The 256,584-nt window shown below is 56.8% G+C and overlaps 2 protein-coding genes and 1 long non-coding RNA gene across 29 annotated transcripts; 2 read left to right on the plus strand and 1 right to left on the minus strand.

Moving 5' to 3' along the window:
* The first annotated feature begins 4,527 nt into the window (after positions 1-4,527).
* Positions 4,528-174,583, plus strand: NFATC1 (nuclear factor of activated T cells 1). 11 transcript variants are annotated; one of them, XM_073213265.1, is made up of 12 exons: positions 4,535-4,997; positions 18,976-20,062; positions 33,704-33,863; positions 48,934-49,136; positions 50,795-50,967; positions 52,379-52,519; positions 59,268-59,323; positions 62,530-62,662; positions 73,908-74,290; positions 74,393-74,588; positions 90,565-90,672; positions 100,223-101,995. In XM_073213265.1, the coding sequence occupies exons 1-12, from the start codon at positions 4,871-4,873 to the stop codon at positions 100,270-100,272; spliced, it is 2,817 nt and encodes a 938-aa protein (XP_073069366.1). In that variant the 5' UTR covers positions 4,535-4,870; the 3' UTR covers positions 100,273-101,995. The 11 variants fall into 11 exon arrangements, with proteins under 11 accessions (XP_073069365.1, XP_036863313.2, XP_036863314.2 ...); XM_073213264.1 differs by having other exon boundaries at positions 4,528-4,997; positions 73,908-74,588; XM_073213267.1 differs by lacking the exon at positions 4,535-4,997 and adding an exon at positions 8,864-9,087 and having other exon boundaries at positions 73,908-74,588.
* A 16,199-nt stretch (positions 174,584-190,782) lies between these two features.
* On the plus strand, positions 190,783-242,739 carry CTDP1 (CTD phosphatase subunit 1). Of its 17 annotated transcripts, none has more exons than XM_073213261.1 (14): positions 191,005-191,512; positions 203,463-203,546; positions 204,100-204,193; positions 205,204-205,332; positions 207,512-207,662; positions 210,328-210,418; positions 212,112-212,278; positions 213,153-214,124; positions 215,864-216,005; positions 216,704-216,907; positions 222,429-222,591; positions 230,500-230,681; positions 231,780-231,991; positions 232,495-232,634. In XM_073213261.1, exons 1-14 carry the CDS (start codon positions 191,247-191,249, stop codon positions 232,518-232,520), a joined length of 2,883 nt encoding a protein of 960 aa, XP_073069362.1. In that variant the 5' UTR covers positions 191,005-191,246; the 3' UTR covers positions 232,521-232,634. The 17 variants fall into 17 exon arrangements, 15 of the variants coding, with proteins under 15 accessions (XP_036863329.2, XP_036863327.2, XP_073069363.1 ...); XR_005058331.2 differs by lacking the exons at positions 231,780-231,991; positions 232,495-232,634 and adding exons at positions 233,324-233,569; positions 236,520-236,655 and having other exon boundaries at positions 191,009-191,512; XM_037007434.2 differs by lacking the exons at positions 191,005-191,512; positions 232,495-232,634 and adding an exon at positions 190,783-190,971 and having other exon boundaries at positions 231,780-232,425.
* LOC140843467 (uncharacterized) lies at positions 198,826-207,500 on the minus strand. The gene is made up of 3 exons (XR_012121289.1): positions 207,139-207,500; positions 201,139-201,236; positions 198,826-198,958 (listed from the first exon to the last, which is right to left on the minus strand). It is a non-coding gene; the product is annotated as an uncharacterized lncRNA (long non-coding RNA).
* Positions 242,740-256,584: the final 13,845 nt, after the last annotated feature.

The raw sequence follows: 256,584 nt of genomic DNA on the forward strand, positions 1-256,584 counted from the left end.
ACGGCCTGTAAAAATGAAAGCACTTTCGGGTCAGAAAAGGAGAGTAAGAACAGCCTCCCTGTCTAGGGCTGGGATAAAGATGGCTCACCTGGGTTGCTGTTTAACAGATTTAGGTAGACCAACTATTTTAAGGAAAAAGTTATAATATTGTCATTCAAAGCTATTATTTGCATTATTTTGCAAGAGCAAAACATTGTGAGTTCGTAGGCGCAACCCCAAACCTTCCCAGAAACAAAAGATGTAATCTATTTTCCACTGGCCAGGCTGGTGACAAGCGGATGCCACAGGGCTAGGAAGTGGCTTCTGAGCCCCACCCCAGCTTTACCCTGGACGTGGAGAGCAGCCATCGGGAAGGTCCCTCCCTGACGGGTGCTGCGCACAGCGGGGAAGCTGAGGCCCTAAGGTCACAACCTCCCACCCTGGCTCGTGCGCCTGCGCCTAATTCCTCACACATGAAGTAGGCTGGTGCCTCCCGGCCCGTGGGGCATTGTGACAACCCGCAGGTGCCGAGCACAATCAGCTCAACCCCACCGCGCTTGCCGAGGGAAGCCGCTGCGAGAGCGGGGCGCCTTTGCTGCCGAGCGGCTGTGCCTGGCGGCCGGACCCCCAGGGAGGGTGCCCAGCCTCTGCACCTCCGCTGCTGTCCTCGCCATAGTGATGGCCGCTATCTGCCTCAGAAGCCAGCCCCTGCCGTCCTAGCAGAGCAGGAAAGTGTCCTTTCTGGCCCTGTTGTTTGCTGTTTGTCCTCTAGCCATGGCTCCTGTATGAGCTAGGATCCCATCAGTTCTGACAGAATCCCAAAGCCCGAATCAAATGAGCCTGCGCAAAGCAGAAGGTGCTGCCTCACCCAGGTGAAAAGCTGGGGGTGGGCTTTGGGGTCCCACTGGGTCAGAGGCCCGAGCTCCGCTTTCCTCTGCCGCAGCCGCCGCCCTGGAGCTGTGGTGCCCTGCCTGATGCCCACTGTCCTGCGGAAGGCAGCTTGTGTCCCCAGGCTGCAGGAGACCCCTGGCCTGAGGCCCGCCGGCTCAGCGGCTGACATGGGGCGCAGGCCAGGCCACTGGGTCCCTGAGCAAAGCCCTCGAATGGGCAACTGCTGTGTTAGGCAAGAGTGGCCCGGGTGTGGCACCCTTGGCCCTCGCTGGCCTGGAAGTGAGCTTCCTGGTGGAGGTGGCACACGGGTGTCCGCTGCACCCCTGCAGGCCCTTCGGGGGGACTGGGCAGGACCCTCCTGGACCGTGGGCCCTCGAGCAAAGGAGACCTCGTGGTTGCTGCAGCGTGGTGTCCTCGAAGGAATAAAGACCACCTGCCATTTGTGTTGGTTCCACGGTGCTGAAATAAATCGCCATACCAGGGTCTTAAACCAACAGGTCATTCTCACATTCCAGAGGCCAGAAGTCCAAGATCAAGGCATCAGAAGGCCCGTGCCCCACCCCCAGCCCCCATGGCTGGAGGGCACCCTCCTCCCTGCCTCTTCCAGCTTCGGTAGGTGGGCAACAGTCCTTGGTGTTCTTGGCTTGCAGGCACGTGGCTCTGCCTTCTGCCCTGGTCATCGCCCCACGCTGTCCTTTGTCCTCTCCTGCCTTATGAAGCACTAGCAGATCAGGCCAGGGCCACCCTAGTGACCGCCGCTGGCCCACCCGCATCTGCCACAGGTGTGCAGGGTAAAGGTCATCAGGTGCCTCATGCAGTTTGGTCTTGAGCCTGACGTCCTGGGCAGGTGTCCAGGTGGGGGTGGGGGGAGGTGACCGGTGACTGAGGCTCTAGACTTGAGGGTGCCTGGAATGGGTGCACAGGGTGAGACTGGGCATGGAGGCCAACAAGAAAGGGCTTTGTGGTGCTCCAGGGAAGGGGTGGGTCAGAAACACATGCCACCCCTAGACACAGTGTAGAATCCCTGAGCCCCAAATGTACAGATCTCTGAGAACACCCCAAACTTAAAAGGCAAGTCTGACAGCGATGACTCAGGTGTATGGCCAAAGGGAGCCGCTTCTTTCTCAGTCCCAGCCGCAGCTGTGAGGTTTACTTGCACAGGCTTTTAAAATTTTTCAGCAGATTAAGGTAAAATAACTTCTCCATAACTGATTTTTTTATGTGATGCCAGCCTCCACACTCGGGTAAAGGCTGATTTCCCCAGGCAGGCGTCCTTCCCGCTCAGCCCAGGCTTCCTGTGGGCAGAAGGCGCTATCAGACGGAGGCACACACACCTGCCGTTGGTTTAGAGGCATCGGACGCCCAGCGCGCTCCTGAGTGGGACAAGGGCAAAGTGCCCACAGCTGGCTCAGAACGTGGCCCAAGAAAAGTCAGGTACTCGGGCTTGATCGCAGGTGTCGGACATGCCTTTGATAAGCGAGGAATGGAACTGGACGTGGGACTGGCTAGCACCTGCCCAGGGACCCTGCCAGTGCGTGGGCGAAGCCCACAAGAGGGAGGGTAGCCCCAGGCAAGAGGGGGCCCGGCGTGTCCCCAGCAGGGCTGCTGGGCAGGAGGACAGAGCACCCGCCCTCAGCGCAGCTCCAGTCGGGCCAGCGGGCCCTCGGGCCCTCCTGGCCTGTCCCCAGCGCCCACATCACAGGTTGGCGTCTCCATGGCAGTTGTGCTCAAACACAAAAGCCCAGGCAACAGTGACCACCCCATCTAGAAGGTCTGGGCAGGGTGGATGGCTACCGAGTGCGCTCCGGCAGAAAGGATTTGGCATCCAAAGGGACTTGGAAAATGGTAAGGTTCTCCGGGTGTATTTGCCCCAATAATCCAGAGAAACAACAGTAATCTAAAAATAGTCTTGTTTTCTGTCCTAAGCTCCTTTTAACTTCGTTAGTCATCACCAATTCTTAAAATAAAATCCGTGTAACGTCTCTCCTAGTAGCAGCTATAAACACACCTCGAGAGGAGGCCGGAGGACCGGGCGGCGGAGGGGCGCTGGGGGGGCCGCGGGGGCGCGGCCGCGCTGCGCCCGCCTCCGGAACTCCCCGCGCCTGGCGCGCCGCCACCGTGGTCCCGGCAACGGCATTAAACACAGGGAAACAGACGGGGATCCCGTCACCCGGGCGGGGAATAAGGAGAGCATTGAGAGCGGGCAGGAAAAGAGCTTTTCTGGGTGGAGCAAAAATTATTTATTAAAGAGGAGGAGGGGGGCGCCGGGGAGGAGGAGCGACGGCGGCCGCGGCCCCGCAGAGACCTCGCCCCGCGCCGGCCGCGGGGGTCCGCAGGGCGCGGGAGGGGCGCGGCCATCATCTCAGGGCAGCCAGACCGCCCCTCGCCCCCCAAGCCCGCCGCACTCGCTGCTCCGCGCCTACGTGCGTGTCGGGCGGGGGCGGCGCCGAGGAGCGGCTGCGGCGGGAGAGAAGCGCTCCGCGCAGAGGGCTGGCGCCCGGGTGGGGGCCCGGGACGGCCGGCCGACGAGCCGCTTGCCGGGAGGGGCGCGTGCGGCGCGGCCCCGCGCCCCCTGGCGGCCGCCGGCGCGGGATTCCTCCCCCTCGTCCCCCTCGGGCCGCCCGCCACGGAGTCCCCCCCGGGGCCCCTCCCTGCGCCTGGGGCGCCGAGGCACGTGCCAGGCCCGGCTCTGGGCGTGGGAGCAGATTTGCAGGCGGCCACACCGCCTGGGAAACCTGGGCGGAGGGAGGGTTTCGCTCCTGCTTGCGACGCCGCCGTGGGCCCTGCTGTGCCTTAGTGTCGCGCCCTTGAGGCCGCCCGTCCCTTCCCCGGTCCGGGACGCGGAGACACCTGGGGCACCCCCACCCCCAGCGTGCTGCAGGCCGCCCGGGTCCGCGCTGCGGGCGCGCCTTTTGCTTCAGGTTTTTTCGACCCACAGAAGGGCGTCGTGAAACAAATTCATAACTTTTATTCGCCAGACGCATCAGCGCCCCAGCGCCGCGGCCCCTTCAAGCAGCGCCCAGACGAGCACCGTCAGTCCTGGACGCCCAGCCGGAGGGGAGGCCGCGGCGTGGAGAGGAGGGTGCAGGGGAGCCCCGCTCCCCGGGGAGCTCCAGCCCCACCCCCGCCGGGGGGGGGGACCCCGGAGGCGCGCCTGCGCAGCGCCCCTGCCCCGCTGCGCCCCCGGCTCTCCCCGACCTCCCCCCGCTGGGCCTCTTGGATATTTACGGAATAAAAATGACAGTAACTCCGCGTCCCGGGACCGCCGTGCAATCTGTTAGTAATTTAGCGGGATGGGAATTTCCTTTCTCGGGCCTGCCAGTGGAAGCGCTTTTCCAAATTCCCACAGCGGGGGAAGCCTGCGCTTTTACATAATGACTTCGGCAGGGCTCTCTCCCGCCTCCGCCGCCCCTCCCTGGAGCCGAGGGGGCCCTGGGACGCCCGCATCCCGGCCAGACTGCTGGCCGTGCGCCCCCGGCAGCCCCCCGTGCGCCCCGCGGGCCTGGCGCGCGGCGGCCGTGCGCGGGGCGGGGCGGCGCTCGGCGACTTGTCCTCCGGGCCCCGCGCCGGCTCGGGCGGGCGGGGGCGTGATGTCACGGCAGGGAGGGGGCGCGGGAGCGGCCGGGCCGGCGGGGAGGCGGGGGAGGTGTTTTCCAGCTTTAAAAAGGCAGGAGGCGCAGCTCGGCCCTGCGTCAGAGCCAGACTTGGAGAGTCAGAACTTGCCGGCACAGTCACCGCCAGGTCGGGGCGCCGGCGCGGGGACAGGGGCGCGGGCACACCCTCCGAGCCCCACCGCCGCCACCCCGCTTGGGTGCCCGGGCCGCGGCCGGTCGCCCCGCGCACACACGCCCCCAAAGACATTTCCACGGGGCGCGCGGCGCTGAGCCCGGGCCGGCGCGCGTCCGCGGGGAGAGGTCTGCCTCCGGGACACCCGGCCGGGGCGGCGGCGCCCGCCCCGCTCCTCCCGCCGCGCCCGCTCCTCCTCCTCCCCGCCGCGTGGATGCCAAGTACCCGTTTTCCAGTCCCTTCCAAGTTTCCGCTCGGCCCTCCGGCTGCAGTCTGCGGGATCGGAGAAACTTTGGGGCCCGCGCCGCCCGCCCGCGGCACCATGAAGTCTGCGGAGGAAGGTAAGCCGGCGCGCCCGCCCCTCCCCCCGCGGCCCCCGCCCCGCCCGCGCCCCCAGCCGCGCGCCCGCGGGGTCCCGGTCCCGGGGAGGCGAGCAGGCCGGGCCGCGGTCTGCGCGGCGGGAGGGGGCGCGGGAGGCCCCGGAGCGCGGCGGGCGCGCTGCACAGCTTGGGAAGCGGTGTCCCCCTGGTGTTTCCCCGGAGCAGCCCTGATTCCGAGCGCGCCCTCTTGCCAATAGGTGTCTCCCCTCCTCCAGCGCCGAGCGCGCGGTCGGCCTTCGGCGGTGCAGCCTCGCGGTGGATCCCGGCTGCAGAAACTCGGGTCAAACGCGGGCGGTTTGGGCACGGGCGAGGTCAGGGCGGTCAGGACCACAAAGGACACGCTGGGATGAAGTGAGCTTTCTTCGGGAACGAAGGGTGGCCCGGTTCTTCCCCAGTGGGGCAAAGCCACCCCGCGGCTTCGAACACCGGCCACGTAACGTGAGGTGTGGGGGTTCTGCGCCCCGCCGCGGGTCTAGGTGGTGGCGATTCTCTCCGGGTGCCGGCTCCGCACTCCGCCTCCAGGTTGTTGAGCTTGCTGTTGTTGCTGTTGAGGATTACATGTAGTGATCAAGTGCGGTGCCCCAACACAGCCCCTAATTTGAGCTATTTTGCATTTTTACACGCGTGAGGGTCCCAACCTTAGGAAATGGTTGACAGTTTGAAAAGGGGCCCCTGGTTTTAGCCGCTTGTTCGTAGTCGACAACGACGGCGTAAGTGCCTCCCTCGAGCCCGGTGGTGGGTGATGATGGCTGGGCACCCACCGGCGGCTCCCGCCGCACCGATAGACCCCTCCGCCTCCCCCTCAGAAAAGCCCGGCCTTGCCCAAAGCATCCGGGAACTCCGGCCGGCCGGCCCCGGGGTGACTGCAGGTGCTCTCAGAGAGGGGGGACTGGCAGTCTAGTGAAGGATTAGGGTGGCAGATGCATGGCGGAAACTGGGAGACGCCTTTCCAAATGCCTTCTCAGTACTGAGGTGTTTAAATCATCCTAAAAAACCTCACAGGGCTGCCAATACAAAATTATCCCTCCAAAGTTTATAAGGGCAGATGTCCTGACGAGCACCGGGAACCACATGCCGGGGTCTACACATTCTCATAAACACGACGGCCCCACCTGCCTTAGAACTGCAGTTTTCAAAGACTGCCAGCCCCAAGAACTTGTCCTGAACACGGGTGACCATAAGAGCGTACACTCAATATAAGGTTAGGTTTTCAGTGTTGTGATGTTATTTTCTGGTGTTTTGTTGTTTAAATGTAATCAGGTAATGATTTCAGGATGAGCTCTTGCTATTAGGAAAGCTTAAAAAATTTTTGTTGAGGTTTTTGATTTTAAATCTTTGGGCACATTTTGAAAGTTTTGCCCAGGTAGTTCTTATCTTTGCCTCTTAAAGATGAGGGTTTTTCAAAGTTTTAGATTCCTTTATTTGAACAGTCAGTGGTCTGTCCTGCAGTAAAGAATCTTTCTCTTACAAGAGGAAAAATCATCTGTGGGGGCCGGGGGTGGCTGTGTTTCATGTTTCCTCCTTAACATAGTTTGAAAGTCAGCTTCCAGGTGCGGCGCCTCTTTGACTCAACGGTGTGAGTGTGTTTTATAAGGGCTGCAAAACTGGCTGACGGGAGCGTGTGATGGGCCCTTCATGGGGACAGGCTGAGGGCCAGGAGAGCAGCTCCCCGCAGGTGGAGGCCGGCCTGCCCTGTGTGGGGATGGGGGAGCTCTGTTCCCTCCCCGCAGGAGGACTGGGCCATTCGCTGCCCGTCTGCGTCTGAGCAACTCCCCAGCCCTCCCTCCAGTTTAACGAGCATCTGGGTTTGAGCTCAGCAAGTGCTGGTGTTTCTGAAGCCCTAGGCGTGTCGCTGCGGAGAAAGCAGAGCCGCACAGGCCTTGTAGGTTGCTGCCCGCCCACCCATCCCGAGGTTGCTCCACACAGAATGCCCCTGGGCTCCCTAGAACAGAACAAAGCTCGCCCTGTTCCCCTGCCACTTAGCTTCGTGGCGTGGTTTCCTAATCCAGGTTAGAAAAGGCCCCGGCCCCCAGGCCCGCCCCCGTCACAGCCCAGGCTGGGTTCTGCGCCCCGTGAGCACCCGCAGTCTCCGAGAGGAAGCGCCAAGCTAAACATTTCCATCAGGACAGGAGTGTCTGCTGAATTGGCGAATAGCTCCGAAGCGTCACAAGATGCAAGGCACTGGGGGGAGGCGGGAGCTGGTAGGAGAAGCATTTAAAAACTAGCCCCGCATCTGCTACCTGGGCTCAGGATCTGAGGAGGGGAGACAGCAGACCAGTTCAAGACAGAGCAGGCCTGACCGCTGGCTCCCGCAGGCCAGGCAACCTGGGGGGCACCCGGGCTCCCAGAAGTGTGACCCCACCTTGTCTGCGACTGTGGAGCAGAAAGTTTTAGTCTAAACAGATGGTAAAGGCTGTTATTTGTGTGTAAATTTTTAGTGGGGATGAGAAGGTGGCTGAAGTTAAAAAACAAAACCGAAAAGAGAAAATGAAGTGTTGAGGCTTCTCAAGAGAAAACAGAACTTCCATTTGCCTGAAGGTCAGCAAAAAACAGCAGACTAAAACAAAACAACCCCAACTTACCTCTCAAAGTGAGAACTATTATTAGAAACTAAATCAGGCCAAAGTGAACCATAGTTTTAATCACTAGGGAAAACGAGCCATTTGAAAAGGGTCCTGGGAGGGATGCGTTTGGTGTGGGGGGTGGGGGTGGGGCACTGAGGGCTCGTGATTCCCCGGTTAATCTGCTTCTGGAAAAAGCAATACCCTCGGGCCTATGGGCACTGCAGGGCAGGGGGGAGGACACAGTCTGGGAGCAGCAGAGTCGCCGGAATCCTTCCCCTCCGGACTCTGCAGTCGTGTGGCTCCCAGCCACTTAGGGAGCCGTGGCCGCCTCCGTGCTCTTGATCTTGCAGGTGGTGGTGCCGAGGCCCCGGGGAAGTCAGAACAGCTGGCAAAGGGTGCAAAGGGTGGTGCTCAGGCCTGTCCGGGTGCTGCGCCTGCAGCGAGCGTCCCGCCCCTGTGCCCAGGCCTTGGCTTTGAACCCCCTCTTCCTTCTGGGCCCCCTCGGCCTTTGAGAGCTTGGCAGCTGCTCATGGAATGATGGGCAGGTTAGTTGTGGATGCACAGGAGTGGGTTCCTGGGTTTTAGGAAGCTGGGGACCAGAGGGATTAGAGGCAAGGGTTACCGGTTGGGTTCCGGCCTGTAAGTGAAGCCCAAGTTCTGGCACTTCGGCCGACCTCTTCAGCCACAGGCGGGGGGCTGGACTATTCTCCCCCGTGTTCCCCGCTCCAAGGGGCAGAGCTTTTCTGCAGGAGGGAGAGGAAGCGCCTGCGGAAAGCACCCCCCTGGTTCCATCTGTGCCCCAGGCCCGGGGCCCCAGGCAGGACGCGCCAAGTCCTCGCTGCAGGGAGGCCCCGGAGTTTGAAAGCTTTTCAAAAACGTCCAGACGCCTTCGGCAGGCTTAGAGCAGCGTCCCCGGCTCCCCACCACCCTGCCCCTCGGGCAGCGCGCCGGCAGCCCCGCTGCGCCCCGGGCACCCAGCAGGGGTCCCAAGCGCCTGCTGCCACCCCGGCCTCCGCCTCCGCCCGCTGGGCTCGCGCCGCAGGGGGCTGCGCCCCGTGTCCCGGACCCCCCGGTGTCCCCCGGCAGGGCGGACCCCGGACCCGCGGCGTCCCTCCCGGACCCCCGGCGCAGGCGGGGGCGGCTGGCGCGCAGACCGGCCCGCAGAGTTTATTTAAGACTCGGAAGCGGGCCGCCGGCCGGGCCTGTTTGTGTCAACCCGGAAACGACGGGGGCGGGGCGGGGGCGGCGCGGGGGAGTCACGTTACCCGACGACGCGCGGCGGGCAGGGCGCGGGGCGCTGCCGGGCCGGGCGGCGCGACCACAGGTGCCCGCGGCGGGGCCCCGACTCCGACCCCGGCCCCGGCCCCACCGCGGACCCCGGGCCCCAGCCCGTCCCGACATGACGGGGCTGGAGGACCAGGAGTTCGACTTCGATTTTCTCTTCGAGTTTAACCAGAGCGGAGAGGGCGCCGCCGCGGCCGCCCCAGGTGGGTCCGCGCGGGGCCGGGAGGGGGCGCGGGTTCCAGGGGCGCAGGGCCCGGGGTTGCGGGGTCCGGGGGCGCAAGGGTCAGGGTTCCGGGGTGCAGGGGCGGGGAGGGGGAGGAGGGGTGCTGGGGTCTGAGGTGCAGGGCCCTCTGGTGTGGGGCCTGCGGGCGTGCTGCCCCTGCCCGCCTCTCGGTGCCCCCCTGCCCGCCCCTCGCCCTGACAATCCGCAAGGTCAAGGGCGGCGCCCACAGCCCCCCCACTGGCTGCATCCTGTGCCCCGGCCGTTTCAGGCCAAAAGAAAACAGGTCAAGCCTAATGGCAGGTGGGGGGTGGCGGGGAGGCCACCTGTGGGGCCGATGGGTCTCAGGCCCCCGTGTGCCAAAGGCTGGCGTGGTAAGTGCCAGGCCTCCTGCTGGCCACACCTGTTGGGGTCCTTTCCTCAGAGCTTTCCCACTGGAGGGGCTCCTCCGTCGGGGTCCAGGGCTGGGCACGGCCCCCAGGTCGGGTGACCCCTGGCCATGGGCAGAGGACGGGTCAGGCAGCCCCTCCGGATCCGTTCCTGGCCCCCCGCTCTGCATCGGCGCCCTGATGCCTCCCAGGCAGTGTGAAAGTGGAACTAGTGGTCTACGGGCAGTGGGAGCTTTTTCTTTCATTTTCTCCTCTGTAAAACTAAAGGTTCCAGTGAAACAAACAACAAATAAGCACCCTTCCAGCCCCCAGAGTGGACGCTCTTGAGTAAGAGTACCAGCTGTTGAATGGCCCCTGCCAGCCTGGGAACGGACACCCAGGAGTCTCTGCCACCAGCCCCAACTCTTTCCCCCGTCGGCCTCCTCTGCCGACTTCGTTTTTCTCTGCGTTCCTGCCCACGTGGCACTGAAGTGAGGAAGCTGAGCCGGTGCCCTTGGCACACATGCACCGGCCGCCTTTTCTGCATAATATTTTCCATGCCATGTACCACTCTTAAAAACCATGACGTCCTATTCATTTCTGAAAAATAAATGTTCCAACCAGGTGGAGGCTGCCTGATCCTCTCACCTGCCCCCCTGAATGTCTTTCTCACCTTCCCATCTTCTAGACCCTGGGCCCCTGGGAGCCGGGGAGGCGAGGGGGTGGGCGGCAGCTGCCCGGAGACTCTGGGGGAAGGCTGCCGGGCCACCCCACATTCTTGCTGGGGTCTGGCTGCCCCGGCACTGAGGGCAGATCCTGGGGGCTCGACTGACTATGCGTTCAGCACGCATCGTTAGGGAGGGGGCCTAACTCCCGACCTCTCTGTGAGAAAAATGTCCTGGACAGGGGCGTCCACCCTCCTGCGCTGTGCTGGGCCGTGGCACATCCTGTCTCGGGTGCTCTGGTGGAGGTGCTCCGTGGCTTTGGGACTTGGGGAGCTCCCAGAGTGGGGCAGGCCTCGCCCCCACCCCCCAGCCTTCCTTTGCAACCTGTGTGGTGAAGGCTGCCCTTTGAGCATGTGTCCCCCACTCGGCCTCCCAAGGGGCGGCACTGGGGACCAGCACCTGGGCCAGCTTTGGGGGAAGGGAAGCCCAAGGCAGCTGGTGGGAGCCCTGGGCGGAAACGCCAGGCAGAAGTGGAAAGGGCTCCTTTCCTCTTATCACACGTTAGAAAGAAGTTTCTAGAAAACATTCCTTTTATATATATTTTTGTGAAAGACACTTATGCTTGCTTTCTTTTTCATTAAGACTATGTTTTAGAGCAGTTTTAGGCTCACAGCAGAATGGAGGGGACGGTACAGAGATGTCCCTGCACCTCCTGCCCCACCCGCACAGCCTCCCCCACTAGCGGCACAGCCACCAGATGGGGCGTTTGTGACTATTGATGGACCTGCAGGGACACGTCTTGGTCACCCTAGCCGAGGCTGGGAAGGGCCTGCCCTGCAGGGGCCTGGTGGACGCACAGAGCCTACAGATCTGACTGTAGCCCCACACTAGGGTCAGTCTGGTGTGGACACATGGATGATGACACGTAGCCCCACCAGTGCCACACACAGTGGTTTCCGTGCCCTTGAAGTCCTTGGTGCTCCGCCTGTTCCTCCCCACCCAGCCCCCCTGGGGCTGCTGGTCTCACTGCCGCCATAGCTGTGCCTTTTTCCAGAATGTCACACAGTTGGAATCACGCATATGTAGGGTCTCAGGCTGGCTTCTTGCACACAGTGTGCATTTGAGGTTCCTCCAGCTCTTCCGGGGGCCTGACAGCTCGTTTCTTTGTAGTGCTGAAGAATGTTCCCGTCGGGATGGACCCGCGCCCGTTTACCCATCCTCCAGGAAGGACATTTGGTTGCTTCCAAGTTTTGGCAACTATGAATCGAGTCCTTTCTTGTTCTTGTTAAGTCTTACATTACATTATAGTTAATAATTGTTAAATTATTACATTGTTATATTAGGTCGTTACATTACCTTCTGTAGCCTGTAATGGGAGATAGAAATGGCTTCCCATTATTTCCGGAATGAGCCTGGGTATGAGTAACTGAGTGGCGGGTCCTGAGGTGGAGTGAGAGGTGGTGCATAGACGGTACTGACGGGTGGGCGCGCTGTCCGCGGGATGTCGGCCGGCACGGCTTGCCGCTGACCCGGTTCCCTCTAGTCGAGAGCAGTGTCCGGGCCTGCAGGGGTCAGGTGAGCCTCCGTCTGGCCTGCTGCTCGGCCGCCTGTGCTCCTGCTGGGTCTGTGGCACTCACAGGGCTCCTGTCCCCCCGGCCGGTGCCTTATTTCCCGAGTGCTCAGCAGGTGCAAACAGACAGTAACCATTTGTTGAGAAAAAAGATAATATTAAAACACTGTGCCTGGGACTATGCGGGAGTACTGTTTGCCCTGCCAGGACCTCCTCACCCTCCTGTGTCCCCAGGAGAGGCCGGGAGGCAGGCTTCCTTCTCTGGAGAGGAGGCAGAGGCCGGAGAGGCCTGTCCTTTCTGGGTGTCAGGAAATAGCTGCTGGGCTGTCAGCTGCAGGCAGGCGGGGCCCACCTTCCCGCGGCCGCCTGCCCGGGGCTCCTGTTTTCCAAGTTACTTTGGCCCAAAGCTGCCGTGGCAACTGGGGAGGAGACCGGCTGGGCCTCTGGGTCAGAGCCGACGTCTCCCCAGCTACTGGGCTGCCTCGCAGCCTCCGTGCTGGCGGTCTGCTGGCGGGCATTGTGGGTGGCATGTCTGCATGTCTGCATGTCTGCATGTCTTTGGAGGAATTTGCATTAGGTTGGTGGCCAGAGTGGTGATGGTGCCAGTGAGGGGCCTCAGGAGGCCCTCCTGTGTGTCCTGGGGCAGGAGGCCCTGCCCCGTGAAGGCTCCTGCAAGCACGGAGGCCCAGGGGCGCCAACACGCAGCATGCGGTTGGCACCCTTGGCACTTGTCCACCCAAGCAGTCCCCCTTCCTCTGTGTGTGGCCAGAATCTGAGAGGTGTTTCCATCCAGGCCAGTTATTTGTGTGGGAGGCTATTTTAATTCCACATTACGATTGTCGGAGGGAGATCACAGCTAGTAACAGACAGATGCTTTTAATTCCTTAAAACGGGAGAAGGTGACACCTGAGATACAAGGTGTGGGCGCCAGGCACCCCGATGTGCTGGGGGTCCAGCCACACCGCTGTGGTTCATTCTGCAGTGCTTGCCGTCGCCGCCTGCCTCTGTGCCCTCTCTTCCTGGCACCACCGCCCTGCGAGGCTGTCTCTGTCCGTCACCCTTGGGCCAGCCCATCTGTGGCCACCCATGGGCAGTGTGGCTGCGCCCAGGAACAGCGTCCAACAGCAGGGCCGGGCATGGAGCGCAGCTGGTGTGCCTTGTTTCCATTACCTGCAAAATCGCAATGTGGCTGGATGGGTGCCACCCATCACCCTGTGGAGAAGAGGTCTGGCCGGGCATTGGGGAGGACGGGACCTGGCTGCCAGACTTGTTCCAGTCCTATTTTGAGCCTCACATCCTGGGGTTCAACCCCAGCAAATGCTGAAGGGCCGTCTTGAGTGTGAAAGTTGAGGGCCCAGGCGGCAGGTGGCGGCCCGGTCTGTGGGCGTTGCGTCCTGCCCTGCAGAGCAAGGGCAGTGCGGGGGTCCGAACAATGCTGAGATGCTGTCGGCCTTCATGGAAGGACACAGATGTACCTTCTTGGTGGTGGTTCAGAAATAATAAAATTGTTTGGTTCTGGAAAATTATTTCTCAGGATGTAATGGAATGCTTTGACAATCGGCTCATTGAACGTGCAGAGAACTGCATTTGCAGTGGACGCTGGGCCAGCCTAGGGCAGGGCGTGTCCTGTGCTAGACACCCCCCCCCCAATGCCCGTCCATCGACGTGTCCGCAGGGAGCCTTGTGCAGCCTCTGGCTGGCGGGTGGCGGACGCTGCAGATTGGAGCCGTCAGGGATGCACAGCTCAAGTGTTCAGCGGTCAAGCCACCTTTATTACATTTTACTGCATTGACCGTTTTGGGTAGGCTCTTCGTATTTGCCTGCACTTGCGTTGCTATAATGTGCTCACCCTCACTGTGATGTAATGAATGCTGCCTGGCTAGCAGCCACGTTCTGCAGACACGGCAGCAAGTGACTCTAATGGGTGTTGACTATTTAGTGGCTCCTGACATGACATGAATCGGCCTGAATGTCTCAGGATTGTTAGGAAAGTTACTGGAAATACTTTCATTTCATGTGCTACAGTCCTTCGAGTAGTTAAATAATTCAGGTTTCAGTATGGTTTAGGAGGGCAATAAAACCCAACAGTGGAAGCTGGGAGGGAGGGAGAGAAACGAGGTACACACACTGCCCTGGCAGGGGGGCAGGACCCAGGGCGTGTGGGGGGCAGGCTGGGGCTCCCCTCTCGGGCACCCGCGGGGGACCCTTTGTTCTGCAGGAGGCAGTTAGCCGTCCTGGCCCCGCCTTCTCGTGGAATGTTCATAATGAAATCCTGGCATTTAAGGCTTTCATTTTGTAATTTGTTTAATTAAGGAAAAGTCATGCCTAGGTGAGTTGTCTTCTGTTTTGTAATAAAGGCTTTATATTTTTTCTTTTTCTCATTGAATCATGATTATTGACAGCCTTTGGTTTAAATGAAGACTGCGTCTGAGCATGTTCCGGGAGTTGGTGGGCCCCTGCCCCCTTCCCAGCCTCCATGGGCCGAGGCGGGGCTCTAGTGCCCACACGCACCCCATTCAATCTAGAGCGTCAGAGACTCTGGTGCCGACACTTGTCAGACCCGCCTCCCTCTGCTGCCCCTCCTCCCACCTGCCCTTTCATCTGCGACCTTCTAATGGTGGCGCTCAAGGCCTCCAGTGTCCTGAGCAGCTGGGGTCTCAGGCCCTGGGTGCAGGCAGCCAGTAGGGACGCCCCCAGACCTGCTCTACTGATCGCTAGGACTGTTCTTTAATTCTCAGTGACTGTCCTGCCAGTGAAGGGTGGTTCCACTGTGGGGTCTGGTGCAGCTATTAAAGTCAGAGGTACTGTTCTCTGAATGGGCAGGGTGTGGGGTCTGGGCCCCCTAGTGCGCGGGAACTGGTCCATGAGGAGAGTGGCTCTAGTGGGATTTTATATTTAGGAAGTTTCATATTCCTCTGCTACCTACTGCCTGCTGCATCTTCTACTGGACTTTGTGATTTCCTTTTAAAATGCAAATTCATTCTTCAGTGTGTGCTGGAGGGTCCATGTGCCTCTTTCCCACGGAGGCTCTGAAGCCATGCAGGAAGCCATTCACTGCATCCTCAGGCAAGCCCTGAGGGACCTCTTCCGTCTGGGAGGGTCTGACCATGCAGGCTTGCATCTGGCACCCTGGAGCACCCGCCCAGGAAGGGGAGGGGATCAGAGACCCCCCGAGTGGCACTCAGTGCCTGCTCATGGCCCGGGAGGGTGTGTGCAGATGAGCAAAGGCCAGCACAGGTGCGGGCTGTGGGGGTGGGGCACTGAGGTCGGTCATGGGGGTGCGGGTGTGGCTGGGGCGGGCAGCCAGTGGGAGAAGCTGCCTGAGACACCTCAGCCTCCCAGTGGAGCCCAGGAGGTTCTGTGGTGGCTAGTGAGCCAGGTGCTGGCGTGCAGGGTGCATGCATCTCCGGATCGCATGCTTTTTCGACTGTGTCAAACATAATGAAGCTGCTTCTGGAAGTCTCATTACTGAAATTCTGCCCTATAAATATATAATGCAGTTTCACACTCCCTTTATTTATTCATATTCTGCTTATTGATGGTCTGGTGACGGTAGTAATAGTAATCATGCAGTAATGGGTGGTGGTGGGCATGCCCCCTTTCCATCCTTGCTTTTGGGTATACTGGTTGACATCTGACTTCTTCTGAAGCCACAGAGGTGCTGTCACCCAGCATGACTGGGGACACCGAGCTTCCTGTTTTAAGTAGCAGTTCTGGCTGGAATGTTTGGACAGTGTTGGGCCAGCAGTGAAAAGGAGGGCATGCGAGTGGAAGCGCATGCAGACCTGTGTGTGTGATGGGCACACATGTATGCAGCAAGTATATATTAGCTTTAACACATACGTGGGTGGAAGTAAACATGTTTTAATCTCTTTCAGAGGCCTGTGGGAAGAAATAGAGTAGCGTTTAGTCTCCTGTGGGCACTGAGAGATTAAGACCCCTTATGGGTCCTAGGGATTCAAATCCTGCAGAGGCAGCAAGCCCGCTCCTGAAGCTGTGCCCTTGGGCGCCTGCCTTCCTCTGGGGGACTGTCCTGCCCCACCGGCTGCTGGCTGCCCCTGCACAGCTCCCCACCTCCCCCTCAAGCTTTCTGCAGGCTTCCTCCAGCCCTGGGGACCCACCCACTGCAGGCGGGCCGCATGCACACCCATCCCAGGATTTTGCTGTTGGGCAGGGCCTCAGTAACTCCTGCGCCACCCATGGAAGTGCCTCGCTGGCTACTGACTACTGGTTTGGCTTTCGGAGACTGGCCTGATTGTTAAACCTCCAGTGGTGGTGGTGGTGTGCAAAGTGGTAGTGAGTGAGGGCGTCGGTGGGCGGGGCCCTGGGAGGCCAAGGCCGTGCCCTCCCTGCGGCCTGGCACTGGGACCGTGAGCTGGGCAGGCACATGGTTGGCTGGGCGACACGGGCGCCAGGCCTGGTCTCCCAACAGTGGGAGGGGCCCCAGCTGCTCGTCAGCTTCTGTTCCCCAGAGGCCGACTGTCCCTTCTGCTCTCAGGACTTAGTCTCCCCTGGGGCTTTTTGGTATCCTGCACAGGTTTTGAGCATCTGGGACCCTGACACTCTCTGGAGGTGCCCTCACAATGCCTGGGGTCAAGGGCGGGCAGGCCTGTGTGCTGTCCCCAGGCTACCTTCACGGAGCCTGCAAGAAGGAAGGAAGGAAGGCGAACAACATTTTTATGGGGGTTCAGAACAGTAGAAGCAGGGCCTTGTTGGTTGCTGCTTGAGGAGGCGGTGACAGTGGCTTCCCACCCACGGGGCTGCTAGACGCTCTGTTGGTGAATATAGTGGAGTCTGTGCCAGCCCCTTGAGACCCTGGGTTTCCTGGGCTTGATCCATGGGGGGTTCTGGGCCATGGCTCAGCCGAACACGGCATCTTGAGGGCGGTGTCTGCACTGCAGAGGGTGTAGGATTTCCACGTGTGTGTTTCCATTATTTAGAGACCTTAAAACACTCATCTATAGGCGCACAATGATAAGGTTCCAGGGTGGTGCAGAAAGCCTACAAATAGGAAACCTGGAAGTGTGGCTTTTCTGTTAAAAATTACCAATCACATGAGTAATAATTTAAAAAAATACTTCATTGAAGTTATAATTAACACATAGTGATTCTTACATGCAGCTGTGCATCAATGTCAGTAACTTTTTTTATTCAGGTATCATTGATATACACTCTTATGAAGGTTTCACATGGAAACACAATGTGGTTACTACATTCACCCATATTATCGGGCCCCCCTCCCATTCCCCAGTGCAGTCACTGTCCATCAGTGCAGTAAGATGCCAGAATCCCTATTTGCCTCCTCCGTGCTGCACTGCCTTCCCCATGATCCCCCCACACCAAGTGTGCCAATCATAACACCCCTCGATCCCCTTCTCCCTCCCTCCCCACCCACCCTCCCCCAACCCTCCCCTTTGGTAACCACTAGTTCCTTCTTGGAGTCTGTGAGTCTGCTGCTGTTTTATTCCTTCAGTTTTTCTTTGTTCTTATACTCCACAAATGAGGGAAATCATTTGGTACTTGTCTCTCTCCGCCTGGCTTATTTCACTGAGCATAATATCCTCTAGCTCCATCCGTGTTGTTGCAAATGGTAGGATTTGTTTCTTTCTTATGGCTGAATAATATTCCATTGTGTATATGTACCGCATCTTCTTTATCCATTCATCTACTGATGGACACTTAGGTTGCTTCCATTTCTTGGCTATTGTAAACAGTGCTGTGATAAACACAGGGGTGCATCTGTCTTTTTGAATCTGAGAAGTTGTATTCTTTGGGTAAATTCCTAGGAGTGGAATTCCTGGGTCAAATGGTAAGTCTATTTTGAGTTTTTTGAGGAACCTCCATACTGCTTTCCACAATGGCTGAACTAATTTACATTCCCACCAGCAGTGTAGGAGGGTTCCCCTTTCTCCACAACCTCGCCAACATTTGTTGTTGTTTGTCTTCTGGATGGTGGCGATCCTTACTGGTGTGAGGTGATATTTCATTGTGGTTTTAATTTGCATTTCTCTGATGATTAGCGATGTGAAGCATCTTTTCATGTGCCTGTTGGTCATCTGAATTTCTTCTTTGGAGAACTGCCTGTTCAGCTCCTCTGCCCATTTTTTAATTGGATTATTTGCTTTCTGTTTGTTGAGGTGCATGAGCTCTTTATATATTTTGGATGCCAACCCTTTGTCGGATCTGTCATTTATGAATATATTCTCCCATACTGTAGGATGCCTTTTTGTTCTATTGATGGTGTCCTTTGCTGTACAGAAGCTTTTCAGCTTGATATAGCCCCACTTGTTCATTTTTGCTTTTGTTCCCTTGCCCGGGGAGATATGTTCATGAAGAAGTCACTCATGTTTATGTCCATGAGATTTTTGCCTCTGTTTTATTCTAAGAGTTTTGTGGTTTCATGATTTACATTCAGGCCTTTGATCCATTTCGAGTTTACTTTTGTGTGTGGTGTTAGGCAATAATCCAGTTCATTCTCTTGCATGCAGCTGTCCAGTTTTGCCAACACCAGCTGTTAAAGAGGCTGTCATTTCCCCATTGTATATCTATGGCTCCTTTATCGTATATTAATTGAACGTATATGCTTGGGTTTATATCTGGGCTCTCTAGTCTGTTCCATTGGTCTATGGGTCTGTTCTTGTGCCAGTACCAAATTGTCTGATTACTGTGGCTTTGTAATCACCTGCTATTTTAAAGAGGGATTTTTGGCCATGAGCCACCACCAGAATTTCCATGAGAGACGCCGAGAATCTAGGTGTTCGTCCTTGAGGTGTTTCTTTGTGGCTGGTGCTTAGGGTGCCTGACGGTGATCAGCCTGTGGAATCTCTCTGATACAGGTTCCTGTATCTAAGATCCACCTTTCCATCTGTGTTAGAAATTGAGGACCTCGTGTGAGCTGGGCACAGGCCTCGCTCTGAGGGCAGCCACGAGGCAGGTGGCCAGTGGGGATGGGGATTTTGGGGTGGCTGGGGAGGCAGTTTTTGAGTAAGAATGGAAGGCAGCCGCTTGTGGCTCCGAGGGGCAGAGGCTACCAGCGGGACACCCTGGGCAGGCGCTTGGCTGAAGGGGAGGGTGCTGAGGCTGGCTGGGGTGGGGAGGGAGGGAGGGTGGCAGTGCAGGGGACGGGCCGTCGGACCAGGGCTTGGGGCTGCTGGGAGCCTCAGGAGGCTGCTGCAGAGGGGAGCTGGGCACTGGGCCTGGGGCAGACCACCCGATGGAGGGTCTGTGCTTGGATGACCGCCCTCACTCCGTCGTCTTCTTCCTTCCAGAGCACTGTGGCTATGCACCCAGCGTCGCTCCCGGGCTGCCTCTCAGCACCGCACACCCCTCACTGCCGGCTCCGTGCCTCGACCTGCAGTCCTCGGCCCCAGGCATCTCTGCTATGGCGGCAGCCAGTCACCCCCCGGGGTACGGAGGCACTGTGGATGGCGGCTACTTCCTCCCATCTGGCCACAGCAGGCCCAGCGGAGCGCCTGCCCTGGAGAGCCCCCGCATTGAGATCACCTCGTACCTGGGGCTGCAGCACAGCCCTGGCCCCTTCCTGCATGACGTGGATGTGGAGGACGCTCTGCCCAGCTCCAGGCGGCCCCCGTCCACTGCCACCTTGACGCTGCCCCCCCTGGAGGCCTACCGCGACCCCTCGTGCCTGAGCCCGGCCAGCAGCCTGTCCTCACGCAGCTGCAACTCCGAAGCCTCGTCCTACGAGTCCGGCTTCTCCTACCCGTACGCGTCCCCGCAGACCTCCCCATGGCAGTCCCCCTGTGTGTCCCCCAGGACCACGGACCCAGAGGAGGGCTTTCCCCGGGGCCTGGGTGCCTGCAGCCTGCTCGGGTCCCCGAGGCACTCACCCTCCACGTCGCCCCGAACCAGCATCACAGAGGAGAGCTGGCTGGGGGCCCGTGCCTCCCGGCCCTCGTCCCCCTGCAACAAGAGGAAGCATGGCCTCAATGGCCGGCAGCCGCCCGGCTCCCCCCACCCCTCGCCCACACCGTCCCCTCACGGCTCACCACGGGTCAGTGTCACTGACGACACCTGGCTGGGCAACACCACGCAGTACACCAGCTCAGCCATCGTGGCCGCCATCAACGCGCTGAGCACAGACAGCAGCCTGGACCTGGGCGACGGCGTCCCTATCAAGGCCCGCAAGACCGCCCTGGACCACTCGCCCTCGGTGGCCCTCAAGGTGGAGCCGACCAGCGAGGACCTGGGGGCTACGCCGCCCTCGCCTGACTTCCTGCCCGAGGAGTTCCCGTCCTTTCAGCAGGTCCGCAAGGGTGCCTTCTGCGACCAGTACCTGTCGGTGCCCCAGCACCCATACCAGTGGGCCAGGCCCAGGTCCCCGACATCCTATGCCAGGTGAGCTGGGGTGAGGCGTGCAGAGCCCACAGGCCAGGCCTGCATGGCTGCAGCATCTCAGGCCTGGTGGTCACAGTCCAGCAGGCAGGGCTGGGCCCTTCTGCGTGTCTGGGACACACCTGCCTGGCCCTGTGCGGCTCTGGGCTTGGCCACCAGCCCTTCTTGTCCCTTGCTCCAAAGGCCACCCCATCTTGGCCTTCAGTCACGTGGTGTCACCTGTGTGACTGTGTCCACATTTCCCTTCCTGTAAGGATGCAGTCCTTTTGGACAAGGGCGTTCTGAAGATGTCATCCCCACATTAATCACATCTTTAAGGCCCCATCTCCAAACAGGTCTTACTCTGGGTGCTGGGAGGTAGGGCCTTAGCATATGCGTTCTGGGGGCATGAGTTGGCCCATAACCTGGGTTTTTGAACATGTGCGCTCAGCTTCTTTGTTTTTCTCTCAAACCGAGCAGTCCCTCTCCTGTTTGCGTCTCTGCCTTCTGCTCACCCACTGCCTCCCTCCCCCCTAATTGCCATCCCTGCATCTGTGCAGATGGAGCCTCCGCTCCGCAGCTCCCCAGGGCGGCAAATCCCTGTGCCCCCAGCCGGCTCTGCTGGTGCCGGAGAGCAGCGCCGCCTCCTCCCCAGGGTGCGTGTCCGCACCCGGGCGGTCTGGTGATGGCAAGCTCAGCGTGCTCCAGCTCCTCGTCTGGGGATGTTGGTTTTTCTTCTTAAAGTGTGCAGGGTGCTGGCACTCCGTTGGGTCCACTTACCCAGCACAGGGGTTTTATTTTTAACTAAACAGCTTTCCCAGCAAGTGGGCCGCTAATGACCCCTGGCAGAGTGCTTTCTGTTCCAGGGTTTTTATCAGGCGTAAAAATGTCCCCACGTGTCTCCCCATGCCCGGTGCTGGCTCCGTGGACGCAGGGCTGTAGCCGCCTCCGCAAGAGGCACGCATGCGTCTGCATGTAGTTCTTGATTCGGGGGTGGGGGCTTGTTTTCCTGTTCTCTTCTTGTTCATTCTGGAGGCAGGACCGGAAGGAGGCCCCCCCGGCCCCCGGCAGTGTGCCCGTAAGATGGGATGGCACGTTCACCTGCTGGCTCGACAGGGTTCTCTCTGCGCAGAGCCCGCCTCTCCCCACATCTGAGGCACGTGGAGTTCTTTCGCCTGCAAGTGGATGATTTAGGTCTCAGTGCTGAATGAACCCGACTAAGCCTTTTTTGGAAGTTTGTGGCAAAGAAACAAAATGAGAGTCAGTTTTTAAACCAGTCAGATGGTGGATACCACCTTTCTGCACCTAGAATAGGAGCCATTCAAGATTTAGAATGGGAACTGCCCACTTCTTTCAATACTACAAAGTTCAAAAAGCTGGTACGGCCCTGTTTGTCAGACACTGGGAATTAAAAAAATCCATTCAGAGGCATTTAAACATTTTAAGAACTGTCTCTGCCTATGTCTATCTTTATAACTTTTACACATTTTTATATAAAGCTTATGTGAATACACGAGAATGTGTCTGCAGCACACAAACAATATACCATTCACGACCTGCAGCCCCGTGGATGTGCAGGTCGTAGTTGCCCGTAGTGGGACGTCCCTGAACTCCTGACGTCGAGGGAGACACGAGTCGTCCATGTCCCTGCAGGCTGGAAGGCGGCTGCAGCGGGAGGGTTTTGAGGGCTTGATGGAGCTGTAGGTAGTTTCCAGGGCTGCTGAGATGGCAGCGCAGCCATGGCCCGAACAACGGAAGTCCTTCCTCATGCCTGGCGCTGGGCCTGGCTCCCGTCCGCACTGGCCTCCCGCCTCCCGTCTGTCTCTGGGACCTTATTTCCCCTGTTTACAAGGACGCGGGCCACCGGGTCTGGGCCTGCCCAGTAGCCTCACTTCATTCAGCCCCTGCTGTGATCCCAGATCCGGACTGTCGCACTCTGAGTCCGGGGCGATGAGTTTGAGGGACGCAGTTCAGCCTGTACTGCCCACACCTGCATCCGTGGTTCTGGCGGGCCGCCTGGGCACTCGGAATGCCACCGGCCTGGCCTCGCTAGGGCATGTCTGTGGCACCTGTGCGGCCCATGACCGGGCTCTGTCTCTCACTCACGGGTGCACTTGCGTCTGTGAGCTAAGAGGACACGCAAAGCAAGTGAAGTGCACCAGGCAACCCTCGGTGGGTGCGAAGTGAGCCTCTCCCACCGTCAGTTCCACATGAAGTGTTTCCTGGCCCCTTACAGTGTGTTTCCATGTGTTCTGACAGCTGCCCTCGAGGACCACGGAGGCCACGATGGAGATGGGAGGCCAGGCAGTGGGCTGCGAGCAGGGTGGCTGTGGGACATGCTTCCCCCACCCCAGCTCGTGCTGTGCCGAGGAAGTGCATGCTGGTGCTGGCAGCAGGGTCTCCCCAGGGAGCTGAAGTGCTAGGTTTTTAGTGTTCTCTGAGGTCCAGAGGGAGAATTTATCACAGCGAAGCTTCCCCCTTCCCCTGGCGTGCTTTTAACTCTGTCCTGCAGTGAAAGGAACCTTGTAAAGAAAGGTGTGCTGGGCTGGTCTTTGCCAAGGGGTCTGGGTGTCGGGGGATCACTTCCCACTCGGCTGTTCCATCCGCACGGCACTGAGGGCTGTGAATAGCCCCCTGGAGCCCCTGGCGGTCACGGTGGTGCTCGGTTCCTGCCCAAGTCGAAGCGGCTGTGCTGGCGAGCTCGCAGCACGGTGTGACGGGACATCATGGTCTGAGAGCTCAGGCCCACCTTGGACCATGTGGAGTGACGCTCCATTCTCAATGCTTGGGAGACTCACAGAAATCGCAGGGATGTGCTAAAGGCCCAGAGAAATCAGAGTTTTAAACACTGTACTCTGGGGAGAGCCAGGCCGTGAGCCCTGTGGGAAGGAAAGGGCTCTCCCCCTTCCTGGCCTGTTTGTAGGGTCACCACCACCGCACAGGCCAGCCTGCTGCACCGCAGGCATCACAGGTGCACGCAGGGTCGTCCTGGGGCTGCTGGGTGGGTGGCGGCTTTAGAGGCTCCATGCTGACCCACAGGAGCTATGGTTAAGTGACTTGCTTTATTCCGTCCCTTGCCCAGATGTGGGGCACCCGTCGCAGGCCGAGGGCAACCTCTTTGCGGGTGGACTTTGCTGCCAGGCAAGGGAGGGCCCTTGCGCTGCCTGCACTGGGCGTGTGTCCAAGTTTGCCTTCGGAAAGCCCGCAGCACACGGGCACAGAGGCTGCGAAGGAACAGACTTTGGGGGGAGGAGCATCTCGGGGGGTCTTCTTCCGCGCTGACAGCGCCCTCGCCAGTCCTGTACATGAGATTTTGCACTTTTGATTTGAGTTCTTAAAAAGAGGGTGTTGTAAGAGGTGAGGTAGCTTGATAGCAGTTCTACTGACATGGTTCAGGGGCAGCCATGTGTTCAATTTAGTGTATTTCAGACATTGTTTCTTTTACGTTTTTGGCTGTGGTATTGAGGATTTTTATAATATCCATAACTTAGTCTCTAGGTAGTGCTAGGTTCCAAAAGTCTAAAAAACTGCTCATCCCACCCTGATTGCATTTTATAAGTTATCTGAATATTTCAGAGTTTATCCTGATTTGGGCAGAAAAAAACCCATGGGCTGGTAGGAACTGGGATGCGTCCTCCCTGGGGGTCTCCCCGCTGTCCCACCTGGGGTGGCCCTGGCCCTCAGCTGGTCTGTGTGCAGGCAATTGCGTGTGGCCAGCCTGTGGGGGCGTTGGGCATGTTGCAAATGGGTGATTTTTCTTTTTGTGACCCAGCAGGAGGAGCGTGACATCTGCAGGTCCCAAAAGAAAGCTTGCTGATCATGGGCTCCAGTGAAGGTGACCGGTGGTGCTGTGGGGCCGCAGATGGGGCTCCGCCCAGCCCCCTGTGTGGATAGGAGCAAGCTTGGGCCACTTGTTCAGGTCCCCAGTAAATAATGGGTAGAGCTGGGACCCTCCCCTGAGATGAGCTGCCCCTGAGCTGCCCTCCCTGAGTCCCTGCTCCCAGGTCTGCAGCGGAGGCCTCCGTAGGCATTAGGGAGATGCCTGCTGCCTGGCATCAACATACAGGTCCTGTTGCTGGGATGCTGAGCACACTTCTGGGGATGGGTCTCCAACAGGCTGGGGGACTGGCTTTGGCCACAACCCCTTCTACAGGCTTCTGCAGGTCAGCCAGTTGTGAAGGGGCTGGGTGTCCAGGGCTGGGGCATAGAGAATAGTGGCGTCCGTGTGCTGGTGGGGCAGGGAGTGGAGCTTTGACCAGGTTTTGGAGGGGCCGCATCTATGCTGTGTGCTGCTGAGGCACAGGGGCGTGGGGGCAGAGCTTTGACTGGCTATTTGAGACCCTGCGTCTACACCATGTGCTGTGTGGGTTCTGGCTTTTGGAGCACACAGCTGGCACTTTGGGGCACTGACTCCCGACTTGACAAATTAGCCTGACCTCAGCTGAGGCCGTGGATGTGTGGCAGAGGGGGAGAGGCTTGGGGGCTGGCCTCCGGCCTCGTGCTGTTTCCCGAGGTGTGTGGGGAGGGCTTGGGCCAGGTTCTCTGATGTGATTCTCTGAATGTCTGTTATCAGCCACGAAAGGGAGAAAGAGGAACTCAAGCGCTTCTGTGTTCCTGGACAGGATAAAATAATTTGAATCGGTGGCTTTACACCCAGATTTTAAGTGAAGCCATTGAGATCTGAAATATTGGCTAATCTGATAGAAAAATCCAAAGACTGAGAGGGTCACCTGCCACAATACCAACGGGCCCCAGGCATGGCCCTGCTCGGGCCCACCTGTGTGCGCGCGCGTGGCGGGGCTGCCCTCGGGCTTCTCACCTCATCCGGGAGGTTGGGAGGAAGTGTCCAGTGGTGACACACACCCGTGACCACAGGCAAAACAACTGATTTCTGCTCAGCCGTTGTCCTGGGGCAGAGCCGCCAGTTCCTTGGGCCGAGAGCGCCTGCAGCTGAACCAGCCGTGGGAAGTGGGCTAACAGACCTCCTGGGAGACTGAAGTTTTATCAGGGGATGGAACTGCCCACATTTAGGAGTAGCCTTCCATGCAAATTAATGGGACTTGTTTGCCAATGTTTCTTGGGTTCTTGAGCAAAAACCTATTATTATATGTCATGATGAGGTTTGCTCTGTTTTAAGTGCTTCTAAAATGTCTTCTGGAAGCTGAGGTTTGGCACACAGTATTAAATTAAGCTGGTTTTCCATAAAGAAAGCAACGTGCATTAGATCTCCTGTCCCGTACGGGAGGGTCTGTGCTCCGAGTGTCCCCACAGGGGACCCGGGAGGAGGGGGCTCCGAGGCCGCACGCCTGCTGCACTTGGCTCAGCGCTACGAGGACTCGGGGTTCAGGGTGCCCCAGGCCCCCTGCAGACTTGGCTCACTGCACAGGCAGGCGTCCCGCTAGGCCCTAGCTGTGAGGAACAGGGTCTCACTTTATTGAGGGGCTGTGTCTCACCGGGAGCAGTCACACCTGCTTGGAGCTCAGACACGGTGGCCGCTCTGCGTTTCCGGTGTTCAGCATTAGCGGCCCCATTATGGATAGCCGCGTATATTGATAAGGGCACAGCTCAGTTCTGTTTGTGGGCCAAGTGGGCTCAGTGCAGTCGAGCCCCGGGGGGCCCTCGGTCCACATGCGAGAGCCCAGTTTCTCCCAGGAGTCACTGTCTGCAGGTGGACGTGGCCCACTGAGGTTGCCCCGCTGTCTCCCAGGCCCAGAGTGAGGCAGGGTACGTCGGGTCCCTCCCCAGGGCCCTGGGCACAGGGCGAAGGAGCTCATTGCTGTGGGAGGCAGAGTGCGAGGCCAAATGGGGAAACTGAGGCATGTGGAAATTTCTAGACACAAAATAAAAGAGCAAGAAGCCAAAGGGCCCCGGCTCCCCGTCCTTGATGGCGTGGGATCGCCGGAGGGCTCCAGGCTTCAGGCCACGTGGGTCAGGCCAAGGCTCACCAGGCAGGTGGCGTGCACAGCGACCAGGGGTGGTGGAGGTTGTCTCATCGCAGGCCGGTGTTTCGGAGAGAAGTGGTGAGGCTCTGGCAGAAGTGTGGGGCTGCTCCCTGCGGCCTGGGCCACCCCTGTGGCTGAGGATGGGGGCTTAGCCCCAGGCCTGCCTCGTTTGGACGCCTCCCCGCAGACAACGGCTGTGTTGGTCACATCCCAAACCACTGCCCGGGGAGTTCCGGGTGCTCCCCGCGGCCCCGTGCTGGCCCTGAGAGGGTGGAGTGGCCCTCAGGACCTGCCCGCCGACCGGCCTGGCCTCCCTGGGCGGCTCGTTGGGGCCCCGGTGGACCTGCCTTAGCTTGGTGATTCCGAGATGCTTGGTTTTTCTAAGCGGACCGGCGGGCATGACCTGCACATCCTCATTCTTCAGCTTCATCTGCGTGGTGACCGGCCAGCCCGTGGGCAGTGATGAGAGGGCATGGGGCTCACGGAGCCAGCTTGGTGCCACGGATGGGCAGGGCAGCGGGAGGTGGGCTTCCCAGCAGGCCTTCCCCCCACTCCCGGGAAGCCCTTGAAGCAGCCTGGCCCTGAGGGGTGGAGGGGTCCCCGCAGTCACAGGCTCACCAGCCAGCAGCAGGAGCCCCAGAGGGGTTTTTCTCCATGTGAGTCTGATTTCTGGACAAGAGCACCCCCTCCCCGTCTCGCTGAGCCCCCCCTCTTTTACCCTACAAACTCTTTTACCCCTTTTGCGTAGGGCTCACTTTTCCAGAGGGCAGAGGACGGGTTGAGGCTCCGTGTACGCGCTGGCAGAGGCCATGGAGGAGACCCCCAGGGAGTCGGCTCTCCAGGCAGGGGCCAGGCCCGGGGCTGCCCGGGGTCGTGGGGGCCAGGCCCACCCTGTCCTCCACTTGTCTGACGCGCAAGAACTGTGGGGTTGCAGGCCTCGAGGGCAGGGCCTGAGCCTGTCCATGGAACAGGGGCTGTGGAGGTGGGACAGGCGCTGGCTTTTCGGGAGGGTCTGCAGAGTAGGAATAAGAGCAGGGAGGGATCCCCACGGAGGCCCCACAGCCCGGCTGGTGGACCTGCCGGAAGGAGCAAGTTCTCATGAAATTGCTGAATCTGTCATTAGAAAAAGCCCTCCACGGTGGCCTTGATGTTCTGAGTCCAAGGTTCCAGCTTTGTGACTGAGCTGAATTCCGGCAGAGCCCCCGGCGGCCCTCGCTCGGCCCCCTCTGCCCCAGCACCAGGCAGAGACCAGTCAGGAGGTGGCGGCCTCTCTGCGGACAGGGCCTCCTGGAGGGGGTTGTTCTCCAGAGCCCGAGGCTGGGGGGTGGGGACCGCCAGCCACAGGCCCCTCCTCCTTGAGCCTGCGGCGTGGCCCCACCTGCCTCCTTGCGCTTTACTGCCAGCTCTCCCTCACCTCCCCCGCCCTGCACAAAAGCACCTTCTCTGCTTGCAGGGGGCCAGGAGGCCTCGTGGGGGCGCTGTCCTCCCTGTGGTTGGCACCTGTCCCTGAGTCCCTCTCAGCGTGGGCAGGGCCAGCAGGCTGCACTCTGAGGCTTCCCCAGCCCCCCGGGTGAGAGCTCCTGTCCGAGGTCTCCCCACTCCTGCTGTGGTCTCTCCACTTTGCTGAGGTCCCCCAACTCCTGTCCAAGATTCTTCTCAGAAATGAAAGGCCGGAGGGGCTGCAGGTGACAGCCTCGCCCCGTGGGGAGGTGGGAGGGTGGCCCCAGCCTTGGGGAGTGAACCCCACAAGTGATGGCAGGGGCAACACGCAGATGGGAGGGGATGCCTCAGGCCCTTTGACCCCTGTGGGCTGTTGGCAAAGAAACCCAGCTCCTCACGGCTGGGCCTCCTGCCCCCGGGGCACCCTGGGCCACCCTGCAGAAGGTTGGCCTCTTCTGTGTGGGAAGGACCTTAGCCTGGGGCGCAGGTCAGAGGGCTCGGCTGCGCGTGGGTGGTCCCCGAAGGGCGAGCTGTGTGGTCTCAGCTCAGCCTCTGCCCGCGGGAGCTTTGCGGGGCCCTGAGGCCCTGCTTACATGGCTAAGAACTGCCCTGCTAGCCTTTCCTAAGATCACAGGGGGAAACCGAGGCGGCCAAACAATCAGGAGGCCTTTGGCTCAAAACCCTGAGAAAATGGGTTGTGTTAAAATGCCGATAGTAGGATTTCCCTTAGACTTGCTCTGCTGGTCTGTCCTTTGGAGGGACTTGAGTCCTGCCCAGTCCCGAGTCTGCGGCCTTCCCTCTTAAATGCAGGCGCCTCGCAGAAGCCCCCTCGGTCTTCCTCTAAGTGATGGGTGCGTCTGGGCTCAGCCCTGAAGGGCCTTCACTCACACCGTTTAAACAGAACCGCTGCGCCTCTGCGCTTCTACCACGAGGGAGAACTTCACACCCAAAGGGGTCATTCTGAGGGTTTGTGACTGGCTGGCTGGTGCTGGGGGTGTGCGGTGGAAACCGGTTTTCTGATGTTCTGTGGGTGCAGCCTTTCTAAGGAAGAGGCTCCGGGGCTGCAGCACGCGTGGCTCAGGGAGACTCGCCAGACTGGCTGCCTCCCGTTGAGGAGCAGGAGAAATTGAAACATGAACATGTGCACTATTTTTCGGTTGTACAAGGACTAACCTCCACTGTGGAGTGAAAAGCACACACTGCAGACAGTCCTCGGCCTGGAGCCACAGGGGCCGCCTCGCACACGCCTTCTGGTCTCACCCGTAAAGGCTTCTGGTCTTCTGCCCTGTTACACGGAGCTTTAAACACAGTCGGGATTAGAGAGGCCAGCCCGGTGGGTGTCTGGGTTCGTCCCGGACTTGAGACGGATCAGGCTCACCGATCCCCCGGCCCAGCTGCATCGCTCAGCACGGCCCAGACACCCCTTATCTGCAAACGTTCAGTGTGTCCTTCAAAGGCAGGGCCTCATTCTTAGAACTATGATGCCATCAGATTTCACATTAGATGCTAACGAGCAACTTAAGTACTTGTTCCGTGTCCCCAAGGGTCTCCCTGGCCCTTCGCGTCTTCAGGGCTGGGAGCAGGCTCCTCGCTGCTGGTGGGTGACTCCCTGGCCGGTCGGTGTCCCCCTGCCGGGGCTGGCTGCTGCTGGTTGCCTCCGCGGTGGCATGTGGCATGCTCTTCCGACCCTGTTCCGTTTCTTTCTCGAACTAGGGCTGAGTCTGGGGACGTATTGTGATCCTGGCTAGGTGCAGTGCGCCCGTGCAGGCATCTGATGTCTCCCTCTGTGCCATCAGTGGTCACTGATGAAAGGGCTTAAAAGCAACGCACAGTTTAAATTGGGGACGGGGTGGGAAGGCCGGCCCAGCCTGAGCCTGGGCACCCCTTTAGGCCTGGGGCAGGGCCTGACCTGAGGAGCCGCTTATCCAGAGACTTCCGACCGCAGAGCCCTGCTGTTGGTGGGTCGTCATCATGGCGATGACCTTGGTTTTGAGTTGGGGGTGAGTGTCCAGCCGATCCCTGGTGCCTCGTGCTGTGGCTTCCTAGGCTGCCAGGTCATGGGCTCCCGGCACCAGTTGCAGACGAGTGTAGCAGCCACGCAGGCTTGGCCTCGCCCTCGGGGATGCTGCCAGGGCCGTGCTGAGGACTGCCGCAGGTCAGCGCTTGGCCGGCGGCAAGGGGCCTCCTGTAAGGCAGGGACAGCTGTGACTGACACTGTCATGGGCACCTCTTGTCATGGGCACCTCTGTGTGACTGGGCTGTTCTGAGACCCTCACGCTTTAGAAAGACTGGGCCTTCCCAGGCGGGCTTGTAGCTACGGGGAGGCAGGCAGCCGGATGGATGGAGCGCCCCTGTCGCCCACCAGCATCCTGGTGCCGCGTGGGGCCCTTGGCGGTCGGCGCGGAAGAGCCGCGTTACTCCCGGACTTTGGGCCGGTGTGTAGGTGTGCACTGAGCGTTTAAAAAATGCTTCACTTTTCCTGTGTGGAGGAGACACAAAGGTTTGGTGAAAAATGAAAGGCTTTTCTCACGGGAAATGACGGTCACCACGGCCCTGAGAGCAGAGTGATTCAGATCAGGGCTCCGGGGGCGTCTTGTTCCACTGGGAGGCCTCGCCCTGCACAGCAGGGAAACTTGCTCCCTGATGTCACACAAGGCGTCCCCAGTGTGCCCGGCAGGCTCAGCTGTGTCCCCGGCAGTCGGCAGGGTGGGGGCCTGCCGCCTGTGACCCCGGATGGTCCTACCCGCAGCGCGCTGTGGGGGGCTCGGTGTCAAGTGTCACCCGCCCCACCTCACCAGCGGGAGCAGTGTCCCTACACCGGGAGTGGCAGTGACGGTGCCATAGAGCGGTGGAAGCAGAGCACAGAGCCGCAGGGCCCACGTGTGGCAGCGGCCCCGGGCCTCCTGGGGTCGTGGTGCCAGCAGACTCAGTTCCTAGGAACCAGGCACAACGACAGGCAATTGAAAGACTTTTTATTTTGCAAAAGTTCCAGAGTCACAGGAAGTTGTCGAGAAATCCGCATCCCCTTCGGCCCGTGTCCCCGACACCAGTCCCGTAACAGCCACCGGCCACCTGGGCCATGACGCCAGCGTGTGCAGCTCTGGGGAAGGTGCGCTCGCGCTGAGGCCTCACCCCAGGTAACGCCGGACGGAGGAGCCTGGTGTTGTCGTCGTCGTCCCCGTACAAGCGGACAGCCCCCTAAGAATTCAGGAGAAGGAGGTAGTCTGGGAGCTGCTCAGGCTCCTGCCTGGAATAGCCACCTCAGCAACAGCCAGAGGCTGGCCTTCATGGCACAGACCTCCCAGGTCCCCTGCACCAGGCTGGGCCATGGACGCTGGCCTGCGGTCTCCGGGGCCAGGTTCAAGTGGAGGCACCAGTTCTGCGGCAGAGACGGGTCACGTCCGTGTCCTCTGCATGAGCATCGTCCTGTTTTGTATTTGATGAATTTGCCCCTTCACACGGTGTTTCCCAGGCCCCTGTCCCACTGTTGGTTGGGGTCATTAGATGGGACTTCACAAACGAGCGAACCAGACAAGCCAGTGGCAGCGAGCGCTGTTTGCCATGGCTGAAGGTGTCAAGGACAGTGGCCACCCCTCCGGAGTGGCCTTTGCAGCCTGAAGGAGCAGGCGCTCTGATGGGTGGGTGTGGGCCTGGGACCCCCGCTGTCTTTGGTAAAATGTCTTTGGTAAGAAATCGGGACCTGTGGAGGCCCTGGGGGCACCCCTGGTGATTTAGAAGTATTTCCTATTTTACTGTTAATGCACAGTGGGTTGCCACACACTTGGGGTTGGAGCGTTGCGTGAGGACCAGCCTCAGAGGCCCCTTCGGTGTGTGCTACCAGCAAGGATTAACCACATCAGTGCATGCTGGTGGGCTCAGCAGCACGTGCACGGTGGCCCCCCCAGCCCCCCTGGAGGCGTCTGGAGGTGTGTCAGGAGCTGCTGTGCCGGGCCTGCTGAGGAAATGGCAGGAAGGCGCCTGTGCACACACCTGGGAGCTCACCCCCTGCCGCTGATAGTAGCCCTGAGTGACCCAGAAGTCTAGCCGTGGAGAACTAGTCAATACTGAGATGAGTGCTGTGGCCAAATCATTCTTGAAGTTAAAATGCTCAAAACGTGATGTTTAATTTTTAAAAGCCAGGGCATCTTTTAGATATTTTATATTGTTGAATATATCCCTTATTAATAAAAATACAGATATACACCCAATTATGGAACTGATTTCTCAGTATATATGGGTGTGTGTGTGACAGTAATTCCATATAGGGTCTGTTCATACAAATCAAGTGGACCCCAGATAGGACTCTTAACACCAGTTTTCTTGTTTGCACTGAGTGTGACTTTTTAAAAAAATGAATTAAGTTGAAGGTGAGCGTGGAGTTTGAAATCACCTATTACATTCAGCAGGCAAAGCCCAGCAGCTGCACGAGGCCACAGGGGGCTCGCCCCACCGCAGAGCATCTCCCTCCCTGCGGCCGCCCACTCTGTGCCTTTCCCAGACTTGGGTCTTTTCTCTGAATCAGAGACAATTTAGCATGTTTTGTGGAGCTGCCAAATTCTTGCTGAAAATCTCCGACCCAAAGCAGTAATCTTAATCGCCCATCTCGGCAGTATTCTGTGAACTCTTCTAACTTCAAACCCCACACACCGTGCAGCCCTCTCTGCCGGTGACCCGAGAGCAGATCGTCACCAGCAAAGCGTCCTGGGGCTCTGAGTGCAGCCCGGGCCCGTGCCCGCCTGCCCCTCGGTCCCTGCTCCTCTCCGATCGCTCTCCCCTTGTTCTGATTCCTGGGAGTCAGATGACCTGGCCCTTCTTTCGGTGTTTGTTTCCTTTTCTATCTATAACAGGTGAGTCTTTACGTAGGTCAGCAGTGTGTGTAAGGAAAACACAAAATAAGAACAGTGTATCGGGCATCCTGAGCGGAGGTGTGCTCTGCCGGCCCAGTGGTGCTGGCACTCGCCGAAGCACAGCTTCCTGCTGCCATCCCTGTGAAACGGACTTGTCTGGAGGATCTGTCCCGGCCCTTGTGCCCCTTCCCAAGGAGCCGCTTTCCCCCCTTGTGCCCTCGCCTGGCCATGTTCCCAGAAACTGAGGCTGATCACCTCGTCTAGGAAAGGCCTCAGCGTCACGGTGCCTCTCGGTCCGGAAGCTCTCCAACTGCTGTGAACGCAGCATCGCTGCGCCAGCCCCCGGCCCAGCCGCGTGCCTTCTGCCTTCCTGTTGTTCTGGGGCAGGTGCAGAGCCTCACGCGTGTTTATCCCAGTCGTGGTCAGTGTCGGTTTGAGCTTCTCTGAGGTCTTGCGCAGCCAGAAGCATAGCTGGCCCAGCCCTCACGGTGTTGACATTGAGGTACACTGTGCAGCCCATGGTGCCCCCTGCCCAGGTGCCAGAATGGGCGCCTGACACGGGCTCCCCTGCAGACAGGCACCCGGGTGGCCCAGGCCAGCTCCTGTGGGGACATGTTGGCGGGCACGCGCACTGGGGCTTTCTATGCCGAGCCTTTGTCTTTGAGAGGGCAGGACCCTGTAGCGTGTTCTGTGGGGGAGAGCAGGGCCTTCGGACGCTCAGAGGCCTGGCCTCCCCGTGGCCCAGTCATGATTCCCTGTCTGACGTAGGCTATTAACACGTGCCCCAGCGGCGGGAGGAGGGTGCTGCCCGTTGTGCGCCGAGGATGGGCCCTGGCAGCCGGCACACAGCTCCCTTCCCCGGCCAGCACCGAAATAGTCAGCTGCCCCCAAGCTCTTCCTGAATTTGACCAGAGCTCTCCGCCCGCCCTCGGTAGGCAGGTTCTTTTCCAGGCCTTGCATGGATCCTGGGATTGAGGGGTGGGGGGTCTGCAGACATGTCCATTCCACTGTTTCCAAAGGGCCAGTTGTGTTCCAGCTGGTCAGGCCCTGCGGCAGGTCTATTTAGCAGGGCAGGGAGCTTATCTTACCTCTTTGCTTCTAAGATGTTCTGTTAGTTCTGGAACCTGCTTTATTAGGGAGGTAAATAATTTAGGGAGGCCCGTCATGCAGGAAGGAAAATATTTTAAGGTCGTACGTAGAAAACGTTTCCATCTTAACTGAGTGCTTAGGGTGAGAACCTGACTGGCCTCTGGCCACAGGCCTCAGCAAATAGCCGTCAGCCTCACAAGGCTTAATGCCAGGACATACCCTTACTGATGGGAATCTTGAATGAAGGACAGTGAAGGATGGGCATCACATCACGCCCACACAGTGAGGGGGGGCTCTGGCGTGTGAGGCTCCCCAGGAATGCTCAATGCTGTGCCGTGCCGTTTCAGCCCCTCGCTGCCGGCCCTCGACTGGCAGCTGCCGTCGCACTCGGGACCCTACGAGCTGAGGATTGAAGTGCAGCCCAAGTCCCACCACAGAGCCCACTACGAGACAGAGGGGAGCCGCGGGGCCGTGAAGGCGTCGGCCGGAGGACACCCCAGCGTGCAGGTAGGGGGTCGGCTCCGGCGCAGGGTACGCCCCACAGGCCGCTGATCACCGAGGCAGGCCCAGGGCCACCTCGCAGGAATGTCACCGTGTTTTCTTCTCTCCCTTTAAACTTGTCATCTCCCAACCAGCTTAGCTAAATATCTTGTGCACCTATAGTTACATAAACATCCTGGCTTTCTCCATGATACATGTAGTAGCTGGAACCAGGATAGTGTGTTGCTCTTATTTCTGCATCTCAGCTCTGCCGTCATCATTGAACCTGGTGTAAAGTCGGAGCCTCTCTCGGTGAAACCGCCCTGGGGGAGCAGGCGTCCAGCACACAGGCCCTGGGGGCGGCCGGGCAGGCCTGCCTCGGCTCCTGCGACACTGTGGGGCATCCCGCACTGGCCATAGCCGTCGGCTGGAGCAGCCTCTGTAGGTGACCTTGTCACTGTGTCTGTGGACACTGACCGTTTGTTCCGTATCTTCCTGAGCAGCTGTATTTGACTCAGAGAAGAGAGGAAAGGGGGAAAGGAAAGGTCAAGGAGACTGCTTGGCCCCTCAGGGCTCCGTCTCACTTCCTGGGGGTGGTGGTGGGCAGGTGGGCAGGGGGCTGTCTTCTGTTCCCCTGGGAAGACGTGGCCCTGGTGTCATAGTTTGTAAGGGGTCCTGGAGCAGAACATACAAAAGAAGATAAATGGAACCTTGAAATAAAAGTTTTATTTTGGGAGACCTTTTCTGAGGCAAATCTGTAGAAATAAGTTTTCTCAGGAAAGGGACAAGCCTTACGTCCAGTCACAATGCTCACCCTCCAGAAACTTGAGCCTGGAGGAACTCCAGCTGGAGCCACTGAGGCAGGCCCGCCGTCCCTGAACCGTGGTCCTCTGGCGGGCCCACAGCCGCCTCCTTGCAGTGCTCCGGCTCCGAGGATGGAGCACGAGGCTGCCCGTTCAGGGCTCCGGCTGTGCACAGAAGCGAAACCGAGGGCTACGCTGGGATGGTGAGCTGCAGGCACCCCAGCCCAGTGCTCAGGGTCCAGCCAGGCCAGCCTGGCTGCAGGCCTGCGGCCCCCTCTGCCCCTCTGTCCACCTTCGCTCAGCGCTGCCCCCATCCCAGCAGCTCACAAGCCTTGAACCAGCTTCCTCGGGCTGCTTTCTGAGCTGTTACCGGCTGGGATCCTTCCAAGGGTCCTCTTCCACCCTCTGCTTCCAGGACTGGTCTTGGCCAGTCAGTGGTGGGCTCAGCACAGGTCCCCTTGGCCGGTATTCAAGGTTCACTCAGATGCCGGTTCCACGGGGCTGTGTTGGCTTCCACGCTGGTCTTAAGGGCCTGAGCCTGGGTCTTTGGAGCAGTGGTTCTCAAGGTCCGGTCCCCTGATCCGCGGCGCCAGCCTCTCCTGGGAACCTGTCAGAAGTGCAGGGCTCTGGCCCACCGCACGCCTGAGCCCGGAGCTCTGGCTGGGACCCTGCGGCCTGGTCCCATGTGCCCCGGCATGGCACCCACTGTGGGGCCCGGGGGGGGGCTGGCATCTTCTGCCCAAGGACCAGGAGGGGCCCTCTAGCCCACCGGGGACCGCGGACACTGGGGGCTGCTGCCTCACAACACTTGGGGGGAAGTAAGGGTTGCCAGGCTTTAGACAACGCATTCACCCACTGGTGGCCAGGGAACCCCGACCAGGAGAGGAAGCATCTGCCAAACTTGCTCCTGCTCCCCACGGGCAATGAGGGAGCCCCAGACTGGCTGTGTGTGGGTGTCAGCCCCCAGTCGGGTCTCTTAAGTCCGCCCAGGCCCCTCTGATGTGACCTGCTGGGGAGGAATTGCTCGCCTGCCCCCGAGCTCAAGGCCAAGCAGTGTTGACAAAGATTGCTTCTCCCCGGTCTGGGCACACACAGCGACACTGGGAGACCCAACCCTGTCGTTTAGGGAATGATGGAGGCCCGAAGGGGTGCTCAGCAGGGCACCCGTGTTTTTATTTTATTCCATTTAGATAAATAAAAAGCTCTCCAGGGCAAGAGCCGCAGAGACAAAGGCTGTCTGCCAACGTGGCAATCAGCAACCTGAGCTTTTGGGGAGGAGCCGGGGGCTGCAGCCCTTGAGCCTCGGCTCATGGACGGTGTTAGGGGGGGTGTTTGTGGCCGAGCGCTTGGCACCAATTGATACCTGTGTGGTCAGCTGTTTGACTCGAGCAGTCAGGAGCCTTGCCAGTGCACAGCGGCCAGCCTGACATTTTAAGTTGCCACCTTAATGAATGCCTGCATCAGCCGTGCTCTGTAGCCACAGGCATTTAACTCCCACCTTGACCACAGTTTTCACTGAACGAAGAGCATTGTTTTTGAGTGGAAAAGACACTACAACAGGAGGAAACACAGCTGTTAAAGAACGGGGGGCGGAAATAAAGCAGCAGAAATCATGGCTGAATGCCCCGTTTCTTGTCAATTATATCAGCGAGGGCCGCACCTGTGGGGGAGAGTGCCACATGCCACCATGAACACCTTTATGGTGGAGACGCATGGCCTGGGCAGGCAGTGCCCTGGTGCAGGTGTGTCTGCTTCCGCGCATGCACCCAGGAGCCGTCATGGCCGTGCGGGGCCTCCGCGTCATGGCACAGGGTGTTGTGCATCGTAGTGTGCCGGCGGGGAGCAGAGATGTTCTGGGGGAGTGATGAAACCTGAGACAGCAGTTAAAATGCCCCTAAAATGTCTCTTTAGAAAGTGATTTCAAATTAAGTGATGGCAGAATGGGAGAGGTGGGTTATGGTTTGAACAGAATGAACACCCCCAGCCTCACCCTGGAAACGCCGAAGGAAGCAGGGCCCCATGAGTGGCGCCGGGGTCCCTAGCATTCCCCTGTGAGAAATGAGTGTCGGAGCTTTCTGGTGCCCCTGAGGTGGTGAGTTCGTCTGCACATCTGAGGTGGGCAGTGAAAAAGGAGGTGTTTGGGGGCTTGTTTTCGCTTTTAGGGACCGGACCACAGATGGGATAAAAATAGAATTTGCTCATAGTTATGAAGCAAATGAAAATAGAAAACTCTCTCAGTTGCCGAGAAAGCTCAGTAACCACAAAGTTTTATTCTGTGCCACGGTTATTTTCGACAATCCTCTGACACCAGGGCCCATGCCCACGCCCACGCCTCCCCTTTCAGAGCTGCTCGCATCCCCAGCAGCCATGGCCAGGCCGTGGAGCAGCCGACGTGGGGCACGGCCCCTCCCAGTAGCTGCGTGGGGTCAGGCGGCCAGAGCAGAGCCGTGTGTCGGTTCTGGGGGAAGTCAGAGCCGCCACCACTCAGACCTCGGTGTGGCTGGTGTGGGCAGAGCCCACGCACTTGGCTGGATGAAGACATGCCGTCCCCCCCAGCACAGCCGGTTCTGGGACGTGCCCTGCATTTCCTGAAGTTTGTCCATAAAGCCAAAGCTGGTGATCCCCTGAGGAATGGGGCCCCCACCACCAGTGCCACAGAGGGAGGGCTGGTCTTTTCGGGGCTTCACTGACCATGGGAGGGTCTGCCCTGCCCTGCCCCTGGGCTCAGCATCCAGGAGACAGCAAAATGCAAAACCTGTTTTCCAGGCAGACCGAAGTCTCGGCTAGGAAGGGGCTGGCCCTCGTTTTTATTCGGGGACATATGTGCACGTGGCTTGCCCAGCGTCGTTCAGCGGCCACGGTGGGAGAAAGCCAGACCCCTTCCGCCGTGCGGGTCCTTCCCTGGACTGGCCAGGGTCCGCGCAGCCCTGGGGCTTGTCCGGCCGGTCCTGGCTAGGACCGCGGCTGCTGTGACCACCCCTTTGGGTGCCCCCTGCCCCCCTTGCCTCGCCGGCTGGGGCTGGGTGGGGTGGCGGCTGCCCCTCCACGAGGCCCCTGGCTCTGTGGGTGGGGTGCTGCAGCCGGCCTCTGCCGGCCTTGTTCTGTTGAGACCAGCACAGAAAGGACGTGGGCTCCCCTGGCTTCCGCGCTGAGGTCAAGCCCTCCTGGGGCTCTCGGCCCCAGCTGGTCAGCATCTGCTTGCAGACAGGGGCTCGGGCAGGCAGCCCCCACCCTGGGGATGGGGAGGTCGTGTCATGGCCACAGTGGGCCAAGCCCCTCGGTGTCCCGGGTGTCTGGGGCCCCTACCCCCGTGTCCCACCCCCCTCCCCAACTTACGGCCACCTGCCTGGCCATGTGTGGGGTCACGGGCATCGGTGGGTTCTGAGGTGTCCACCTGTGGGTTCCGGGGAACTGGGGGCTTCCCCCGTGCCTGCCCCAGGAAGGCATCATTGGCAGGCCCACGTGGGCTCTTATGACTGGGGGCGTGTCCGTCCTGGGAGGAGCCCTGCGTCCCCGCCGTGAGGGAGCCTGGGGCTCCGTGCACCCCAGTTTCCGAGTCTGCACGGTTTCTTCGGTTTCCTGCCCTGTTTCTCGGATGCCCTGTGCACACCGCGTCCTGCCCCTGCACCAGCGCAGGCTCTGTCCCAGAGCCGTGTCCGAGGACACATGGCAGGGAACATCCCTGTGCTGGCCACTCTGTGGGGGCCCAGGAGCGATCTCAGAGTGTGCTGACCTCTGACCCAGGGGTCAGGGGGTTAAGCTCTGTTTACCAAGCTACCAGAATAGCTAGGCTATCCCACAGGAGGCCGGTTTGTGTGAATAATTAACAGGCCACTGAAACATGAAACTCGGCGTCCATTCCCTCTGTGGTTCCATCTCGCGAGGAGGCGCGGCCCCGTCAGCAGGGCCCGGGCAGCCGGTCTGGGCAATGGAGGGACTGATGTGGAGGCACCGGCCAGGCGGCAGGGGCTGGGGGGCCGGATGTGCAGGGGCCCCGGCCAGGCGCGGGGCAGGGACCGTGCTCTGCCCGCCGCTCGGGCTGACCTCCCTGGGGCAGCTGGCTGTGGGCTCACCTTTGCCCCCTCTGACCGTGGCAGGCCTTTCCTGCCACAGGCATTGGAGAGCTGCCTCCACAGTGAAAAGCCAGGAGCAGTACTGTATTCAGATCATGGAATTCAGCACCCAGAGCAGCTGGGGGCCAGCACTCGGGCTGGTCTGCGGGGCATCTCCGCTCTCATCACGGCCTCGGGCCTTCCCGCGCGGTGACCTGTCAGAAGCAGGGGTCTCCGACTCCAGAGACAAAATGTGCCTGGCCTCACAAAACCCAGAGAAGTAAGTGTCCCTAATAACTGCTGTTTGGTGGCAAACCTGCTTGGCCCAAGTTGGAGCCGAGCGTGGAATGCCCCTGGGGGCAGCAGCCTGCCCCCGCCCAGGGCCCTGCGCTGGGTGCCTACGCACCCACGGGGAGGGCACCTGCGTGCCATGTCCCCGCCTGGTGGACTCTGTGCACCGTGGCTTCTGTGCAAACTGGACCCCACAGATGGGAAGCAGCGTGAGGCTGACCCAAGGGGGCCCATTCGTTGCGCCCAGACACAGGGGTCTGGGCGACAGGGTGGGTGCTGGGCCCATCTGCCCGAGCCCCCTCCTGCTGCTTGTTTTCAAGGGCTGCTCTGTCCTTAGTGGGGCTCCAGGCTGGAGGGATGCTGGCATCCTGCACTGCAGTTACGTAACAGTCCCTGTGTGGCTGGGCTGGGGCACCCCGGGTGCCCCGTCGTGAGCTCCCAGTGGGGGCAGCAGTCTCGCAGGCTGGCTTGCCACCAGTGTCACCTCTTCCCCTTCAGGAGAACACTGGGCTCTTGTCTGGAGAGAGCGCTGAGCTCTGCGTCAGCACAGATGGCCAGAGTGGCCGGCTGTGCAGAGGCGAACGCACAATCGCGCCTTGACTGGCGCAGGTGGCCGACCCCTTGGCAGCACTTGGCACAGGGCCAGGGTGGGGCTGGACACAGATGAAGTCTCATTGTGTAGGCACATGGAGGCCCGGCCTGCATTGCCCATGTGCCAGCACGGGCAGCCCTGTGGGGCCTCCCCTTCTGTCACTGACCACAGATGCTGAGGGCCAGTCACTTCCAGGAGGCTCCCCTCCACCCAGCCCCATATGCCCAGGAAGCGGGCACACTCCCAACCCACCGCAATGTGTTTACACTGAGGATGACCAGGCCCCACCTTGTCAGGCCTTGGGGAGCTGTTGGAGGAGTTTCAGGAGCAGAGCATGATCACCTCCAACCTGGGTGGGGACTTCTAGTGGAGGGTAGGTCAGGGCACAAGCTTTGCCTTTTGCCCTCTGGTGCCCTCCTGTCCTGCACACCTGCAGTGTGGAGGTCCGAATGTGGGCTGGGCAGGTAGCAGCTGCATGCCATTGGGGCCCCTCACCTCTGCAGCAGACCCCCACGAAGTCCTCTCTGCCAGGTCTCTCATGCAGGCCTGGAACTGGTGTCCAAAGAGCTGGGGCCTCTCGATGTGTTCCTGGAGGTCACCCCAGTGCCCGGCCAGCTCTGCAGGAATGAGGCGACCCTGCTAGGCCAGGCAGGGATCCAGGCATGCCCACAGGTACCACGCCCACCACGCCGTGCGACGGGCTTCCTCTGCAGACGGGTGGTGGTGAAGTGGGCCGTTTCTCCACGGTGGCAGGGCGCCAGCTCTCAGGATCGCTCTGGGTCCTGGGATCGTCTGAGGGTGTTTCTCACCAGAGTTGTGTTCGACATTCCCCAGTGGTTTCTAAGACTTACGTGCTCCATTTCTCGATTATTTTTTCCCCTCAGCAGATAGTCAGGGCTTCTCAGCATGTTTTTAATTAGAAATGCTAAATGTAGTGTTTCCATGCAAACATGCTTTGATCCAAAACTAATGTAATTTCTTTTCTCTGGGTGCCTCCGCACTCCTGGCACCAAGTCAGTGGGTCTCTTGCACCCACTGGCCTTGAGGTCCAGAACAGGCATCCGTGGGCGCGAGCAGTGCTGGCCTGAGAGCTGGGCCCAGGGGTTGGGGCTGGTGCCGGCATGGGGTCATGTGCGCCGCAAGCCAGGTCAGCTCCCTGCGCTCCAAATGAGCACAGAGACCCTTTGGGGGCGTTGCAGGGCAGTACCCACGTCCCCTCCTTGGGCAGAGTGGCAGCCTGCTCCTGTGCGTTGTGTGGAGTGCACGGCAGCCTGCGGCTCGGCCAGTCCATGGTAAGGAGCACCACGATGTCCTGTGGCCAGCTGCCCCTAGGAAGGGGATTCTGCCCTTCCCTTGCCCTGGGGGTCTCAGGTGGACCTCAGCCATCCCCAACATGCAGCAGGTGTTCAAGGGGGCGCCTCCCAGCCCCTGTTCCAGTCGGCTGCCAAGCCAGGGACCAGAGAGAAAGCTTGACGTGACGCGACGCTCTGGAGAGGGGCCTGTGGAAATGCAGCCCTGGGTGGAACTGTCCCGTGGTCAGGACCTGGCATCCGACTTGCAGGTGGGCGCCCCGAGTCCATCCCCTTGCGGGACTGCAGAGCAAAGCATGCACACACCTTGCCTGGACTTTAAGCCTTTACCCAATGGGGTGTGTGACCTCTCTGCTCCAGTCATCTAGTCTCTGCACCTCTAGCACGGGGGCCTGGAGCTTCATGGGAAAAGGAGAGAATCTGGGCGACAGGCGGGTGCACACAAGCCACCCTGCCAGCCTCCAGACACAGCACAAGTCCTGTGAAGTCGGCTTCACCAGGCCCAAGGGGAACGTCCATCTGGGCTCCTTCAGCCAGGGGCTTGAGCATCTGACCGGCTGCGCAGGCGAGGTGTCCATGAGACTCTCCCAGGGCGTGAAAACCGTCAGCTGAGGCCTGATGCCAGGCGCAGCCACGGATCTGCCCACCTCTCCTCTCAAACTCCCGTCCTGGCCCAGAAACCTTGCCCAGCACCAGGACAGCCCGAAGTGGGTGCGGCTGGAGCTGGGACAGGCGACCGTTGCTCTGGCGCCTCCCAATGGTCACGTCCACGGAGCGCAGGGAAGAGAGGGGCCTCCAGACATCGTCCCACCCCCTCTGGGGGTGTCCTGTGCCGGCCAGGGGAACAGGTGCCAGGCGGGAAAGGGGAGCACCTGCCCTCGAGGGTGGTGGCTCGGACATGGGGTCTCGTCCATGTGCCCAGATGTGCGTCCGCTCTGGAATGAAACGAAACACGGGTGATTGGTCCTTACTGGCTTTGAAGAAGCTCCGCTGTCAGTGGAGGCACGTCTGAGAAGTGAGAAGGCGTCGCCACAGCAGCTGCTCGCAGCGGAGCCCACCCTTTGTGGGCATGTGAGGATGCGCCCCTCGTTCAGGCCTCCCGCACACTGCAGAACAGAGCGCACAGGCTTCCGGGCAGCCATGCTCACCATCAGCCCTCCCGCAGTGTCGTCCCCGCGGCCGCCTCTCAGCAGCCCCGCCGAGGACCCTGGCACCTGGGCCCCGAGGCTCGGCCACAGGCCGCTGCGAGCACCCGCCCTCTTGTGTGGGTTGCAGTTGCAGCTCGACGTGGGCTGGTCAGGGGCGGTTTCTCCGGGAGCACCGGGGCTCGAGCAGCTGTGGGGTTTGTGTGCACAGCCCCGAGGCCTGAGGCTGGCTGGAGCTCCTCCTCTGCACGGGCCACCCCAGGACAGGTACTGGGACGTGGCAGGAGACAGGCCGCAATCTCAGCCCCCTGCCGGGCACAGGCCTTGTAGAGCCAGCGATGCTGTGGCTGCGGGTGGGCCTTGGGGACCGGCTCCCCTGGGGACAGCTGGCTGCGCCTCCAGCGTTTCCCCAAGGCCTTGGACTCAGGATCGACCTCGGGCAGTCCCGCGACCCCTCTCTGGCCCGCTGCCTCAGGAGACACGCTCGCCCTCCGCCAGGGCACAGCCACTTCCGGAAGGAGGTTCGACCTGCCTGAAGCTGTCAGCTGTCCCCTGCTGGGCTCAGGCCAGGGCCAACCCTTGTCTGTGGCTCGGGCCTTCGTGGCCTCGCTGCGGACAGCCGAGGGGTTGGTCAGTGCCCACCTTGCAGGAACCTTCCAGTCTTCCGAGAGGTGGGGTAGACCCACATCTGGACGAATGGCGTGGCCCTCTCTGGATCCCCCCACACTGGCCCCTAAGAAGCAGACCTTTCAGGTGCAAGGTGATGCCCGGAGCTGCTGTGCCTCCCACTCAGCACGACCAAGCAGGAGAACTCGCCGAGCTGGGCACGGTCCTCGTCTCTTCCCTCGGAGGACAGTACAGTCCCACCGTCAACAATGTCAGAAAGCCTGTGTTGAGCTGATCTCCTTTGTCCTTAAATTTGGTGTATTGGAGAGCCTTCCAGGGTAAAAGGGGTGAATTTTGTGCCATGGACGCTTGCCAGACCGACATGGTTTGGTGTCAGCTGCAGGGAGGCCCGGGTCTCTGCTCCAGGGAGAGTTTCAGGCTCTGCGTTCCAGTTCCAGGGTGTCTGCTGGCGTCTCGGGGGCTGTGAGGGGGCGAGGCCTGCAGTTGGGTGACGGTAGCTTTGGCTGGACCGTATCACCTCATCCTTCCCACCTGGCTCTCCTGTCCTGGCCGTGCAGCAGTGACCCTCCACGCCACCCAAGGAGAGGACACACCACACCGGCCTGCACGTACATGCTCACCCCGCACACACCTGCACTCAGACGTGTACCCATGCTTCAACACCAGCTCTGCACGTGTGTGGGGCGCACACATCCACCCTCAGGCACATGCACACCCAGGAGCAGCCTCAGGAGGAAGTTGGCACGTTGCTGCTCATCTGGCGGCTTTACTTAACCACTGTCATGAGCCAGGGAGACTGACACACTCGCCTGCTCGCAGGCCCCTGCACGCTCACCTGTAGGCAGGCTCCGTGCACATCGTCTGTGAATAGGCCCTGTGCACCCCCACTTCCCAGCAGGTGGAGAAGCCACATCCCCCAGGTGAGGTTCTGCCTGCCCTATTTTCAGCAGGCGCCCCAGAGAACCCCAGCAGAGTAAAGTGGTGGCCTCAGGGCAAGGAAAGTGAAGACACTGTGGCCCCGTGTGGTTCTCTTGTGGTTCAGGGGGTTTTCCTCCAGACACCAGCTCCATTTCCTACGCCTTCATCTTATCTTTCAGTCTAGTTTTTCCACTCTCCTTGGTAAAGGTCTCTGGGGCCAGTAGACCAGTGTCTCAATGACTTTGTGCGGCCAGTGTGTATGCTTTGATGACCACATGGTGTCAGCCGGCAGGACAGCTGATCTGCAGACCCCTTCCCCGTGGACCCGGGCTATAAACGCAGGGAGCAGCCCCTGCAACTCACCAGCCCACCCCAGGGCTGTGCCTGAGCAGGGGCCAGGGCTAGAGAGTGCGGCTGGGCGCAGCAGGCCCTTCGCATGGAGCAGGAGCGCCTCTGAGAGCTGCGGGCCTTACCCCCAGGGCCCGTCCTCACTGGGCCATGAGGAGGGGGGTCGGGCTCAGCCATCAGGGCGAGAGCAGGCCAGGGAGTTGGCACTGAGGATTTGGGGCTGTCAGTGTAACGTGATGGTGCTCGTACAACACTCTTCAGTTAGTCTGGCAGCAGGAAAATTTGGCTTAAAAAATAGGAAAACAGTTGTGAACTGGATTTTCCCTCCCTCCTTTGGGCGGTGTGTAAAGATGCAAATTTTAATCTGTGTGAAGTGCATGATCCCCCTTTAAACTGATGGTTCTGCAGGAGGATTCCCTTTTCTCTTGCCTAGTTTACCAGTGTACCATTTTTCAGAGTGGCTAGTGGAGAAGCATTTCCCTCAGTTAACGTGCTCTGTGTTCGTGCTGGGTCCCGACCCTCCGGTGGGGCGGCCGCGGGCACCCCCTCCCCTGCCGCGTGCTGGGGAAGCGCCGAGGCAAGCACAGGAGCTAAAACCAGGACTCCGGGGCTCCTGCAGCCTGGAAATGGAAAGATGGATACATTTTGTTTAGTGTAGGTTGAGGCAAACAGAAGGCATTGTTATGACAGGTAATTTTATAAATATTATTTTGGCAGATACTGTAATGTGCCAGAGGCAGGGAAGCCGTGCAGTGCAATGTGTGAAATATTTAAATTAGTTTTCTTAAAATGAACTTCGTGCTTTAAATAATAGATGTTTACCTCCCAGGTCAAAACTTAAATATTACCATTTTCACTGAAATGGCATCTTTTCAAAAGGATTCCATCGTACCCACAGTCTGCTGCCATCTACATACCACCAGAGAAGTGCCCCAGTCCTGGGGACCTCAGGGTGTCATTTCAAGGCATCACAGGGCCCATGTGCCGCGCTGCTGGGCCATCTCCTGACACCGCGGAGCATGTCCTGGCCACTTGAGAGAAGCTTTTGGTCAAAGACTCATTTACAAATTGCATTAGATCTCACAAAATGGAATACTGAGCAGAAAAATTGGTAATCAATCTCTGGTTTTATTTTTACATTTACTGTTGTAAAAATATAGGTTTGAGTCCCATACGGAGTGCGTTAGGAAGCTCATTTAATTGGCAGAAGACTGGACGCCCACTCCCCCACAAGCAGATGAGAAGCCAGGTGTCCCAGACAGGCGGGTCTTGGTTTTCCACCCTCGCCAGACCCCACTGCAGTAGAGACACTCGTGTGTTCATATCCAAAAACTTTTCAGGTCGAACAGGAGAGGCACTGCACCTGCAGAATGAAGCAGTATTAGCAGGAAACACCTGGAAAGGAGCGTCCGGCGCGGGGCCGGCTCGTGCTGGTGTTTCTGTGCTGACGATGGGCTCCAAGGTGAGGGGGTCCGCGCCAGCCTGCACGTGCCCAGCGCGGGCGGGCAGGATGGAGGAGGGCTGAGGGGGTTCGTGTTCCTCGGTGATCTGTCAGTCCCACCACAGCAGCGCTGACCACGGGCCACCCGGCGTCTGCCGCGGGCACCTCCGGATTCCTCCATGGAAACAGGCTCCTGCCAGCTGCAGCCTTGGGTGCTCGCCCTTCCCTTGCATGCACACGCCTGTGAGACACCTGTGGGTCAGGGCGGAAGCTTCATCACGTCACTGTGAAAGGACCATCTGAAGATGGTCACGTCCACAGATGCCTGGGACTGTGTCTCATAGAGAGAAAGATGAAGGTGGGATGCCCAGCACAGGGTCTCCCACTGCCAGCCGGGAAGGAAGCTCTTCCCCACAAAATGCGGTGCTCCGGGGCGTCCAGAGGGCCTCTCTGCAAACGTGTGTGTGTCAGTGTGATGAACGTCTGTGTGGGTGTGAGGAGTGTGCGTGCTGAGTGAGTGTGGACAGCCCCAGCGTTCAGGCATGGGAGCTCTTCACCCTGCACGGAGCTCTGCCACCACTGCGACCAAACCTCAGGCCGACAGCAGGACCCCGGCGACCGCTCTGTGCTGTGGCTGTGGGCTGTTAGACCTCAACTAGAGCTCTGGGTTCTCACCTGGAGGCATTTGCACACGCCGGGTACCAGGAAGGCGCCCCGGGCTGCATGTCCCAGGCTGCTGGAGATCCATCCACTTGAAGCTGAAGTCATTCATTTCTGGGGCTGTGAACGTGAGGCAGGCAGCCTGGTCTTGGAGGTGTGGTTTCTTGTGTCCGTGTTGTGACATCGAGCCAGCGGTGTTGGCCACGGAGGCAGTGGCACTGATGTGTTGTGGTCCCACGTGTCCGTGGCCCTGCCCACAGCCCTCTGCCACCCCACCTGGGCTCCGCTTGCTCGTTGTCTGCAAATCTCCTGAACAATCGTCATCCTGTGGGACTTCTCTTCTGAGACCCAAAATTTGTAAATGACTCCATGTCTGGTAAATGAGATCAAAACAGTAGGTGGGTCTCATCACCTTGGTTTTGAGTAATGGGTTACTGCCTGTTTGAGCCACACTTCAGCAGCTGGCGTTTGCTTCTCTGCCTTAACACGATCTGTATGTTGGGCCCCTTTTTAAATCTTAAATATAACACTGCGGATGTTCATGTTGAACCATCTAAGTCGGTTGAGGGTGCAAGTGGGAATGTCCCTAGAAGGGATGGATTCGGGAAGGCGGAGCCTCCTGCTGCAGGCAAGCTTCGGAGCTCGGTGCCAGGTGCAGGCCCAGCCTCGCTGTCCCCCCACGCTTGGGACACCCCTTCCGAGGCCCCTGGGCAGCACATTCGCCTTTGTGAGTGCAGGCCCGGCTGTTTTCCTGCTGTTGGGCAACAGTGGGGAGGGGGCAGCTCACGTCTGTTGGGAGCAAGGGCCTGCGGGACCTTCCATGTCCCCGGGATGAGTGCCGGCCAGCAGCTGGCTTGGGCCCGGGAGGGTCACGGAGCTCCCTCCTCACAGTGAGCAGCCTGCTTGCACTGGACTGGATGCTGGAGGCCACGCTCTGCCCTGGACAGGCGGCATGCTCACCAGCGCCTGCCACGCTGGGGTCCTGCCACACTGGCTGCAGTGCCGGTTTCTGTACCCCGTTTCTGAAGCTCATTACTTAGTTTGGCACACTGACCTGTGGGCCTCGTGGCATCGTGCTGAAGGCTGGCCAGTGCGTGGCCACAGGGGCCGTCTCACTTCCCTCTTTCCGTGTGGAGGGCTCATGTTGACACCATCCCAGTGGGCTTCCCATTCTCTCTGTGACACCTGGGAATGGTTTTAGCTCCACCATCCCCAGAGGCCTCCTGCAGTGGGCGGCTCACCTCCCTCGGCCTCCCCGGGACCCCTGTGTCCTGCCTCCCTCTGCCCTGGCAGTGCCATGCTGCCCAGGGTAGCCTGGGCTCCCTTCCTGGCCCCACTCCTCTGTCCCAGTTGCTCTGTGGCACCTCCCTGGCATCTTTCCAGGCAGGGCTGGGGCCCCCAGGGCAACCTTCTTGAGAGCAAGGCGGAGCTGCGGCCCCCGCCAGCCGCCTCATCTAGCCGCGCCCTGGGGACGCCTACTGGGTGGTGGACCCGCTGGTGGGTGGACAGTGAGAACGTCCCCTCCTTGGAGTCCTGTGCAGCCTGGCCTCTGGGCTGGTTCAGAAGCATCGATGGTGTCCCGATCCTGAGCCCGGGGAGTGAGACTTGGCGATGGGGTCATGTGAGACTAAGAATCAGCCGCAGGGGAAGTGAGCTGGGCCAGCAGCAAGGGGTCTTCCCAGTGTGGCGCTCGGCAGCCTCCACTCGCTCGCATGCCATTCCTTGAGGAGCTGGGTGGGCATCAAGGCCGTGGGGCCGGGGGCCAGGCCTCTGGCCGAGTCGTGTCCGCCTCTGGGGACAGTGCTGCAACAGGACGTGGCTGTGCCACAGTCTGGATGGTGGTAAAGGTTGACATGCTTGAACATACTTGAGCTGCTAACGGTGACTTACCTGTGAGGAGGCCTGATGCAGAAGGGGCCGGGGGTGGCTGGGGGCCCCACGCCTCAGCTCCGGGCAGGGTTGCTGACCCTCTGAGGTGCGGGAGTGGAGCCTGGCCCTCCAGCCCCAGGGACGCAGGGCTGTGTGTCTGGGTCGCCAAAGCCTCACTGGCGTTTGGGCTTTGTGTCCAGTGCACATGCCACCTTTTCAAGGACTGGGCGCCCGGCCAGCAGCACATACGAACATGACCTACGTTGTGTGACACTGGTCATGGATGGGGCACAGACCTCACACCTGGGGGCTTCCTGCACCCAGTCTGGGTATGTGCCAGTGGGCGCCAGAGCAGCATTCAGCTACCACCTGCCTCTGAAGCAGTGAGGCCCTGAGCCAGGTAGAAAAGGGCTGATTTTGTTTATGTGCTGTCTGTCCACAAGTATCCTGTGTGCCGAGTAGGACTGGATCCAAATGAGGCTGGACCCTGTCCCACAGAGCACATGCCGGACCTTATTGGGGTGGGGGGCGCTGAGGCCGATGGCTGCATGTTCCCAGCTTTCTGACCTCCAGCTGCCACTCGCCTGGGCAGCAGAGGTGTCCTCACGAGATGCTGGTGACAGGCTGGGGAACGTGCTGGGTCCAGGGTCTGGGGAAGAGACAGTGGCTGGCGGGAAGGGAGGGCCGTCCTCCACCTGCCCCTCCCGGGAAATGAGCTCTGCTGGTCACAGCTGGACACCGGGCCCGGCGGCATCTGCATGCGCGCAGGTGTGTGTGCAGGGGTCCACGGGCAGCAGGAGCGCTTGGAGCTGACACCTCGCCAGGTGCCCTGGGACCTCCAGGGCAACGCAGCATTTTCGGACGGCTCGCTCTGTGGCACCAATATTCACAACAGAGAAAGAGGAGGGCGGGGCGCAGGGGCTCAGCGCCGAGCACCTGTCACAGGTTCACTTTTGAATTAGCCCGTGCTTATGAAAATTTAATTGATTCCAAGCAGCCTGCACTTGGGTGCTTAGCGGGAATTTCTTGTTCTCTCGCCAGCTGCATGGCTACTTGGAGGCCGAGCCGCTCACGCTGCAGCTGTTCATCGGGACAGCGGACGACCGCCTGCTGAGACCTCACGCCTTCTACCAGGTCCACCGGATCACGGGGAAGACTGTGTCCACCACCAGTCACGAAGCTATCCTGTCCAACACCAAAGTCCTGGAAATTCCACTCCTGCCGGAAAATAACATGCGAGCAATGTAAGTGGGGGTGGGGAGCTTTCAGCCGCTGGCCCGGTGTTCCCGAGCCTCCCCACTTTCAAAGGGCCCCCGCGGCCCAGGGCTCTCTGGCTTAACACCTAAGTAAACTGCAAATGTTTATGGCAACAGGTTTGTTTCCTCCCAGGGTTTCAGCCACTGTGCCTGTTGCCACTTAAAATAAACACTCAATTCCACAGCTGTCCCCACCCGCCCGTGCCTGCATTCAGCTCCTGAACACGACAGTGTTTGTTTCCGATTTAGCAGTTGGTTGAAATGCAAACGGTGACAAACCAGGGTGTCACCGAGGAAGTGCCAGACGCTGCCGACTGGCCAGCTCTGAGCTGCAAAGTCCCGTCTGACCTATCAGTTTAGAGCTGATGCATTGGCCGAAGAAAGATGCAGAGCTGCCCCACGAGCTTGCCTTCTGCTGGGCTTTGGGGGACAGACAGGCACACACTGGAAAAGTGCATCAGGGTGTGCTGGTTACTGACATGGGGGTCGTGAGGCGCTGGGCCCCTGGAGGTGGGCAAGACGTCTCTGAGGAGGCGTCACTGAGCTGAGTGCCAAGTGAGAGGAGGGGCTGGCAAGCCGAGGCGGGGAGTGTGGGGCGTCCGCGGGGAGGGGCAGAGCCAGGGGCGAGCGAGAGGCGCTGAGGCGGGCAGCACGGCATGTGGGACTCGGATCAGGCACTCGTGACCGTTAAACCCTCTGAGTCAAGAACAAACAGAAAGTTCCCTTCCCGTGTTTGCTTTGCATGGATTCGGGAATACATACGCACCTCTGGATTGGGGGTGCGTACGTACCTCTGGATTGGGGTGTACGTACCTCTGGATTGGGGGGTGCATGTGTACCTCTGGACTGGGGGTGCATACATACCTCTGGATTAGGGGCTGTGTGTGTACCTTTGGATTGGGTGCACACACACCTCTGGACTGGGGTTACGTACGCACCCCTGCATGTGGATTTATTCCAGTCCTTAGATTTGCTGCTCAGTTGCCCAAGGCCAGGGTGCCCGGGGCGGCTGGAGAGCCCATGGGTTCCTTCAGAAGCTGGGACCTCTGCGCCACCACCTCCATCCCACTGCATGGGCTCGGGCGTGAGCGCAGCCCGGGTGCCCCAGGCCGGCCTTCCCATTGGCTTCAGTGTCAGCGCTGCTTCCCGGCTGTGCTGGCGGGTAGCGGTGTGCACAGCAGGGCGCTCGTGGGCCTTGTCCTCTGGGCTGCCCAAGGGAGGCACGGAGCTGCTTTTTCTGTGTGCAACGTCTAGCCGGGGCCCGGTGTGAAAGAAATCACTAATCTAAGGGCAATCGCATGAAGCCCTAAGAAATCTGGGATCCTCGGTGGAGGGATGGCAGTGCTGCCAAGCCCTACATGAAGGGACTTTGGGAGGCGCCGCAGGATGCCCGTGGCAGGACGAGTGCTGGCCCTGCACCGGGCAGGCACGCCCGGCACACCCAGGGCGCAGCTTCTGGAACCCTGAGCATCCGACGCGTCCCACCAGGCTGCTCAAGGCCAGGCATGGGGCCTGGAGCCCACAGTGTGGGCAGGCTGCCTGTGGCTGCCTCAGCCCCACTGCCCCTGCCCCGTCTGGCCCCAGCGAGCCCCTGCAGTGCCATGTCCGGGGCCCGCGGCTGAGACGCTGTGGGTTTCCGTTGTCAGCATCGACTGTGCCGGGATCCTGAAGCTGCGGAACTCAGACATCGAGCTGCGCAAGGGGGAGACGGACATCGGGAGGAAGAACACGCGCGTGCGGCTGGTGTTCAGAGTGCACATCCCGCAGCCCGGCGGCCGCGTGCTGTCGCTCCAGGCGGCCTCGAACCCCATCGAGTGCTGTGAGTGGCCCCCCACCACGCTCCCGGGCCACCTTTTCTTTGCTGTCGGCCGTGTAGCGGTGACCTGCATTTTCCCATCCAGGCCATACGTGTCCCTTGCAGTCATGGGAAGAGGGCGATTCCTCCGTCAAGGCAGCCAGGCCCCACGCATGTGGACTGTGCTGCTCCTGTGGCACAGGGTCTGCCACAGTGCCTGGCACCTACGGGGCAATGAAAACACATGGTCACATTTGACCTGACCTCACATTTCAGGAGCCCTGGGGCAGAGGAATGCTTGTGATGGAACAAACCGAGTTCTAGGCTGACTTCGGCCCAAGTCCTCTCTCCCTGGCCATCGCTTCTGCTTGTGTGTGTGGTCCCGCCTGGGGAGCTCCCCTGCTTCCTGCCTTGTGCCAGCCACACGTGCGGCCAGCATTCCCTGGTCGCAGCCCCACTAATGCCTGTCAGCACATGGAGTCACTGGTGAAGCTCTGTGGACACCGTGTCCCCTGCCTCCCATGGCTGCTCTCCCTGCCCAGGCCGCCTTTGCCCGGCTCGCTGTCCTGCCGGCCCCTCAGGGTGTCCCCACGCCTCAGCACGGACCTCTCTGTGGCACGGTCTCTTCCATGTGAGATGGGTGGGAGGACCCTCCTGGGATCCTCCCTCGCAGGTCAGGTGATTACACGAGGACATGCCGGCCGCTACGTCTTCTGCTGCGCGGAGTCCCCTGCCTGCTGGGCTGCTTCCATGTCCTTCTGTCCCGCTGCTCCCTGACTGCCCCATTTCTGCAGCCGTGGCTCTCTGCGTCGTATTCCGCGGTGTCCCGCTGCCTCTGGGCTCCTGGGCCAAATCCAACCTCCGTCGGGCCTCCACACCCCAGCTGTTCCTGCCTGGCAGGTGTTGCTCTCCCGGGGTCCCCTCACCTGCCTCGCCTCTGCCCACCCCAGCCTGGGTCACCTCCTGGCCTGTGCCCCGGCCCCACACCCAGGGTCTCACTGTCGCTCCTGGGGTTCTGTCCCCACCGTGGTGGGCAGGGGGCCCTGCTGTGAGCGGTGGTGGCTCCTTTGCTGGAGCAGGTGCCTCTGTCCTCCATGCAGAGCGTGCCCGCAGCGCCCCATCAGTGGACTCCCTGCAGGCGTCATGGGGCCTTTGGCCACCCGGGAGGGTGTGCACGTCACCCACACAAGTGCCCGTGCTGACCCACGTGTGCACACGCCAGCGCAGACTGGGTTGCTCATGTGTCTGCATGGCTCCTCTGACCTGACTCGTGCACACGCGGCCTGTGCACCCCCCAGCTTTGCCCTGTTCATGCTTCATGACTTTCCCACAGGTCACCGAGGACCCCTGAGGGGGCCCCTCCGGGTGGGCCGGCCACACTATGGGGGTGCGGCCGGGAGCCTGTTGCTCACATTGATTTCCTGGCCCCACGCAGCCCAGCGGTCAGCCCAGGAGCTGCCCCTTGTGGAGAAGCAGAGCGCAGCCAGCTGCCCCGTCCTCGGCGGGAAGAAGATGGTCCTGTCTGGCCACAACTTCCTGCAGGACTCCAAGGTCATTTTTGTGGAGAAAGCGCCAGGTATGGTGTTTGTAGTCAGACCGGCAGTGAGGTTCCTGTTTGGGGCGCAGGTGGGACCTGGCTCCTGGAGGCAGAGCGTGGCCCGCCCCTCCTGTGCTGGGTGTGGGGCTGCTGTGGGAGCAGACATGTGTCTCCGAGTGTGGGGCCCGTCCTTACACATGCCAGTTCTTGTGCAAGGGCTGCGGTTGTGGGGACGCCACCACAGAAGGCACGCTCATTCTGGCCGTGTGGTGGGCAGTGCCCTGCCCCCTCCCCTGGCGGTGTGGCCGCCTTCTTCTGGGGCTTCGGCTAGCTCTCACCCCGGGGCCCCCATGCAGGCTGCATCCGGGAAGCACACACACCGTCTGCATAGACCAGTCTCATTTCTCAGAACCACAGACTTCCCAGCAAGGCAGGCATCCAGGCAGAGCTTCCACAGTAGCCGGGTGGAACCTCCACGACACAGAGATCTTTACACACCTGCTTTGCATCCTTCAGGTCCCATTCTTGGTACCCAAGCCAGCAAGCAGGCGCAGGGTCGCTCAGGACCCAGGGTGTATGGGCAGATCTCTGTGTGTGCAGACCTGAGTGTGTGCATGTAGACGTGTGTGTGCGCGCGCGCTGAGGTAGATGCATGTGTGTGTGGCACACCCGGCTCGGGTGCCTGCCCTGTGTTGCAGAGAAGCCCCTTGGCGCCCCCAGGAACAGCGAGCTGCCACCCCCTCAGGCTGGGGAGCAGGGCACCTGCAGTGCCAGGCCACTGGCCTTCCTCTCCAGATCCCTTGGCACGATGTTCCCATGCCGGGGCTAATCACCAAACACCGTGAGGCATTCAGCCTCCATAATGGGATCTTGATTTTGTGCCGATTGCAGGAAACTTAAGTACTTCAAGCAAAATGGGCTTTAAAGTCTTGCCTGTTGACTTGGCCTGCCTATGTAATCATGTGCATAGTTGGAAAATATGCTTGAAATTACGGTGAAAACCCAACCAAGTGTAATGATAAGGAGAGGAGTTTGTGTTACTGAAATGCTCTCCTTTGAAGGAGGTCAATTTTGAAGTAATTTAACCTTCTGAGCTTTAACCTCATGTGCGTCCTGGAGGAGGGCTGCAACGGCCCTCAGCTGCCGAGCCCCAGGACATCCGTGATTGCAGCGGGCCAGGGTGGTGGCCCCCTTGGCCCGAGGAGTCGGGCAGCTGGCTCCGCTTTTCCGAGGCCAGCGGGGCACCTGCCATGTGCTCAGCTGTCTCGGGCACCTCGGAGCACCTCCTGCAGGCGGGTTCCCCGTGTCCCCACTATTGGGCTCATCTTCATTTTGTGGCCTTCTCTGGGGCCCCATGTGGCTGAGCACCTGCCATTCGCCCCTTGCTCCTGCAGCACCTCAGTGTGGGCACACAGGAGAGGTGGTGATGGGGCACCCCACAAATGCATCCTGCCTGTGACAGGCGAGATGAGAGCATCGCGGGCATGCACTACGTGCCCGTGGCGATGTCATGCTTGTGTCTCAGTGAGGTTGTGTGCATATTCACACCCTACACGCAAGTCATATGTTTCGAAAGGGGAGCAGATGTCCCCAGGTCCGTCTGTCTGCTTCTCAGCCAAGGCTGTACCCACGCACCTCATGATGTGCCCCGACGCGCTCTGTGACTGGGGCTAGGCTTCTCCTAGTTGATTCTGGAGAGAACATTGAGGTCAGTTTAGATGAAACACAGTTGTCTAGGCTTCATGGGGCTGCGAGGTTCTGTCTGCACGGCTGCAGGGTTGCATCAAGGCTGGAATGCGGGGTTCCTTCAGGAGGCCCTCAGCGTGGGCGGTGAGCCCCCCAGAAGCTCTGTCATCACCCCGGAGTCCCAGGCCCAAGGCCGCTGAGCTTCCCCAGTCCCTGGCCAGGTCCCAGCCTGCCTGGATTCGGGGGTCCACCGCCTGGCTCACTGGGACCACCGGGATGACTGCCCACCTCAGGCTGCATGCCAGACCTTCCCTTTCAAGACCTCACCAGGTGCCCGAATGCTTTGCTAAGGCCCCAAGCCCAGCACGGCCCCCCCTTGCCTGTGACCGGCCCCAGTGGTGCCCTGTGTCTCTGCCTGTCTCTGGGTCTGTGCTGGCTCGCCCCTTTTTGCCACCCCCCACCCCAGGCCCTCACTATTTCTCAGCCCCGTGCCCTTGGCCTCCTGAAGGAACCCCGCATTCCAGCCTTGATGCAACCCTGCAGCCGTGCAGACGAGGCTGTCACTGTCACCTGTCTTTGCAAGAACCAGACATGCCCACAGGCAGTGCTCAACAGATGCCCCTTGAATGAAAGTAAAGACCTGGGAAAGGTGTGGCTTGGCAGGCATTTGCACAAATGGAAGGAAAGACGTGTCCATGGATTCGTAGTTTCTTTAAAATGGAAGCAGGAGTTGCTTCCTTGCGAAACAGGGCTTCCTACCCACCCTGGGAAGCCAGAGCCCAGACTCTGGGCTGATGCAGACCCTTCTCAGCCTGCCCTCAGGAGGAGCAGAGCCGCGGTCTTCCAGAGCCGTCCCAGGTGTGGGGTGGCGTTCGGCTCCTGATGCGCCTTTACCAGGGGTCTCTGAGCTCTGCCCGGCACCCCACGGAGCTGACCACAGCTTTAGAGCCCTTAGATCCCTCAAGTATACGGTGCGTGGGGCAGTGTGAGGGTCCCTGGCTGTGCTGGGGGCGGGCAGATACCCGAGGTCCTGCTCTGGCGCAGCCACAGCAGGGGCAGAGCCAGCATGGGTCGTGTTTGACTCGCCTGTCACCCACCTGACACGTGCGGAGACTTGGAGCCCGGCCAGCGCGCACGGCACGTCTCCAGGACTGGTGCCGGCCATGCCACGTGGAGGCCCTGGCTCCCGCCATGGCTGTGGGGCAGCTGGCCCGTTTCCGTGGGTGCTGGTCCCTGAAGGATTTCTGGGAATTTGCAGAAAAGGGCTTCAGCTGGGTCTCAGGGCTGCTCACACACGCTCCTCTCAGAGTCCAGGCGTTGGTGTGGGGAGGGGGTGCGCCGTGCGCGTGGGCCTGCGGTCACCTGCTTGCCGTGCCGGCCGGGGTAGCCGAGTCCCTGAACACCACCCGCCTGGGGGTGCCGGGCCTGCCGCCTGTGGCGCGCTGGTGAGCCATGCTTGCTGCTCTGCTCTCAGGTGGGCTTTTACCTGAATTGAATGATTTTGCACAATTCTAAGTCACCCGCACTTTGAGCAGCCTTGGGAGATCAGTGGCGGCAGGGGAGCCAGCCGCCCAGACCCCCCAGCACCCCCTGTGCCCCCAGCCTGCAAGCCCATGAGGTGCTGACGGAAGGTGGTCCCGCACCCAGCACAGGTGGCGTGGGGAGAGTGGGCACCCAGGTCCCGCACGCGCAGCCCCAGCCCGACAGCCTCCACGCCTCGTGCAGCGGGGCCCAGCCGGACCCCCACCCTTCCCGGAGCAGGGGCACGGAGCCCCCTTGCCACCCTCTTCCCAGGACTGAGCAGCGCTGCCCTGTGCTCGTGTCAGCACTCACTCCACTTGGCTTTACGGAGCTGTGACCCACGGGCCACACCCACAGGCAGCCAGAGGCTTTGGGGAAGTCAGTGAGCAGCTGTCACCGCTGGCTGGCGAGCGCTGTCAGCACCCAAGAGCACCTGCCAGCTGCCACCCTGCTCCCCCCAGCCTGAGCCCCCAGCTGCCCTGTGCTCACGGCTCTGCCTTTGCTGGACCTTCGTGGACACATCGGGTGCCTATGCTGTCACAGTGGCGCCTTGCACATGGCACAGCATCATTGAGGCCACGCTGGAGCGCATCACGGCGCCATGCCCACTGAGTTCAGGCTCCATTCAGGGCCTACGTGGACCACGCTGGTCTGCACATGGCTCGTGCCCACTCTGCGTGGTGGGCCAGTGGACATCCATGTACTCCGTGGGCATGCGTTCCTCTCTCCGGGACTGGGGGCTGGGCTTGCCAGATCACGTGGAGATGCCACGGGGGCCCCAGGGGGAGCACAGTACAGGGATGATTTCCTCTTGTTTCCGGAGTGTCTTCTGCGGGAGGGGGCTGCCCATGGGTGCAGCAAGGGGGGAGGAAGGATGGGAGAGGCAGTCGGGAGCCCCACCCCACTGACCAGCTCCCCCAAGACCATCAGTACACACACTCCTGACCCTTCCACCAGGGTGGATTCCCAAGCAAGGCCCCCGGTGCCTCCTGGGACGGGGGAGGCAGGCACCCCCCCGCACCACTCACGTACCCCCCAGTAGACACAGCCTCTGACGGGGTAGTGCTGCCCACACCCACTCCGGCCTTGGTGTTTCCCAGGACCCTGCCTGCTGGCCAGAAGCACAGTGGGTGCTCAGCGGGTGCCCATGAGCAGGCGTGCAGTCCCGCTCCCACAGCCGGCAGAAGACCCAGGAGGCCGGTGTTTGCTTGGCAAAGCGCCTGGGTACCTGTCCCCAGAGCAGGTGTCGTGCCGCCCTCCTGTGGTAGAGAGCATGTCACAGGCATTGAGGGCTAGCGCCTCCTCCCGCCCTCTGGGGCTCTGGAGACAAGGGTCTCCCGCCTCAGGGAGCCTGGGGCCTGCACATGGGACCCCGCTGTGCCCCAGCAGCCCTGGTGTGGTGGCCCCGCAGTGACGCCCAGGCGCAGGCGCACCAGCCCCGAGGCCGCCTGGTGGGTGTGGTGGGGAAGCCTTTCCGCTGACTCATGCTGCAGGGAATTCCCTAATGACTAGGAGTATTTTTACTTCTGGGCTTGTGAGCAGTTTCCCAGGAGAAGCCCAGGAGCTCTTGATAAGGCTGGAACACAAAGGCCCATCCAGGCCATTTCCCTTCCCAGCAGAAGCTGACATTCTGCACCACACCCAGCCAGGCCCGCCACTGGGCTGGCCTCTGCAGGATGCGGCGCCTGGCCGGGTGGCAGCACAGCGGCCGCCGTCCCCAGCTCCCCGACATTGGCAGTGAGGGGGCTGCAGCTGGTGCGTGCAGGCATGGAGCCAATTTTGCGGTTTCCTAACTCACAGTGCGAGCCCCACAGCTGCCCAGCCCTGGCACCCTGGGCACTGCTGTGTGTCTCATAAGCCTTTGGAAGAGCCCCTACCAGAAGCGAGCACCAGCGCCTGCTCCCCTGGGCTGTGGGTCACACCAGATGGGGGACCTGGGACGCCGGCCTCCGAAGCAACCCGTGCACTGTGGGGGCTCCAAGGGCAGGACCTTTATGGGGTGTCTTACATGTCTGCACCCCACCTGTGGGAGCACATCTGTGCAGCCCTCCTGGAGGACAGCGGAGGATGCCGGGTCCCCTCGGATGCCGGGTCCCCTCGTAGCCAGCGTGATGCAGTGGGAGGCCCAGGGGGACCTGAACAGGCAGGCTGAGCAGTAGCCAGGTTTTCTCCCAATTATAGAACCTAAAGCTGTGTTTTGGGGGCCGTAGACATGGGCTTTGTCGTGAGAAATACTAGAAGTTGATCTTGACGGGCGTGAGAGGCTTGGCTACACACAGAGCGACTCTGGTTTCCGCACCCCAGGGAGGTGTGGGGGCAGCTGCGCCCCCTTGTGAAGGTGCCTGAAATCCACCTTTCATCAGCACGTGTGGTCGAGCTACGTACGGGTGCTTCTGTCGCCGAGTCTTGAGCTCATGGGACCCCAGAAGCTGTGCAGTTGCTGGGGCTCCCGGTGCCTCTGAGGGCTGCAGAGTGACGTGTCCCTAGAGGAGGGATGCGCTTTGTCGCCGAGGGGGCGCACTCCTGGAGGCTGGCACGGTCCGGGCGCTGACGCTGCTCCTGTCCACTGTGACTCACATTTCCTCCCTGTCGCCACCCTCCACCCTGGCCTGGCCAGCACTGTGAGGGAGAAAAAGGAGATTTTGTCTAATACATTTATAATTTAGGATTTGTAACACACACACACACACACACTGAAAGCAGAGCATAAGCAAAACCAGTGTATAGTGGCTGTAATTGTGAGTTTGGGGAGCTGACAACACGGGGAGGGGGTGAGGCCTCTGGGAGGCGACATCTTAATTCAAAAAATTCAAAATAACCCCAAAACCAGCGCCTGGCAGCGTGCTGCTGGAGAGGGGCTCAGACTCGGGACGCGTCGGGGAGCCCCCACAGAGCCGTCTGGACCACGGCCCCCGCGGCCCGGCCTGCAGAGCAGTGAACCCTTTCAGGCACCCAGAGCCATTTCGCTTCTTTAAGCGTGCGGGCGCGGCGGGGGAAGGGTCAGAGCGCCCCGTGTTTTGCATTTCTGTATCCTGATGTGGCGAGAAGTAGGCAAGGGAGGGATTTTCTTATTTACCCTGCGGCTGCCCTGAGCGCTGGCTCCTTAGAGTGGCCCTGCTCCCAGGTGGCGGGCTCTGCAGGCTGAGGCCGTTAGGCTGGCGCCCGCGTGTGTGCCCGAGGCAGCAGCTGGTGGCCGCCGGCCGTCCCGGGTCTGAGGGCAGCTCACTTTCTTCGGCGGTCACCCGTGTTTGTCTTGGGCTCACACTCCCTTGAAAAAGTGGGGTGTCCCTCCTGTGACCATGGCCTGAGGACACGGGCCGGGGGTAGCTTCCTGGGCTCCCTGCTACCCGGCTCCTCCTGCCAAGCAGCGGTCTTTGGGTTCACCAGGCCCTCTGCACCCCGGTTTGTGTTTGACTCAGTGTCTCTCATCTGGCTAGACTTCCCACTCGTGTGAGTTAATAACCAGGATGGCCCAGCCAGGAGGGGAGGCGTTGGTCCCGGGTCCTGCCTGGACCAAGGCACATGGTTTTGGGGGCCCAGCCAAGCACACACAGTAACAGAATGTCACCCTTCCTTCCAGACGGTCACCACATCTGGGAGATGGAGGCAAAAACCGACCGTGACCTGTGCAAGCCAGTAAGTACCCACTGACATGCTGTCGGGTGACAGATTGGGTGCCCATGGGGGTGGTTCCTGGGCTGCCAGGTAACAGATTGGGGTGCACGGGGGGTGGAGGGGTCCTCACCTGAGGCACATGGCTGCTTGTTGGTTACAACAAGGAGTAAACAGAAAGAAACAGGAGAAGTTGTAAAACACTTCCTGAAGCAGTGATTTTAGGATGCATGATGGGATAGAGATAGGACAGCAGTGGAGGGGGGACAGTGGATGGGGACAGTGTGGAGACAGCATGTGGGGACTGCACATGAGGACAGTGTTGCTGACCCCTGTGCACCCGGGCCCACCCTGCGCTCACAGGCAGCTCTGTCAGGATGTAAGCCACCCTCCACGCTCTAACCCTTGGCCAGCGGCCTCTCTGAAAGGTGTCAGCTGCAAAGGTTCCCCCGGCCCCCAGGATGAGACCCCTGGTCGCAGGTGGCTCCTCCTCCGTGTGTCGCCACTCTGTGAGGCCTCCGCTCGCAGGATGTGGCTGCCGGGCCTTCACCCGGGCCCGGCCACACAGGCCTGTAGCTGCGGCTGGCTCATGGCCTGAGGTTCCTTCTTTGAACAGTTGCCTATTTTTGTTGTTGTTGTTATTTTGTTACATTAATCTACAATTACATGAAGAACAGTATGTTTACTAGGCTCCCCCCTTTACCAAGTCCCCCCCACACCCCATTACAGTCACTGTCCGTCAGCGTAGTAAGATGCTATAGAGTCACTACTTGTGCACTACTTGCACAGCCCTCCCTGTGCCCCCCCACATTATACATGCTAATCATAAGGCCCCCTTTCTTTTTCCCCGCCCTTATCCCTTCCTTCCCAGAACAGTTGCCTATTTTAAAGGAAGCTTAACAGTTAGTAGTTTTGTTTTAAAAGAAATGCAATAATATGTGTGAATCATACGCTTTAAGTGACGATTTCACCCTTACCTCTTAAATGGGGTTACACTTTTTTCTAATTATAAGAGAATGTTGTTGTAATTATTGTTGAAATGTGGAAAATACAAACACAACAAAGCATAAAAACAGAAACAGCTGGTATAATACCACCACTTCGATGTACCCACTGTCCACATTTGGGGTATTTCTTTGTCTGACAGGTGTGAATGTGCATGTATGTGCATTCACACACATGTACACGGTGTATCATACACATTTTTTAAACAAATTGGGGTTGTGCTGTGTGCGTGGTTTCTGTTCTGTCTTGGGCGTTTGGACTGGATTTTTGTAGGCCAGTCGCATGGGTGCATTGAGTGCCGCCCGGAGCCCTTCTCCCGCCCCTCCTTTCACTGCATTCAAGCCTTCCCACGACGACAGCATCTCGCACATTTGTCTGTTTGGCAGTTGAGGCATATCAGCCTGTGCCCACATCGAAACACGACCCTGCAGTCACTTAGAATTCACACGCACAGGCCTCACGGAGTAGAACCTGCCCCGAGGCTGCAGCGCCCACCTGACACACCTGCCCTGCCCCTCTGGCACGTCACAGGCGCTCCTCACCACCACCCTGCTCCCCACTTGGGTTTCAGATCTCGGCTCAAGCACAACCTCTTCTTTTCGTCTCCTAATTTCTTCTGTAGAGGTTAGACCTCTTCGACTGCTGACTCGGTAGCAGCCCGACATCACCGAGCACGGGCTCTGTGCCATGTGCCAGTCTCACCTACATCGTCTTGCACACACCTGAACCCTCAGGGAACAACCCGAGGGGCTGCTTCTCTTTGTCTTCCCTGGACAAATGGTGAAACTGAGGCCCAGCGGGTATCTGGCAGGGGGAAGCCCACCCTGTCCAGCCTGAGCCCTGCTCCGCCACGGGTGCTGCTGTGGGCGCAGCACCACGTGGGGGTGTGGCAACATGCACGTGAGCTCCCCGCCCCGTCACCTGTGTGCTGTGGGCTCCACACCGGCAGGGTGGTATTTGATAAGGGGACAGCACAGGCAGGGGGAGAAGTGTGCCTATCGTTTCTGCAAATGAGACAAAACCATTAAAACAACAAGAGGAGTGCCTGGAGGAAAAGCGGACGACCCGGAGGCGGCGCCCACACAGGCCCGTGGCCCTGCCGCCCGCAGCCCCCACCACCTGTGCGCTCGGCCCTCCATCTGTAAGCAGAAGAGGCTGGGCCTGAATTCTCTTCAGTTGTTTATTAGAATTTCATTATTAGCACAATTCAATCATTTTGTTAAGTTGGATAAAAAGCTACAGTTTAACAGAGGCACACAGTGGGTTTTTCTTGTACACTGTACATGTCATTGCCCTGTTACAATTCATTACATCGTTGACTGAAATCAGGACAAAAAACTGAAGGGACTTTTTGGTCGTGAAGTTCTGCCCAGCCCCCAGAGGCCAGTGCGGTTCTGCCTCGTCCAGGTGTTGGCACCGGGCAGGGGGTGTCCACCGGCATCGGCTGAGTGCACGCAGTCGGGACTCATAGCCTGTCCCTTCTCCCACGGTGCCCTGCTATGCAACGGCAAACTGTTTATATTTCTGTACTTGAAGGATTACAATTTTTGTGAAAACATTGCTGATTTGTGTTTTAGAATTTGGAAGGTAACACAAGTACCGTAAGACACCCCACTCTGCTCTATCTGCCTTTGCCCAGCACCCCCCAGTCTGCTGAGTGGCCAGCTCCCTGTGTGCTCAGGTTGAGGGGATCTGGGGTCAGTGATGGGGGCTGTGGCCCGTTGTCACAGGGCCTGTCCCCAGAGACATGTCCCCAAGGAAGCATGGGCCTGGGTCTCCACTGCCAGCTTCCTGTGCCGGTTCCACGGCTCCATCCTCACCTCAGCCAACAGGGGGCTTCTTTTCGGGGTTCACAAGGTCACTGATCCTTAGGTTTAGCATGGTCAGCCTTTGGGGGGTCTTCTGGAGCAGCCTTCCTGTCTCTTCTCTGGCACGCAGGCTTCTGCCGGCTGAGGCGGGCATCCCGGGTGGAGCCCTGGCTGGCCTCCCGCACTCACCGCCTCAGGCCCCCTCTCGGCTCAGGTGTGCCGGAAGTCAGCACCCTCTTCCCCAGCCCTCATGTGACTGACGGGCCGGCCTGCACACGTCTGGGGGCGGCTTCGCGAGGCAGCCTGACAGCTAGGCACCGCGCCCTGTCCTGTGTGCTGCATGGTTAGAGCCCTCTTGGTGTGAGCTGCTCTGCGCTCCTGTGGTGCGAAGGTCCCCTGCCGTCTGCTTTCTCCTAGAACTCGCTGGTGGTGGAGATCCCGCCTTTTCGCAACCAGAGAATAACCAGCCCCGTCCAAGTCAGTTTCTACGTCTGCAACGGGAAGAGGAAGAGAAGCCAGTACCAGCACTTCACCTACCTTCCTGCCAACGGTAACGCTCTCTTCCTAACCCTAAGCCCTGACTGTGAGCCAGTGGGGTACTTTTTCTAAAAGATGCAGGAACCAGGAGACGCTGTTGCTGCAAAACTGTATGGTTGCGTTGTACACGATGCTGTGCTGTCACCTGTAAGCAAGACCGTGTCACCGATTTCTCAAGTTCTTAGTGTATTCTCCTTCACTGTGTCGGGGGTGGGGCTGCATCGGGGATCATTACTGACCGCTGTGCTGGCTGCTTGCGAGCGAGTGACAGCCAAAGGGGGAGAAAGCGCTGCTCTTCTGCACCCGGAAGCCGAGGGGTCTTGGTGTGCGCTGGAAGTCTGTAGACGCTGAAGGTGCAAAAGCAGATAGTTGCAGTCACTTCGCAGGTGCCTTTAGAAACCCTTGCTATTGAGCCTCAAGGCCGGTGCCCGGTGTGGCCGTTCACTGATATCAATGAATTCTGTGCTCATGCGCATTATATCCCACACGGTGTTCGTCAGTGAGGAATCGCATCTCCCTGTGCCTCAAGCCTCAGGCCCGAGTACCCTTTTGCTCCTCCAGAAAGTATCCTTGTTCAGATTTCTGTTCACACATTTTGAGGATGGATTCTTATGACTTAAAAAAGATAAGTTTACTTTATCAACTTCTTAGGGTGTTTTCTTAAAGAAAATACCATCGTTTGTTCTGTTCACCCCTAAACCAGCATATGCATGAGCGGCGCTGTGCGCCCCTGAAGGGCTGCAGTCGTCATCCCAGGTTTGACTGTATTTCATGTGAGCTCAGCTGTGCTAACAATCTGTTTATACTGTAGCTTTGCTCTGAGAACTTGAGGGATGTATATGATTTAAGAGGAAAGTTGTACACTAGACATGCATTACAAAAGCAGCCTTGTTATCTTAGTAAAATCATGATTTTTTGAAGGTCCCATTTTTCTCTTAAGGGTAAATCATTTACCGTACGTGAGATCCTAGAAAGCATGGAATATCTGAGTTGCTGTCAAGCACAATGGCTGTTTTCCAGGCAAACATTGGTCGTGCCTTTCAAGCCCTGAATGATAGGATTGTGTCGTAAAACTGCCCCATCAATAGAGTGTACAGCTAGGGCTGCAGAGACAGCGTGCACCTGTCCGCAGCCACGGTGGGAAGCGTGGGGAGTGTGGTTTGTCCACGCGTCCTGTGACCCTTCCAGATGATCGGTGTCTGTATGTACTGTGGGCACTTCGTGAATCCTGTCCATTCCCTCAGTGTAGCTTACGAAGGGAAAACATATTATGTTTATCAGAAAACATAATGATTGTGACTTAATTAAACTTCAAGCATGGTTGACCAAAAATTTAATGTTTTAGAGAAAACTTAGGCCTTATAAAGAAAAGTTGCTTTTCAAAGCAGTTTAGAAACAAGCCCTGACTTTCATGTCTCTGCCACCCACAAATTCACGAGGCATCAAGCCGTCTGCACTCAGCCGCGTTGGGCCGCGGCCTCAGCCTGACCCACACGCCCGGCCTGGAGGTGCGCCCTGGAGCCCCAGCACGTGCTCCTGAGATCACAGGGCGTGAGGGCACCTGACCTGGCCCCGCCTGCACAGGCGATCTGTGCCCAGACCCCCAATCTGCCCCGACTCCCTACATTTGCCCAGATCCCCCACATCGGTCCAGACACCCACAACTGCCTAGAACCTCCAAATCTGCCCAGAACCCCCATCAGCTCAGCTCCCATCTGCCCAGACCCCCATACCACCCAGCCCCCCCAACATCTGCTGAGACCCCTTACATCTGCCAAGACCCCATATATTTACTCAGAATCACCAATATGCCTAGACCCCCTACATCGGCCCAGCTGCACCCCTACATTTGCCCAGATTCCCTACGTCTGCCCAGAACCCCCAAATCTGCTCAGACTCCATATATTTTCCCAGAACCACCAATCTGCCAAGGACTCCTCCATCTGCCCAGACCCCCATCTCCATGCCGTAAACAATATACCCCTGGCCTCTGACCCCAGCTGGCACCCTGCTCCACCCACAGAGCCGTCGTCCGCCTGTCAAGCAGTGACCGTCAGCCTCTCTTTGGGGCCCGTCTGCTGTCATCGCTGCTCTCCTAGGAATTTCCCAGCTCCACTGAGCCGAGGCACCAAGCTGCCTGCCCCAGAGGCGCCTAGCCCTGGTGTCCTGGGGTGGCATGTCCTGGGCAGGGGTTGCGATCTGGCCCCAGGCCCCAGACTGTGAGCTCCCAGAGAGCAGGGACCACGGCCAGCGTCTGACCCCATGTTGCATCAAGCCTTCCTCTGTGGTTTCGAACATGAATAAATGAAAGTGAAAAACCAGAAGGCACGCCCCCGGTCTTGGTCTGGTGTCTGCCCGCCACCTCCTCTGCCTTCCCCAGCTTTGGGGCCGAGGGTCAGTAGGCTGCAGCCGCGAGCAGGTGCTCAGTGCCAGTGCACTCTGTTGGGGGGCTGCCTGGGGAGGCTCCGCTCCACGCTTCATTGCCAGGCACCCCCAGGGTAGACGATGGGGCCAGCAAGCCTTCCTGTGTGTGACCAGGGCAGCCTGCCATGCGTTATTCCCAGCCCGGGTGGTGAGGCTGGCCTCGCTGCCCCAGGGGTGCAGACCGTGGGCTCCAGCGGGCCAACAGCCCAGTACTCGGGGCCCTGCTCCAATCTGCCAGGGCAGTGCCTTGATGGGTCACAAAGCATGCCGTTGAGACACACAAAACAGTGGAGATGTGTTTATACCCTGCCCATTCTCATGTACAGATAGGTAAAATCAAGTCCCATTTGGGTTTTCCTTCGAAACCGGGTGTGAGCCAAGGTGGGAATGGCACTTCTCACCAGGCGCGTTTCTGTCACAGACACGTGGCCCCGGGAGGCCCACACCCCAGGACGGCCATGTCACGCAGACCCTCACGTGGGGTGGGGCGCCTACCACCCTGGGACAGGCCCCGGGGCCCTTCGGGTTGGGAGTGAGAGGCCTGAGACAGCCCACCCGCCAACGGGCTGCTGGTCCACCCCAGGAAGGGCGGTTGGCCTGACGTCCCCCCACCCAGCCGCTTATTCAGTGGAGAAAGTTTCCACTTGATGGTGAGTGCGCCGCACACCGGAAATTCCCCACACGCAGCCCCTCCTACATCCCCTGGATGGCAGCCCAGGGCAGGGCGGTGAGCAGGCCAGCTCTGTCCTGCAAGAACACACGTGTCTGCAGCCAGAGCGCTTAGGTTCCCCACGTGTCGCTGTTTACTGTGCCCGAATGCAGCCCTCTGGGAGCACAGCCTCCTGCCTTCCAGCCGTCGGGAGCAGAGGGTGCTGGTGCCTCTCAGGAGTCAGACGCTTTGCCGGGACAGCTACAGTCCTGGGAGGCTGTTCCCACACTGCAGCTCAGATCAGAGGTAGAAAAGGGCCTGAGCTGTGGGGGGCGGCTGCCCGGGTTTGGGGGCTCACATGCCAGGAAGCTGCCCTGGTGCCCAGAACACGCAGGAGGGCTGTGCACTCAGAAGGGGAGAGAACTTCTAGGTCATGCTATCAAAATTGCATCCCCAGGCGATGTCTTGAAACAAGAGAGCCCGTCTCTTCACCTGAGATGTTTTTAGTCAGTTTCCCAGAAATGCTGGTGGTGGGGCCTGTGTCCCCGCTGCCCAGGCCACGGAGGAAGGGTCCTGGAGCTTCAGCAGGGTCGGCGGAGGCATGCAGCCCCCAGCCGTTGTCAGGGGTCCCTTGAGGACCAGAGCCCCCTGCCCGGGGCCCCGTGTGTCCTTCGCAGTCCTGGGGAAGTCACATAGGGGCGACAGCTCAGCTTGCAGCAGCCTCTCGGATGAAACCAGCTTTGGTTGGCGGGAAGGAACGCGCATCATCCACTGGAAGGGGTCACCGGCTGGGTGCCCAAGATGGCTGCAGGCTAGAGGTCAGCTGTCTGCAGAAGGAGCTTCACGGAGAGGAGCCGACCGCCATCTGCCGTGGCCAGATGACAGCCCACGACTGGAAGGCTGCAACACTGGGTCTGTGGCCAGACTGGCTACACGCCACCACCTGCAGAGGCGGGAAGCAGTGTGGCCGCTGTTCACATTAAGCCCACAAATGGGCAGCTGGCCAGACCAGTGTGAGAGCAGGTGCGGCCAGAGCAGAGGGGTCAGCGTGGGCTCCTGACAGCAGCAGGGAGTGGCCGCCACCCCCTGACAAGCAGCTCCGAGCATCTGCAGGCACCAGGCTCGCCATGGCTGGGTGGCCTTGGTCCGACCCGGCAGCAGGGGGCTTGCGGGCAGGCTGTCCAGCCCCCTGGGCCCACCTTCACCACGAACGTCCAGTTTGCCTGTCGGGCTCTCTGGCTTACAGCTCTTCAGAGCCTGCTGGGCTTAAATTCAGTCCCAAAGTAGGCAGACACAGTGTGATGGGGCGACCGGTCTCTCCAGGGGCCTCCCCTGCCTCTGGGCCCCCACCCAGCTGCCTGTGGCCCCTTGGCCAGGTGGGTGGCCTCGTCTGGGCATCAGCTGCAGTGTCCCACCTCCCAGGGACAGCAGCGAGCCCAGGTCGGGCAGAGTGTGCTGTGGCCACAGGTCCTGGGGACACCGTTCCCGTGCTGCGGCCTTATATTCTCCTTACCTGGGTTGCGCGGGCGCACGAGCGTGGGCCTCCAGCCCTCTGCCCTGGCAGGGCCAGTGGTGCGTGCCAAGGCGGAGCCAAGCCACTGTGCCCACCTGTTCCCCGGCCAGTGCTGAAGCCCCGTGGGCTGAGGCCTGAGCCGCTCCTCACTGCAGGTCACCTGCCAGCTTCAAACCGAGAAGAGCGTGCAGATGTGCCCGACCCCGACCGCGGAGGTTAGGACATGCCAGGTGCCCAGGCCACCACCCTGAACCTCTCTCTCTCAGGCGCAGTGCAGCCGAGTGCTAGTATGGCAGGAGGAGGCTGTGGGCATTCTGGGATGCCCTTCCCGAGTTGGCTCAGCCGTGTGGCCGCGTGGCAGGAGGAGCGTGTCGGCAGTGGGGGTGCCCGTGCGTGGCTGTGAGCACCAGCCTCCTGCAGGATGCACTGACATCCCCCCTCATGAGGCCCTCCCAACCCGAGGGAGGCTGCTTCGTCACATTCCTGCTTTTACTGGCTCTGTCTTGCTGTTCTGGCCAGAGAACAAGGGAGAACATCTGTCCACATCTGGAGCTGCAGTGACGGAGATGCTGTGAATCAGCTGCCCGCATGCGGCAGGGTGCTGGGTCCCACTGGCCACGGGAGCTGGGCTGCCCAGGCAGTCTGCAGGTGCTGGGGTATGGTAGGAATCTGGGCAGGGTTTGGGAGCTGTGCCTGTGGCTTGCGAGGGCTGGCTTCCCAAACAGGTGCCCTGTCAGCTTCTGTGGCACCGGGTCTGAACACGGTGTCGTCCGGCATTCACGGCCTCTGCCGCGGGAGTGCGAGTCTATCTGCCCTGGCCTTCCATCAGGTGTGCGCTTTGCTCCAGTGATGTCAGAAGAGCTCAGACTGAAGGGGAGCCTGGGAGGCACTTGCTCTGAGACCCACCCAGCAGTGACCCCACGCACAACCAGACCAGGGCACTCACCTGAGCTCCTGGCCACAGACCACGTGGGATGGGCGTGGGAAGAGATGAGACGAGGGATGGGGCTCAGGTCTGGATGGTGGGGACAGAGTGTGGCCAGGCCAGAGATGGGGCTGTGACAGCTCGGGACCAGGGGAAGCCAACCCATCAGCTCCTGTGAGTCCCCACGGGGACCGAGGCCACGGGCTACCAAGGAGAAAAGGAGATGTGTCAGGAGTGGGGCGCACATGCAGAAGAGCGGGCAGGCCCAGGCGGCACTCAGTGGGCCGGTGTGGTCCTCATGGCTCCTGGTGGCTGAGGCCCCAGTCGTGAGCACAGCTGTTGGGAAGCAAACGGCATTGGCTACCGGGTGAGAGCATGGATGCGGTGTTGGTTCAGCATGTGTGGTCTGTTCTGACCTGAGATGCCCATGAGCCAGCACCGGGGACAGCAGCCCCCCGAGCCAAATGGGCAGGCCGGGGCTGTGTGGCCAAAGCCACAGGGCTGGTGCAGACGTGGTGCCACTCACTCCTCAACCATCTGTACTGGATCTGCCCCATGGGTTGGGCCAGGCCCCCACCTGTCCCAGCACAGGGCCACAGTCGGGTTCCCCCTGTCCCAGCATGGGGCGGGTCCCCTCCTGTCCTGGCATGGGGCCACGGTCAGGTTCCCCCTCCCAGCACAGGGCCACAGGTCGGGTTCCCCTCCCAGCACGGGGCCCACGGTTCGGGTCAGGCCCCTCCTGCATCCATTCACCCTGACCAGCTGCAGGATTGCACTTGACTCTGGGGAAGGGATGTGCCCTTGTCTCTCAGACAGCAGTTCAGATGGTCCCACTTACCACTTTTCCTTTCTCATTATTTAAAAAAAGCCATGCCCTGCAGTTATCTCTGCTGGGCCTTTACAGTGATGGCAAAGCTGGGGCTTTAGTGTCACACATGAGCAGGAGACAGTCTGGTCTTTGTTTTCTAGGGTTTAGAACAAAACGTCTTTCATCCAGGCCTGTGGAAGGTGCCTGGGAAGCAGTGTGCACGGAGGCAGGTCCCCTAGACACTTGTGCATACAAAAGAAGGGAGTGATCTGGGACCAACTTCCCTGTTACATCCCCTGGTCTGTCCCAACCTGGTGACTCAATGTGGCTGCACATGCAGAAAGGGGCCCCACCAGGCCATGGCACAGAGCGGCACTGCCAGGCCTCGAGCAGCTGCACCATCCAGTGCCAGAGGTTGACGTTCGAGATCAGGGCGCCGGACTGGAGTCTCGGGAGGAATCTTCTCTGGCTGCAGACACTTGCTTTGCGCTGTCCCCACACAATGGATAGAGAGGGAGGGCCCCCTCTGAGACCACAGCCCCATCGACCAGGCCCCGGAGGGTCTCGCCAGTGTGACCTTAATTACCTACTAAGGCCCCATCTCCACCACACAGTCTCGCTGGAGTCAGGGCTTCAGCCCAAGTTTGGGGGCACAGTTCCGTCAGGAGCAGTACCCCTGGCTTGTCCAGCTCTGACCCTTCCAGCAGGGTCCATGTCCCCACTCCACACTGACACCCACCTGTCCTGTCCACCTTCTGGGAAGGTGTTCTCTGTCCTTGCGCAGGGGGACTGGACCCAGGAGCACATGGACAGGAAGCCCTGGGGTGACAGGCTGGGTGGGCATCTCACCCTGAGCAAGGGTGGGCATTCGCCCTCCCATTCTCTGACATGCCCATGGTCCCCCTGTGCACAGGAGGAATGAGTCTGCATGCTCAGGAAGGTGCATTTAAAAGAAAATAGATGAAAATGCCTGAGTGTTTATACCGTGGCCTCGGAGTCGGCGGGCACTTCCGGTGTCTAGTCATCAGTTGGAATCTGGGTGCAGTGCAGAGTCCTACCCGGGCAACAAACAGCAGGGAACCTGAGCCCCAGGAACACAGTTTAGCATTCCATGTTTATTTAACGTGCCCCATAGTTTTCGGAAGAGAACAGTTGCATTCGTGATGCACTGGTACTCAGTGGACCCCAGAGTCCCCGGGTTAGAGGTCAGCCCAAACTGCATCTCAGAATTGAATGACTTGGCCGTGCCCCTCAGTACGAGGATGAGATCGCCTCAGCCATGCAGGACACGGAGAAGCCATGGGAGGGTGGATGGTGAGAGACAGCAGTGGCGTCTACCTGTCTGCTTTGGGAGGATGGTTGTGGACATTCACGGAACACACAGAAATGGTGCCTGGGCACCAGCCCACAGGCCCTGGGAAGGCCAACGCCCCCGCCCATGGGCTCTGGCCACCCAGCTGAGTGGATCTCGGGCCCGGGGTCCTGAGGGCCTCGGTCGGGGTCCTCATCCTGTTACGGGCCCAGCTGGGTCACCGTCTGCCAAGTTGTCCTCTGTTCAGCCACTCGCGGCCGCTTGCATGTGACACAGACTCCCCGGGGTCGGCTGTTGGCCCGCGGCCAGGACATCCCAGGCCCTGGAGCTTGGCTGGGTGTGCGCCCACTCGATTCAGGGACGTGCTGGCAAAGTTTCCGTGGGCGTGTTAACGGGGAGCCATCTGACCCCAGTGCCCCGAGACTGCAGACCAGGCTCCTGTCTGCCTCCTGGTCGCTTGTGAGACGCCACCCAGACCAGGGAGCCCAGGCGCCCGGCGGGCACTGGCTGTGGGGATGTGGGAAGGTAGCTGACGCTGCCCCAGCCCCTCCCGACCTAGCAGGGCGAGAGGCTCCAGGGGGTCTCTGCTCCCAGAACAGAAGCCGTCTGGGCTTGGCCCACCCCCCGCGAGCTGCTCGGGGTAGGTGCCCCTTTGCCAGACCCCGGGTTTCCAGGCAAGGCCAGAAATGTTTTGAAGGCTCTTTGGCTTAGAGAGCTGTTGCAGGGGCTGTGGGCTGGGGGGTTCTTGGGGAGAGGCTGCCCCCCTCTCATGCTGTGCACCTGCAGCCATGCCAGGGCCGTGCAGGGCAGCTGAGGCCTCACAGACCCCACACACCGCCTCCAGGTGGCAGTCCCCACGCCATGTGAAGCCCCTCCCGCGGGAACTCGCTGCCTGGCCTTGACAGCGGCCCCGTCTTGCGCGGTGTTGCTCCCTGTGGCAAACACAGACCATAACCTCATCAGGGATGTGCTTTCTGGGTGCTGTGGTGCGGCCTCCTGTCACTGCACCTCCTGCCCAGACCAGCGTGGTGATGGCAGGGAAGATGGCCGCGTGTGACGTCACACCGAGCGTCAGGCCTGAGGAAACCGCCCTCCACATGGGCACAGCTGTTTTGACGCCGAGAGGCTGGGCGCCCCAGCCCAGGCCATGCAAGCCGCGCCATGCTCTTTCCTGGCTAGGAGGACACGGGAGAGCCTCGTGGTGGCACCGACCCACAGAGGGTGCCCATCTCCTTGGAAGCCCACAGGAGAAGCGCCGTCTGGATGTGGGCACGCGGCCATGTGTGCGGGCCTCTCGGCCGCCAGAGGGGCCCCGGGAGCGGCAGGCGCGGGGTCTCGGTTTTCAGGGTGGCCTTGGTTTCTCCGACTTACCACAGCTCCTAGGGGCCCAGCTGCTCCCAGCCTCGCTCTTCACCTGCGTTCAGAGTGTGTTTGCTGGCCGCCCACCCTGTGCAGAACCATTAGGGCCTCTCCCTGCTATCACTTCTCAGCCACCTTGTGTCCTGCGTAGCCCCCGGAGCAGACAGGGTGGGGAGCACCGAGTTCACTCCTGGTGGGAGCCGTCAGGATGTCCCGCAAGGGCCTGGAAGACAGGGAAGGAAGCAGGCCGCCTCGGGGGTGCGAGGCTGCTGCCCCTGGACACACAGGGAGTGACGCCTGAGCAGAGAGGCCCAGCCGGGACCAGGCCTGGCCCGGCTCCCCCATGTGGCAGGGCGGTGGGCCCGACCCTTGGGAGGCAAGCTGCTCGGGGCCCTCAAGGCATTTTGCCAAGGCCTTGCCAGGAGTGCAGGGGGCCAGGTGGTCACCAGTGGCAGACACTGGCCCAGCAGCTCTCGCGTGCCCTCGGAGGCACCCAGCTCGGCCTCCCTGGGTTGCCGGCTCTGCCAGCCCTGCTCGTGCTGCACCGTCCCTGCGTGCCAGGTAAACCACACTCGCTGGTGTGGCGGCCGGCTGCATTTGGGGTTTGCATCTAAATGCTGCAGAGCGCACGGCCCTGGGGTTTTGGGGAACTCAGGGGACACTTTATGAAGGAGGCACGTCAGCCTTGGGCCTGGCTGGAAGCCCAGTGCATGGAGAGAGAATCCCAGCAGGGTTTTAATTCGACCTGCCTGGCACACACACACTCCTTAAGATCATGAACTCTGAGAATTCCAGAAGTTAGAATTTAACCTCTGCTGTTCTAGATGCCAGCCTTTTACAGTAGTGTTTTTACACCGGGTCACAGCTCTTTCGGCTGTTTGCTGTCACAGCTGCATGCCCACGGTGGTGACGCCTGTCTGCCCTGAGGGTGGGGGCTCTGTGGGGCCACTCCGTCCCATCTGTCACTTCTGGACATAGGCTGAGGTGACTCTGCACGGGTGTCTGGTTGGAGCCCGGCCCGCGGAGCCATCCACACCGGAGGCTCCCAGTGGCAGGGAAGAGTTCTTCCAGCCCACAGTCTGCGCTCGGGGTGGACTCCGGCGTGAAGCTCGCTTGCAGCTCTGCTTTGCATTAAACATGAGGACGTTCATCTTGATCCTGGCAGCCCCAGCGTCCAGCTTCAGCCCGTCTGTGCACGTGGAACTTGAGGCTGGGGAGGCTGCACCACAGGAGCGTGGACCCAGCAGCGGCCTCTCAGGGGGGCTGCCAGTCTGGGTAGGGGCTCGCCGGCAGGAACGCCGTTCTGACTCTATGGCAGCCACGTGAAGAGGTGTGGGTGTGACCAGGAGGGTCTGGCAAGCACTTAGGGCCGTGCTGGCCCCTCCAAAGCAGCGTGGGGCCCCTGCTGCTCTCAGCAGTCGCTCTCAGGCACCCCGACCTTCACGATGTCTCTGCAGTGGGCGTAAGAGGCATGGAGGCAGTGAGAAAGTGGGGCCCAGGAAGCGAACAGCAGCCGCTGGGGGTGCTGGGCCGCGGCCCAGAGAGACCCCCAGGTCCCCTCCGTGCTTTCTCCTGGAGCCTCTCTGCAGAGGCTGCGGCTCTGGCACCTGGTCTGGCCCGGGGCCTGGCGGAGGGTCAGAAGGGACCCCCGGCCCTGTCTGCACTCCGCTTCCCAGCTGCTCTGTGCATATCAGCTCTTCAGAGCGGTGGACTGGGGGTGGCCTGGAGGTGGGCGGGCGCTGCTTTTGTTCCCATGCGGTGCCTCCGCGGGGAGCCAGGCCTTCCTGCTGCAGGAGAGTGTGCCTTCTCCTGATGGCTACGGGCTCTCTGCAGTGCAGACGGTCCCACGCCTCCCTACTGGCATCCGGCTGCGTGTGTGCTCACCGAGCACGTGGACATGCATCCGTTAGGGCGTCAGTAGCAGGACAAAAGTGGTAGCACATCCACGGTGAAGTTCTTGCTTTGATTCCTACACACCCAGGGCCCTGGTCCAGAGCTCCACTGCAGTGCGCAGATGCATGTTTATAGCCCGTCGGAGCTGGGGCGCAGGCCAACGAAAACAGCGCTCAGCACCGGAACCAGCCGCAGCTTTCTGGGGCCCGTGACTCACACCCTTCCCTTAACTGGGTGGGAGAACCAGGTGGGAGGCTCCCAGGGACTCAGTCTGAAAAGACGCTGTTTGTTTTCAGAGGGCGTCCTAGCCACAGGCTGTCCTCCGTCGCGCCCATGGGCAGCTTGTGTTTATCTCACTTCGTTTCCTCCTCGCAGTTCCAATCATAAAGACGGAGCCCACAGATGAGTTTGAACCTGCCCTGACCTGTGGACCGGCCAGCCAGGGCCTCAGCCCACTCGTGAAGCCACGCTACAGCCAGCAGCTGGCCGTGCCACCTGCCCCGGGCTCCTGCCTGGTGGCCGGCTTCCCACCCTGTCCACAGAGAAGCACCGTGATGTCCCCACTGCCCTGTGCCAGCCCGGAGCTCCACGACCTCTCCTCTGCTGCCTACAGCAAGGACCTGGCCAGCCCAGGCTGTGGCCACCTCGGACTTCAGCGGCCAACCGGAGGGATCCTCACAGCTCAGGAGGCGCCGAGACCTGTGGGCGTGCACCCTGGCTCCCCCCAGCAGCCGCCCCCTGCCCTTCTGCAGCCACAGGTGAGTCCCCAGCCGAGCAGCAGTGTGGGCCGCCGGCCGGCGCTCTCTCCCGACAGCCCCCCTCCAACACCACCTGGTGCCCAGGAGCTGACCTGCTTGCAGTCTTGCAGCCCGGCCCGTCCGTCCGTGCTGGGCCGCCCGCAGCAGCAAGTGCCGGAGGTCTCAAGGAGCGAGTCTGCAGCTGCCCGGCCACTGCCGCTGCCCGAGGTGCGTGAGGACAGTACTCATAGCCTGGCCCCCATGCCCGTAATGGTCAAGCGAGAGCCTCAAGACTTGGACCAGCTGTACCTGGACGACGGTAAGTGCCCGCACCTCGTCTGTGCTCACCTGGCCCGTGTGCACGAGTGTGTTGAGGAGGGGGTGCCCTGTTGTGCACATCCGTGCGGGAGGCCCTTCCTGCTGCTGCGGGTGGGCGGCATCGGCCACCAGCCAGCTGCAGGCCGCATAGCGTCGTCCCATCCCTTCAGCCGGATGCCGGCGGCCGCAGACCTCAGGGAACACTGCGGGCAGTTCCCGCTGAACCTTGGGATGCCTCCGTTTGCTGGGCAGCAGCAGCTGGTACCGTGGTAGGCCCCACTGGTGGGCCGCCCCAAGTGGGACTTGGGGCCACACTTTCTGTTTCTTAGCGTCAAAGAGCTTCTGTATTTGAGCAGTTTTGAGATGACAGCTTGTATGAGTGGCTGTGTAAAAATAGGTCAGCATCAAGGCGTGGTCAGGAGCCTGGTGCGAGGACCACAGGAACAGGCGGCCCCACGCGGGGGCTGGAATCCCAGCATGCGGGCTCTCAGCAGAAACGCTGCCGAATGGGGACGCCGGGGCTGTTTGGCCCAAGGAAAGGCCATGGAGACATCCCGTCTCTCTGCGGCGTGCAGTGTGTCCGTGCGGGTAGCTCCTGTGGACAGAGGTTCTCTTCCTCCCACTGAGAGGGGTCAGGGTATGTGTGCCCACCGGACGCCTCTGCCCAGGAGTTGGCTGCGGAATGCAAAGGGCGTCATCTGGTGGAGGCCCCACCCCCCACAGGAGAGCAGGTCGAGGGCCTGCCGCTCTGTCTGGGAGGCTGAAGGGCACCAAGTCCACAGGCGCTTAGAATTTCAGCCCAGGCCTAGCTCCCCTACAGTCGTGCGGTGGCGGAAGCACAGCCCAGATGCCACCAGCTTCTGGGAGGGCCTGGGGCGTGGTTCCCTAGAGCCAAGAACCCACTCTGGGAGGGGTGATGGTAACTGCGGCCAGCCCCGCAGTCAGCCCTGAGTTGGGCCTTCCCAGTTCTGAGGGAACTCCGTGTAGGCGCCAACGGGAGCCCCGTGGGTGGGGGCGGTGCGAGGGGTCCCAGGTGTCACTTGGAGGGCGGGGCCACAACGCCCAGCGCATCTGTAAAGCTGGGACCGTGGGAGCCAGTGCCAGCCTCCAGCCCCTGCCAGCCTCCATTTCACATGCTATGTGGTTGAGGTTTTTGAAAATTAACTTGTCAGACGAGGATGTCAAAACCGCTCATTCTGTGTGGAGGAAGGTTCTGGAGACTGTGTGTCGCTTGGTGAGCGGGGAATGCGGTCTGGCCCGGCGGGCACGTGGCAGCAGGCGTTGGGGGAGGGCTCCAGGCCCAGGGGGTCCCCGTAGCTGGGCAGCCCCTGACTGTCAGGCTCGTGGCCTCGGTTTTGGTCTCTCAGCCCGGTTGTTCCCCAGCTTTTGTGTGTATTTTGTTTACCATCATTACGTCTTAGGAGGTGGGGAGCACCTGGGAAGCCTGGCCAGGTGCAGGTCGCCCGCCTAGGCAGCAGGCAGCCGCGTGTGTGGGGAGGGCCTGGCTGGGACGTGGGGACTCACAGGTGCCTTTCCTGTAGGCCAGCTTCGGAGTTGGCAGCCTTTCCCAGGGAGGTGCATGGGAGAAAAGATGGAAACGACAGATGAAGTCAGAAATTAGATGCCATTAGTTTCCAGTGACCTTGACACGAACACACACACACTTTGTCAGTCTGCACAATGGGGAGAAGGGCGGGGGTCACACCCTGGGCTCCCCTGGTCTGGGGATCTGGATGCTGGACTGCAGGGCGCTCCGTGGAAGCTGTGGGCGGCAAGGCTTTGTGGGGTGTGGGCGGCCCTGGTCCTGGAGGCACGCTGGAGGCTGTGCCCAGGCTCTGACCTGCTTCCGCTCCTGGAAGGTCTCTGTGTGTGCATGTGCAGCCACCAGGCTGGGAGGGACCCTGCGTGGAACACACCAGCCTTCCAGGGACTGAGCGGCGAGCTCCCTGCTCAGTGGCTCAGGACACAGGGGTGGGCATGTGCCAGAGACCCCGTCCGCACGGTGATAAACTAGAGCACAAAGCACAGTGCAGTGGCTTCCCACCCAGGCACCCCGCCATCCATCTGTGCGGTGGCAGCAGGGCATGGGGCCCCGTGCTGCTGTTGGTCAGGGTTTTGTTTGCGTGCTTCCTCCAAACGACCAGAGGTCATCACGGGGTGACGTGGGTGCCCCAGACTTGTTCGTAATCTGAGGATGCCGGGCCATGAGGACTTAGAATTTATTTCATATGTGTACTGGTGTTTTCTTTGGGTTCTTTGTTTTCCAGGAATATATATAGAAAAACCCATTGGTAGGATCCGTCCAATTCTGAGGGCCCAGGGCCTGTGGGGACACACGTGGCGAGGCTGCAGCAGGTAGAGGCGGCCGCGGGTGGCTCACGCCTGAGCCTCCTGCCTGACCCACCTCGGGCCGCGCGTGGCTGGAGGCAGGCTCAGCATGCTGCACGTTTCTGTTGTCCCCGGCGATTTCAGCCCGAGAGGACTTGCCTCGAATGCATCCCGACTCTTTTAAAGGATTTCCTTGTTTTTCAGTTCCTGCTCTTAGGTTTCATTTCAAAAGTACTCAGCCCATAAATAAATTCAATTATAATTTACTCTTTGGTTCAACAACACTCGTAAGATTTAAGCTCTCAATTTAGACTTCTCAGTCAGGCAGCACCACAAGGGCACACGTTTAAAAGATTGCTTGTATGGGTCTTGTGTTATTTTAAGTGTGGATGTAAAAAACATGCCATGGAAGCGGCGTGTGAGCCATTTCTCCGGTAGGATTTCTACAAACTGCCTGCAGTGAGCTGCGGGCTGCATTCTCCTCCCGGCGACCGGCCACCCTTTGATTCACTTCCACGTAAATGTGGGCAGGTGATGTGTCGTGTGATGCGCTCCGTCCATATGTGTTTGCCGGGAAGCCATTCTGAACATTTCTGGAGGGCTTAGCCCCGCATCTGTGCGGAGGCACCGTCCTGGCGGAGCGACTTGCTGAAATGGAGCACCACCGCCTTTGAGCTCCGAAGCCGCACTCCCCCTGTGCAGGCTTGTCTGCCACTGTGGCCCCCCAGCCGTTGTCACCTGGATGGCCCTGTGGCCTCCACAACAATCAGCCCCTTCAGACCCCTCCCGGAGCCTCGGTTCCCAGAAGCCCAGATGTAATTAAAACAACAAGCAGGTGGACCGGCGGCCAGCACCGTGTCTGTCCCGAGTCTGGGCTGTGAGCTGCTCCCCTCTACCTCCCCTTTCCTGAGCTTAAGCTACTCTGGGAGAGAACAGAAAGCTTTCCTCATGGAAAGTTTTACTAACCTGGCACAGTGCCCGGGTCTGAGGCCTTCCCCATTCCTAATGATGATTGAAGGAGTCTGTATTTTGGCGATCAAACACACCAGGTTGTTAATATTGTGAACGTAGGCTATATGTGATGGATACAAGAATGAATTCAGTCATGCAAGTAATTCATTAGGGTCAGTCCTTAATGCACTTGGACGTCTGTGTGGGAGTCTCAAGGCATAAAAATCACACCACACACCACCCAGAGACACGGACTGCTGTCAGCCCGGTAGACCAGCAGGCTTTGTAAAGAGGTTCCCTGGAGACTCTAGGGGGGGATCTCCCGACACAGAGGTGAGTTTATCCAGTTCCAAGCCAGAAGCAACTGCCCTGGGGAACAGGGCCTCTAATCACTCACTTCCTAAGTGCTGAGTGCTTTTCTAAACCCGTGTGTGCATGCAAGCGGGACGTCAGGGTCTGCACACACAGACATGGGCCAAGCTCCCTGGGGTGCTGTCCCGGTCAGAGATGCGCAGATAAACCTGAGTGTCAGCCAGGAGCCGCTGAAGCCTGTTGTCTCTGGGGCCCCCGTGTAGGCGGTGACAGAGCGCCGTGTTTCTGCTGCGTCTCCCATGGGAACCTGTTGCTGTGGACTCCGGGGCAGCCGCAGTTAGGAGCCTGCCCCTTCATAAGGAGTGGACGGCAGGGTGACTCGGAGGTGCCCGCTGAGTAAGGCCCCCTCTAAATAGGATGTGGACACACGCACCACTGCCAGGCTTGGCTCTGGGACTTTCTGGGTTGGGACATTAGAGTATCTTCTTCTCTCCTGCAGGGAGGGGGTTGCTCGGCTCACATGACGCTGGGGCTTCGGTGCGACTGAGCTTCTGGGCACGATGCTCAGTTGCCTGGTGTTTGAGTCGCAGCATATTTCTAATTGAAGTTCATTCTACAGCCCAGTCGTTCCTGTGCTTGTGGGGAGCTCAGTGGTGTCGTTTCTCACTGAAGTAAACCTGCCCCGCACCCCCATCATGGGTCCCATTTCCTTTTTTAAATGGAGAGTTGTTTGAAACTACTAATCTGAGGGAAAGAAATATGGGCAGGGCACAAAGAAAGGTTTCCTGGAGCTCAGCCGTTCACACTGAAGGTCTGCTTAGTGCCCCAAACGCTCACGACCAGCAGAAGCGGAGGGACCGGGAGCGGAGGCTCGGACGTGTGATACCCAATCTTCCTCACAGGCGATCTCCAAACGGTAGTAAAGCGCCAGAGTGTGAGCGCCTTGTGGTCGCGATGCTGGCTTCTCCTTGTGCGGAGCGAACTGTTTTCCTCCCGCAAAGGGGCGAACAGCTCTCCAGAAGTGGTGTGAGTGGCTTCTGCCTCCGTTTCAGAGAGAGTCGTGCAGCGCTGAGCTGGGCCCTGCGCCTTCCCTTCCCTGAGGCGCGTGGGAGCTCTCTTACTCGGGCAGTAGCACGCTTTACAGACGCTTTCAGGTCTGTGGGGAGCGGATGGGGCACCACTGTGCTGCGTCACCAGAGCAGGAGGCCGTAAAGCGAGGTGTGTCAGAGCACAATAGCCGCATTCAAAAGCCTGGCTGGTGATAGACCGTCAGGGCTCGGTGTCCTTCGGGGACGGTGGTGGCCAGGGCAGTGGCGGCTCTGTCTGCATCTGCTGAACAACTGTGTTTTCCCAGGAGCAGCCAGGGCTTGCAACTCGAGCCAGGCTCTTGGTTCCCCTGCCCCTGGGGCTCCAGGCACAGAGCCAGCTGGGCACAGACACGTTTATATGCTTTTCCTGATACGAAAGCATATGCTCATGTATGGATTCCTGAGGAATAGGGAACAACCAGCTCACAGATGTCCATCGGGCCCAGGCAGAGAACGCAGACAAGTGAAATTGTAGTAATTATCTCCCCATCAGAGTTGAAAATGTGTTTCCCAAGCCAACACGGCACATCACTGCCAACAAGCAGAAAGCCCAGGTAACGTTAGCGGTCAGTCCTGGACGCACAGCCCAGGGCATTCCAACGTGCCTTCTCATGAATGTCCTCTCGGTTTACCTAGTCAACCTTAGATGGTCCTGTGGCCGAGACTGCCGTTGTTGACCCCACCTCACAGAGAAGGAAACCGAGGCGCAGGGAGATGTGTTTGACGCGCTCACAATCACGTTAATGTTGGTGGAGCCGGGAGCACGCGTGGGCTGCCGCCTCTGCAGCGGCTCCGTCTCTCCACTCTGCCAGGGCTTAGTCCTGTACTGAGCACTTCCCCGCTGTGGACAGGATGACCAGAGGTTACTTCTCAGAAGTCTAGGTTCAAGCATGAGTTGCCTTGCAAGCTGGCAAGCCAAAGAGGAGTGAGTATATTTTTTTCTTCATCAGAGAATTTCTGGTTACTAAGAGCACTTTTTGATACCTCAAGAAGGGCTGGTGGACAGGCAGGACTTCCAAATGATGGAGAGAGGGCCTCAGTGAGTTAGCACTCCCAAAAACAGACCAAAAAAATACGGACAAATCTGTCAAATCAATCATTTCAGAATCTGGAAATTAACCAAAGAGGCGGAACAAACTGAAAAGCATTTATTTAAAAAAAAGGTTGGACTTTGGTAAAAACAGCAGGATCTGTGGTGTTTTGACCTGGGGCTCTGCCCTTCCCCCTCCCCAGCTCTGTGGGACATGGACGTGAAAAGCTCGCCCCATCATAGTAGAGGAGATTCGCCTCCGTAGGGCTCTGTTAAAAAACCCCATCCCCAAAATGCAGTCAGTATTTTGGCTGGTCGTGAGGCTCCCTGGAAAAGCTGCATTCCCGGGGCATGATAAAAAACGACACATGGCTGGAATCATGCCCATTGGAGCTGCTCACGGCTGTGATCTCAACACCACCAAACAGGAGGCTAGCCACACTAGACAACCACAGAGGAGTTTGAGAAGCCGATATATTCCTGGGGAGCTGCACTCAGGCGTGTGGATGCTCGGAAAGACCCAGGAAAAGCGAGGACCCGATCATTCATGTCTGGCTGACCTGGAGACCACACACAAGCAAAACTGCAAGCCCAGGCTGACTTGTGAGCCACCTGCAACTCAAAGGTGGGCCTTGATGCACAGGTCTCCTCAACAAAGGCCAGAGACTCAATGGCTCAAGTGACCATTGAACTAGGCTAACCTGAAGGTGCCCCCTAGGAAGCCTGGCTTAAAAATAAAAAGAATTATTTTTAAAAAAGGGCCAGAGAACTTAGTGGCCACACATTGTAGAGAATACAGAATCTGCAGAATTAGTCTAGGAAAGTCACTAATCAAATAAACAGCAAATGGTTGGGGGTGGGGGTGGGAAGAGCCGAGTAATAACAACAAATCCTATTGGGGGAGGGGTCTGGTTCCAGAGTTGTTACAATATATTATCTATATTGTCCATTTTCAACCAAAAAGCTGTGATACACACAAAAGAACACTAACATGTCCCAAAGCGAGGGATAAAACAACCCACGGGCAATCGACAGTGCCCCTGAGAGGGCTTGGGTGTTGGACTCAGTAGCAAAGGCTTTAAATCAGCTACTATAGATATATTCAACATATCTAAAACTAAAACAAAATATCTGAAAACTAAAGGAAACTATTTAAAAAATTAAAGTATGGCAACTGTCTCACCAAATAGAGAATATAAATAATGAAATAGAAAAAAATTTTTTTAAAGAATCAGATAGCAAGTCTGGAGTTGTAAAGTGTAGTGACTGAAGCGAACGATTCACTAGAGGGGCTGAACCGCAGATTGGAGCTGGCAGAAGAAAAGAATCACCAAACTTGAAGAAAGGTCAATAGATTCTCCAGTCCACAGAATAGAGAGAAAAGACAAGAAAGAAAAACAAACGTGGGACACCATAGAGCATAAAAAGTACGCATAGCGGGAACCTAGAAAGAGAGGAGAGAGGAGCCGAAAAACTATTTGATGGAATAATGGCCAAAATCTTCCCAAATGTGTTGGAAAACATTATTGAACACATCCAAATGGTCAACAAATTCCAAGTAGGATAAATTCAAAGATTCACACGTGGACACATCTTAGCAAAACTGTCAAAAGTCAGAAAGACAATCCTTCAAGCAGCAAAAGAAAAACAAGTCTTCAGACCCTTGGAAGCCTCAGTAAGATTCACTGCTGACTTCTCATTAGCAAAGGTGGAGGCCAGACGGCGGTGGGATAGTGTGTTCAAAGTGCTGAAGGGAAGACTGTTGCCCAGAAGTACATGTCTAGCAAAAATAGCCTTAAAGATGAAGGAGAAATAAATCTATTCCCAGATAAGCAAAGATGTGGAGGCCGCGTTACCACCAAGACGATAATCATAGGGAGTCCTTCCGATTGGTGGTAGGTAGCACTACCACATAAAGAAGTGCTAGTAAGAATAATTTCACAGGTAAATAAATCAACAAAAAACCCAGCAGAAGCAGATTTTGAAACTCTTCAGATTTAAATGAAAATACAGTAAGGCAGTGATTACAAAACAATGTGTAATAGACAAAGATGTCATCTGTGTGACAATAACAGCAAAAAGAAATGGGTAGGGAAGGAAGCCTTACCAGAGCGAAGTTCCTGTGTATTACTAGAAATAAGTTAGTGTTAATCTGAAATAGATTGTTTTAAGTTAAGGTGCATAATAAAACCTCTAGAGGAACCAGTTAAGGAAATAACTTTAAAATATATATAGTAAATAAAACAAGACCAAAAGCAGCATTTAAATGATATACTAGGGAATGTATATTTAACACAAAAGAAGTCAGTAATAAAAGATTATAGGTTCAACAAGAACAAATAGCAAAGTGACAAATCAAATCCTACCATATCAAAATTCCATTAAATGTAAATGAATTAAATGCTCCAGTAAATAGATGGAGGTCATCAAACTGGATTGGGAAGAATAAAAACAAAACGGCAAGATCTAGCTATATGCTGTCTACAAACGGCGTATTTTAAAGACACAAATAGGTTGAAAGTAAAGGGATGGAAAAGCTGTATCATGCAAATAGTGACCCAAAGAGATTTGGAGTAGCTATACTAATATCAGACCAATGGATGTAAGGCCAAAGAAAATGTTAGTAGGCACAAAAAGATAAATTTTATAATGAGTAAAATATAAATTGAGCAGGAAGATACAATAATTATAAATATATTTGCATCTAGCAACAGAGCCCCATAATACATGATATTAAAACCAGCAGAATTGAAGGGATACATTGAAAGATAATTAAGAATAACCGCAGGAAACTTCAATATTACATTCTCAGTAACGTGTAGAATGACAGACCGGAACATGAGCAAGGATACAAAACAACTGAACAATGCTGTCGACCATCTTGACGGAAAAGACATCCATAGAACACTCCGCAGAATGGAACCTTCTCCGGGACAGGCTTCCTCCTAGGCCAAGAAACAAGACTTACTTTAAATTTTGAAGTATTAATTCTAATCTCAGTAGAGTTAATGGAATTAATCTATAAATTCAGTGCAACCCCTGCCAAAATTCTAGCAATTTTTTTCCAGAAACATGACAAATGACAAAATGCATCTAAAATTTATATGGAATGTCAAACATCCAGAACAGCCGAAACAAGTTTGAAAACAAAGAACAATTAATTGGAAGACACAGTTCCAAGTTTCAAAACTTAGTGTAAAGCTACAGTAATAAAAACATGGTGGGATTGGTATAAGACAAATAGGTCGATGGAACAGAAATCAGAATCCAGAAATAGATCCTTCACTTATGGTGAATAGGTTCTTAACAAAAGTCATTTAAAAGCAAGGCCATTTAACTGGGCAAAGGACAGCCTTGTTAACAAACAGTCCCAAAATGTTTAGATACCCACATGCAAAAAATACAAGCTTATACACTTACACTGCACACAAAAATTTATTCAAAATTGACATGAAACTAAATGTAAGAACTATAACAATAAGGCTTTTGGAAGAATTACATGTGAGAAAATCTTGAAGGCCTTGGATTCAGCAAAGATATTTTAGATATGATACCAGAAACAGTCTATAAAATAAAGTAACCAATCAATTAGACCTCATAAAAATTCAGAATTTTTCTGCTTCAAAAAATATTAAGAAAATGAAAAGACAAGCAACAGACTGCAGGGATGTATTTGAAAACACACCTGATACAGGGCTTCTAGCCAGCATATACAAAGAACACTCATATCTCAATAATAATAAACAGCCTAGTCAAAAACTGGGTAATAAATTTAGATAGGTGTTTCTCAAAAGATGTATAAATGGCTGATAAGCACATGGAAAGATAGTCGTCATTAGTCACTAGGGGATGGATACAAATGAATCACAGAGATGCCATTTCATACCTGTCAGAGTGACTATAGTAAATGAGAGAAAAGAGCAAAGTTTGGAGAAGATACGGAGAAGCTGGAACCCTTATACATTACTAGTAGGGATGTGAAGTGACACAGCCGCTTGGGCCATGTCTCAAGAGCTGAACTTCCATTTACCATACGGCCCGTCAGTTTTGCCCAAAGGCGTCTACCTGAGAGAAATGAACTTAGGTCCACACACAGACTTGGGCACAAATGTTCTTAGCAGCATGCTGTGTAACATCCAAACACTGGAGCCAACCTCGGTGTCCAGCAGCCGGGGAACAGGCGGGAAGAGCGTGCTGTAGCCACGGTGGGATGTTGCTTGGACATGGAGAGTGAAAGGCCGATGTGCTAGGCAGTGGGCCTTGTAAACATCATGTGACGCCAGAAAAGCCAGACACAAAGGACTGCATTACTATATGGTTCTACGTATGTGAAAACGTCTAGAGGCAGTAGCTAGCCTGGCAGGCGAATGTTTCTGACGGTGGGCCCGGGCTCTGCAGCTCACGGACCTTCCCTTCAGAAGAGTCTGGGGTTCAGTCCAAGGCTGACCATGGCTCCCAGCCCGGGAGAGGGTCATGTACTGTTCTTTTAGGGAGTGTTAGGACTCTTTTCAGGGAGTGTTAGGAGAAAATTCTCATTGTTTTGATTGTAGAATTTCCTGCAGGGAGAGCAGATGTGTGCGACTCCGCACTGCTTGCTGTCCAGCTGGATTTAAGGTCTTTGCAACTGAGAGGTGATAATGCAATCCTCTTCACTCGTGGAATCCACGCCGGTGTCTGCCGACACTAGCGTAGGCTGGGCCCAGGGAGTCCTGAGTCCTTTCACCGTGTTCCTGTTGGATTTTGAAACAAGGCCCCTCTTTCCTTCCAGATTGTACCGTGGACACTCGCACATAGTAAAACATAGTAAAGAACAAAGAAAGTCTATTCCCTCTAAAACATCCGCCCTAATCAGGCCCAGGGGCCCAACTAATCAAAGCCTGATACTTAGGACAATAGGCCAAGTCAGCCAGGCCACCCCCTCCCAGAGGCACCGCTATCTCTCCAGAGCCCAGGGCCGGGCAGGCAGCGCAGGATGCAGTCATCTAGGGCCAGGTGGGTGTTATCAGGGCCCTGGCCCTCCCCTCTCCCACCCAAGGGGACTCGGCCCTATCAGGCCCTCACAGCTGCTGTCATTTGAGATAGGGCAGGAAGTGGGTCCTGGAAGACAGTGCAAGCCCCCAGCCCCCAGCAGCCTCTAGAAATGCCTGTGATTTAGCCCGAGGCCCTGGCTCCCATCCGAGCCCTTGCACGACAGAAAAGGGAAAAAGCGTGGCAGGGAGGCTGTCTGGCCACACAGACGTGGGGCCAGGGGTGGGGGAGCCTTGGCGTCACTGTGGGGCCTCGGCTGGCTGGCTGTGTGAACCTGGCGGCTGGGCCCACGGCCTCCTTGCTGCCCTGCCAAGGTGGGACCCACACATGGGCAGTGCCCTTGGTCTGCGGGGACACCCCGGCTCCTGGCCGCCACCCTGCCTTCTGCCTGTCAGGCAGGCTGGTCTGTGCCTGGGTGCTGTGTGCCCTTGTGGTTGATGTTCCTGGGGCCTGGGGCTTGGGCCCAAGCAGAAGCCAGGTGGGAAAACCCAGGGCCCGTCTCCGAGCCAACATTTCAGTGCAAAGCGCCTCAGAGGGTGGACGAGGACTGTATGGACGTCAGCCGGGGCGTGGAGCTGTGTGAACTGACTGTTTCTGCACCGTGCTCCTCCCCGGGTGCGGGGCAGGGCCCAGGCCTCCCGCCCCTCTGCGGGTTTGGGCTGGAATGGGTTTTCGGAAAGGAGCCCAGATTAGAGTTCCACCATTCGCGACCGAGCTGGCATCTGCCAGTGTTCAGGGCGAGAAGCGGCTGTGAAGACATTTCCTCTCAGGGCCATCCCCGCCGAGCGTATCTGGAGGGACGTGCGCCTGTGTCCCAGGCACGGCCATGGTCCCCGGTGGGGCGGCCGCGCTGCCTGTGCCTTGGGCCGGCTCCCTGCTTCGCGTCAGGCTTAGAATCGCCCTCGTACACCCTCTGTGTCCAGTTTTTTTCCACAGTGGCTGTTGCCAGCAAGCCATAAACTACCGTGTATCACTCAGATTTAAGATCCTTAACTTTAAAACAAATTAAACTCTTGTTGACATTGTAATAAAAATCAGAATGGAACTGAGTGGCTCAGTAGAAGCAAAGTTCAATTATTTCTGTGGATTTAAGATTGTTTTCTGGGATTCCCAGACTCCCAGGGCAGTGAAGCTATTTCCTCTTGGCAGAAAGCTGGAGAGAAAAAAGGTGGTGGGTGGATGAAGGGAGGTGGCCGCCCTGGGCTGGCCCTGCAGGAAGCTGCCGCCTGTCACCCGGGTGCGCGCCCTGGCTCCAGCAGGAGCCCCTGCGGCCACACTTGAAAAGGCACCAAAGGGCCGCTTGTCTGCGGGGGCAGGGCGGCGGTGTGCTGGCGTTACTGTGTGTGAATCTAAGAGAAGAGCTAGAAAACTCAGGCAAATCGTGTCGATGGGGTTCCTGTGGGGCATCAGGAGTCGCATGGAAGCTGGAATCTGTCCTTCAGAACTCGTCCAAAACCTGGAAAATGCCTGGCCTGCCCGCCCCCTTATCTCTCATCGCCACACTAACTGTGATATTTGATGGTCTTTACAATCTCTTTCCCTCACTGGGGTGGAAACGGTGGTTTCCACTGGATCAAATGCCAGCTTTCCATCCTGCGCGCAGCTTCCTGCCGTGATAAAGCAGAACTGAAGTAATGCAGAAGCGTGGGGATGGAGGCGGGTGACCCATCCTTGTGGAGGGTTCTCAGGGCGTGGCCGGCCTCTGGAGGGGGGACCTGGCCTGGCCTAGGGGCTGGCACAGCCTCCCGCCCTCCCCGCACCGGCTGCCCCCTCTCTTCTGCTTCCTGGCTCTCTGCTTTCAAGGGCAGGTTGGCAGTGGGTTCGTGACCTCTGGCCCCTGAAAGAGCTGATGCCCGCCCCTGTGACTAAGTCTACAGAGCCAAGTCTACAGAGCCAGGCATGGAGTGCATGGATGCCCTGGGGTGCTGAGGGGCGCTGAGACCTGGGGGCGGGGGTGCCAGGTGGGCTTGTCAGTGAACCTGGCTCAGCAGATGGTGGCGCAGCCACGGAATGCCTACAAACGCAGGACCCTCCGCGAGGTTTTCCACAGAGCCCGCGTGTCACCACTGAGTGTCAGGAGTGGCGGGGCAGCCCTGCCCAGTGGGAGCCTTTGCGGCGGCTGGGCCCACCCTGGCACACTGGGGCCGCCACCCTGCCAGGCCGGCCAGCTTGGAGCGCTCCATTGCATCTGACCATGCCCTTGTATGAGAACGCACTAAGTCTCTGACGGTGGGTGGAGAAGCCGGGGGGCTTGGCAGAGGGGGCTGGACCCTGACCCTGCACCTGAGCTGTACTGGCAGCCCTATGACCTCCTCTGGGATTGTCTTCACCCCCTTCCTTCACGGGAGGGGCCCCAGACCTGTCGCTGAGCTCAGTGTGGGATGCCACTGAAGCTCCAGCACTAGCTGACCACCGACAACGCACCAGCCTCCCATCTGATTTAACATTTACTGTGAACAAATACTTTTAAATAGCCATTCCATACACATTGTCATTTTTTGAGGACATACTTTAAGGCTTCTGAAGAAGCCAAATGTAGATAAACAGAAGGAATTAATGTTGAGTTTTCCAAATGGATAGCTCATCGCCCCCTGAAAGGAAGAAACCCAGCAGACCCACAGCAGAGCTGTTCTGACAGCAGTGCCGCCCCGACGCCGTGGGCCGGGCGCATCAGGTCTGCTCGGCCCCCTGCCTTGCTGGAACTCACGGAAGGGGCTGACTGAGCTGCCGGAAGACACCTCAGCCAAGACTTACCTGCAGGTTCCCTACTTTGCTCTGGCGTCATGGGACCATCGCCGCACGTGCAGAGCGCAGCCCTGGGCCCTGGAGAAGCTGCCGTGCAGTGGGGGAGAAAATATCCAGATGTGAGCCCTGCTTGGCATTGAACCGTCCCAGTGGCAGGGCAGCTCAACCTGCAGTCAGTCTCTGGCTGGCTGGGGGTTCGCGATGCTCCCACCTGGGAATCTGGGTGGCTCCAGATCGTTGCAGGGAGGACTCCAGGGGAGGGAAGGTGGGAGCTGAATCTTCAAGGCTGTCTCTTCCGGGCCTCACTGGCTCCTCGGGCTCACTCAGGGACACCTTTAATAAGGTGTGAAGCCTCCGAAGGACGTGGCACACTCCAGGCTTGGGCTCCACATCTGGAAGTTGGGAGCCATTGGCCAACAGAATTCTTCCAGAAGGTAGCTTCGGACCCTTCTCTGAGCATGCGTCCCTGGCCCCACCGTGGTTCCAGGTCCACAGCCCACGCGTGTCCTTTGTACGTTCAGGAAGGAACCCAGAGGTTTGTTCTGCCTGCTCGTCCAGGTGAGGCCGGGAGGTGGCCTCTGGGCCGTGGCCATTCAGCCAGCTGCTCGTCGCCGTGATCCCAGGGGCAGGCTGCTCTCCCGCCAAGCCGGTGGGTGTGTGCGTGCAGCCCTGCTGGTCTGACTGAGGGTGAAGGAGAGCTCCAGCCATGCAGTTACAAGAACCCTGATGACCCTTTATGCCACATGCACCTTGCATGGCACCTGGTACACTTTGATGAATCACTCATCATGTGCAACGTTGGAACAGCGTCTATGAAGAGTGATACTTGGATGGTCAATATGAAAATTCAATCTTGTTTTTTCCCCCTCTCCAGAGTCAGGAAGCCCTAAAGGTCATGGACCCTTGTCTCATTTGCCCATTTTTTGCTGATTCTTTGCCTCCCATGCCTTGTTTCCACATTAGGAGTTGTTAAGAGTAACTTGCCAGCTGGGACAGTGCACATGCTTTTCTTCATGCTTTTTGTGACTTTTCCATCCAGATCTTTATAAAATAATGAGGTTCTGCTGTTGGTCAATTCCGTCAACAACCGTAGGCACCGTTTGACCCTCAGGGTGGGCTCAGCCTCGTGGGGTGGAGAGCAGTCCGGACTGTTCAGAGTCGTGTGGCCAGAGCGGTGGTTCACCAGGGGCCTCCGAGCCGAGGGGGCTGCAGGTGGCCTTCCCTGAAGTGGCAGGGGGCAGCCAAAGGCACGATGTAGGCCTCCTGGGCAGCAGCCAGGCTGGGGCCCCCCGAGAGGTCCCGGAGCCCCTGGACACAGCTGGCGTGGGGCCTCCTCAAGGGGGCACATGGCTCCTCAGCACCGGCAGCTCACACCCTCCTATTTCCATCCTGGAAATGCATGCTCTGGCCGCGGAGTGGGGGAGGCGTTGGTGAATCCCCAAGGCCAGCAGCAGGGGGGACGGCGCTGAGGCCACCCGGACAAGGACAAGCCAGGGAGAAGTGGGTGGCTGTGGCCATGTCAGGACCACGTGGGTATTGGCAGGCTTCAGGGCCCGACTGGGAGGAGGCGAGAAGTGCAGCAGCCTGCCAGGGGCGGCTGTGCGGGTTGAGCCGTGGCGGCCGACCCATCGAGTGAGGCCTGGGCACATGGGGGGCAGGGGGGAGGAGAGAGGCAGCGCTCACCCGTCCATGGCAGCCGACGAGATACTGGGGGTGAAGCCAGGGGACGGGTGTGCACACACAGGGCGTTCTGTTGGAACCGAACTGCAGGGTGGCTCTCTGAGGCTGAAACAATGAAAAGCGCTTGGTGCCATGAATCTGTGCTCGCTGCCTCTCGGGCCCCTCCCACCACGGCAAGTCTGACTTCGTAGCTGGTTTACAGAAGAGCTAACCCAACCGAGGCCGCCCCTTGGGCATGGTGCCCAGGCCCTGAAAGCTCGGTCTACTCCCGGGGTTTTCCCAGCAGCCGGCCAGGGAGGAAAACTGCTTTTTTGGCTGGGAATTGGGTGGCCAGGCAGCGACCCAGGCTTCTGGCTGTGCCTTTAGCCTGCGTTGCGGGCGGGACCGCTTCAGGCCTCGGACCTCCCTCCCGCGTCCTCTGCTGTGACTTAGAGGTTCCCGTCTCTCTCAGGCTGTCCACACCTGAAGCTAGAGAGGTGGGGCCACGCCCTTCCACTGAGAAACAGAGCGTCCGGGCCTTGAGGCCTGTGGGCTGCGGGGAGGAGGAGGCTGTGGGCGGGCGCTGACTGAGGCAGCTCTGGGTGCTGGGCCAGGGAGAGGCCCAGGATCGCAGCTCTTGTCACGCGCCTCAGTTTCTGCACCTGTGGAAGGGAGGTGGCTTTGTGGGAATTCAGTCTGAGAAGCACAGAATTCCATGAATGATATTTTAAATAGTGCTTTAAAAACAGTATAGTTTGCAAACATTAATGATAAAAACAAACAGCTCTTTGTATTGTTTTAATTCCTTCCAAATACCCAAAACCCTGGGCTGCCAGGTCAGCGCCCTCAGCTCGCAGCAGCCGGGCACGCCAGTTTCTCTCTGGGCCACGCTTGCTGCCAGCAGGAGAGTGCAGGACTGCCCAGGAGACCACCATGTGGCCCAGGTAAGGGCACCATGCCACACCAGGCCCTGTGTGGTGACGGGCAGAGGGTGGCTTGCACCTTTCCCTCAAGCAGCAGGTTGGCCTCTGTGCCAGCTGGGGATGTTGGGTACCCAGGCGGGGATCTGTCTTCTTGGGGACCTGCCCTGGGAGCGGTGCCCCCACCCCGCAGGCCCTGTCTGCACCTGCCCCTGCAACGCCCATGTCACCCACAACATGGAACTTGGAGGCTTTCCCCAAGCCTCCAACAAATGTGACCTGAGTATTATGTTTACAATTTTTAAAAAACTAGTGCACAATTTCCTAAAGTTTGAATGACAGTTGAGAATATTTGAAGGGGAGAAAGCATGCTTCCCTGTCCACGTACCATCGCGTGGCTTTCTGTGGAGCATCACTGCGGAAATGTCTCTGAGGGCGTATCTCCCGAGGCACTGAGCAGGCCTCGCTCCTGCTGCCCCTGGGCACGCCCAGCAGCTGGGCCCTCAATGCGTGCAGGAGGAGTCGCATCCCTGCTGTCTGGTCGAAGTGCTGCACCTCGGTGGGCTGGCTTGGGTGAGGACGTGCACCTGCCCAGCTCAGGGGACCCTGGCTGCGGCCCCACCGACAGCCCGGGGAGTGGGGGCAGGCCCCACGGCGCAAGTGTGTGGAGTGGTGGGGGCCAGGTGCAGCAAGGCAGGACCTCACATCTGCTGCCTGGTGCCCCTCCCAGTGGATGGCAGAGAGGTCCTGGCCCAGAGAGCGGGCAGACAGGAGGGTGAGCCGGCCAGTGCCCACCTTCTTGCCGAAGATGGTGTTGGTTTTTAATTGCAACCACTTCAAACCGCCAGAGTAGGACAAACAGTGCGATGGGTGCCCGGGTTCAGTACTCAGGGTGGGCCGAGATGTTTAGAGATCAGGTCCCGGGCTTCACACACGTTTATCCCCATGCCCCTCAGATGCACACATCTGCGTAAGTGACCATCTGCTCATATGATAAGAGCGTGACGTTTACACCTATCAGTCACTGATTCCCCGGTGAGGCCAGGATTTTGCGAGCTCACGCAGTGATGTCACTTCTCGTGAACCTGGAACAGTGGGTTTGAGCCACCTTCTCTGCTTCCATCATGAGCAGCAAACCAGCGGGTGGGTCTGGGGGCACCTGGCCTGTGCCAGGCTGCCGGGGGCTGGCTGGTGCCGACCGCTGACTCTGGGCTGGTCATTTTGACCGTCACAGACTCCAGGCTTGGAGCGCCAGTGTTTGGCCATGACTGTCCCCTCTGCTGTCCTACAAAGAAGGAGGAGCCCCTGCTAATGCTTTACTGTGAGTCCTCTGACCTCACGCCAGAGACACTTCCAGTTCCACAGAGGCTGACACTGGGGTGGGGGGAGGGGGAGGCATTCTAACTAGCCTGCAGCGGCCACATTCGGGGTCTGTTTATGTGCTTTTTCTTTCAATTAAAGGGGTTTTAAACAATTTTTATTTTTCTAATCCCATGAATTCTGTTTGAATAGGAATTTCATAATTTGGGGGAATCACTTTCCTAGCAGCCCAAAGAGAGCCCTGGAGAAGCGCTAGCTGGTGGTTTGACTGTCCCAGTGAGTAATCGCAGAAAGCGAGTCGGCACGGATAAGTAACGGGCCGGGTACTGTAGAGAGCACACGCCCGGCCAGGCACCAGCAGGCGGCACGGGGGACAAGCCCGTGGAGCCTCCCGTTACATGCCCACTCCCTGTGGACGCTGGGGTTTCCACACGGGGCGTCTGCATTATTTGGAGTATTCAGGCTAAATAAGGAAGCAGGGTCTGAAGGCAGGAAAATTATTCTGTTTTAATGGTGTAGCCATGCTCATCAGCGCCGGCCCCACATGCCATTGGGAGGGTCATGTTTTATTGAAACCGTGACTTGTCATTCAGCTGCTCCACTGTCCCATTCTCTCCTTCCAAAAATAGCAGGCCCCGTGGCAGTGGCTTATTTTGATTAAAAAGATAAAAATAAGTGAAGGCTGAAATAGGACACCCGAGGTAACACAAGGACTTACTTTTTAATGAAACTTGAGAAACTGCATTATTTTCTACTGCTTCACAATGCATCTTTTAAAAAAGTCAGAAAAGTAAAAAAAGGATTTAGTGGTATTGCAACTCTGCATTTTCAGAATTACTGTGGCTGCGGCAGTGTCCGCAAAAGCCCGCGTCGCCGTAGCCCCACCAGCGCGGCCTCTCATGTGCAGGGGCATCGGGGCAGCGGCCAGGTGGCCCCTGTGGGACTGGGTGGACACAGCCTGTGTGTGTGGAGGGCAGCGACAGGTGCCCACATGGGAGGTGGAGACCTTCACTGCAGTCTTTCTAACAAATTAAAGAACCTGCATGAGAGACACCACGTCCTTGCCCTCAGGGCCGGCGCCCAGTCCCCTCCGCGCTGGGCACTTCGCCTGTGCCCTGCTTCCCGTTTTCTGGTCTCTAGATGGCGACTTTCATCGTGCTGTTTACGAGTACTTGGCTCACATCTGCTGTGATGCTTAAATAAGGACTGAATGAGCCTAGACGTGTTGGTCCAATGGAAACGTGAAAGCGGGTGCTCAGCAGGTCCCTGAAACCATGGAGCCAGGGGGCACACGTCTGTCACACTTCCTGCAAGGAAGTCACAGCACCAAAGAGCTGCGTGTTCGTCGGGATCTGCAGCCACCGTCAGATGGCTTCTTACCCAAGAACCGCCGGCACGGTGAAGGCCTGGTGCCGCAACGCGGTGTGGGGACGCCCTGGAGGCTGGCTCTTCAGGCATAGATTTGGCCCAAGATGTTCCTGGTTCCGCTTGCGCCTCTAAATCACTGCCCTCTCGGGTTGCAATACCAACTTTAGCTAAGGGTGTATTTTTTGGAAAAGTTAGCAAGTACACTGAAGTTACTCTTCATCGTAGGAATGGGAGTGAATGTGCTGCCTGTTTTCTTTGCTCCTCAGGGAGCTATTTTGGCTTTCCCTTAAAAATAAAATCGGTTTTGAGGAGTCGTGCTCCATAAAGAATATCCATGTCTCTGTTCCTCGGAGGAAGATGGAGCCCTCAGGCAGCACCTGGGTCTGTGTGGCTGCCTGCTCGCCATTGGCAATGACTTTGGTCGTGAGCTCTGAGAGAGTCCATGGGGCCTGATGCTACAGGGCTGGGGCGCCGGCCACGTGCGGAACCGACCACCAGGGGGTCCTTACGCACTTCCTTGTTTCCCACTGGCCTTTGTTTAAAGGGCAGCAGCGGCTTCAGAGAAGTACCGGTCTTCATGGACCAGCAACCTTGCAGAGTGTCATAAAACCAGGAGTGAAAGATGACGGGGCCCCTCCCAGGCTGGCTGCTCTGCTAAGTAGTGGTAGTTAATTGTTGAATTTTAAAAATTCATAGTACAATTGGTTTGCTTATTGGTACTAATGTAGCTGTTGAAAAAGAGAAAGATGCTTTAAAATATATTTTATGTAATTAAGCGAATAGGTACCTGAATCAGCAAATAAGTTTTTTAAAAACCTGACACAAAATTATAATTTGCAAACTACCATCTTAATTAAACATTTTTTAAAACAAGGATTAAATAATGTGACTGGCCAACATTGCTGGACCAGGCTTCTTATTCTGTAAACCCAAATCCACTTCCTAAGAAACCATGGTCAGCGTTGTATGAACACCTGTCTAGAAAACCCTAGTTCCGCCCCCCCCCCGCCCCCCGTTCCCTCCTTCACCACACCCAGCAGGCAAGGCCCACGGCTCCTGTGGGTTCCTGCGGGGAGAGGGATGGAGCTGCCCCACGGCCCCTGGGCTAGCGGGGCCAGGCAGGGGCCGCTGTCACGTCAAGCCAACCTTTTCCCTTGTTTTCTCTGCCGACCCTCTGGGCTGCGTCTGATGAGAGCAGCAAGGCTGGTGATTCTCTGTGACAGAAATGAAAAGACAGCTGATGTTTCTGTTATCCTAAAATAAACCTATACAGGCATTTTTTTCTGGTAATAAAAGGGATACATTTGTATTGTAAGAAATAGAGAAACTGAAAGCATAGGTACGAACCCCTGTCCCTTCACCACCGTTCTGTGTCTTATGGGACCATGTGTCCCGGGGCTGAGCCCAGGCTTTGCATTAACTTCAGGCCAGTATGACTGTCACTCCCGCGCTCTGTAATTCATTCTTTTCTCTACAGTCAGTAAACTGAAAGTTCACCAGGAGGAGTGAGGAGCCCGCACACACCTTTCTCTTGTCAGGGCAGGCTGAATGGAGGTTCCCCGCACACGGACCCTCCCTCGAGGACCGTTCCCCAAGTAAGCCAGGGCCCAGGTGGGGCTGCTGCCCCCCACCCGCCAGCCTCGGGGAGCCCCTGGCTGGCTATACCACACTCCCACAAACAGTGGGTGGCCCCACCCCGCCCTGCTGTCTGCCCAGTGTGTGAGGATGGTACCTCCCCCACCCTCAGAGTCCTTCTTCACCATGAGGCCCACCTCGCAGGCATCAGGGGGCAGCTCCATGAGGCTCACACACAATTTAGAATCCTGGGCACACAGGACTCAACTCTGGGAAGAGCTGAAGTCCCCACCTGTTCTCACAGATTAGACCCTCAGGGGCAGCCAGGGGCAGGAGCCCAGAGGCCAGCGGCACAGGCCAGACCTGCCCTCCCCCTGCGCTTCCCAAGCACCCCCAGCTGCTCAGGGCCCGTAAAGGAAGCTTACAGACCTCCTCATGGAGGCTTGGGTGACGTGGCATGAACGCAGGGAGGATTTGGGCCTGAGCAGAGTCGGAAAATCACAGGATCCTCGGGAGCTGTTGGCCAGAGCTGGTCCACTGCCATTCGAGAAAGCGCAGGGCTGCCCCTGCTGCCCAGGCAGACAGGAGGTCAGGCCGCCCTGAAAACCACCCCCGGGCCTCTGGGGCTTCTGATGCCTCTCGGGTTGCTTTCCTCCCATTATTTACTTGTATTTAGCTCTGATCACATGTGTCTGTTACTTCGCCAGATTTGAGGCCCACGCTGGATGTTGGGACCGGGGTCCCTGCCTCCGTTTCTTCCCAGCGCAGGCGAAGCCGTGGCCACCTCCTGAAAGTCCCTGGTCTGAGTCACGCACAGACGCACAGGCCATCACGGCTTCCCTGGTGGGAAGCCGCACACTGTTGGGAAGCCTGGGGCTGGCGAGGTGAGGGGGCCCAGGAGCACCCCCCCCCACAGCCCTGAGGCGCTGCCTTGAGGCCACCAGCCAGAGCCCGGCCAGGGGGTCGCTGCCAAGCACATCCGGGCACGGAGGTGAAGCTGGCGTAGGAACCGCGAGACTCGGCCCAGGTCTGGAGCGCTTGCCGTACCCGCCCAGACCCCCAAGCAGGGCTGCCTGCCGGGATCTGGGGTGGGGCCCCACAGAGCCAGGCGGCAGTGTCCTCTGGCTGAGTGGCTGCTGTGGGGGGAGCTGGCTCACTGCGCTGTTCGCCTTAGTGCCAACGGGCTGCTGACACATGGCCTGGCTCTCACCACGCATGGGGAGCAGGCAACTCCAGGCCTGGGGACCCCTTGGTCACTTGTCTCTTCTCCTTTTTTAGAAAATGGTTTTTCAAGCTAGTATAAGAGAAATGACTGGAACAGAGTTCCTTTTAGCTTAACAGAATTCCGTGTTGTGGGTGGGTGTGCTGATGTTTCAGAAAAGCTACAGAGAAGGAAAGGGATCGCCTTGCCCCCCGCTCTTCCTCATGCCAGGGACAGCCTGTGCTGAGCATGAGCTGGGGGACGAGTGGTGGCAGAGCCGGGCAGGCAGGGTGCAGTGGGCGGGCGGGCAGAGCTGTCGGGACTGGTGCGCCACATCTGCCCACCTTCATTCACAGCATCAGCCAGGAGGCCCCGGGGCCAAGCGCATGGCCCTCCCATGACCTTCCTCTCTAGTGCTTGCAAACAGCAACGCCTGTCCACCCGTGGATCTGCCGGTGGGGCCACATGTGCCCAGTGGAGGACACTTGCCACGGCTGTGCCTCGGCTCCCTCACGTGTAAGCACCTGGGCCACAGCCACCCTTTCTACTTGCTGACCCTTCAGTTCCTCAGAGGGCAGATGCGAGGATCAAGAACATATGCACAGGTGCTCAGCCACCACGAGGGGCTGCACGCACGTCGTGTAAACAAGGAGTTCGCTCATTCCTCACATTTGACTTAAGAGCCCAAACTGCTCTGAAACCAAGTATTCAGAAACAGGGGAAGTGTTGCCAGAAAGGTGGGCGTCAATGGGACAAACCATATGAAAGAGCATTCCTGCTGCCGTGGCCCCTCTCGTCTGCGTGGTCTGTGCCACCATACAGGAGCCCTCCGGTGAGACCCAAGTCACGGCAAGGGACATTTCCCTGGGCACGAGCCTGATGCCCGCCCTGCTCGAGACGGGATGGGGAAGGAGGAACTCGCTGTGTGGAAGCATAATGCTTTGCTTTCGGAAAGGACGTTCCACCTGAGACCTCCGTGGCCTCAGCAGGAGCTGGCGTTCATGGAGAGCCTGAGTGCGGGTGAGGCCCGGCCTCTACCTCGTGCATTTCGGTCTTTCATGGAAAAAATACCAGTGTCCTCCCTCAATTCCGGACATGTACACAGCGGTGCATTTGGGGGCGCGTGAGGCACACGCTTATCCTGCATGCATCCCAGGTTAAAACAAGAGTTCAAATGGCCACATGAGTTTTAGGAAAAAACAATAGTTTCCACCTTAGGAGCATTTTAGAGAAAAATGAGATGTGAGGGGAAAACCCCTCTTATTAAACCAAACTGTGGTGTAACAGCTTCACCACATCCTCCTGCAGGGACTGGATCACGCCAGGGCAGGTTCCTCTTTCAGGGCCCTGCATGGGTCACATGTCACCTGCAGTTAACATGCTGTGTGAAGAAGAGAACCTCGTGTCAGTGGAAAAGCTGAATAAGAGGATGGAAATGATCAGCGGAGAGAAGCCATTGCGGGAACTGTGGGCGTCTCAGCACGGCCACATCAGAGGCAGCCGCCCCCAGACGCACAGCCCCGTGGGCCGGACTCGCACCGTGACCTCCTGTGACAGCAGCTGGAAGGCCGGGGCCTGGGTCAGGGCCCCCCTCGGCCCAGCCACTGAGACCTGGTCGCCCAGCCGGCCCTGTGGTGGGCCCTCCCTCCCCCTCTGATGGGCAGAGGGGCACAGACTACATCTGGAGGGGCGGCACCCAGCTTCCCGCCCAGCATGGACTGGGTCCAAGTGCCCCACCACGGGCAGCCGGTCCCCCCTGCACCCAGCTGTGGCCGGACCCCGTGGGGGCTCGAGCCGTGGGTCTGAACAGCAGCAGTCGGATGGGAGCCGCTGCTCCAGTGCGTGGGCTCAGGGCAAACCGGCCCGCCCGGCAGCTTCAGGGCCACACACCGGGCCCCTCCAGACGGGAGCCATACGCACACTGGCGGCAGGCTCGCCGAGGGACTTCCGCCCGCCCACTGTGCCGCTCAGCTGCCTGGGACAGGGGAAGCCCGCTGCCGAGGCCTCTTCCCCTTTCATCCTGCGCAGATGCTGTTTTCCTGAGGGCCGTGTCACTGCACATTGAGAACAGGCCTCTTCTTTGCCTGCAGCTGCCCGCCCGCCCATCTGCACACCCTCAGCCTCAAGCAGGGCCCACTTTCCCCCACACCACTGACAGTGCCCCTCACATTACCCCTCGTAATTACCCTCAGGTCCCCGATGCCCCTCATTACTGCCCCCCAGACCCGTTCTATACACCCTGTTGCTGACCCTACAGAATCAGCTGTGGGACATGATTGTCCTTGGAACAGAATAAAAGGATTGTGGCCTGAGCGGACCCACGGGAAAGCCCACGTCTCCCCACGGGGCCTCCCTGCCTCCTCCCTGACGTGTCTGCTCAGGCTCCTGGCCGATCCGCACCTGGCCCAGCAGCCCAGACACCGCCGTCCACGCCTGCTGCTTATCCGCCCAGGACCGGGGTCCCTCGGGAGAGAACGACTGGCGACCGCAAAGGCAACTCATAAACTGTCAGGCGTGGTGGGAATACCCAGCGAGGTTCAAGCGCCAGCCCTGTCCACTCCTCCTGCGGGGCCCGTCCTCCGCCCCATCTGCCTCCCCATGACGGCACCCCGGAGAAATGGGATCATTCCACACTTGTCACTGCTCTGTGATGGGGCAGCGTTCTGCAGAGTATGCGCTGGGCACATGGCTCTTAGGCCAGAGGAGTGAGAGGCGAGGAAGAGGAGCTCTGTGTCCCTTCTGCTCCCGGACCAAGCGAAACGCAGCACCCGGGGCCTCAGGATGGAGGAGGCCTGCGGCCCGGGGACACGTGTGGCCTGGGCCACCTTGCCCTGCCTCCTGAGGTGCCCGGGCCAAACACTTCGCAGCTCCAACTGCTCTGGCCACGCAGTCGTCCGGAGCATCACAGCTGCCTATAGCTGTGGGTGGCCCGTGACACTGGGGACAAGTGCTTCCTGAGAGCTGGTTGGAGCACCCGGGCCTCTTACAGCCTCTCTGCTGCTAAAACAAGTCACCGTGCCAGGGTGAGCGCCATCTGCCGAGAACCTGTGGCTGCCTGTCGGTCTGGATGTGCCATTTATAGGCAGGTATCCTGGAGCCCTCCCTGGCCTGCCCTGTGCTCCGGGTGTTTGCAGCGCATCGTACCCTGCAGGCAGCCTGGCCTCAGTGGCAGGTGGGCTCAGGCCACAGCTGGAAGGCCATCTCCCTTGGGCTGTGCCACGCAGCACCTCTGGGAACAGCCTGTGGCCTGGGGCGTGCAGTCCGGGTTCCTGAGTGCAAAGCCCATGAGCTCTGTTATCAGCTCCCATGACACAATTCCTGGTTCCCCCAGCTGAGCTTTATTATTGTTATTCTTAAAAATAGTCGGGGTGGGGGGGATGTTGAAAGGGAATTTAGGGAAGGGTGGGGTGATGACATGTGTGCCGGCCAACCTCCCCAGGAAGCCCCCCTTGGACGGGCCGGGGCCTTTGCAGAGGCACGTGGGGTTTGTCTGGGCAGTTCCATGACGCGAGTGCGTGGCCCCCACCTCCAGGCCCGGCCAGGAAAGCCGTGGTGACAGGCTCCCCTGCGACATTTCCCCCGTCCGGGTGCCCATCAGGAGGGAGGGACGCTGTGCACCCGCTCAGATGGCCTCCCCCAGTTTGGCTCATTTCCTCTCTGGCTGCCAAAAATCACAGGCCGAGAGTGGACACGGACAAGGCAACAAAGTGAAGGAAAGGCCCCAAACCCGGTGCTGGCCCTCCACTCCAGCCTACCAAGGCCTGTCCAGCAACAAGGCCGGGGGAGGACACAGCCAGTGCACGCAGCTCCCAGAGGCACCCCGTCGGCTGCCACACAGCTCCGCACACCCTCTGGAGAGACGCATTCACAGCCCCGGCCCTCCTCTCGGGGCGCGCTATGGGAAGGCCAGTGCATAGCGGTGCTCAGGGCTGCGGCCTTAGTGCCCCTGGACCACAGCGGGAAGCAGGAAGGAATGTGGCACCTCCGGGACGCGCCCCTCACAGCTGCACGTGACCTACTCAGCGTGGCTGATGGACTTCTGGCTGTTTACATACAGTTTTGCACAGGGCAGTGTCTCCCTAATACATTCTCTATTTTGTTTTCTTGCAGTAAATGAAATAATAAGAAACGACCTCTCCAGCACCAGCATCCATTCATAGTTGGTGACGTTGGAACTCACTCAGAGGCTGCGTGGTGTCAATCCACAGGCAGCTGTCGAGCTTCCCTGCAAAGACTCCGACAAGGTGAACTGGGCTCAGCCCTGCACCCTGAGAATGCCCACACCCTGAGGACCCACGTCAGAAGTGGCTCCAGCGGGAAGGAAGGACCCCCCAACCCGTCTCCGAGGAAGAGGCATCTCCAGGGGCAGATGGAAGGTGGCAGGGTGGGATGGGGCAGGAGGTGACCTCAGGGCAGCGGCCCACGTGGCGGCTGGGCCCCTTGGGCACCCCTGGATTCCAGAACTGGAAGTGCCTTACTTAAGCAGCGCCCACCTCAGGACAGCGCGGAATTGAGCACCGAGCTTGCTACCGGGGGAGTGTTCACAGGAGCAACGACTATAAAAACATTTCATTGTGAGACTTTATCCTGCATACAAACTGGGAGAATGCTGGCAAGCTCGGCGTTGCAGGAAAACCTAATGCGTGGGTTCTGTCTACTTCTTCACCTTTTCCTGGGCTGTGACATACAATTCTGCTGCCTTATTCGGAGTGTTTTGAGATCTTCCAGTTTGTCATCTCAGCTCTTTCCCAATCTCCTCCCCCTGCTGTGTTACTGAAACCGTAGGATTGTCAATCGTGGCATGGTGGGATTGCTAGGATTTTGTTTTTAATCTGGCTTCCAAATTAGCACAAGTAGGGTGACTAGCACAAGGTAGGTTACTGGATGAAAGAAATCTCTGTCCCAGGACAGACCCCGCACTTGCATGTCTGTACATAGGTAGGCCTGTGTGTGTCTGTCCACCAGCACAGCAGTGGGACCGTCCTGTCTGCCCAGCAAGGGCCTCCACAGTAACAATAACAAGGTCTGTTTTGGAAAATGCATCCAAGACTCCAAAGCTGGCTTCTCAGCCACTGCCACAGGGACCGATCTGCCCTGGAGGGCTGTGTGTTCTCAGCCCTACAGTTAACAGAGCACTTTAGGAAGCCAGGAGAGGGGATGCAAATACCTGTGTGCCACCAAATGGCAGGATTGGAAAGTGACTGTAAGTAATGCGACAGGACTGTAATATACTGGTTCAGCTGTAAGATCGGTTCACAGAAGCCTTAGAACTCGCTTCGTCCAAGAAAACGATTACCAAAAAGAATGTTTTGATATGCAGCAACTATAGAGTGTTTTCGGATTAGTTACTATTAGCAGGTAGGTTAGTGTGAGCTTTTCTCCTGCATTTTGTACAAAGAACAACTTGTTACGCGTTATTACTCGCAGTGACCTATTGTTCCACATAACCAGAAAGCATGGTTTACTCACAACCTGTCTAAGCTGGTCATGGTGCCTTAGGAGTCCGTGCCCCCTCGTGGAGCAGGCCTGAACTGCGCCTGCACGGCTGTCTGGGACGCAAGGCGGGCAGCAGTGCCACGTGGTGAAGCTCCCCCACAGAAACAGTTCTTTCCGAAATGCTCTTCTGTATGATTATGTCTTCTTAAAAAATTCACGGGAAGAACCAACTGTGTAAGCCACATCTGCAGCCTTTGCACATGACTGAAGAGTGAGAGCTCGTGGCTGCGCATGGCCTGTAGGGCCAGAGCCTGCCCAGCGCTCAGCCACGAGCCGCATGGTGTGCTCCCGAGGGGACTGTCACATGGAGAGCAGACCTGCCCCTTGGGTCAGTGTCTCTGTAGTTAGGAAAGAGCCAATAAAGCGGTATTTTTTTTTTTTGCTGGATCTTAGTCTGAGTGATCCATTACATGTGTGGAAAATGCTCCGTGTTTGCGCATTTTCTGCAGGTACGTGAACCTCTCTTGGCTGTAGGGAGTGTTTCATGTCACAGAGCCCGGTGGGTGTGGTCGACCTCTTTGGAGGGAAGCCTGCCACAGGAGAGCGGACGTGGGTGGGGCCCCCAGATGCTCCAGCACAGCCCCCCAGAAGTGCTCGTCCAGCTGTGTGGAGAGGGAGCTCACACAGGCCAAATACTTCTGTCCAGAGAAACAACCCGGGCGAGGCCTTGGCCACACACAGACGCTCAGGCAGTTTGGCCATCGTCTGAGCAAGGCACTGTGTGTGAACCCAGCTGTTCTCTGCCGCCTCTTTCTGCGTGCTTCCTAAGGCCGCCCCCTGCTCCCCACCCAAGTCTTCTGCTTCAAGCTCAGGTAGGAAAATATTATCCAGCTGTTCATAAATCAAACATAGAACCTGGAGCTTGTCCACTAATTACTCTTCTGAATTCAGAAACAATATGTTGCTTTTGGGACTTCAGAAAACACAAGAATTTCTTCTGCTGAGAGGCTTGCAGTTATTGAGAATCCTACTCGTGTTAAGCAGGTGGCGAGCATGCATGCCTCCAGGTTTCCACACTGACAGAGCTTAGAGGACCCCAGGGTGTCCGGGGAGCACTGGGAGGGGCACAGAAAAGGTGGTGTCGGGGGAGATGGCGGTGGTAGCTGTGGGAGGGGGAGGACTCGGCTGCTGATGACTGTGAGGAGCTGGCCCCCAGGCCCAGCTGATGTCCCATCAGGCCCTGTCAGACTTGGAAAGCTAGACCCAAGGGGACCCAAGCGCCCACCGGACGCAGCAGAAGTCAGGAGCCCCACCCACTACCCCTGAAGGACATACAAGAAGCTATTAGCACCAAAGTGAGTTTTAATAAATCCATCCCATTCCTAAGAACAAATGTTATATTCAGATAAAGCAATATAAGTTTATAAAGCAACAGGTTTCTGCAGAAGAGGTCATGTTTCTGCATGACCCCTGCTTCCTCAACTTTCGTTTCTTTTAGACGTATTTTGAGTAATAAGGAAAACACACCCACAGGCTTGTTTCTAGCACGAGAGTGACAGGTTTGCCTTCCCAGCCATGGACCGGAGCTGAGGCTCCCTTTCCTAGGAGGCTGAGAGGCGTGGGCTCAGCAGGAGCTGCCCCTCTGCGGTGCCAGTCACGCCGGGGTGGCTTACCTGAGATTCCCAGGCCGCTCTGCTGCCCAGGGGCACGGAGGAGCCTGGGGCGGGCTCGGCCCAGCACCGTGCAGAGAGGGACGGGCCGTGGCTCTGACTCCGGTTCACCCCAGTGCCCCTGGTGCCCGTGGTTCCAGCCCTTCCCAAGTCTGAGGCCCCATTTGGAAAAGGTCTCAGCATCCAGTTTCTCATAAGTGCAGCTGTAGCAAAGCCCAGTGGTGGGCACGTGCCTCCCTCTCCAGGGCCCTCCTGACCCGAGCAGCCGGAGCCACCAGCTGGTCGGACTGGCCCACAGCCCCAGCCTGTCGCCCCTGGGACATGAGCACCCACACTTGCATCAAGGAGGAACCTCATAATAACCTGCTAACCTAATTTGAAGTCACATACGGTGAAGCACATCACATAATTCTTCATGCCAAAAAACTGAGTTAGCAGTAAGATGACTAAGTGTTCCTTTATGCCCAAGCAAAGGCCCATCTCATGCCTGCCCCTGACCACCTAGTATGGTCAGCCTGCCCTGGGCTTCTGCCAGGACATGGGGCTCTCGCCCCAAGGACCTGAGTCATTCAGATGGTGCCAACAGAGCTCCGGATCACACATTTTTGTTTTACTTAATACACACAAATTAAATAGTGACGATTCTAGAGGAGGCCACTGCAGGCGCCTCACACCATTTCCCTGCTGGTGTGGCACTGGGCATCCGTGCCTCCCTGTAAGGCAGAGCCACTCCGGCTCCTGGCAAAGCAGCAGGCAGGAAGCTGAGCGGCCTCCACGGCCGCTCTGGCCAGGTGCTGGGGCACAGGGCTGCGGCTCCGCGGAGGGGAGTTCGATGTCAGCGCACCTGTCTCTGCGGCCGCGCCTCTTTCCTCCGTGAGCAGGAAAAGCACTGATGGGTCTCTTTTGGGGGAAGTACGGGTCACGCCTGGAGGAGGGGGGTTGGGCATCTCCCACTGTCCTGGGCCGTTCCCACAGCTGTCGCCACGTGCTGTCCCATTCCAGAGCCTGACCACCCCAACCCCCATCACCCCCTCTGTTCTTCCCATCAAGAATCTGCCACTGTCAACAGATGCCTCTCTGGAAAAAGTGCATTTTCTGGACTTTCCAGTTCATTTCTGCAGAGCCTGCTGCCCAAAGCCCAGGGGCTCTCCCCCCTGCTGTGCCCAGCGCAGGCCCTCCAGGAAGAGCAGGGCCCTGGTCCGCGTCGGGAGCCCACTGGCAAGGGCCCCTCCCCATGAGGCTGTCACCCCCAGGAGGCAGCTGGAGAGCTGGATGAGGACAAGGGACACTTACCCTTAGCAGCCAGCCACCCCTGGGGGAGGGCATCTCTGTGTTTCCCTGGGACACGGAGGCGTGGACTGTCCCCCTTCTCAGCCCTGCACGCTTGGGTATGGCCCAGGCCTATACCCTGAGCTATGTCCACAAAGCAGGTATGGGGGGCAGAGAGTTTTTGCCTGTGACCTTTGGACTGAGCCCCCCTTCTGCAGAGAAACTGAGAGAATTACTCCTTTGCTCATTGGAGTTGTAATGTCCACACTTAACAAGTGCCACCTTCGTGTCCAGTGGGCTCTAGGAGATACACATCAGCAATAAGACCCCCATTTCCAGGAAATGAGCCGTTAACATCCACACCCAATAAAGGAGCCCACCAGGGTGTCTGGTGAGGTGGGGGCGGTGCCGAGCAGGGATGGGGAATCGGGGCTGTACCCTGGGCAGGTGGTTGGCAGGCAGCTTGAAGGGCAGCAGTCAAGCCATCCTTGAAGGAAGGGGTAGGACAGTCCCGAGGGCAGGAGCATGGGTGCTGCGGAACAGAGAAGGCCCAGGAGGGGAGGGGGCTGCCGGAGGAGGGAAGCCCGTCTTATTTCCCACAAGGCGCTAAGCCCCTTGAAGGTGTTGTGAGCCTCAGTGGACACACGTGGTGGCTGTGGTCAGGGCAGAGAGCCCAGCTTCAATCAGGTCCTCCTGGGTGTGCCCCTTGACACCTGACTGCTGTGTCGTAAGGGGCCCCAGGCCACTGAGGAGGCCACTGTGTTCCCTCAAAGACCAGGCTGAGGTCCAGCCGGCGGCCAGCATGAGCCCCAGGCACATGGGAGGACGAGGGAGAACGGGGCAGCAGGCACATGTCCCAGCCCCAGCCTCTGAGCTGCCTGCTGACTCCAGGGGAGGCTGCACGGCCCTGGGCGCCACTGAGAGCAGGTGGTTAGTGGGCACCATTGGGAGAGTGATGGTAATTCGTAAAAGAAAAAATAAATAGTAACAGTGAAAATAAGAACCCAGGTCACAGAGGCCAGGATGGTTTCGAAGGTGAAAAGGGGTTAGATTTGGGACATTTCAGAGGCAGAGCCCCCAGGAGGGAGTCCTGGGGGGCCACAGAGCAGACATCCGGGGCGTGGCTGTGGCTGGGACCCTCTGCAGGCCGTTCTGGGCCCGAGTCCCAGTTGGGCTGCACAGACTTCCTTGGAACCACACTGTGTATAGACTCCAGCCACCCATCTCCTGTCCAGGGCCCTCGTCCAGCCAGTGGCAGGGACCGTGGGGGCCCTCGTCCAGCCAGTGGCAGGGACCGTGGGGGCCCCCATCCAGCCAGCAGTGGGGACTGTGGGGGCCCCCGTCTAGCCAGCAGCAGGGACCATGACTTTTCCTGCACATCTAACTCCATTTGGCAACTGTTTCCCCAGGGACCCAACTGACAGGACACCAATGTCCCCAGTATAAAATAGAGACATAATTCCATTCCAAATCTAATGTTCTTCTGGCATGTTATGGACTTCACATCTGTGTCCCTCAGAATTCCTGCGTGGAAACCCTGATCCCCACGTGTTGGTGCTTGGAGCAGGGCCTTTGGGAGGTGAGCCCACGTCGTGGGAGTGGAGCCCTCACAAGAAGGGACAGCAGAGCCAGGCGTGTGCTCTCTGCTCCCCCTGTGAGGACACAGAAAGGCCGCCATCTGTAAGCTGGAAGGAGGTCCTTCCAAGGAGTCCACCATCTGGCACCGTGACCCTGGATTCCAGGCCCCAGGCTGAGAAATAACTGTCTGCCTTCCCCCACACCTGTGGTCACCTGCCCAGCAGTCTGAGCCAGGACAGCGTTCCTGCCACTCTCTGGGCGGGGGCTGGCAGTGGTTTCCTCTCTTCTCACACTATGTCTGGGTGGGTCTGTGTGGTCCTGTCCTCCTGGCACAGGTTGGAAGTGCCCCTCCGCTTTGGGTGTCCAGAGAGTCTCTGGTCAGTGGGTATCATGGATTTCATCAGGAAAGTCCTCCGGACTGCAGCTTTCTTTGTGGGAGGATTTTGAACCACAAAGTCAGTTTCTTTAATAGATACAGTGTCATTCAGGTCGTTTGTTTTTTGGCTGAGCTTTGCTAGTTTATATATTCCAAGGAATTTGTTCATTTCATCTAAGTTATAGAATTTATTGGCATAAAGTTGCTCATGATATGCCTTTATTACCCTCTTCATATGTGTAGAACCCTTAGTGATATCCTCATTCCTGGCCGTGGTCATTTGTGTTTTCTTGTGTTTCCTGACCAATCTGGCTAGAGTTTTATCATTTTATTGATCTTTTCAAAGAAACAACTTTTTATTTTATTGATAAAATCTGATTTCTTCTGCTCACTTTGAGTTTCACTTGCTTTTGTCATTCAGTTTCTTAAGATGGAAGTCGAGGTCTTTTTTCTTTCCTAAGAGAGGCTATCGATTTCCCTCTACATACTGTGGTAGCTGCACCCCACAGATTTTATGTTATGTTTTCATTTCATTCTATTCAAAATCCTGTCTCATTTCCATTTGACTTTTTTGACCCACTGAAAAGTGTGTCATTTAGTTTTCAAATATTTGGAGATTTTCCAGATTTCTAACTTAATTCCACTGTTACTTAGCATGCTTTGTATGATTTTAGTTTTTATATTCATGGGGTTCTGTTTGATGGTCCAGAACATGGGCTATCTTGGTAAATGCTCATGAGCACTTGATAAAAATGTGTATTCTGTGCTGTCGGGGGGTGCCTCTGTGAATCCCGGTCCGGTCAGGTGGATCGATGATGATCAGGCCTTCTAGGTCCTTGCTGATCCTCTGTCCACTAGTTATGTCCATTGGTTAGGACAGGTGTGCTGAGATCTCTGGACTATTTGGCTTGTAGATTTGTTTCTCTCTTCTGGGAGCCCCATCAGCTTGTGCTGCATGTATTTAAATGTGTTTAGGTTAGTTAGAACTGTTCTGTGCTCCAAATTAATTGACCAATTTCCCATTATGAAATTACCCTCTTTGTCCCTAGTATTACTCTTTGCTCTAAAACCTACCTGGTCTGATATTAATCTTTGATTAGTATTAGCATGTATACATTGGCTTATTTGTTAATTTTTAGCCCTTCTATGATTTCTATATGAATTGAGTTTCTTGTTTGCATACAGTCTGGTCTCACTTTTTTATACAGTCTCGTCATCTCTCCTTTATTCCTGGAGTGCTTTAGACCGTGGCATTTAATGGAATCATCTGTAAGAATGGATTTAGATCTACTGTCTTGCTGTGTGTTTTCTCTCTGGCCCATCTACTCCTCTATTCCCATTTCCTGTCTTTGGAATTCAATTGGGTATTTGTTATGATCCCATTTGTTTCCTTTGTTCACTTACTAGCCACAGCTCTTCACTGTGTTACTCTCCTGGTTGTTTAGGTAACATCTTTAACAGCTTCCAGCGGCATGCTACCCCGCGGCAGGCGTGTAAGAGCCCCCAGCCGTGCTCCCCCTTCCCACCCCGGCCTCTGTGCCCATATCGCCCACCATCTTCCGTCTGTGTCACCAGTCCCACAACACATTGTTATTATTTCACCTTAAAGAGTGAATTATCTCCCAAAGAGGTTTAAATGATAACCGATTATAAATGTTTCATCTTTCCCTACGCGTGTCCTGGTGCTATAGCCATTGTTTAGCACAGATCGAGGTTTCCATCTGGCGGCCCCTTCCTGCAGGACTTCCTTTGCAGAGCAGGTCCGGTGGTGGCGAGTTTTTCCAGCCATGTATGTGTGGGAAAGCTTTTATTTTGTCTGCTTTTTAACTTTTTGTTTTAAAATAATTATAGGTGCACAAGAAGTTGCAAAAAACAATGTACAGAGAGGTCTCGTTGACCCTTCACCACACTTCCCCCCGAAGCAGGAAATGGCACTGGTACAACTTACAGAACCTATTCAGATTTCTGTAGTTTTACATGCACGTTTGTGTGTTTGTACACAACACATGTGTATGTGCACACACATGTATGTGTGTGAGTACATGCATGTGTGTAGTTCTACACATTGTCTCCTCATGTGTGCATTCATGAAACCACCACCACAATCAAGAGACAGACTATTCTGTCACAAGCTTCGCTATGTACCCCTTACAGCCACACACACCATTCCTGCCCTGACTGGCAGCCCTGCAGCCATTAATTTGTTTTCCATATCCACACCTCTGTTATCATAAGTGGAATCGTACAATATGTGGCCTTTGTAAACAGCCTTGTAAGTCTCCAAATATCAGGGGAGATTCTCCCACCGTTATCCTACTTTTCCAAAACCGTCATAGCTATCTAGGGTCTGTTTTCCCCATGAATATTTTAGAATAAACTTGTCTATGTCTACAAGAAGCCTTGCTGAGGTGTTGATAGGAATTGTGTTAAACCTGGAGGTCAGTTTGGGGAGAACTGTCATGTTCGCTGTGGTCAATCTTCCAATACACTAATGTGCTGTCTCTTCAGTTAGTGAGGCATTTTTGTGTTTCTTTCATCTGCATTTTTTATATTCAGTATGCAGATGCTGTATGTGTTTTATTAGGTTTATACCTTAGTATTTAATTTTCTTTGCACCAATTTGACTTTAGATTTGAGCTTTTAGATTTCCTTGTGTTCACTGCTAGTATGCAGAACTGTGATCCATTTTTGTGTGTTGACCTTTATCCTGTGACCTTGCAGAATTCATTTTTTCTAGTTTTGTTGTTGATTCTTTTGTATTTTCTATGTAGATAACCATGTCATTGCAAATAGGGACAATTTATGTCTTCCTTTCCAGTATATATGCCATTTTTGTCTCTTCCTTCTTTACGGTGCTGGTGAGAACTGCATCGCTATATTGAGCCAGAGTGGGGAGAGCGGCCGTCCGTGTCTGGTTTCTGACCTTAGGGCGAAGCTTTCAGTCTTTCCCTATTAAGCATGATGTGAGCAGTAGGGTTTTATAGATGTTCTTTATCAAGTTAAGGAAGTTCCCCCTTATCCCGACTTTGCTGAGAGTTTTTATCGTGTACAAGTGTCAGATTTTATGAAATGCTCTTTTCCATGAATTAATATGATTATATGTTTTTCTTCTTCAGCCTGTTGCTATGCTGGGTTATACCCATTTTCATTTTTGAAAGATTTTTTTATGCTATCGAATTCTCAGTTTGCATTTTAATTTTTTTTCTTTAGATGTTGCTTCACCGTCATCTGGCTTGCATCATTTTTGATAAGAATCCCGCTGTCCTTCCATATATAATGTTTGTTTTTTCCCCAACTGCTTTTAAGATCTTACTCTTTATCACTAGTTTTAAGCAATTTGATTATGTAATTTGGTACAATTTTCTTCATGTCTCTTGTGTTTGGGGTTTGTTGAGCTTCATGGATCTGTGAGTATATAGTGTTCATCAAATGTGGAAAATTTCAGCCAGGACCCTTTCCGTTCTTTGCCCCCCTTCAGTGCTCCAGCTGCGTATGTATTAGGCTGCATGAAGCTGCCCGCAGCTCACTGGGATCTGTTTCTTCAGACTCTTCTTTCTGTGTTTAATTTTACATATTTTCTAGTGCTATATTTACATCTTTTCCAAGTTTACTAATATTTCTCTGCAGTTAATCTAGCATTAATCTAGTCTCTGCTGCTAAGGTAGTCTATTTTTCAACTCCAATAGGTAGCTTCCAGTTCTAGAAGTTTGGTTTGGGTATTTTTTGGTATCTTCCATGTGCAATCTTTCCTCTGACTTCTTGAACATATGGAGAATAATTATGGTAATTGTGCTAATATCCTAATTTGCCAATTCTATCATCTGTTCAGATTTTAGCTGATTTTAATGGGTTGATTTTCCATCTTCTCATGGGCTGTACTCTCCACTTCTTCGCATGCCTTCTAATTTTTGATCAGATGTTAGACATTGTGAATTGTGCCTCATTGAGTGTTGGATATATTTTTGCATGCTTACAGATGTTTGAGCTTTTATGGGATGCCTTAAGTCATTTGTAAAGTTTCGATCTGTTCTGGTCTTCCCAGCTTTTAGCTCTGTTTGGTCAGAACCAGAGAAATGACCGACCTCAGGGTGAATCTTCCCACCATTAAGGCAAAACCCTCTGAGCACACGACCTGACGCCCTGTGAACTGCGAGGTCTCCCACTCTGGGCCTTGTGTGAGGTCCAAGTCCCACTCCCACTTCTGGGTGGTTCTTTACCAGGCCTTGAGGGAACCTCCTCCTGCGTGTGTCGATCTATTCTCAGCTGAATACTCTGCCTCCGGAGACCTCTCCTCTGTGGCAACAACCTTGACTACTCCAGCCACCTGCGCCACCCCAGACTCCCAGCTGCGTCTCCTCCACTCTGGCGTCCATCCCCAGGCTCTACCTAGGTCCACCTGCCTGCCCAGGGCTGGGAAACCCTCTCCAGGCCGAGATCCGGGGCCGTCACTGGGCTTGCTCAGGGATCCCGTCCTTCACTGTCTAATAGCTACCACATGTTGCTCTTATTTTTCCCACTTACTACTTGTTTCAGTGGGCGGGTAGACCTAGTGCCTGTTGGTCCATGTTGGCTGAAAGCACAAATTCTGATGCTTGATTTTTTCAAAGCCTCTTTCAAGGGCCGACTTTTAGTCAGAGCAGCAGTCTCCCACCTCTCCCTTCATTTCACATCATGTAACAATAATGCTATTCACATGAAAACTGCATGTCTAGCCACGAGTGTGGCTTGCGATCACTAGATTTGCCTTGGGGCCCATATAATTTTAATCAGAAGGGAAAGCGTCAAACAGAGGCTGAAAAACAGCTTTAGCTGCCAAATATGCTTTTTTACCTGGAGGAAGAACAAAAGGATCCATGGTTCTTATAAAAGCAACAGAGAAGCAAAGTTGTGTCTGTTCAGGTGGTGTGGGAACACTTCCCGCATGGCCTCGGCGTCACATTGTCACTGTGACGGGAAGTCTGCTTAGCTCCTCAGTGCATCGTCCACTACCCGCCCTGCTGCACAGAGCTGTCCTCGCCGGGAACGGGCTCCGAGACGTGCCAGGCTGGTGGCCACCGCCTCTCAAAGGTCAGGCTCTTCATATGGACTGCACTGTCAGTGTCACCCCACATGACACAAACTCAGAGACTAACCGTGAACGTTGGCACATCTAGTTCTACACACAGAAAATGAAGACCGCTGAATTTTGTGAGTGTTTCTCCCTTTTGTGATTTCATGAACTCTACCTGGAAAACATATTAACTGGGACAACCTTAATTTGGAATTTGGAATGATTGGCCATTAATGTCCTTTGGCCAGTTCAAGTTTGCTTTTCAACTTCTGAGTGAGAAAAGGGTTTGCCAAGCAATTTAATCACTTAAAACAAGAATGCAAGTGCTATTCTTCTGGGAACAGTTTCAAGGACTTTAGGAACACTCATTGTTTGCATGCAAATAAGGCTACTAATTATGAGATCTTTTCCTATTCATTGAAGTAGGCCAGCAGGACTTCAACTTGGAAATATACTATTAGCAATTAGTTCCTGTAACTATATGTACTTGAAAGGAATAATGCAAAACTTAAAAAGTATACCCCTACTCCAAACTCTTCATAATTTAGACCCCACTTAATCTAGATAATAACAGTTCATAGCTCAGGCACACAGTTCAGCTACGGTTTGCAAAGTGTTTTTCAAATGTGCTCATGATTCCCAAAGCTACCCTGCGAGGTGGCAGGTCAAGGTGGTCAAACTCCCAGCCCGCAGGTGATGTCACAGGCTCAAGGAGAGGGAGGCGGCCTCAGAGCTACCTGGTGGGGCTATAGGCTTTTCTTGTGCTCGTGATTTGAGAAGAGAGAACCTCACATCCATTCATCAGTTCATCTAACCATTCATCTACCCACCCATCCACCCACTGATCCATCCTCCCACCCAGCCCTTCGTCCACCCATCCATTTACCCATCCGTGCATCACAGTCCATCATCCATCCACCCATTTGTCCACCCGTCCATTTGTCCATCCACCCATTTGTCCATTCCCACTGAGTTAACCTGTTCTGTACACATTTCCTCACTGACACCTCAGCATGAGAGATTCCATCAACATGTGGAGATTCTATCGTAATTTTACAGCAGAGTTGGTGCTAGCCTGATGGGTGCCAGCTCTTCCCCGGTGACACTCGGGGCCAGCAGACCCCTAAGAGCAGCTCTGCTCAGAGCTCGGTTCTGTCCTGGCACCTCCACTGATTTAATTAATCCAAGCTCTGCCTGAGGCACAGTCAGCAAACTGAGGCACATTGAGCATCTGGCAGTGAGAGCGGGGCTGTGGAGGGGAGGGACCCAGGACAGCCCGGGGCGAGCCCTCCCGCTCTCCCCATCTCCAGGGCTGCAAGCCCCCTGCACTCCACCTACTCCTAAGGCCCCATGACCCTCCTCAGCTGGGGGTCAGGGGACCCCTCACATTGTGCCCAGATCCCAGTGTCTTTGAGTCTTATTGGTTGTACTTTCCTGGCAGATAAGAATCCCCTGGCTGGGCTGGCCCTGTGTCCACTGGCTGTGTTCCTTTCGTCGGGTGCCTGCCAGGTCATCCCCTCCCATCCTGGAGACTGGTGACAGATGGCCTGGTATTCCCCTCAGCATGGACTTCCTAATTATTCTTGGAGCCTGAGCAAAGCAGAAGATGGAGGCAATACTGTGGGCCCCGCCTGGAACTTCTGAGGGGGCTAGAGGTCCAGGTGGCAGGCCCTCAGGGGAGGGGCATCCCGCCAGGCCACATGGTGGCACAGGGCCAAGCCGATGGACTGCAGGGCAGGGAGGGAACCATGCAAAGCCCTGTGTCCCCATGCTGTATGACACTTGCCATGGCCCTCCAGCTGCTTTCTAGGTTTCCTGTCATCATATTGACGTCCACAATGACCTGGAAGCTGAGTTGTGCGTGGGCCACAAGCCCAGCTCTGATGCTGTGCTGAGCCCAGAACCATGCCCTGGAGGGAGGGGGCCCTTTGTAGGCTGCGGTGGGGCTCCCTGACGAGCGACTTTGGAAGCATTTCTCATGCATGCGATGCTCTCCTGTGTCCTGGCTGCCCCCCCATCTCCAGGGCCTCCCCTGGCCTGCCATGTCCCCAAGCCAAACCTGCTCAGAGCTTGTCATTGCCCAGGACCGGGAGCAGGGTGGGTGCTGACCAGGCCCCGACAGCCCCCTTCCGCTCCTGTCCCCTGCCCAGGCACACCAGCTTCCAAAGGCAGTTGATAAGTCTTCACTGCATTAACACCTATTTTACAGGGGGAGGCTGGGGGTGCGGCCTCCGCCCAGTCAGGCCCCGCCAGAGCCTGCACCTCATCTCCTCCCCTTGCGAGAGGCCGTGCTCTTTCATCCTTGGGACCAGGCTTGAGCCCAGCCAATCCTGGTGGAGGAGGTCAGGGGCCAAGGGCGTGCCGCTAGAAGCATCTGTGTGTGCGGAGAAGCCTGGGCTCTGGGAGAAAACTCCACTTTGTTTGGCCTATGGGACCCTCCTTGCTTCGATGAAGGACACCTTGCCCACGGCTGGGAGCCTGGCTCCCCAGCCTACGCTAGACCGAGATGATGGTGCACAGGGGCTCAGGGGCTCCATGGCATCAGCTGGCAGATGGGATAATCACCTCTGGGGTCCCTGCACAGAATGGGGTTGAGACCTAGGTGGGACCCGAGTGGGGGCCAGGGCCAGGGTGGGAAGGTGCTAATACAGGAGGAGTTACACTGAGCCGAGAAGGGAGGAGGGTCGTCCCAACAGGGGTGGTGAGCCCCTCCGGGTCACGGTCTGCAGGGAGCTTCCGCCGCAGCTCCAGTGAGGGCACCAGGCAGGTCCTTTCTCTTCTGCACCGGCCTAGCCCCTCAGATACCTCAGAGAGTTAGAGATAGTGATGCAGTTCTCATGGGTTGTTACAACCTGCTTATTTCTGCCAACGTTTAGAGAACACAGCGACCCTGTAGCCCTTCATTTCTGCGAGCCCCCTGGAGGCACCTCCCCTCCGCACCCGCAGGTACATTCTGCAGAAGGGCTCACGTCCTCAAGGCCACACGTTCATCAGTTACCTGGCCAGCCTGGCCAGTGGGGTGGGGAGGCAGGGGTCGAGTGGGAGCCAGGCTTACCTGCAGCTGATGGTGCAGAGCAGAGACCACCTGGGGCTGGGATGGGACCAAGTGGTGGTTGCTGTGTGAGGAAGGACCCCAGGGAGGCAGGAGTGGGGCCAGGGCTCTGTGCAGACATGCCGACTCGTTGCTCCGCTGGTGCTGGCCATGGGTGTTCCCAGGACGGTGCTGCCCCCAGGGCGCCCCTCACTCCGCATGCCCTAGACTGTCGTGCACACCTGCCCACAGAGCAAAGCTGTGCTGTTCCCATATTTTGTCTTGGTTGGGGAGCAGTGTTTTTTCAGCACCAAAGTTGTGGTTTGCAAAACAAATTTTCTGTCCATGCAGCCAGGACTTGCATGGAAATATTATTTTGTCATCAACCTCCTGAAGCCAAATCCCAGTTTATCTTCAAATGTAAATTTAGAAAGTCACTGTCCTTGCACCCATGTTTCCACTGGACACACTAGAGTAGAAGTTGCCAGCAGTTCCATGAGCCTAAAGTGGTGACAGCAGATTTAATCAAAAGAAAAGAGACTCTCCCTCCGTGAACTATTTGGAAAGAAATGGCTTCTGGCCTCGCTTTGACCTCAGGGAGCTGCACACTGCCGGCAGGCGGGGGACCAGAGCTAGGGCTGGGCTGTCTGGGGCAGCCCTGCCCTGTCCTGGAAGCCTCCACACCAGGCCAGTCACCATGGTGCAGACTGGCTGCCCCTTGCCAATTGCCACTCCCTGGAGCAAGGGGCACCCCAAACAGTCCGGGAGCCCCAAGCCCAGCTACTGAGGAGCCAGGAAAAAGATGGAGCCCTGTTGGCAAACATCTGGAGACATCAGGGCAACCAGCCTGGGCACACCTTTGGTTCGGGCACAGACTGAGCTCTGTGCGGACTGAGCTGGAATGCCCACCCCCAGGTCTGTACTTTAAAGGTTGTCGGCTTAGGCCCCGTGGAGAAAAGTGGGGATAGTAGACACACGCCCCTCCCGGCACACGTGGGTAATACCCATGGTGGGGGGAACAAAGCCCCGCAGAACGGGACCTGTGACGGGAAGTGGCCGAGGCCCCGTCAGCGTTCTCCCGACAGCCTGAGGGAAGACGAAGCTGGCATTGCCGGGCCTCCCGCCTCACGCCTGCCGTGCCTTCTTGTGTGGCAGGAAGCAGGCCTGTCCGGGGCAGCACCAGGCAGCCTGGCAGATGCTGGGGCCCTGCGGCCGGCAGAGGGGCTTCTCAGGGCACAAGTGGGCCACGCGCCCGAGGCCACAGACAGTGCGGCGCCCCCACAAGTGTCCGGGCCCTGGACCAGCTGCAGTTTCGTTTAGTGGGGCCACCTTCTGCAGGAGAGTGGCTGTGTGCCAGCCTGGAGGGTGTCCTGCTGCAGTGGGCCTCAGCACGGCCTCTGCCCTTCTCTCCTTATTGCAGCAGCACGGAGGTCACTTCAGAGTCCAAATCGGCCAGAGGAGCCGCCCAGAGGGCCATGTGCAGGACCCGGCGTTCCCTTGCTCCGCAGTAATTCATGCGCTTCCCAGGCACCGAGGGCACCATGGTGGGGTGCCTGTGGGCATGTGGCCTGCCCCTGTGGGGCTGCACTGCAGTGCCCTCACAGCGGCTGGAACCCACCCACCTTGCCCAGTGGCCTCGTTAGCAAGGAGGCAGTGGTGAGGGCCTCGGTCTTGGCTTTGCCCTGCCGGCTTCCAGAGCAGCCTCTCCAAGCGCGCTGCCTGCGTGTGGACAGGTTGGCACTCCCGCGGACCACCACCCTGGGGACTTGTCCACCGGCGGCCTCATTAAGTGCCAATGGGAAATCCTCGGCCGCAGAGCTCAGCCCTTTTCTGGGAACACAGCCGGCCAGGCACCCAGTCTCTCCGAGGGCGGGATGGGGAGGCGCTGGCCCAGTGAAGCGTGGCCCGCCCTGGGGGCAGTCATACCGCGTAACCACGGGCCAGCATGTGGCTACTCGAGGGGAGCTCCTGGCCCAGCCTTGAGCCGTGGGCCTGTTGCGGGGAGCGCAGGGCCAGATGGGTCAGGACCCTCGTGTGTGCGGAGGAGCGAGAGCAGGGTCTGTGAGGCTGTGGGGGGCTTGCCGGGCCCCAGTGTCAGGACCTCCTCGCAGCCCAGTGCTAGGAAGGACATCCCAGGGCAGGCAGCAGGAGAAAGCCACACAGAGATGTTTCCAGTGGCGCGTGACTGGGTCACGGTGGGAAGGGGGAGGCCCGGGCTCTGGGGAGGGTGGCGGCTAAGAGACCCGGAGCAGCAGTCCGGAGGCCTGGACGCTCGGTCTACTGCTGGGGTCTGGGGGCAGATGCTTCACAGCCCACCAGCCGCCCGTGCTGGCTGACACCCCAGTGTGGACAGGTCCCGAGACTGCAGCCCAGCCCCTCAGTGCAGCCTGTGGGCTCCGTTAAGTGGGTGAGGCCCCTGATTCCCATCCCCAGTGCTTTGGCCTGGGCTCTGGGTCACCCTCCTCCCCCCAGGGGCCCTGGTAGGTCCCCCTGCCCCCACAGGAGCCCCAGGTGCCAGCCAGCTGCCCACAGGCCTGGGGCTGTTTGCTCATTTACTCTCCGTTCTGTCCTGCCTCTTGCTTGTCACCTGGATTTCCTGCCGGGCCTTCCAGTGCCTCCTGTTGTGACCTGCCCAGGAACCTTGGCAGATTGCTTCCAATTAGCAAGATTGTACCACCCGGGGCCCCATTTCCCTGTCTCCCCCACACCAGGTGGGCTGTGGGAAGGGCCAGGAAGGGCTTTGGTAAAAAGGAAAGAGGCAGAAAGACGCAGAGGCGGCGGGAGCTGCGCCAGGCTGCTGTGACAGCTTCCACCACCTCTTGCTCTACAAGCCGCAGGTCAAGACCAGGGTCAGCTGGTCCCACATGGCTGTGATGCGGAGTGGGCTCCGGGCCTCTCCTCCAGCCTCCGGGGCTGACCGAAGCCCTTGGGGTGCCCGATCTGTCTCCTTGCATGTCTGTCTCCAAAGTTCCCTTCTTACAAGGACACCACTCACAATGGACGAAGCCTGGCCCCATCCTAATGCATTGCCAGGGCAGCCCCATCTCCAGACAGAGGCCGGACCTAGGCATGTGAGCTCTGGGGAGGGAGAGGACAGAGGGCAGCTTGCTGGCTCTGCCCCCACATCGGCGGCCTGCCCCCTCCCCGCCCTGCGCCTGGGCTGGCCGGCCCCTGGGCCCCCTCCTGTCCACCTGGCCGGGGTTCCCACCGCCCGTGTGTCGAGACTTGGGCTCGGCTCCCCAGCGGCCTTCCTTCCTCTTGCTCTTTGTCACCCAGACAGAACCTATTCACATTTTCTTAGTAACAAACAAGACAGTTCACAATAATGCAGATGGGAACTAGTCCCATTTACACAGAAGTTTGTTCTACAGCACAATCTTTCGCTAAAACCCTCATTTAACCTGAGAAAATGAACAGTGAGGCAGGACTTCTCCAGAAAATTACAGACACAAAAGCTGGCCTCCTGCGGACTGCCTCAGGTCTGGTCCCCGCGGGTCACACCCGGAGCCCATCCTCACCGCGCAGGGAGCAGTGGGGAGAGGCAGCTTCCGGGTCGGGGTCCGTGTGTCCTACACTCGCTTTGCCCTGGAAGGGAAGGAGCTGTTCTCTGAATTTGCTGCCATGATTGCCTGACTTGCTGCGGCTCCGCCATCAGAAGCCTGCCCACCCCGTGTCCAGGCGCAGTGGGTGGCTGCACCCTGCTCTGCTGGTTCTGATTTAAATCCCCCATGTGCCTCCCTCTGAAGAGGCACCAGTGGTCCCCCAAGCCCTGTGCACCCAGCTGCCTGTCATTCGGAGACACAGCAGCCTGGAGGAGGTCCACGGAGCCAGCCTGGCCTGCCTTCTAGGACCGCACAGGACGGGCCTTCCTGGGGTGAATGGGAAGGCCTAAAGGATGAGGCTTATGCCCCAGATGCTTGCATCCTCCTGGCCGGGACCACAGACGACCGCGCTGACTTCCAGGAAGTGCTCGTCAGTGCCACACACCTGCCCACCATCCTCCCAGCATCTTCTGCCTGGGGCCCCAGGCCTTGCCAGCCCTGCCTCTGGGGTGTGAGGGCTCCGAGGAACCCACACAGCAGAGCTGAAGGTTCTCAAGAGCAGAGCCGCAGCCCGGCTGGGAGGAATGTCCTCTCTGGCACGCGCTTCCCCGGGCTGGACTTGGTGCCCCTGTCTGGGAGCCCTCTCTGCACGTGTGTGCGCTTAGCACGGCAGCCCCCACTCTGTCCCCTTGCCACCAGGAGAGAGAGGTGGGCACTGAGAAGGGGCTGCTGGGCTCAAGAAGGGAGGCCTGGTCCAGGAGCCCCAGGCCCCTCACTTTTAAAAAAGTGAACGAGCTGCTTTTATAGGATTAATAGCAGCACCTGCGGAGTGAGGGAGTTGTGGGAATTCATGGCAAGTTTTGCCAAAGGCTGCTTAGGGTTTTGTCTTGTGAACTTCAAGGGCTAGGTCTGCACGTCTGGTGGGGCCAGGTTTCCACGGTCACACCCAGGGAGACACCTCAGTGCCAGGGACCATCTGGGCGTTGGCATGGGTGACTCACAGGAGGGCGCCTCCTTCTGAGCCAGGGAGGCTCCCCCACGCCTGTGCCACCCTGGGAAACAGGGTTCTCCAGAGGCGGCCCCACCCGACCCGACTCCCCGGGGAGCCGCAGAGAACTCAGAAACGCTGAGGCCTCCTGGGAGGGCCACCTTCGCCGCTGCTCACCTCCTGCTGACAGCCGGGGGTGTGCGTGCAGAGCCCAGGGACCTGGCCCAGGCACAGTGTGGGTGGGAGGGCTGGCATGCTCCACGGGACCACGGTTTTCTGTGTCCTTCCTGTCACTCATCACTACAGGACTTGACGCCCTGAAGTCTGTGGCAGGCCGAGGCCTGAATGGGGAATGAGGGAAGGCTTATTCCCCACACTGCCTCTTGTCCCGGCTGCTCCTCCAGGCACCCACGGCCCCACACTCCGTGCCCACGCCGATGGTCGAAGCCTCTCTGACCACACCAGGTTCAAGTGGCTGAGTTCTGACGTGCTGCTCCTCTGAAAAGCTGGATTTGAACAGTGAACTGCAGGTCCCATTCCCGCACCCGGGGCACACATCACTCACTGGTCACAGCCCAGACACCCCGAACCACTGCAGATCAAGCAGATCGGGACGCAGAATGCGTCTTCGGTGCTGTCAGTGCTGGAAGACAGTGGTGATGGCGTGGAGCCCCGGCAGCCGTGGATGGGCACCCGTGCCCTCCTCGCTTACTTGAAGGCACATCACTCATGAGAGAGCTGGTTTTGCCTTTGGGTTGCCCCGTCTCAGAAGCGCCCTTAGAAATGCCAGCGTCACTCCGCGTTGCTGGCTCTTGGGGTGTCTGTCTGTCTCAGAGGTAGGGCGTGAGCTGCTCCAAGCCGAAGGCGAGGACGGGTGGGCGCCCCTGTGCTGGGCGCGGCCGCCACTCTCCGTTGCTGAAGAATGATTGAAAACAGGCCGCGCGGCCGCTGCTTCCCCTGCGGTTGTTAATCAGTTTCACATGTCTGTACAGTTTGGAAACCCCATAAGGCGCCACCCTGAATCCCAAAGCAGTGCATGGCCATATTTACTGTCCGGGCCTAGTGGGTGGCATGGGCGTTAGAGCCTCTAGGACACTTCTGAAGGTGACCGGGCTGACCGTAGCGGGTTCGCCGGCTTCCCCCTGTAAAAGGGCCTAATGCCTGGAGAGCTTCACCCAGGCTGCCCGTCCCCAGAAAGTCACTACCTGACGGTACCTGACCCAACCCTTTGAAATTTTTGAGCTCCCCAAGAGTATTAGAATTGCTATTTAAACCACACATTGTTTATCTTCCTAAACTCTAAGTAGTACATGGAAACACATTTCAGAGCACTTAGAGTTCATACACATGTGTCTAAGTTTCTTGATTTAGTCCCAACAGTTCCTTAGGGGTTTGCTATGAGATGGGGTTACACCTGGGGCAGACTTCCACCAGAGCCCCGCCAGTCAGCCCTGCAAACCCCACGCCTCCGGTGGGAGGCCACGGCCGCCACCCCTCCCCTCCCCCCTTTGCCACTGCTTCCCCGTCCCTCCCCTTCCTTCCCCCCCCACTCCGCCCCACCTCCTTTTCTGCTGAGGAAAAAACCTGCATTGTCTCCACCTGGCCTGGCTTGGGGGAGGCCTCGCGGCTGGATGGGGGGCCTCGTGGCTGGAGACCGAGGCCCAGGCAGAGGGCCCTGGACTGGGAAGGCTGCTAGTTGGCTCCAAGTATTTGCCCCACCAGTCACTGCCTCGTGATTGGGGGGTCACTGTCTCCTTGATGAGCCCCCCACCCCTGGCTCAGGGAGGGGCTCCGGAAGTCACAGAGACCAGGTCTGTGCCGGCAGAACCCCAGAATCTGGGGCATGCAGGCCAGCAGGGCTGGTTGGCATCCTCCCGGGCTGGGGGCTCCATGGCGTACAGGCTGCACCCCCCCAGCCATGGCTCTGAGCCTGGAGGACGAGGCCTGCTGCTGAGTGGACCTTGCTCTTATCCGGGGCCAGTTCGGGCAGCCCCGGCCTAGACCCTGAGGGCCGTAGTGCCATGGTGGGAGCAGGCCCAGAGAGAGGAAGGTGGGGGGCCGCAGACACAGGCTGACCCGGGGACTGAGAGAAGCCTCCACCCCCGAAGAGGGGAGCTCCTGGGGACCTGGGGGCTCATGAGTGGCGACAACCAGCGGCTGACCACAGAAGGGTGCCGGCTGGTTCAAGAGGCGGGGCAGCTGAGATAGCACATGACCTGTAGGCTGTGACGGGGCAGGGTCAGCAAGCCTCTGGCTGTCCCTTCCGGCTCTGTTAAAGGGACCCAGGCCAGGGACCGCCGCGCCCAGGCAGACGTCTAGAACCAGACCTGCCTGTCCTCGGCCAGGCGGCACTTGGGGCCACGGCTCCCCCTGCTGCCTGTCTGTGGGCCCGACACTCGCTGTCTGTGGGCCGGCCTAGCCTGACCTTGGTCACACTCGTGCTCTGGGCTCGGCCTCCTCGGCTGTACGATCAGGGCTCCGATGGGGCCACGGCCCAGCTTCTTCCAAGCCCAGAGCCAGCTGACCCTGACCTGCACTTCATAACTGAGGGGCTTCCAGAAATGAGAGACTATTTCACATGGAAAAAAACTGTAAACATCTTAGACTTCTCTAAGTTGACTAAAAGTACTGGGAGAATCCACAAATGTGATAAGAAAAAGGGCATAACCTTGATTCAAATGAGTGTTTAGGGCTGAGGTGCCCAGCCTACTTGAATTTTCTGGTTAATTTATGATTGGCTGGAAACCCCTTTCTGTTTTAAGCCTCATTTAAAAGTAGGCAAAAGCAAAACCACAAAAAATGTTCATTTCCCTGATGGATGGCTCAGCCTGGATGCCCCCAGAGCATGAGACACCTCTGAGGCTGGTTTATCAGGAATGTGAGCCCTGGCATGTGTCGTGCCCTGGCGAGGAAACACTGACGGAAGGGAAGCCAGTGCAAGATCCGTAATGCGTTGGCTGGTTGTCAACTGCTGTGTAACAAATTGCCCCAAAACTGAACAGCTTAAAGAGCAAACATCCACCTTGCTGCTCCTGTCAGGGGCAGTGGGCTTCTCCGTTCTCGCTGGAGGCTGCAGTAGGGCATCGGTGGGGTTTCTGCCACCATCTCAACGCTCGACTTGGAAAAACGTGCTTCCGGGCTCGGTCCCTGCTGCTGTAGGCCAGAGGCCTCGGCTTTTGCCTCTGGGTCTCTCTGAAAGGTGGCTGCGAGGCGGTGGCGGAGAGTGAGTGTGGGCAGGCCAAGGGGATGCCTGCTGTGTGAGCTCACCTCCGCCTGACACCCACTGCTTTGCTGTCGTCAGAGCCCAGTCCAGGCAGCAGGGACCACCCCAGGCTGTGAGCACCCAGGTGGCCAGGCCACCTCCATGTGAGGACTCCGAGGAGGCCTGCCCAGCAAGCCAGGCACCAGCCAAGAGAGGCACTTGCCAGAGGCTGAGGTGGGGGGGAGGTGACTTTCAGGGTCCTTACCCCAAACACCGGCCATGTCCTAGCCTACAGCCCTCCACACCCTGCGGCCAGCCTGACCCTGCAGTCAGGGCCTGGGCAGGAAGGTGCCCCCAACAAGTAGTGTGGTGCCTAACTACTGAAAAGCCTACGATCAAGTGAAGAAACCATATAACATGTCTTTCTCTCTCTTGCTGGAGGTGCCAGCTGCAAGCCAAAGACAGTGGTATAGCACGGGCCAGCACTGGTCCAGGTGTCTGCCCGCCGGCCCCATGTGATTACGTGTGTGGATGTGTGCTGCCTGGCTGTGCCAATCTGTGGTCCTGCAAGGAGACTCTTTGGGAAGGAACTTCTGGGCCTGGGCCCACAAGATAGTGAGGCTCTGGGAGCTGTTCCTGTGGGAGGCGACCCTGCCCAGCACTCCCTGCCCTGGTGGTGGGAGAGGCCAGCATGCTGGGCTGAGGGGAGCCAGCTGCCACTTGCTCCAGGCCCTGCACAGTGGAGTTTCCACAGGAGGGACCCTGGGCGGCACTGCAGCACAGAGGCATGGGGGCTGGTCCCATCCACACCTCTCAGCTGCTCAGGGCAGTATGGCAAGACATCCCCAGCTGAGTGCCCCAAACGCCCGCTGCCTGACCTCAGGCCTGTCTGCTCCTATGTGCCTGTCACTGCTGACCGCATTGGGCCCTGGGTCACCCTGGACTCACCACCTCTAGCCTGAGGCTTATCCTGCCCCAATACCGATCTAGTATCTCCTGACCAGCTGCAGCCCTGCAAGGCCCCTGTAGCAGGGAAAACCCGGAACCAGCAAACAGCTGGGAGGGATGTGTCCAGGTCAGCCGATGCTCAGGGTCCAGGGTTGGTCCCACTGCTCACCTGAAGCCATCAGAGGTGAGAGATGGGCTTGAGAGGCAGGTGTGGGGCAAGGAATGTCTAGGCAGGCAGGCACAGCCAGCACCACAGAGCACCCTTCTGATGCCTCTGCATCCATGGTGCAGGGGCCGTGTGTGTGTGCACTTTGCTGTGGGGCAGTCTGGCCACCCTAAATGTAGGCCAGGAGAGGATTACACGGAACAGCCCAGCTTCTGGGTGCTGGACACCCAGCAGTGGTTAATAGTGTTTCGCTGGAAGATCCTAATTGTCTGTGAAATTGAGGACCTATTTTTAGATAAATCTCTGAAACATGATTCCTTCGATGCCCTTCCTCCTCCCCTGGGCAGGGGCATCACACAGACCCCAGGCCCCCGTCTGGTGCATGGGCAGCACTGATGGGCTGGGCAGCCCCCGCCCCTGCCAGCACCCCACTGTGAGTGCCGCAGAGCATTGGCCGGGCCAGGCCAGAGATCATGACCCAAGGCCAGAGGCCCCACCACAGGGCCCATGTACATGACTGCATCAGGGCCCGTCCCCCACCCTGTGTTCCCAGAGCCTATGGGTGTCACAGGTGCTGCTTTCAGTGGCACACCCTCCCAGGCAGTGGGCCCTGTGCGGGCAAGGTCCCTGCAGACGGCACCAGCAGGGAGTGTGCGGCCAGGCACCTTCCACCTCCTCAAGTTGCAAATTCAGTTTTACGAAAAGGCATGGGTGGTCTTCCCTTCGCCTCTGAATAAGCAGCAGCCTGTGGCCACTGCTGTCAGCTGGTCCTGCCCTGTCCACCTTCACCATCAGGATGTGGCACCGTCTGCCTGGAAGCTTGGGTAGGTCCGTCTTGAGGTCATGAAATCTCCCGGCGTCCACACTGCCTGGAGGGTCTGTCCTGACTGTGCCCAGGTGCTCAGAGAAACACCTCGAGCCATGTCTCTGTAGCCCTGAGAGCAGAGGAGGCTGGTATACTCTGGGCCCCAGCAGGACAGCTCTCAGTAAGCAGGCATGAGCATCTGGAGCCAGTCTTCACCACAGTTAGATTCCCTGTGCAGAGAGCTGGGGACTCCTGCCCGTGTGCAGGTGCTCCCCAAGGCCAGGTGCTGTGGCCAGGGCGCTAGGCAGACCTCAGCTCTGAGCTCTGCCCCAGCTGTATGCAGTCACCCCCAGGTGGGGACACTTGGACCCAGGCTCTCCCATGGCTGAACCAGGACAGGATGCTTATGGGCCACAGATTCCCAGAAACCAGTACCTGAGCTGCAGGGCCTGGGGATGCAGGGACCGTCGTGGGAGAGAGTGTGCCAGATGGGAGCGCTGCCCCAGTGCTTAGAACCCCAAGGCTGGGTGCAGTTCCCACATAGACGCCCTACGCTGGCCCGCAGGACTCCAGAGCCGCCACACAGCCTTCCTAGAGTGGCTTTGTGGATGATACCGGTCCCGTCTAGTTCCGACAGCTTGGGCAGCCCCGAGCTGTTCCTCGCGCTGCACCAAGTCTCCCCCCAGAATTTTAGCCTTGGCGCCGGGCCTTCCTCTGCCCCTGGGCCCACGCCTTCCCTGTGCACCACTCTTGGAGCTGCAGCCCAGTTCTCTGCCTTGTGGCTTTGCTGAGGTCGCCACGTCTTCCTCATTGTTGCCACGAGATCTGGTATCTCTGAGCCTCACCCCTTGGCCATGACTTGCATCATTCATCCAGGGGAGGGCGGCTGCGCGTGGGCCAGGACTGCCCTGCAGCCCTACCTGCTGGAGCCCCCGTACCACAGGCAGGCCCTCGAGCTCCAGAGTCCACGTGCGGACCTGGTGACAAGCTCTCCAAAGCTGTGTGACATGACCCTGTGCATGTCTGCACCACACATGCAAGGAGGACAAGCCGTGCTCTCCTCAAACCCGCAAGTTAGGTGCATGCTCCCCTGCTCCTCCCATCACTCTGGGAGGCTATGTAGGGCTCCCTTGAGCCCCTCTGGGAGGTGACTGGGGTGGCGTGGGGCAGGGGACATGCAGTGGGCGCAGGGGCTGGGGCTGGATGCGGTTGTGAACACCTGTGGAGACAGCGTCAGCCTTCCCGCCTATGCCGTGCGCCTGGAGGCTGCGTGAGGAGCCGCCCTTTCCTGCCCTCCGGCCTCCCTACCTCCTCATTGGCAGCACAGCCTCTGAAGGCTCTTTCTCCAAGCCAGTGGCTGCCAGCCAGGCTTAGCCGGGACCCACATGAGGAACACACCTGATGTCACCATAGAGGTGAGCTGACAGCTCATGAAACAGGGCTCACAGTAGTGAGCGGTTCCCCAGTAGAAATCGTGTTCCTATTACGGTCACAGAAATGGATGTTTCTATGCCACCCTTTCAGATGCTAGTTAGGACTCATTAAATTAATTCCACAACCAGTGAATGGGTTGTGACCTGCAGTTTTCCGGCAGGCAGCTGGAAAGCCCGTCCCAGGCCGACCTGCACAGGGGTCCTTGCTCTGCCCGGGCCGGCTTCTTCCTCACGTGACTTGAGATGCGTTGCTGCTGATCACCGCAGCCCAGCCCAGTGGGAGCCCCACCTCCTGGCCCCGCTCACACCTGTGCCCCTTCACCCCTGGGGACCCGTGGGCCCTGGGAGGCCCCAGGAATCCGCCTTTCCATTTTGCCGGCTGCTGTCCTTTGTTGCCAGAAAATAAGATGTGAGATGATAATACAACTGACAGAAATAGGGCAAAACCTTGGGCCCAGGATTGTGGACAATCCTAAAAACATTCTTCGTATTTGTTTACCCCATTTCCCAAGTTGCCTCTGACGGGTCCTTTGACTTTTAGAACCAGAAAGGAAGTCACATTCGGATGAAAGCCAAGCAAAGTGCAGCTGCCGTGTGGCCTCCGGTGCTCATGCGGGCAGCCGGTGCCTGTCCAGGAAGAGGTCCCTCTGTGGGGGCCATACAGCCCCTGCTCTCCCCCAGTGACTGTTGCAAGGCTTGTCTGTCATCTGACACAGTGACATCAGAGACCAACGCGAACGGGAGTGAGGTTCAAGGCCTGGCGCCCGCTGCTGACAGCACAGGCCTCCGGCTGCATGGCCCCTCCTCGCAGGCCCCCAGCTGCAGGCCTGGGAGGATCTTTCTGGCACAGACAGCTTTCACGTCTCAGCTGAAGCCTGGCGAAACACGTCTCCTCCCACACACGGGCAGGCAGGGTCCCCACACATGTTCACCCAGGGCTCATCCCCTCCTGAGAAAAGCACGCTGAGGTGGGCTGTCCTTCGCCTGCCCAGCAAGCTGCTCTGTGCCGGTACCACAGCGTGGGTGTGAGGCCGTGGAGGCCTGGGAAGGCTCTGCACGTCTGTGGCCGTCTGTGGCCTCTTGTGCCCAATGAGCACACTGTTCCCTCCTCTGGACCCGGTGACAGGTTCCTGCCAAGAGCCAAGTCAGCCCTCGAACCAGAGCAAAGGGGGGGTCCCCAGCTGCCGGCCTCAGAGACTGCAGGGAGAGGTGTAGGCAGGGCGGGGAGCATACGGAGTCAGGCTTCCAGGACCTCCTCATGAGCTCCTAGCAGGACAAGAGAACTCTAACAATAAAGAAAACACCGATGTGAAGATAAGGCACTTCAGTTCATCAAGACACCACTCAGAAAGCGAAGAGGCTGCACAAATGCAAAGAAGAGGCTGCGGTCCCGTAGCCAGAATAGCAGGAGATAAGAACTCTTACAGGTCAATGGGAAATGCTAGCGACCCCGTTTTTAAAATGGGCTGAAGTCCTAAGTCGGCACCTCCAGGGACACCCAATGTCTACACAGCATCTCGGCAAACACTGACTTGGCACTCAGTAGGAGGATGCCCACAGCAGACAGCCCCTCAGAGCGGAGACCCTGAAATAAAAGGACCAGCCACACTGCGTGTTGTGCACACATGGAGCAAACAGGGTCCTGTGCCCTCCCAATGGACCATGGGCTGCCCGGCCACGGAAGCTGACATGTGCACCCTGCGGTCCGTGGGCCCCACTCCTGGGCTGTGCCAGCTGAATGAGTGTGAACATCAGAGACACGGAACACTGTTAATGAAGCTGTATTTCTGAGAGCCAAACACTGAACTCGACCAGATGCCCACCCACAGCAGAACAGATAATGAATCAGTCTGATCGCACAACCCTGTGTTAACCCCATCCACACGGCAGGATGATGACGGCCGAGGAGACTGAGCACGTGGCGTGTGACTCCTGACCCAGGTGCCAGAGCAGGTCAGGCCTCAGCACAGGCTGGCACCTGGGCCTGCAGAGGCTCCAGTCTCCACCTGGGTGCAGGTCTCACAGGCAGATCCTGTGTGAATGTGCCCCAAGCTGCACGCCGACTGTGCCCTGGGCTGTATGTTAGTTGCACCAAATTTGAAGAACCGCAAACCCTGGAGTCAGGCAACCTGGGACTGAGCGAAGGCCACGTGCACAGTGATCCCTGGCCATGGGTCAGGCTGCTGCTCCGCTTGGCGCCTTGGTCTCTTGTCCGTGGCAGTGATGACAGCAGCGGCCACCTCAGATGCTGGGGCAAGGAGTCCGTTCCCGCGGACCCCAGGCTTGGAGTCCTGCCTGGCTCGTATGCATGCTTAGGGAGCCCTGAGGGCTACTCTTCGGGTGGCCAGACTTGTTTGGCAGCTGGCGCCATCCCCTGCCCATTCTTCCATTCATCCCCACCACATGGCCTCACGCCTCACTCGTGCGTCCAAAACCAGGTCTTGGGAAGCAGGCCCGCCTGTAGCTGCTCTCCTGAGCAGGCTGGCTGCTGTCACCCAAGGCACATAAACATTGCTCACAAACTCAGCCCTAGCCACACGGTGCTTCCACCTGCTAACAGGTCAGGCCGACAATTTTAGAGACGGTCCATACAGCTGAGGTTCATAGGATGGGATTTGGAGTTTAGAGTTGCTGGTCATCCAAGTAACTTTTTTCTGCTTGGAGCTGAGAAGTGTCCTAAATCTGGAAAATTAAATTGTTTCTATCCCTGAAAAAAATAAGCACATGCTTCTTCAATAATCCACAGTAATCTTAGCCACTGTGTTGCCATATCCAAAGCAACACTGGATTTAATGAACCCAAACAGAATGACACCAAGCAAGGAGCAGGGAACAGGCCCCCACCAGGCTACACCCCCTCTGCCCACGCACACCGCACTCCACGAGTACCCGCCTGCTTCAGTCACACCAGCCTTTTCCCATGATTTGCACCAAACCTTACGGTGGATCTTCAGGAGAGTTTTGACCCAAAGGCAGGAAATTGGAGGAGATGCTTGGATGTATCTCTGCTGCAGGCCATCGTAAGGGAGTCACCCAACAGCCCCTTGTTCTGGTCTTTGGGAAACCAGATCATTATTTCCAAGACCTGTTGAGGATGAATAATATTGTGTTCCATGTAAACATGCAAACATACACACACAAAGGAAGACTGTCTTCCAGGCCATCGTACTCGAAGCCGGAGGTGAAGAGAGTAGGGATGAGCCGCCCGTGTCCAAAGGCACCTTGGTGATGTGTCTTCGGGTACCATGAAACAGCCTGGGAGCCTCCCGGGACCCGACACCCTGCCCGGCTCTGGGCTGCGCAGGGCTGGGGTCTGGATGCATGGTCCTCAGGATGCAGAGCCTGAGGAAGATGTGGAAGCCCCAGGTCTGGCCCAAGCTGCCCTGGGACAAGGAGCTCTGCTCCCAGGTCTCAGCTGCAGACACTCCTCAGATGCTTCTCCGAAATGCCTGAGTTAGAAAGAGCACCATTGATCTTCACAGTAGCCCTGGGAAGCCACGGTTCACTTGAACACTGTGCGTCTTTATTGCTTGCTGTGGAGGGGAGCAGTGAGAGGGGTAAGGGACACATAATCAAGCATAACAACAGCAGGAGGGATGGTCCTCACCCTCTGCCGGCCTGAACATTGTCCCCTTCCCTCACAGCAGGTGGCCTTTCTCCCTCCTCGGAGCCCACATCCCGGGGCCTCAGGAGATGCCACACTAGGTGTCCTGACGTACAGAGAGGGGAGTGCGAAGCCTTGCACGTGGCTGGCAAGAAAGCAGAACGGTGCAGCTGCTTTGGAAAGCCATCGGCAGGCCTGCAAGTAACTGAACATAAAGTCACCTCACGGCCCAGGGTCCTGTTCCTATGTATAGACAGAAACGAGCAGCTGCGTTCTCAAAACACACCTGTGTTCATGGCAGCACCTTTCACAGTCGCCAAAACGTGGGAACAGCTCAAATGCCCACGGGAATGAAACACAGTCCAGCCTCCGAGTGCCACTCAGCTGAAAAGCAACCAAGTGTGTGCCGCCAGCGGGCACACCGGGACACAGGTGGGCCTGAGACCATCACGCTTCATGAGGGAAGTGGCCATAAAGAGCACGTGTTGTACAGTCCCGTTGGTATGAAGTGTCGGGACAGGTGAATCCCTGGGGGCATAAAGTGGACTCGCGGTTGTCTAGGGCTGGGGGACTGCCGGGCAGAGGGGCTGGGGTGTCCAGGGTCCCAGACATGCTCCAAGAGCAGCCGTGCTAATGGCTCACGAACACACAGCCACGGGTCGCACACTGACATGGTGAGTTACAGGGCGTGGGGGTCACATCCCAGAAACGCGTTCAAAAACAAGACCTGCCCTGTGCCCGCAGCTCCGCAGCATTCCGTGGCTGACTTATGAACACGAGGGGACCAAGGGCTGCCAGACGTGTGGAAGGCCGGTGACTAAGCATGTGCCCGGGCTGGCGCTGCTGGTTCAAGGGCTGTTTGTTCATTTATTGGGAATGTGGGGAGCCTGGTGCTGTGACTTGGAATTGTCCGTGGTGAGAGTTTGCGCCTTGGAGCCTGGGTGACACTGTCAACGCATAACCCGAGAGCCAAACATTTCCCAGCACCCAACTGCCGTGCCATGGAAGAGACGAAGTGCACAAAAAAGGGAAAGAAAAGAAACAGAATTCGTAAGGAAAAACCGTGATGCAGATTCAGAAAGACAGAAAAAGACCCGGCGATCACAGGAAAGAGTGGCCAGGTCAACCGGAATACTCTGTGTTCAGAGAGAGCTCCTGGGAGCTTTTTTAAATGATGGCATTGATAAAAAATCAAAGGAGAGTTCAAGGTAGACCTGAAATACTCTAGGAAGTATGACAAAAACACAGAGAAGAAGGAAGACATGGTATAAATTAACAGACTGGCCCAAGAGGCCCACTGCTGGACTAAAAGAATTTCCAGAAATAGCAGGAAATGGAGAGCAGGATGTCGTCAAAGAAACAGGAGTCCCAGAAATCGAGGCGTGGGGTCTCCCAGACCAAAGGACGGACTTCCCGGCAGTGCATGTGGAGAACACCCGCCCGGAGGTGCCTCTCTGTGACTTGGAGCCCAGGACCAGACAGAGCAGACCCCCGGGCCTTCAGGAGACACGGGCAGAACGGACATCAGGGCGACCCAAGTCCTGGGCAGCAGCCTGGAAACCAGGGGCCGGGGCAGCCCCTCACTGCGCGGGGAAGGACGTTCCCCACCCCGCGTCCTAATCAACCCCTCTACCAAGCAAGCTTGAAAGAAAAAGGTCTTTCCAGGCAGGGGGCAGGCACCTAGAGGCTGGGCTCCCCCAGCGAGAGGGTGTGAGTCACGGAAGAAAACTGGCCGCCAGGACACAGAGAGGCCGGGAGCCCTGAGGAGCGCAGTGACGGACATCCTGGTGACGGCTTCCTGCCGGCCAGGTGGGTGGGCAAGGGCAGAGGCTCTGGGGGCTGTCCCCAGGCAGGGCTGGAAGCCAGGACGTCTGCGGTGTCTCACTGAGGGGCTGGCGCTTCAACACTGGCAACTGAAAACTGAAGGCAGTTAGAATCCCAGGAGAACGCAGCTTGTGTAAGAAACCGTGTGGACTCACGATGTGTTAGTTAGGAGGCAGGTTTGGCTGACAGAACAAAGGCCAAAACAGTAGTGCTCCGGCGATCGCGCCGCTTCCTTCTCACAAGGCCGCACGGGGCAGAGGCAGCATGGCTGCTGCGCCCACGGGCCAAGCCCTTCTCTCCTGTGGCTCTGCCGTCCTCAGCACGAGGTGGTCATCCCGCAGTGCAGTGTGGCTGCCTCAGCTCCTGCCGACGGGCCCACCTCCCCCTTCGTGTGTCCTTTGGGAAGCTGCACACATCACACCCGCTCACGTGGGTGGGCCTGTTGGCCAGAGGCGGGTTCCACACGTACCCGTGAGTAGGAGCCTTGGTGCTTACCCACACGCCCAGCTACACTTCAGTTGTTACAGACACGTCTGGAGGGAGCCAGAGGGGGCTGGGGCGAGGTGGTGCTAAGGGCGGATCCGGCTGTGGGGCGAGGAGATGACGCCCTGCCATGTGTCTCTAAGAGGCCCAGACTGGCGGATCCGTGCATGACGCGACACGGTGTCTGAGACCTGCTCCAGACTCCGGAGGTATATGTGTGTTACTTGTGCAATCGCGAAGCAGGCTTTAAAAAGTCAAAAATGTCCCTTCTCCAGCTGTAAGAGGAGGGTAGCCGATGACCAGCCATGCTGCTGCCGGTCCTGGAGTCACGGTGGCCCCCCGCCAGGGAGCCTCTGGGTGTGCACGAGGCAGAGCGATGAATGGAAACCTGGGGTGCAGGGAAGGGAGGGAGGCCTCCCACCTCCCTGCTCCCCGGCCCACTGCTGCCCACCGCAGGCCAGAGCCCCACACAGGCCGGCGGGGCCCCCTGCTGGGGCGCCAGCGCCTCCTGCCCGCCCTTCAGGCTGCCCTGGCTCCGTGCTTCCCAGAAGGAGTGGCGCTGGCTGGCTTCCGCAGACCCGCTCAGCCGCAGCGGCCTCAGCCCGGAGGAGGCGGCGGGTTTTAACCCCTCAATGGTCACAGTTTTGAAATGGGATCTGGTGAATGATCAGACCTAATCGTGGACCTAATTGCTTTCACTTAACATAATATTAAAGCGAATGCGATCCTGTGTTTGACTTGGACAAGCAGCGCCTTGGCTGCAAAGCTCTGCTCTGGTCGGGGAGGCTCCCCTTCAGACACTGTGCAAAAATACTGAAAAGCGAGGTGCTTGGTGTCTGTTAAGTTAAAGACCTATTTTTAAATGGCGCAGTTGGCCACTCTGGGGAATCGCTCACCCCCGTTTCTGCCTTCAGTCCGGAAAACAAACCGCCGGAGGCGAGCACGAGCTGTGCCCACCTTCTCTTACAGCAGCCAAGTGCCACGCAGCCTGTTGAAGTCGGGGTCCCTGAAGGATCCCCAGCCCTGACTTGGCTGTGGGGCCGGGGGCCTGGGTGCGAGACACGGGAAACCGTGACTCACAGGGGCCTCTGGGAGCTGGGCCAGTTCCAGGTGCTGGTGGTGAGGCCCGGGGCTGCGGCTGCCAGCGCGGCCGGTGGCTGTAGGCCTGCGCCGCACAGGGGGGGGGCACAGCGCTGATGGGGAGAGGGCGGGGGCCTGGGGAAGCGGGTGATGGGGCCCAGGGTCAAGAAGGAAAATCCTGGAAGAACCCCAAGTTCACCGATGGACAGACCACTGGGGGTGCCGCAGAGGACCCAACGCAGAGGGTGCCGTCCAGCCACCCTCCGCCCACGCTGCAGCTTCCCTTCCACTGCCCGGCCGGACTTCACCAGAGTTGCCACAGCAGCTGCTCACACGGGAGGGTGGGAGCCCCGGCTGAGCCCCTCCTGGAGGCCCAGCGGGCCCTGGCCACGCAGCTGCGCAGGGAGGGAGGAAGGGCCCGGGATGCAGGCACTCCCTTCTGGGCAGTGAACGGTCCCAAGTTAACTGAGAAGGAGAAAACACAGTAATAAATCTGGGGCATGCTTTTATAGTGCCTCTAGCTCAGATTTTCAGTTTGGAAAATACTTTTTATGTGTTCCAAGCACCCTGGTGTTGGCAAAATAAAAAAAGGACCGTCCCTTTCCATCCGGGAAAACAAGAGTCCTAGTAAATTGCAGCCTCCAGGCCCTTCATCACGTTTAAGCTAAATGGTTCACTTCAGCTTTTCCAATCTCGCCTCATTCCTGTGCCTCCACCCTGGAGGCCTGAGCCCCCTTGCTCTGAGAGGTGGCACCTGCCCACTCCTGCCTACCACCTTCCAGGAAAGGCCAGTTGGCCAGGACTGCGTCCTCCACATGGAACAATGGGGGACGGTCCACGTCTCCAGGGGCCTTGAGTGAAAAGGCGTAAGAATATGAAAAGTGGAGGTGCTCCCCACGGACCAGAGGGGCCATGGGCACCCCCTGGGGCCCCTGTGAGTGAGGCGCTGTGTGAGACACAAAGCCCATGTTTGTGGGGCGAATCTGCATGGCCCAGCCCCCACAGAGCACCCGCTCCACGCAGGTGTGGTTTCCACCCTGGCAGGAGGAGACCATTTCTGCTGAGCTGCGAGTCCGTGTAGAAGCCGGTGAGCATGGTGCACGATGCCGAGACGGGTAGGTGGAGTAATTTGCTCCAGCTGTGCTGGCCAGCCGCCTCCACCCACCATGGTGCGGTGAATAAAGTTAGGGGTGCCCCTTTGAAGCAGCTGCAACCCATCCAGTTGCACAAATGAAAACGGGAAGGGGCCAAGTGCCTCACGCCACAGCTGTGCGCACAGCCCAGCGAGACAGCCGTCCAAACAAAACTGCCTCCGCAGGCCTTGGTCCACCGACAGGGAGGAAGGCCACTACTGCAAGCCCCAGGCATTCTGGTGAGCTGGGGGCCAGCGGGGGGACACCTCCAGCTGGAGGGTGCTTTGGGCAGCCTCCACCCCAAAATTTCATCCTGGTGCATGAGGGGCATCCTCAGGCCCTCACCTGCCCAGCTGCCTTGGAAGCAAACGGCCATGGAAGGAGCTGTGACAGCCCCCAATGCCAGGTAGACTGGGGAGCCCACAGTGGGACTCCTAGGCATCCTGCCCACCTAGAATGGCCCAGGGGCAGCCAGGTAGGGAAGGGGGCGCAGGCTGGGGCAGCCCTGGTTTGTCCAGACAGAGCAACAGCTGGGGTCCCCAGGGCAGGCTGCAAGGGGCTTTCCAGGTAGAGCACGGAGCTGACAGTTCCGCCCCCAGCCGTTGGGACAAGCCTCTGCCTGCCCCTCCCCGACCCACACCTCAAGTGTGCTCTGTTCCAGCGCCCCTGCAGGACCGCCAGGGAAGGCCCAGTGCCGAGTGAATCAGTGCCCACATCCAGCCCCATGCTCCCCTTCTATCCGTGTCTGTCCCTCAAGAACACTGGCGATATGTACATACACATATGCAGTGTATGTACATATTCATGGTTACACACAGATGCACATTTATGTGTATGTTTATATCGAGCATGCTTGCATGCATCCTTGTATCTGCACACCTGATTACACACACACGTGTGTCCTTGTAGTGGCAGACACAGCACAGGCGTGACTGTTGTGGGTTGGGCAGGAGCGCTCAGAGCCCAGGGCCTGGCTACAGACACTGCTAACTTACCCACAGCTGGAGTGGGGCGCCGCGTGGAACGTGGTGGATGATGCGACCAGGGGCCTGGCAGGCAGGAGCTCAGGAAACCAAGCTCTCAATTCCCAGAACTTGGAGCCCTCTGCTGGGACCCAGGGCCTGCGGCACGCTGACCATTCAGGGACACAGAAGCAGGTCTTGCTGAGACGAGAGCCCTGGAGGAACAGGCCATGGCCTCCACAGCAGAGCTACCCTCCTGATGTCAGCAAGGGTGGGGGTCATGAGCCAAGGTGACCCTAGCTTCCTCACAGAGGTGTGTTGTCCTGCCCCGTGTGCACATGTCTGCAGTGAACCCTCCCAGGGGCGGCCTCAGTGAGGGTCAGCAGTGCCCAGGCTCCCGGAGACGTGGCCCTGCCTGAGAGCTGCCCTCCCTTTGCTTCTGGGGCCTCTTGCCCTCCTCTCCATGGAGCCCCAAGGTCCCAGGCCTGACTGAGACTGTCTCTCTGGCCAGAGAAAGCACTGGCTCTCAGGCCTCCTGTGACGGCGAAGGCCAGCTGAGCAGCTGGGCAGTTCCCACCCAGGACGACCGCGCCCCGTGCCTCCACACAGTGGAGGAGCGACATCAAACCCGAGTGCAGGCCCCGGGCAGAGAACCACCTGCTAGGTTTCCCAATGAGCAGGACCCCCTGCCGACGCCGTGGGAAACCGCTAGTGGTGGAGAGATTGCTCCTGCCCATCACCAGCCTGCGGGCATCGGTGACCCAGCACCTGCCCCGCCACTCAGCAGAGCTCCAGGCGTCGGCCACAGGCCTGTGACGCCTGCGTATGACATGCTCACTGGATTTTGATGAGTTTGTAAGAAGGAAATTGTGAGATAACTGCTGAATTTTTACACTGGTTACAGATTGAAATGATAATTTTGATATAAGGGGGTTAAATAAAATATATTAAAACGATACCTATATATTTTCAGTTTTCTAATGTGGTCACTAGAAAACATCAATTGCACATGTGATTTCCATTAGACTCCTCCCAGACAGCATATGTTTAGAGAATCGCTATAAAATTTTCCACCTCCTGCTGATTTCACTAGAATCCTGTATAATCCGCATGTATGGGAACACATGGTCAGAGGGAAATGCTCCATAGTTGACAGGACTATCAGGTAATAGTTTATTTTTTTCCTATTTAAAAATAAACAGTTCAGTAGAGAAAGACTCCGAGGTAGGACATAGCTTAAAAAGTATGTTTGTGCCCCAGTTCATGACTGAATGCTCAACACCCTTCTCAGTCACCAACACAGGTACCTGGTACACACCCAGGCACATGTCTGGTGCGTGAGCCGTCACGGGAGAATGATGTGAGTGGGCAAGGAGTCAGAAAGCCTGTGGAGTAGACAGATGCCCGGGACACTCAGGATGGAGAGCACAGAGCAGGCTGTGTGGACAGGGTGCCATGCATGGAGGGGCCGGTGTGCACAGAGGGGCCCTGCATGGAGGGGGCCATGTGCAGAGGGGCCTGTGTGCGCAGGGGGGCCGTGCGCAGAGGGGCTGTGCATCAAGGGGGCCATGCGTGGAGGGGCCCGTGTGCGCAGGGGGGCCGTGTGCGCAGAGGGGCCGTGCGCGTGGAGGGGGCCGTGCGCAGAGGGGCTGTGCATCAAGGGGGCCACGTGCAGAGGGGCCCGTGTGCGCAGGGGGGCCGTGCGCGTGGAGGGGGCTGTGCACAGATGGGCTGTGCATCAAGAGGGCCATGCGCGGAGGGGCCCGTGTGCGCAGAGGGGCTGTGCACACGGAGGGGCCGTGTGCAGACACAGCAGAGGCTGTGATGATGTTGTGTCACAAACAGCCCCGCCCCAGGGGTCCTCACTCCCAGGCCTGCGGTCCAAGGTGCGCCTTGTCAGCAGGAGCCAGAGAGCAGCTGCTGTAAGCGGTGTCCCAGGCCTCCCCAGCATGGTGCTCCCACTTGCCCGGGAGTCACAGGGCCAAGCCACCTTGGGGAGGGCAGCTGCCCCACCTGCTGTCACAGCCACCGGGTGGGGTCTCCCTCAGTCTTCCTGGTCAACACCAGCATACCCCCAGCACGATCCCCACAGGGTGCCCTGGGCAAGTCCACAAACCCCGTTCCCCAGCGGCTCCCTGTGAAGGGGTGGGAGGCAGCGACTGATGACGCCGTGATCAGCCAGCAGCCCCTCGTCTTGTGGGTGGAATTTATTGCGTCAATATGTGTATCTCGCTTTTGCCATGCATGTGACACCCACGTGACGTATGCAGGCACATGTCAGTACAGTGTGAGCCTGGGCGTACTGAAGGGCAGGGCAGAGCCAGCCGGCCCCCAGCTGCCGTCCAGGCCAGTGGCCCACTGGCCCTGCTGGGCGGCTATGGGAGCAGAGGAAGCCGACTTTGAGGCACCGTCTTCCTGGACTCCCTCCCTGAGCCACCATCACACCTGCTTCCAGATCACCGCCTCTGAGTCTTCAGGGGCCCCAGCAAGTCCCCCATCCTCACTGCAGGTGTGCAGCCACTGTTGGTTCCCTAGTGCGGAGCCAGCGAGGAACCCCAGGGCCAGGAAGGGCGGCTCCCCTCCCCGCATCCGCTCCCTGAGGTTTCCACCTGACCCTCACCCCAGTGCAGCCAATCAAAGATCTGTTTGGATTGAATGTGACCCTATTACAAAAATGCAAATGCATGCAGGCTATTAAAGGGCCATCAGTCATTCACATCTTAGTGTGAGTGAGCCCACCCCTCACTCCCTCCCAGGCTTTGCTAAGGCAGCCGAAGTGCTGGTCTGAACTCTCAGACGCACCCTGAAGGGTTGAGGGCTTCCCCACTTTCTCTTCCTGCCTCCTGCCTTGGGAGATGCCCAGGTTACAATGGGCAGGACAGAGCCCACCCCTGACGCCTGAGCTGTGAGCAGCAAATGATATTTTAGAACCAAACAGCTTGTCATTGGAGAACTTTTTGTTCATTCTGGGGAAGAGTCTTTCAAAATCCAAGCACTTCCATAGAAACAGCCTCCACAAGGCATGAGCTGCCCCAGAGGCTGACAGCGGCTCCTGCCACGGTCCGAGTGAGCGCGGGGATTTCTCTCCAGAGGGAATGATGTGGGCAGCAGGCGCAGACACAGGCTCCACCACACGCGCACACACACACCACACATGTGCACGCACACACATGCAGGCACGCAATAGCCCCCACATGTACACACCCCATGTCACACTCACAGGTGTGCACACAGAGATGTGCGCACACATACCTCCACATGCACACACCTCCCACTGCTCCCCACAGGCTCTGCCCCTGCCCTCGGCCCCGGCACGCTGAGCCGTGCCATTTTGTTCCTGGGACCCCTTCCTCCCGCCTTCCTTTGAGAAGAGCCCTGAGGCTGAGACAGCGCCGGCCTATTTTCACTCTGATTCAGTCTGGATGCTGGAATTGTTTTCAGCTCCCATCTTTTTCCTTAGCAAATGTTCTTTATCAAAAGAAACTTAACTGGGAGCAGCAAGCAGTGGCCGAGGACATCGTCCATTCGGTGGCGGTGACCGCTTCAGCACCTGGCTCTGCACCCTGGAGCCAGGCATTAGCCTCCTGTCCCACGTGCCGCTGAGGCTTCGGTGGTCCTGGCAGAGCGTCTCATCTGCGGCTACTTACAGCCGACCTTCTGTCACCTCTTAAGGAGCCTGGGGCAACGGGGTGTGAAGAAAAAGAGCACAGTGACGACCCCCCCTTAGCGAGGTTTTCTGTCTGAGAGCGAGTCCGTTTGTCTCTCTGGAAGCCAGAGACCAGGGGGCTGAGGCAGCCTTGCAGAGGCTCGTTGTTTTTAGCCAGCTGCACATGTGTCCTGGGTGGTCACAATGAACTCTCACAAACTGGGGACCAGAGCAGCAGGAATGTCTTGCATCACCACTCTGAAGGCGGAAGCCTGAGGTCCAGGCGGGGCAGGGCCGCGTTCCCTCCCGAGGCTCCAGGCCAGGGTCCTTCCAGCCTCGTCCAGCGCTTGGGGGCATCAGGTGTCCCTGTGCGTGTGGCCCCATCCCTCCGTCTCTGCCTCCATGGGCAAGTGCCTCCTCTTGGCGTCTGTGTCCTCAAATTTCCCTTCCAGGGGGTGAGGTGGGTTTGTTCTATCTGCTGACCTGGGGGGCGGTGTGGGGGAGCAGCAGGTGGCGAGCAGACAGTGAGCCCCAAGGCAGGCACAGGGCCTGCAGGGCCAGGGTGGGGTGGGGGTGGAGACCCCAGGACTCCATGGAGAAAGGGCTAGAGAGGAACGAGCATGCCCACTGCTGAGAGCTGGGATCTGGGCTCCTGGGGTGTAGGCTGCGGGTGCCCCTCACGGGGTAGCTCCATGTGCCCTGCGTTGCTCTCTGTCCCCAGGCCCGGCTCAGCGGCGCTGTGCAGGAGTGTGTGAGCTGAGCCAGGGAGGGAGCCCACTGGGCCCTGGAGAGCCTGGGAAACACGTCCAGATGCACCCTGTCTGCCTCCGATGGGACTGCCTTCTCTGCAGCGCCTGGCCAGAGACCCCACTTCTCGGGGGACAGGGAGACTGTTCCAACCCCCGGCCCAAGAGGCAGACCCGAGGGCCCGGACATTCCGCAGCATTTCACTGTTTTCAAGCCTACAGCTCAGGGTGTTGAGCACGTTCTCGTTGTTGTCCCCCCATGCCTGTAACTCTTCACCCCGAAGCCCCCAGCCCCATCGACTCTGTGTGAGTCCGACTCTTGCAGGGACCCCTGTGAGTGGAGCCACCTAGCGGCAGCCCTTGTGGATGGGCCCGTCTCCTTGCAGTGGCTGGCCCGCCTCTACCCACCCTTCCAGGCTGGCATAGATCCCTGCCACCCGCTGGGCCTGCCCCTGATGAGGTGGCGGCACCTCCCCTACAGAGCCACCCCCAGCCTGCCTCAAGCCCCAGCCCTCAAGTTCCTGACTCTCAAAGCAAGGAGTTTGGGGAAAAAAAATCAGCCCCCAATTCTACAGAGCCCAGTTTTTCAGAACAAGAGACGTCTTCCCTTACATGGGCCACCTGCACGGGTCCGCTCTTCAGAGGCTCAGACGCAGAGGAGGCGGCAGGAGGCCGGCCGTCTTTGCTCAGGGACCTCGGAGCTCCACCCAGCGCCAGCCCCGGCCCCTCCAGGAGACACCCCGCCTCACCAGAGCCGTCCCCGCCTCCCTCCTCACATTTATGTAAGCTCTGGGGTGCTGCTGGCTGAAAGTGAGCTCTGCCTCTCAGCAGCCCTGTGGCTTTTGAACTTAACAGACTTGAAATTTGTTCATGACATCCAGACACACGTCGCAGCTCGGAAACCACACAGGAGCCTATCAGGGAAGGCAGCAGCGTGTCACCGGAGCAGCCAGACGGAAATTTATAACAGTGACCTGGGCCTCATCAGGCCCCTGTGACAGGGTGTCGAACGAATTGCTGCTTAGTCACCATTTCGCTTGGCAAGACCGGGTGGATTAGGAAATACATAAAAGGTCAGACAGTAGGAGTTCGTCTAGACATTCTATTTTGGATTCTACGCTTGGAGTGTTTCTGTAGCAACCTTTTGCAAACACCGGTATTTTAGCCATATTGTAAAAAGCATTGTTCTCTCCTGTGATCAGGGGGACATGGTACAACATGCCCACACGCATCGGCCGCACTATCCGTCTCTGGAGGGAGACCCTTCGAGGCCCCTCCCCAGCCTGCTCCCTGCACACCTGGCCTCTGGGAAGGACACGCTGCCTGGGAGGAGGCCAGGCCTTCGAGAAGCCTGTCCCAGGCTCACAGACAAACGCGCCAAGCAGAGGGGCTTGTTTTCCTTGGGGCCTGGAGGGAGGGTAGCCTGTGGCCATCCGGTCATTTCTCGTGGGTTTGAAGTAGACCTTCGGAGGAGCGAGAACCTCACAACCTCTCAACCTCAAGGGTGACCAAGTGGCCAAAGCCGCTTCCCGACTGAACCGTAGCGATGGAGAGATGGCAGAATTTGGGGAAGAAGCAGGAAAGTGGGATACTTCCAGGGCTCTCTCTTCCCAGGTCCCTCCATCAAGCTGGAGATGACAGGAGTCTCAGTCCCTGGACACGAGGCGCCGTCTACAGACATTCGCAGCTGTCGCGACTGGGGCCTCCGGTCTCTGGATGGTGGAGGCCGGGATGCCCGCCACAAGGTCACGCAGCCCATTGCCTGTGCCAGGGAGGCCCCCTCGAGGCAGGCGTGGCCATAAAGGAGCAAAACCATCTACCGAGCAAAACAGTGCTGAAGGCAGCTTTCATTCCTGATGCTTCCATTCCCTGGTTTGCCTGCCCCCCAGCACCTCTCCTTCCCCCTTCAGGCAGCCTCCAGGCCCACCTGCCCGTCCCACTCCTAACCGCAGCAAGAGCACACCAACCACCAGCGGGGACCAGAGCAGGTCACACCGCCTCCCTGCTGAAGGTCCCATCGGGAAGACCCCCGACAGCATGTGCAGCAGTCGCTCAGGAGGGCAGGCTGCCCGCCCCCCCGGGCCCGGGCCAGCGGGCAGTTACGCATCATCTCCCGGCCCTCCAGGCAGAGCGCTCAGCGACCCGGTCTTGTCAGTTATTTTTCTTCTCATAACGGGGCTTTCTGAACACCCGGGTTTGGCCTGAAGGCAAAGGCCTGTTCCCTGGAAGGCCTCGAGCACTGGCCCGTCATGGGCTGCCCCAGCCACAGGCTCCGCTGTCTTCAGGGTAGCTCTGAAGACATCGGCAGGCTGGGATTTGAGGATGTAAAAGTCCCCGTTCCTTTGGAAACCAGGAGGGCATGTGACCTTGGGACCGGAGGACCTGGGTCCTCAGGTGAGCTGCCTGCCACGGGTGGTGAGCCAGAATGCACTTGCTCAACCTTTGGCTCCAAGGTCTCTGGGCCTGGGGGCCTGGGATGCAAGCCACCAGCCCGTGCAGTTTCCGAGCAGCAGCAAGTGTGATGTGAGGCTCACGGAGCACCCCTCACCGTGGTGCTGTCCCTGAGACCAGCCTTGAGCACCTGGACCCGAGAGGTGCCTGTAGCCACGGCTTGCCTGTGTGATGGGACCCAGAAGGAGCCCTGAGACCACGGCTGGAATCGAAGCACATTTGGGAGACAACCACACAAAACACTGGTAGAGGAGTGCAGAAGAGAATCAGGCAGGGAGTTCTGTCACCATTGGGTCCCCACAGAGGGATGGGGCTTGATTGATGGGCAACTCTGATAGACAGTGTATGAGACAAGATACCTATATCAGGGTCCTCACAGGTGGGGGCTGGGGCATGCAGACCCCACACAGGGCCTTTATCAGAGCCCCCCAGAAACTGCTGTCATGCCCTGCAGTGCTTGGTAAGCACCATGCAAGTTCAGTTGAAAACCACTGAATCTGTGTCATAGAGAGAATGAGATAAAATTTCATAAATGTAGTAAAAATGTATGAGTAGACTTTCAGCTTTAAAACAATGGGTAAAATATCTCTGTTCTTTGTCCTCATTGAATCACTTGGAAAAAACAAGGAGAGAAGCCCAAAATACAAGCATCATGTTTACCCACAGTAGATGATGCTGGGAGCCTGAATCATTCCCGTGGGAAGAATGCATGGAGTCAGGGGAGATCACTCCAGGGTGGACTGGGCTGGGTGAGGACCCTGGCAAAGGACACCAGACACCGGCTTTTGCAGCCCCAGGGCTGAGATGCCCCGCCCCTGAGATGGGGCGACGTGGTTTGCCTAGCAGGGTGTGACTCTCGCCTTCCTGCCTCTGTCCCAGCCTCCCTCCCTTTGCCTGGCGTCCTGGCGTGGTTTGCCATCATCTTGCCGAGGGCGGGCACTCTGGGGCCTCCCTGGTTTCTGCAGTGCCAGACTGCACCACTCACTAGCTCTGTGGCAGTCCCCTGGGCCTTACCACACCCAGGATTCCCGCTGTCCGAGGGGAGAGCGTTCCCGTGAAACTTTCCCTAGGCTGGAATGGTGAAAGCAAAGAAGCAATTCCCAGTGATTTACATGGAAAATTTTTTAGTGTTCCTAGACCCAAAAAACAACCTCTTTCAGTTCTCTGACACCTTAGGACGCAGCCTGTGTGCGGATGGGACTGATGTCTGTGAAGTAGGTGCTTTCTGGGAGCCATGGAGAATTTTTCTTTTTAGTTTTCAGAAGTTTAATCATGATGCATCTTGGCATGGATTTTTAGGGGGGTTTCCTATTTGTTCAGATTCTTGAATCTGTATGTTCATAATCTTTTACCAAATCTTGGGGTTCTCAGCCATTGCTGGTTCTAATAGTCATTCGCCGCCCCGCCCCAGGCGCTGACAATGCCAGTGTCGTGTCTGTTCCCGCCCTGAGAGTTGCTGCAGCTTGGTCGGTCCGTGTGCTCTTTACCTTGTTTCTCTCCAGTTCGGACGGGGTGGCCCCCAGATATTCTCAGGTCCCTGCCTCCAGCGCCACCTGTGCTTTGCCGTGGAGCCCAGGTGTTCACTTCTGTTATTGGATGAGTTTGTTCTCTAATTTCCATTCAATTAATTTTAATCACGTCTTTTTCCTGGCTGGTATTTTCTTCTCTTCCCATTTGTTTCAAGAGCATCTGTGGCGGCTTGTTGAGCTGCTCTCACGATGGCTGCCTTGATCTGTCTCGGTCTCAGCCTCTGGTCCCTGCCCGTGCAGGTGGCAATGACCGCCTCATTCGAGGTGTGATTCCCCGCTTCTTGGTGTTATGGGTGATTCGTAATGTTACCCTGCGTTTGTCTACTGGTGGGAAAACCTGGGTCCTCCTCGAGTCTTCCACGCCACCGCCCCGTCTAGCTGGTGCTGGGTCCTGGCTGGATGTGAGCGGGAGCCCCAGCGGCAGCCTGCATTCCGAGCCCAGGCGGCCCTGAGTCAGCCAGCCTGCTCTGAGGCCACGGGGGCTGACCAAGGAGCTGCCCCAGGCCAAGCCCAGGTGGGGAGGGGCTCTCTGGCCTGTGGGGATTGGGGAGGGCTTCCTAGGCAGACCCCAGGGGCAACGGTGGGCTCCCACCTGCCTTTGGTAGCCATGGCTGGGCCCTCTTCAGGCCTGGCTCCTGGTACCTTGGTAGATGGGTCCCTAAGGGAGGCATGAGCCGTTCTGTGGCCGGTCAGTGGGCAGAGGCGGCTGGTACTGCTGGCCCTCTCTGCTGTCAGGGGAGGAACCCCGCTCTGCCCTGCCGTGCCTCCCTCTACCCCTGGTGGTAAGATGCCCCACTGTTACTTTGCCCTCGGGTTGGCCACGCCTCTCCTCCCTGCCTCCATGCCCAGGCCCCTCTGCTTGCCTCCTGCCGTTCCCAGGGTTTGTAGCCTTGCTCAGCAGTGGGGTGGGGTGGGAGGCGTGTTTCTGAGCCATTTCCAGCCTTGTTTGGAACTAAACAGGTAAACAAACCCAGGCAAAGAAAGGCCCTTGGGGACATGCTGCGTCTCCCCCACCGCAGGCCAGGCCAGAGCCCCGCTGGGCTCCAGGCCCTCCCGCCATTGAGGGGCAGGGACAGGCCCCTGCTGAGCCGCGCCCTTCGTGCTGTCAGTCCGGCTCAGTCTCCGGCAGGTTGAGTCCCGTCTCCAAGTGCCTTCCCAGAGGCCCTGCACTGTCGGCCTCGAAACCTGCAGTGCTGCCCATCAGGACGAGGGGGCAAAGGGTTGTTTTCACAGGCTAACAGCCAGATGGAGGGAAGGCAGCCCTGCCAGGCCCCCTCCCCTGGAGACTGTGCCGCTGGACAGTGAGTCGTGGGTGCGGGGCTTGGAGGGGCCCTTCCCGAGCCTTCGCCCTCCCTAGGCTTCTGCAGCACCTTCTGCCTGGTTTTCTGCCCCCCACCACTCAGGGAATCTCCCCTCCAAACTGGTTTCCATCGCAGCCCCACCTAAGCCGGCATCTGGTGAGCTGGGCAGGTTTTCATTTCAACATTTCATGAAGACATAGGTGTGGGTGGGTGGCGGGGGTGGGGGTGCGACCCAGAGAAGCTAAGTGGCTGACGCCCCCCAGTCCCTGCGCCTCCCCAGACTGTGGGGTCGGACTGCCCTGGGAAGGTGGCCAGCAGCCCCGGCCAGGCCCTGCTGCGTCTGCACAAAGGCAGCTCTGTTGGCTGCACCGGCTCCAGAGGGGTCTGGCCAACTCAGCCTGGCAGCTGCCCCCACACCTTCAGACACCCTCAGGACAGGCCTCAGGAACAAAGCACCACATCCATGGAGGTCCCCGGCCATCCCAGCAGTTTGCTGAGCTCGGAACTGCAGCAAGGCGCCCACAGCCTCTGAGGAGCCGTGGAGGGCTGGGGGCATATGCCTTCCCTCAGTGGCCCCGAGGTGATCCGGGGCTCCCTGCATGTGCCCTCCCAGTCACCCCTGCCACGGCTCCTCTGCCGGAGGAAGTACGGCCCCCCAACACCTTTGAAAGGGCAGATGTCTTGGGCCTGGGGTTTCCCAGACCAGGGTCCAGCAGGTGGGCTCCAGCCTCGGGAGTGCAGGCCATCTTATCCTTACAAGGACACGCACTCATGTGACCATCTAAGTGAAGCTGGGTCTTCCCAGGAAGTGGCAAGGGGCAGACCAGCAGGCCGCCCATTTCCGCTGAAGTCCGCCCCCCGTCTTGCCCGCCCCACAAGGTTGTGTCCCCATGGGACGTGCAGATGGACCATTGGTCCCAGTGGAATCTTGACCAGCCTGCCTGGGCCTCAGTTTCCAAGTCAAGGTAAAGCTAGCAAGGTGAGGACTGGCTGAGACATGTCCAGGTGTGGGTGGGCTGGGGGCTAGGCACACATCTGTCTGCCCCCTGCCCCCCAGAGAAATAGACCCCAGCAGCCTCCAGAGGTCAGGCAGAGCCTCTGGGGGGCACGTCCCCGGGGGCCAGCAAGGAATTCAGGCCCCAAGGCCCAGCCTGACTTGCTGAAGCAGAGTTGCATTCAACTGACCCAAACCCTCCCTCTGGTCAGCATGGGAGCTTGGTCTGGATGGCCGCCCTGCACCGGGCCCGTCACACCGCCACCTTCAGACCCTGAGATGCCTCCTGAGGGGTGGGGCCCAGGTCTGCCATCTGAGCCCCTTCTTTGCCTCAAGCTTTGGCCTTGAGGACCCAGCGCCAGCCCCTCTCCAAGCCCGGCCGCCAAGGCTCCTGAGGGACTGTCTGGTGCCCCTCGTGGCCCTGAGTGTGGGTGAGTGCCCAGGGCAGGGCTCAGTCTGTAGGGTCACCCTTGCATGGGGCCTCTCATGGGAGCAGGACACGTGGAGGGGTCAGTGAGCAGCCTCCTCCTCCGTCTGTGAAGCTGCATGGGGCACATCTGGAAAGGTTGATGGTCCCAGGGTTCTTCCAGGGACAGTAACGCCTCTCCCCATTCCATGGTCTGTTCATGGGTCATGCATCCGGCCTCCATGTACACTGCGGATGCACACGGCAGCCCCTCAGACCCGTGGAACAGATGGGCTCTGGCGGGTGAGCACACCTGGCTCCTAAGGTGGAATGTTTCCCAGAGCAGCCTGCGCACGGCCTAGGAGTAAGGACTAGCTGCCCCCCTTGTGAACCGCATGGCCTCTGTGACCGCATCGAAGAACTTGGGGTGGGCCTATGACCGCCTGCAGAGCCAGGACCAGCCAGATGCTACGAGGAAGTGAGGCAGGCAGGACCTGACCCACAGCACCTCCACTTGGAGTCCTAATTCGGAGCCTGTCCGGGGACTCAAGTGCTGCCCCCACAAGACCAGGCCCCCTGCCCTCCTCCCTGCATCCCCCTGAGACCCTGGAGCCGCCTGGGTGAGTAACCAGGTCACTGGGTCCCATTCCTGGAAGTACTGTGGCAAGTAGACCCCTGTTGATGACGTCGTCGGCTCCTGGTCCCCAGGCTGGCCGGGGGCACAGAGCCCCACTCGGATGGGGCCCTGCAGGGCCCAAGCAGGATCCAGGCCTCAGGCAGGACCCGGTGTCCAGGGTCCCCCGTGGGGCAGGTACATGCGGTGTCCTCAGCGACTGGACATGGCCAGGGCTGAGGGCTGAGGGGTTAGTGCCCACTCCTGTCTCTGCTGTCCAGAGGGAATGACATTCATGCGACTCACGAGCACAGGCCTCCGAGGAGCTCTCTGGGACAGCAAGGCCTTGGGAATTCTCTGGAGGAAGAGCAGACACACTGGGCTACATATTCTTATGTGAAGTGTGAACTTTCAGAAATTTCAGGCTGTTCCTCAGGACCCAAGGGAGGCTGGCCCAGGCAGCCAGGGGGCCCTAAATATGGAGCCCTGGCCAGAGGGGCCAGACCTCAGGGGAAGCGCAGGCCTGCTGCCGAGGACCCAGGCTGCTGTGCGCCCTCGGCAGCGGTGGCGCCCAAAGGCCAGTGCTGACTTCTGGAGGGAGACCTGGGAGCAACCCTGGGCACTTCGACACCAATTCCATCCCCGCCAGGAGCACCAAGCGCCTGGGAGGAGGAGTCTGTGTGCCTGGAACAGCTACCCTATAGCGGGAGGCTGTGCAGCCCGTGGCTCCCAGGGAGGCCCGGCCAGGCTCAGACGGGGCGGCCACACGGCGGCCCCCATGTCCCCCAGACCCTGGGGTCGGTCAAGTCTCCCAGATGGGGGCCTGCCCTGGAGGGGTCCCAGCCAAGTGACAAGGATAGGACCACCACTTCACCTGCAGGAAACATGGCCAGGACCCTGTTTCTGTGCTTCCTGGCTCTCTGGCCTCAGACAAGATTCAGAGGGGCCAGCGGAGACCACAGGCTCACTTCTCACCCCGAGGGGCATGGGCAGAGCTGAAGACAAAGCATCAGGACCGCCCCCTTTCCCACACTGGCCTGTCATGCGGAGGTGCCCAGGGGGATAGGTGGCAGCCGGCCTGGGGGTGGCTGGGTCTCTGGGCGCGGACCCACCTCCTGCGGCCGGCCGGAGCGGGGGTGCAGGGACAGGCTCCCCAGGCGAGGATGGGAGAGGGCAACCCACCCACTCCTTTGCCGCTCATTTAAATCACGTTTTAAACTGGGAATCCCATGGCAAAATGGAGTCGATTCTGTTCCAGCAAGGAAGCAGAGAGGAGGCCTGAGGTCAGCTCGCACGCATCCAGGGCTGCTGGGACTGTGTCTGTGGTGACCTCTCCTTACAGACAGGAGACAGAATCTAGAGGGGCCAGGGACCTTGCTTGAGCAAAGAAAAGACAGACTTACCCTCATGTGAAAGGTTTATTTTTAACACCATCCAGCTGTCTGACCGTTTCTTATTAATTTGCAAAAGTCCTGCTGGTGAGAGGCAGCTGTTCTGGCTGCCCACCCGCAGCCACGCTGCAGACACACATCTGGAAGCTTGCTGGGGAGGGCGGGGCAGGGAGGGCACCCTGGGAGGCAACCTGGGACTTGTCCGGGGTAACCCTCCCTCTCCGCCCCTACACCTACCACCAAGCAGAGCAGCCCCAGTTCCCACCTCCCGGGGAGGCCAGAGGGCTGGTGAGGCTGGCATTGTTCGTGTTTTCTAACCTTTGGAGGGTTTCTTTGTTCAGCCCTCCCTAGTGAGCCCCGTTCTGCTCCTGGAATATCCCCCCACAAATTCACCAGGAGAAACCATTGAATTTAAAGCTAGAGATTCTGTAGTCATTTCTGTAATTGGCCAGGAAAATCAACCCTTTGGAAGGCAATGTTTTATTTGAAGCATGCCCATTCCATGAGAATTTCATTAAAGCAATTATATTTCAATAATGCAGTGAGATTATACGGCATGGCATTTCATAGTAGAACCTGTATGCCGAGGCAATTAGCAGCCGGGAAATGAGCAGGACAGAGCCGGCTGCTCTGGTGCACAATGTGTTCGTTACAGGAGTCACAAACCGTGTGTTGATCTTCCTCCAAACACCAGCAACAAGTAAGCATTCCTCTCAAAGCCGCTTCTCTGAAATTATTTAAGTAACCAAAATAAGATGCCAGGAAGCGGCATGTCAGTGTGTGATTTATGGTGTGAATTGAATGTCTGTGTGATTGAAGATACAGTTGCCCCCAGGAGCAGAGTGTCACAATATTGCAGAGCTCCAGGCAGCGCAGCCAGCAGGGCCAGCCCATGCGGCCCGTGCAGGATGGTCTGAGTCCAGGGAGCATCTGTGTGCCCAGGACAGTCAGCATGTCCAGGGGGGTCGGTGTCCTGGAGGGTCTGTGTGTCCTGGGGTCAGCGCGTCCAGGGCCCACCTTCCTCTCAGAGCCTAGGCCTGCATTCGTCCTGACCCTGCTGAGGTGCCCCCTGCTGCTGGCCCCCAGCCCACCAGCCAGCCCAGGGTCGGAGAATGGGAAGAGGGTCCCCCAGGAGGAGCAGGTCAGGGAAAAACTTCCCATGACTTTGTTTAAGACAAAAATATTAAATCAGTTGGCATTTTCCAAATGCAGGTAAAGCTGAATAATTCAAATCTAATGGACCTCCTGGAATCTAATCTAATCTAATCTAATCTAATCTAATCTAATCTAATCTAATCTAATCTAATCTAATCTGTCCTTTATTTTCTCCAACAGAAATTAAATACCATTTGTGTTCACTTTGATGTGGAATCTAGAAAACTGAGCTCATAGATTCAGAGAACAGGCTGGTGGTTGCCGGGGGGCAGGGCTGGCGGTGGGAGAAATGGGTGAAAGGGTCGAAACGTACAAGCTTCCAGGAAAAGACAAATTCAGGGCCTGGAGGCCTCCCGGCTGCAAGCTGTGCTTGCCGCTTAACACTTGAGTCAACCAGCTGGTATTTGCTGGGACTCATGCGCCAGGACTGTGTGCCACTAGGGGGACACTGGCCCTGCATCTGACACATGAGATGTGGGCATCAGAACCGCCAGGCAGACTCACACCAGAGCCACGGTGAGGGACCGCCTCACCCCAGTCAGGAGGACCACTGTCTGAATGACAAGAGATAACAGGTGCTGGAGAGGACGTGGAGAAAGGGAACCCTTGTGCACTGGTGGTGGGAATGCAAACTGATCCAGGCACTGTGGAAAGCGGTGTGGAAGTTCCTCAAAACACTGAAAATAGTTACCATACAACCCAGAGACTCCACTTCCAGGAATTTACACAAAGAAAACACAACACCAATTTGAAAAGATATACACACCCCACATTCACCGCAGCCTTACTTACAATAGCCAAAATAAGGAAGCAGCCACAGAGCCCATGGAGAGACAACTGGATAAAGAAGAGGTGGTACATAAGCACAGTGGAATATTACTCAGCCATTAAAAGGAATTTAATCTTGCCGTTTGTGGCAACATGGATGTCAAACACCATAGCATCTCACTTACATGTGGAATCTAAAAAACAACAAACTAAGTAACAAAACAACAGATTCATAAGCACAGAGGGATTGGCAGTCGGCAGAGGGAAAGGGTAGGGAGAGGGATAGGACAGGTGAAGGGGGAGAGCCAGTGAGGACGTCTGGCGTCCCGACCTGGGCAACCATGCACACACAGGTCAGAATGCACTCTGCTACACACTGGGAACTGTGTGCTTTATTGTATGGACCTCAACAAAAAATTAGATAGATAAAATGCCCTGGCCCTGACAGAGTCAGGATATATGAATTTTTGCAATGCAAAATGTAACAAAATTTGTTTGAGGTTGACAGCCACGGCTGGGCTGTGGGAGCCCTTGCTTGGCGGCCTCCTTCTCCTGCTGTCAGAGCTTGGGGGACTGAGGCAGGTAGCAGGGACACAGGCCTGGGGCTGCTGGGCCCTTGTGGGGAAGGGGAGAAGGCGCTGTACAAGGAGGCTCAGGGCTAAAAGTGGAGCCCCTCTGTGGCTAAGGGTCCTTTTTGCCTTGTCTGCTGGGAAGCTCAGAGCCACAGGCCCACTCACTGGCTCTGAGCCACAGACACTTCCCTTTGCCCCTTGTCACCCTCCTGGAGCCCCCTGCCCTGGATCAGGGCACAGGCACCCCGCACGCTCCCTGGAGAAATGCCTGTCAGCGCATAAGCATGTGGGGTTACCAGCTGGGCCAGGAGGGAAACACGGTGTGGAATGCTCCTTCCAAACACTGTCCTTTCACATCAAACGGACTCTCTAGTGGCAAGTCTGATGAATCCAGTAATACTGATGGAGGGATGCCTGTAAACTGCAGTCTGAGGCTCTGTCTGCAGAACCCATGGTTTCTGGGGAAGTGGACTTAACTCTCGGCACTCAGAAATGCCAAGTTCCTTTCATCTCTAAATGCCCCCTCCCCGACACCCACATGGCCAGCCTCTGGTGTGGCCCCTGCTCCCAGGTGGGGCGGGAAAGGCCTTATGTCCACAGTGCCTGGGGAGGCCATCCAGGCCATCACTCAGAGCACCTGGGCCCCTCAAGGGCAGCAGCCCCTGCCAGTGGGTGGGCCTCCCCAGGCTTCCAGGGCTGGGCATGCGGGCCAGGGCCCCACCCACTCTGCTGGCTCCTGTTTAAGTGGACACCCCACCAGAAGGCAGCAACCGAGTTCCTTCAGACCACCAGTGTGGCTGGTCCCCATCCACACAGGCTGCCCCTCCCGGGAACTCCACAGAGGGTGACCAACCACCCGATTTCCCTGGGATTTAGCCCTGAGAGTCCCATGTCCCAGGAAACACCCAGCCTGGGCACACCAGACAGGTGGTCTCTCCAAAGCCCACCTGCCCACCGACCCCAGGCACCAGCAGGCTGGTGGTACGCCCGGGGGTGGGGTGGACTTGACCCCCATGGCCCTGGGTCGGGAGGCCAAATGACTCCCTGCAGACCCCTGGAGGCCCCAGCGCTTGGGGGGTACACTGAAAGGGCCCCTTTAGCCTCTGCAGCTGTCAGGCCAGCAGAGACCAGAGGCAAGACCACATACATCCCTGGGCAGGGGCTAATGGTCAGCCTCCTCCCAGGGACTTCAAGTGGGGCCAGCAGGCCCCCCACCCCCACCCCCAAGATCATGAGCTTCGTGCTCCCTGAGCCATCGTTGCCCCAGTTGTGGGGCCTGAGCTGGGAAAGCTGATGTCGTCCTGAAGCGGGAGTCCTGGGCCCTGCGGCCCAGACCCCAGCTCATCAGGGCCATTAGGGCCGGCCTGGGAGCTGCCCAGGAAGGCCCAGCCACAGGACACAGGGGAGGAGGATTTTCCTTTTCAGATGACCCAAGGAAGAGGTTTTATTCTCTGCTATACCACTGTAATTCAAATTTGCTTCTATATTTGCTTGATCAATTTTTAATTAAGAATAGTTTTGAGTGTGTAATTACATTGCTAACAGTACAGAGCTCTCACCTGGCCCTGCTCACCGGGCAGTGTCCCCGTGGGGAGGCTGTCGCCGCGCTGTGCACTTCGGAAGGAAGCCATGCTCCTGAGGGTGAGGGTCGTGGGGGGCTCTTCTGCCTGGGGCTCTTCCTCAGTTTACTTCTCAGCACAATAATTCCTAAGCTTTTTAGAAAGCCGTTGTTCGGACTTTGTTGGAAGCATTCAGGTAGTTTATCATCTTTTCTATCAGGAAATGTTCCGCATCACTGTCCCTACTTGCTTTTGTGCCTGAGCTCAGAGTCACCCTGTGACTGCAGATGTAGGCGGCACCTCCCGGGCCAGCACCATCTCCGCCTCCTTGGCTGCCTGCATGTGCATTCGTGCCACCCGGCTCTGCTGCAGGCCTGCGCCCTGGCCTGGCTTCCTTCTCGTCGGCACCCCAGGCTGCTGCTCTGCCGCTTTGAGCCCGCCCATCTGCGGTGCCTGTGTTGGTGTCCCCACTGCCCCTCACCTGTGCTCTCCTCCCCCAAATATCCTGCGAAGTCCAATTCTGTGCGGAGGTCTGTGTCACTTGGTGTAAAGGCACAGACTGCAGAATGGCTCCATCAAAAGGAGGACAAAGTGGTGGGGAGCTGGGTGCTGGTCCAAGAGGACCCACTGGGCCACCTCCAGCTGTGGGCAGGCCCCCTAACAGCTGCGACCGAACCCTGAGGGGCTGACTGACATGACAAGGGGGTCCACAGTCTGGGGGCTCCCAGATCAGACACAGCCTCTGAGTTTGAGAATACCTGCCAGTAACCCCGGCAGACTGGCCAGAGCCGCACGCACAACTCATGCATGTGAGCTGAGACAGGGTAAGTGGTCTCTGCCCTGGTTCTCACGGCACAAACCCTGACGAGGCCATCTGGCCAGCAGCTGCCAGGGGTCTGCCTGCGGTGTACCCACTGTGACCAGGATTACCAGACACTTGTGCTGGGGCACCTTGAACGCCTCCTGGAGGCTGCAGACATGCAAGGACTGACCTCACAGGACCCCAGCTCTCCCAAGGCTTCTGACACACCTTCTCCAGAGTGGGGGCAGGGCCCCTAACCTAAGGGCCAAGGTGAAGTCCTCTAGCTGCTGAGGGACAACTGCCCCTCCGCTCTCCCGGACCCCCAGGCCCCCAGCTCTACCAGGAACCGCAGGCTGAGGTGCTTTAAGGTGCAGAACCACACTGTCCCACAGGGCCTGTCCTGTGCCTGGGGGCTGCCGCAGGGACGCCCACTCCTTCGGGGCCTTCCCCGTGCCTCCTGCCCTTCCGCCACAGCCCGAGCTCATCTCCTGGAAGCCAGCGGGTCCAGAGCAGAGGCAGGTTCCCCAAATGCCAGTGAGGCTGTTCTTATAAGGGGGCTCTCTGCTCTCAGAGACAGCCTGCAGGTTCGGCCCCGCCAACGACAAGTGGAAGCCTGCAAGCTGCCCTGCTTACCAGGGGAACTTTCGGGGGATATTCCAGCACCCCCCAACCCCACGACACTGAGAGGGGACTGGGAACCCCTGGGCCTCCAGAAGTCTCGGAACTGAGGTTCCTCTCAGGGGGCTCCTAGCGTAGTTCCACAAGGAAGACCCCACTCAGGGGTGCCGATGGCCCCAGGGAGCCACACGCAGTTCACACGGGGTCAGTGCATGTCCACCTGGCGTCCGGTGGGAGCAACGCCTAATCTAATATTCCCCCTCTGCCAGCCACGCTCGCACGCTAATGGCTGCTCTCTCTTAATAAGCTCAGCTCCCAAATCCTTTTAGCCACGCAACTTTAAAAGAAATGTGTGTCTTTCCAAATTAGCTTTGTATCTAAGAATAATAAGACAGCAGGGGTTGTATTAATTAACTTACAGTGAGCTCAGAACTCATTTGCAGCTTGTTTTATTTGCTTCAAAGGGAACCAACATTTATCGAGCTGAGTGGATGCGCCAGGCCCCCCCAGACCCCTGCATACACCACCCTAGGGGTCTTCTCGGAGCTCTGCCCTGTGGGGATGGGAACCTAGAGGCGTGAAGATGGTGGTGTGTGGTCCGGGCAGCATGGGGGTGCCCTGTCCACCTGTGTCATGCCCGAACAATGTGAAGCTTCTGTTCCCAACACCAGCCAGGAGAAAATCTCCAAAGAGCGGGAATTGGATTCTGGGAGTGCAGACTGTGTGACTCACCTGGCCGCCATGCCGGCCGTGGGCCCAGACCACAATTGGCGTCCAGCTGCTACATGGGACACAGGCTACACTCCAGACCAGCATAGGGATCTTGCCCTGAAGCCCCAGAGACAGAGGTGCCGTGGCTTCCTCCCCAGGTCCCTGAGTCCCATGCCGAGTGTCTCCTGCTCGCTTGGAGGCCCCACGTGACACCCCCAGAGCTGAGATGTTCTCCCCAGCTCTCTGAGCACTCAAGCTTAAAATGAACAGCCTGGGATAGCAGGGTGTCCCCCACATGGCCCAGGGCTTAGGGGCCAAGAGCTTGAGGCTGGGCTTGGGCAGCAGGCCTGGCCCGTTCTCACCCCTGGCGTCCAGCTCTCCATCAGGCTGAGCTGACTGGCCTGTGCCTGGCTCTCAGCTCTCTGGCTCAGCCCTCCCTGGTTCTGCTGGGGACCCTCAGTCCCTGGCTGCCGTTGCCGAGGTCTCGGGCCCACAGTGTGCAGGGTGGCCCTGGCAGGGGCAGCTGAGACACAACGGTCCCTTAAACCTGTCCAGCAGGGCCCCCAGAGCCATCCCAGCCTTCGATTCCCCCTCAACCCGCCAGGCTTGCAGCCTCCAGGGCTCAGTATTCCTCCTGCCCTGTGGTGCGGGGACCTGACTCAGTCCCCTTTCCCACCCTCCTCACGGGAGAATAGCCTCCAGCCTGCAGGCGAACAGGCCCAATCAACTGGGCAGGCAGGCTGGGCATTTGGAGAGGAGCTGAGAGAACAGCCCAGGGGATCAGGCCTGGAGTGCCAGCCTGCCCTACGCTGGATGCGAGTGGCACTTGCCTGTTGCACGCAGCCATCTGTTGTCTCATTTCTGCTGATTTTCTCCCAAATAATCTGGATTCTGGAGTGCAACCCAGCCTCTACCACCTGTACCTCCCTCAGGGCCCAGACTTGCTACAGGCAGGGGTGGGGACCCAGGAGCCTTCCTTCCGTTGTGCCGAAACACCAGGTCAGGCTTAGGGAGAAGGACTGGACACGCGTTGGGCAGAGGGGCACAGGGCTCCAGTCTGATCTGATGGGCCAGGAGCATCGCTGTGCACCTGCCATGCAGAGCCATCTCCGTGGGTGGGGGCCCGGAGCCAGCACCAGCAATGCCGGGTGGCATGTGGGGCCCCTGTCCCCGAGGCCTGGGTGCCTGTTGGCTGTGACCCTGCAGGGACTCGGCCCCAGGGCCTGGGTCAGGGCGGCTTCCACGAGGGGCATGCTTTCCAGGTTTGAGTTGTGGGCACACATGGGCACACGGACGGCTGTTCACCTCTGCCGTCCCTTGCAATCCATGACTTCAACTTTGACCTTGTGCGTATGCCTGGGTTGATTCAGACGGACTCCTGAGTCTGTGCACAAATAATGTGTAAAAATAGGCACTTGGGATGAACACGCAAAGCGAGGGGAACTCCACACCCTGCCCTTCCTCTGAATCTCAGAGCCCTGGGGCCGAACCTGCTACTTGACTCCCCACCTCTGCCCCAGACTTGCCCACCCCCTCTTGTCCCTCCTGACTCCCTTGGGGCCTGTGACTCCAGGGAAGGCTAGTCTGTGTGTGCTCCACAGTCCAACCCCACGTCCACAAGGACATGGCTCACAGGGCCTCTGCCATGCCCACGGCTCCAGGACCATGTGCCCAGGGCTGTGCTGGCCATTCTGCTTGGAGAAATGCCAGCAGAAGCCCAGAAGCTCCCTCAGACACTCTCTGCTGCCCACACTGCTCTGCAGTCTCCCACCAAGCCTGCCCACCCAGTGCTTGACCGTCTCTGTGAAATGGCACAGCTTTGGAGACAGACCCAAGGGCCGTGTCCCCCCTCTGAACACGTGTCTGTAAGCTGACGAGGTTGCTGTGTGGAGCAGCAGCTTGTGGTCCTGGTGGACAGCTGGCCCTCGGCACATGAGGCACACAGTCACGGCGTGCAGCAGCCAGGGTCCTAGCAGGTGGCTGTGACCAGATAAATTCTCCCACGAGAGAGCCAGCTGCCTCCCTGCCTCGGCCCACGGGCCCAGCTCCACCTCCAGTGGGAAAGGCCAGAAGAACACATGGCTTCCTAGCTGCAAAAGAGTAAGCGAGGGGGAGGCCACGGACATCCCGCCGAGGCTCGTGCACACTGGGGGTCACCCTCCCTGGCTCCACCAGGACGCCCTTGCCAAGCTCCTTCTGTCCAGGCCCCGGCTGATCGCACTGGCTGGAATAGGTGGCCCCAGCAAGGAGGGAGTGGGGTCATGGCAACCCGGGACCCTGACAAGGCCCCCTTCAGCCTTCTGGGGTGCTTGCCCCCCTGGGCCCATGCAGGCTCTCCAGGCGCGGCTGGGGCAGATCGTGGGGCCTGTGAGCCCTTAGCTTCACCACTCAACCGGTCATGCCATTGCCCTCAAGCAAGAAGCGAAAATCACAGCACCAACGTCTGCTGTGTAGAGCAGAAGGAAATCGTTGCCATAAGACATGTTTACATGCACACACCTATATGCATACATGTGTATCACAGCTTCATATATTTGTGTAGAACACACACATCTTCTTTACACGTTTATCACATTGTATAAAATCGCTTCTAAATGCTTGTATTCCATATGATAGGAAGTACCTGCACATACATGCAGTTCGTCCTCTGAGATGGACCACCTGGTGTCAGGGCGCACAGCACGTGGCTCTACACTGTCTCCGAGAGCTGGATTGGCCCACACTGAACCATGGCCCTGGGCACACGCAAGCCTCTGTGAGCCTCTGGGCACAATCTATCTGGTGGATCCCCTCACATGGAGTGGCACCGGGGGAGCCCACTAACACATGTTTTCTCCGTGAGACATGACACAACGTCTTGCACTCAGACACTAGACTCAGCCCTGTCACTACATTTAGGCTTGTGTGAACAGCAAAATCACTAGCAAAGTGCACGAGTGAAGAGTGTGCACTAAAGGGACCACGAGGACACATGCTCACATCCACGCTGGCACAGAGACGGCACCACCTTGCACAGTGTCAGCTGGGCACCTGCCACATTGGGGGACAAGCTTTCATGGCCCCTCAGTGGGGGCTGCCCCAGGCTTACCTTGGTGACTTGTTCTGGGGTTGCGATGATTTCAGGGTGTTTCACTTCTCATGATAAGGCTCAGAGCTGACAAAATATTCACTTAGAATTTATTTGTTTTAAGAATCTAAACTGAGAATGCTTTCTCTGCATTTCCAAAATGTTCTGCAATGGACAGGTATTGCTGTTCGGGTCAAAACACATTTCCTAAAGGAAGAATGAGGAATAGTCATCTCAGATGCAGTGTGGGAGCCGATGGGGCCGCATGCACCACTGCTGGGCAAGGACGCGCGTTCTCCAGGGACCCACCTGCAGGGCGAGCCTGGCAGCAACCAAGCCACAGGTGGGGGGAGGCAGGTGGGGCTTCAGGCCTGGGCAGGACGTGCCACCAGCACTCCACGGGGACCCCCAACGCAGCCGGGGCTTCCCACCCTGCCTGCTTAGGGCTGCCAGGGAGGCAGCCCCAGGAAGCCTGCAGGCTTTCTCTCTGTAGGAGTCAGACGCTCACTCTGAGAGCTCCTGGCGGGGCGGTGGGCTGCTCCACCCTGGGGTCAGTTTGGGTTTCCTCAAAAGCAGACCCTGCCATGGGACCTGGAGCAGTGGCCTAGATGGGCGAGATCCGGGACCCAGGTGACAAGGCAGGGAGGCCACACCCCGAAGCCCCGGGTGCATGCATCCCCCCAAAGAGAAACCTTGCCCAGGGGCCCCACCAAGGGGCCTGGTGTGCAGGGCTCCTCCGGAGAGTGGGGAAGGGGAGAGCAGGTCCCTGAGGAGGGCTGCAGACAGAACCAGGGGGCCGAAGGCTGTGGGGCAGGTGCCACACACTCACATGCACACACACACACAACGTCCTTTCTTACCAGCCTTTGCCCAGGCAGGAGAATGGAATTTTTACTTTTTTTTTTATTTTGGAATCATTAATCTACAATTACAGAAAGAACATTATGTTTATTAGGTTCCCCCTTCACCAAGTCCCTCCCACATACCCCTTCACAGTCACTGTCCATCTGCATAGTAAGATACTGTAAAATCACTACCTGTCTTCTCTGTGTTGCACAGCCCTCCCCATGACCCCCCCCCCACATTATACATGCTAATCATAATGCCCTCTTTCTTTTTCCCCCTTATCCCTCCCTTACCACCCATCGTCCCCAGTTCCTTTCCATTTGGTAACTATTAGTCCGTTCTTGGGTTCTGTGATTCTGCTGCTGTTTAGTTCCTTCAGTTTTCTTTTGTTCTTATCCTCCACATATGAGTGAAATCATTTGGTACTTGTCTTTCTCCGCCTGGCTTATTTCACTGAGCATAATACCCTCTAGCTCCATCCATGTTGTTGCAAATGGAAGAATTTGTTTTCTTCTTAAGGCTGAATAATATTCCATTGTGTATATGTACCACATCTTCTTTATCCAGAATTTTTACTTTTTTTAATAGGCTGCATTTTTTAGAGCAGTTTTAGGCTCACAGCAGAATGGAGGGGACGGTACAGAGATGTCCCTGCACCTCCTGCCCCACCCGCACGGCCTCCCCCATTAGCGGCACAGCCACCAGATGGGGCGTTTGTGACTATTGATGGACCTGCAGGGACACGTCTTGGTCACCCTAGCCGAGGCTGGGAAGGGCCTGCCCTGCAGGGGCCTGGTGGACACACAGAGCCTACAGATCTGACTGTAGCCCCACACTAGGGTTAGTCTGGTGTGGACACATGGATGATGACACGTAGCCCCACCAGTGCCACACACAGTGGTTTCCATGCCCTTGAAGTCCTCGGTGCTCCGCCTGTTCCTCCCCACCCAGCCCCCTGGGGCTGCTGGTCTCACTGCCGCCATAGCTGTGCCTTTTCCAGAATGTCACACAGTTGGAATCACGCATATGTAGGGTCTCAGGCTGGCTTCTTGCACACAGTGTGCATTTGAGGTTCCTCCAGCTCTTCCCGGGGCCTGACAGCTCGTTTCTTTGTAGTGCTGAAGAATGTTCCCGTCGGGATGGACCCGCGCCCGTTTACCCACCTACCTCCCGAAGAGCACCTGGTGGCTTCCAAGGCTTGGGGACTGTGAATAAACTTGCAAACATCCATGTGCTGGTTTTGTAGGGACATAGTTCCCAAGCCCTTTGGGTCAATGCCCAGGAGCATAAACTCTGGATGGCATGGTGGCAGCGTGCTCAGCTTCGTGGGAGAATAGAGCTTTCGCTGTGACAACACCGTGGCCACAGAGGAAAGTGCCCCAGACGCCAGCATCCAGACCCCCTTACCGTCTCCCTGGTGCCCTCTCGCCCGGGTGGGATCACATGGGGCCTTGAGGTGCGAGCACAGCCTGGGGTGCTAGTCCCAGGAAAGCCGCTGACATGAGAGACCAAGATGGTTAGAAGGACTTGGAACGAGTCAGGGAGCGGGAGAGACCTTCACAGCACAGACGCGTGGTCCTGAGGGGCCACCCGGAGCACACACACACCTGCGTGCCCTCTGTGGGTCACATGGCAGAATCAAGGGATGGGAACATCGCATCCACAAACACAGCAGGTCCTGGAGGGGTGGCGGCCAGAGAGCAAGTGAGGGCCCTAGACAGGGAGGCGGGACAGAGGGAGCGTGAGACCACTAACAGAGAGCCTTTCTGCTGGACAGAAACGCAGGTGTGTGCAGACACGTGTATATTTGTCCTACTGAGGGAGTCTCCGCGAATCAGAATATGGAAAATGAAGAAGAAAACGTGGAAATCCAACCAGCACAGAGAGCAGAGGGCAGCAGGGAGATGGCAGAGAGACTCACTTAAGGGCTGACGTCTGGTCCTCTGCCATTCTGAGCACATGTCCCCAGATCAGAGTCCCATTAAGGGCCAAATAATAATTGATCGGCATTATTATTACGTGACTGAAGAGAAGCCACACAGACGCACGTTGCTGTGGGGTTTCACATCACCGGCCACACAGAGATCCTAAAAGCTGTGGGCAAGAATGGAGGTGCCCAGAGGCAAGGCGGGAGGCATCTGCCAGGGCAGCTCCCTGAGGGCGTGTGACCACCCCGCTCCCACAAGGAGGGAGAGCTGGGGGCGCTATCGCTATCGCTGGGAGGCTCGGGAGGCTGCAGGCGGTCAGGGCGGGACTGCAGCAGGACTGCCTGGTGCCTGAGGTGTGGACAGTCCTTAGAGGGGCTTCAGAGGTCCAGACAGGGGAGTCTGGGGAGCCTTAGGAATAGGTACCTGGAAAAATCAAGACCGCAGAAGAAGTGACTAACTCCGGAAAATTAAAAAGCCACACAAGGGAGGCTGTGGTTCATGTGCAGGTTGGGCACCAAGTGGGGAAACTAATGCACACAAATCAGTGGCGTGGCGTGCATGGTCCAGGCCTGGTGGCCATCCTGTAGGCCTGATGTGAGAGCAAAACTGGTATGATATGACCCTAGAGACACTGAATATTGATCTGACAACTACAAACGTGCAACTTGGCTGCCGGGGTTTCTGGGGAGGGCGAGGGACCGGAGAACAAAGACCTCATCTGACCTCCAGGGTGGCAGGTGCCGTTGGAAAACCCACAAGCAAAGGCAGGGTGGTGGGAGCAGAAACGCTGGTGAAATCACTCAGGAGCTGAATGTCGTTCACTGGAGGGTGTGAGGAGACAGGCTGGCTGCTGCCTCTCAAATGTATGGTCCTATTTCAGTTTTTATATTATTTTGGTAAAAATATAAGGTAACTTGAAAAACTACAAGAACCTACAGATCTGACCAGGTCAGTCCCCTGAGAAGATGCTCCCGTTGTTCTCCATCAGCAGAAGGGGTGGTGCATGCTCCCACCCGTCCAGGCCTTGCGGAGCCCTGGGGTGCCAGCGCCCTTCGTTGGTGCCCCCGGGCACCCCAGCATGCCCTGTCCCTGCACTGAGCTGGTATGTTGTTAACGATGCATGCATGAATGCATTGATGGCCCATTTGGCTGAAGTGGGGTGGTTTTCAAAGGCCAGAACAGCAGCTTTAAAGACCAATTTGCATTAGATTTTGATGGTGAAAAAGAGGCCGCAGAAAGCTGAAGATTGGTCCTTTGAGAGAGGAAAAACTTCCCAAATGGGTGGAAATAAATAATTTATTGCTGACCCCCTGCGTCTCCCAAAGCAGGGCTTGCTCCCCGTGCTCCTTTTGGGGGAAAAGCCTCAGCAGGGACATTGCAAGGACGTGCCACGGGGAATGGAGGGCACATGGGGCCGCAGGGGCCAGGGTCTGGAGGGTCGCTCGGCAGCTGGCCTCAGAGCCCAGTGCCATTCAACGCCAGAGCCCCACCCTGCCATGCTGCCGCCTCTCGGGCTGAGCACAGGCCCTCGTGCCTGGAGAGCGGCCTGGCTTTGTTCCTGTTTTGAGTCCAGCTTTGGTTTAAAGAACTGCCTTTCACCATAATTTGTTAAACGTCATTTTCTTCAGGGAGCTCACCCCAGCATCTTGAGTTCAGCGAACAAGAGGAGGTCTGACAGCAGGCAGCTCAGAGGGCCCAGGACACGAGGGGCACAGCCAGGAAGGAGGCGAAGCAGAGCCAGCCGAGGCTGGGAAGGCCCTGCCCAGGAGGAGCCTTGCGACAAGCACAGTGCACCACCCTGCAGCTCTGCCTCCAGGAGGAGGTGTCTCTCGGCAGAGCCCTGCTGGCTGGCCTTCTCCGGGTGGCCCTGTCGTAAGACGCCCGGAAAGCAGGGCTGTTTGCCACTCACCACTGAGGTCAGTGGGTGTGGGGACCCCTGCGCTCTGTTAGCAAAGAGAGCCCGTCAGCGGTCTCCGGTCTGTCGGGATGGAATCCCTCCATCTGTGATGGTCCTTCTGACAGAGCACCCACGGCCGGCTTGAAGGGCCCTCTCTTGCTGCCTGGGCCCGAGTGGCAGGCAGGCAGGTGTTTGCGAGTGGCCCAGGGCCTGCTCTGCACCCCGGGGAAGCCTGGTGCGCTGTCAGCGGTGCCTTGGGAGTGCCCAGCTGTGGGCCCACGGGAGACAGAGCCCTGGAAAAGCGTGGTGGAGGAACTGCCCCCCCTGGGGCTTCAAGGAGCAGGCATTTCCGGGTGGGGCTGCTCCCAGCCAAGGAGGCCACCCAGAGCCGCACGTGCCTGAGGGAGCCTGCAGGAGATGCCTGGCCCCCGCTGCACAGCCGTGGAATGGGCTTCAGAGGGTGAGGGAAGCGGTGCTGCCAAGTGTTTAGGGCGGCACCCGGCACAGTGATGCCACATCGTGACCATGACATCATCATATCACATGGACGTGATCCCACCACAACATCATGATCCTCTCGTCAGGTCACCATCATCACCATCACCATGACCTCATCGTCAACATCACCTTCATGACATCATCATTGTCATATCATCACCACCATGATATCATCACCACATCATGGCATCATCGTCGTCAGAATTGGGAGGGCGGGGCAGGGGTGGGCAGGGAGTTAGGCCAAGGAAGGCAGGCGCCCTTCAGGCCTTAAGGGGTTCACTCTGAGGGAGCCGCTGTCGAGCAGACTGGCGGTGAGCCCATGGTTCACTTCAGATGGCCTCCCTGGAGCCCACAGGTGGGGCGCCCATGGGAACCCGGGGAGCACCGAAGGAGAAGCAGCCCAGGGTGGCGAGATGAGGTCGGAGGCAGGCCAGCAGAGGCAGGAGAGGCGGCCGCTGCCCAACCAGTGAGGAGAAGGGGCTGGAGAGGCAGGCAGATGCAGGCCACGGAAGGTGCCCAGCCCCAGGCAGCAGAGCGCACCTGCTGGGGGGCCTCCCTTCCTGCAGCGGCAGGCTGAGGGGAGGGGGCACTGGGCCGGGGACTGCTGCACCACCGCCTCATGCCAGCCTGCCAGGGGCCCTCTGAAAAGCAGCAGCCTAAGATGTTCGCTGGTGCTACACCAGCCCAGGGCATCGTAGAGTACGCTTCCTCCCACACTGCGCTGATTCCCGGAGCCACTGCTGGGCTGTGGGCTCTGCTCAGCTCATTCATATCTGACTTGAACTACGCGAGTCCCATATGCAACCTCCAGCATGGACACCGTCAACTAGGATGAAAAGAATATTTAGGGAGATTTTTAAATACTGTCAACGAAATGAGAAGCAAATGCTTTCACAGTGCCAGAAGTGGGCGTGTGCAACGGGACAGCCAGCCTTGGGGCCCAGTGAGAGGCCAGTCTGGGAGGGGAGGCCGACAGCTAGCCCAGGGGGTGCCCTTGCAGACCTGACCTCCAAGGGGGACAAGGCCTTGGTGCTGCCAGAGACCCCTGGTGAGGGCAAGTGAAACCAGCCCCAGCATGAGGTGGAACAGAAGGCTTAAAACAGAAAAAACCTGACCCCTGAAGTCTGGACCTGCCACTATAGGGGCCAAAAGTTCTCCTTTACTATATGATCATATAAAAGGGGTCTGGACTGATGGATGCAGCTGGGGATAAGCCGAAAGCTGGGGTTCAGTTCCACGCGGCCCCAAATGTCCTGCCAAGGCCGGATGAAGCCACAACCGTCCTGTGAGGACCTGCTAATTTCCAGAGTCTTGAGACAGTGACTTTTAACTGGTGCCGGGCCTGCAACCCTTGGCCCTTAGGGATACAGATTACTAACTTCAGAACTGTATATCTGCCCCAGGAAACTCAGCTCTATACAATTTCTGTCCAGAGCCTAACTCTCTGGATTTAAGAGAATTTAAAACAGCAGCACCATGCCTTTGAGAGTTGTGGTTCCAGCTCCGATCTATTAGGCCGAGAACCAGTGTCGTACATTTTTAATTCATCGACTTGTGAAGGGCTTTTAGTTTAAACGCAGCAGTGGGGCTTTCCAGGGTGAGTGTTCTGTCTGCGGTGCTGACATGTCTCACCAGCAGAGAACTATTTCTGGGGAAAGCAGAAACAATAAAGTAATGGAGAACACTCATGATTGATCCCAGCTTCCCCTTTCAGAGGAAAACCAGAAGTTGCCCCTTCCATGTTCTTGTGGAAACACTCACAGGTGCAGGCCCACGAGGAGAGCAGACGCCCCACCGAGACCCTCCTGCCCGCTGACTCATGGCTGGGTCACTCTCCTGGCTGCTGAAGCCCCAGCTCCAGGGCCCTGCACATTCCAGCCAGGAGGCAATGATTAAAACTTGAGTGGACTCATTCTTTTGCATTGGAACTTAAGAAAAATACCTTTTTTTCTTGGAAAAGTACAAGCAAAGTTGAACCAAGCCCCTCCAGTCCCAGGAGGGACTTGCGTTTGGAAGCTGATAAAGAAGCAGCCATGGGAACCAGGAAGGGCCGGCTCAGGAGCAGCAGAGAGCCCGACCCTGTACACACACGCCCGACTCGGGCAGCATCTCAAACCATGGGCAGAGAATGAATTCTTCGATACACAGTATAGAAACCGTTCTATGTGGTGGACATAAACCAAACAGATTCAACTTTGGGCTCTGGGCTCTTCTGACCCAGCTCACCAGAACCACGTGAGGCAGTGTTGTGCCCCTGACTCACCCACCAGGCTCCATGCGTGACCCAGAGGCTCTCCCCAGGCGCCAAGTCGGAGCCAGGGGCCCATGTCCGCAGGGAGCCCTTGGAAGCACCCCACCATGAAGTGCAGAGGAAATCTGCACCCCCTGCCTGGCCACCTCCAGGCAGACCTGGGGCTTTTCTGAGCACACAGCTGTGGGCCACAAGCCCCCCCTCCGGGCTCTTCCCGCAAATTCTCAACCATTGCGGGCACCCTGGGGCCTTGGCTCCACCTCCTGTTTTCTCTGGACCCAATGTTTAGTTTTTCCATTTATTTCCTGTGCTCTATCTCTAGCCCGTCCTGGAATTAGGCCGATTTAAATCAAGCAACACACCGACCTCCTTGAAGTCCAGTCATCTCTGCCTTCCCACAGTCTCCTCGGGCCCCACGCAGAGGCCCAGCCAGTTTCTTGAAGCTCTTTGGAAGTCTTAGGGTTTTCTTTCTATTTTGTTACTCATGGGATAGTCAAGCATGGTCTTTAAACATATCAATAGAGCAGAGGCTCAGATGCACCAGCTGGTACCCATTAGCGCCCACAGGCTGTCCTCCGGGGAGGGGCTGTCATCCCAGGGCTAAGTATAAATATCGTGCTTCATGGCCACGGCCATCAGGAAGTCACTGGAGTTTTCCACCCACTTTTAGGGTCTGTATTTGGAGAAGCCTGTGTTTAAAGGCTCCTAACAGACAGATGGCAGCGTGGATGTCCACTCGGCCTGAAGCCAGCCTGACAAGCTCATCGGCCCGGCTGACCATCTGGCTGTGCAGAGACTCCCTCCAGGGACTCAGGGGAGATGGTCCATTTGCCTGTGCAAGCGCAGTGACCGCCCAGCAAGACACGCCTCTCCAGCACCCAAGTGAGCAGGTGCCAGTCCTCCCACCGGACTTCAGGTCAGAGCACTGGCCTCTCTTCCGCTTGAAATGCAGCTACTGGGGACCACAAGCCCAGGGCAGGGCCACACTGGGGTTCAGGTGAGGTCGCAGGGGACCCACTGGTAGAGCAGTGGCCCGGGCTGTGAGCAGACTGTCTGCTGCTGGTGAGCCCTGGCAGAGGAGACCAGCTCAGGCCAGCCAAGAGCCCCATATGAGGGGTCTGTGGTGTGATCTGGTGCTCATGGACCTTGAGATGTGTTGCCCGGTGACAACCACAGGGACACAGGCAGCCCGGAATTGGGCAAGCGGATGTGTGGTGCACCCACAGCAAACAGCATGGGCCGAGTGGAGGGTGGGTGGCTTTGTGGCAAATGGCTTTGAAGCAACAGGGAAGCCGGGAGCAAGGCCAACCGGCCGTAGTGCCACAGGAGGTGGAGAGGTGGGGTGGCTGGGCAGGACCCCCATCACTGCCAGCGCCTGTGGCCACCTCCCCTCCCTGGCCACCTCTCCTCCCCCACAAAGGCCAGGCTGGTCTCTGGACACTGAGACCCAGTCTCCCGGCCATGGAAACCCTGATGCCACTGAAGCTGCCCATCAGGTGAGTCCCTGCGCCCCGGACATCTGACCCTTCTCCGCCTCACTGTCTCCCCACAGGCTGGGGCTGGGTCCCAGCAGGTCTGTCAGCTTGGGAGAGTCTGCTCTGGGGAGTCTGGCCAGCCTGAAGGGGCTCTAGAATTGCTCTCTGAGTGCCCACCAGACTGCCAGCCAGATCCCCGAGGGGTATTCATGATGAGCAGACCCATGGTGACACTGCCCCACTGCTCCTCACTCCCAGAAGCAACGAGGGCTCCCAACCCCAAGCAAACTTCGCAGAGCAGAGGGCTTTGAAGCAGACAGCAAGTGTGCTGGGCGGATACCATCAGCCTCAGAAAGGACCACAGGAGTGAATGAAATGCTGTGTGCACAACAGAGGGCTCGCCACAGACCCGAGGAGCCCCAGGAGTTTGGGGAAAAGATCAACAGACAGGCTGAGTGCTGGGGCATCAACCAGAAAGTGCAGCTGAGACAAGGAGATGAAAAGCAGAACAGAGGCCAGGAAACCTCAGGCTGTTCTGGGAGATGGGCGGTAGCAGTGAGGACAGCTCGAGGGGGACGAGTCGCCCATGACTCCACAGGGATTCAAAGGGGAGGCAAGAGTGTCCAGGCGGGAGGCCTGCCTGGGTCCCGCAGACGGGACTCCACACACCGCGGAAGGAAAGGAGCCCGGAGGACGGCCCCTCACGGCGCACCGGGGCGACGCTGGACGCCAGAGGCAAGCGGAAGCCCGCCAGCCCCCCAGCGGAGTTGCAGGCCTGAGGAAAACAGCGAAGCGGAGGGGAGTGACCGTGGCCATGGCAGGCTCACTGTGGACGGCGCTGGTGCGGTCTGAGCCATCACTGCTGGTGTCATGGCCTGAGGAGTTGGGGTGAGCTGGGCAGCCAAGCCTGCATAGTCCACCATGGAAGCACCCGACCAACCCACAAGCCAGCACACCGAAAGCAGTGGCTGGTTTTTGGAGACGGAGGGATGAGCCAACACCGGCTTAGTGGGCTGCGGGTGACCTCGATGACCTGACACAGCAGGGCTCAGGCCTCCTCGGACAGAGGACGCGGGCCTGTGGCTCAGCGCTTGTGGCAGCTGGGTGAGTGGAGACTCCGTGGATGTCATCCCTCACCATTACCAGGGGGCCCTGAACATGACGTACTGATAATCAACATCAAACTGCCTCTGCATGTGTCTCCGGGGTGAGAAGATGCTGTGTGGGGGTGTGGAAAATCCATCAGCCAGCTTCCTCTTCCAGGGTCACCTTACGCAAAGCTCCTGATTCCGACTTTTCATGCAGGTGAGCACTGAGTTACGGTGATTTTAGCAAAAACAAAAGAGAAGAAAAAAAAGAAGAAAAAGGAAAGCATTTGTGAGTGTCCATATCCTTAAACACTGAGCACAGAAACAAAATGAAAGTTGGACCACAGGGTGTCGCACTTCACAGCAGGGCAGCCACAAAGCACGGGCCTCGCCGCGCCTGCGAGCTCTGGGAGCTGCTCTGGGTGCTGCTCTGGGTGCTGCTCTGGGTGCTGCTCTAGTGCCGGGTGCCGGGTCCGAGGGATGCTGCCCTCGGGGGCCAGCTGCTCACTTAGGCATCATGGTCAGCGGGCCAGGTGGGTCTGGGAGCCAGGGAGCTCTGGCTGGCAGTGGAGGGGTGGGCGCCAGGCCAGGGCAGGGCCTGCTGTGCATTTGACCGAGGGCTGAGCAACCTGGGTTCAGGCAGCACACAGGGGCTCTTCCCAGCGCGAGGTCTCCAAGGCCGGAGCCAGCAGCGCTCGGAGGCCAGGGGCTTTCCCGCACCCTACAGAGCTCTCACGTAAGCCTGTTCAATTACCCTCACTTTATTTATCTCATAGAAATTTTGGAAAGTTTTGAAAAGTAAAAGAAACTAGAAGTTTCCTGGATGGGACACATTAGGCTTCTGTGCCTCCTTCCAGCTGCATGTGTGCAAGTGTGTGCATGTAAACATGGGCATGTAAATGGGTGTGTGCGTGCAAACAAGCGTGCGAACACCTGTGCACTTGCTTATAGATATGTGTGCATGTGTTTGAGTGAAACGTGTGAGCATGCGTGTGTTGCATTGTGTATGAGCACAAGTGTGTGTTTGTAAATACAAGTGCGTGCAAACAAGTGCATGCATGCATATACATATGTGCATGTAAATGCATGAGTGTATAAGTATAGGTTGTATTACTTTAGGCCTGTGTGCACGTGTATAGGAGTGTGTGCTTGTGTGTACAGCTGCGTTCTCTTCTCGGACTGCCAGGTGGCCTCCCCCAGGCTCAGGGACCCTTTCACGCACCAAGCACCTGCCCCTGGCCGGGGGCCTGACCAACCCCTGCTTAGCTCGCCCTCGTCTCCCGGGACCGAGGTCCTCGCCGCGTCCCCTAGACAGTAGCCTGACTCAGCACCCGGGCTGCCCACTGCGCTGGCCTTCGCCATGTGCGCAGCTGGGTGGTTCCTGGGGGTTCGGCGACACGCGAGACCCCAGCCCTCGGGCGCGGAAGCGGACGGGCTCTGGGCATCCCGGGCACAAAGAGCAGAAGAGCCACGCGTCCAAGCCCAGCTTCATAGTGTGGTGACTTAGGGCCGTGGACTCGGATAAGGGAACTGAGAAAATCGCGCGTGGGGAGTGTGGCAGAGCCCGCCACCGCGAGCCGCCTCCTCGGCCGCGCCGCGCGCTTCACAGCGGCTCCTGCTCCGCGCGCCCGCGCCCTGCCGGCCGGAATCAGTTTATGTTCCCGGCTGGTTGCAGTCCTGTTCGCCCTTCTATCTGTGCACCTCGTGGGCGCGGGAGGGTCGTAAAACTGCCGTAAAAACAACCCCGCAAAACGGCAGCTACCAAGACGTGTGTGCACGAGCCCGCGAGGGGGCCGCGGCAGCGAGGCCCTGGGGAGCCCGGCGCCGTGGGCCCGAGAGGCCGGGGCGCCCCGGAGCCGCGCTCGGCGGGCAGCCGTCCGCGCGTGCCGGTCCCGCGGCGTGGCGGGTGTTCCGTGGGAGCATAGCCTTCCGCGGCAGCATTTTCGTCTGGAATGTGGTAGGAAACTGGCAAATCACACTCAGTGTTAGTTTATTTTTGCATTTTTAAATATTTTAAACAGCATGATAAAGTCTAAAGAGCTACTATGAACCAGGAAACATCAGAAAAACTAAGTATCTGGGATGAAAAGCAAAAGTACAAGTAGAGTGAGGATTCTGCCACTAAAAAGTCCCCATGAACGAAGAAGCCCTGCGGGCACGAGGACCCCACCGCGTCCCGCTCTGCGCCCCGGCTCCCCGGGGCCACGGAGGCAGGGGTCTCCGCGCGCAAACAGGAAGCACTAGGCTCATCTCCGCGAAATCCCATCCAGGAGCAATGCACTGTTCCGCCAGGTCCATGACACGTGCCCTCGGCATGGCGGGGCCTGGGGGCTGGAGTCCCTCCGGTGCGCCCTGGCCTCGGGTTCATGCAGCGTCTGTTCTTCCGCTGTCGGCCCTTCGAGCTGCCACCCGCCGCCTCATGGGGCGCACCGTGCCAGGTGCCATCCTAGGTAGGCATTGGGATGAGCCAGTAAGCCAGGTACAAGTGGGCCTGGGACAGAGGCAGAGCTGTCAACACAGCACCTCGGGTGAAGGCGCAGCCCAGGGCCCAGGCGTGCAGTGGTGCCCATGGAGAGTCCCGCCTGCTGGCACTCCTGCTCCTCAGTGTGACTTTTGCCAACACGGGAAACAGGACCCCCAAGGGAGGCCCTTGAGAAAGGAAGGTGCACTGAGGAGCCCAGCACAGCCCCTGCATGCATGCCACTCTCCAGCTGGTGACTGCACCTGGGCCAGGATCAGCAGGAGCCTGGGGTCAGCAGGGGCTTGGAGTCCACTGGAGCCTGGCGTCAGAACGGGCCCGGGGTGAGCCAGGGCCTAGGGTTAGCTGGGGCCAGGGTCAGCAGGGGCCTGGGTCAGCAGGGCCTGGGATCAGCCAGAGCCCAGAGTCAGCTGGGGTCCAGGGTCAGCCAGCTGGAGCCTGGAATCAGCAGGGACCCAGGGTCAGCTGGAGCCCAGGGTCAGCCAAAGCCTGGAGTCAGCTGGGGCCTAAGGTCAAAAGGGGCCTGGTGTTACACCAGACCAGGGGCCAGACTAGGCCTCGGCCGTGCCTGCTCGGCCCCACTTTCTGGCTGCAGCCCAGAGTGGTAAAAGCCAAGCTGCTCGACGGGCAGCCTCAGACTTGGGTTTTCAAGTCGGCAAAAGCATCACGGCCTCATTTTTGCAAAGAACACCAGCAGCCATGCTCCGCTCGAGCCTGGACAGGCCCTGCTGTGGACAGCCATCCTATGGGCAGAGGAGAGGGCCGAGACGGGGTTCCTCTCTTGCAAGACTTAATTATTGTCTGGAAAAGCCAGCAGAGGGCTGGGCCTGGCAGCTCCAGATGGCCACCAGGTGGGAGGGGCCGCCCGTCAGGCTGAGAGACCAGCAGCTTCGGGAACCTTCTCCCCACCATGAGCCCACGGTGGGTGGGCCCTGGCGTGCGTCCTCTGGCAGGGACCACTCCAGATGCTGTTATGCTGCCAGATGTGAGGAAGGGGCTCAGAGGAGGGGCCCCCCATAAATAGGCAGGGCCCCCAGGCTCTGACCCCAATCAGAATGAGCTGCATCAACATCCCAGAACTGGGAAGAGAAGCCTGACTTCTGAGTGCTGGCCAGCCTGCTTTGGGGACGCCAGCACCTTAAAAACTCCGAGATCCTGCAGGCCCAGTCCTTTTCTCAGGAGGCTTCCGGGGCTGCCTCTCTGTAATGCCTCCTGTTGGTGGCCCAGCCTTGCTTCTCTCTGGGCCACAATCAGAAATGAAGGAGCACAGAAGGGGTGTTGGCGAGCATTCTGTCCACCTGGAGTTGCTACCAAACTTGCTTAGAATGTTTGTCTCTCTTTTAAAAGGAGAAAGTTTGGCTGAGCTCTGATATCAATTGCCAGCATCTGTGAGAGAAACTTGTCAACGTTTGGACTCTTGTCAATGACGAATTCTGCTGTAAAGCTTTTATAGCTGAAAGTTTCAGTGGAAATACTCGGGCAGTAGCATTTCTAGAAAAGTTTGGGGTGAAGAGCGTCCACTCTGTGAGCAGACGCTACCCTGCCCTGCACCTCCTTCCCTCCTGGCTGCTGGGGGGCGCTGACCATGCTTTCCAAACCTCCAACCCAGTGACTTGGGTTAATGAGGAACAGAAGTGGCATGAGGATGGGCCTGCCACCCTGGAGAGGTATGCTGCCCGAGCTCGGGATGGCCTGTGCAGCCGCCCCGAGGCCAGTGCCCACGCAGAGCCGCCTGGCAGCTGGGGGACTTTTCCACTTGGAGACGAGGCCTCAGACCACTGGGCAGGTTTTATTGGACTTGAAAAAGAGTGACATCCACTTAAAATATGTCCTGAATTCCTTTCCTGGGATGAATGGAATGTGGTTGGCCACGCCACCAGAGTGAAAAAGGACAGAAAGGGCCGCAGAGTGAGCAGCCCCTGAAGCCGTCCCAGGACGACGTGCAGGATGTGTGGTTTGTACCCAGGCTGGCGTGTGTGTCCGATGCCGTGGGGGGCTTTACCTCCAACGCCCTGAGAGCGCTCTCACAGCGCTGCACCCGGCCCTCCTCGATGTGACCCTGGAATTCCTCCTTCCCATCTGAAAAAGAATCAGAGCAAAGCCCCCACATTTCGTCTCTGACTGCAGAGTATCAGAGTACGTCGGGGACACTGGGGTCCCACACAGAAGTGTACGGCACACTCCCGTGAGCTGCAGACACCAGGCTCTCCTCACTTTAAAACAGCCACAGTGAGACATCTGATCCCAGGTGGAGCCTCAGCACAGGCAGTCCTTCAATAATGGTAAGATCCTTAAGTTTTTTAAATTATGGTAAAACATGTAGATTTACTGTCTCACCATTCTGGAGTGTACAGTGCATTGGCACTAGGGCTTCCCCACCATCCGTCCATAACACTTTCCAGCTTGTAAATCTGAAACACTGCCTGTTAAACACCAGCTCCCAGTCCCTCTTCTCCAGCCCCCAGCCGGTTCTCCTGCCTCCGTGATGCGGACTCCTCCAGGAACCCCACATGAAGAGTTGTACAACATTTGTCTTTGTGTGACAGGCTGACTTCACTCAGCACTATGTCCCCCAGGCTCATCCGCGTGGGAGCAGGTGTGGGAATCCCCTCCTTTCTAAGGCCGAGCGGTGCTCCGGTGTGTGGATGGACCACTGTTGGCCTTGCCATTCATCCTTCAGTGCACATTTGGGTTATGTTCGCCTTTGGCTGTTGTGAATAATGCTGCTGTGAACATGGGTGGGCAAATCCCACTTTGAGATGCTGCTCTCAATTCTTTTTGGTGTACACTGAGCCTTCACTGTATTTTAATACGATTTCATCTTATTCTAAGCTACTTTTCACACAAGTTTGTAGAATTTACACCATTTTAGATATACGTGTAATAATTCTTTTTGGCATTCATGACCGATGTCATCTCCAAATAAGTTTTCTGCTAATAAATCTGTGATCAGAAAGGAAGGAAGGGAGGGAGGCTTTGAAAGCCACCCAGCTGCCCCAGCCCAGGCTTCAGGTCTGGCTCTGCGCCTGCCTCGCTCCTGCGGATGTCTCTCCGCACACGACCCGCACAGCCAGCCTCTTGCCTACATTCACAGGAGCTGTGGGTCCCTCCGTGACCCACAGACCCTATTCTTGATTCTCTCTGGTGCTGCCTGACCTCAGTCCCAGGTTTTCATCAGCAATGACTGAGTATAACCTTCAGGGTCCTGTGAGATTGAAAAATGGCCAGCTTCACTCAGGGAGCCCTTCCGTCACCTGCAATTGGGGTGCCTTCTTAAGTCTTCACCCCGGGCCCCGCTGCCTGCAGTTTTGGGGTTTGCCTGCTTCTCATCCATGTGACGGATCTCAGGCCACCAATATCCCCACCGTCTACATCTTCACCTTAGGACTCCTGTACTTTCTTAGAGCCAGGGTAGCTTGTTGAGTTCTAACCTCTCCATCTAGTGGAGGGTGCTGTGGGTGGTGGGGCACTGTGACAGTCCCACTGGGTGTGGGCCAGTGCCCGAGGTCTGCGGATGGGACACCAGTCACCACTCTTCTCCGAGGAAGGGACGCCAGGTCTTCAGGGTTCACTCTCGGCTGCTATTGCCCCTTTCTCAACCTCTTCCTGCTTTCGCTCCCCAGATACAATAGTGCACCTCTCTCTTTAAGCCTGATCCCTTTCTTTCCCTATTTACCAACCTGGGTTTGGCCATTTTATTTAGAGGATGCTATAAATCTGGAAAAATAAATTTCATCTTGCACAGATAATTTCTGAAGGCCCAATTGTGCCCCAGTGTGGTGAGAGAACAGAATGCAAACCGGGAGCCTCTCGCCTCGTGTGACATGCCTACTCAGGAACCTCCTGGAAGTGCAGATGGTGTCACACGAGTTTCTCGGCAGAACTTGGCTTCTGTAATGCTTGATGTGTTTCACTAGCCTCTTAATTCTTTAGACCCGGTACTATGTTTGTCTTCGAATTTATTCACTTATTTCCTCAACACAAATTTCTGACTGCATTTTATATTCCCCCACATTTTAAGCAGATGCTTAATAATAGGAAATAAATCCCCTTTCATGCCATATGATTATACACCACCACAGTGTGTCCTCACAAAGTCAAGAGTTGGGACTTGAAAAAGCTGTGCCTCCCAGAAAGTTTCAGTGCTTTATGATATGGAGGTGTCCTAGGATGTCTTGTGTTTCTGCATTCCAATTGTTTTCTCCATGAGAAAGCTGGCAGTTACCGTGAAAGAAGACAAGTGTACGGGCTGGTACTGGGAGAGCATCATGGGCTGGGTGGAAACAGTTCCAAGAGAGCCGTCAGAGCACTGCAGAGTCAGGAGGCAGAATGCAAGGGATGTCCTCCCTCCAGCAACCAGGCAAGCTGCTCAGCAGCTCTCGGACGGCGGTGGGGACCTCTGAGCTCCCAGGATTGTCACCAAGATGAGTAAGGTGGTGAGGGGGACCCTAGGGGACAGGCAGGGGAGGTGAGGGCCTACTTCAGGGGTGAGGGGACCAGAGCACAGGATGAAGGGGGCCTGAGGTTCAGCCTGCTTGAGCGTTAATTTTCAAGTTTCAGAATTGGAAAATATAGCTGAGCCCCATGAATGGCTGTTTGCTCCCAAGAGCCCATACCCTCCTCCCCCTCTATTCCCACTGTGTGCAGGTGCCGGGCGTGACTGAGACATGCATGTGCGGGCCACTGATTCCATAAAGGGCCAGCTTCCTGATTGCATTACCAGCACGAAGAAGTTCCGAATTACCGAGGAGCAGCTCTCCCCCGGCAACCGCTATCCACCAGCTTAAAATAAATTAAAGGCCTTTGGCTTCAGAGTCCCGGGAGAACAGCAAATGAGCTGGAATTATTCCTGCTGATTGGCAGGTAGAGGACTCCCAGACCTTAAGTGAGACAGTAGTTTCTGTCTCGAAGTGGGATTTCCTGTTCTCGCTGAGGCGTGCTTCACAGGCCCTCCGCCCTCGCTCCTCCGGTGCTGCTCCCAGAGCGCAGGTGCCTGAGCCCACCCACAGGACCTTGGCCATGTCCCTGGGTCACTTGTGCTATTAGCTACTAAATAATCTTCTTTTAATTACTTTTTAAGTAATCACTTTTTAAAAACCTATCCTAAGCAAAATGAATACCATCATGGGCTTACTGCATTTGTTATATTTTTCTATTGTACAACCAAATAAATATATAATAAATACATAAGAAGTAAAAGAAAAATGCTTTCCATGTGCTACCTACAAAGCCTCTCTTGTGCCAAAGAATTCAGTGTAGCAATTTTGGAAAACTGTCTTGAAGAAACAATACTTGCCCCTGGAGAAGCACCAGGGAGCATGGCCTTTGGAGAAGGCTTTCCCTGGCTCTCCTGAGGGGGGCTTCCTGCAGAAAGTCCCCTCCCAACCCTCAGGCGCCCACGCCTCACACAACCCAGAACAGGGCTTGTGCACAGAAATTTGCTGAAGGAACGTCTCCATCTAGTGGCTGTCACCTCTGCTTACACTGAGAGGTCAGCCCTGCCACGGGGCTTTGGAAATGAGAACTTCCTGGGCTGAGGCAGCAGTGATGGTTGCAGGACATACACTCTTTTAGTCTCTGGATTGTACACTTTACAGCGATGAGATACATGGTGGAAGTTATACCTTAATTTTAAAGCAACAACTGCTGTGAATGGCTCCAACTTGAACTGGAAGAGAAAGCACTGACCACACCCCCCTGTGGGGAGTTGAACCACACACATGGCAACAGTGTCCTTTGCCTCGCCTTGGGGACGTGATGTCCACAGGCAGGGACCAGAAGTCTTAAACACAGAAATCGAACCTTTCATGGGTGTTTGTAAACCACAGCTACCTTCCTATTAAACAGTTTTCCCAGGATTCCTTCATTTGATAGTCTATAAAGTTATTTCTTTTCAAGGCCATTTTGCCCCTCAAAGTGCCTTCAAGCTGCAGTTGCACAGATCTGAAAGGTGCGGCATACGCTTTGCTCCTGCCTTGCGGTGGAGTCTGTGATGTGGTTAAACTATGATGTTTTATTCTAGGGGGGAGGCCGAGACATCTGCTGCCTGATGGAAGCCGTGTGTTATTACAAGACACTACGTCAGGCGCTTTAACACGATATATTCCTTGCAATTACACGTACTTAACAGAATGCCATTACAGAATTCCCACTAATGTTCTCATCACACACCAACTCAAGCCTCTTCCCCTGTAACCCATGGGACTGATCAGTGCAATTATTTTGTAAAGGTCTTTGTCAGTGGATTCAAAATAACCAGAAACAGTAATTATTATTATTTGGGATTCAAGTGCTAATTTTCCAGCTGAGATGCAGACTCCGCCTTACACAGCTACAGGTGTGGATAAAGTGGAAAACAAAGCAGCCCGTGCACAGCCCGTTTTCTGGGAGGGAGAACGCTGAGAGGGGTCTCCTGGTCCTCAAGGAGGGTGCTCCACCGAGCGCACTGAAGATACGGCCCTGACGTCTGCAGAGTATCCGGAGTGACCTTTAGGTCTGCCAGAGCCCCAGCCCATGTCTCCACAGCCCCAAGCAAACCCTCCTCATCTGTACACTTGAGAGAGAATGGCCCTCATGGCCAGCAGAAGCGTGCCAGCCCTGACCTGCCCCCAGGAGGGCTTTGCTGCCCACCACAGCAGGAGCAGTGCCAGCCTGCCAGCCTCCGTGCCTTGGCTGCAGAAAGCCACAGGTGGCGCCTGGGCAGCATCTGGGGACAGTGCCATTAGCCATGCTCCCTCCAGAACTCTAGCCTCGCCCGTGAGGCTGCTCACAGCTCAAACCCTCCCCCTTCCAGGTCGGCTCACTCCTCCCCTTGCACAGCTGTGGGTCCTACACACACCTCACACCTGAAGTCCATCTGCGTGTCGGCCACAGTCCACAGGGCACCAGCCAGCCCTGTACAACAAAGAACTATTCAGCCGGAAATGTCCATACTGTGAGGTTAAGAGATCCATGGTTTCTCCTAAGACTGGAACACGCCTATTCTCACCCTTCCAGTAACATTGTGCTGGGTTCCAGTAAGGGCAATAACTGCTCCACACAAAAAAGGAAGGAAGGAACATAATGAGAAAAAGGAAAAGACGCTAAAGCCATAAACATTGAAAGGAAGCAATAAAGCTATTAACAAATGACCTGATCCTGTATTAAAGAAAATTCTAAGAAATGTACACAAAAACCCCACAAAACTAGAACAAAAAAGCAAGCTTATCAGGATGGCAGGATATAAGAGCATTATGCAAAAATCAACTTATTTTCATACACTATTAAAAAACACCTGAAAATGAAATTAAGAAAACAATTCCATTTATAAGAACATCAAAAAGATTAAAATACTTAATATTAAATATAACAAGAAGTGCAAGATTTAGTCACTGAAGACTACAAAACATGGCTAAGAGAAATTACAGATTTAAATAAATGGAGAGGCACTCCATGTTTATAGACTGAAAAATCAATATTGTTTATATGTCCATTCCCCACAAATTGCTACGGATTCAACACAATCACTGTCAAAACCCCAGCATGTTTTTGTAGAAATTGACAAATGGATCCTATTATTTACATGGACATGAAAAGCAAAAATAGAATAGTCAAAAAAAGAATTTTGAAGAAGAACAATGTTGGAGAATTTACACTAACAGCTTTCAAACTTACTATAAAGGTGCAGTGATCAAGATCATCTGGTGTTGGCATAAGGATAAACATAAAGGTCAGTGGAACAGACCTTGAAATTCTAGGATGTTCATGGTCTATGTTGTAAAATGTAACACAAAATAACATGTTAAAGAGTCACTGGAGAGAAATTCTATTAAGGACTCTCAACCCTGTAGTATTTTCATGTCCACCCTGTGCTGGATTCAAAGCAGAGAATAGATAGGCGGGCGATGCCTCTGACCCACCCTCTGTCCTGAGTCACCCCGAGATGGCCATCTTGGCACCTGATTTTATAAGCACTCTCTCCAGTGGCTGAAATGGAAACTTGGCAGTCATGAGATGAGAAGCAAATTAGAAGGTAATCTGTACATAAATTACACATGGAATTTATACAGGAAGATTATTTCCTCTAACACAACAGTTAACATTTTATATTATGGAAGTTTTCAAACATATGCAAAAATACTGATGTTCTATTACCTTCTCCTATAATTATTAGTACAGACCCTGACTCATTCCAGTCATACCTACCATTCCCTAAACCAGATTTAGAAATAGATCCCAGATATCATACTATTTCATCTGTAAATAACTCAGTGCACACTTCTAAGCAGTAAGATTTCTTCCTAAGCCACCAGATCAATCATTAAGCATCTCCTACAGAACTTTCTTTTTATAAACAGAAGAAATCCTCCCCTATGCTGCATGGTCTATCCTAGAGTTCTCTCTCTTTTTTTTAATTTTGTTATCGTTAATGTACTATTACTTGAACAAGATTATGGTTACTAGACTCCCCTATTACCAAGTCCCCCCCACATACCCCATTACAGTCACTGTCCATCAGCATAGTAAGATGCTGTAGAATCACTACTTGTCTTCTCTGTATATACCGCCTTTCCCGTGTCCCCCCCACTACATTATGTGTGCTAATCGTAATGCCCCTTTTTCCCCCTTATCCCTCCCTTCCCACCCATCACTCCCAGTCCCTTTCCCTTTGGTAACTGTTAGTCCATTCTTGGGTTCTGTGAGTCTGCTGCGGTTTTGCTCCTTCAGTTTTTTTCTTTGTTCTTATATTCCACAGATGAGTGAAATCATCTGATACTTGTCTTTCTCCACCTGGCTTATTTCACTGAGCATAATACCCTCTAGCTCCATCCATGGTGTTGCAAATGGTAGGATTTGTTTTCTTCTTATGGCTGAATAATATTCCATTGTGTATATGTACCACATCTTCTTTATCCATTCCTCTACTGATGGACACTTAGGTTGCTTCCATTTCTTGGCTATTGTAAATAGTGCTGCAATAAACATAGGGGTGCATCTGTCTTTTTCAAACTGGGCTGCTGCATTCTTAGGGTAAATTCCTAGGAATGGGATTCCTGGGTCAAATGTATTTCTATTTTTAGTTTTTTGAGAAACCTGCTTTCCTCAATGGTTGAACTAGTTTATTATATTCCCACCAGCAGTGTAGGAGGGTTCCCCTTTCTAGAGTTCTCTTTTAAAAGCCTTTTTTGCACCCATCTGATAATGTATAAAATCAAATGAGTCTCATGCTCATTTAAACATATATATACACTTTTTCCAGCTACTAATCATACATTATAAGATGAAATGGTCAACACCCTGTTGCCATTGTTATGACATAGTAAATAGCCAGAGGAAATAAATCTGTTAGAGTGTAGAATTCACCCACTCCCCCATACATAGTGGGGGCATGCTGGATGGTAACTACAATACTGTAAAAGCTGAGAGTTGTCTACATGCTCCCAAGTCTGGGACAAAGTCTTGCTACCTGATAAAGTGAACTTCTGAATGAAAACGTATGGCTTGGAGATGTGAACCACATTCACTCTAAAATGTTTTCTTAACACCTGACTTGAAATAATAATTAAGACAAATTAAACCTGAGCCATGTGGAGAGGCTCAAGTAATGATAAAACGCTTTAGCCATCTCTACGCTGCTATAACTAACATCTGCCTGGTGAAAACTCTGAGACTAATCGAATCCTTCTAACTGTCACCAGAACTGCAGCCCCACAGGCCGCTGAACTAACTGACCTCGTGGCGTTTCCCCTCACTATGCAGGTAACAGTCAAGAGCAGGAAGAATGACAGCACGGCTTCGAAGTGCACGGAGATGTTCCTGAACGAGCCTGTTGGCATGAAATGATCCTAGGAAAGTCTGAGCTCATGTGCGTGGGTTCTGATGTATGCCCTGTGCTGGTCCATTTACGGGACTGTTGGACAGGAATGCTTCTGACTGATAGTTCGAAAGCGGCGTTTCTGTGCTTTATCCAAACCAGCCACGCAGCTCACCAGCTGCCCTACGAGCAGTGGGGTCACAGAGGTCGCCTTTGTCCCTTCGCTCTGCCTCCTCCTGGGAAGCCCATGAACCCCTTCAGCTTCCTGGTCATCTTTTCCTTTCCAAGACACACAATGTGCACTACTGTTTCCTTAAAATGAAAACGTTCCTTTTACCAGAAACATTTGTCTTCATTAATCCTCTTCTCGAAGAGCTATTTGACTGACAGTACCGTGCTCTGTAGCCACGCCAAGGGAGTGGTGAGGAGCGAGTGGTGACTGAGCTAGAATGTCCACGTACTTACCCACCTTGCAGAGAGGGGCCACCGGCCTGCGTGTGGTGTGGTCGGTACCACTGCTCTGAAGTGCACCTCGCACGCGGCAGCTTCCTGTGCACACACACACTGCTTGCAGGTACAACCCCGTAAGGAGCGTTCTCCAAATGACTTAAAACTGTCATGTCAGAATTACCTCTTTTCCTCCATCTGTCAACAGTTCTTCTCCACACACAGGCACTTCCCTGTCTCCACCTTCACCTTCTGCCCCACTCACCAAAGTAAAAGACTGTGAACACAGAACTTCTCCATCGCGAGTGATGTATCTTGAAAAACAGGTAAAGAAAAAGAAAGAGGAGGAGGCGAAAGAGGAGGGGACTCTGGGAGTCTAGATCCTTGAAGGGCACCCACACTACCAGGCGATCAGGTTCTGTGTACGACGATCTTCCATGCCAGTGTCGGGCTTGGGGATGCATGGGATGTCTTGAGGGCCCCCAAGCCCAGGAAACCCTTCTGAGCTGGATCCTGGGGACGGAAATCCAGGAGGAAAACACGAAAACAGGGTTGCCCCTGGAGAACTTGCCAGTATCAGAGCTGCGTAACGCTGTGGAGGCGGGGAGGGCAGGCCTCAGGCCCCTGGCCCAGCAGGTGGAGTGAACTCCAAACCACTGCCTGCAGGAATTCAGAAGTGTCCCCACCCTGCACCATAGCAAATGTCCCCAGAACTCCTTCAGATTAACGTCAACCAAATATGAGCTCACAAAGACCACTGGCCATGAAAGGAAACACACTCCGGTAAGAATCATAGGAACAAACAGAACAAATTCAGACCCACAAAGAATTATTCACATGACCAATTCAGAACCTTAGAAATTAGGTTTGAACTATTTAATAAAAAAGATAAAATTACAAAAAATGAGCAAGTAGAAAGAGACTATAAATGAACAGGCATATTTGAAAAATATCCAAATAGAACTTTCATAAATGAAAAATACAATTTTGAAGTAAAGTCTTAAAAGGTGAGTCAGACAGATTGCACACAGAACACAGATGAAGAGACATTAACAACGTGGAGGCTGTATTTAAAGAAATTCCCAGAATGCTGAACAGAGAAAAGGAAAGGAAAAAAGTATATAAAAAAAAATTAGAGATGAATTATAGGATGAGAAGGTTTAACAAATATCTCTTCAGAGTTCTGAGAGACTAAAAAGAAGAAGAAATACTTAAAATGGAAAGCTTGCTTGAGAATTTTCAAGAAAGAACTCATAAAAGTCATGAATCCACAGAACATATTCCACATGGAATAAGGAAACGAAGCCCACCCTTAGATGCAGGTCATCCCTTCCATGTTTGACCACCCCTGCACGCCCCTTTCTCTGCCGGAAACATCACTGCTGCCGCCTTTCCACACGATGCCCCCTGTCTGCACGTCCCCGACAGTGCGCCCCCAGTAGCCCCAGGTGTCTGTCGCACTGGCCCAGCCCTCCCACCCACTTGCCGAGTCTGTTCCGTGGCCAGACAACTCAGACCACAGGTTCCAAGGGAATCCACGGCCTCTCCCCACAGTGTTCCCTCTGCTTCCCTTCTCCTTGATGTGCCATCTCCCAGGGGCCATTTTTGACTCCTTGTCTCACTAACCTGCCCACGAAGTGACAACACCTATTGGGTACAACTCAGAAAGTCTCCCTTTGACCACTGCCATCTATGGAGATAACCTTACCTCAGAACCGGGATACCTCTAGGTTCTCTCTGCCCTTAGCTGCCAGCATTGTCTAGAGCACACATCAGATAAGCTCATACATTTGCTCAGTAACTTTTCACGACTACGCACTGCCTACAAGAGGGGTTCTCAAACCTTGCTACACGTCAGAATAACCTGGTGAGCAAAACTATGCTCAGGTCCCATCCAAAACCAATTAAATCAGAATTTTGAGGGGTTGAGACAGTGGTTCCAGGGATCATTCAAACATCCTAATCGTGTTCCTAACATTTTTGCCCCAAAGGATTCTATTAAAACCTCAGACATGGTGGTCCTTATGCCTAGAATGCCCATTTCCTCAAGTCAAAATCCTACTCATTGTCTTCTCCCAGGTAGGACGTAGCAGGTAGAAACCAGCCATTGCTTATGCTGCAACTTGGGGGAAAAAATGGATAATTTGCATATATCATGCAAAAGACAGTGAAGCGCTCTGGAAACTCAGAAGACTGAAAAAAGGAAAATTCCAGAGAGGAAGAGCTGTTCTGAGATAAACCACCATCCGTGGCCCCTTCCTCCCTAAGGCATTCGGTGAGTCAGCGCAGCCTGAGCATGAGCTAGACAAAGATGAGAGACTTGGTCAGTGGGGACCACCCACCTGTGTGTGCTGGGGGGACACCTGGGGACGGAGGAGCCCCGAGTGCAGAGCTGCTTCTCCTCACAGGACATTGGCTCAGTTCGAGGAAGTGTGCAGGTCCTGAGAACATGGCTGAGCTTATAAGACAGCATGAAATCTCCTGCACTTTGAGGTGATTAATAAACTCCCACTAGAAGGACCTGCAGCAGCATATAGGGTATCATTCTTGAAAATTTGAAAACAGAAGAGGACTGGACCAGGTCCCAGACCCCAACACAGCCGTGCCACCCCAATCAGTTCTTGATTGTCAGCGCTTCGTGCCGTGTGCCTGCTGAAGAGAGGCGGCCGATCTCCCTGTGTACTTTCTATATACAGGAGGTCTGCCTACTGATACAAACGATCGCAACAGCTCCACCATTTTTGCAGAAGTCCAGAGGAGAGCACTGGACCTGGCTGACCTGGGCGGACTTGACAAGGGGGACCAAGAAGCGAGTCCCGAGAACCTCGCTGGGAGGCGAGAAGGCTGTCTGCGGCACTGCGGATCGGTGAGATGAAGGGCTGTGGGTGAGACTGTAACATTTCCAGAGTGTCTCGCCTGGCTTTAGTGCATCTGCACGTCCTCAGGGGTGGAGAGAAGTTCATCTCCACGTCAGTGGGTAATTACCTGGGCCACCGAGGGTGTGTCTGAACCTGAGAGGTTAAGGGGAGGGGCTGGCTGGCTTGCTTCTTTCGGAGCAGAGGAGAGAGACGGCCCTGGACTGCAGTTTGTAAGCAATAAAAGGGTTTTAAACTTTATTTCTCCCTTTGACTGATTTTGGTTTTTAGAGGTATTTTGCTCCAGGATTTCCTCTCCCCGGACTAACATCTGGCAGCAGTCGGCAGGGTGCCTCTGAACCCAAAATCTGTCATAATGGGTGTGACCATTGGGAGGGCTGCTCCTGTGGACGGTGGGGAGGCCTCAGCGGATGCAGTGGCAGAGGGTGCTGCTTCATCTGTTATTATCCCCCCAGCTGTGGGGCCTCCAAGTTGGGAACCCTAGTGGGGAACTGGCCTAGGGTAAAGTACCTCTTGAGGGGTGGGGCCTTCCCCAGAACTGGGGAAGGGTGGAAACACCAGAAGCTGCAGAATTAGCCCTCCGTGAGTTGGAAGACTGCTTGGAACCCTAGGGGGCCGTGTATTGGCTCGCATTGTAGGGTCTCTCTCTTTTTTTTTTAATTTTAGTATCATTAATCTATAATTACATGAGGAACATTATGTTTACTAGACTTCCCCCTTCACCAAGTTCCCCCACATACCCCATTGCAGTCACTGTCCATCAGCGTAGTAAGATGCTGCAGAATCACTACTTGTCTTCTCTGTGTTGCACAGTCCTCCCCATGCCCCCCCCACTATACATGCTAATCATTATGTCCCCTTCCTTTTCTTCACCACCCCCTTATCCCTCACCTCCCACCCATCCTCCCCAGTCCCTTTCCCTTTGGTAACTTTTAGTCCATTCTTTGGTTCTGTGATTCTGCTGCTGTTTTGTTCCTTCAGTTTTCCTTTGTTCTTATACTCCACATATGAGTGAAATCATTTGGTATTTGTTTTTTTCTGCCTGGCTTATTTCACTGAGCAAAATACCTTCTAGCTCCATCCATGTTGTTGCAAATGGTAGGATTTGTCTTCTTCTTATGGCTGAGTAGTATTCCACTGTGTATATGTACCACATCTTCTTTATCCATTCCTCTACTGATGGACACTTAGGTTGCTTCCATTTCTTGGCTATTGTAAATAGTGCTGCGATAAACATAGGGGTTCATCTGTCTTTTTCAAACTGGGCTCCTGCATTCTTAGGGTAAATTCCTAGGAGTGGAATTCCTGGGTCAAATGGTATTTCTATTTTGAGTTTTTTGAGGAACCTCCATACTGCTTTCCACAATGGTTGAACTAATTTACATTCCCACCAGCAGTGTAGGAGGGTTCCCCTGTCTCCACAACCTCACCAACATTTGTGTTGTTTGTCTTTTGGATGGTGGTGATACTTACTGGTGTGAGGTGATATCTCATTGTGGTTTTAATTTGCATTTCTCTGATGACTAGCGATGTGGAGCATCTTTTCATGTGTCTGTTGGCCATCTGAATTTCTTTAGAGAACTGTCTGTTCAGCTCCTTTGCCCATTTTTAATTGGCTTATTTGCTTTTTGTTTGTTGAGGTGCGTGAGCTCTTTATATATTTTGGATGTCAACCCTTTATCGGATCTGTCATTTATGAATATATTCTCCCATACTGTAGGATGCCTTTTTGTTCTCATGATGGTATCCTTTGCTGTACAGAAGCTTTTCAGCTTCATATAGTCCCACTTGTTCATTAGGGTCTCTTTTCATCGAGACAGTGGAAAATGTTATACAGAAGAAAGAGGATTATCGAGAGGGTTAGCGAGGAGAGAGAGGGACTTAGGCAGGAGAGAGACACACCTCAGCATTGGTTGGAGGAGCTGGGCAATAACCCATGGGATGCTGTTAAAGAACAGAGACAGTTACTAAAAAGGCAGGTCACCCTCCCAGAAGGCTCCTTAGCGGCAAGGGGATGGGCAGCAGGAAAAGCCGCTGCGTTGCAGGAGGCCGAGGGGGAGGGGGAGGAAGGAGCCCCAGAGATGGTGGAGGAGGAGCCATTGGGGGAGGAACCCGAGGGAGAAGAGGATAAGGTGGGCCGTTGGCAGATCTGGTACCCAGGCCACCGCCGGAGGTACCATCTTCTGTTTTAAAGGCCTGCCCAGTTGTGATTAAGAGAATAAAAATGAAACAACCGCAGTCTCCTCAAGGGGAGGAGCAGCCCCCTCCCCAGGTTGTGCAGCACTCCGTGCTCCGCCCCTGCACCCAGGATGAGCTGGTGGACATGAGCGTCCAGTATAGGCAGAGGCCATTGGAACCTCTGCCTATGTGGCTTTTACATCTCTGGGATATGGGGTGGGAAACATTGTTGTGTCGGGTACTGAGATGAGTAGAATGGCTTCCCTGACGACTCACCCTTCCCTCTGGCAGCAGTTGCAAAATGCCCATCACGCCTCAGTCAGACACTCCTGGAATGGCTGGCAGCTGCCATCAGGGTAGTTTGGCCTCATCAGGGTGATTTACCATATTTTCCCAGTAGTTGGAAAATATATGCAGAGCTCCAACAGGTACTATGGGAATTGGGTATGAAAAACATCGTCTATAATATGGACCCCCAGGGCCCCGATGAGGTGTTCACTGTAGGAATGAGAAGCTGGTGCTGCGTACAGCTCCCACATCTCTCTTTGGGTCCCTAGTGAATACTCTTGCCCGCCACCTAGGGCACCCCATAAGTGAGGCTACTCGTGCTTTAGCAGATCTGGGGGCGGTTGAAACAATAAGGGCATGGAGGGAAGTATGGGCCACGACTGAGAGGAGAGGTGCAAAAGGCCCCGCGAAGGTCTCGAGGACCCAGATGTGGGCTGATTTGATAAAGGCTGGGGTAGTGAAATAAAAAGATGGGCAGCCCAATAGAACATTGTTAGAACTGTGGCACCAATTAGAGCCAGGGCAGCAGTTCCAGCCGCTGAGGTCCAGGACATGGAAACCAGAGTCAAGGCCTCATGCTCGGCCTGTGTCCCTTCAAAACTTCCTGGGAGACAGCACTCAGGATTCACCTGGCGCTGGTGGACACAGGAGCTGAGTGTTCTCTGATTCATGGCAACCGTGACCATTTGCCCAGGACCCCTGCTGTGATAGATGGCTATGGGGGTGAGGCAGTTAGAGTGACGAAAGCCCACATCCCACTGGGGATAGGGCATTTGCCCCCAAAGGAGGATACCGTGTACATCTCTCCCATCCCTGAATATATTTTGCAGGTAGATATCCTGCAGGGCCTGTGGTTACAAACCACTGCAGGTGAGTTCAGACTGAGGGTACGTGTGGTAAAGGCAGTTGTGAGGGGACATGGTAAGCACCCACCTGTAGCTCTGCCTGTACCTCAGCAGGTGACAAATACTAAGCAATATAAATTGCCTGGGAAGCAACAAGGAAATTGGAGAAACTCTACAGGAAGTGGAGAGGGTGGGCATCATAAAGCCCACTCATAGTCCTTTTAATTCCCCAGTGTGGCCAGTGCAAAAGCCAGATGGCTCCTGGTGTATGACTGTGGATTACAGGGAGTTGAATAAGGTCACGGCCCCTTTGCCTGCTGCCGCCCCCTCTATAGCAGACATTCTGGACACCCTCAGCCTTGAACTGGGAAGGTATCATTATGTTGTAGACCTTGCTAATGCTTTCTTCTCTATTGACATAGCACAGGAAAGCCAGGAACCGTTTGCCTTCACGTGGGAAGGCCGGCAGTGGACATTCACTGTCCTTCCACAGGGATATTGCCACAGTCCCACCGTCTGTCACGGACTTGTAGCCCAGGACTTGGCCACATGGAGGAAAGCGCAAACAGTGCAATTGTATCACTATATTGATGATATTATGCCCACATCTGATTCTCTTTCAGATTTAGAAGGGGCAGTTCCTAGACTGTTCCAACATCTACAGGAAAAAGGATGGGCTGTGAACAGCACCAAGGTTCAGGAACCTGGTTTGTCTGTGAAATTCTTGGGGGTTGTCTGGTTGGGTAAAACTAAAGTTGTTCCTGAAGCAGTTATAGACAAGGTCCAGGCCTTCCCCACCCCTGCCAGTGTGGCAGTATTACATGAGTTTTTGAGTTTTTTGGGATAATGGAGAGTGTTTATCCTGCACTTGGCACAAATTCCGAAGCCCTTAAACCGGTTGGTAAGAAAGGGCATCAGGTGGGACTGGAATAAACCATGTGCAGCTACTTTTAGTGCTGCCAAGCAGGCAGTCAAGGCTGTACAAGCCTTGAATGTAATGGATCCATCAAGGCCCTGTGAACTAGATGTTTATGTAACTGAAAATGGTCATGGATGGGGTCTCTGGCAGCGGCTTGAACGGACACGCCAACCTATTTGCTTCTGGTCACAACTATGGAAAGGAGCAGAGGTCCAGTAAACCTTGATAGAGAAGAAACTGGCTGCTGTGCACATTGCCAGCCTTGCTGGCTACCGAGCCCATTGCTGGAACAGCTCTGACCAACGTAATAACCACCTATCCCATCGTGGGGTGGGTGCAAGACTGGACCCAAAGGCCACGGAGTGGTGTGGCACAGACACCTACACTGGCTAAATGGGGCCCATATTTACAGCAGCACAGCACCCTCTTTATTAGCCCCTTAAGTGGAGAACTCCAACGCTTTTTGGGCCCGTAACCTATACTAGTGGAAAGCAGGAAAAACTTGCTTTTCAGCCCTTGGTAGCTGAGACTCCTTATCAGGAGGGAAAAGCCCATATACCTGAAGATGGTTGGTACACAGGTGGCTCCAGTTGTGGGAAGCCCCCGAAGTGCAGGGCTGTGGCTTTCCATCCTAAGACTGAGACAATATAGATGGAGGATGGGGAAGGGAAGAGCAGTCAATGGGCTGAGTTGCGGGCAGGATGGCTCGTGATCACCCAGGAGCCCTCCCCCACAGTCGTCTGCACTGACAGCTGGGCTGTCTATTGGGGTTTGAACTTGTGGCTGCTGACATGGTACCATGCCAACTGGATGGTTGGTCACTGGCCCCTTTGGGGGCAAGAGTTGTGGCAAGACCTATGGGCCTCTGGTCAGACCAAGACTGTTACTGTATATCATGTGACTGGCCATTTGCCTTTGGCATCCCCAGGGAATGATGAAGCAGACACACTGGCCCAGTTGCGCTGGCTACAAGGAAAGCCTGCCTCTCATGGTGCCCAATGGGTGCACCAGCGTTTGTTGCACGTGGGGCAAAAGACAATGTGGGCTGTAGCCCATAGGTGGGGCTTGCCATTGACCTTTGAAGAAGTCAGCGAAACCCTGGAGTGCCTTGTGTGCTCAGAGAGGGACTTACACTGAGTCCCACAACATGGGACACTAGTAAGGGGGCCAATACCCCTTGTCAGGTGGCCAATAGACTATACTGGGCCCCTGCCCATATCAGAAGGATATCGGTATGCCATGACTTGTGTGGACACAGCTACTGGACTATTGGTTGCTTTTCCTGCATGTCGTGCAGATCAGCAAACCACCAAGAAGGGCCTGGAGCGTCTCTTTGCAGCCCATGGCCGGCCACAGGTGATGGAGAGTGATCAAGGCACCCACTTTACTGGACATGCGTTACAAGAATGGGTGCAGCAATTAGGATTAAAGTGGAAATTTCATGTACCATATAATCCTACCAGGGCAGGCATGATAGAGAGGTACAGCGGTTTGTAGAAATCTCATTGAAGTCGGACACCAATAGTCTGCGGGGTTGGTCAGCTTTTGCCTATGGACGGTGCTGCGGCGTTTGAGTGAGAAGCCACGTGGAGGTGCTCTGAGCCCTGTGGACGTACTCACACACCTTGCTGCCTCCGCTATACAATCATACATCCAAACCAAAGAGCTATTAAAGCCAGGATATGGCCAGCAGAACAACATCCTGCCAGCTCCTGGAGACACTGTTGAACGGACCTGGCCCTGGACATTGACACATGGACCAGCGATGGCTGGCCCTTCTGGCACCTTGGGGGTAAGGCCTGGAAGCTGGCCTCATGTGTATTCCTGGAAGAAAAGCTGAATGGCCCCCAAAGGTCATGGCAGTGCACCCAAAATGTCCAGGAGGTAAGAGCATCTTGTGGGGAAGTGTTGTTTTATCTCTATGGCCAGTGCATGTACCTCCCATAGCCCCATATATCCACCCATCTGTAACTCCCATAGGGAGGGGGGTAAAAGTCTGGTACACTAGACCAGGACGAGATCCCACTCCTGCCACTGTTTTATCACAAGACCACTCGCTTGCATGCATCCTACCTGATGGACAAGATTTGCCTATGCTGGTGTCATTAAAACATGTATCTTACTGCCCTTAAGGTTATTTTCTCCTACAGTCCTTGCGGCCTGAATGTGCCCCCCTGCCTGCAGCTGCCATGTGATGATTGCTCTGAACCCTCAGCTACTGCCTCCCTATGGAATGGACCGGCTGTGGACTTAATCTGCATGGAACTCTGAACCTAGTTATCCTCTGGCTTGAGGATTATCATGATTTTATTGCTGTTGCTGTTGTTATGTCATTAGTCTGGTCACAATGCTCCAGTTTTCTTGCCCAGGGACCACTGCATAAGAAGGGGACCGAGTAGATTGTAAAGGGAGATTTCTGGAGGGGTGGCCTGTGAGTAAAATTGTAACATTTCCAGAATATCTCGCCTGGCTTTAGTTCATTTGCATATCCTCATGGGTGGTGAGAAGTTCATCTCCATGTCAATAGGTAATAACCTGGGCAACTGAGGAAGTGTCTGAACCTGAGAGGTTAAGAGGAGGGGCTGGCTTGCTTGCTTCTTCCGGAGCAGAGGAGATAGGTGGCCCTGGACTGCAGTTTGTAAGCAATAAATGGGTTTTAAACTTTATTTCTCCCTTTGACTGATTTTGGTTTTTAGAGGCATTTTGCCCTGGGATTTCCTCTCCCCATACATACAGGGTGTAGGGCTCTTTCTGTATTTTAGGAGGGGAAGAGCCGCTTCCCCCTCACTGCAATATTGTGAAAAACTGTTGCAGTTTTCTAAGAAGCAGGGTCAAAGTCACATTACTAGAAAATAAAAGCTTTCACCCAAAGGCCTGGGCTGCATACATCCAGAACAATGCTCCCTTTAGTGGTGTGTACCTGGTACGAGATGACCAGAGGAAAAATTAGCACTTGCGATTTTGCTGGGGAGTGTGGCTTCCGCGGAACCTGAGGGCCTGCAGCTTTGAAAGACTGTGCGGGAGGATCGGATGCGGAGATGGAGGAAGAGGCGGCGGGAGTGAGAGGCGCCAGGCCTTTTCCACGCAAAGGAAAAGCAAGCGAGGCCAGTTATATTTACTTGTTACAGGTACACTCACATTTTCTACTTCCTCTGCAGTAGAGTCCTGTATTTTTTTTTCCGAGGAAAAAAAATTCACCTCAGTTATCTGTTATTCCCTTCTAATCCTCATTTGTGTAAGATCGGTAGTGCTATTTTCTTTCATTCCTGATTTCAGTAATTTGTATTTCCCTTTTTTCCTGGTCGCTCCTCCCGCTAAAGGTTTTGTCAACTCCGTTGATTTTTTGCAAAGAGCCAACTTTCGGTTTTGCGGGCCTTTTTTTTCTATCTTTTCCTGTTCTAGTCGGTATTTCTTGCCTCCGTCTGCTTTGGCTTCCGTTCGCTTTCTCAGGTTTGCACGGCCAGAGCCTAGACTGCCGACTAGCACTGGTCCTCTCGGCACAGGCGCTCGAGCCCTCGGCTTCCCGCGCAGCACGGCCCGGGCGCGGCCCGCGGCTGCCTCCGCGCTTTATTCTCATTCGCAGGGCACTTTCTTATTCCTGGGCGGCTTCTCCTCAGTTTCACATTCCCGCGCACCTGACCCTGCAGGAATGCCGGCGGAGCAGAGGCCGCGCGCCCTGCTGTCCCCTTGCTGCCCTCCGCCCGTGACGGGGCGGCCCTAGGCGGGGCCTCCACGCGCGGCCACGGCACGGTTGCGGACAGACCCCGAGCTCACGATCCGGGCCGCCGCGGGCTCCGAGAGCCTCCGCCCCGGCCTGGACCCCGACCAGAGCCCACGGCACATGGCTTACCGGGACCGCGACTCCCCGAAGACCGCACTGCATGCCGGGATTCGCTGTGCCTAAGCGGGGACTTGTGGGACAGCGGCGCGCGCTGCATGCCGGGACTCGCAGTCCCACGGCGCCGGGCCGTGGAATGTAACGGGAGGGTCTAGCCCGCCGCGGTGCAGGCGAGGCTCGCGGTGCATGCCGGGTTTCCGGGACGGCGGTGTGCGCGGCAGGCCCGAGCTCAAAGTCCCGCGGCGCCCGTGCTCCCAGCGCCAATGGGGCTGGTAACCCCGCCCCACCGGGCCCAGGCCTGACAGGTTTGGCCCCCAGGAGGCTTCCGTATCCGGGAACGGCGCGGAGCCTCTCGGTTCCCCTCGGCGCGTGCGCACGCGCGGGGCGCCCCGCGACGTCATTCACTGTCACGGAAGTCTGCGCGGACCCGGGGGGCGGTTGGAAGCCGGTGCCGGAGCGGGAATCGCAGCGCCTCCGCCGTCTGGGCTGGGTCGCAGCCCGCCCCACCGCCGGCCGTGATGGGTTTCGGGCCCTGAGCGCCCGCCCGCCCGCCTGACTTTCCACAGCGCCTCCCGCCGCGATGGAGCCGCCGCCCACCGAGGGCGCCCCGCCGCCGGCCGTGGCCGAGGTGCGCTGCCCGGGCCCCGGGCCGCTGCGCCTGCTCGAGTGGAGGGTGGCGGCGGGCGCGGCCGTGCGCATCGGCTCCGTGCTGGCCGTGTGCGAGGCCGCCGCCTCCGCGCAGCCCACGGGGCTCGCCTCTGCTCGCGCTGAGCGCAGGCTGAGGTCGGAGCGCGCCGGCGTGGTGCGGGAGCTGTGTGCGCAGCCGGGCCAGGTGGTGGCCCCCGGGTGAGTGGGGCTGGGGCCGGGGCTGGGCGAGCTCCGGGCAGGAGGGAGTCCCGGGGCTGCTGCGATCTAGACGGTGGGCACCGCTCTGATTTTACCGGCCCGAGGCATCTGACTGCAAACAAGCGCTCGGGCTCCGACATTGCGCTCTGTCGGATACAGCTGTGCTCGCTGCTGCTCCTCTGTGGCTGTGTGTCCGGAGAAGCCGGCGGCAGCAAGTGCAGACGGCCGGCGCCCTCCACGCCTGTCTCGGCGGCGGCTGTGGGGACGCGCGCCTTACGTTCTCGCCTCCACCGAAAGGCGGCTGCACAGCCCGCAGCAGCCGTGCATCTCGGTTCACAAGGGGGGTGCGGCCTGGGGACCGCGGTTCAGGGGCACAGAGTGGTAGCACAGCTCTCTAACCTCACAGGTGGACTCTCGTTACTTTTTCTGGAGTGTGTGATTCCATCAGGCTACACCCTCTGCGTTCACTGGTGTTTTCCTAAGAGATTGTGTTGACGTGTGGGGACGGGCGTGTGCATGTACGTGTTTGTTTCGTTGTCCAGAACAGAAACCCGGGGCAGGTGAGCATTCCTGCCGCTTGATGCAGTGGTTGGTGCGCAGCTTCCCTCTGCGGCTGCCCTGTAGCCCGGTGCACAGTCCCCTTCCCGCCCGCTCTGGTGTCATTTCCCCTCCCTGTGGCTTGCACTGACTCTCCGCCGTTGAGCATCTGCCCCCGCCAGGCTCGTACGGAAGCTGGTGACCAGGACAGGAGAGTTGGGACCTGCCTCCATGCAGCCCGGGAGCTTCATCCTGCATCCACTTGGAGACAGCGCCTGGGTCCTGGGCCTTGGGCTCAGGCCCCCACGCCTGCCCAGTGACTGCAGGTGGGATGGGAGGTGGGGGGCATCCTCTAGAGGGAGGGGCTTACTGTCCTGTACTTGTGGTACACTGAGGCCACTCTCTTAAAGTCGGGTTCTGCCGGACCGTGCTTGGGCGCTGATCAGACTGTAAGTGGGGTGGAGCCCAGTGCTGGTGTCCCTGTAGAAAACCCCTGAAGTGACCATCTCTTCCGTGCTCCCTCCTCTTCCGCTGCTTGTATGGAAAAGGCTGCTGAGGGCCACACCGAGGTCAGTGGCTGATCACAGCTCGTTAGTGAGAAACTCCACCTGCACTGCTTTGATCCCATCAGCCAGCCTGTCGAGTAAAGTAGCCCAGTGCATTCACCTCACCAACCAGTCAAATGATCTGCCTGACAAGTTTCCAGCAGCCACGAGTTTTCCTGTTTTTGTGCCTTTGGTGTTTGAGGCTCGAGGTACGTTACTGCGGTGGCTCATCACAGGACCCTCTGAGGTTCTGATGGTAGCGTTTCCCTGGGGCGCAGGTGGGCCTGGGTATTCGGGAAGCCCCTGCCCAGCGCCAGGTCCCCCGCTGGAGCTGTCATTGGTCTTCTCATCATGGCTGTCGCCGGCAGGATGCATCCTGACCACATCTTTGCTTGTTCTCCGAACTTAGAAATACTGACTGTGGGTGTAGTTGAAGTCATCACGGGGGTATCATTCTGACCTGTAATGGGGTTTTGTGTTGCTGAAGCCCTTCTTGCTGTCGGGTAGCAGTAGGAACCGTGCCCACTCCTCAGATGTAGGAAGGGGGCTGAGGTTGTGATGTGCCCAGCACCTTTCCTTGCCGAGGCTTCCCGTTGGTTACCCCCTCGCTGCTGCTCTCTCCCTAGGCCATGCTCCATCTGGAGAGTCCCGGGGGGTGAGGCAGACCGGGAGGGAGTCTGTGTCTGTCTTCATAGGAGTTACGTGGAGTAAATTATTTGGGGTCGAAAATACCCTGACAAGGCAGCATCTGTCAAAACTCAGCCAGTTGATTATATGAGTTTACTTGACACTGAGTTCTTCCTTCCCAACTGCCTGCCTTTGTCTGTTGTCCCTCACTGGGAGACGTGGAAGTCCTCAGAGAAAAGGAAGGTGTAGGAAATGATGAGGGAATCAGTCTGGTGACGGTCAAGGACCAAGATGAGGCGCCATGTGGGTGTGCATTTGTGTCTTTGATGGACGTCTGCCTGGCCTTACCTGTGCCCTGTAGCCTGTCTGTCGGCGGAATAAAGTCTGCCTAAGCTGGAGTTTGGGGTAAGTGCTGCTGTAGAGCAGGAAAAAAAGAATTTCTGAAGAAAGTAAAGATTATTCCAACTTTACTGACAGAACATTTCTCTCTCTATTGCTTTGTAGATTTAGAAATAAAAAATCGTAGAGAAACTCATAAAACCTAGAATAGAGTATCACCTGAGATTAGCAGCCCATTTTAGTGTTCTAAAATTAGGGTTTTTTAAAAAATTCTAAACAGTTCAGATGGTGCACTCATTGCAGAAGTCTTCTTTGGAAGTGAGGACATTCCATTTTCATCCTGATACTAAGAATTTTGATGAATTAGTAGATTCTTTTAGTTAAATGATTGTATCCTTCCCTATTGATATTTGCACTTCTTAAAAGATTAATAAAAAAATTTATGTCTAAAACTTGGGAAATTGTCACCTTAAAAATTTTTTAATTTTTAAATTGAACCCAGAAAACTTAATCTGTACTTGAGATGGAGTTTGCTTTTTCTTTTTCCAGTTTGCACTTAACAGAAGACCATTGACCTTTTTGCTTTCTGTGTACATACATGATTTATCTTTGCTGTGGCTCTTTGATTTTTTAGGTGTCTAAACTTTTAGATAAAGGACTTTGAACCAAATGGGCTTTGAAGCATGTCTGCCTAAAACTGATGTGTAGGTTTTAAGAAATTATAGTGTGTGTTATCAGATTTATCTCCGTTTTCCTGTTTTTCTCAAGTTAATTTTAAAGTGGATTATATGAAATCAAATAGCTGGTTACAGAGGAGTGGGTAAATTTTCAATTTTATATATATTTATATTTTTTAAATACCCAAATACTGATATTAAATAATATCTAATGATGTAATGTGTCAGCTGTCTCAGAAAAAGTGCTTTTCACATGTAGGGAAGTGAGAGAATCTAGATAAAATAGAACAGATCAATTTCAAACTGCATAATTCCTAGAAGACAAGTGTAACTCCTAAAGATTATACATACATTTAAATATTACCTATTTAAAAGAACTTGAGCTAAATTTGAACCTATTCACTCTGTATTTTGAAATAGCTTTTAAAAGACATTCCTGGTTCTCATGGTGCTTTAAGTTGTGGATGCTGCTGACTTCATACTGTCTCATGCTGCAAGTTCGTGGGAAGGATGGAGTGGAGTTCATCTGGTGTGTTAACTGACAGATATGATTATACCCCACATTGCTCACATTGTTTTTTATCTAGCATGCCAGGGGATGGCTGCTGCTTTTTAAGGCTGGGAGCATTAAAATTATTGGCATGTTTTGAAGAATTGTGAAGCCCTCGATGGTGCACCTGGAGATGTTGTTGAAACCCTGAGGCTGGGAGGCCCTCCGAAGCCTATTCATCCAGCAGCTGGGGAGCCGGAGCATCTGTGTTCCACCTGCTTTGGGAGCATGTTAGGAAAACAGTTTTGTCATCACATAAGTCACTGTAGACCACACTGGAGATGTGTACAGTTTCATAGAATTCTGCAAAGGATTCCTTTGTAAAATCTCAGCAGCTAATGCCATAGACCTTTGGTGGCCTGGGGATGGTAGTTTGTCCTTTTCTCAGTTTCTTCAGATGCTTTGACCTTTGACTCCTAGAGCCACAGATTCAGTAACCAGGCCAGAGCTGGCCAGGGTTCTCTGTTGTGGCGTCGTCCTGGCTCAGAGAAGCTTCTAGCCCCGCCCCCATGACAGTGGGGTCCTGCTGTGGGGACCCCTGCTCTGCTCCTGATTACTGCACCCACCCACCCCTGAAGTGCATACAAAACACGCACACCTTTTAAGCTTCCTTTTAGACATTTTTTTTCAGACTTAGAGGTTGCACAAGTAGCACCAGCATTTCTCACAGATGCTTCCCTAGACCCCGAGGCCCTGGGTCACACTGTGCTGGAACTGCCAGCTCTGGCCGTTCCTCTGTCTTGCCCTCCTCTTTCTTCTCTTCCTTGGCCTGTGATTGTGCAGGCCAGCCGTCAGTGTAGACTGCGGCATGCACCGGGGCAGGCCTGGCCCCAGAGCCCCGTGTGTTCTGGCTTCTCCGGCAGGTCCCTGTCACTCTTAGAGCGCAGCCCTATTTTCTGACAAAAGCGATATTGAGGCTCCTGCTTTCCCAGCCCCAGAATCCTGGATCAGCCATTTCCTCAAGAAATCAGCTTCCTTTCAATGGAAAATGGCATTTAGAAACCAAGATCTTGGTGCACAGAAAAACTTTTGCATTTAGAGCTTAGAAGAGATCTGTGAGCTTTCCTAGTCTGTGAAAGGAGGAGGGAAGGTCAGAGCCAGCATTTGCCAGTGGCCACTCAGCCACTCAGACAAGCATGTGACTTAGAGGCACCCAGCTCCCTGACACCTTGCTTTTTCTGACACCCCCATGCCCTCTGACCTGTCAGAACAGACACAAAAGGTGAGTACAAAAAGTACAGTAGAGTTTGGTACTTGTGTATTTTGGAGAAAGTAACTTGTTTAGAAATTGCATTTCATGCTTTTCCTGTGGATTTTCTTCAGGGGTAAGCCAGGAAAGGTGGCATTCTTCGGTGACAGTTGACTTCTGTGCGGACACCCGGCTGAAATTGGCTTTAGAGCTCACAGCAGTCACTCCCTGAGGCGTGGCAGTGTAGGTGGGGTGAGGGTAGAAATGCTGGGGCCCACTTGGCAGTCCCCTGCCCTGTTTTGTGTCAGTATCCACAGAGAGGAGGAATGACAGCATCTCACACTAAGGAGGACTTTGCTGTTATGTTTTTCTGATCCCCTCCTCTCCATCTCTCTGAGAATATTTTAGCCCATGCAAAGATGCAACAGTCTGCGAGCTGGTTGTATTAGGTCTGACCCTGCAAGGCAGTTATGAATGATCTTCTAACTGAGATGGAAAATCAAGACTCTCTCCCCCTTTAATTCGGGTTACCAAAGGTTCGAGGTTAATTTCCTTACTATCTAAGATTCTAACTTAACTCACTTAGTATGCTGTTACAAACACAATCTAAAGGTTCTTTTTGTTTCTCCTTTTTCTTCCTCCTCCATTCTTTATATATTAGATATCATATTCTGTACTTTTTGTCTATCCCTTGATTGACTTTGGGAATAGTTAATTTAATTTTGCATTTGCTTAGTAATTAGCTGTTCTACTTTCTTTACTGTGGTTTTATTACCTCTGGTGACAGCTGTTCAACTTTAGGAACACTTCCATCTATAGCAGTCCCTCCAAAATAGACTATAGAGATGGTTTGTGAGAGGTAAATTCTCTCAGCTTTTGCTTATCTGGAAATTGTTTAATCCCTCCTTCAAATTTAAATGATAATCTTGCCAGATAAAGTAATCTTGGTTCCAGGCCTTCTGCTTCATGGCATAAAACACATCATGCCACTCCCTTCTGGCCTGTAAGGTTTCTGCTGAGAAGTCTGATGTTAGCCTGATGGGCTTTCCTTTGTATGTGATCCTATTTCTGTCTCTGGCTGCTTTTAACAGTCTGTCCTTATCCTTGATCTTTGCCATTTTAATTACTATGTGTCTTGGTGTTGTTTTCCTTGGGTCCCTTGTGTTAGGAGATCTGTGGATCTCCAAGGCCTGAGAGACTATCTCCTTCCCCAGATTGGGGAACTTTTCAGCAACTACCTCCTCAAAGACACTTTCTATCCCTTTCTCTCTGTCTTCTTCTTCTGGTATCCCTATAATGCGAATATCGTTCCACTTGGATTGGTCACACAGTTCTCTCAATATTCTTTCATTCTTAGAGATCCTTTTTTCTCTCTGTGCCTCAGCTTCTTTATATTTCTCTTCTCTAGTTTCTATTTCATTTATCGTCTCGTCCACCGTATCCAGCCTGCCTTTAATACCCTCCATCGTGCTCTTTAACGATTGGATCTCCGACCGGCATTCATTCCTGAGTTCTTGGATGTCTTTCCATACCTCCATTAGGATGTTGATGATTTTTATTTTGAACTCCCTTTCAGGAAGAGGCACGAGGTCCATATCATTTAAATCTTTCTCAGGAGTTGTATTAACAATTTTACTCTGGACAAGGTTCCTTTGGTGTTTCATGTTTGTATATGGCGCCCTCTAGTGTCCAGAAGCTGTAGTCTCTGGAGCTGCTTAGCCCCTGAAGTAATGTTGGACGTCACAGGAGAGCGGTACTGGTGGGAGCAAAGAGCTGTTCCCCGCCTCCCTGCTCCTGTGCCTGTCTCTACTGCCTGAGCCAGTGGGCCGGGCACACAGATATGAACTTTTGTCCCAGAGCAGCTGGATATGGATCCCTGCTTTCCACAAGCAGCTAGAATCTCAGTCTCTCCAGGTATTCTGCCTGTCTTAGCTTTCCAACCCCGTAATCAGAAGAGTATGATGAAAGTACCATGCAATGTAGGTTTGTGCTCCCAGAGCAGATCTCCGGAGCTAGGTGTTCAGCTGTCCCAGGCCTCCACTCCCTCCCTGCTCCTTTTCTCTTCCTCCCACTGGTGAGCTGGGGTTGGGGAAGGGCTCGGGTTCTGCAGAGCCACAGCTCTGGTACGTTACCCCGTTCGCTGAGGTCTGCTCTTTTCTCCAGGTGTGTGCAGTCTGGCACCGTCCTCTTTCCTGTTGCTCTCTTAGGATTAGTTGCGCCAACTACATTTTCTAATTGTATCCAGTTTTAGGAGGAAGCCTCTGTCTCTCCTCTCACGCCACCATATTTCTCTCCCCCTTTAATTCGGACTGGTTATTTCTGAGATGCTGTACTCTGGACCTCATGTGAACTTTGGGAGGGGGTATTCTGTGCATGGCCATATATCTTTTGTGATGGTCACAAACTGTCAGGGCTGCATGTGGGCAGTATCATCTGTGTCCTTTGTGGTCCAGGCTGGCACACAGCCCTGAGCCCCAGGCCTCTCCTGCCCTCCTCCTGGAGCTGCAGAAACTGGGCTTGAGGGGCAGTCAGGGCAGCTGGGTGGCACCACGCAGCATCTTCATTCTCAGCTACTCCATGTTGAGTGGAGATGGGTTCTGTTTCTAATCATGTTTTTTCCCCTTAGCTTGGCAGTTGTGGCATTAGCATTGCGTATTGATAATATTTATGAAACGGGGTTCCTAAATGTGATGTTACTTGGGCTTTAGCTTTTGGGGCCACTTTGCTGGATGGTAGCACAGTGTTTTCTGATCAGATACTCTGAGAAAATTGTGTGGCATTTTATTTTGCATTTGATGACTTACACACTGCTGCCACCACCTCCTCCTACACCTCCTGGGGAGGTTGTGGCCTGTGCCAAGGTCCCTCGCTGGGGCAGACACGCATTTCAGGAGGACAGATGCCTGTTGTCCCGTTGCCTTGTGCTGAGCTTGCCATGACGGACGTGGGGTAGGCACTGCTCCGTGCATCCAAGTCGGTGACCTCAGGATTAAATTTAGTAAATAGAAAAATGTTTTAATATTTGTGAATATAGAGTTTTGAACTCAGTGCTTATGGGTGAAATGAAATATATCAAGGAGAACATACGTTGAGCTTTTTAAATCAAGGCATCTTATGAGGGACTCAGTTGTGTGAGCTACTCGTGTATCCCTGCTGTGGCTGCCCCCCACGGTATCACCACGAGGGAGCCCTGTGGAGGCTCCACACAGGCCTCGGGGTAGTCAGTGCGAGTGTTCAGTGTTGAGCACTCTGTTCGGGTCCTTTGGGATGACTGGAGTGTCCCGCTCTCTGCTGGGCAGGGACCTCCCTGTGGGTGTTCTTGGCTGTCACACTGTCCTCTTGGGGTGGGCGCATCTGGGATGCTGCTCGTTCATGGAGCTCTGGACAGGCTATCAGGAAAGGCTTACAGGCCGCACTCTATCTGGGCATTATTTACACCAGGGTGCCTGGCATCCTGTGCACTCTAGGGCACCTAGCACCCTGCAGATGCCAGTAGCTTGGCCCTGAGTTGTGACAACCAGAGATGTCTGCAGATACTGTCCAGTGTCACCTGGGAAGCACATGCAGCCAGTTGCACCCTGCTGTGCCCTATAGAATAAGACAGGCAAAATCTTTTGGCCCCAGCACAAAAAATTACATGACATTTAATAAAATCAGTATGTGAAAGCCTGTTTAAAGAAAGGTATGTGTTCTAGGCCATAGCTAGGAGTGTATAGAGTGGTTGGCCCATGTGCCCTTGGGTGCCTGCTGGCAGGTCAGGCTCTGCCTGGGACCCAGTGTCTGGTGGGCCTTTGGGGTACAGCGCAGCTGGCAGGTGTGCGTCTGTCACCCAGGGTTGTGGTAGTGAGGGGACTCCCGGGGCTGTACTGCTCTGGTTGCAGGAAGGCACTTGTTCAGGCAGAGGCGAGTCAAGGGTGGTTGGCAGCAGGTGGACCAGGCACAGGGAGCCCCTATGCTGAGGGGACCTCCAGCAGCGCTTAGGGGCACATCCTTGGCCAAGCACATGGCCTTGGAGTGGCATGCAAGGTCCCAGGGGTCTGCAGGGTGGCGAGAAGGCAGGCTCAGCAGGATGACACACCCTCCTTGGCTGTCAGGTGCCCGCCGCGTGGGCACCTGTCCCCACGCAGGGTGTTAGGTGCTGGCTGGGGGGCGAGACCTTGTCCCATGCAGCCATCATGACTGGATGGGTGTTGGAGGAGAAGGGAGAGTTGCCGAGGGGCTATGGTCCCCCAGGAGTTCACCCTTGGCTCCTCAGCCTTGCTGCCGTGTTCTGCCAGAAGGCCCCTGCGAAGGGTCACCGGGAGCTCCTGACCACTGAATCCCATGGCCGCGCTTTCACAGATTTGTCATTGGCCAACACAGATCGTGCATTTTGAGTGCAAGGATTGCTGCGTTCTGACAAACATGTGCCTTGGAAACCAGCCCAAGTCCGGATGGGGGTGTGGCCTCGCTTTGGGGCACTTAACACTGGCCCTGTCTTTCTCCAGATGTCCTTCCTTGGTGTCTGCCACAGGCCTGGCTCTGCCACCTCATGGGCACTGATGCCTGTAGGTGGTATCCATGTTGTGTCCCCATCTTGATGGTGGGCCCCCAAGACCCACCGCAGCCTTTGTCTTGGAGCTTATGCCCTGGAATGGGGTCTGTACCCATCCTCTCCATCCGGACGAGCTCAGCTGTGGCCCCCTCACCCCACTTCCAGGCCAATTCACTGGTCTCGTGCATCTCCTATCTGCCACCTCTCCTTGTGTGCCTAGCAGTCAGCACCCGCAGCTTGATGCCAGGAGCGTCCCAGAGCGTCTGTGCTGCTTTCCTGCCATGCGGTCCTGGCTTCTCCAGGTGTCTCCTGCCTGCACCCGTGTGTGAGTGTTGGCCCACTCACACTGCACCTGTGCCCGGAACCCCCTCCTGGGGTTCTCCTGTCCACACTGGGGCAGATCTGCCACTTTCATTGCTGCTCTTATGTTGGAGGGCTGAAGCCAGGACACCTTCCCTGGGCTTCCCAGCTGTTACCTAGGACGCCGGGCTTCTTCCCTGCTCCCCGTCCCTTGCCTGCTCCCTCGTCATTTGTCAAGACATGGATGTCACCTTGTCTGTAGGGCTGTCCAAGAAACTTCCTTCTCCCAAAGTAGAGTCAATCACCCAGAATTAGTTACTCCACCTACCCTGGGTTCCTGTTGAATATTGGCAATCTTGGATAAGAACACAAGAAAATTTGATAAGTTGGGCTTCATCAAGATTAAAATCCTGGTCTTCAAAATCACTGTGAAGAGAGCAAAAAGGTGGGCTGCAGAGCGGAAACGTGGGCGCTCAGGGCATTTTGACCTGTTTGTTAACTGAACTGTGAGCACCGTGGATCTTCAGGTTCATGCTTTAGGGACATAGTGGAAATCCTCCTAGGATATTTTGGGATTACTGAAAAAATATACCCCAAGCCATAAATTTTAGTTTATAAGTAAGTGAAGTGAACAAATGCAAACCGTCTGCATGTTTCACGCCTGTCAGCTACGCTCAGAGAGGAGGCAAGGCCTAGCCACCAGGCCCCACCATGCAAGCCTGGGGACCCTTCAGCCCCCGGGGCTTGCGTGACCTACATGTCACGTGGTAGGAGGTCAGCCGAACCTGTAGTTAAAACATGGTCAGCCTCAGCGTCCTTTAAACCTTGTAGAGTGTGAGTGAACCAGTTCACTCCGTCTCTCGTCAAACCTTCCACCAGCATCCCAAGGGCCAAGCAGCAGGCTGTCCCCAGGTTCCCAAGGCCTCCGGGGCTCTGCTGACAAGGCCTCCAGAGACCCACTGGCACACAGTGGGGTGCACCTGTGACGTTGGGGGTGTGCCTCCGTCCTCTGCCGGCTCTGCCAGCTCAGCCCCAGACCATTTTGTCTTTTGGGGCCTTGTGCTTCCCCTCCTACATTCAGGACAGGCACGGAAGGGGCCCCAGCTGGGCTGGGCTCTGAGTTACAGACCATTAGACAGGTGGGCCCCGTGATGGGCAAGCTGTGTGTGGAGGTGCTTTGTGGGGTGTCCACATGAGGGTGTTGGGACCAGAGGGCCTTGGTGAGACCAGACGTCCAGAAGCGTGGTCTGGGCGCCTGTGTTAGGGGCTGGGTGTGGGTGGTCCTGCGGAGCCACCCCCATGGACAAAGCCAGGCAGGTCCCAAGCCAGACCCAGTGCCACCTCTGGGAACCAGAGGCACAAAACTCGGTGGTGAAGGGCTGAAGAAACACAGGGTGCCCCGAGGAGGGTCAGCATGTGGGGGATGGCCCAGAGGGGTACAGGGCAGCCCAGAAGGGGCAGCCCAGAGGAGGGACACATGCAGGGACAGCCCAGAGGGGGACAGGGCTCGCCATGGCATGAGGGTCCCTGGGCTGAGGACCTGGAGATAGCAGGTGACCTGGACCAGGTGCTGTGGGGAAGAGGACGCCACTCTGAGGGGCCATGTGTGCTCGGGTGCCGTGTTTGTGGTTTCTTTTGTGGGTTTGAGGTTGCAGAAGCTGGGGCAGACTTTCAGGTAGAGATTTAAATGGTGTTGAAGATGGAGAGCGCACCCCTGGGGAGTCCGGTCTGCGCTGTGGACCCGGGAGCAGTGACATCCCAGGCCCACCCTCTGAACACTGAGTGACTGGTGGGGAGCAGCAGGGACAGAAAGCGAGGGAAGAGAGGGGGTGCTGCCCCTGGTTTGGGGCATCTATCAGCCCTGAGAGTCACTTGTTGCGGGCAGGGAAGGGAGCTACCGTCCGTGCCGTCCGTGGGAGGCCTTGGAGGCGGGGGGTGGGCTGCTCTACTCCAGAGAGCCTGTGTATTCTGTACGGAGACACCCCAAGAGGCCCCCTCAGGTATGGGGGCCCAGGTCTGAACCCTGACTGAGTGCACGGCCGGCAGGCTTGGACCTAGTCGCCGCCCTCCAAGACCAGGGCTGCTGTGCCATGCCTTGGCCAGTTCAGATGGTGCACAGGAGGCGGTGATCTCCAGGGCTGTGAAAACGGGAAACAGTGCATTTGTTCTTCAGAGAAACATAGCAGACTGCTAGGCTTGCTCTAAGCTGGTTGTAATGTATGAGGCCAATAAGGATTTCTTGCTCGGTGTCCCACCAAGCTCCTTATTGTAACAAGGTTTCGGTTTTTATCAACTGTAAGAAATGGGAGGGGATGGCATAGAGACACCTAATACTTTTTGAGGCAGTTTTCATGTTATGCCCAAGTCTCCCTTACTGAACGCCCTTAGTCCTTTTGACAGCGGCTCCGTACGTTGCCTGGCTTGTACACGAGACCCATGGTGGAGGGGCCCCGTGTAAAGTGAACTTTATAGCAGAAGTGGAGCCTGGAGGGTGGTGTCACCCAGCCGCAGTCACACCAGGGTGCTGGAGGGTGGGTTCAGGGATCCCCCGCGGTAGCTCCTCACCACCGATACCCTTTCCAGGATGGTGTGGTGAACCAAGAGACCATAGCCCTCCCTTCCTGACTTATGGTGTTCTTGCCCCAATTCCAGAGCAGTGCTGGCTCGATTGGAAGGATGCAGCCACCCCGTCGTCATGAAAGGCTTGTGTGCCGAGTGTGGCCAAGACCTGACCCAGTGAGTACCGGGTGCACGGGACCTTCCGTGAGGCGGCTGAGGGTGGGCCAAGAGGTGGGCTCACTACCCTTTGGGCTGGCACAGTGCAGCTTCTTCCTGAGGAAGCTTTTTGAGTTCTGTGGGCACCAAAGTGAGTCTGAGGCTTGCCAGGTGCAGCAGATTTGCTTTCTCTGTCCAGCCCAGTGAACTGCATGCCCCTGAAGGTGGCCCGTACACCCCGAGCGCCCTGTCGCTCTGCCTGGGCTGGTTTCCTGCCAGCCCAAGCGCTCGCCCCCATGTGCATGTGGCACAGTGTGGACCACTCTGTACGCACGAGTTGGAGGGAGACCACCAGTTTGTTTTCAGGGAGCCTGGCGAAGAGAAGAACACTTAGTTTTCTCGCCACTTCTATGTTCAGACAGTGGAGGGCACATTGGCAGGCTTCAACAGAATAAAGTTCTGCACTCAGCTGCAGTATACAGCAGCTAAAATAAGAGTTGAAGTCCTGTCACTCGGAGCTCAGCATGCCTTCTGTGTGCCATTGACCAGTCCCAACCCCTTCCCACGGCCGCAGGTTGCAGAGCAAGAACGGGAAACAGCAACTGCCGCTGTCCACGGCCACCGTGTCAATGGTGCACAGTGTTCCCGAGCTGATGGTGAGCTCCGAGGTGAGGCACATGTCAGAGGCATTGGAGAGGGTGGTTGGGAGCACCTTTGGGCCTCTTAACATGTGCAGGGCTGGCTGGAGGAAACCCCGGACGTGCAGCGCCCCTGGTTCCGAGGCAGCTGCTGGTGACGCCGGTGGGTGGTGTGGAGTGAGTCACGTCCAGCACAGAAGGCTGTGCCCGCTTCTCTCCCAAATGATTCCACGATTCCACTGCGAGAGGCATTCTGGCTCCATCACCTTTGAGTTGGGGTGCTTCGGGGTGCTGCAGCCATGGCCAGGGCTCCCCTGGGGCTCGGGAAGCTGCAGTAAGCGCAGAGCACCCGTGTCAGAACCGAGGACCTCGAGGGTGGGTGAGGGGACAGCATGGCACAGGCTAGCTGTTGGCCTTGTGCAGAATCTCTCGGGAGCAGAACGTAGGGTTCTCCTGTCCTCCCCGACGGGACCAGAGGCTTGTTGGCAGTAGGGATGAAGGTCAGTTGTGGGGAGAATAGAAGAGCAGTGCCCACCTGAGACTCTCGCCCCCTCGTGCACCCGCTTCCCTCCATCGGCTGGCGGAGAGTGGGGCGGGGCGCGGCGCCTTCCCAGAGGAGGGCCCACGTCGGCCCATGTAGGCAGCAGCCATGTCGGGTCTCTTGCCGGGTGAAGTGACACTGTGAGCATGGCAGGAGGCTGGGCCAGCTTCACCGCCCGCTGGCTTCCCTTCCTGCCTGCGTCCAGCCTCGGTGCAAGCTCGCCTGTACTGAACTGGGCGCACAGCCACGGCTTTCCACCTCCTTTTTCATTGGTTTACATATTTGGTTAAATTTCAGAATCAGGATCACAAGCCATGCCAGGAGCCATTTGGCTCCAGTCCCCTGGGGCGTGGCCGCTGGCCCGCAGGGGGTCCTCACACTCTGTGGGGAGAAACTGGCGAGGTGGAGTGGGGGTGGGAACCCCTCGCAGCTTCCTCTTGTTCTTCTCAATAAAGTTCAGTTGTCTTTTCGGTCATTTTTCTCATCTTTTTCATGTCAGCAAGCGGAGGAGCTAGGCCGGGAAGACCAGCAGCGCCTGCATCGGAACAGAAAGCTGGTGCTCATGGTGGACCTGGACCAGACCCTGATCCACACGACTGAGCAGCACTGCCCGCAGATGTCCAACAAGGTGGGTGTGCCACGAGCACGGTCCCCCTGCCTCCGCTGGAGGCTGGCCGGAGGGTCTGGTGTGCGGGGAGGACAAGTGGACTGTGCGTGCCGTGCGGGAACGTCTGGATTGTCAAGGGGCAGGGGTGCAGGTGGGCGCCTGGCTCTGTGCTCAAGAGGCTGGGCGTCACCAGCGTGGGCTCTCCAGGGAAGCCAAGGGTGCTTGGGTGGGATCCCGTCTGGGTACACCTGAGACCTCCCCTGTGTTTCAGCCCTGTCCTCGGCACAGAGTGCTGTTCACGCCTGTCATAAACAGCTCTCCAGAGGCGGGGACCAGGTTGTCCTGCCCCTGGCTGGAGGCTGCGCCCGCACTGAGCCGGTCCTCTTCCCAAGTTCTTGACTATCAGACAGCTGATCCATGGACTCAGTCAGGCCTCGAGCACCTGCCACCTCGTCAGTGCCTAACCACGACTGGGCACAACGGAAGGTGTCCTCTGACAAAGGAGGCCAGGCACGGGAGGCAGTGCAGCCCCGAACCACCTGCTGCGGTGTCGGACCCTGGAGTGACAGTGATGGGAGTTTGGTCAGAACAATTCTGTGACAACCGCACGTCCTTAGAGTTTTGTTACAAACCTCATCTGGGAGAAGTTTGGTCGTTTTAGTTTGGCTTTCTGAACAAATCAGGTGGTGACAGACATACACACAGACCATCTGTACGAGTCCCCCATGCAGAAGGTCCCCTTCCCTTTAACTTGCATTGGTGGTAGTGTGAGAAGACTTGATTATGGTGAGCCAGGATCCCTTCGTAGGCTAGAATTCGTCGTCTCCCAGGACACTATGTTTTAGTTCTGTTAGTCATCTTTTTTTGTTGCAGGACCTCCTAGAAGCATGTACTGTGTTCTATGTGTAAATACAGTAGCAGCCTCCCGCTCATGTGTCTCGAAGGGGTCAAGGACCTCATGAGACCCTCTTCATGTACGTGCTTCGGTGCTGCAGCTGTTCCTGTGCTGTATTGTGCCTTTGATGTTGGGCACTGTTAATGCACCTTATGAAACAGTATGAACTAGTTATGACATGTTTTTCCCAGCTGTGTGGTCCAGAAGGCGGTGGGTCCCCACGTTGGCATGGCAGTCCTTAGGCCTCTGCCCACACCTGCCACTGGCCCCGCTCCGCTGCTGTCTAAACAGCCTGACGACCAGGCCCTGCCCGGACTCGGAGTGCCACATGCCCCAGGCCTGACCCCGCGTGCCCACAGACCACATCTAGTGAGCTCCTTAATTCTTAGGTTTGGAGGTCCAAGTTTGTGTTTTTATTTACATTCAGCCTCTGGAATTTTAACTGTTGATGTGGTGAAAGTTGTTTATAAAATGTATAGTCCTAAGGGTTTTAACAGAACAGCCTCATCATGAGGAGCTTGACTGATTTAAAGCTAGTTAAAAATAAACTTGGCCTAAGCTTGCTTGCCTTTGGTTTTTAGTTGTTTAGTGCATCTTTACTGAAAATTAATGATAAACAAGATCGAAAGGATCAAGGTTTAACTTCCACAGAAAGTGGATTTGCATATTAATCATGTATAAATGGTTGGTGTTACTAATTCCTCTGTTGACGAAGGAGGAGTAAGAATATGGTCTCCACTTCCAAGCTGTGGCTGTCAATTAGAGCTGTATCTTAAAAAAAAAGCCCATGAGTGAGGCTGAGTCACGTGGGACCGTTCAGTTTCCTTCTGTCAGTCACTCAGGGAGGCATTGTCACAGTCCAGGTGACTCTGCTGCTTGACAGGTAGCATTTGGAAAAACAGGGGTGCACAACACCCCTGAAGGGTACTTACTTCATCTGCTTCAGGAGAAGAGCGGACCAGGCAGGGAGCGCGAGGGTCACAGGACGCTGCCTCATCCTCGGACAGCCGGGGACTGTGGTTATCATAGGCTGTTCTGTATGTGGTTGCCATGGCTGTCGTGGGTAGTTACTGTAGTTATAGTAGACAGTCACCATGGTTACCACAGGTAGTGACCATGGGTCGTTACTGTGGCTGTCACGAGTAGTTACCTCGTGGACCTCGTGTCAGGAAAGCATTGACCCAGGGAGTTTGTGCCATTAGTTGGCTCCTGGTCCGTGGTTCTGGCATCCTGTCAGACGGCCAAGCATGTGGGTGGCCTGGGGACGTCCCCGCCCCCCTCCTGACCACGTGACCGGCCCTGCAGGGCATCTTTCACTTCCAGCTGGGCCGAGGTGAGCCGATGCTGCACACACGTCTCCGTCCACACTGCAGGGAGTTTCTGGAAAAGACCGCCAGGCTGTACGAGCTACACGTCTTCACCTTCGGCAGCCGGCTGTATGCGCACACCATTGCAGGTGAGTGGCTGGACCCTACTCTTCACCCGCTGGGTCAGTGTCATGGGGCTCAGACACCTAAATGTTGTCGGGGTTTCTTATTTTCATTGACGTTTTCTTGAGGATGAAGGAGAAAAATCAGGAACCTCTCCCAAACTCAGCTTCAGTCTTGGAGCCAGTGGCTGGGGGCAGTGAGGCAGTTCGGTCAGCGTGTGTCAGGTACACGTAGAGAGGAAGGATCAGCCCTGCCTCTCGGAGGCCTCCCACCCCATTCTGTGGGGACCCCTTGTGCCATCCACTGCTTGGACATGCTCTGCAGACAGGCAGGCTGCTGTCTCCTGGTCAGGTGCACACTGCAGGCCAGTGTCGAAGTTGGTCAGGACACGGATACGTGGAAAGTAGAAACTTTTTTCGTAAGCATACTTTAAGAAAACCTGCCATCAATAGGTTTGGAAAGGGTACTGGAGCATGTCGCCCTGACTCTAAGTGCAGACAGAACGAGCATCCCTGACTGGGAAGGGTGCAGCGCGATGGCTCAGCACCCACTTGGGCAGGGATGTTGTGGTTCTGTGCTGGCCGTGCTCAAGTGAAAACCCTGCTCCCAGCAGCAGCCCTGTCCGGGGACAGAGTATAGGGTTCAGGCTTCCCCCATCCCGGGAGAGCTGGGCTGAGCCCACTGCAGCCTGCCCGCAGGCACTGGGCTTGCACTGTAGCATAGCCACTGCTCCTCAAACTAGTAACAGGTGGTTAAATTAGGTACTTTTAAATTCGGGGTACTAGTTACGGGTGGTAAATTAAATTAGATACTTTTAAATTTGGATGTCTTTACAGATTGGTGTTGGTCCTTTCTTACTGATGGAGAAATGAATTTTGCATCCCTCTTACCATTTGCTGCCTCTGTAGGAGATTGAATCATGAGCACGTAATTAACAGGTTAAAGTTAATTCATTTTGTAACTAACACTCAAGGTATTTGCCTTTAGTACATGGCTGCTGTGTGGCTGCCTAGGAGATCTGATTTGGATACTAATGTGCCTGCTTTATGGAATTCTATACCAGGGCACACACACCACCCCAGGGGAAGCAGCACATGGAGTCCTCCAGATGCAGGCTCAGGCGTGGCCCTGTGGCCCCACGTGGCTGGGCCTGCACCTCTGGACCTCTGTGTCCCTCTGGTATTGATCAGGAAGGCACGTGCGTAGTGTGAAGGTACTGCCACCTCAGCAGGGGTGCCTGGAAGGCTCACACTGTCCTGGGCCTTCAAGGGCCGGGCTCCTCTTAGGCCATGCTTGCACCCTGGGGTGTGTGTGTGACTGTGTGTCCACTGGAGGCATCCCAGGGAGCCACAGGCCACCATCCCAGTGGGGTGGGTGCAGAGCCTCAGCAGCGCAGCCCAGGCCGGAGGCTGCCACCCACCAAGGGCAATGGGAGGACACTCGTCACTCACAGGTGATGCCTGCCCCCCTGCCCCCCTGCCCTTGTGGCTTTGAGAGGGGCCCGGCTGGCCAGGGTCAGGTTAGGTGTAGTATCTACGCACGATCATAACGTCGCAGCGGAACCAACAGCGGTCCTCAGGGGAGCCTGATCATCCACAGGCGATGACCAGAGGCCCGGACTTTCATTCTGACACCTGACAGGGTCTTTAACACTGATGGATCCTATCGCCTCCTCCTTCTGTTAACTTGTAATTTTAGAAATTACCATTTTCACAGAGTGTGTATTTTTAATATAGTTAGGGTAGAAGTATTTTGTTAGGATTGTTAAGTGTGTTGGGTGCTTTTCATTTATTTTAATGTAGAAATTCTAATAGTCCTATTGGTAAATTTTAGATTCAGCCAGTGAGTGGCTTCAGTGTTTGTGTGGATTTACCTGTTCTTCATACAGTAAGAAAGTACACATGCAGCATTCTTCTATAAGAGCAGTACTTTCTGTTAACAAAATACTAACCGCTCTCTGAACATCGCAGTGGTGAGTGCCTGTTACTGTCCGGGGTCCTCAGACTGTGTGGACACATGGCTCACAGGCAGGAGGCTTGGGGGCACTTATTTGAATGATGACATGTGTTTCTGAACTGAGAGTAGAAAACAATAAACCGTGTGTACATCTGTGATTTCAGGACTCCCGTTGCCGAGGGCAGGCAGGAAGCAGTTAACTGGAGGTCCACCTAGAGAAAAGAGCACACAAGTGGGTTGGGGTGTGTGCCTCGTGACAGAGCGTGCTTCTATCTGCGTTGGGCAACATCTTTGGGTTTAACCTGAAAAAGTCTTGGAAAGCACAAACTGCCTGGTCGGCGTGCACGCTTAGAGGTGTGGCCGAGGTCTGGTTCGCCTCTTCTTTACGATAGACTCGGGCGAAACCAGAATCAGCTCCGTCACAGGACCATGTCCTGTGCAGTCTCGGGGCCCCCTGGCACCTGCGCATGCCCGCAGCTGGTGGGCAGGCCAAGGTCTCACGTTGAACCCACAGACTCCCAGCTGCTGGGGGAGTATCCTGAGTGCTGTTACCCCGCATCCTCTGTTCCCAGCCAAGTCCCAGGCAGTGTTCAATGCAGTGAGTGTGTGATGAGCAGAGAATGACAGCCCGCCATGCTCTGAGTTGTACGACCCCATGAAGTGACAGGCTTTGCCAGGGCAGGTGGGACGTCTGGGTCTTAGACCAGTGACCTTCTCCCTGTTTTCTTTTCCAAGGTTTTTTAGACCCGGAGAAGAAGCTTTTTTCTCACCGAATACTGTCAAGGGATGAATGTATCGACCCGTTTTCTAAGACGGGCAACCTCAGGTGTGTCCACCATGTTCCTTGACTTCCACATTGGAGATATGCCGGAACCTCAGAGCAGTCATTCTGTCTTTACTCTGCCCGTTTCCAGCGGTATCCTCCCAGCCGGTCCTCTGAACAGGCCTCCCTTCCTCCCAAGTGTCCATGCGGTGGGCTCCTGGGGGACTTGGTGGAGCCCAGAGGAGCAGGACAGGACGGGCAGCATGGCAGCAGGCAGCTGCCCTGCCAGTCTTTGGTATCGGTGTCAGGATTTCTTGAGGCATTTGCGTGTTGATCCCACACGGAAGTTAGAGCCTCGGGTCACATCACTGCCTGCCGCACGTGCCCCCTCTGCCTCCTGTCCCCGTGTCCCCTTCTGCCTCTTACCCCCATCAAAGGGCTGCTTTACCTTCTCAGAGGTTTCTTTCTCTCTCAGCAAGGAGAGGCCCCGTGGCTACCAGGAAGGCAGCCCTGCAGGGAGACCGCACCTGGCTCAGCTGTTCTCCCAGGTGTTGATCCCCAAGGAGACTCGGCCAGGAGCAGCTCTGGCGCATAGACACTTCGGCTGGCATCGGCCCCCCAGCCACTCACGTAGCATTTGGAGCCTGGCTTTAGCCTGTCCACACAGGCCTGTTAAGTCCGTACGCACAAGAAGAGAACCTGGAGGTTCTCATCTCAGGAGCAGAGCTCCCGTTGTAGTTAGCATCCCCCTGAGCAGATGATGACATAGGGAAGTGGGAGGCAGGGATTCAAGGGGAAAGCTACCCAAAATGAGGATGTCAGAGAGGACTGGGCTGGCTCCCCGGAAGCTCCGTGAGTGAGGGTACTTGGCTCGGGGAGGTGCAGGCAGGGGGCTGCGCGGCAGTCTCAAGGCGGTATGGTATGCCTCTCAACTCCCTCATCTGGAAGGCTGTGTGAGGGGCTTTACCTGCCTTATGCTTGCCGATATGAATTCGTGTTAATTTTGGACACATGAGCTTTTTTTCTGTGTCGTTGTAGGCTTTGTTAGCAGCTGGAGAACCTGAACAATAGCAGGCGTTTCTCCTGTCTTACTTCCGCTCCCAGGAGACAGATGAGAAACCTTTATTGTTCTGAAATTTGACTGCTAAGCAGACCTATCTGAATCCCCATGTTATGGGCAGAAATTGAACTCGGCAAGACTTACGTGAGGGCTGCAGAGTGTGCCTGGGTCCACTACGTGGCTTTCTGAAGGACTCCCGTTAATATTTCTGCTCATCCTGTGCATCCTGATAGCTTTTGGGAATACAGTAGTCAGGTGTCTGAGTAGGAGAGGACGCCGTGTAGGTGCAGTGCAGGAAGCGGCGTCCTGTCTAACAGCTGAGGTTCGAGTGAGGCGGGCCCTCCCTGCTGAAGCTGCAGGCGGACCAGTGAGTCCGGTTGGGCCAGGCATGGCCACGCGCCTTCTCTGTGTCTGTGCTGGAGCAGGGCTCCCCTGGGGTGAGGCTCTCCTGGGACAAAGGCATGGCCCTCAAACGCCAAACTGCTCTAAGGAACATCAGAGACAGTGGGGAAAATGCGACTATTTTAATCTTACTTTCTCTGGAAACTGAGAATTTAAAAATGAGCTGAACAAAGGCCCTTCAGTATAGTTTCGGATGAATTTGCTATCTACTGGTTACATATAAAAGCTTGTTATGACTCTTAATTAATGAATTTTTGTACATTGTACTAGTAGTTCTGATATTTTTACTTCCAGAAATCTCTTTCCTTGTGGAGACTCGATGGTTTGCATTATCGATGACCGAGAAGATGTCTGGAAGTTTGCCCCCAATCTGATCACCGTGAAGAAGTATGTTTACTTCCAGGGCATAGGGGACATCAACGCCCCCTCTGGGCCCCGGGAGCCTCAGGCAAGGAGGAAAGGTGGGTGACCTGTCAGGACTGTCCTAGGGCTGCTTCACTCTGCCTCCTGGCACTTGCTCTGTTGTGACTGCTGCAAGTTCAAGAGTCGCTTCGTTTTTATCTGCTTATTAAATCTCAGTAATTGTAGAAGTTGTTGAGTTTGTTTGTTGTACTGAGAAGCATATTTGGCTTCAATTTGGATTTTTTTAAAGTAGTACTAACCTGAACATTTTTCTAATCGAGTAAAGATTTAAGAATACTGCTTAGTTTAATACTTCTGAATGCTACCTGTCATCCTAGTTTTCTGTGAAGATAAGCATGGCCCTGGGAATGTAGCCATAGCATCCTTCAGAGGGAGTAGACGACAGGGTGTCGTGGCTGCACCTGTGGGTGAGGGACACTGTGCCCTGGTCTGGCACCCACAGGGGCGCTGTGCTGTGTCAGGCGAGCACTGTCTGAAGATTTAAAGTTTTGGTTTAAAGTGTTTCTGAGGGGGAGAAAAAAGTGTTTCTGTGCCCTTAGTTCTTAAATAAAGTGTTTTGAGTCACTAAAGTAGAACTTCTAGGCCAGGAGAAGTGGGACCTTTCCAGGGCAGCCCTGCTGAGGACAGAGATGTGCCTGCTGCCCACAGGCCCGGTCTGACCACAGTCCATGCCCTGAGAACGCTTTGTACGTTTTTAAGCCATTGTAAAAATGAAAACAGAGTGACCGTATGTGGCCCACAAACCTTAGGTGTCTACTCTGGCCCTTCACAGCAAAGCCTGCCAGCCCTGGTCTAGGGTTGGTAAGCCAGCTGGCTGCGGTGGAGGGGGGGGTGCTGGATGAGGGCTGCGTGTTTGCTGTTAGTAATGGCGACCTTTCCTTTGTGCACACATGGTGAACCATTCTTCTAAAGGTGCTGATGTCACAGAACAAGCTCCATCTGTCAAGGACCCTGAGGAAGGAAGGCAGATTTCTGGGCTGGAGCAGAGTAACGGCCCTGGGAAGCCTGCAAAAGAGCTCAATGGGGGTGCTTCTCCGCGGGGGGAATGGCCCTGGCCTGGTCAGGAGGATGAAACAGGCACCCAGCCCGCCGCCCGTGCCCCCGCAGCCGAAGGGAGGGGGCCCCCAGTGTGCGGTCAGCAGCATGGGCGGACGTTGCTGGAAAAGCGGCCTGCTCAGGGCCCAGTGGGCAGTGGCCTGGACTTTGACCTGTCCAGTGACAGTGAGAGCAGCAGCGAGTCGGAGGGTCGGTCCTCTGCTGCCTCCGATGGCGAAGGTGTGGAGGAGAGGAGCCGGAGAAGGCCGAGGCGGCTCACACAGCCCGGGGGCCTCCCGGGCCCCGCGGGGGAGAGGCCTGCGGGGGCGAGTCAGTGTGGAGAGTCTGCGGCCAGCGCCCCCCTGGACTCGCAGGAGGACAGCGAGCGGGACAGCCTGTGTGGGTTGGGGGGCGGCTGTGCGGACAGGAAAGAGGCCGAGACGGAGTCCCAGAACAGTGAGCAGTCAGGCATCACAGGGGGGGAGTCCCTGGACCAGAGTGTCGGGGAGGAGGAGGAGGACGAGGAGGACGCCGACGCCGACGACCACCTGGTCTACCTGGAGGAGATCCTGGCCCGCGTGCACTCGGACTACTACGCCAGGTACGACCGGTTCCTCCGCGGGGACACCCCAGAAATCCCCGACATCCGCAAGATCGTCCCGGAGCTCAAGAGCCAAGTGTTGGCGGACGTTGCCATAATATTCAGTGGGCTGCACCCCACAAACTTCCCGGTGGAGAAGACCCGGGAGCACTACCACGCCACGGCCCTGGGAGCCAGGGTCCTCACCCAGCTCGTGCCGGACCCCGACGCCCCCGACAAGGCCACCCACCTGATCGCCGCACGGGCTGGTGAGTGCACACGGCCCCTGGGTCCTGCTTGCAGGGTGGGGGCGCAGCGTGGGGGGCTCCTGTGTGGAGTGCATCCGCATGGTGTCACGCCGCACCAGGTCGCACGGCTGCTGTGTGCTCCTTGGGTTTTCAGAGGGCCGTTCTGAATCATTGCCCTTTAAGGGCAAGCTGGTGAGGTTCCGGCAGGATCGCCTCCATGCGGGCAGGGCTCTGGCGTGTCGTGCGTGCCGTGTGTGGGGTTCACGTCCTGCACTTGGAGAATGAGGCTCACGTGGGCCGGGGCAGAGTTCTGGTGCGCGTGTCGGAGTGACCCGGCTGGTTCCATGCCATCAGTTTAGCGGTGGGTTAGGGAGCCTGCTGCGGAGATTTCAGGACTCACAGACGCTGGGAAGGGAGGGGGGACTGCCATGTCCACAGGACAGCCCTCCGACACCCAGACTCGGGGACCTCAGCCAGGCGGACCAGCCCTCGGGGATAGGCTCAGGGGATGCCCACACCAGGTCTTGAAATGCAACTTAGATCTTTAAATGCTCCTCACAAGCTTGTCACGTTTCCCACACAAAGACCACCTGTGACCTCCCCAGGCCTCCTGCCCGTGGCCGCACCAGGGTCTTCCTCAGGCTGAGCCCTGAGAGTGGGCATGAGTGTGCACGTGACATGCATGAGCTCAGAGAAGTGTTTGCGTGGGATAAATGAAAGGTTCTGCTGGTTGTTGGGGGGAAAAAGGGGGTGGCTTGTGATAACCCTGAGGCATCCCTGTGGGCAGCCGGGGAGCTCTTTCCCCTGCTTGGGGTCGGCGGTGGGGGTCTCTGGGGTTGCTTTCTGTGTCCTGGGGCTCAGTGGGTGTCCACCTCACCCAGGATCCCTGCCTGGGTGCCCAGCCCCCATCCTGAGGTCACTGCCTGTTCACTTATAGACAAGCTGGCCTGACCTTGCTGTTCTCAAGGTCATGAACCAACAAGACCCTCCCTAGACATGTAGAGGGCCGGGGCGTGTCCTCACCTGACAGCTGTCCCAGAGACCCAGCATGTGCAGGGCGTGCTTGCACCCCAGAGCCAGCGTGGGTCTGCCCTGGCGCCTCCCACCCGTGGCCCATGACTGGTTCCAGTAGACCGGGGGGCAGGGGGGTGAGAGGAGGGGTCGTGCACTGAGTGGGGGGTCATGAGATCGTGGCAGAGGGGAGCTGGCATTGGGACCCCGAGTGTCTGGCAGAAGGCCTGAGACAGTGCGGCAAGGAAAGGGTCTCTGGAGGGTGTCTGCGCAGGGGACAGTGGCAGGAGAGCTGTGGGAATGCAGGGCACTAGTCAGGGGAGAGCTGACCGTCTGGGGCACGGGGCGCAGGTGGGGGAGAGAGCTTCTGTGGAGACCAAGGGGGTCTGGTGAGTGCCTGCCTGGCTTTGAGCGGGAGGCGTGGCGGCCCCACACCCTCCATCCTCCGGTCCTGCCCCCTCTGCTCACCTGCTGTAGCTTTTGCATGAAACCGCACAGCATCTCCTTCCATATGGCCTCGCCCCATACTTGGGGTACGTCCCAGGAGATGAGGGCAGAGCCTGGGGGTGCTGGCCTGCCAAGCAGCAGAGTCCCAAATTTGAGATCAGAAATTGGGCCAGTGGAGCTCAGTGGATGACAAACTTCCCCGCCATCCCTGCCCTGCCCTCCTGGCCCCAGCCTGCTGCCCCACCCCACCCTCCCTAACTGGAGGGCAGCACTGAACCAAAAACATGGTGGTTTCACCACAGGCACAGAGAAGGTGCGCCAGGCCCAGGAGAGTGGGCAGCTGCACGTGGTGAACCCCGACTGGCTGTGGAGCTGCCTCGAGCGCTGGGACAGGGTGGAGGAGCAGCTCTTCCCACTTAGAGATGACTACGGCAGAGCGCAGAGGTGAGCAGCGTGCAGGTGGGCAGGGCACAGGTGGGCAGAGTGCACAGGCGGGCACCAGGCCCTGCTCGGAGCTCCGTGCAGTTCATTTCATGGCACCACTATAGCTGCCCAGGCCGGGCCCTTCGACCCTGGTGTGCAGCAAGAGACAGGCTCAGAGGGCGAGGGTCCTGGCGAGGGTCCGCACCTCCCTCTCCAGATAACTCTCACCTGTCCCCTCCTGCCCGCGCTGCCAGTACTCCAAGTTCTGCCGAGCTTGGTTGTTGTGAAACCCACCTGTGTGCCTACCGCCACCCAGAGAAGAGCTCCAATTGATTTTCCAACAGCATGGCAGCTCGGCTGCAAGCAGGTGCTAGAGGTGGTTATGCAGACCCTAAGAAGGTCTCACAGGGTCTGACAGGGCCCAAGGGCAGTGGTGTGTGGGTGGGTCGGCAGCATCGGGCTTCGTGGGGAAAGTGGCAGGAGCTGGGTCTGCCGGTCTGCTTGAGGAAGGGTCAGGAAATGCTTGTGCACCTGGTCAGGGTGCGAGCGCTGTAGGTAGAGGTCAAGTCCTGAAACAGGCCTCGGAGCAGGAACTGCAGCCTGGCTGGGGTTGTGTCTGCGGGGCTTGGTCTGGGACAGAGGCAGCCTCAGGTGGGGGCCTGCGTGTGGCCCCAGGGCAGCGCCCGCGCTTTCTCACAGCCCCTGTGCTCCATCCGCAGGGAGGACGGCCCCACAGCCTTTCCCGGCAGGCAGGGAGCCCTTCCGACCGCCTTGTTCCATCCGATGCCCATCCGTCCCAGGGCCCAGGCTGGCCCTGAAGTCCGGATCTACGACGCCAACACGGGCAAGCTCATCCGGAAGGGCGCTGTGGGCCCCGGGCCCCCCAGCCCCCTGCCCTCCGCCGCAGAGCTCTCCTCCTTCAGGTACCTGTGTGCCACAGCCAGGGTTCTTACTGGGGTTTTCAACCGTGGTCCTGGCCCACCCGGTGTTGGAGCAGCGTGCTAGCTGTGTGTGAGGTTGGGGGTCTGCCTGGGCCTGAGTCAGTGTCAGTGTCCCGGCTGGGGGCAGCTCCCCAGCCGCTCATAGTTCAGGCCTTTCTGCGTGGTCTTCTGTCTCGTTCTGGGCCCCAGTGGGGGCCCTGGATGCACGCGTGTGCAGGCATGTGCTCGGTCTGCCCTCCACGAGCTGTTCGACTTGCTGTGAGTTGCTGTGTCCCCGTAGGAAGGTGCACCCTCCCTCTGCCCTGGTGCCCCACGTGTCTGGCGAGCCTGTGCTCCCCGTGTGGCTCCCCCAGTGCTCCTTGGGGATGGCGGCAGCCCTCCTGGTCGGGCCCCTGCCCTCTGGCCTTCTTCACACTGGGGTGGACTCAGTGGGGGGATGTGGACAAGCCCTACGCCAGCCCCGGAATGGAGCTGTGGTGGTGCACAGACCCCCTGGCTTGGGCCAGCGTGAGGGGCTCTTGCTGGCGTATCTTGTTATTCGTGACTCTTGGTGTCCTTTCTGATGAAACTTCATTTGCTCCAGTGGCACCACTTCAGTCACTGGGAGAGTGAGTCTGTGCCTCTGCTCCCGCTCCCGTGCAGCCTCCCAGCAGCCCCATCCTTAACCAGCAGTGCCAGCGGCTCTGCACAGAGCAGGCCGGGCTTCAGCCCCGCGCCCCCTCCCCGGCATGCGCGTCGTCTCGCTGGGGAGGCCTTGTACCTTTGCTGTTGGGCCAGAGAGGTGCAGACCCACACGTGGACTAGCAGTCCGGGTTTCACTTCAGAGGACTGCCTTTTTGTGTCCTTAATTCATCCTTTTCCATCCGTTTTTGTTAATTTTTTGCCTCGTTGCCTCCAGGAAATGTTTACTGCAAGTTAGGAAAATGTTGAGAAGAAAGCTTTGCCCACTTAAATATGGGAGGGGGGCGCCTGTCCTGGCTCCGTGTCCCAGGGTCTTTACTGAACTTTGCTGGATTCTGTGCCTTCCTTGAATTTCTGGAATGTTGGCGTTTCTGTATTTGCTCACATTTTTGGCTCAGCACGTTTAATGAATAATAGTCACTCTAAAAACTGTCTTGAAATATTTTCCACAGTGGCCTCATTCTGTACCCCACCTTGTTAAAGCTCTGTGGTGATATGATATCACTTGAGGTAGAAACCTGCTACGGTGCTGCCTTACCTCGGAACTCAGGGGGAGGACAGCTTTGGGTGCCGTCTGTGTGCACCGCTGACCAGCGGAGGGAGCATGCGAGGGCACGGGCTCGGCAGGAGTGTCGCCTCAGCATCCAGGGCGATGGTGCCCGTCGTCCCGCAGAGGCTTGGGTCCGTAGCTCTTCTGGTACCAGCCTAACGTCAGAGGCAGCTCTTCCCTTAGATCTGCCCCTCCCATCCCTTCCTTAAGCTGCTGACCTACGAGGACTTTGGTAGCTCTGCTTGGGCGTTGTGTGTCTGCTGCCCCGAAGCGTGGGTGTCAGCATGTTGATTTCTGTGGCAGAAAATGTCTTCAAAATAGTGAGATCAGCTTCCTTTCTGAGGCGCCTTCATTTGATCAGTGTTCAGGCTCCTCCTAGGGAGGGGCCGGTCCTGCCGGGACCGTGGGGCCGTTGCTCGTGGGCTTGGGGATGCGGCTTGCAGGTGAAGGGCTCACATGGTGAAGATAGCTGGGCCTTGGGGACAGGGTCAGGCCCAGTGGAGATCCTGGAGAAATGGCCACAGAGTTCCCATGAGATGCTCTCAAACACAGATAGCCGGATTGTGTGGCACCAACTGGCAGCATGAGGAGCACATGCCCAGGAGCCACCGAGCTTGGGTGGGCTTCCCCCTCGACTGCTGAGCCAGCCGGAAGGCGTTCAGGGACAGGGAGAGCTGGGCCCCCAGGCAGGGCAGTAAGGAGCCACGTGCGGCCTTTCCCTGAGGGCCCTTGGCAGCTCCTGGGGAAGCCCCAGAAGGCTGTTTCTTCAGGACTCCAAGACCGAGGTTGGGGTTGAAGCCAGCAGAGTAACCAGGACTTGGGAAGTAGGATCGGAGAGGTCGCCAGGACCGTGGGCACCAAGTTCCAGCCCCGCGGAAGGCACGGGAGCCTTGAAGTAGTCGTGGTTACCCCGTTAGGAAAGTAGGGGAGCAAGAAGCCAGTTGAGAGCAAGAATTTCAGCAGAGGATTACAGTCTATGAAAATAATCAGACATTCTAAAACTAGGGAATACAAAGTGTAAAAATATGCAAACTGGAAGCACTCAGGGAAGAATGGGGAGAAGGTTGTTGTGAGGACCCAGTGCAGAGGGCTGGTGCTGCAGCCGCTGTCCTGGAGGACGGAGGTGTGTGGGCATGCCAGGGAGAGGGCTGAACCTCTGGAAAGCCCCCTCCCGACCAACAAGAATGAGCACACGCACCCTGCAGCTCAGGGAGCAGCGCGGGCGATGGAGAGCGTTGGCCTCATGATGCTTTCAGGCCGCAGGCAAGAAAACCTACTCCTGCCGTGTGGGTGCCGGGCACTGTGTATACAATGTGTGTGTTGTGGGCTATTAGTTATTCATGTTAGTGGTATGTTAATGCTTTAACATGTTATTGACCCATGTAACCCATAGATGTATAATCACACAATAGATTGATTTTTACCTCTTAGTCTTAATATTTATAGATAACAGAAAAGCTTAAAGTAGGTTTTTTTTTTAATTGTGCCAAGTATGGTAGGGCTCATACTCCATGAGTGAGATCACCTAAGAAAATCGGGCCTTAGCACTCCTCAGGCCGCAAAGCGGAGCCTGTCACAGGAAGCGGCGTGCCGTGGGGCCATGTGGAGGGCCAGCAGGGGAGCAGTCCTGGCAGGTCAGGGTGGGAAGGGTGGTGAGGGGGCCGGCAGGGGGGCCTGGGCCCCATGTTCCTCCAATACCCTGGTGTCCTGAAAGGGACCTCTGCCGCACTGACTCACCAGGTGACAGATTGTGGGGCACGGGGCCGTCCTGCAGGTGGAGACCTGAGGAATCTGCTCCCATAGGACACCAGTGCTGGAAGGGTGCCGTGGGTGTGGAAGATGGGTACTTGCTGTCTCGGGCCTTCCCATGGGGCACCCGGCTCTGCCGTGCCCTGCCCTCAGCCTGCGGTCCGTGTCATGGCAGGAGGGCAGAGGAAGAGGATGCTTCCTGCAGGAAGGGCGCTCTGACGCTAGTACTTCCCACCTCCGGTTTTGTCCATCAGAAGAGCAGCCTCTGTGTTGATGTCACCACTGTCGGGCGCTGCTGTGGTGGGATGCCAGAGCCTGGTGGCCCTGAGGAAGGCTCGCTGCGTCCATGGGCTGCAGCACCCTTGGGGGAAGCCCTGTAGGGAACTGAATCAGGTTTCCGAAGGTGTCAGGAACCGCGTGTGCCATGTGCTGACCCTTGGGGAGCCTGTTGTGGACATACCTCCCTGGGCAGCCCTGAGGTGGTCCCAGCCTAGATTGATTTACACCACAGTAAAGTGGGCTTCGTAACACTTAAAAGTCAGGGATAAACAAAGTTTGTTGTGTCCTGATGGCCATGTGGCTTCGATGTCTGTCCAATCTGAATTTTCACTTGTGGCAGGAAAGCTCTGTGCATGGAAATGGGACTGCAGTAATGTCATTTTTAAATTACAGTTTTCCAGTAATGTGCACATGATTGAAAGCAGTCATGAAATTACTGCTGCCCTGATGTTCACAGAAGCAGATTCATCTGCTTTTCATGTTGAAAATAAAATCACAAATATTTGAACTATTTCTCTTAAATGTAAAGAGCAAAGGCATATTACCTTAAACTATTTGGAATGCTTAAAAATTAGGCTCACACTTGTTTTTGGACTATTCAGCCTTGCCTGAAATAAGTGACAGAAGGTTAGGAATTTTTAAGCTAAGTGAGAGGAAATAAAGTGTTGTCTGAAAACAGACCTGCAGATGGCAAGTTGAACTTGTAAAGTTGGACACCTCTCTTTTACTGTATAACACTAATAATCAGGCAACAGGTAACCACTTATTTGTTCTAGAATGGGCATAGTTCATGTGAACAGCAGTAATTCAGCTACCAGCAACACAATAAAGAAACAAGTATTTCAGTTCTGCCTTTTCTGGTGAAAACACACACACACTGGGCTGGTATTTATTCTAATGAGCTGACTTTTGATTAAATTTTCTCCACCAAAATATTAATTTTTTAAGCTCTTGCTAGCCCATTTGCATATATAAAAGGGTATGAGTACAATTCAGTAAAGCATATTAACCATATAAATATTGTAATGAGAAACAGCATACTTCCTGGTATAGTTTATCCTATCAGAGGCATGTATTTTTTTCTAAATAACCTCGTCATGTTGACTACACTGTGTTTCCCATTCACTTGTATATATGGGAAGCTATACATTTGCCTAAAATGGATGATTATTGGTACAGCATGCTGATAGTTCTGTTCTCAAAACTGAAGGAATGACCAGTGTATACGAGAGAGAAGGAGGCCCCTCCCTCCACACCCTTGACCCATCCAAACAGCAGTGAAGCCCAGAGGAAAGAGGGCCGGGGGCAGCCTTATAGTGCTTCCTTTTTTGTAGTTTAAACACGATACCCCCATTTTTCTTGAGGGCGATGAGGTCTGCACGTCGTCCTCAGTGTCCCAGCGAGGTTGGGGACAGCAGCGAGGCTCTGAGGCCCCTCATACGGCTCCCAGCCCCCAGAGCAGCAGACGCAGGCACAGCACCGGGGGCATCACGTGCATGGAAGGGCACTCCCAAGGTCTGATGCTAGGTGGACACGTGTGGAGCTAAGCTTTAATCCTCTTCCCAGTAGCACTAACCGTGACATGGCAGGAAAGCCACAGCGCCTTAAGTGTGCACTGGCTCTGGAACAGGAGCCCCCTTGAGGGGGAGGCCGGCTTCCACTGTCGGCTTATCACATCAGTATCGAATGGTCTGACGAAACGGTATAGACATAGTCCCGGACCGTCTTTTCCTGTCCTTTGTGGACAGGTGTCTAACTCTGGCCCACTGTGGTCTGTTTCTTAAATTCACTCTCACATTTTTCCTGTTTTTATGGTCTGCAGTATAGAAATGATTAGTTTTTTTGAATTTATGGCCTGCTTGACCTTATCTTGAAAATAAATAACATTTCCTGCTGGTTTCTAGGAAAGTGTTCATCTCTCTCTCTCTTCTCATTTTGCCCTTTGTTCTAAAATTCCAGAGCAGAATGGATCTCTGTGAACCGTGTGGTTTGTTGGTGAGAGAAGGTGGGCGTCTGCTCCTACCAGGAGGAAGCCCAGGCATGTCTGCTGTCAGCCTGGGGTCGGTAGACCCTCTCCAAGGAGGCCCATGTGGGCACGCTGACCAGGCATCACGTCTTTCATAAGATAGTTTCTGTTTGTACATATGTGTTTGCTTGCCTAGCCCGAGAGTCAGGAATCCGATTCAGTGCTAAAGGTGGGTTCAAACCAGCCTCCTCATGCGGCACCTGCCGAATTCGTTTCAGAGCTGTTCAGCCACATCAGCAGCAGATGTTTACTGAAGAGTCGCCGGATCCTCAAGACGGAGAGCAGCCCGGTCCTTCCAGAAGAAAGCGACAGCCCAGCATGTCAGAGACAATGCCGCTGTACACGCTGTGCAAGGAGGACTTAGAGAGTATGGACAAAGAGGTGAGCCCCCGGCGTGCTGGGCCCGGTGCCCCAACCCTGTGTGCCCCAGCGGCCCAGTGTGGCGCACCGTGCCCCTGCCCGCCTGTGTGGCCTTGGACTGGTGCTCCTGTCTTCCATGGGATGTTTCCATTACAGGACCAGTGGCAATGTGCGCAATGAGGGGGCTTTCCGAGGCAGGTTGGTGACCCCGCCGGTGGGGCCTGACCCCGGCTGGAGCACGTGAGGGCCGGAGTTCTGCTGAGCGGCCTGCTACGTCCAGGACGGCCAGTGTCCGCCTGCCACAGGGAGGAATCCGAGTCACTGCCTGCTCGGGCACACGCATGTGCCTGCCTGGCAGTGACCCGTTTTTGAGGCAGTGATCCAGTGTTTGAGGCAGCATGGCAGAGTTTGTTTTCAGATGCTTAATTGTGGGAATAAGGATAAAGGACCCCAGACCCACTTGGGCGATCAAGCACAGTTGGGGTTTCCCTCTCGGCGTTGTCTGTGTCTTGGCTCGTCTCTGAAAGCCTCCGCAGCTGGTCCGTTCAGTGGGTCCTCTGATCCCACTTGCCGGTGTTCCGTGGGGCCCTCACCTCTGCCGCAGGCCAGCCCTTGGAGAGTGGCAGCAAGCTCCTGTGGGTCAGGGTCTTGAGAGGTGCTTTCCCGCCCGGCAGGGGGTCTGCCCTGCTCCACCCCAGGGGCTGCTGTTATTCTGAGTGATGGTAGGTTGTCCCTTAGTTTCAAAATGTTGAGACAAAGCAAGTTTATTCCAAAGCTACCGAGGACCCTAGCTTTGTGGAGGGGGAGCTACAAGCATGGTCGTGGCAGTATTCTAGTTAGCGAGTGCATGGTTACTAATGCCTCCATGGCATTTTGCCCAAATTCACTCTTTGTTCTGTGTGTGGCAGGTTAGAAAGTGCATGTCCCAGCGGCACGCCTTCCAGCATCATGTTTTCGTCCGTGACCAGGTTTGCCAGCATGTCTGTGCTGTCAGGCAGGGGCACCAGCAGGGGGAGAGGGGCTGTCACGGTGTCTGCTCTGAGCCGATAAGCAGCTCTGGGCAGGATGGGCCCCCAGCCTGTCGGTCATCATCACTCAGCTCAGTCCTGTGACAGGGGGCTGCAGGGGCAGGTGCTGAGGGTGGGGTGTGCCACCTTAGGGGCGCAGCTGCAGGGCACGGGCCCCTCTTCCCCCTCGCTGCAGCGGTGAGACCATCCTCTGTGCCTCGTACCGCTCCAGGAGTGTGAACAGCACCTTCCCCAAGCCCACGCGTGCCTGCAGACGGCAGCCATGGCCGCGGGGTCCCCCCCTCCTGCCTGTGCCCGTCCCCAGCGTCTGGCCCCACCGTCTGCGCCACGTGAGTGAGTGTGTGTGAGTGTGCGCACACCCTGCACACACCCCTCTGTGCTCCTGCCCGGGCTTGCTGCATCTTTGCACCCTGTTTCTACTCCCCCACTTAGTTGTTGCTCTGTAACTAGTTGTTGACTAGAAATTAAAGCCATTTTTGCTCCCGATCATTTTGTCTCTCGGTTGGTCCCTCTCTGACCCTCTGTGGCCGCTGGCTAGGACTTGATTGTTTCTTTTTGTCACTTTTTGAGGTTGATGGAAGGTTTTGTAATGGGATACCTGGGTCACAGCTCCAAAATAGACGGAAAGTTCCACCCTTCGCGTAGAAACACACAGCCACCTATTCTGAGAGTTAAAGATGTACCACTGTTGTGTTAAACAAAATGAGCTTTTAGGTTAGGGAACTGAAGCGTCCCTAAATGGTCAAGCCAACTGACAGCTGTCTGGAGGAGCACCTTTGACAGGCCGGGAAAGCTCAGCGGCCAGAGAAGACGTGGAGCAGGGCTGGCTCAGTGCTGTGGGGCCTCGGTGGGGCCCCGAGAAGGCAGGCGTGGCCATGGGTCGGGGCTCCTGTGACCACGGCTCTGACCCGTTCCCGCCCCGCCGTGGAGCTATGCTGTGGCCTGGGGCCGGGTCCCAGGAGTGTGGGGTTCTCTCGCCTCTTCACCCTGTGGGCATCCCCAGCCACACAGCTGCCGCAGCTTGAAGGACTTGGTCTGAGGGAAGACACCCCAGTTCTGTCACGAGTGGACCCAAGTCCCAGGCTAACTCCGAAGAGCAAAGACGTGGGTCAGGGCCAAGGAAACTAGCGCCGAGAGGCCCGGCCTTGGATGGGACCTGAGGGTACCACATGTAGCTCCCTGGGGTCTGCAGACACCCAGGCAGGGCCCTGTGCTCCGTCACCTGCTGAGACTCGAAACTGTTCTCCAGAGGCTCTGAGGGGAGGTGATGTTCGCTGCCCAGGGCCCAATCCTGACGTGACTCAACAACAAAAAACAGGAAGCTGGCCTATTCCCAAGAGGACAGCCCAGCCGCTGGGATGGTCAGACGCACGGCCTTGCTCGCAGGGAGGCAGGCACCCCAAAGCGCAGGGAAGTCACGAGGAGCAGTGGGAGCTGTGGGACGGCAGGCTCCGTCCAGCAGAGGCACTGAGGCCACACGTAGAACGGAGATGCCAGGGTGCGGGTGAACTCGCAGACACCCCAATCCCCAAGACTGGAAAGGAAATGGTTTCAGCCATTGTGAAATCGCCAGAGCCCGGGAAGAGGAAGGCGGTGCAGAAATTGTGCCCAAGACCCAGGACTGGGGGAGAGGCGCAAAGGCATTGCTTTCCAGGACTCCTGGCCAGCCTGGGCCTCATGGAGGGCCCTTTGTGTGTGCCCTCGGCTCCTCTCCACAGGGCGGGTCAGTCGGCAGTGTGGGAAAGGCCACGGGGCCTGAGCAGTGTGGAAGCTGCTTTGCTGGGTGTTGGGGAGGAGGCGCTCTGAGGTGCAGGGCAGCGGTCAGCCCTGCTGCACACAGCTGCACAGAGCAGCTGGAAGTTCCCCCAGAGGTCAGCGGTCCGGATCAGGGGTGCTGTCACATGTGTTTTATAAGCAGTAGGTAGTTGTTCTCCTGGCAGACTGAATCCTGGTGTGTGGCCTCCAGCCCCTGGCTGGTTGCCCACTTAGCTTTCTTTCTGGGCTTGTTTTGAATGCTGAGATTGGGCGGGGTGCCATAGCAGCTTTTGTGCTGTGACCCGTTTGGGGCAGGATCAACTCAGCCACGTGACTCAGAGGTTTATGTGGGTTAGCAGGCTTCTCAAAGTTGCGTTTCACAAAAAAGCCAAGTTAGGGAAACTATATGTCTTGGCGCAATGCCGTGTTGTACCTTAGGCCCGTAGCCCTACAGCTGCTGCCATGAACTTTCCACACACCTGGTGATGATCGACACATACAGCCTTTAGGAAAAAAGCCTGAGATTGAAGGTAGTGTGAAAGCAGCGTTCTGATCCTGCAGTAGTGGCTCCTATTTCTGGCATGTCTGCCTGTGGGCTTCTTGAGGGTGGTGGGTGGTGGAGGAACAGGAGACCCCAGGGAACGGGCCTCCATGGACAGGCGGCGGAGCCAGGGCAGCTGCTCGGATGCTTGGAACGCAGCGTGGGAGGACGCCATCTCTGGGCCCCTATAGGCCTGCTGCACACTGTTGAGACCCAGGTCCAACACAGTTGGCACAATGCTGCTGCTCTTTTGAGAACATTGTCAGAGGAAGTTAATGTGACTTCAAGTGCTTTCAGCTTAAAAGAATGTGACGTTTCAAAGAGAGTTCTGGGATGTGTGTTCTCTGGCCGAGGAGAGAAATACGTCTATGTTGGTTCCAAATGCCTTTTAGGTGGTATTGCTGCAGACTTGACAGTGGTTTCTTCCCTGAGGCTAGAGCTGAGAATTCTAGAGATGTGCTGGAACGGTGGCCTTTCTGAGAGAGGAGCTGCCCCTCATTCAGGCCACTTGGTTCAAGTGTCCGCACGCGCTTTCCTCTCTGTCAGGCCCCTGATCATACCACAGGCCCTGCGTCTTAGGCTCTGTCCATCCCTGACCTCAGCCAGCTTTTACACTATTTCTGCAGGGCCAGAGGAGACCACCTGGCGTCAGAGACCCTCCTCACGCTCCCATGAGATGGCGGAGGAGGAGTGAGCTAGCAGCTGGCCCGGGGGTCTCAGCCCTGTCGCTGCCCCCTGCCTCGCCGGCTTGCGCCCTCCGCTCCGCGGCTCCGCCGCTGCCTGCTCTCTTGTCTGTTCTTCCTGCCTTCTGTTCCCATTCTTCTCCCACCGTTTCTCTCTGTGAAGGTCAGCGGTTGTGGTGAGATGCAGTGATTCGTGGTGATCCTGCAGCCTCCGAGTAGACTGATGAGACCTGATGTGGCCCGGCGCCCTTGGCGTGAGGGAATTTAGTACTAACATGGTGTAGAATGGATTTTGCTTTTCTCTTCACATACTTGCTCTCAGATTTTTTCCTTCTGATTTCGAAATATTACCTTAGCATTTTAAAAGTAATGTTTGTATGGCAAACAGCTCCTTGCACATTACTGTTCTCGGGAAGTGCGGTCACCTCTCTCTCTCAGCAAAAGCCCTTGGGTTGCATGCCCTCCTCAAGGTGCCAGGAAGCAGCAGAGGGAAGGCAGAGCAGATGGCACCTAACTCAGATAAGGTCAAGTTTTAACGTGTACCTCGATTTTGGTTGGCTGACAAAATACTTCTCCGAGTATTTCAAACAGCTGGCAGGTGAGCACACCGTCGGTTGGCTGTTGGCCAAGCACAGGCGCCAGAGACAAGGTCGAGCTCCAGCTTGGAGTGACCTGCTGACAGCCCACGGCCAGCGGGCGTCAGGGCCTCTGCGCTGCTGTGATCATGGTCTTCAGTGATCAAACTTAAAATAACTGATTTTTCAAATTCCTTTTTTTTCCCTTGAAAAGTTATGATGCAGAGTTAAAGGTCTTAAGTATGTTCAGAACAAAGTTTAATAGAATATTCTAATAGGAGGTTTGCTTATCAAGATAGTGTAAATGCGACCCGTTAAACGTACCAGTGAAGTTGGAAGCACTAACGACATCAGAACTAAGTGCCGTCAGCCCAGGGCAGCCCGTGCGCGCCACCCTCACCTTTGCATTCAAGCAGCTGTGGGGAAAATGCTCCTGTGCTCCGACATGGAAGGTCCGTGCTGTTTGGCAGCTGTCTGTTGAGGGGAGCACGATGTCACTGAACTTGGACACTGAACCGATCTGGATGTCACTGACCTGGACGTGAGCTCGCCCTTTTGGTGGCTCCGGCCAAGCCGCTCTCCGCACAGGGTGGTGTTGGGGAGTGAGAAGGCAGCAGCTCGGTCCCTGGTTGCCCATGGCTGGTGGGGGCAGAGGGAGCGGGCGGGGGGAGCCCTCGCTGCTTCCCGAGAGGCGGTCTGTAGAGAGCAGTTCTCATGAGTTAGATACACCCACAAGCATGCCTGCCTTTGGGTGTTTTCTGGAATAAGCTGAAAACCCAGTCTTTCTAAACTTAATGTACTTCTTAAATTTCACGTGAAAGCAACCATCGTGTTCCTGTAGTTCGGCATTCAGAGCCAACCAGCCTCGGTGAGCATGCGCCCCCTGCCCCAGGCTCTGGTGCCCCACAGGCAGCCCCTCCAGCTGCAGCTAGCCCACACTCCTGGCAGCCCAGAGAAGGCACGTGCCAGCCCCCCACATCAGCTGTGTGCTTAGATCCAGCCCGCCTTTACTGGGTTCTCTGTGAGAAGTGGGCCAGGTGGGAGGCCGTTTGTCCAGACTCACCTGGGAAAATGCTGTTTCCTCTACTCACACCCAGAGAGCCCTCTGCTGCCCAGATTGAAGGGGTTTCTGACACCAGCCTCCTGGGCCCCATGGCTGAGGCTCAGACCCACAAGGCTGCCCCACATCCGATGCCAGTCACAAGTGGTGGGTCCAGGCTGTCACACACACCTAGGGCCAACTGGTATGAATTGGGGTTTCTGGGACACCCCCCTGTGGGTTCCATCATCTGCAGGGATGGCTCACAGAATCAGGGACACGCCTGCTCACGTCTACTGGTTTATCATGTGATGACACTTGGGCGAGTTCGGGAGGGTCCGAGCACAGGAGCCTCTCTGCCTGTGGAGCTAGAGAGGCCCCTCCCCAGCATGTGGGTGTGTCGCCAACCCGAAGCTTCCTGGCCCCGTGCTTCTGGGATTTTTATGGTGGCCTTGCCACATAGCCCAACCCATCATTAACTCCCTCTCCAGCCCACCCCCTCCCTGGAGGCTGGCCGTAGCACTGAAAGCGTCAAGCTTCTCATCCCAGCCCATCTTCCTGGTGACAGCCTGTCCTGAGGCCCAGTCAGATTCACCTCCTTAGGACAAAGATGCTTTCACCCAGGAAACCCAAGGAGGTTTAGGAGCTCTGTGCCTGAAACTGCGGACAGAGACCAATAAATAGTGATCTCTTATTATTTCACACACATTAAGCAGCTTTGCAGATCAGTAAACTCAAATAATGGCCTGATTTGAGGTTATAAACTGGCAACTGTGTTGACTTACAGATTTGTGACATCAGTTTCCTTTTTCTGTGTGTATCTTTCTGGGGAAAATATAAAACACCTTCAGCCTGGAACTGTGTCAGAGGACCTGGCCGTGGAGGGTGTCGTCATCCACACAGCACTGTTCGCCCATTTAAATAAGTTCATGTCAAGTCTTGAAACACCCTGGCACTTCCTGGACAATTCCTAGGCAGGAGTCGTTCAGGGGATGCTCAAGCAGGCTTCTGAGCCGGGATCGAGCCTGTGAACTTTGCCCCCTGTGTCGCCATCAGTTGCCATCTTACCAGAGATGGGCACATTGGGTGCCACTGTTCCCAGGGGCCTCGGTGGTTGGCCTGACACTGTTGGCAGATGGGGGTCTTGGTTGCCTCTGCCCAAGGACTGTAAGTTTTCTCACGAATTAAATTAGAATGGAGGAAAGCCAGTAGGGAACCCAGCGCCCCCTGTGTGGCCTCTAGAGCGTCCCTGAGGGGCCGCCTGCCTTTGCTTGCCTTGTGCCTTTCCTACCTGATCTTCCCTGCTTCCAGCATTGTCTCTGGTCAAAGTCGAAGATGAACCTCGGACACCACGGCACAGAGACCTTGGATCTTCCCGAGGTCAAGCAGGGCAGGACCCGTCTGGGCTCACCAAGTGCCCTCGTGTGGCTGAGTGGTGCTGGGGGGCAGCTTCTGTCCGCCTCCCGGGCAGCTAGAGCAGGGCTACAGGGCAGGCCGGCTCCGGGGGCGAGTGCCACTGGCAGCAGACACCTGCCCTGCAGCTGGGCCTGGCCCCTGAGCGTTTGCAGGGCAGGGGAGCAGACATCCTCTGGGATGGGCTGTGGGCCTGGCTCAGCCCTCCACCTGCTCTGCACGGGGCTCTCTGCCCTGGCTCTGCCCACCTTCCAGGGCGTGGCTGGGCTCCGGCACTGATGGTGGAGCAGCTCACAGCGGGTGGAGCAGACCCGCCAGCCAAGGCTCTCTGTTGCCCTCACTTGGCACGTCCACGGTCGGGTAGGCTTGAGGCGCGTCAGGCACAGCTGGGCTCCGCCAGCAGCGACTGCCCCTCCCAAACTCCAGGGCTCCTCCTGGAGGACAGTGGTTTTGTGCCACTCACTCACTGCCCTTGAGCATTTTAGAAAAATGCCCTGATTATTCACCATAAAATCATTACACACCAGAGATCAGATCCTGGTTAGGATCGTGTAGCCAAGAAGTGACCTGTGTCGCCTATACACCAGGTCACTCGGGTGCAGAATCCCGGCAAGGCGGCCACCACCTCACAGCAGCAGGCGGAACAGCCACAGGGGCGGGGCAGCCGGGCCTCCTCCTCCCACCATCCGTCCTGCGTGCCCACTGCTGCTTCCAAGGACCAGCCCGTTGCAGCCTCCGCTATCAGAGCGGGAGCAGGCCGGGGCCCCATAGAGGTCCCCCTGGAAGCACGCCCTGGGGGTCCGTGGTGGGAAGTGGGGTCTGCGTTGTTCTTGCTGTGTGTTCTCCCGGGGGAGGGGACATGCTGTAAGCGTGCTGACTCCCGGCCCCCCGTCAGGTGGACGACATCCTTGGAGAGGGCAGCGATGACAGCGACAGCGAGAGGAAGCAGCCAGAGGAAGCGGAGCCCGAGGGGGAGCCTCAGCCCCGGGAGCCCGAGGCCGTGGGTGCCCAGGAGGGGCACAGCCTCCAGTCAGCTCCAGCCAGCGAGAGGAACCGGGCAGCCAGCTGCGGGCCCAGGTGAGGGCGCCAGGTGTGAGGGCATGGGTAAAGGGCCAGGGGAGGGCACCCAGCCTGCGGCCACCACTCCCACACACACCTGTCCCCACATCTTCCCAGCCCAGTGTCGGCCAGCCCTTTGGGCGTTGCCTCCCCGGCAGCAGCAACAGGTGGCCCTGTCGGGGGCAAAGGCTGCTCCTGCCGTCTGAGACATTCCAGCCACATCAGACTCTGCGCCCCGGAGCAGGCAGAATATAACACTTGGCTTTTCATCAAATGTTTATGATTTTAGTTGTTACATGGGCATATGTAATTTTTCTCCCTGACAAAGTGCCCTGTGTCCATCTTAAGTGGTAATGTGTGTACAGTGGAGGTGGGATGCGTCTGGAGGACCCCTGGGCTCCCATGGGAACGGCGGGTAGGCTGGAGCAGGCGCAGGCCCCCACCTGGCCCCACACACCTCGCCACCCGCTCCCGCTGAGTGAAGCGTCTCGGGCCTTTTTACGCCTGCCCGCACTCTGTCCCTCAAGCTACACCGCTTGTTTCAGAGCCCCTGTTGCTGGGCCCTGGGTGCCCCAGGATGTTGAGTACTTCAGTGACGTGTCATGGCGCACGCTCAGTGGCTCCATGCTGACACTCGCTGTCTGGCTGTGGGGGCCGCTCTGGGTTGGCCGCTGCAGCCACTTCCACGCTTCCACGGCATCAACGATACACAACGGCTGTACATCTTCCTTAAGCATCTTTTTGTTCTTTTGGGACTTGATGATCACCTCATTTTTGTTTGCTTAGTTTTCTGCCTTCTGCCTCTTTCTGCCTCCCACCCTCACCCCCTGTTCCGTCCTGCAGGAGCCTGAGCCCCCACCCGCCAGGCAGCCTCGGCCTGTGCCCCGCCCCAGGGTGCTTTCTCTGTCCTCCCGTCCTGGTGGAGTGTGTCTCTGGACGGTCCCTGAGAAAGTCTCGAGGGCAGAACTTTCAACATCGGAAAACCCTGCAGGGCACCCATATCTGGGGGTGCTCGGCGGGGGCAGTTTCCCTCCAAGCTGGGTTCACCTACATCCTGACCTCCGGCTTTTTCGCTGGGCTTCGGCTCTGGTGACCCGGGAACCTGTTTCGTCCTAGGTGGCGACGCGCTGGGGCGGGCTGTCAGCCTGAGGCTCGGCTCCCTTGCGATGGGTCACTGTCCTGCCCTGAGCCATACTGCATGACCACTTCTGTGGGCAGAAGCCAGTCAGGATGGGGCTCAAGCCTTCTTGGCCACATGGCCTGGCAAGGCCTTGAACCTCGCTGTGCCTGTGTCTGCCACGGGGACATAGGGTCATGGGGTCGTGCAGGTACGCCAGCTGCAGTACATGTAACTGCTCTTTTCTGCATCTGCTGTCAGGTCATAGCCTGTCTGGTCTGTTCTGTGAGAATACCGAGTTTTAGGAAGGGCAATTTCCTTAGATGCCCAGTGACAAGACAGGACTGGGCCAGAACCCCTGTAGTGCAGGGAGCATGTGTGGACAGGACAGCCATGTCCGGGTGAGACTCGCTCAGAGGATGAGCTGGCGTGTGCAACTGTGCGGTCTTGCGGGAATGCCCCTGCGCCAAGGCCCTGGCTCTGCACCCGCCAGTTGCGGAGCAGGACTTCAGCTTTGCTGAGATGCTGGCACAGCTCCCTTGGGGTTTACTCGGCTGTGCTTCGTCCTGTGGGTTCCCTGGGGAGGGGCCTGGGGGTCAGGGGCCCTGGCTCAGAGGAGAGTGTGGGTCCCGTGATGGGGTGTCTTTGCAGCACTGTTGATTGGCAGCACAATGGTTATGAGTTTTTTAACCCAGTATTGTTTTCTCGGTCAAGTAAAAAGAAAGAAACTCAAAGCATAATCACCAAGACTCGGAAAGAACTGGCAGAGCCCACGGGGCCGTCCTTCCCAGAGCAGCGCAGGTGTGTTAACGTGCTGCTCTGTTTCTTTATTTTTGCTAAATATCTGTTCACAAATGAAACAGACCCGGACTGCCTTGGAAAGAACCTTTGCCCTGAGCAGTTCAGGACCTTCCAGACCAGAGGCACAGATGGCGTACAGGTCGAGGGGTGTCCTGCACCCCGCTTTTGGCTGGCTCAGGGAGAGGGCACATCCACCCCGTGGCCAGACGCTTGCCAGTCTCGCGGAGAGAGTTCTGAGCAAAGGCAAACAGCGTGGCAACGGGCTTCTACTGTGGCTCTGGCTGAGTCCTCCGGGGACTGACAGGAGGAGAGGTGCTGGCAGGACCCCGGCCGTGGCGCCCTCTGTGTGGGTCTGTCTGTGTCTTGCGCGTTTGTCTTTGGGGCTTTAGGACTTGGGATCCAAGAGTAAGACAGGCACCCTGATGTGCTCCCACTGCCTCCGTGTGCCCCCCACCCCCCACTGCCAGGACCCGCGCCCGCACGCACCCCCTGCCCTCCTGCCCGGTGTGCCCTGCTGCTCCACTCTCCTTCCTGTCTTGGCCAGAAAAGTTGGTGAATGTGATTTTCTCGTTGTATTTTGCCCTTGTTCTGGTTGCTAAAACCTCAAAGAGTGGGGTTTTTTAAATGTCTCACACAATGGTTTTTATTTCTGATTAAGTAAAGTGTGTTTAGAGTTTTTGTTTTCTGTTCTGTTTTCTGCATGTGGACCATTTTGGCTCCATAATGACTTTTCCCACGTCAGACGACATGTTCCGCGCTGGACACACGTCTGACTTGGGCCTCACACCTGGTGTCGGCAGGTCCTGCTGATCCTCACGGCCGGGCTGTTGACAGAATCTTAGCATCACTGGAACTTGAAAATTATTTTTCATGGAAGGAGGAGGTGGCAGTTTCACTTGTCCACAGGAATTGATTCATTCCTCTTTCAAATCAACATCAAGTGCCCGTGTCATGTACTGCAGTTGGCGAGGCACTTCTGTCCCTTGAGGTAAACCCTTAAGATAAAAAAGTCGAGTAAATATTTGAGAAGGATTTTCCCAAACCAGAAATCTCCAAGCTGTTGGAAACGCCACACACACGTCATTGTCACTGGTGCTTGCTGATAAGGAGGTCAGCCTGGGGATGGCGTGCCCGGGGCCTCACGGGGCCTCGCGTGCACGCTCCGGGCTTGTGTCGGCTGGGGAGGCCCAGCCTCACCATGTGCGGTGCTGCTGCTGCTTTCTGCAAAAAAAATATCAAGCTGGTTATAAAGCTCCAATTGCAAAAACATAGGCTTTACGGATCCTGTTTGATTCTCACTGGTTAGCTGCTGGTATAAAATAATAATGTGTGCTTCTTTGCCACAGTTAGTAAGATAATTGTTCCTTACTGGATAGCATACTCGAGGTGCCAGCCCACGTGTGCTGTTGTGCACTCAAGCTGGTGCCAGCTGCTTCCCACACACACCCTGTCCCTGAAAGGCCCCAGCTCTGGCTGCTGCCAGGTCCATGCATCCCACCAGAAAGAATCCCTGAGAGGAACCTTTTCGGGGTCTGTTTTTCCTTTTTCTCCCCTAACCCTCCAGGGCTGAGCAGATCCAGTGCCTCACATCAAGCAGGACAGCCCCCCCAGCTCCTGGCGCTGCCCTGTTCTGTGGGGACGTAGCCCTGGGGCCCAGCCCCAGGATGATGTCAGCATTCTCCTCAGCCCCTGGCTGCCTGTGCCGTCAGATGGAGGCCTAGGCCGGGCACAGCTGCGCGTGCCACCCCTTTGGGGACATGTGTCTGAGCCACTCCTTGGTCTTGTCTGGGAAAACGAAGAGCTCAGAGCAGCAGAAGGCACCCACATCACCACCACGGGCGGGCGGGGGGCTGCAGCCGTTCCTGCAGGGGCCGGAGCTGGGGGCGGCTGGGCTAGACCACTGTCCGGAGCCCCAGTGACCTCAGGTGGCCTGTGCTCTCAAGACCCTTCACGTTCCTGTACTCCTGTAAATGGCTTTTAAAATGGAGCTGTGTCAGCAAGGACGGAGTACCCTCGCACTCAGCCCTGTGCTCCTTGCACCCCTGAAATTCCTGCAACGACCGCAGTCAGCAGTAAAGGCTCACGCAGGCCTAAGCACTGTGTTTTATCCACATCCCCAGAGTGAGTGACTCAAGCCAGCGTGCAGCTGTTGGCCAGCACAGTTCCCGGCACTGCAGGGGGTGAGCCCAGAGGTGGGGAGGGGGTCCTGGGGGTGGGACCCTCAGCTGCAGGTCTTAGGCACTTACGGTGACAGCTCGTCACAGAGCCCCGTCTGTGTTCTTGACCTTGCCTGGGTCCAGTTCCCACCAGCACCACCCGCCTTGCCCCGGCATCCCCGAGTTCTTGTACATCAACCCCTGCGGCCAAGCTGGTCTTCCTGGATGTGCACTGGGCTAAACGCCCTGGGACCGCGGGGCCTGAGGGAACATGTATTAAATCCCACCAGGTTCTGCAGAGCCTCCTCCCTGGGTGGCTCTGTCCACAGGCCCCCAGCTACCACAGGCTTTCAGCTTCCAGGTGCTGTTAAAACCCAGACAGGTGAATGCAGGGCATTAATGCAGCCACACACAATGGGGGCCCAGTGACCATGGAAGGACACCAGCACTGGGGGTGCCTGCAGTGCAGCGTGTGGCCTCGCATCAGGGCCAGTGTCCCAGAGCAACCTCCAGAGCCTCTGCCGAGCGTTGCTGACTGCTGGAACCCCATGATTGTGGAGTTTGGCAGGTGCTGATTGAAGTCCACAGATACCCCATTGGGGTGTTCGTATTTTGTTCTTTATGCTGATCAGAGTGGACGATGTGTCTCAGCTCTTCAGATGGTGGGACGGCCACAGGAATGCTCTTCCAGGACCTTGCTTTCTCCACAGAGGGATGCCTCTGAGGTTCAGCTTGGGGCATGGGCACAGCCCAGGAAAGAGAAGGCACATTAGATGATAAAGATCCACTTTCTGTCATGCTGGCAATGGCCAGACAGCCATAACATACTGCGTGTGGAAGGTACCAAAACTCGGGCACCCTCACCTGTCCTCGTAGGAGAGAACCAGTGTGACTGTGGAGGGCGGCTTGCCAGCCACCCTCAGGTCACAAACGCAGATGCCTTCCAGCCTGGCCATGCTGCTTTCAGAAGCCCGTCCGAGCAGTACGGTCACGCGTGTGCACGAAGCTGTCACCAGAGTGCTCCTTGTAACAGCAGACCGTGCGGTTCAAGTGGGAGCTGCAGTTCCCCCACGAGACGGAGGCTTTCTGTTGCCCGGCATTGTTTCCAGTCATTCACCAGCAAGGAGCGGCCCCTGTCCGTCTGCAGTCAGACCTGCTCCGTGTGGGCCGATTCAGGGTCTCAAGCCGCCCGGAGTGGGGCTGAGGCGTCGCTCGAACGCGACTCCTGCGAGGAGCCCTTCGGTCCTCCCGAGCATGGGGGCTCCTGGCCTGTCTCCTGGCGGCTGCCCCTGCGTCCCGCCTGTGCCAGTTCCTTCCAGCTCAGTGAGGTGCAGCTAGTGGCGTGCACGGGGCGCGGCCTTTCCTCTGCCTCTTCCGCCTCCACATCTGCTAGCGTCCAGGCATCTTGCTGTCTGCCCGGGTGCTTCCTTTGTCATGTGATCTCCCATCTCCCAGCATGGACCTGTCAGTTCTCCCAGCCCTGGTGGGCCTCTTTCATCTCCCCCGATCTACTCAGCCTTGGAGATGTGGGGCTGGCAGTGAAGGGAGCGGAGGGAGTGAGTGCTGGGGTCCCGGGGCTGACGGCCCCACACTTGCTCTTGGCTGCAGAACCGGAGTTCGTCTTTGCATTGAAACCAGAAGCTACTCTGCAATTGGTAGTCACCATGTGGCAGAGATGTGTGTGTGCAAGCTGGGCATGTGCCAGCCAGGACATTTCACAGGATGTGTGTGCTGGGCGCGTGCGGGCCTGGGCGTTTCACGGGACGTGTGCTTCTCTTCTAGAGGCCACAAGAGAAAGCTGAACGAAGACGCTGCCAGCGAGTCCAGCAGGGAGTCCAGCTGTGAGGACGAGGAGGGCAGCAGCTCGGAGGCCGATGAGATGGCTGCAGCCCTGGAGGCCGAGCTCAGCGACCTCATGTGACCTCGGGAGGCCGTGGGGCCGCCACACAAATCACCTTCCCTCCGTGCAGCTCTCCACTTCCCCATGCCACCCCTCAGATGGGGTTTCCTTTTCTTCAGGACAACGTGTATATTTTGCAGAGCTCCACATACAGAAACACATTTTTTTGCAGAAATAGGTGTTTTTAGAAGTTTTACTACAGGAAAAAGTCTATGTTTTTAAGCAACAGAGTGTTACAGGGGAAGCTGTGCACCATGCCAAAGATCCTTGTTGAGCTCAGCAGGCCGCACAGCAGGACTGGAGTTTGCAGTTTGTTGTGTAGTAAGGGTGCTCTTGGGCGCAGGGGTGGTTTCCCTTTAAACTCCACTGCATATTATTTAGGGTGAAGACGCTGGGGAATCCAGCAAGACCTGGAAGGTGATGTAGCGAGAACCTGGCTTCTTGTCATGCTTTTCCACAGCCCAAGTTACCAGAATATACGAAGGATTTTTACGAGGCAGCGTGTTCGAGTGGGCACACAACCCGAGGATGGCTTGGCTGGGCCCACTGGGCCCCCGCCACCGTGCCCCTCGGGCTGGTGAGGGCCAGGGCACCTCTGAGCAGTGCTGTGACACCCGGGTCCCTGGAGCTGTCTGCTGACCAGGTTCCCAGGGCCAGGTCCACACCGCCTGGACCGCCTCCCCGATGGGCCCCGCCTTCTGGGGAGCCTTTCACTCCTGAGACACCTGCTGTGAAGTTTTTGTATATTTCATATCTGACCCATCAAACAGGTTTTCTTTCATTTAATAAAAATCTCTTTCGTAAGCTCCCCCGGCTGGCGTGCAGCACAGTGAGCGCAGCCCTGAGCCCCTCCTACACCACCACCCCTACCTGCCCCCGGTCGGGAACCGCGGAGCGCACAGCGTGTCGGTTGCAGGGTTGATTTCCGGGGCCATGGAGGCTCAAACAGAGACGTGGTCTAGCCGAGTCCCTGAGGCCATTCCAGGGCTGTGAGTCCCGCTGCTGGGGGTTACCAAAGCCTTGGGAACACCAAGGGCTGCTGTCCCTTCTGGCTGGAGGTGTGGATGTGGGCGCTGAGGTTCTGGGAAGCACACAGGTCTAGCCCGAGCAGCTCGTTGCTGATGGGTTGGAGGTAGGATTCATCACATACAGTGCGCTGGCCACACAGCTGGGTCACACGTTGTCCCTGTCCCTGTGGGCGGTCACAGGTCTGACCTGCAGGTCCCATGTGCTTGTCCAGCATCAGGAAAACCCAGCTAGCACATGCCACCCCGAGGTCTCTGTGCTGGGCTCAGCCGCCGTGCCCAGCCGCCTCCGAGGGCCCCTCACCACCTCCCTGCACGCTCCCAGCTGAGCTCTGGGCTGCAGGTGGAGGAAGCCCACAATCCAGGAGGACGTGGGGTACGGCCAGTGTGGAGAAGGGATGCCAGACCCGGGACGCAGGGCTCCAGGCGTGATTTGGACACAGTGAAGGTCAGTCCAGCTCCTTCAGTCCAGGTCAGCAGTACAGCAGACCTTTCTCTTTCCTTTTTCTGGGCTAATTACCAAATTAAAAGTCGAGTGTTGGGCTAAGGCTGTGTCCTGTTAGTCTTTCCAGTTGCAGGTGACAGAGTCACCATTCAGGGGCGCATGTCTTCCTGTCCTGGCCTGCTTGTCCGAGACGACTTGGTGGGGCTTCGGGTACAGCTGGATCTAGGCGTTCACCAGCTGTCCGGTTTTGTTGCAGCCTGAACCACACACACTTGGGCTGCCTTCTCTGCTGGCTGCACTTAGCAGGCCCACGGCCACATTCTATCCACGCTCATGATGACGCGGATAGGAAGGTGGTGGTGTCACCCTGCACACGTGCACAGGTGGGCAGGCCGACGTCCACATGTGGAGGCATGGCGTCCTCACACGTCACCAAGGTCAGGGTCTGTAGGTGCATTGCTTGCTCTTATGCCACAGAGCCCTGGGGTTTCCAGCCCATCTTTCCTGTGGGGCAGAAAGGGGAGACCCTCCTTCCAGATCTGTGTTGGCACAGAAGTGGAGACAGCAGAATCTTGAATCTGAATCATCTCGAGACTGCCTCTAAACACAAAGCAGCTGTGGCCACTGTTTCTGGGAAGCGCTCGGTGCCGATTAGCTGTCATGGTGCAGTGGCCGGGGCTCCAGCCTCTGGGCCATGGCCTCCCTGCTGCTGTTAGCTGTGCCTAACCCTGGTGCCCACGGGCCATGGCCTCCCTGCTGCTGTTAGCTGTGCCTAACCCTGGTGCCCAGAGTAGTGGGTACGAAGGCTCCAGGGGCTCAGGGCCCTGCTGTCCCAAGCACCCCCTCAAGGAAAGAGTAGTCCAGGACCCAGCAGAACCCAATGGCTGGAAATCCCCTAAGACAGAGCTGCGTCCTTCAGACAGTAATCTACGAGAAAGAAAGATGGGCAGCCTTGTGATCCAAGCGCTCAGGAGCCTGTCAGCCAGTCCCGTGCGGGCCCAGCTGGGTCCCGTTGAGACAGGCACACCTTAGTGGGCCAGGTGGGGTTGGAGCTGGGCACCTGACTGGTGGTGGTAGCTTACTCAGGTGGTATGCCCTTTTGTCAACAGTCCCTCATTTTAGAGAGCATTCTGAAACACGGACGGAGCGATCAGATGGCTGAGGTTGGCATCAGTCACGGCCAGGCGGGCAGGGAACCAGCGAGGCCTTGGCCACGAGCGGGAGCTCCGCCTGCCCTGGGATGAGCCTGCAGTTTTCCGTGATGACAAGTGAGCACAGTGGACGCATCGCCTGGCTGAGCTTTGACGCAGCCCAGAACGAGGCCGGTGGGCCCAGTAGGACAGCCCTGCGGGGGCAGGCATGGCCCTGGCTTCAGGCACGCTGCTCCTGCCGCCTTTGTAAATAGTATTTGGGGTCCCTGGCAACAAACAGGAAAATGAAATAGCACCAGTTTTAGGTCATTTGGAAAGAAGCAGCTCCACATGAGCTCGCCTGAGGGTCACTTCCTTACCCAGGGCCGGAACGGAGCAGCATGAGCCGGGACCCCCTCCTGCAGAGTCACCCCAGTTCCACACCAAACTAAGGCCCTCAGGTCCTTTTTAACTGCGATTTAATGATTCTTGAGATGTCCATTCTGATTTGTCTGTTATGTGTCTTATGAAGATAAGTTGATGTTCTCTGAGCCCCCAGCAGATCAGGAAATGGCTTGTTTGTGGTGGTCTTGTCACATGAAAGAGCACGTAGGTTAAGTCCTTCCTGGCCCAGCGTGTGGCCAGAGTCCTGAGGGCGCTGCCCTGCATCAGGCATGTGGATGCCCTCCCAGCTGCGCCCCCCATGCACCCCAGCCCTTCCCCCAGGGGCCTTTAGGGCTTTAGCTCTGTGATTGTGCTTTGTTTCAGGATTTGGGCATTGCATCTTTTTGGAGATTCCTGTGCAGGAAGCATCTGCAAGGATGGCCGTCTCTGTTGCTTTCATCCTGGTTGTTGTGGATTTTCTCGGGGACACTGGTCTCCCATCTCTCATCCTCACCTACTGTGTTGTCCGGCCTGATTCTGGCAGAACTTCTCCGCTGTGCTGTCCACGCCATCTCCTTCGGGCCTGCCCTGCCACCTCCCTCGCTGCCCGATGCATCTCAGCTTCACATGCTGCCGCTTTGTGTGGTGTTCTGTGGAGAACACCAAATCCTGAACTCTTCAGTTTCTAGAATGTTATAATTTTTTAGAGGATAATTTCTCTTATTCCATATATTTCAAAGACCCCACATTAAGATTTTTAAAATCTACTCTTCCTAGAATAAGAGAGGTCTGTTCATACTTGGACAGGAGTTGTGGGGTAGATTGCTGCTGGCTGCCCAGCTCTCAGCCTGCTGCCTGCACAGCCTCACAACCACCCTCTCCTTCCCCTTCGCGAGCACGCCGGCTCCTTCCTGCTCGGGGCTTCACACATGGCCTTTGCTCTGCCTGGAAGGGCCCCCGCTGCCCTCGGAGGGCTTCCTGGGCCCTGTCGCTCAGCCTCCCAAATCCTTGTTTGCTGCCCGTTCACTGGCGTAGTTTCTACATGCCACAGAGACCCCGGCTCTTAGTCTACACGTACTCAGCAAACATGGTTGAATAGATAAAGGGAGGCGCTGGCCTCACAGGCAGTCGCCTCGGGCCGCCGCCCACTCCTTCGGGCCACCCCCGCCCTCCTCTCCTCCACCTCTGGCACACCAGGGCCACTCTTGCCCAGGTGGCAGTGTCGGCACACCCAGACTGAAGCCGTATTGTAAGCAGTGTTTTCCAGTTTTGCCTGGTTTTGAGCTTTAAAAGGGAATCCTTTTTTCCTCACTTGACATCTTATTTTTGGAACTTGTGCTTGCCAGGGCACATAGCCAGGGTTCATAAATGACCTCTGCTCCCCAGCATTCCACCAGGAATATTCCAAGTCATGTCTCTGTGCCCTTCCTTAGAGGGATGCCTGGGTGCTGTGCAGAGCTCAGGGCTGTCACCCAGCTGCCCCCGCCAGAGCTGCACTGCTGTCCTGTTGGCGCCCATGCCCCGCCCCAAACAACAGGAATGGTGCTCCTTTGACAGTCAGTCCTGGACGCACCCCACAGGTCTGCCAGCATGGCCACCTGCACCACACCCTTGCTGTGCACTCGTTTCCACACGAGGGGCTGGCATTTCAATCCCTGCCTCTCTGAAAAGGGCTGCTGGACACACACGTGGGTGGGTCCCATTCACCAGAGGCTCCGGTGGTGGCTCTGGGTGGACAGAGCCCACGCAGCATTGTTGACACACGAGACCACCGTAGTTACAGAACACAGGTTCCAAAGCCTGCTGCCCCCCCTCAGAAGCTTCTCTGGGAGTATGTCACCCTGGACCCAGCACCTCTCGCACCCTGGGCGCTCTCTGAAACAAACTGCAGGCAGTGCCGACGCTGCTTTGACGAGAGGCAGTGACAGCAGGGTGCTTTCCGGTGTGGAGGACTCATCCATGTTCACCCACCATGCCCAGAATGCAGCCCCACACCCCGGGCCTCGGGGTGGTGCAGCAGGGAAACTGGGCATTGGAGAAGGTTTTAGCCCCAGGATTATTCTTGTCGATGTTATAACTAGTTTGCAAAAACTGATTTTTTAACCTTGGCAGTGAGGAAAGCTGCATCGCCAGTGAGGCCCTGAGCCGCCCTCTGGTGGCAGTCGCAGCCTGGCAGTGATGCCTCTGTCACTTCTGCTGCAGAGTGTCGCTCACATAGTCAGGGAGGCCCGTGTCAAAGTGAGAGGGGCAGCTGAGCAGGTGTCACAGCTCAGGGCTGGGTATATGTTTGTCAAGAGCATTAAGCACTTTCTTTAAAAAGCAGGATTCTGCAGAAAATGTAAAATCTTTTGGAAATGCCAGGAAAGAAGGGAAGGCATGTGGTGGTTCCGCCTTGTGCCCTGGGGCAGAAGAAGCAAAGGAGAAATGCTGGAGAGACATTGGGCCCCATTTCAAATCTCCCTTCAGGCCACGCACTTCAGGGGAAGATACTTGTCGGCCCGGAAATGCTGAGTCCCTGGCACCGCGTGCACCTTCTTTCAGGTGGTGACTTCTTTTCAGGTATGTGCCCAGTGAGGGGAAAATCCCAGTGCCAGCCAGCTCGCCGGCATTTCTGAGCCCCAGAGCAATACGTCCATGCGGTCGGGGCTCAGTAAAGGCTGGGAGAGATTCATGTTCAGGAGATGAACCGCTGTCCTCGCCCTGAGACCTGTGTGCCCCTTCCGGGCCGTGATGAGTGGCTCAGGGCCACATGCTCCCCACGAGCCCAGCACCTGCTTGGGGAATCAGTCAGCCTGTGCAGCCTGGTGCTGTACCCCCTTGTCTGTGACTGTCAAGACAGGTGAAGGGGGTGAGTCCTCCACCTGCTCTGCCCTTCCCTGCCCCACTGCCCACCCACACCCAGGAAGCACACACACAAGGAGGCCGTTCCTCCTTGCCTTCCATCTGCGCCGCCCACGCCAGGGGTGCCCACTGGCCCTGGTTACCTGAGGCTTTTGTCCTGACAGCTCTGTGGAGCAAGAGGCACACCTTGGACCCCCTCCAGGGAACTCACGTGCATTTGGAACAGCAAAGGGCTCTCTCCTTTTGGTGCGAGGGGAGATAGTTCTCTGTGCTGATCACAGGCTAAGGAAAATCACCTGACCTGACTTCAGCATGGGCGATGGAGAAGAAGTCCCTCTGAATGTGGAGCCACATGCTAGCCCTGAAACCTCAGGTGGGTGACAGGAGAAAGGGGCCCCAGATCACAGTTCTCACAGGCAACCAGCAGAAGTGAACATAATTCCCTCCTAGAAGATCACATCTTCAATTGAATCTCAAACAGTCACATAGATAAAACTATAGACAATGTGAAGCAATAACCCAAACTCACCAAACAACTCACTGTAGAGAAAGCCAGGCAAACATGACAATTGTCAGACTTCAAATATTAAACTATCATGGCATCTGAAGTGAGCATGTTAATATCACTAATGAAATAAGGAAAGGGGTGTGTGTAACAGACTATTAAAATATAAAGCAGATTTTTAAAAAAACTTTTTACTTGAAAAATCTTAGAATTTAATGAAAATTTAAACCCTGGACATATTGAACAGTGCATTAGACACAGCTGGAGAGAAAACTAGTGAACTGGAAGATACGTCCAAGGGAGTTACTCATAAATAAGTGCAACACGGAAACAAAACATCAAAGTTGAGGCATACAGTGGTCAGAATGAGAACGTCCAGGCCTCACCTAACCAGATTTCAAAAGGGAAGTAGAGAGGAAATGATGGAGAGAGAATTTTTGAAGAGATAATGGCTTAGAATCTTCTACAATTGTTTAAAGACCTCAAGATTTGGATTCTATAATCTGACTGGATTCAAAGCAATATGACTAAAATGAAATCCACACCTAGGTTTACTTAGTGAAATACAGAACAAAACCAGAGAAATACTAAAAGCAGAGTTAACAGACAGATTACCTAAAAATTATCCCAGCAGTTAAATTTTTAACTGAAATAATGGAACACAGAAGACAGTGCAATAATATCTTCAAAGTGCTCAGAGAAATTATCAACCTAGAACTGTACACCCAATGAAGTTACCTTTCAAGATGGAAAGTATAAGTACTTTCAGACAAAAACAGACCCTCACTGAAGGAAATTTTAAAGGTTGTGTTAGCCAGGCTCCAGGTAGCCCCCAACATGTGAATATGCTGGAGATACACACGTGCGTTTAGGAAAGGGATGATCCAGTAAAATAGCCCCAAAAGTTAAAAACACGCATGGTTTAGAGCTGTGCCGTCACAGGCACAATCTGTTAAGTCAGCTGAAAATGGAAATTCAGCAGCATCTTGTGATGTTTCATCTCTTTCAATTGATACAACCCACAAACCAGTAAGATATGGAAAATGACCAGTGTAACTAACCATCTGATGTCACTGACATGCAGAGGGCTGCCACTGACTGCAGTGCAGTGACTTAGAAATGGACAAAGAATAACTAGGAAACCTGCATTTGGAAATTTTTAAATGTGTTAAATAGCTCGTGGGCCAAAAAGGAATCATAATGGAAACTGAAACATCTAGGTCTGAATGAACCACATACCAAAACTTGTACAGTACAACCTAAATCACAGGTAACTGCTTATATTTATGTGAAATAATTATTCAAGTAATTGAAATATTCAAATAATATTTATTGAAAACATTAAACCTTTGTAATTGGAGAGTTATACCGTGAGTATGGGTAGAAAAATTCAGTATCTTAAAATTTCATTTCTATTTAAACTAATGTAAGCATACAAATATCAAGACCGTTTCTAATAAATAAGGACCAGCTAATTCCAAAATTTGCATGGGAGAACCATGACACTCTTGAAGGTTGGGCTTGGGAGCTCTTCCCACTGGCACACAGACACACAGATGGAGCGACAAGGCAGGATTTGGAGTCCAAGGAAGGACCCCGGCACGTGGAAGTGACGAGGGACCTGGCGGTGTGGGTCTGCAGGAGGAGGGCTGCTCCCAGCTGGCAGGATGGTCCCCGGTGGTGGAAAACACAGAACTGGAGTCTCTCTAGACAACAATAAGCAAGTACAAGAATTTGGGGAGAAGTGTGCTAGGGTCTGCAGCTTCCTCTGAACTGCATCAAAAATGAGACAGATGGGTGGGTATATGTGATAAAGCAAGTAGGGTAAAACGTTCATTGTAAGTCTAGTGGGTACAGGTGGTTCACTGCAAAATTTATCCAGTTTTTCTATATGTTTGAATTTTTACATCATAAAACGGGGAAAAATTGAATCTCTAGCACACCTTGCGTTGGTCAGCTTTTCCAAGCTATGCTGCAGCGACAAATGAGCCCAGATCTCAGCAGTGTGGACAGTGTCCTCACGGGCATCCATGTCTTGTGAAGGTCGACTGCAGCCTAGCTTCCCCCCATGCATTCTGGGAGCAAGTCTGAAGAAAAAGAGGAAGGTGACCACGGCCACCAGTTGGTGCTGAAGCACCTCCACCTGAGGGAAGCCCCAGGCTCCCCTGAAATCACGACAGAGTGAAAAGCGAGTTCCAGCACAACAAATTGTGGTTTTCTGGGGACCTGCGGTGTGGTGTGGTACGGAAACCAGTGTATGAGGCAGGTCTTCCCAACTGATGTGGAGATGATAATGGTGCCATCTTGAAAGAACTCCTGAGCACCCAGCACTTTCTCAAATGCTCAGGCTGGCTATGCAGCGTGCGTGGTGCTCTTTCCATTCTGTGGTCGATGCAGTTCAGAAGTGACCTGTGTCTGCCGCTCGCAGGGCCCAGAGCCAGGATTCAACCCTGCACTACGGCGGAGTCCCTGCCCTCACGGGGGGCGGCTGCACCTGGGGACAGTACAGAAGCAGGGACCTCCAGGCAGGCCTGTGGGTGGCTCTGGGAGGGGCCATGGGGAAGTGGAGAGGGTGGGAGCGCACGGGGGTCACTGCCGTCCAGCTGGTGTCTGCCCTCACAGCACGATCTGCTCCCGGGTGCTGCAGGATGTCCCCGGCCTCAGGGCCAAGGCCGAGAAAATGCATGGAGCCAGCCCTCCATCGGGAGCCCCACCTACCACCTCCGCTGTTTCTCGTCAACTAGCCAGTCTGGGTGAAGGGGGTTGGGGTGGGGAATGGGTGCTCACCAGGACAGCAGGCAGACGCTCTCAGCGTGCTTAGGTCAGCCCCAGGGAGCACACCTGGCCCTCAGGTCCTGCAGACCACCACCCAACACGGGACGCCTGTGACCATCAAGCAGAACACCCCAATGGTGCACAGATGCTCCCCAAGAACTTGGGGTGTGTTGGCAGTCAGTCACTTGATCTGAAAATGCCAACCCCGCGTAGACCAGAGCTCATCACAGCAGGTGTTCGTCTTGGCGAGATGCCGAGGCAGCATTTGGAAGTTCTCCTGGTAAACACAGTGACTAATTCAATCCATTCCACTTGGGATGTCTCAGGGTGCACTTAATGACTGGAAAAGGAAACAGCCCCTGGGCTCAGTCAGCACCCACGTCGTGCTGGATTCTTAATGGAGCATCTCAGGAAGGAAACCTTGGGCCACTACAGAGCCGCTCTCTCCAGGGCCCTGATAGGGGTCACGGCCAGGGAGGGGTGGGGGGTTGTGTTTGCCTCGTCCATGCCAGCTCACAGCAGCGGTTCCTGGGGCCCTCCACTTGCCACTGACCACTGACCACAGCCCACTGCAACCTGGACGCACTCAGCAGCGGGCTCGGGACCACACGGAGCGTCCTGGCACTGCGCACGCAGGGGAAGCTGGTCTGGCTCCTTCAGCTCCTAGGAGAGCCTCACGTACATTGTCAAATGAGTAAATGGTCATGTGTGCTTTGAACATGACAACTATAATTACGCTTCTGCATGTCTAAACTGCACAGCTGAGAGTTTTTGATTCTTTTAACCCGTTCTGCATGGGGAAGCAGCATGGATGAATGACCATGTGTCTCCATGTCGCACAATTTCCTGAACATCAGGCCGAAGGTGCTGGAGGTAGAGGACAGGCTCAGTGCCCCCGGGGCCCCCGAAGAACTGATACACACAATGCCAAGTGCCTGACGTCTGCCCCCCACCCAGCCACGGAACAGGCCTCGGGGTGTGGGAAGAGCGTCTTCTGTACCCGACCCAGCAGGACCTCACAGATGGCACTGATGAAGTCAGTGGCATTGGGAGGCCCCAGCTCGGTTCCAAACTGCAGAACCACTCGGGTGCCTTTCTAGGGGACCGGGACTCTCCTTCCCAGTTCCCCAACCATCTTGAGGGGTCTAGGCAAACAGGACCTTTGTGAGTTTAGGAGGAATTAGAATCGGGGCCTTAGAGGCCACCACCGTGAGGCTCTGAGGACAGCAGGTAGGGCCGTGGTGGGGTGTGAGGGCCCCCGTGGAGGGCATGAGGACCGCATGGCGAGGAGGGCAGCAAGCACAGGCCAGAGGCCCAAGAAATGTGGTCCGAGGAAAGGCAAGAGGCCCTGGAAGCTCCAGAAGGGGAAGACAAGGGCAGTGGGCTGATGATGCCAACAGCTGGGCTGGAACTGCATTCGTTGGTGCTCCAGGCCCTCGGAGGGGGTGTGCCGAGCAAGCTAATGCATTTCCAAAACAGGAAACACCAGGGTCCTGCAACCCCGACCCGCTAGGGCTCAACGCTGAGCCTCCTACCGCTGTGCCCCTCCCCCCCATGCACCCCAGGTTCTGATCTGCCCCGACCTAGTCCAGATGTGCCCCTGTGCCCATCTCCCCTGCCACTTGGCTGCTGTGCCCCATGTGCCCTGCCCCTGCCCCTCCCATCTGTGTCCAGGCCTCGGAGTCATCTGGGCGCTGTCCTCTTGGGGAAGGCCTGGCCCCGGGGGGCCAGGCACATGGGCGCTGTGCCTGGAAACCGTTCCCGTGACCTCATGGGGATGCCCTCCTGCCACTTCCTAGACAGTTGCTCAGCTGCCCCGGGGTGCTCGGTACCTCGACGCGAACCAGAGTCTCTGGCTGGACAAGCTTTTGTTAATCTCCACGTTCCCGGCTTTTAGCCAGACCAGCACCACGGCCTCGTGCACAGGCCCCTGGGGAGGACGGGCAGCAGGAGGCGAGTGCACGGGGCTACAGAAGGGGACCCGCAGCCTCCGGGTGCTTTTTTTAAGTCTGTCATTTTAAGTATATCATATAGATAAGTATTTTTAGAATCCACTGAAGACGCATCATCTGGTTTATGTATATGTGTACCCATGTATATTTAGCCATGGTTTTCCTTTTCAGCAACAGAAACAGGTATAAATATGAAACCCACACGCATATCAGCTTAAACCTTGTTTGCATATATCCCACTATAAACACATACGTGCATTTAGAACAGAGAAACGACGCAGAGACCCAGACTATATCCTGCAGAGCCAGCAGGGCCCTGGTAACCGACCTGCACCCACTGGCACTCTGCCAAGGCCAGGCCATGCCCCCCCCCCCACTCCCCGCACTCCGTGGCCTCACAGGCCCAGTGCTGGCTGTGTGCTCTCTTGAGGTCCCCGCGGCTCCTGCCTCCCAGCCGCCTGGGCAGCCGCTTTGCCACCGGTCAGCTCTTCGCTGTGGCCACTGGAAGAGCCAGTGAGCAGGGCAGTGAGGCCTCAGCCAGCTGACCGCCTGCACTCCACCAGGGCCCCGAGGAGCACAGCACTGACCACCGGGGCCAGGACACCCTGCTTAGGTGGCACGGTAAGGACATGCATGCCCTCCTGGCTCCAAGCCCTGGCCTGGGCTCATTCTGTCCCCGCAGCAGGAATGCATGCAGAGGAGAAGCTGGGGTATGGAGGGAGGTTCCAGTAGATGGCGGCTGTGCTGGCCTGGTCAAGCCAGCCCATACACTGTGGGATGGGGACGCCAGACAGGCCCATCTGTCCTGGACACTGAGCACATGACCACCTGTTGGGGCATCTGACTCCCAGCTCTTAGACCTCAGCTTCCTGGGACTGCTGTACACAAGGCTGCTGCTCTGATTCCCAAATGCCCACCCTCTCCAAGGAAGACCCCAGGACTTCCCACAGCCAGACTGACCCCTGGGCCCCTGCTGACACAGCTCTAGCAGGGAGCACCACAGTGGGAGCTTCCAGAGACACTTCTGCCACAGGGGTCCCCATCGGCCTGGCTCCCCGCAGGAAGGGGGCCGTGGGCCCTGAGCTGGCTTTGGCACTCTGGGAATGAGGTTGGCTTGGCCCTTTGTCATTCAGGTGGTGTGAAGAGGGAAAGCCCGTAGCAGTGTGACAGCCAAGCCAAGCGTCTCATCTGGGACATTGATCCATGTCTGCTTACAGGGACACACGTATGTACATGAAGTGTGCGCAGGCCGTTGCCTGCCTAGGGGTCTACTCATTCAGCTCAGCTCAGCAAATATTCTTTGAGTACCTGCTTTATCATGGGAGCCATGGAAACAAAGACAAGCCTGTCTGTGCCTTTGAAGAGATTTCCTAGACACATGAAAGGGCCGTTTGAAGACAAGATGTTAAAGGTGGTGCTATACATGCGCTACTGAGCCGAGAGGAAGGACACTGAGCTACTAACTGAAACCCAGCTTTAAACTAGGTTAGCTGAAGGAGGATATGATACCTAATAGCATCAAGTAAATGCTGAAAGCCCAAAGCACAGGGATGAAGATGAGGTTAAGCTTCAGGAATGGCTGGACCCAGGTGCTCAGGTGCAGCTGGTTCTCTGACTCTCTGCATGGGCCCTGCCTCTCTCCCCACAACCCTGGCTTTCTACAGCCATGGAAAGAGGGCCCCAGTGGCCCTCACGCTCCCCTGACTGGAGGAAGCAGTCCGCTACAGCGAAATGCTTCTTGGGCTGTGGTTAAAAAGCCTGTTGTCTGGGCTTCCACCTGAAGCCTGCCCTGAACCAGTCACATAAGATGTGGCCACAGCTGCCCCCGAAAATATGTAGTCTGGTGAGGGAGAAGCGATTCCTAAAGACAGGTGCTGGTGTTTAAGGCAAAAAAAACAGCTGACGTCTCCACTGGGCATGAGGTGCAGACCTGGAGGCCAGAGGTGCCCCCAGAGGGGAGGAAGCCCACCAATTGGTCTCACCACAGCACAGCGGTCCCTCCAGGACATGCTGGGCCTGGGGGCGCTCTCTAGCTCAGGACACAAGGCAGGAGGTCTGGGAGGGGCCACTGCATCCAGCCTGGATGGGAAGCAAGCACTAGTACGGGCTGCCAGGAGCTACTGCTCTGTCCAGGCTTTGACTTTCAATTGATTGTGAATTGGCTGCCACACCTCAGACAGTGGTGCAGCCGAGGAGCCCCACTCTGGTTGGGCCAAGGCCTTGCTTCCTGCAGGGTTCGGCCCTCCTGACCCTCTCCTGCAAGCTCTCTGTCTGCTTTGGGGGTGGCAGCTGCCTGTATCAAGGCCCTTCTTGGTCACTTAGGAATTCTGTCTCCGGAACAACTACACTCAGACCACATACAGTGTCTTCAGCAGTTAAGCAAGTTTGCTTTCTTATTTGTTCATACGCTCAGCAAATATTTATCTGGTGCTGGTCAGTGTGCTCAGCACCAGTCGTGCAGCGAGCGAGGCTGACTTGTCTCTCAGAAGCTGGACAGAAAATGAAAACGCATGGGGGGGGCGGGACCTTCCGCCTACTTAAGTCCTGGACCGGACCCTGCGTCCTATCTTCCAGCTCCTGGTGGCTAGTGTCCTGCAGCCTCCACTCAGCAGGTCTCCTGCTGGGAAATGTCCCCTGATCCGGATCTCTGGCTGCGGCCCAGGACTGGGAGGCTGGCCTGAGGATGGACCTGCATCCAGGGTTGGTTTCAAGCCTGGGTTAAGTGTGAAAGCAGAGTCCAGGCAGAGGTGCTCTGAAGAAGCAGAAGCCCATGGGGGCTGGAGTGGGTGTCCATGGGCAGGCTGCTCCCAGCACCAGGGGTACGCTGAGGCAGGCACGGAGATGGAGGCCCCCACGGCCCCGGAGTGACAGAGGAAGGCACCCTGGGGTCGGGGGTCCTTCCCTCCAGGGCTGGGGCTAGACAGACACACGCAGACTCCCAGAAGCTGTCGGATGCCCATGCCTTCACACAGGGTTTCCCCAGGCCCGCGGAGGAAGGCCCCACTGTCCTCTGGGGCAGCCAAGGGGTCACCTCTGACCTGGGACATCACTGTGACCAGCGCAAGGGGCTCAGCCAGACCCTGTCTGTGGCCTGGGGGGCTGCCCAGGTTTGTGCCCTGCTCCACCTTCCTGGTGAATCTGTGAACTCCCAGCATATTTCCAGAAAGTTCCCTGTGTTTTAATGAGGCCAGGTCACTGGAGAAACTTGCACCTGGAAAATTAGGTGGTGCGGGGAGGGGGCTGAGTGGTTCATGCTGACCCTGGAGCCCGCAGAGCACAGGGCACCCGCTGTCTCGCATCCACGCTCGCCACATTGGCCACTCACAGTGGTGCTGCAGTTTGTGCAGGAAATGCTGGCCAGTGCCCAGGCATGGGTGCTATGTCCTTGACCTCAGTGAGCAGGCCGACCTGGGCTGGTTTCAGGCACAACAGGATGACTGGAGAGCAGAGTTGACAAGATGTAGGGCAGCAGTCAGGAAATGGTCTTTTGTTCTTTAATATCTTGATTTCATGGCGAGTTTATGAAAGTTAATTTCTAATACCGGCTGTTTAACAACTGCTTTGCTCTCCCCCGGCACAACTGCCTGGGGACACCACGACCTGAATCCATCTCCGCCTGCAGGGGGCAGACATCAGATATGCAGAGGTCCTCTCTGGGCGCGGCCGGTGCCTGCTCTGCCAGACCTGCTTGCTCTCCAGCCCCTGTACAACGTCCCAGAAAGCTGGCTTCTTTTCACAGCATCAGACCCACGCAGAGCTGGGCCCCGGGGAGGCCAGGCTTCCGGAGGTCTGACTTCACACGGAGGACCCTCCCACGGGAAGTGGGTTTAATTCCTCGGCCAAGGCCCAGCCTGACATTCAGCATTCCCGCCTGCCTTGGGGCTGCACAGACTATACTGTGGGCAGAAAATGTAAGTGAGGGCTTGGGGCCAGAGGGACCCTCGACCTCCCCAGTCCTGTGGCTGAGACGAACTGTGCCCCACCGTCTGTCTTCATCTGCTTCCTCCCATTTGCTTTCACCTGCCTGTCTTCCTAGTAAACTCGCTACGGATGTTCAGGATGCACACACACCACCAGGCAAGCCACAGGGACAACAGGAAATCCATATATGAACAACCCCTGGGATCATTTGACCACAGGATCACAACATGGAATTGCAGCTGCCGTGCGGCGGGCAGCCCTCGGAGTGCACAGCTCTCTCTCCTGGGAAGCGTTGAAAGGCCACAGTGCTGCAGGGCACAGGGTGGGAACTGCTGAGGTTGGCCTGAATCTTGCTGGCCTTTCTGGAATTCTCTCACACCGCTACAAGGCAAGCACCTGACCTGTGGTTTATCAAGTTAGCTGATGTCCCTGGTTTCAGAATTGAGCAAACCCCACTTCTTTGAACATGACCCGTTGCAACGCCACAAACTTGAGCTGCGTCGAGGCTCTGTCTGCAGGGGAGGCGATGTTCCCTGCCTGTGTCTACCAAGCTGAGGGTCCAGCCCCGCTGCCCCCGAGCACTGGGGCTGGGCTGGTCACCTCCCGGTGAATCCTCAGAGCTGACCCACAAGCAGTGCATGCAGATGCCTCTTCACGCACCAGATGCCTGCCTTTTCCGGACACTTTTCTTGTGACTGCTGCCTCTTGGCAAAGACAAGAGGTGCTTGGCCCGCCGAAGGAAGCTCAGAGCCCGCTTCCTCCCCTCCTTCTGTAGGGAGACGGCGGCAGAACTGGTCACGTGCAATCTGTGTTTCAGAAATTTTAGTTCAGGATAAATGGATGTCTTGTCCTTGATGGAAAACCTTTAGAGATTGCCAGACACATAAAGGACGCCCCGCCATGTTCTGCAGCTCGTCCTGGCTTGCCCACTGTTGCAGTGAAGATAATCATTCCAGGAAGCTTTTAAATGATGCGCTTGTGGCACTTGGAGTGGACGCAGGGCACCATCCACAAGGAAAGGTTGTTCTGTGTGTGTGAATCACGACCACACTGTCTCCTGCAGGACCTGGTGTTGCTGGTGAATCAGTGGGCTCTCAAATTTCCTTGTTTTACAACTTGGCCAGAGTCCAATTTGACAAAAAAAAACCTGAAGCTAGCTGCATTTGGTAATTTTCTCTCTCAGTAGCAAGAGTTTCTCTAATTGCTTCAGCTGTCAGTGTTCCTGCGAGCAGTGTTTGGGGAGTCCCGCGGGGGGCCTTCCATGGCTGCGCAACCCTGTCTGAAAAGCTGTGGGGCATCTTTATTTTTGGTTCTAGATCGTAGGTGTTGAGGGACAGGGAATTTTCCAATCAATCCACAGTAGGTCACAAAAGTGACCAGGGTAACCATTCAAATCCCCACCTCTGCCTCTCGGCCTCTGCAGCACAGGTTCCAGAACCACGTATGAACCAAGGGACCGAATTAACCAGGACTGGTTCCCTATCAGCTGTGGGATGTCCCCAGTGCCATAGACCCCCTGAAGGGGGAATCTGTCCCAGCAAATGGCACAGGGTGGCTCCTTAGAACCACCTGCCAGGGAACAAATGGGCGACAGGGGATATTTCATAGTCAGTCTGGATAAAAGACACCTTCCCAGAAGTCTCCCTTTTCACGTGTTGAGTGACCTGGTCTCAGAGCAGATGACTTCATGCTGATGGCATCACACAGGGACTATGGCCTGTCCTTGGGGTCACCAGTCCAGCAGTTCTGAGAGCTGCATCCTCGTCACCAGGTGCGCCCTCCTGATGAGGGCCCCACAGCACTCCTAGAAAAACCACCGGCCCTGCTGCCCTCTGTCCTGCGAACACGGCCACCCCCTGTGGACGCAGGACCCAGGACCCCCGGGGCCATCAGGCTCAGTCCTGTCATGCTGTGAGTGACCCTTCTCACTTTCTCTCCAGACTCCAAGGCCGCCCCTGTCCTACAGGCATCCCCGTGGGAAGGGCTTCAGCAAAACGCAGAGAGACAGGCGAAATGTCCCCAGGAGCAGTGGCCGGCAGGTGGGCCCAGCGCTGCCCGCTCTCCTCCATCAAGTCCCCACACACCAGCACTGAGGCCAGCTGGGAGCCCAGAGGCATGCGAGACCCGCACTTCTGACACCACTCATGAGACTGGGGTCCTGCGACCACCCTCAGATGCCTGACGGCTATCAGGAGGCTGTTACACTCAGGGTGAAGGTGTCTGCGGAGCGGGCACAGCCTGGCTGCAGCGGGGGAGAGCCTCAGGCAGAGCTAACAGGTGCCGACCTGGGGCTTCCTGCAGAGTCGACAGGCCTTGTCCCACGGTGTGGGGCAGCAGGAGCTCCCGGAGCCCCGCCACCCACTGCTCTGTGTGTGGCTCCTCTGAGGAGGCATCTCTGATTGAGGACTGAGGACTGATTGGCCTTCCTGGCTGCATCCCAGCCACTCCCACATGAGAAGCTCAGAGAGGTGGACATCTTCACCTGCTGCACCTCAGCACATGTGACCTCCGGCACCGTGCCTGCCGAGCTCCCGTCTGCAGCATGCGCTAGGGCCACAGGAGTGAGTCTGTGTCTGCCGCCAGCTGAGAACATTCTGGCAGCCCTGCTTTCTGAGGCTGGCAGAATGAATGCGGTGATTCCTGTTTTGTTTCCTGTGGACTGTGCATGTCGGACCACACTCTCCCACGGGCGCCTGCCACTGCCAGGACGTTGAGGCCCCGAGGTCCAGCAGGTACCCTGTTTCTCTTCGGGCCAGCAGGACCCTGAGTGAGGCACAGCACGACCTGCAGTTGCCCTAAAAACAAGGCTGGCCGCATCTCCTGTGTGTTAGCAGTTGACAGTTGCCGAGCAGGATCCCCAGGGGTTCCCCACTGTCACCAAAGCTCCCACACTGTCCAGGAAGGGGTCCTTTGTCTGGGGCCCCAGGACGCTAGGGACTGAATGCAGAAACCTGAATGAAAGGATCAACCCCACCTGGGTCTAAACAGCCTCCAGGGAGAATGCTGATGACAGGGACGCGCTGGCTGACCCTTTGCTGAGACCCTAGGAGGGGACAGTACAGGGGGAGCTCCCGCTCGAGATCTTACTCCTCAGGGAGCCGTTGCCTGGTACATGGGAGAATGGACGCCAGATGCTCCCTGTTGCTCAGGGCTTTCTGAAACTGCGAAGCCACAGGGTGACAGGGTGTCAGCAGTCATCAGGGGTCGAAGGCGACAGGGCCCCCTGCCACTGCCCCAAGCAGAGAATTTGGAAACAAAGCTGACGCTACCAAGGGATTTGGGCGCCTTTCACTCCTCCCTCTAAAGGCCTCTGTCCATGCCAAGGAGTCGGGGCGACAGATGCAGTGGCCACCTGGAGCAGAGAGGCACTGAGCCAATGCCTGTGGCTAAGGGGAGAACATCGTGGCGGCCTAATGCCAGCACTGTTACCTTCCACCTGCAGGTTCACACCCATCTACCTGCACAGTCACGCCTTTCCACCTATAGTCACACCTGTCCGCCTGGACAGTCACACCTGCTTACCTACAGTCATACCCGTCAGCCTGCAAGTTCACACCTGTCTACCTGCACATCACACCTGACCCCTGTCTACAGGTCTGTTCTGCTTATAAGAACAGAAGCTCCTCAATGACAGGAACCCTTTGCTTTGCAAGCACCTGCCACAGACCTGGCTGTGAGGGTAATTAGGGAAAATTCTTGAATGAGTGAAAAGAAATTATTCTACAATAGTGGGAAGTTCACTTGACCACACAGTGCCCGTGCATACCAGTCAGCGTTCTTGCTGTGGGCTCGACCAGCCAATCCAACAGGAAATGTGATCATCCCAGGTAACTGGATAATTTGTTCAGTGTGAAATGATTGAGCTGTTGATAAAGGGCATGTCGGTTTGGGTTGTGCAAGGAAAGACAGACAGACAGACAATGCCAAATCATCTCCCATCCTCGCCCTGTGCACCCCAATGAACATGTTGGGGTCTGTTCATTGGGGGGTCTGTTCCAGCACGTGCACAGCCTCCTACAGGAGCAGCGCCTGCCCCTGGCCTCCACGCTGGTTGTGTGCTCATTCTGAATGCTGGCTCCAGTCCAGAGCCACCCCGTGACAGTGAGAGGGGGGCTCTGGATGGTTGGGTCTGCAGCCACGCAGATGAGTAGAGGGCTGGCAGGTACATCTTTTGAAAAATTGCTCGCAGAGTTGGAACTATTTAGCTTGGAGAAGGGAGAAGACAGGCTGCATCCATTACCCATAACATCTCTATTTTTAGCTGCTGCATTCCTGTTTTGGAGTTTGGGGCTCCGGAGGATAATTAGGGGCAGTCATTGACCAGGAGTGGGGAGGTGCAGCTCCTGCCAGCCACACCGCATGGGTTCATTCCCAGGAATACATTTTCTTTTGCTGCAATGAACAGTCCGCCTGAAACAATGGAAATTAACCAGAGTTTGTCTCTTTTATTCCTTTAAATTGTATTTGTGCCATTATTAAACTTACCTCACCTTTAAATGAGAGCGGGCCCAGATGACCTCTGAGGTTAGGCTGAGCTGACACAACCTTGTTTCAGGAGATGCAGCAATTATTCATTCTGACCAAGAACTCAGGGCTTGGATGTAGTATAATGCGATGACTCCCACCCCCGGCGACATTCGGCAACTGCTGGAGAGTTTGCCTACATGGTGGGGGCACTGGCATCTCGTGGGTGGGGGCAGAGATGCGCCGACCCCACCAGGCACAGGCCTGCCCGCGGTGGCCACCCTCCCCCACACGAGGAGCCGCCCAGAGTCCCTGGTCGCAGAGCTCCAGACGCCCCTCCACCTGCGACCTTCCCGGCCTCCTCGAGAGCCACCCCTTGGGGAGCCGAGGCTGTGGCCCTGATCTGTTGGGAAGCTCACACCTCTGGACACAGTGACCCATCCTGGGAGGGACTCTGGACCCGAGCTGGGCCAGTAGGACCCCTTCCCGCGTGTTGCCGGAACTT

This window comes from Manis javanica, chromosome 9 (genome assembly GCF_040802235.1).
Source record: "Manis javanica isolate MJ-LG chromosome 9, MJ_LKY, whole genome shotgun sequence".
Taxonomy (NCBI): Eukaryota; Metazoa; Chordata; class Mammalia; order Pholidota; family Manidae; genus Manis; species Manis javanica.

Coding starts and splice junctions, on each gene's coding strand:
- CTDP1 (XM_037007428.2), top strand. CDS start 191,247: ATGGAGCCGCCGCCCACCGAGGGCGCCCCGCCGCCGGCCGTGGCCGAG. Junction 191,513..203,462: donor GGCCAGGTGGTGGCCCCCGG/GTGAGTGGGGCT, acceptor CCCCAATTCCAG/AGCAGTGCTGGCTCGATTGG. Junction 214,125..215,863: donor CCTGATCGCCGCACGGGCTG/GTGAGTGCACAC, acceptor GTTTCACCACAG/GCACAGAGAAGGTGCGCCAG.
- NFATC1 (XM_073213264.1), top strand. CDS start 4,871: ATGCCAAGTACCCGTTTTCCAGTCCCTTCCAAGTTTCCGCTCGGCCCT. Junction 33,864..48,933: donor GAGGACACCCCAGCGTGCAG/GTAGGGGGTCGG, acceptor TTCTCTCGCCAG/CTGCATGGCTACTTGGAGGC. Junction 50,968..52,378: donor CTCGAACCCCATCGAGTGCT/GTGAGTGGCCCC, acceptor GGCCCCACGCAG/CCCAGCGGTCAGCCCAGGAG.